The sequence below is a fragment of the Myodes glareolus genome, chromosome 7, assembly GCF_982192425.1.
Source record: "Myodes glareolus chromosome 7, mMyoGla1.1, whole genome shotgun sequence".
Taxonomy (NCBI): Eukaryota; Metazoa; Chordata; class Mammalia; order Rodentia; family Cricetidae; genus Myodes; species Myodes glareolus.
In genome coordinates this window covers 42,991,286-43,227,309 of record NC_142032.1, presented here as the reverse complement: position 1 = coordinate 43,227,309, position 236,024 = coordinate 42,991,286, and the positions used below count along the sequence as shown (strand labels likewise).

At 40.0% G+C, this 236,024-nt stretch overlaps 1 protein-coding gene across 3 annotated transcripts; it reads right to left on the bottom strand.

The window, feature by feature from the left end:
* Positions 1–7,606: 7,606 nt before the first annotated feature.
* On the bottom strand, positions 7,607–192,122 carry Rorb (RAR related orphan receptor B). Of its 3 annotated transcripts, XM_048429833.3 has the most exons (10): positions 191,487–192,122; positions 66,023–66,108; positions 62,053–62,194; positions 56,162–56,563; positions 41,053–41,174; positions 39,471–39,603; positions 36,183–36,290; positions 34,043–34,153; positions 31,226–31,338; positions 7,607–15,043 (listed from the first exon to the last, which is right to left on the bottom strand). In XM_048429833.3, exons 1-10 carry the CDS (start codon positions 191,491–191,493, stop codon positions 14,888–14,890), a joined length of 1,380 nt encoding a protein of 459 aa, XP_048285790.1. In that variant the 5' UTR covers positions 191,494–192,122; the 3' UTR covers positions 7,607–14,887. The 3 variants fall into 3 exon arrangements, with proteins under 3 accessions (XP_048285790.1, XP_048285791.1, XP_048285792.1); XM_048429834.3 differs by lacking the exons at positions 62,053–62,194; positions 66,023–66,108; positions 191,487–192,122 and adding an exon at positions 56,703–56,991; XM_048429835.3 differs by lacking the exons at positions 62,053–62,194; positions 66,023–66,108; positions 191,487–192,122 and adding an exon at positions 56,752–56,991.
* Positions 192,123–236,024: the final 43,902 nt, after the last annotated feature.

Below are 236,024 nucleotides of genomic sequence, written 5' to 3'. Positions count from 1 at the left end.
GCAGAGTCCTACATCTTGCAGGCAACTGGAAGTCGACTGTCACATTAAGTTTGAGCCAAAGAGACCTCAAAGCCCACCCCCACGGTGACACACTTTCTTCAACTAGGCCGGCCACACCTCCTAATAGTGCCACTCCCTTTGGGGGCCATTTTCTTTCAAACTATCACACCAATCAATATCTGGTTTAACTGAAGACCTACTCTACCAGATGGAGCCCAAACAGACATAGCTTCGGTGACCAAGAACCTGAGACTAAACAGCCCCGGGTAAAACCAAATACTACTTACCGTTCTAAAACAAACAGACAGCTCAGCAATGAAATGACTCCCGATGACATCCTGCTATACTCAGAATTCAGTGCCTTGTTCAGCCATTAGAGAAACGTCCTCCTGCAGCTAATGGGAACAACTACAGAGAGACACAGGAGAGGAGGCATAAAGAGTGTAAGAGGGGATGAAGCACACCAAGGAAACAAGGCCCTCTAAACCTACACGATCAAGCCCTGTGTGAACTCATAGAGACAGAGACTCGCATAGAGCCCGCGTGGGTCTGCACCATTTGGAAGGCCTTGCGCTGAAAAAAGGGACACACGCTTCCACCCAGAAACGATCTCCAATTGATAACCACTTGAAAATGAAAATTTAGTTTCCTCCAAGGGAGTCTACCTGGGGAAACAAAGTACTCTTAAGAGCAGGCTGCAGGCCTTGCAGTAGCCGGCCAACAGAAAATGAACCTAGCAGCGTCTTTGAGGGCTCCTAGTATCATAATATAGTCTAAAGACTCTTCCTTTCTTAAAATTACCTTATTTTTATCATAAGTAATAAAAATACTATAAAATTTTGTGTACATATAATACATATATACATAGACACATATTTTTGTTTTACTCTGTTGGTCCTTGGTGTATATATTATGGCTTTCAGTGTAGTGTTTTTATGGGATTCCCGAGTATGTAAATGAGAGAGAGGGTCTGTGTTTCTTGTGCTTTTTCTTGGACTCTTTTCTTCGGTTTCTTTTGTCCAATTCCAATGTGTTAATTTTTGCTTCATCTTGTTATATTTTATTACCATCCCACAGAAGCCTGTTTGTTTTCTAATGAGAGACAGAAAGGAGGTGGATCAAATGGGAAGAGAGGAAGGAGCAGCTTGGAGGAGTTGAGGGAGGGAAAACCTTAATCAGGATGTATTATCTGAGAAAAAAAATCTATTTTCAACAAAAGGAAAGAAATAAAATACTGAAAATAGTCTACTGAGCCATCTTTCTGGGCAACTGGAGAGATGTTTGTCTTTCCTGGGGTGTAAGGGAGCATGCAAGGGTGTGAAGATGTTTGTCTTTCCTGGGGTGTAAGGGAGCATGCAAGAAAGCTGGAAGGTGGGTGGAGCTATCAACACCACACTAAGGACTCCTTTCTGGAACATAAATTGGAAAAAGCAACAGAACTGCTTCTTTGAACCTGTCGGGATAAAGGATTTAAACTCTGCTTAGAAGTCACTAAGCATTTCCCAAGAATGACATCACTTAGTGGAGAGCCGAAGGCTCTGAAAGTTCAGATAAAATTGCTTCTAGAGATTGACATTCTAATTCAGAGAGGAATTATAGCTGGGAAGGTGGATACAGAGGAAAAAACTTAGAGCCTTCCACGTTCATCTAGAATAAGAAGTCTTGATGAAGAAATCCTTAAAGCAAAGAGGTTTTATATGAATGGTGTAAAATCAAGATGTGTGTGAAGGGATGCTTTTAAAATTAATTTCCTTTTTTTTCTTTTTCTCTCTTTTGGCTTTTTAGAGGCAGGGTTTCTCTGTGTAACAGCTCTGACTTTCCTGAAACTCACTTTGTAGACCAGGTTGGCTTCAAACTCACAGAGATATTCCTACCTATGCCTCCCAAACTGGGGTTAAAGGTGTGTGCCACCTCTAACTGACTAAAATTAATTTTCTTATATATTAGTTATCAGTTGCATATCATCCATATATTTGCATCTAGAATACATTTTGGTCACATTCATCCCCATATGTTTCTCTCACCCCACGCCCCCAGTATCCTTCTCACTGTTTTACTGTTCAGTTTGGTTTCTGTTTTTGGTTTTGTTTTGTAACTAAGTTTAATGGGTCCACAGAGTAGGCATGAGAGTAGAGCTACCCAAAGGAGCATGGGTAGTTTACCAGTGGCGACACCACTGAGAAACAATGATTCCCTCCCACCACCACCTGCCAACAGCTTCCCAAGGAAGGCCTACCCCTACGAGCCCGCCCGTATCCACAACTTGAAGGATAACAGACCCAGTCCTGCGTGGGAACCCATAGCTGCTGTGAGTCCATTAGTAAAAAGATCTTATCTTGCCCTGATGCTGTCTTCTCCCACCTCCTCTTTTGTGATGTTCCCTGAGCCTTGGAAGGAGTGCTATGGCTGTCCCACTGAGGCACAAGCACTCAATAGACATTTATTTTTAGCACCCTGACCAGTTATTCATCCTCTTTAACCACAGTTTATTGCAAAAAGAAGTTGTTTTTGACCAAGGTTGAGAGTCGCACTACTCTATGGGTATATAGGTAGATGTTAAGGAGCTGGTTTTATAATGTATTCGTTGAATGGAACAGAGGCAGCAGGTTCCCCCTTTGAGCCTATGATCTCCCCAGCCATGGGCCCTGACTAGGTCCACAGTGATTATTAGGCATGGACTCCCTCTGCTGCAGGAAGCCCCAGGTCCAGTGCAAATGTCATTGGCTGCTCTCGTAGGCAATGTGTCATTATTGCAGCAGTAGTTCATCCAAGGGATTACAGCATTACCCTATTTGTTTGTATGTTTGCTTCTTCATTTTGGTATTGTATGTGTGAATGTGTTCACATGCCAGGACACACATATGGAGGTCAGAAGACTTTTATTTTTTGAGTCAGTCCTCTCCTTCGACCCTTCAAGTGGCTTCCAGGGATTGAAGTCAAGTTGCCATGGCTTGTGTAGCAAATGCCTTTGAATGCCAAACCACTTCATCAGCCCCCAAAGGATTATTTAAATGGTAAATATTTTATTCACTGTCCAGGGTTAGAAATATCTTAGAGTATAATGGTTTTAAATACAAGATCAAAAAAAATTATGAAGTTCCTATGTGTGCCAGATTTCAGCCTCTGTAGTATGTGTCAGGGAATTTTAAGGTACCATCAACCTGAACTCCCTGGTCAATGATGTGGCTGTGGTTGGAGGAGAGAGGAAGTTCCTGTGGACTGAGAGATGGAAGGGAGGTTGTCTATTGTGGGACAGCCTTTCCAATTTTACCTTCTCTGCCCTTCAAGCCTATCACATAGTTCCCAGTCACCCCCATTTCACTAATCATTCCAAAACGAGGGACAAGCCATATGACACTCTATCTCCATGTGTTTAAGGACTGCAGGATTTTAGCCCTGCGATGTTTGGTGAGAATAGAACATGCGGAGCAGAGGACTTGTCAACAAGGTCTCAGTGACACCAAGTCGTGTCCCAGAATGGATCACAGTGCAGGGAACTCGGCCGTTCTTCTACCAGTCTTTGCTGCCTGTTGGTTCTCTAAGAGCTTCCAAATCCTCTCCTCTCTCCTCCTACTTAAGTATTTTCTTTCCCCGCTGAGGAAGGAGCTGTGAAAGATCGCCACTTATATTTGAATTCTTAGTGTGACATAGGATGTGTTCTTCTGGGTCACGTTCATGGAAGGGGGAGTGGGGTATTGGTGAGTGGCTAGCTGCACTTGAATCATAGAACTCCCACTTTACCTGTTTGCCCCTCCCACAGTCTTTCACTAATTTGTTCAGATAGCTTTGTCCCCTCTCTCTGCCTCTGTTGGGGCTACTTTGATATGTGTCATTTGCATCAAGAACAAGGTATGTGATTTGTAGATTGGCAGTCCAAAATGAAGTTGTTCAATTAATACCACCGTTTTCCTGAAATCAACTTGAAGTTTTCATCGTCTTGTTGATTGGGCGATAAATCACAAGATATACACACTGCTTATTAAAGCATATACTGGAGTATTAACTTCTAGGAACTCAATATGTGACTTCATTTGGATCCAGGTTCTCTATAGTCATAATCACATTAAAAGGAGGTCATCAGATAGGAATAGTATCCTTATAACAAAGGGAGAATGTAGACACAGACATCCATACAAGCAGCATGTCCTGTGAGAATGAAGGCACAGAGAAATTGGAACAAAGTTTCTGTAAATCTTATGCAAAAGATAGTGACTTTAAAAGAGCCAGATACTGGGCAAGGAACAGAACAGTTCTTTTTTAGAGGGACTTCCTCAGAGGGAAACAATCCTGATAATGTATTATTCTACAAAAGTGTGAGGACATACACTTCTGTCATTGAAAGCAGCCTGTTTGTGAGACTTTAGCCCTTGAAAACTGGTCCACGAGGATGGACACATTATTGACGGGAGCTTGATGGCTAGGAGAAAATGGTTTCTTAAAGTGTTGCCACTCACGTGAGAAGCCTTGGGGTACCTGGAAATTGCTGCTGAGTGCCTGTCTCCAGGCACTTACATATTCTTCCACAATTCAAACTTAAGATAGAAATTTCCTTCTTTGGTGTCTATTATGAGACACAGCTCTCTTTGCTGGGCAGAGAACTCCGGAGCTCTGGGGCCAATTTTCCACCTCATAGAATCCCCCAAGATTAGGAATTACAAGGAGCCTGAATACAGTCAGGAAATAGAGGGTGAAACACAAGTCAATGTTTCCGAACGTTTCCTCCCAATGAGAACTTGGATTGCTCTGTTCTTCCTGCATGAGGGTAGGGACCATAGTAAGTCCAAATGCATAAATCGTTTTGCATAAGCATGTCTTTTTATTCTGATGCTTTGATATTTGGGGTCTTGCTATCCCTAGAAAGATTGTGCCCCTCCCCCAGACTAACCAGTTCCTTGGATAGGAAATGTCTTGCTTGTAAGTCCACTCTAAGCAAAGCAGTAACTCTAGATAGCAAACCCTAACTTCCTCCTTTACTGAGCTTCCAGGAGTGCCATGCCCCTATCTGCCTGGCCTAGTCATGCAAGGGCCAGGTAACAGGCATCCTGTAAGAGTTCAGCATTCTAGAGACCACTGAAATCACACAAACTGGACAGTGCCCAACCTGCTTACCTGGCCACATCTATTTTTTCTCATAAAAATCTCAGAGTATTGTCCATGAACTCTAGACTCACATCTGTGGAGCCTCCATGGGTCTGAAGTAGGCCCTCCATGTGTGGGAGACAGTGGTGAAGTTGGACTATCTGAGGGGCCTCTGACAGTAGGTTCACGATCTATATCTGGTGCATGAGTTAGCTTGTTGGAATCCATTCCCTATGGTGGGATGCCATGCTCAACCTTAATTCAGGGGGCAGGGGCTTGGTGCCTCCCCAACTTAATGTGCCAGACTTTGTTGACTCCCCAGCTGAGTCCTTACCCATGGGCAGGTGGGCTGGGGGGAAGGTGTGAGGGGTGGGAGGGAGAACCATGGCTGGAATGTAAAATGAAATTAGAAAGAAAGAAAAGAAAAGAAAGAAAGAAAAATCCCAGTGTAGGATCCTGCTCACATCTCCCCTGGTTTGCTCTCTCTGCCTCCTGATTGGCCCTGTAGCTTCTTTGACTCATCTTTGATGGACCCACCTTTCTGGGAACTCTGAATCATAAGTTGCCTTTTCTTTCTTTTTACAATTAAAATATTTCTTTAAACAATTTTTATATTTATGAGTATTTTACTTGCATGTGTGTTGATGTACGACATGTATGCAGTGTCTCAGAAGTCAGAAGTCAGTGGCTCCCTTGGAGCTGTAGTTCCAGACTGTTGTGAGCAGCCAGATCAAACCTGGCTTCTCTGAGACATCTCTACAGCTCTGCAGATTTCCTTTTCAATGATATAACAACCACCCAATCTCTTGACCTTCCTGTTCCTGAATAATAGCAAAACCTATGTTTAAAAATGCAAATATCCAGAAAAACTGTGTTGTAAGGTAAAGTGTGAAAACACACACCTTTAATTCTAGTGGGAGGCAGATACAGATAGAACTCTGTGAGGGCAGCCTGGTCTACATAGTGAGTTCCAAGACAACCAGGGCTTCTCAACCCCATCTCAACATCCCTCTCTACCTTACTCTCTCCTCCTGCCACCAAAGCAGTAACAAGCAGCAGCAGCAGCAGCAGCAGCAGCAGCAGCAGCAGCAGCAGCAGCAGCAACAACAACAACAACAACAACAACAACAAGAAGAAGAAAAACCTGTGCTTTAAATGCACAGCTCATATTATTCACCGAGATGGCATTCATAGTGGATCCTGTGTTCCTGATCTTTGCCACTGGTTGTTCTGATAATCTTCAATAAATAAAACTTGTGCTTATGAGCAGACTAAACTGTGAGAGATGTTTGGGATTACAGACATTCTAATTTGGGGAAGTGCAGGCCAGGACTGAGGTCCTTCCAGTTCCCTACTGTAGACTGATGGGACAAATGTAAGCTTGCCTGCGCACTTAGTCTGAGTAGCAATAACTAGGAATAAAAATTAAACACAGACTAGATGTCCATCAACAGATGAATGGATAATGAAAATGTGGTGTATTTACACAATGCAGTGTTATTAGACTGTTAAAGAAACCCAAAATTTTGAAATTCACAGGGAAGTGGATGGAGTAAAAACAAAAATCATCCTGAATGAGGTATCCCAGATGCAGAAAGACCAATATGGTATGAATTTGCTCATATATGCATGCTAGCTTTTAAGCTTTAGATAGGCATGCTACAATCCCTAAACCATGAAGGTTAGGTATAGGGTAAGGGAATGGGGGTGATCTCTCAAGTAAGGGGAATTAGAGTACATAGTTAAGGTGAGCCAGGAAGAGACTGGGAGGATTAACGGAGGGAGGGAAGGGGTAGGAAAGCGAGGGAATATAGGAGGGACAGATAAGGGCCATTTGATGGGTCATATGGAAACCTGCTACAATAAAAGTTTCTTAAAGTATATACACTTATGAAAGAAATCTAAATGGCCCTTACCTACTCTCCAGGATGGCGTCGAGCAAGAGTCAAAGCGTTTCGTGTGTTCTGGAAATCTCTGGCTTCAGTGGAGCTGCACTACAAACCAAACAACAGCAGCACAGATCCTGAGACGTGATCAGGAAACGTCATCATATATGAGGGCTGTTTCACTGATTTCACACCTGCTGCAGCTTTCAACAGAATGTACGAAGGGATTGCGTATGGCTCTGCAGGGGGTGGGGGAGAGGGCAGGCTTCCTTTTTTGTAAATGTTGAGAACAGTGCACTTACTTTTGAGAGATATTGGTCCTTCTTTAACTGTATAACATAGCTGAGAGGAAGAACATCTCTTAGAAAAACATTTATCCCCTTACCAAGGTCAAGTCGATTGCATTCTAGTAAGTTATTCGGTCAGAATGCACTCCAAGTCTTTTCTTCAAAAATCACTTTTCACTTAGGGCAGATATGGGAGACACAGAGTTTCTAGTAGAACGATAACCCATCAGTCACTCGAAAAAAGACAACTTTGGAAGCCAGAATCTCCAGGACCTTATTCTTAAAGCCCCAGTTATCTGTCCTCTCCACCCACTCCTTGGTTCCCTGTGTGTGAAGAAAAGCACCAGGAGAGACTTTTATTTTCTTGTTCTTCTTTAATTTGTTCAGCATTGAAGGAGGGAAGGTCATAAACATTGATTGTCATTTACAGGAAACATTCAGAAATCATGTGTGCATTATCTGGGAATGCTAACAGTATTCAACTAATAATTTACAGGACATAAAATAAAAACGAACCCCATTACATTCTAAAGCAATATAAAACTCTCTTTAGCTGTTAGGGAGTGCTGCTTTAATCTATTATATTTATAGTTAAAAAAAAATTCAATGCTTACTTCCTAAATGACTCAGGCTGCAGATTTACTCACATACACAGAAATTAGGGGCTTATATATTAAACAAGGAGAGAGAGAGAGAGAGAGAGAGAGAGAGAGAGAGAGAGAGAGAGAGAGAGAGATCAGAAAATTGTAGATTTAAAAACTACATATACCACTGGGTTTATTGGTCGTTTGCCTTTCGCCTCTACAGGTTGGTAAGAGTATATGGTAATAGCGTAATTCAGCTCCTGAAAAAATCAGTGGTTGACTACAGGAGGCGTTGCTCTCTTTTAAAAAAGGTATACTTAGCTTTTCAGAATGAATGCTTTTATTTTACATACTTGCGGCAATGCAGCACCGGGGCACTGCCAACAGTGGTGTGCATGCTGAGGAGGAGCAAGCTGGCCTTCCTACCCTGCTCCTCCAGGTGCAGCCGCGGAGTAGGCACAGCCACGCCCCAGACAGTCCTTGGCTTCACCTCTGGACTCAGTGGCTCTGCACCGTGTACTGTAGGCTGGAGCTATGGCAGAAGCGTTAAATCTCAGAACACCAGAAGGATAGGAAAATCATTTATCTCAATCCTAAAAGCAAAGAAGCATTGTCAGGGATTTCAAAAATATTGGAAAGTCTCATTTAAATCTAAATATCTTTTTATTTTATAAATCGATCATCATAAAATACTAGCCTTTTAAAGTCATATTTGGGATGCAGGGAAAACATCAGTTCCACTGGCCCTGCTCATGCCTATGTCGTTCCCTTCACCACATTGCAGATCTTTCCTGCCTCTCAGTCTCTTCCCAACCCTCCCCCAGCTTCTTTACAACATTTATTTGGTGGAGGTCAGTTATGGCTTCAGCGAATGAGTGGTCTGACCTCAAGTCATTAATAAGAAATAAACACATACAAAAATATTTTGTTCGTCAGAAAGCAGGGTTTGTTTTTTTCTTAAGCTAGTCCATGCAGAGTGAATGTGGACAGAGCCATTTGCCGTAAGGAATGACGACGTCACTTAGACAAGGGTCTCTTTTTAAGCGTCCCTTTCTCATATATGCCAGTTTAGCTGGAGTTTGCAGGCCTTAGGCCAATCTTCAGTACGGAATTCTTTGGAGCGGTTAATTGATAGCCCTGTCCCTTTCTTAGTTGTATTACAAAAAGAAGCATATACTTAACACCGATGACCCGTCAAGATGCTTAGACCGTTACAACCGTTTTCCATTTAAAAAACTGAGAGGTACATAACACTCAGAAGGGAAGCAAGTACATATTTTATCTTTGTTGTTTACCCCCCTCTAAAAAATTGTTACAAAGTCTTATGCTTAAACAGAGACATAGAAAAATCAGTGTATTCACCGTCTCTAGATATTTACAGCAAAAATGCAGAGACAGCATACATTGTATTAGACCTCCCACAAGCATATATTAAAAGTAATTACATTTGAAAAAATATGTTTTTATTTTTCCTCTACATTTCTACAATACATACTCAGTTTTCTGTGGGTGTGGTTTTCACTCTTGGGCGTGTGCTAATGGGATGAAGCAAGTGGTGGTGTGCTCGGGTGTGGGGCTTGTGGCTTTCAGACATTCCTCGTGAGGGTCTATGTACGGCTGTGCTGGCGACGGGGGAGGGGTCCCCATTAGCCACAGCCAGAGCGTAAGTGAGGTGAGCCTCATGCTGTCAACAGGGGTACAAGGCAGCCTGCATTTCCCCTCGCTGGGCTTATTTAATTCCAGTAATCTTTGTGCTTTAGCTTGGGCTGTGAGAACCACCACTGGCCTGACCTCTCTGACCCCCTGGAGGTTGTGCTTTGGTCAGGCAGAAAGCAATGGTTGTTGTGACCAGTTCACCTGGGGGGGGGGGAGTTTCAGCCGCTTAGGGAAAAATGTGCGCAGTCAGACAGTCCCACCTGCTGTGTAGGGACCTGTGACCCGCACTTTAGCACAAGGGGGGCGAGGATATTCCCATGATAGAATAAATTGCTCAGAAATGTCTAACTAAGAGACAGTGAGAAAGTGTCACAGATTTGAAGCCATACATTTAAGGACACATGGACAGGCTCGGAAACATGAAAGTTATACATCTGTCTTTCAGGAAAAAAATGGACAAGAAATCTGGTTCTCTCGGCTCCTTCACGGCGGAACTTGTCAGGACACATGGAAGTGTCTTTTGTAAGCCATCATTCTGCCGATTTGCCTTCATCTTTCGATTGTTATTTTGTTCAAGCCACCTGTTATTATATCTTGAAATAATGATGAGTAAATATTGAAACTAAATTGAGAATGAGAAGGGCAAGATCTCTCCTCTCTCCCTCTGTACTAGCATACTTCCAATGTCACCCTCCGTCAAGTCTGGCCGGATTGGTTCTAGCAGGATAGCCTCTAGATCCGATATTTGATATCAACTGGAGGTTGCAAATTGACAGTCTATGAGTCTCTTCTGCTCAGAGATCTATTTGTTTGCTTTGCACTATTCTCAGAGTCAGTTGTCAGCATTTACAACCCGAGACAGCTTATATAATTCAGAAGCACAGTCAGCATGCACCCTCGGCTGAATTGTGGCTGTCCTATCGTAGGTAGGGCATTTCCTTGCCAGCTTAGTATGACTGCAACATTATTTGCATCCACTCCTTGCCACTTTGGGGGTTTTGAGTTTTCAACTGTTGATTTAAACAGGCAGGCACCTCTGGTTCTGAAACATACTTCTCTTGAAAAGAAAAAGTGTTAGCAACCTGTCTCCAAAAGACTCCGTGACTCCCCAGACCAGGCCTTTCTTCTGGCTACGCATGTGCCAGCAGTTGCAAAGAGAACATCAAATATCACTTCTTCATCTTCGTGGCGTTTCCCTCCTCTTAATAAAGGGACTCTGCAGAGGCTTCCCTCAGGCACGTACTTAAGAGCTACTGCTACCATTCAGTGCCTGTCAGAGCTGAGATATCCTTGCCTGAGCCTACTGCTTTTTGTCGTGATTTCATTAGAAACAATAGTTAAAACACACACACACAGAGAGAGAGAGAGAGAGAGAGAGAGAGAGAGAGAGAGAGAGAGAGAGAGAGAGAGAGCCAGGAAAAATGATTTGGACAGCAGCCAACTGCTTCCTGCTTCTGGAATAAAGAGAGACTAAGGATGGGAACGACAGTGACATTACTTGTCTCTGGTGGTTTTGAGAAAAAAGAAAACAAAAACAAACAAAAGAAAACAAAAACCAAACAACCAAACAACGGAAACATTTTAGGTTGTTCTTGGGACCTAAGAGTTGTTTTAGATTTGGAACCCCTTATGTGCAGCATTGTGGAGAGCCAGTGAGAACTGGCCATTGCATCTTCAAGGCTTTCTCCAAACAGTTAACTTGACTGCTGGGACGTAACCTGCTTGAGAAGGCAGTCATGATGGAAATACACTGATGTCCCCTGATGCCTCTTGTTAATATCCAGTTGGTACACTCTAGAGTCTTCCAGATACTGCCAGAGGAATCCAATCACCTTAAGCCCATAATATTCTCTGCTTTTTACTTAGAGGTCCTTTAGCCCAGAGCCCTGAAGGAAGTATTAAGACAAAGAAAATGTGGAAAGTGTGCCTGGAAAGAATCTCCTGACCTTCAATGTCTAACCTGGGAATAAGAGCACCCCAGAAAACCTGACACAAAGATAGACCAAGCCACAGACAGCGCAGCCATTCATAACTGTCAACCCAGATTCGAAATCTCTGATTCTCCCTCCAAATTTTGCCTTTCTTTTTACAGAGTCCGGACGCCCTGGAATTGTCACCCCCATAGTCTGTCAGCTCTGTCCGTTGACAGTTAGATCTCTGCATTTCTTTTGCTCAGGACTTACACAGGAAGCCTGGATTAATTGGGAGAGAAGCAGGGCAGCTTGGTTGTTTTGTTCTTTGCTCATTTTAGAGACTGAAACTAATGTCTTTACTTGTGTAAAACTTTCAGGCAGGTCCAAAGCAGGGGTGGGGGTGACCATTCATTTTCTGACATGAAGCCATTGTGACTGGTCTGAAGCCTGTTAGAGAGCATCTCTCCCTGGCATGTTCAACTTATGCCACGTAGATTTTATTGTCATTTTCCCGTTTATCCCTTCCACATTCTCAATGAATTTTTTTTTAGTGAAACATCCCTGAGCAGATTCAGTGCAACATCTGCATCAAGCAGTGATTGTCATCCTTGAGGCATGACGGAGACTACAGACCCCAGTTCCTTCTTCCAGTGTATACCTCATCCTAGCACACTGTGAGCCTCGGCCAGGTCTCAGGAGAAGAACAGCTTGCGGAGACTGTGTATGGTAAGGAGAGTTTTTCTTACTGAAATTTCATGCAGGCACTGAGATGTTCAAAGGGCAGTGTTTAAAGGCTTTCTTACCATTAGAAACATGACTTGATTCTCTTTTAAGGGAAAAGTTGGCAACCGCAGCCAAAACTGGAGCGCTCTCCTTTGGATGGAAAGTGGGTTGTGCCTGGACTGGTCACCACTGTCTGGTTCTGGTTCAGTTCCTAGCTGCTTCCTCTCCCTCTGCTTCAAAGGTTCGTGCTGTCCCAGTGAAATGCTAGCACTAGTGGAAATGACACAATTTCAAAACCAGTACCCCCTGAGGCAAATGTGGGGAACAATCTTTTTCCTACACCGCCCGTGGGGCAAAGGAGGAAAAAATTCTCAGCTACTTCATCAATTGAGCCGATGAAAATCCTCTAAGGTAAACTGGAGGCAACAAATGATTCCCTTTGCAGCCGAGTGGGATTTACAGGCTGACAATGGGAAACACTGAGCCAACAGAACAATGAAAACGAAGTTTGACATGAGTTCAAAGCTCAAAGGGGAACGCCAAGTAGACACAGTAAGCCTTGCCTATCACAAGCCAATCATAAAACATACATTGCATTTGGAAGTGGCTTGGTTCAATTGAGTGCCTTCCATTACCCTGTTTTCCTAGCAATCAGAAAAGTATCTTTCCATTAGAAGGAAATATGACTCTTGGAATTAATTCTTTATACAAAGAGCTAGCAAGAGTGACATTTACACCGAAAAGAACTGAGTCCCTGTAGCGGCATAATAAGCGGTCTACAGCTGTCTTCTCAGAACCAAAGGTAATTTGGTTCAATGTAGTTAAATTAATTGAATATAACAGTGGCTGAAAAAGAGATTCATTATTTTAAAGCCTTTTTGTTTTCCCCCAATGGCTTGGAATTCATCAATCATGAGGTGAGAAAAGACTCTGTTTTCTAAAAGGAAAGACTAACAGTACTGTTTAGATCATCCGCCAGAGTTCCGAGGCATCCTGGAGATGACTCTCAACCAAGGACTTTAGGAGAATGTGAGAGATCTAAAACAAAGAAATAAAACAAGCAAAATTCCAAATTTTCTATTAATGGAGATTTACAGAGTAGGTTCATGCGTGCGTGCGTGTGTGTGTGCGCGTGTGTGTGTCCAGGGAGAACAGAGCAGGTTTTTATAAGCTGGGGCCTGTGCCACACTTACAGTACATTATAGCTTTTGGTGTCTCATACACAAATGTGTCCCCTAGCTGCTTTTTTGAAAGTCTTAGTTTGGACTAGATCACACTGAAGGCCTAGGCCTTCCAGGAATTGGAAGAACAAATGGCTTCAAGCCCATGCTTTCTGGTACTTAATTTCATAGATGAAGAAACTGTAGAGGTCACCCTTTCATTCTGTTCTTTTAAGTGGCTAAAAACTAACCAGTGTGGACAGAGGAGGTCCTTTAAATCTGTGTAGGAAAGGATTTGGGCTTTGGGATACATCAGTCTCATAGACAAAGCATTTTTTTTCTAATCTTTTGAACTTTTGCTCTATTTTTATTATATAGCATTTTGAAGTTGAAAAAATTGGAGGCCCCAGGCTCTAGACTGCGTTCTCCTTTCTATTAGCATGTTTTCTAACAAATTATAATGAGTATGAATTTAATGAAAACTTCTTTACCTTGCGTGTTCTATTTCTTTCTGTTCTTTGGGAAAAGATAGCTAGACAGGATTTACATAAAATAACACTGGGACCCTGTTTTATACTTCTAGTCTAATATTTCCGAAAACATTGATGGTGGTCATAATCTATAGACTGATTTTTTTTTTTGTTAAAGAAATAATAAGCATCAAAGTTGAATTTCACAATCTGAAATCCAAATCCAAACGGGGGGTGGGGGAATCCCAATATTTTGTATTCCGAATAATAGGAAACATTATTGTCTGGTTTACAGACTGATTTGTGAAACAGGAAAATGATTTCAAATCCTATTGCACCCCCAACCCTATGTGCCATTATGACAGGGCTTTGAAGTCATTGTCAGAAACGGAGCTTTTAGAAAGCAGTTATATGCTACACCGATTCCTTTGTAGATTTGCTTCCGAATGGGTACTATCCTGTTGTTATGTGTGGATGAAAACTCTGGCTGGAAAAAAAAAAAAACCAAACTCTTGATTGTCTGACATAAAAGTAACACATAACAGAAAGTAAATCACGTGTGAGCCTGACCAGACCTCCATTGCTAGCGGGCATGGCATTTGAAACCACAGTGCATGAATACGTAATAGTCATATATAATACTCTTACATATTATATATTCATTACATACATGCACAGTACTTTCCAAGACAGTTACAGATTTCCACATGCATCAACTATCTAAAAACATAGAAGTAGGTAAATCCTAGTAAGTGGAATTTTCTTAAATTATATTTGAACAATCAGCAGGAAAAGTAGTCATGTGAAGGACGGCTCTGTTCTCGTATATATCTACAATAAAATTCTATAAACAGTTGTCTCCAAAACATACCCGAATAAAATTAAAAAAGATAACACCCAGTGTCCTATATTTGTATATTTATGATCATTTCAAAAACAAACAAACAGACAAAAGAGCCCCACTCAGGTGCATATTTACATTCTTCAAACTGTAGCGGTGAAAAATAATTCTATTAAGTGCAGGACATTCCTAATGTTGCAGTAGTGACCTTTCTCTTAAGTCTCCATGAACACATTGTTTTTGTCTTAACGGCGATGCATTCCATGACTCTGAGAGTTCTCAGCCCCTTCATTTGCAGACCGCAGCACAGTCAGGATTAAAGAGCTCCTTGTACAATGGAGGAAACAGTGTATTCACTATGTCTGGATGAGATTGCTTAAATACCTGCAGCTTCTCCCCATGCAAGTTGCAGACTGCTGTGATAGTTGGTATCTTGGCTATTAACTGCAGAATACAGAGACAAAGGGAGACAAAGAGGGAAGATCGTTAGTGGACTGTCTTGTGAATTAGTGGCTTTCGGGGGACCCGGATAAAGGTAAATGGCTCTGGAAAAAGATGTGCGGAAAGAAAGAAGGCTCACTTTCAGTTTCCCTTGAAAAGCAAACAAAAACATTCCTCATCCCATGGTCTGAAGGAAAAAAAAAAACCAAGAGAAAGCAAGCAAGCAAGGAAGGAGGGCTAAAGTCCCCTGGTTCATTGTTCTGAAATAAAATATGCACAGGAGGCCTTCTTGTTTAGTAAGTGTGAGTGGGTGCTGAGCAGACAAGCTGTCTGAATAGGAACCCTGCTTCCCAACAGTCAAGGACAGTGCACAGTGCGATCTGAGGCACTTCTGTCTCAGTCTTTTCATTTGTAAAATGGGCTTGTTAATCCTGTCTTTCTCTTTGAGTTGTGTGGACTGAGGAAGAAAATTGATATGAAAGTGTTCAGAAATCTGCAGGTGTGAGATGCAATTGTTAACTAATAGTATTATTATCTGTCCTTTCCTGCAGACGTCTAGGCCGTGCATATTAGATTTCTAAGCTTTGAAGGATGTTAGGACAGGAAAGGAAAGCAGTATGGGGGTATGACACAAAGGCAGGGGAGGCTGTTGGAGGGAGGGATGGGACCAGCAGGAAGGGAGCAGGGAAAATAGAGAGGGCAGTGGGCACACATACAGTGAAGTACATGGTGTGCAAGCATGAAGGTGTCATAATGAAGTTTATTATTTTGTACACTAATTAAAAAAATCTGTTTGAGGTCTTATGATTATTCACAATACTTGGAAATCAAACTCACTAGAGCTACCTGTAACTCCCTAATTGCTTTTCACTCTGACGCAGAAAATGAGAGTATGCTTACTCAAGAAAGTCTGAGAGGTACTGGCTTTGAACATCTTTAGAAAAGTATTTCACAAACAAGTGGAGGACTAGCCTATAATCACCAGGCTTTGATTAAGTCTGTCTTGCTCCTCTTCCTTCTTTTTTTGTGCTAAAGATGGAACCAGACCCTTGGGCATGCCAGGCAGGTACTCTACCATGGAGCAATATCTACAGTCAGCATATATATGTACATGTGTATATAAAAGCATTATATTATATACAATCATAATGATCCCCACTGTGCTACATGCTATAAAGGTCTTAGGAGATGAACATTTGTGATATTGCACATGCTTACACCTATCCTTTAACATCAAATTAGCTCAAGCATATGCTCCTATGACAGTGTTACCGTCAGGATGGAGATAAACTCTCCTACAGGGCACGCTCTTGTTAAAGGTGAGTGTGGTAGTTCACCCAGCTGTTTGAAGCTGGACTGCAAAGTGATAATGAGAAAATGCAGTTAAGTAAACCCATGTGATGACCTGGTCGGCTCCCCGGGTCCCTCTCCCACCAATAAGAATACTTTTCAGCCTTTGAAGTAGAGCAGCAAATAGATAATTACCTGGTGGTTCTTCAAAATCAGAAATTTCCCCTCTTGCACTAACTTTTGCTTTTAACCACTAATTATTCTGTAACGGTGCGCTAAGAAAGGAAAAGCCGGCTTTAGGAGCATAGCTGCTGACACACTAAAGGCATCTAGGCACATCTTTACGACGTGAGGCTTCAAACATTCAAAGATGTTTGAGGCTTCTCTGCAACCTAGCCATCTCTGCTGCTGTCTGAAGAAAGGCTAGGAACGAAAACAGGTAGAATCTTTGTTGTCGATGTCAGACTTCAGACTGAGAATCAAGGCTGTATCTTCAACAGTATGAAATACATTCTTTTCATTCAGGATGATTTACAACAATTAACCGCAAGTTTACTTAATATTGAGGCTTCACTAGACAGTGAATGCACAAAACTCTTTGCGATTTTTGCCCATAGTGTACTTGCTAAGACAACTGGAGATTAAGTTACCATAGTGATTAACAGGGGGAGAAAAGTTGTGGTCGGAGTGATGGGTGGTAGCCAGGGAGTGGTAGATATGTGGATGTCTTAATTTCTTGTAATAAACCCTCCCTAAGAACGTGACAGCAAATCTGAGCAGGGATGGAAAAGTGAGAACTGTGCAGGCTCTTAGGCAGAGAAACCGAATGTGCCCAGGGCTGGGGCAAAGATGCTGGGCATATAGTATGCCGAAAGTAAGCAACTTAGGCTTACTGAGGCAGCGGGTGAGCATGAATTTGGGGTTGATGATGATGGAGCGATGTGTACAGCCAGAATATGGCAGCTTTCATGGTCCATGTCACAGTCTTTGGCTTTAAACGTAAGTGAAGATGACCAGAAGACCATTCTGAAAGACTCACTTTGAGTCTGAGGTAGAAAAGTGTCTTTTGTATATTTTTATATATAAACAGTTTATAAGTGTCCACTTAACTGGGGCCCTTATTGAAGCTTTCTTAACCAGCTGCCGCGCACAGAAGGAAACGACAACAATTTAGAAGCACTCCTTGCACATTACCGTGCTCCCTGAAATAGCTATTGAATGCGGAGAAACTCTGAAAGCCTTCTATAATCATCTACTGTTGAATTGATGATCGGCAGTGCTGCCGAAACTTCCAGAAGCAACTGTGAAATGAGTGCCAATCTTTCGTGTGATAAGAATCACTGGAGTGCTTCTTCAAAGTGCAGAGCACCAGGATCCTCTCCCAGGGATTCAGTTCCAGTCTGTCAGATTCCATGCTTGAAGTAAACATCCCTTGTGAACACTCATGTCATGAGCTGGTGGAATAGGCGCTGAGAGACAGTGCCTTGGAGGCTCAGATTTTGTGGGGGAAGGAAAAAAAAACTTTAAAAATTGACAAGTAAATTCTGTATTCTCTGTGAATCGGTCCTTTTCCCTGAGTGTCAAGTAGGTACTTTCAGGTGACAAAGACATTTTCATGTTTGCAGGGGGAAGACTATATTTGCTCCTTCTATTATATAGGGAGGGACAAGTTGGGAGTCCTTGGTGACATACAGGCTTTACACGGAGAGAATAATGGATACAGGGCTTTGGAATCAGGTTGTCTGTGCTGAGACCCTAACACTTCCACTCACACTTGTGCAATCCTGGCCAAGCTGCTTAATTCAGCTTCCTCATTAGCCTGATGTTGTGTTAGGGTTTCTATCGCTGCGATAAAACACCATGACCCAAAGCATCATGGGGAGGAAAGGATTTATCTCAGCTTACAGCTTATTACGTCCACCACTGAGGGAACACAGGCCAGGGACTCAGGGCAGAAATCTGGAGGCAGGAACTGAAACTGAAGCCGTGGAGGAGTGCTGCTTGCTGGTTTGCTCGCTCCGCCTGCTTTCTTACACCATCCAGGACCACCCACTCCTTGCCAGACTGGCCCACCCACGTCAATCATCCATCAAGAAAATGTTCCACAGGCTTGACCATAGGCCAAGCGGGTGGGGACCTTTTCTCAATTGAGGGTCCCTCTTCCGAAATGACGCTAGTCTGTGTCAAGCTGACATAAAAACTTGCCGGCACAGATGGTGACTATAACATTTCCTGTTTCAGAGGGAGGCTGGGAGGAGTTAATGAGTCAATACACGTGGTTTTATAGTGCTGCCTGCCGCTTGCTGACGACACACATGATGCCTACTGTATTAGCTACCTCCTAGCCATTGCAACCAAAATTCCAGAGTACAACGTCATGTGCAGAATTCTCATCTTGGGTCACAGTTTCAGAAGCGTCAGTTCGTCATGGCACTGAGGGTGTGGGAGAGAGGGAATTTTGTCAAGTCAGTCAGCTAGCAGTGTGTGTGTGTGTGTCGGGGGGCAGGTATTACAATGCCACTGGCTTTACTTTATTTTGACCTCAGCTCCTGGGTTCTTTCTCTCTCTTTTTTTTTTTTGCAGGTCCCCTGTGACAGTTCAAATGAGAATGGCCCCCCAAACCTCAGCTATTCGAATGCTTAGTCACTTGTTGGTAGGACTGTTTTGGGAAGGATTAGGAGGTGTGGTCTTGTTGGAAGAGGTGTGTCACTGGGGGGTGGCCTTTCTAGTTTCAAAAGCCCATGCTGGGTAAGGTCTCATTCTTTGCCTCCAACTTTTGGATACAGTTGTAAACCCTCAGCTACTGCTCCAGAGCCATGCCTGCCTATCTGCTGCCAAACTGACTCCCTGCTGTGATGGCCATGGACTCACCCCCTGAAACTGTAAGCAAGCCCCCATTCAATGCTTTCTTTTATAAGTTGCCTTGGCTGTGGTGTCTCTTAATAGCAATAGAAAAGTGACTAAGACATTCCCAGCACATTCAGGATGAATATTTCTCCCTCAGTCCTCTCTGAAAGTGCCCTCCCAGACATACAGTGGTGATTCTTAATCCAGATAAGTAAACACTGAAACTTTAGCTGTGATGCTTCCATTTCCACATATCACTTCCTCCAAGGGGTGAAAGGGGTAAGGCCATGCTCCTCTGGTGCGGGAGAATTGTCTGTATTCTGTCAATCATATTTTAAATAAATGCTGATTGGCCAGGCAGGAAGTATAGGTGGGAAAACCAGACAGGAAGTAGAGGTGGAGCAAAGAGAACGGGAATATTTTGGGAAGCAGGAAGCTTCCTCCGCCATTCCTGCCCAGACCACAGAGAAGCAAGATGTAACCTGGCCCCACTGGAAAAGGTATTGAGCCACATGGCTAACACAGACAAGAATTATGGGTTACCGTAAAATGTAAGAATTAGTTAATAAGAAGACTGAGCTAATGGGCCAATCAGTTTATAATCTTATGGAGCCCTGTGTGTGATTTGCCTTGGGGCTTGCCAGCTGCGGGGTACTGGGTGGGACAGATACCCCAATAAGCAAGCCAGCCCTCATGTCAGTTTATAAGTAATGCAGGCTCTCTGTGTGATTTTTTTGGGGCTTGCCAGCTGTGGGGTACTAGACGGGACAGATACCCTAACAAGCAAGCCAGCCCTCATGCTACAGAATGGCACTCACATGGATAACTGAATCCACAGAAAGCCTGAGAAAGCTTGGGAAAGAATAGAGTAAATCATGGCTTCTTGGTAGCAGCAATTTCTCAGGTCTGCTCTGCTTGCTAGAGGCAAGCAAATGCCCTCATCTAAGAGAGGCTTCCTGACTCAGCTTTGGGTGCAAAACCCTACAGCTCTTTTAAGAGGTCCTGCCACAAAATACTTAAACAGTGTCGATGAAAAGCTGAATGCATGCTTTTCGGTTTTCAGCCATAGCAGGAAAAAAGCTGCACTGTTTTAAAATGCCTACTTTCTGGGTCAACCTGCCAGGGCAAACTCTGACTCTTTCAGGCAGGCAGTCCGACTGAATGTGGTCTGTGAGCAGAATGCTTCAGCTTTCTTGCTAGCAAAGACCTTGAAACGCTGTAGAGTTGTGGCAATAAAAATGGCTATAGCTGGTACCTCCGCCATGCATCTGGAAAGCTAAGGAATGGGCTGGATCTAGCTGTCAAATCCATGGCTTTATCCTCTCCATAAAGACTCATATGATCAGAAAAATAGAGAGATATACAGTAAAGAGAGATTCAAAGTCAAAGAAAACCTCTGAATGGTTTACTATGTGTTAAAAATATATGCAGGCTAAAGGTTAAAATTCTTAGGGTAAAAAAGGAAGAAAGAAAGTAGTTGGGTGTGATGGTACACACCTTTAATCCCAACACTTTGGAGGCAGAGGTAGATTGACCTCTGTGACTTCAAGGGACAGAGGTAGATTGACCTCTGTGACTTCAAGGTATGGTAGCACATGCCTTTAATCCCAGCACTGGGGAGGCAGAGACAGATGGATCTCAATGAGTTCAAGGACAGCCTGGTCTACAGAGTTATTTCAGGACAAAGATATACAGAGAACCTGTCTCAAAAAATAAAAATAAAAGAAATAGAGGTTAAAACAAAGCTGCATAAAGATGGAAAATACACAGAGAATCTTGATATTGTATGCTATCCCAAGATAGGTATTTTGAAAATACCTTGGCTTCAAAACTGAAGTCAAAAGGTATATTACTTTGGAGAAGAGATTTTGCTTTTGTTTCCACAGAAAATGAGAGGCTGTGGATTCATTCTGAGTTAAGAAAAATCCAGTTTGATCAAGGAAGATCACCTGAGAAATCTCCAGTAGGAACAGATGGCCCAGATGTCTGAGTTCTACATCCAGAACGGATTCAAGATGCTGCCTGAGATGATCAGGTCTCACAGGATACTCCAGTCAGGACTTGATTATAACTCTAAATTTTCTTTAGGTCACCATAAGATTATCAGTGCCCCCAATCAGCAGGAAATAGCCTGGAAAACTATGCCCACCTTCCCAAAAAATGGACTATGGATATTTTCCTCTGTTTAAAAAAAAAGAGGGGGAAATAGTGTGGGAGAATTATCTGTATTCTATCAATCATATTTTAAATAAATGCTGATTGGCCAGGCAGGAAGAATAGGTGGGAAAACCAGACAGAAAGTAGAGGTGGAGCAAAGAGAATGGGAGTATTTTGGGAAGCAGGAAGCTTCCTCCGCCATTCCTGCTCAGACCACAGAGAAGCAAGATGTAGCCTGGTCCCACTGAAAAGGTTCTGAGCCACATGGCTAACACAGACAAGAATTATGGGTTACTGTAAAATGTAAGAATTAGTTAATAAGAAGACTGAGCTAATGGGCCAATCAGTTTATAATCTTATGGAGTCCTGTGTGTGATTTTCTTTGGGGCTTGCTGGCTGTGGGGTACTGGGCAGGACAGATACCCCAAGCAAGCTGGCCCTCATGCTACACTTCTCAGTCTTAGCATGTGAGCAGCAGAGACCCAGTTTAGTCATAGCTAAGCACCAAAGTCTAAGTCTGAGCACACTGTATGTTATTTCCTGGAAAAATTTAGTCATTTGCTTTTATTGGAACGAGTATGCAAAATCATGACCATTTTTCATTTTCTTATGGCAATAAAACTGCTCATTAACTGATTATAGGCTAGATCCCAGTGCTATGATTCTTCCGGTCTTTGCTACTTCTGTTATGAAGGGATCATACGGGAAATTAAAAGCACAGAGTAGGACTCAACCCTTGATGGTTTCTCATTCAACTAGAGATAGGGAACTGTATATCTTTTTTTAGAAAGTGAGTATCAACTTGTTGCCTCTTTCTGCAAAAAACTGACAGAGTCTGGCTCATATTCAGTTCTGTCTCCTATATGGGGTTTAAATCCATTTTCTGTTGTTCGTCTGCAGAATGGGCTGACTAGCTAACAAGCACTGTCAGCAAAGAACCCAGAGAGAGCTAGAGAGCTTTATCAGACGCTATGGTTTCAGCAGCGGCTGGCAGAGACATCCCATCAACTGTGGGCATGGAAGTGCTGGCGTGGCATCACAACTCTGCAGGCACGATAGGCCAGGAGGCCATGCAGAGACAGTGACAAGCAGTTGGCAGCGCCCAGAAGGGCCCAGTGGAGGAAGCAGCAGGCAGGCACTTATTGCTCATTAATATTATGTACTGCAGCTGGGGACCCCCGTTTCAAAGGGCGCTCAGAGCAGCCTCAGCAGCAGTTAATGGTTCAACAACTTTGGAAACAGCTGGGGAGGTGATCCAGAAGCACTCGGAGATGGGGGGGGGGTAGTCAGTTTGAAGCCATCATGAAATTCCTTCACATCCAAATAATCCTCTTCGCAGAACTAGATAGAAGATCTATAAAAGGGCCTCCCACATCCCGTTCTTATAAGAAGAAAGCTCTGGCTTCTGTCTATGGTGGTCTACAGGAAGAGAAAGCAGCTCTCCGAGAAGAGGTAACAATCCTACGCTTCTCTCCAGAGAGTGGTTTTGTGAGAAAATTCACATTTTTAAAAGTGGTACATTTGATGTTGGGAAAAATGGGACAAGCAGAGGGTAAAACTCGCTGTCAGGATGTTGTCTCTCCTGACACAGGAAAGCAGCAGTGGTTTGATCAAAGTAGAAGAGGGGGAGGCTGAACACATCCACCTCACCTGTCCAGGTCCACATGTCTTCTTTGATTTTTGTGGAATCAGACCTAGGCATTTGGACTGAAATAATATTGAGCATGAAATTCCTTTCCATGTCATAAAACTCTTCCCTTCCTCTCCTCTGCCCATTCTTGACATCCATGTTGTGGTACATCTTCTTTCCACCTGGCCTTTGGGGGGGGGCGGTGACATTAGAAGTGGGCATTTGTTTCAGCTGGGACTGGGATTTAGAATCAGACTTTAGCCCAAGGCACTTTCTAGACGTAGCCAAGACTACAAGTCACTAAAGGAGCTCAGTGTATCTCCCCACGAGGACCAGGAACCAAAGAGCATTGGTACTCACACACACACACAAAGAGAGAGAGAGAGAGAGAGAGAGAGAGAGAGAGAGAGAGAGAGAGAGATAAAGAAACACAGAGACAGGCACACATAGAGAGAAATAAAATAGATGCCTCAAGATGCATAAGCATGGGGTGGAAATCTTAAGGCCTTCCAATTCCATTATCTTCATGAGTGTGAACTTTTTTTATTTTTAACTTTAGATTCTATCATACCTTTCTACTGCTTCATCTCAACTCATTTTATTTTTTAGTACAGTTAAACTCGACTCATGTTACTTGTAACTAAAGAACCCCAGTGAATACACCACCCTGCAACTTGAGGAGTAAAGAGTAATCTACCGAACTCTTCTGTTTTACAGATACTTAATCTGATGGTCAGGGCCTGGAATTCTGTGGTGCCAGCCTTACAGAGTTTACCAGTTCATTGTAAGCAGCTCCAATAGACTGCCACAGTCTGGTCTCTTCCAGACGATCCTGGAAGAAACTGCTAAGGCACTGTTCGCTATGTTCTTCTGGCTCCTGAACGCATGACAAACGCAGGCTGAAGGGGCACACTATCCCAGGAGAGAGCTGTGCTCCGTGAATAAAGATTGGAAATTTAAAACTTGTGGACTCTGTTAAGGTGTTTTATATAATTCTGCCTGTTCTTGCGTTATTCTCCTATGTATTTACAGCTGTGCAGAAGCCTGAGGGGAGCTTCAGGGATGCCCCAGATGTGGTTACACAGGTGTGTTACATTGTGATATTATTCACTGAGTGATATAGTCATTTGAAAAAAAATACAGACATTTAAAACTGCAGAACAAATTCTTAGCCAAGTAGAAAAGAGAATAGTGAGACTGAGGACCCAAGCCACAACATCTGGACAGGGCTGTCTTATTTTCTTGTAGTACTGACTGTTGATTTCAGGTGAGCTTGACCCCTATTACCTAGTTACTCAACTAGGAAATCTCAGACCTACACTAAAATTACATGTGTGGAAAGGACACACACAACATCCTGTTACTAGCCTGTTATTCCGACCCCATGGAATATGCAAGAAAAGTCAGCAAGAATGGCTTTCTGGGGCTGGAGAGATGGCTCAGAGGTTAAGAGCACTGACTGTTCTTCCAGAGGTCCTGAGTTCAATTCCCAGCAACCACATGGTGGCTCACAGCCATCTATAATGAGATCTGGCGCCCTCTTCTTGCATGCAGGCATACATGGAAGAAATGTTGTATACATAATAAATAAATAAATCTTTAAAAAAAAAAAAGAATGGCTTTCTGGTTTCCCTGGCTCCTTCAGTATTTTCTGCATGGACTCTATGGGCCAAATGCTTGTTTCTTCTGTATTCATTTCATGATGGCCTTGTTGATACCTGGTCCTCATGGGAGGATACATCAGCACTTAGCTGAGAGTGATCAGGAATGATAGAAGCAAGACTTCAAACATAAAATAGGGTTAAGATTTCTATCTTTTAAGCTTTTCTTTAGTAACTTATATTCTTATAATAGAAAGATGAGGTCCTTATGTTCAAGAAATGGTTTTCTTATCTTATACTAGAAATAGAGAAAGGAATTAAGAAGTTACTGAGTCTGTTAGCAGTATCTTTCCCAAGCTCAATCTAGTGCAGGACTCCTGGGGAGGTAGAAGCCTTTGAAGCGGGGTGTCTCTTTCTGAGTTTATCAAACATTTAGAAGTGGGAACCCACAAATTAATTGCTTAGCTGCTGGTAGTGGCTTAGGTTTAAATTCTGACTCTCTTGTTCACACACTGGTCTACTCTGGGTAAGGTACAGGATTGCTTGAATTTTCAGTTTCCTCTTTCATAAAGTAAGATAATAAGAGTATAACTTTGAAAACTGAAAGTTAGCCTGTCTGGATCTCTCAGTGCAGCATTGCACACAACAAAAATCTCAGTCACTCTGAACTATTCTTTGCTTTGGCCACTCATGTGATTTTGATTATTCGTTGTTTTTTTTATTGTAATCGTAGCGGTGCTTTGTTTCATGCTCCGCGTCATATGACATGATTTCTCATACACACAGATATTGTATATGCTATCTGTAATAAGCATTTGTGAAGTAAGCAATACCACTATGCCTTAGGAACCCTCTTTACACGTGAAAATTTCTTCTGCAGTGGAAAGCATTGGTTGTACAATGTAAGACTATGAGACACTGCCTCCTGAAAGTTAGGGCTCTGTACTGTAGTGTTTCCCTGGACGGGGGAAGCAATGCTCAGCTCCCTCACCCGGGAAAGAGATTATGTTCAGACGCAGAGAAGGGAAGAAGAAGCTGGGTCTTAGGTGGACAGAAGACACTGATCTCCCTTATGTCTGAACTTCAGAGTCTAAATCAGCAACATTCAATAGAAACAGAAGAGAGAATTTGATGCTTTTGTATTTCTTACTACAACTTAGGATAAGGACACAACTCCAGGCATTTCTATTTGCAGAATTTCCAGAAAAAAATAAATACATAACTAAGGATATGTCATGACTTTAATAACCCAGGAGGCAGAAAGAAGGGACCGAATTGGGAAGGCCTACGTCAGATGTGCCTCTAGTTGTTGGCCTGACTCAGAAACCTCTTTAGGGGAAGATTGAGAAACAGACTTGAGGGCATGATTGCAGGAGACACTCAGTTCTGGGCTTTGTCCTTGACTGTATCTATACACGCTCTACATTGGATTGGTCCCTCCTTCTTCTCTGCCTCTGCCCCTATGGTCGGAGCAACAGGAAGGGAAGATTTAGTGATTTATGATGAAGGAGGAGAACGGGCCAGAGGTGTGAAGTGACAGCAGTCGTCACAGTTCCGAATTTGTTACTGATCTCCTTGCATCTGCTCAGCAGGTTCTGCCATCCTCAACTGGACCCTGGACCTCACAGATCCTCACCTAGGAAACAAACCTCCCCTAATGAGTCAGGGCAATGCCTGCCTTATCAGGAGCTGAAACTGCCCTGGAGAGCCGACAGAGAGGCTGACCTCTAGACACATGTACCATCGACACTGAATGCTGCAAGCTTTGGTCTCCAAGATCACTCCAAGCAACATAGTACCAGTTTGAATCAGCAAGATGGGGCAAAATCATCCTCTTCTGTTCCCCATTACAATGGAAAACATCCAAGGAGTCCTTAAAATAACCACACAGGACTGAGCAGTGGAGGGCAAAGAGAATGTCTGGAAGAACCTTTGTTTTTTCCCTTTTGGACATCAAAGGATGCTATACTGAAGAGGACTTAAAGACCAGGCAGTCCAACCTACTCGTTTCCCAGACAAGAAAAGTGAAGCCCAGAAACAGATGGGCTGCCTCCTCTAGTCATATGGGGCTTAAAAATATATATGTCTATTTATTTTTTCATGAGCTTTCATGAAAGTGACCAGTGTTATCTCATTTCCTGGCTTCTCAAATTCAGGATCCTGCCCAATCTAACTATTATTTATAGTGTGGATAAACCTTCTATTTCCCTACCTCCGTACTGTCCCACCACATGGAACCCCTTCTCCACTTTCCCTACCATCCACTTTGACCTTGTGGAAAGTTTCCACCCTTTAGGGATGATTCCAAACATTATTTTGTATATAGGCGTTTCCCTACTGAAGTAAAATTCCTCCTGTCAACACCAGTCCTTTATAAAACAATAGCTTACATAAAGGTAAATACTTTGAAGGACTGCATGGGATGCTTAAAAATGATGAAACTTAGTCCTTGAAATACCCCCAAGACACTGGTGACATTTTCAACCTGTTATACAGTGAGTTTGAAACCTGTGTTTGGGGGGTCCTTATCTAACACAGCTCTAAAGCTGGGCTAATTTATTAAAAATATGGTACATATTAATATGCTTCTGAGGAGAGGAAAATCTAATCTCTAGCTTTTTCCCCTTAAATATCCTTCCACATGGGGGAAAAAAAACCAATGAAACTTCCTAGTTAATGGATACTGACCCCTTAAATTTTCAGATCCTCACTAAAGTGAAGTTAGGCTCAAAGTATTAAGCATTGCTGCCTAAACTTTAGTTTCAAGGTTGGTTGAAGTACGTTGCAGTCTGTTCTTTCAGGGTGTAGTCCAACAACTGTATGGACACTGTGTCTTTATCCTGTTATCATCTATGCTTAGTCAGACTCAAACAGGCAAAGTGGTAGAAGCATTTTCCTTTTTTCAAATTTTAGCAGAGGCTGACTGGTGTCCCATCCCATCCTATGAAAATTTAAAGCCGCTGCCCTTGAATACATCATTTATGCTTTGCATGACTTTTCTTAGAAAAAGCTTTAAATGTTTCCATGGGTTATATGAACAATAAATGTTGGGAACACCATTTTTATTTAAGAAGTGACCGTGAAGGAATAGGAAAATTACTGGAAAGATGGAAAAAGTTTACAGTGTTGTAGAGTAGTTTTCACTTGGGCTTAACAAAATTTTTTTTTTCCTTTGGGAGAGTTTTGTTGGAGGTGTTGGTTTTCCTTGGTTATTAAATGTTTCCCAAAGGTGCTTATATTAAATGTCTGTTCAAAAAGCCTGTGGTGGTGTTGGGAGGTGGTGAGACATTTAATAAATATGGCATAGAGAAAGGAAGTTAGCTAACTGGGGACATGGCCTTCTGGGGGATTTTGGGAGTCTTCTCCTTTCTTGACTTGTTCTTTGCATCTGGCCACCTTGAGGTGAGCAACTTCGCTTCATCATGTGTGCCTGCAATGGTGTTCTTTCTCTCCAGAGGCCGCAAAATTACAGGGAATTTCATGGATTGACACCTCTTAAACCATGGGCCAAAATGAAATATCCTTCTTATAAGTTGCTACTGTCAGGCCTTTTGTCATACCACAGCAAGCTGACTTACAAACTGTCCTAAACACCGACAGCACCTGTGTCCTCTAAATGTTAAGGCAAGAAGAAACCATATGGGTTCACTCTTGCTCCCTGGCACTTGACAATGAATCAGAAACTCAGACAAATGAATTTATGTATCTGAACCCAAGGGAGACAAATGAGAATCTATCCTTCATTGTGTTTTGATCTTTCCACATTAGCAAGCAGCATCTCATTAATGTGACAGCTATTATAAAGAGTGGTCCAAACAAGAACCCAGCATTTACACATGAGCTTTGGGAGTTAATGCTTCATCATCCGGCTCCAGAGAGTGGTACACAAGAAATAATCCTCTCCTAGAGTTTTCTGAGGATTCAATCTTCTAAAAGTATCTCTTTATTAAAAAGAATAGAATTGCGTATTTTTCTTTTGCTAAAGCTGAAGAAAGCAGATTTAAGCTGATCTATAGAATCGATGTTGTAATTGTTTTTCTTACCATCAAGTATATTACATTTGTCAATTTCTGTCTGTTTTCTAAAGTCTCAAATAGTTCAAATCATGACCAGAAAGTCAGGATGTGGAATCTTGAGTAAGCATATAAGCACAAACATTTCACCTTCCTAGAGAAGCAATACGCTTAATTTTATGACAGATCTGTAGAGAAGCATTAAAATTTAATCCTTTTTGCATTGATGTTGGGAGCAGGATTTCTAAGCCGATAGACAACATTCCCAAGAAGAACAACAAGAACTTTTGTTTAACTCTGTTTTCTCTAAGACCTTAACTTTAGAAGATAAATGGAGAGATCAAAACTTTTAAGAGATCCAAAGCACAAGCAGGAAAGTTTCTGAAGAGATGAGAGAGAATAACAGGTAGAGGAGATAATAGTCAATGTTATATATTTGTATGAAAATGTCCTTGTGCAAACCTAGCACCACGTGCCATGAACAATGCACCAAGACAAAAGGAAACATCCTCTCCATTAATTCGCTGGATGGACTTATACCCATGAGCTGGTAAATCATTACAGACCAATATTCAGATATTCATTTCGCTACCTTTTTCACCTAGAGAGGCTAACAGTAGATGCAAGCTTTACTCTTGACTGGATAAAACCTGAGGTACAGAGAGCAAGTAACTGGCCCTTAGCAAAAGTTGTGTTGAAGGGAACTATCACTGTAGAGTGCTGTGGAAATGTTCTTCCTGGTGATGTGTTAATTTTAACAAACTTTATCATAATGAAGAAGCATATTTAACTCATGGAAGGTTTTTTTTTTTATAGCAGTTCTCAGTAAGTTGCAAAATAAAATCTGATGAAGTCTCCAAATAGTCTTTTCCCTCCCCCTTTGTAAAATAAAGAACTCCAAGGGCAGAGTGGGAAGGCTTAATGATAAAAATATAAAGAGTAGGATTCCTATTATCTTTAACCAAGAATAAGTTAAATTTACCAGTTTCTTTCCTTCTGAAGAGTTTAGTTAAGGAAACAGAGATGTTAAAATTTAAAATAATATTGTTTCTCTAAGACAATCTAGTACTTAGGAAATTAGGTTAAGATTTAAAATGATGTTGAATGTCAATCACTGACAATTACTTCTTCCTTCTGTGACCACTTTACTTTGGAAAACAACTTCAATGCTTCTCTGTTGTGTAAGTTTCCTTGGAGTCTGAAACATTCCATCTTGTAGGGAAGCACCTTAAGCCAGTGGAAGGTATACAACTCGATAATTCTAAGAAGTCCCTGAAACTGTCCAGATTCACTAGGCCCCTTCCTGCCAGTGTAAGCAATAAAAGCTGAGAGTCCCTCTGGGACTGGCCAAGTTAAGGTGCAGACTTTCAGAGAGCCAGGCTGTGAAGACTCAGAGACCAGACTACCTGCCTGGCAGAAGCAGAAACTAGCCACGCTGCCTGGAAAACATTTAGGCTAGAGTCACTTGGGAAGGACATTGTCCACCCTGTTGAGCCTGACTGCAGGCTGTGCAGTGTGCTCCAGCTTCCCTGGGTTTTGGGAGCTGCTAAGGTCAGCCTGGACGTTGCAGTTGTTTTTTGAGTCCTTTTTCCTTCTGTAAGTAACCCCTCACTCATATTCCGGCAAGTAACCCCTTAAAACTCATTGGTTCACCACTTTGAACCTTGGCAGTCTGCGATCTGTTGTGGGTTTTCTATCTGAGGTGTGTAGACACGTGTGTTTGTGTCTCCACAGGAAAAGTTGTTACACACATCGCCTTAAAGATGACCACGCTTGATTAAGCCACATCAAGAAATGGGAGTCATGTGGCTGTGTGCATTCACCCCGGCATGCCAGCATGTTGAAATAACCCCCAGTTATTTCAGACATATATGAAGAGATTAGAGTGTAAGGAAAATTAAGCGATCATGAGGCCACCTCTTAATTTCCACCCTGGACAGGACAGTTGTTGTGACATATCTGAGAAGCCGCCACACAGTGTCTAGCAGAACCTGAAAGCAGCACGCTACTTCGCATGGCAGCCCACTCCTGTGTTCAGAAAGCCACATACAGCATTCGATGCTTCTCTTTAATTTTGAATAAACATCTCAGTGATCTTAACTTGACCCAGACCTGACTCATGATGGTGCAGCCTACTCTTTTCTCACCGATGAACTGTAAGGCTTGTCTCCCTGCTTCAAGTGTCTGATCCTTGGATGACACTCACACACCTGTGGGTTTTTTGTTTTATCTCTCATCTGTCCGTATTGTTCTTCTCCAGGAAAGCTGTTCTCTGCAACCAGGCATGGTGCTATGCAACTGTAACCTTAGCATTTGGGAAGCCAAGGCAGGGAGCGTGTGTGTGTGTGTGTGTGTGTGTGTGTAGGGGAGGGTTATGAGTTCAAGGTCAACCTGGGGGACAAAGCCAAGCCCTGCCTAGCAACCCACCAAACAAAACTCAAAACAACCCCTCAAGCAAAGCAACTCTTTTTTCAGTGTCTCAGAATTTACCTCAAGCAAAGCAACTCTTTTTTCAGTGTCTCAGAATTTACTAATCTCCCCTTGGAAAAGCATGTATTTGTATTCATGCAGCCCTACACTGGAGAGGAATTCCCCTTGCTCACATAGGGCTCCTTTGGGACAGCAGGCCTGTGACCTGAGGACTTACCTTTGCCAGGGTCTCGTCATCCAGGTGATTCTTCTGAATCACATGTTGAAGTGCAAAATAGATTTTTTCCTGAAGCTTCTGGACCTTTCTTGGTTCTATCAGCCAGGCTCGGTCTGACAAGGGGAAAAGCCAAAGAATAAAAAGAGAGAACACACGCTTTTCTTTGTTTCCCTACATGTATGAACACTGAAATTTGGACCCATCTTAACTTAGCCGTAAGTTGCTTTTGAAGATATGTAATTATTTATATAAAACATAAATATCTTATAAACACCACCACGAAGCCAGCTACACAGGAAAGCCATTTGGTTCAGAGAAAGGCCCATTTTGCCTAGTATTAGTAACTCTTTCAACGTTTCGTCCTTTCCAGACAGATGCTTAGATTTTCTTTCAAATATAACAGCAGAAATAGCTGTTTTGAAACTGTATAGAAATACTGTTAGTAATCACAATCCTCTTCCTTAGCTTGAGCTATTCCTTCATCAGGTATAAAGCTGATACCATGCTATGATTTATAGAGCACACTCATCAATTTCAAAAGCTAACTGTCCTGAATTAAGCGATAGGTAGGTTAATCCCACCTTTCTCCTTCGCTTGCTCCTATACACTTCATTTTCCTAGCTGTCTCTCTTCTCATCTCCAGTACTTCCTTCCTTTCTGCTTAGAAGCTTTATACACCATGATGGCAAAGTGTAGCTAGTCTCTTATCATTGCCTCAGTTTGCTCAAGAGACTCTGGGAGTCACCAAATGATGAACAAACATTCACGGAAAAGCACTTGGCCGTGATCCTTCTGAACGTAGTTCAGGGAAGGTGAGAAACCTGATTCTGTAATCCTAGCCAGGGCAAGGACAAGTCAAGCCAAGAGTTAAGCAAACCCTTACATAAGTGAGCACAAAGGACTTCAGTGACAATTGTCAATCAGAATCAATGAAGTTCCCCTTTCCCTTCCTTAAGCTATTTGGGAGTAAATAGACAGTAGCTAGTAAGTCAAAAGGCAGGGGAAGAGTGGGGTCTGACCCGAGAGGACACGGAACTCTCTTCCGTCTCCTCTAAGCCTGGTGCTATGCCACTATGATGAACAGGGTATTTGATATTGCAAAGCCTTGGAGTGTGGGTCTGCTACCAAGGCTGAAAGACTCTCCACTGGACAGAGAGTCTAAGACAAAGAGAATGCTTCCAAACTCTTCAGAGTGTAAGGACAGCATCTGTAGTTTGCAAAATGGCTAAACAGTTCAGTTGGTTTCTAACTCATGGAGACCAACCTAGCTGTCTGGGAGGGTTTTTTCTACTGCTCGCTCAAGCTGGAGCTGGCATGTCTTCAGGCTCTGCTGCTAGGAGTTCACTGAGTTCCACAAGCATACCCAAAGAGGAGGGGACTTTTGAAAGGCTCTCCCTTTGAGTGAGCAGGAAACAGAGAGTGGCTGGCTTCTGCATCCGCAGAAGCCGTTCTATGGAGCAGAGCTCAGAGCAGACAATCGAATGCAGCGAGAATGAGAGGACACTCTCTGACATGCAGTTGCTAGTAAAAGGGGCTTCTGTCACTTTCCAGACCTGTGTTTGTGTTCCTGGGCCTTTCGGTTTTAGATGAAAAGGGTCAAATGAAAACCAGAAGCAATTTTTTAAAGACACGATTGGACGGGCTATCAGTGATCATGTTGTGAGCAAGACAGTCTCTGGACAGGAAAGGGCAGAGAGAGGCGCCTCTTTGTAACTACAGCTAGGATGATATGTCAAAGATAGGATAGCATCATAACCACGTAAAAACTGTGTCTTCCAGTATTACTGAAAGAAACATGAGGATGTAAATAAAGAGTAAGTAAAGAGGTTGATCTCGGAGAAATGAATCGCAGAAATCATTAATCTTAAAAATGGGGAGGGGTGCATTCTTCATTCAGTAACAAGCTGACAAGAAGCTGTTATGCCACATATTTAACAGACAGTTGCCTGGGTGACTCTGGTCAACGAGGGAGCATGTATTTATTGCATATTATTTTTTCTACTATATGATTATACATTATTGAGCTCTTTATTGTGACACTTTAAGCAGGTCATATACTTTAAAGTACATCCGTTGCGACAGTTTTAGCTGATCCATAAACGTCACAGCTTTGGAAAAGCAGTTTAGTATTTTATTTCATTTGAGATCTAGAGAAGGCATGCTGTGCGTCCCCCCACCCCCGTTGTAGAGTCTAAGATTCTATTGCCGTATTTTGTCAATGAGGCCACCACAGCTTTGGAGTCACACATATAAGTGATGGCATGCAGCCGTGTCTGAGATTCCTCCTCTTCCACCAGGCGAGACCCGCTCCACAACTATTCTTCCCCTTAGGAATGCTTAATATTCCTAAGGATATTTGTCTTGAAAGACGATTGCAATGCGTTATGGCTAGAAAAGTCTAAAAATGCTAATTAAGGTTCCTATACTTGGTCTTTCATTTAGACATTTTCTGTAAGTTTCACTCTGTTGGACTCTTCATTAAAAAAAATTTCCTTTATTCTTAAACTCAAAATAGAACCCGGCCACTCAGTCAAGCCACAATTCATTTTTTATTGTTTTTTGAGGAACAATTTTGCTTACCTGGACCTGGGATGATCCCTGCCACATGTGACATTCTTGTTTTAGGGGAAAATTGGCCATTTTAATAAATGTGAGACTACTTGCCTTTGCATTGTCCAAAAAATATCAAACAATCGCTAGAGAAAATACGGTCCCTTTAAAGTTATTTCTTTAACGCTTTGGCTTGGGAAGGTGTAATTGATGTTAAAGATAGTGAAGCAGGTTTGAAAAGAAGGCAAGGGACCCGTGCCTTCCTACCTGGGGATATCAGAACAGCAGAAGAGAACAAAGCGATCTCCTCCTCAGTCAGCTGCAAGGAACACAGATTCTTCGCAAAGTCAAACGCTTCGTTCACCAGGTCATCAGAACCTAAAAGGAAGGAGAAATTTTGAGGGGAAATACTGACTTGAGATGGGGCACTGGAAGAAGCCCCTCATTATCAAGTAGGCCATCAAAGGCTTGCATATTAGACACTCAAACTGGACAATTTAAGTTCCCAGTCACAAGAAGTGAATGAGGAAAGTGGGCAACACCTTTGCCAGGTAACTGAAGACAGCCTTAGCGATGAGGGGGTAAAATACTGACTAGTGAGCACCGTGTCACGCCAGCTGGGCACACAGCCTCAACTCTACAAGTCTGAAAGTATTCCTAGCTAAGAAGTTGTAACTAAGCTGGATTTGAAGGCACATGCATAGGACGTCTGCACTCAGGAGGATGAGGTAGGAGGATGGCAAGTTTGAGATCAGTCTGGGAACATGGTGAGACTCTCACATCCATAAAGCGTCACTAACATGACTGCCTAGACATGAGCTGACTGAGGACCACAAAAGGTATGCCAGAGTGGATGAGAGGAAGACCATGAGGCCTCAGCCCTCCACGAAGAACGAGCTACAGACAACTACGGAAGGCTGAGAGCAGAAGGAACAGTTTTCCCCAGCAATTAGTCAAATACCAAATGGTCAGCCCTGAATACAAGTAGCATTACACAGAGTATGGTATATTCAGCAATATATATATATATATATATAAGTATATATATATATACTTGTAATAAGAATTAGTGAAAAAGGGCATGAATTTGAATGGGAGCAAGGAGGGTTCTATGGAAGGGTTTGGATAGAGGAAAAGGAAGAGAAAAAAATTACATAATTATACTATAAGATCAAAAATAAAAGAAAAAATGAAAAGATTTTATGAATAAGGGATTTGAGAATCCTTTAGACTAAATCCTTTCAGAGAAAACCTAGAAAATTCTATGCTGGGGTTCTGGGAGTGTCATTTATAATGGTACTCGAACCTGGCAGCATGAGACATCCAGGGGCTTCAAACTGAGCCTTCTTACACAATGATAACGAGCTTCTTTTGTTTTGTGCACCCCACCCCCCAAAGTTAGACTGATTTTCATTGTCTAATTAAAGGGCTCACATGTCAGTTTCTTAGTCATTGTGAATTTTGACAAAATAGCATTGTATCTCTGCGCCGATCTCTGTAAATGTTTATTTGATGAAGCTGGAAATATCCCGAAGCTGTCTGCCAAGTCTTTTCCTCCTTTCTTGAAAATCTAGCCTTGAGAAGGACATGGAGGCATATCAACTGTAGAAGGGGAAAGGTGCCAGCCCATTGGACTTGCTGGCGCTGCCATATCAGCTAACAGCACAAGAGGTGAAAGGCCAGTGGCTTCTTTGGTGTCCATGGATGGATATGGAACAAGTGGCCCTATCACTTGTCCAGACCTTTCCTGGCCTCAGCCCATCTTTGCTAATGTTCTCATGTGTGCCTCTTCCTGGCGATTGGATAGGAGGCAACTCAGCACCTCCAAAGACTCATCCTGCTGGTGTAGCCCACAGAGTGATCTAGGGGTCACTCTGATCAGGACAGTGTCAACTGTCTGTGCTCCCAGAAACTCAGAGTCCACAGGCAGATACACACTCTTCTAGATGGAAAACAAATACAGCAACAGGCTGTTGTGTATGTTACATGTGGTTATTTCTCTTGATTATCTTCACCAATGATTCTGAATTAACTTAAGAAACTCAAAGGTCGCTCCTAGAGACTTCCAGTTGTCTGCATAATATGCTCTGTAGAGCAGTAAACCAGAAGTTAGGAAAAAATGGAGGTTGTACAAAGAGTGATCTGGAGTGGACTCAACTCATTTAGCATTAGACTTTGTTTATTTCCACTAGGCCTCAATTGTGCCAGTTTTAATAGAGCTCATTGTTGTCCCCTTCCTGATTAGGGACTGAAATGATAGGAACTGGAGAGTTAGATGAAATACTGATCACTCACCTGGTCCAATACCAATCAGACGAGATACTAGGCATATCACTAGCTATTTCAATATAAGTTGGGGAGCTGATGACACTTAGTAAAGCAGTGTTGTCATCCAAGAGGGACTTACCTAAGGCTTTGAACATCTGCATTCCTCCATATTTTCCTTCAAACAGAACAGTGTTGTTTAATGGATTGAAGGCACGGCACATTCTCACTAAAACCACTTCCAAGCAACCTATAAGATGAAAGAATTCAAGATTCATATGTGTTTATCATATATCCAACAATAAAGTGGTCCTAGTACATAAGAGATGGGAAGCTTTTCAAGGACTTTACTTTTTTTGATACAAGATCTCCCTATGTAGGCTTTAAACTCACGGTCCTCCTGCCTCAGCCTTCAAGGTCTGGGCTATTCTACCAAATCTAAGAACGTTCTTTCTTTAAAAGTAGTAATCTTAGGGGGCTAACGAGATGTCTGAACTGTTAAGAGCACTCTCTGCACTTCTAGAGAACCAAAGTAGGTATCAGCATCCATGTTAGAAAGGTCACAACTACAGGTAACTCTAGTTCCAGGGGATTCTATATTCTCTTCTGGTCTCTGTAGGTACCTCTACACATGTGGTGCACGTAGCACGCACGTGCGCACACACACACACACACACACACACACACACAGAATAATAATTTTAGGAAGACCTTTTGATACTTAGTGTAATGTCTTTCCTAACACTTAGTTGAAGAGTTAAAGAAAAAATATTTGTTAAAGGTAGGTAATATAAAAGGCAGCAAAAACATTTTGTGGGGAGTGGAGCATTTCTTTGGAGTTTTTGACTAATAGTAAATTTCACTCCAGCTTTTGAATTTGTAATTGATAAATGGTTCAGGAAGGACTTGTGTCAGCCTCACATCCAATCTGTGAGCTTTGGAAAGGGGCTACTACTGGGAAAATTTACCTTTGAGTTTCTCTGCCACATGAAATAGCAATAAGCTCTTGGGGGATTTCATTCAGTCTTGCTTCATGTAGGACCAAGGAAAGTTCTCAGCACAAGTTAGGCGCTTAATAAATTCATCGACTGCCTTTTTTGTCATCTAAACATCCATTTCTATCCAGAAGCACTACTGTTGCACAGTTTCTCCATATTTTGGAGATGTGAACTTTGCCCTATTTGAAGGTTAGCGACTCCAAAGTCCCAAATTCTCTGTGAAGACTGTGCAGTTGGTTGCGTCTATGGTCCCTTTCTTACATTCTCACTTTATTCTTATGTTTGATTTTATTTCTTTGCTTTACTCAATTTCTTTACTGTTAACCTCTGGGTTTAAAGACAGGAGAAGATGCACAAATATTAACTCAACACGGTCATTCATCTTGATACCAGTGGGAACAGATATCGTTTATTGCTTATCTGTAGTATGGAAGAAAGTTTTCGGGGCTGGAGAGATGGCTCAGTGGTTAAGAGCATTGCCTGCTCTTCCAAAGGTCCCGAGTTCAATTCCCAGCAACCACATGGTGGCTCACAACCATCTGTAATGAGGTCTGGTGCCTTCTTCTGGCCTGCAGACATACACACAGACAGAATATTGTATACATAATAAATAAATATTTAAAAAAAAGAAAGTTTTCTGGGCCCCTTGCAGTCATTATAATGGTTACAACTTGCACTGACCGTTTCAAATAAATTTTAGATAGCTCCATTGCAGGATTATGGGAGGTTTTAAGGTGGTAAATACCTCTTATACTGGAGACAACATTTATTCAGGAGGCAGAGATGTTAATGACCATATAATTCAGTGCCCCCCAAATACCAGTCATGAATTTGTGATCTCTGAATCTCAGAAATGAGCTGACCTGGGTTCCCCTCTAACAGGTTTGAATTCCATAGTCTGTGATGGTGGCTGCCTCTCTGAACTGTGAAAAACTCCTTTGCTGCATGGAATACAATTCTTAGTTTGGAGTTCTGGGTTTCGAGTTCCATCCTTTATTTTAAAGGTCAGGACACTGCTATCTTAAAGTGTCAGTCCAAGTTCATACATCAAATTGATCAGATTTTATTTATTATTTGTATTTTTATTCCACACTTTCTAAACTCATCAAGAGATGGAAGTCATAAAGTACCTTTGACCCTGGGTAGGCTTTCATGATGGCGTTAGCTGATAGAGGATGGTATTCACAGCCCATCCTGGCTTCTTAAGTTAAGTTAGAAGAGTCTAAGAACGCCTGCTGTGTTGTTTTGGAATTCCAGCTCCCAGAGCCCACTGGCTATACTGCCTGGAAGTCCAGGCCTTCTGTGGAGATGACATTCTTACAGAACCAGCAACCGAAGCCCAACATCAGAGCCTTTGCCGATGCCAGTCTGTCATCCAGCACGGACAATCCTCCACGTGAGGAAGAAAGTGGATTCTCCTGTCCTGATGGGAATTGCCTCAGTGTGCAAGAAAATAAACACAGTAGGGACAAGCCATTCCCTATAAACTATAGCTTTGAGAGCAAGATAAAAAAAGAATTCTTTAGCTAAATGTTAGGATAGCTAGGTAACTGATAACGCTAGAATTAGTGCCTGAGTCAAAGTTCTTGCCGGTTTATATTATTGGTTAAGGAATCAACATTATATTATCATAACAACTATGTGTGGCCTATATTCAAACACCAGTTTTATCATGATTATTGAACACAATCTTTGACCCTTCTTCATGTTTATAATCTTTGCTTCAAGTGTGAAATGATGCCAATCTCGTAAGTATAAATGAGACATGCAAATGTGAAGACATGTTCATGGGAAAGGGATGTTATTTCCATTGTGGAAAAGTCCAGAAAGATGAACCCAAATGCTACTCTGTTCCAATTTTCTTTTCAAAGGGTTCCGAGAAAGACATGAGTTTTTGTTTCTGCTTTTTTTTTTTTTTTAAATTTTATGTTGAGTTCCTAAGGGTCTTCCTGTATGTTAAAGAGAACACTAGAGAAGAGGAAGGAAGAATCCCCACACAGAGGAGTTTCTTCCAGTAGATCCCTGCTGGAGGCTATTATGAAAATGATTAGAAGTGACCACGGAGGCTGAACCCAGCCAGCCTGGATGTTTTTGTTCTCTTGCAGAATGCAAGGAGCTGGTTTTAGCGCCAGCTCAGCAATTCAGCCACCTTGACACGCTAATTACTTTCGCTGCCTGTCAAGCTGGGCACCTCAGCCTCCGCAATTAATAGCTAGCTCTACTTTCAATAAGCAAAATTGTATTTGACTTCAAAGGGGGAAATGAATGAGTATCAGGGCATTTTTATTACTGGGTTTCCTTAGGGAGTTAGCTGACAATGTAGGTGGTAAAACGGCCTACCTGTGGAAGCAGGATTTTTTTAGGACCATCAGAGGGTGGAGGGTCAAACAGTCCCTGTCTGCAACAGGCCTCCACAGGTCGGCCAGGCTCACCTGACTTCAGCAGTAAAATCTGGTCGTTCTGACACAGCTCCATGAAGCCTGTTATCCGCTTTGCGAACTCCACCACGTACTGGATGGCATGGGTGATCTGGATGGCGCACTGCTGCCACAGAGCCTCCCTGGACTGAAGCAGAGGACACAGACCTTGAGCTGAGCTCCTCCGCGGAGCTGATGAAATGCACATGCCCCGTCACACTGGTCGCTGCCACCCAAGGTGGGAAATCAAGAGTTGGCTTTTCTTTCTCTTTCGAATTATGCAAATTATGTGAATTCCATTGAGCTCAACTGTCAAAAGTATCTAATTTACCAAAGCTAAACAGGAGAAGCAAGGTTTATAGAATGCAAAATAATTATTTTTTCTATTTTCCCCATTTCTTACAGCAACAAACTTTCTCTTAGTCTGCTAGTTAAAAAGAAACCCCATGTTGAGGAATATTGATTTTATCCTAGCATCTACCATAATACTGTTTTTATGGGAATTTGGTTGACACTGAACATAATATCTTTATGTTGTGTTCTTTCCCCAGAATATAAGAAAAAACATCCTGATTTTCTGGTTGTCATTTATTTTATGGGAGAGGTAGAGAGTCTCACCCTGTAGCTCGGGCTGGCTTAGAACGAATGTGGAACTCAAAGATTCCTCAGATTCAAAGAATCTTTCTGCTCTGGCCACCTGAGTGCCAGAATTGTAGGCAGAAGCCACCAAATGAATCAGATTTTTTTTTTCCTTTGTATAAGAGAAATTCCATAGGAAAGATGGGAGTTCAAATCAAGTCACTCTAATAAGTAATATAGGACCTCAAATGTATTTTACTACTTTAGCTATTTCTCTTTGAACTAAGAAACCTAAATCTATGTGACTTTGAAGTCTACTTTCTATGGATCTTCTTTCGTATGTTTCTATAATTATGCAAAAGAAGCAAGAATTAGGTCACCATGTTGTTTAACTCATATGTTTAGATAAACACATTTGCTTCACCTGGTAGAACTGGTGGTTGACAGTCTCAGTTCCAAAGTCAAATAATAAGAATCCTTAGGCCCTAGGAGCAGGTCTTTCCCTTAAATGTGTCTAGTGTACTTAGAGAAACACGGCTATTACTGATAGTACGAGGTGAACTGCCCTTTTGTAGGGCCATTTTCAGGAATGTTGAGCAAAAATAAAATGTAGAATGTTTTGCTCCCTGTGTTTGTTTAGCAACCCTGGGCATCATTTTTTGGCGGTGATCATCTAAATTCTTCTCCTTGGCTGAACCCTTGCTACTAGGAGAAGTCCCTTATCTGACAAAGACTCCATCTCTCTTGTCAAATGGGGCCACGACTTTCAATCAAGGTAGTTATGTCTTCTAGGGAACTTGTGGCAACAAGTGGACATTTTTGGTTGCCGCAACTGTGTGAAGTTGGTACGTTGTAGATACTCTCAGTCAGTAGAAACCAGAGAGGCCGCAAACCGTCCCTACAATGCACAAGGTAGTCCAACAGCCAAGAATGCTGCGGCCAAAAATGTCAATAATGGTGAGATAAAGAAACAAGAAATGGACAGTTACAGACACAATCCCCATGGTTCCCAGAGTACCTTGCTTTGATACGCTTTTATTTCCTCGTAGGTGTGGGTCTGCCAGGCCAGCTGATGTAGCTCCTCCATTGTGTACTGGCATGTTTCCAGATGGGACTTAATGATGTTCTGTGCAATTCGATCTATCAGAATAAAACAGTAATTTGAGGTTTTGTGAGTAAAATCTTTCTACTCCAAGAAATGATTTCTAGAAGATGCTCTGTAAAGGATGCAGTCAGTGATGGGCCAGCTGCACAGTCATATGAAAACATCTAAACTCCACCTCCAAGCTTATTAAAAACTTCCAAACTCTTTATTGTCTTCCAGTCAAAAGTTTCTCATCTCCTTCCTTGGTGATAGCTTTGGTGAACAAGCTGTAAAGCATTCAAATCACCGTTTGACTTTAAAACACATATTAAATTTCCCTATTATTCACTTTTTGACTGATAATTTCTAAAAAGTTTAACATACCCATTCCAAATACTCAAACATGTTTTGAAAAAGCACTGAAATAGTTTTATGCCAGAAAGAAGGAATTGAATACACATATATGCTCTCATATTTAAATCAAATAAAATAATACAATGAAAGAGAAAGGTGTTTATGTATAGAAGGGAAAACTAAGTAGAAAAACAAAGCTTCATCCAGCAACATGTGTTTTTAATCTCTATTTATGGCTATGTGCATCTCTCACAGTTACCACCAAAGACAGGGTAGATATGAAATAACTTTGGCCTGCGAGTAGGTAACTAATAATGTTCACGGTGACATTAAATTTAACCTTATAAAATTTTCATATGAAACTTGTCAGAAAGTTATAAACATGGAAACCATCATATCAACCAAAGGGGAGTTGTCAGATTATCTTTTGGGCTGTTTGTCTCAGCTAAGTTGTATTTTATATTCTGTCTTAAATTGCTGTTATTTTGGCTTTGGTTGAACAATAGAATTGGACAGGAAAGCGCTCCTGAAAACTAGCTAGGAGTTGCCTGTGTCAGATGGAGCTGGCTGGCTGTCCTTTATATTCCCACACGTTGTTTGAACACGTGGAAAAGAGGGAAGCCTGAAAAGTCCAAGGACTCAGGGTTCTTGTATGTAGGGTGTGCTGCATGGAATGAAGATGACCAAGCCCATCTGGTCACTGCTGTTCTTGCAGAAGCTTTCTTGTGTTTCAGGTGCTTTTGGCAATGTAAGCTTGCTGTTATTCTAAATGGTTTTACTTTGTTTCTCTGGATAGACCTCAAAATGATGCCAGTGCCCTCTCTGCCCTCACTGTATTTCGGGTGTATATGGTGTGAAGTTGGTTGAGCTTCAGTGACACAGAGGATAAAAACTTTAAGCTATGCTTCTAGGGAACTTTCTAAATGAAGTTCTCTTTAGTTGACTGGAAACTTCGAGTCAGTGGTAGCTGCTGTTATTGCTGGAAGGACATTCTATGTGCTTTCTCGCCAGGGAAGCAGTGTGCAGAGTTGAATGGATATAAAAGAGGGTTATTTGCTATTTCAGTCAGTCTCCTAATGGGAGACATTTCAATATATGTTAGCATTTTTCAAACCAGAACTATAAAGTGACAGAGATAAAGGTACTGCAAAATGCTAGCTTATGATGACGGTCATATTCTATTGGCTTCAACATCAACATTTCTAGCTTTTTAGCATATTGCATTTCAAAATCCTTTCCTTATAAAATCTATACTCAAAGTGTATTGAATATCCTCCCATGTTATAAAGAAGGGTGGGAATTACTCTCTACATTATATTAAAATAGATTGGTAAGTCATGGTTGATTATTTTTCAATTTCATTTGGGGAGTCTAATTATTTATATTCTAAAAATTAGATATCTGTTCCCCAGTAGTTATGCAATGAAAACCTGACACTGAAGCTTTACAGTCTTCAGACCCAGCGTGGCTTGTTTTCATCTTCAAAGGCATGCTGATTTGTTGGTGACTCACAGGCTGCAGGTTTATAAGCAGAACTAGAATTACTACTTAAAATTGCACTGTGGATGATGATCTGCTCTTTTGGGTTATCTTCTGGGAGGTATGGAGAAAAGTTTAAGAATCCTCTGGTCTTCTGCCACTTGACACGTGCAGTTTTACGGAACATCGAAGAGGAGCTTGGGGACCATCAATGTGTGGAAGGGCTGAGGAGATTGGACATCAAGTCTACACCCTCACTGCAGGACTTGGCTGCTGGAACACTTGTAGCCAAGGCTTCCCTACCTCTCTGTGGCTTCCTGCAGCGGGGCTGGCTGGTCATACTGGGATTCTCCCTCCTGGTGTTGAGTCCCGATTCTATCTAGGATGATAGTGTGCTTATTTTTATGAAATTGTCTCTATCAGACTCTTGAAGACTCTGAGATTTCCAAGAACTAGAAAACAATATTATGTGTTCACTTAACAAATACTCATTTTTTAAAAATAAAACTGTTATAAATTTAAAGGAAACAAATATCGATTTTATCTTTTAGTATCTACTCAGAGTATTATAGTATGATGAAATAAATTCCCTTAATTATTGGAGGGTCCTCAAAGAGAAAGTGCTCAGTTCTTTCTGGGGGAGAAAGAAGATAGCCAACAACCTGAAGGACAGTCGTGGTTTGTCACATGGATGTACTGCAGGCAGAGGAAAGAGTATCAGGAAGGCAGAGCTAAAGGTGTGCACTAATTTAGGTCATTTCAGATGTTATCCATGATACTCGTACAACCTTTAATTCTTTATCATCAGCTCCTTTTTTATTTTTCATTTTATGACTGCAGAGACAAGATTTCGAAAACGTGGGCAACTCAGGACTAGTTTCCAGAGAGTTTGCAAAAGCCGTTGTGGAGTCGGGTCCATCTTTTCTACCCAAAGGCCCAGTGTCTGCGAGTGTGTGGAGGAGATAGGGAGAAATGAGGCTATGTGAGGACAGACAAGGGACTCTGAGGAAATAGGCCCAGGCACTGCTTCTTTTAGGATCTTAGACTTGACCTTCTAACACTGGGGAGCCAGAGGATACTGTGAAGGAGAGGAGTCACATAATTCGAGTTTTGTTCCAGAAAGGTGATCTCAGCCGTGGCAAGGAGAAGGAAGTGTTGAAGTGTCTGAGGAGTGTGTGAGTGGAGTCAGGTTGTTGTGAAAATGTAGGTCGGATATAAGGTGCTCTGGACTAACTAATGGCAGAGAAGGGCTAGTAGGTTTGGATGCAAGACAATTCTGAAAGGAAGTAAGCAAGACTAGAAGACATGGCAGCAAAACAGGAGCATCCACAATAGTAGGAGCTTAACTGTGGCTGACTTAGTATAAAGGTTTGACGATGTCCATATATCCATACTTCAATACATCTACCATTTTTTGTCAAATATCCACCCGAACACCCTGCCATACCTTCTCTTGATTCACTAAGGTTTTGAGAAAGCTAGGGTTGACCTTTCATTTGATAATCTTAAAGCCTAAGCATTTAGAGTGGAGAGAAGGGAGCATCATGGATGCACTATAATTTACGACATCCTTGTGGCAGAAAATAAGTCAAATGTCTTTTGAACATACGGCTCATACGTGACAATGAAGGCAGTGTGCAGGACAGCTATGTGCAGAAACTCACTCGGTCCTTTCAGGGCTCAGGTCAATAAAGCCCAGGGCAAAGCTATTCCTGGTGTTAAAGGAGTATGGGCAGAGGGCTCATTCTGTCCTTTACAAAGATGCTTGAACATCAGAGCAAGATAGTTTTCTTGGACTGAGAGTCTGCAGTTGTGAAAAGGACTTAAAAAGAGAGGACAAAGGAGAGACAGTGAGTGCAGTATGCTAAGTTCCTGCTGGGAGCCAAAGGAGCTTCAAGAGTCCCTGCCTGGAAAAAGAGAAAAGGTAATAGCCAATGCGTTCCCTCCAGGGACCAGCCACATGAGAAAGTCCAGACAAAGGAGGCTGAGGAGAAAGAACAGAGGAGATGGGATCTTACTGGGCAATCACACACCCTTCATCTCCTATCCTGACTTGAATTGCAGCTACTTCTCAGCAGTTGGCTTTTATTGGTTTCTTTAACTAGCTTGGCCTGATGATGGTACATGTTGAAAGAGGAGTTGGCATCAGCTGTGCTGGGATAATGAGTTCGACAGGAATATGACAATCTCTGCCTTGTCTAGAGGTGGTGCTCTCAGACCCTACACTTCCTGAGATCAGGAAGAGGGAGGAAGGTGATTTAGGACAGCACAGCAGCAGCCATTCTGTGAAGACCCTGTGGGCATGCTCAGTCAAGCAGCGGTTGCTCAGCTCACCGGAAGTCTGAAGGCTGCTTTAATTGCTAATAAAATGATGTTAAAGAGTGAGAGGCACAAAGTATACTCAGTCCTATCTGCTACTCTCAATTACAAGGAGGGACGGTGCTGATTCTGGGGCAGGTTAGGGAAACTGGGTGTGTGATTACAGGTTAGTATTAAGTTTATGGTCCTCATTTTGTATTAGCTTTATGGAAGATATCTCTCTGACTTCCTTGTATATTCCCATATGGATAAACATACATTTTTTTTCCCCTTTTGGTGAAATTACACTTAGACTTATATTGTAGTTCTGATTCTTTCTTAGGGGGAAAGCTTATTGGAATCCATGTTTTAAAATTAGTTAGGAGAACTTGTAAATTCATAAATGAATTAACTAAATGAGACAAAAATTACAATGGGTAATTCACATGAGATAATAATCCATGAAAACTTTCTACCATTTTTGGTGAAAAGATATAAAACAATATTACTAAATTGTCACTCTTACCCAAAAGTCTTAAGGGTAATCTGAACTCTACTTATGATGTGGGCAATGAGAGGAGAGAAATTAAATTTTTGAAGGGGAAAATGGAATAAAAATGATGGTAATTCTCTGTAGTGTATGCAATAATTATGGAAGCCTGAGGCTGGAGTTAACCTCCTTCCTATATCTCCAGATGGTCTGGGCCTAAATAATCCTGTAAGTCTCTCTTTCTGTCTCCGTCTATGTCTTTGTCTCTCCTTCTCCCTTCTTGTGTCTCTGTCTCTCTCCCTTGCTCTCTGACTTCCACCTTCTCGTCCATCTTGAGTACTTCTCATTGTAATGTATTCAGTGAGTCAAACTGAAAAGGAACCCCTGTTTCAGGCCCACGCAGCACGGTGTGGTTGAGATGGGGGAGAGTTCACACAGCCAGATGACGTTTGAAAGGTCAGTCATCGTGGATGGCACAAAAAAAAGATGTCTGGAAAATATTTTGAAGCAAAATTTCAGGAATGGATGGAAAACAACTTTTCTTGCATACCAATTCAACAGCAAAGCAAAGTTTAGAAGCGAATCACCATTGCCAGGTTCAATGGGTAGCAGGCCATCTCTGCTTCAGCAGGGGAGAAAACTGACAGCCAAGGTGAAAATTTCATGTTTGTAGCTGTGATGTTATAAAACGGGGACCAGCTTGCAGCTCCTAAAATAGCCAATGACCTTCTGCAGCTCTGATTCCAACCACTCAGCGGGTTTTTTTTTTTCTTCTTCTTCACCAAAGTGGCTTATTTTAGCTCTCACTAGACATTTCAGCAAATGGGGGCTCTCCAAAGGCTACACTGTCTCCGTTGTGGGTCCCGCATCCCACAGGCGCTTTCATTATGATCTCAGGTTCTGGGAGTGTGGGGAGTTGAGCATGTCTTTACAGACTGCTGCTATTAGTATTATTACCAGGAGCGCCCTGGTCTAACTGCACTGAGTAGAGGAGACGCGGGTGCTCTCCATGGCTCTGGAGGGCTGGCATCTGAACTTCCCAGCCCTCTCCTTCCCTTCCAAGAGAATGGATGGTTTCTCCTCAGCAAGCTAGACTCCCCCTCCCCAATTTGGTTTCTTTTACAAGAGATTTTTTTTTGGGGGGGGATATTTTTCTTAAAATACTCTATTTTATTTCAATCAAAGAGATTAATGGATCTTTAATTTGCAATTTGCCTTAAGGATCTAGAGAAGGGCCGAGCAGTCTGTGTAGTTTATGCATGTGACTAGTGTGGTTGTGGAATGCTTAGGGGATTTGCTTTGAATTAATGCCACACTATCTCTATGGACTCTCTGAAGGCAGGCTGAAGCCCCTGTGTGAGGTTTCATTGTATCAAGGTTTCCCAGACTCCATGCTTTGAGAGGGCAGCTAGGATACATTATTAAACCAGCTGGCAGGAAGGTGAAGCAGGGAATGAAATGCACCTTTTGCCTTTTGCCGGTGAATCACACTTTATACCTTTCTGTTGTTCAATAGAACAAGGGCAGTGGTTTCTCACCAACGATGATGTCAGAAGACACCATGCCGGTTAAGACCTTTCTGATACTTTGAATTTCTACTCGGAACACAAGACCTTTAAGCATGAATAGAATCAAAACACTAGTATCACTGAAGCTTAAATGATTGGTCTATTAGTGATCTGATTGCCTTTAACAAAACAGGAGCTTTAGCATTTCTGGTTTGTATTCTTTTCAGGGGGAGTTGGTTGCAACAATAACCTATGTGTTGTTTGTTGGCTCAGTCCATTGTTGGGCCTTCATTACTCTTCCCAGTGAGTCATAGTAGCTTCACGTTTGCTTTTCATGTGAGTTCTATTGTTAACTCATATCAGAGTAGCAGAATTGATTTTTTACTTTATGTAGACCAGCACCAAAAAATGCTTAGACTTTTCAGAAAATAGTATTCTAACAAAGTATGAGGCTATACTTTTATAGTTTTTATAATTTATATAGTTAAAGAGTGCTGAGAGTATGACAAAACACAATATATGTAATAATGAAGCAGAGAATAGATCAGATTAATGTAAGTAATGATAATATATGCCAAAGCCTGACTGAACAGATGACTAGAATTGCTAATATTTTCTTAATATTCAGAAAGACCATCCCATGTACAAGAGCATTTTGACAGAAGGGGAGAAAATGAGAAGAATGAAAAGAGCACGTGCAAGCTTATATATTTTAGCTAAGATGACCCAAAATGCAAAAAAAAAAAAAAAGGAGCAAAAGCATATTAACTGCCCAAGAGGATGCTTTCTCATTGCTGGCTAGTTGAAAGCTGTTTTGGATCATGTACCCTTTGTTTTATTTCAACAGTGCATGTCTAATTTTTGGGAAATTTCTTTCTTGAAGCAGTTGACAAAATTGAGAAAGAATCTATTATGAAAACATTCCATTTCAAAATTAACTTTCAAAGCAAGAGACCTCCTCTACAGAACAATGGGGAAAGATGAGCGTGTTTAAGTGTCTACAGTTATCCAGTTTTGAGGCAGCTGTGTTCGAAGATGGGGAAGTCAAGAACAATCCCTTCCCAACTTCTAGTTTACGTTTTTGAGAAAGTCAATTAATCTCTCCCAGTCATGGTTCTGTTGACAGGAGAGTTTAGCCACAGTGACTCTCTCTGGCTCTGGGAGACAGAGTGACTGGAATCTGAGAGACTGACTGGCACATTTTGTTCCATTTGACTCATGCAAGACACATCCTACCGAGCTAAAGGGAGAGAAGGGACCCCAGCTTTAAAGGCGCATGGAATTCTGGCATGAAAGACACAGACAGTGGACTGCAAAGTTCACCAGAATCCTTGCTCACTCCCCTTTAAGAACTGCACCTCCCCATCCTGCCCAGAGGATGGTTAGAGGACCACAGATGATGAAATCTAATTATAAAAATTGCTCAGGGCCATCATTAGGATTGATGTTTATTATCTGAATTTTGTTGACACATGTATTGATTGTTAATTTAGATGGAAGCAGTCCTTCCTTCTCACTGCATATTTGGAAGTTTAGTCAATATATTTCTGACCTTTAGGAAAAAAAAACAATTTAGAGGTAACCTTTGGAGCCCACTTTTATATGTTAAACACTTATCTTAAATCTTAAAAAGGTATCTTGATTGTTTAATTAATTAGTTTAATTGGGTGATCTAAATGCTTCTTAAATAGTCTGGGACGAAACTGTCCAAAGTGTTCTAGAACAACAACAAAGGAGTTGTTTATTTACAGTTCCTTATTTACAGAACAAGTCTCTCTAGGCTTCATAGCCAGGGCTCGAGTTTAAATGATTAATTTGTTCACCTTAGTATTGGGGGCTTGTCAAAAGGAAGCTTATATCCCAAATTAAAGAAACAAAATAAAACTTTCCAATTCAACAAATTTCTCTGCACCTTGACCACCACAAAAATAAAGGCTCTTCTAGTTGGTAGATAGCCCTGTGCTAGGCTAGTGGTCCCAAAGTCACTGACCTCCATTCACCTGATGACCAACAGGCATTTCTTGCTTCCATGGCCATGGTGGTATTTTTAAGTCTAACTACCTCTTGCAAAAATGGGTACTTGAAAACAGAGCAAAGTCTGCATCATCCCAAGCAGCAATAGAGCCAACGTCAAGGCTTGCAATATGGTGAAAGCATGGTTTGCTGCAGCATAATACTCAGAAATGCAATTCCGTGAGGTGTTGTCAGCAAAAGTCATTTCGAAGGTTACCTTGTGGGTCCCAGCATCCCTTCCTATAAGCCAAGTTAGACCATCCTGAAATCGTTCCCTTTCCTTTCTGCAGAACATTTCATATCTATGATGACTTTTGAAATTGAGTGTATAAAATGGAATTGCCTTTCCAATAGCTTCTCAATGCTTTTTTTTTCCTTGCTGGTGGATTTAAGAATCTTATGAAGTTTTGAATCCTGAGTCAAAAAATTAATCCTAAAATAGTATCTCTAGGGGAATTTCACTGAAGATCAACTTTTCACCATTTTAACTCAGAATTGAAAAAGTGCATTAGAAGATTTCCTTACACTGGTAAATGTTAGCACATTAGGAACGCTGTATTGAGTGGTATGAACATTTATGTGCTGTAAATAGATGTGCATGCTCATAAGCGTTTGAACTGACCGTGTATGTTTGTGTTGACTGTAGTAGAGACAAACCTTTGCCTTTGCTTAGATCCTCCCTACTCTCAGAATGCTTTGCGTAGTTTCTGAATTATGGGAAATCGGTGCCCCAAGTGTGACAGCAGGTTACCTTGGCCATCATCACTAGGTGATATTAGCAGTCTTTGGGTGAGGGTTTATTAAAGGATACTTAGAAAGGTGGATTTGGTTGACCAGTAAAAGCAGCTACAGAATCTATTGTCGTAAGTACCATTTAAAATAATGCATGGTCATGTACCAGTTGGAATAAGTTCTAATCACGGTCAGCCCAAAAGTATGTGACAGTCATGGAATTTACTTACTTATTTATTTATTTTTGAATAGAAGATAGAAGGCCTGAGCTAAGCAGACAGTGGGAGGTGTCTGTGAGTGCTGAAAGAACACGATGACGTTCATGTATCACAGGGGCCAAGTCTGTCTCTTCCCAGTGACCGACCCAGGTGGCACTCCTCAGGAGTCAAGAACAGACATTCACTCTGTTTTGTGATGTGATTGAGCTCAGATTTGTTTTCCCCTCACTTCTACGGATTGCACCGTGGCTCACAAGTCCTTCCTTACCATTATTCTGTGCTCTCCTCCTTGTAGTGGCTGAAACAAAGGTTGCCTGTGTGCGCTGCCAAAACTTGCTGGAAGGTGAGAGAACTGTGGTCCTTTGAGGTCATTTTGTCCAGTTGTCTTTACTTTTCAGAATGGGAGACTGAGCCTCACAAAGCCGAACATTTGGCACGAGCGCACACGGATAGTAGGTGGGCCTGTGATTTCAAGTCTCAGTGTATTTTTTTTTTCTCTAATTGCCTGCCGATTCTGTGGCCGGAGTGAGTGGGAGAGGGGGTTGAAGGACATTTACAAGATAAACTTCAAGGCAAGAAAGGATAAACAAGGCCGACTGGATTTTCCTTTCCACAGAACATTTGAATGCCTTCCTCGTAGGTCTAGTGTCCTATCGGTGTTAAGGACCCACTAGGCTGTGGCTCTAAATTGAATGTCACTTGTACTTGTGCAGGTGTGACCAGAGGACACCGCTATTGCAGAAGCTGCAACTTGTGTTCTCTGCATTGCGTTCCCACAGGGAGTTAAATGACGGCTGTTACAAAACACTTGCTTAGAAAAATCCACACGGTAAAAGGCGCTGCTCTAAGTCCGTAGCCTCTACTCGGAGTTCTTAAAGTCAACATTTGAAATGGATAGAAAAGTTTGCATAATGAAGCACCCTGAGCACTATCTCTTGGTTGTCTCTGTAGCTTTAACAGTCTGAAGCCGTACATTACAGAGACTAGATGACTTTAGGCTCTTCTCATGCAGTCTCCTCTATTCAGGCTCGGTTATATAATAGACATATCCAAAATGAGGCTTATTTCTATGTTTGCTACTTAAAACTCCAGAGTCCATGAATAGAACACAAAGGGACCATAAGAAGAAATCCATTTTAACCCTGTGTGAGACAATGAGACCAGTGAGTCCACATTGCCTTGTCTCTGTCTGGAGGGACACTCAGCAAAATACCGGACCCAGGGGATAGGTGTGGAAGGCACACTGTGCCTCAGCAATATAGCTAATCTAAGTACATATATGCATATCATGTGTGATATGATTCACATGCATATCATGTATGTATATTCATTCTTCTTTCTTTTGCCTTTTAAAAATCTTTGGCTCCTTAAATTGTCTTGTCTGGAAACTTCTAGATACCTTGTCAATCATTTTTCATCTTAAATGAGCTTTTTTCAGAGTATAATCCCTGTAGCATCCCCCGAGCATTGGAGAACTGTGGTGGTAAGCGAAAACCAATGGTTCCGTTTTGATTTTTTCTGCTCACTTGCTGAGAATCCTTTGCCTAGCTTCCCTTCTCTATCACCAGCCATACAAAATTTTATTCCCGGAGACATAAGACATCCATCACGCCGGTTTGAAGTAAATTCCCAGCCAAGCCCTGTCAATACTGAGGCCTAAATATTAATTTGTGGTTGACTTCCAGCCTCTTCTTATTTCATGGCTTCTTTTCCTCCTGGGAGTTTGAAAAGCCCAGAGATAGATTTTTGAAATATTCTTTGTTGTTTCTGTGTTCTTAACTGTATTTTGCTTTTCAGCCTCAAAATTCTGAGACTAAAATGTTTCCTGATAAGAAAATAAGAAGAGGTCTGAGTAACTGATATTCACCATCTCCCAGACCTTCATGTCCTGGATCACTTAGGACGTAGGTTCCATGACAGCTTAAACAAATAATTTACTTGGTTTAGCATGCTGGGATTGAACAAAGGGTCTTATGCCTGCTAGACTGGCGCCGTGCCGCTAATGGCCAGTCTATTCTATTCCAAACTGTAATTATTTCTTTGACATCTATCACTTAGATGGTGAGAATAGAATCCAAGTTTTTCTTATTTCCAGTGGCTGCAATATCACAAAAAGAAATTCCTCAATGCATGCCCAGAAGTTGATGGTGGCAAAAATCAGCTGCTTAAGTTAGAATTAAGCTTTGCTGGTTAACCAACTCCGTGCCTAGGAAAGCAAACTCCTGTTTCTGACCCTTAACCTCAACTAGAGGTTTCCTCACAGGTGACCTGAAGCAGGGGTGAGGCTCCTACCGACTGAAACGTGTGGAAAGATTTCACATTTCCTTCTACACAGAAGCTGTTATCATCAGGATCCTTAGCCCAGGGAGTGTGAGTTCTTCGGGCACCTCTGGAGAAGGGTGTGCTTGATTTGGGCTCATTCCTGACTTTGATAACACGTCCAATTGACTTGATGATTCATATACAGTTGTTTGAAATGTTAAGCTGTAGTTCATAAATGGGTATTTTCCCAAAATTTCAAAGCTGCGAGGCCTTGTTGAACACAGGCTCAACGAAAGCCTGGTTTAAAAGAAAGATCTATTCATTAGGACTGATTTCAGCATAATGGTGGGACCACATGTTCCTTACCCTCTCAGAAACCAGAGGGAACAGTCAGAACGAGCAGCCATGAGTGATGCTCAGGAATGTCTTAGTAGCCCAGAGTCCTGGATTCACTGTTTAAACTGTGACTAAGCTCAGATTTTCTCTTTTGTCTGTACAGGACTTTTTCAGTGACAGCATGCCACCAACCAAGTGGTTCATATGTCTAATGAACAAATCAAGTTAAAAGGTCAGTAGAAAACCCTGTGAACTTTATATAGTGTTACCTAGAATGATGTCAGCAGGCATCAAGTGCTTTTCTGTGCATGCTTTTCTGTAGCAGTGCCAATGAGCTTCTGAGTGGTTAGTTGCTTGACAGGAGAAAATATAGTATAATGTCTAAAAGAATGGTTTTTGATTACTTAGACCTGGACTCGAATTTGTTCTCTGGTTTTACTAAGTATCTGACATCTAGCCTCAATGTTTTCTCCTATAAAATGGGTATACAGTCAGTCATCAGTCAAACCAAGACTTCTTTAAAAATTAAAAATAGAGTATCATTTAGCACAATGGGTACTTAACTAAAGGAGATTGTACAGCCTATAACAGCTAGGGATATTTTGTAATAATCACAATATTGATCTTACCATGATAATGATAATGCTTAGAAATGGAAATTAATAGCTTCAGAGTTATAAATATCTACTCATATCTCCCCCCGACATAAGCACAATGACTATTATTGGTTCAGATTTGGAGCTAAGACTCAGAGAATTAAAATAAAAAGATTGCAGCTGGAGTGAACCAGAGTACATCCCCGTTCTCTGCTGCCTTCTTGCACAGTGATGCTGGCTATGGACTTAGTGTTGTAGCGACATGGATGGCAAGTTTTAGATAGCTCCTTAAGACAAGGCATCTGTCACCATGCTGTGGCCTTGCAACCCCACACACCTAGATTCATGCACAGGGAATGGGCTTGTGTCCACTAGGTGGCATTGCTGTTTTAACAAAATCTGAGCGGAGCCAGTATTTAGGTTTAAGAGTCTGTAACATTTGAGAGTACTCACAGGACACTTCTAATTTCACCCTTAAAGTCTGATGAGAATTTAGAGCACATGTGGAGATCCGTACAGACTAGTGATGTCTTGAAATAATTATGAAAAGTTCTCTTTGGGTGTCAGAGTCTCTACAGGACGCCCTGATGAGATGTGATGTGCAGCTATCTGGTTCTCTTTTATCAGCTCACAGGAGAATAGGCTGAGGGCCAGAAAGGGAACGTGCTTGCCCACAGGAGCCCAGAGCCAATGGTTTTGTCTGTAGCATTCTTACCATAATTTCTATTGATGATAAGTCATAAATAAACCGTGAAAGCGTCCCTTTTGCATATGAGGCCAAAGACTGCTAAGGATTTTCCAGTTTTAATTTCATTGGGATTTAAATGTATGTTCCATCCCAGTCCTACACTCAAGAATTTGCATATTAAGTGGTATTTTATTTTGTTCTGACACACCCCTTTGGAAAGAGTGGGGGCCTCTGCAGACAAAGGCCATCCCGTTGGGTTGTGGATGCAGTAAGCAGCAGGTAAATAGGTGAGCACAAGTCCCTGGAATCAGATTTCCTGAAGCGGACGCTGGGCTCTTCCATGGAGTTACCATGGGCCCCTTCTGAAGCAGTGACTTCCCCCTAGGTTTCTATAAGTCCCTATTTCTGCAGTAAAATAGCATTTTTTTTGTTTTTGCTTTTTAGATTTTGATGAAATAGAAATATTTACAAAGTATCTCTTATACAATCAGGACATGGGTAAAGAGAGCAATATAGTGGACCTATCAGAGTCCAGCTATTGGTGCCTCTTAGTTGGGATATCAACAACTTAATTTTCTGCCACATGATGAGCCACTGAAAAAGACAAATAATATCTCAGGTTTATGATTGTGTGGCATTGTTTCTTCCTCAAACACACGTCATATGCAACCTAGAACACAGTCATAGATTTCATTGTATGTTCACAGCAAATCCAAATGAAAATAGTTGTGGGCTCCAGACACTTATTTGATGGCAACTAAGCATAGGGCTTACAAAGGTAACTATAGCGGAGACTTGGTGGGCCCTTGTCTAGTGGTATCCTTCTTATGATATTCCTGTGACCTAAAACTGTGCTTTGTCCTGTGCAATGATTGGAGACCTGGGATCACAGAGTTCGCTGTACTCTACATTATAATCCAAAGAGCCAGGATTTGAACTCAGTTACATGCTTCTTAGCCTGGAGGAGGCAGTCACTTCTGCTTTTGCTCTGACTTTTCTATGGTGAGGTGCACATGCAGCTCTGCTATTTGGGAGAGAATTGTATTAAGAGAATTTGCTACTGTTCTCCTGGCAGTTCCTTAATGAGATTAACCCATTCAACATTCCTTAGACTGTGGAGTTTTTAACAGGGTGAACAAAATTACGGTAGACCTGAAGGGGGCTTGCTGAGATGGGGACACTTCTGAGATCATGTCCTAAGTGGTCAAAAGTCATCATAGCTGAAAGCTGCTCAGGAGTAACTTGTTACTCTGTATTGCATAGCCTTCAAGACCATAGTCATTATTACTATGATTCAGAATCCCATGTAGAATTCATGTGTGTGCATGCACATGTGTGTATGTTCACATTTGTATGTACATGCATGTGGGGCAACCTTGGCTGTTGCTTCTTAGGAGTTGTCCACTTTGTTATTTAGAGACAGGCTTTCTTTCTGGCCTAGAGCTCAAGTAATCTAGGCTAGCTGGCCAACAAGCCCAGGAGTCTGCCTTGCCTACCTCCTCAGTGCTGAGATTTTAAGTGGGGTACCACTTTTTAAAAACATGGAATCTGGGATGTAAACTCGAATTCTTGTGTGTGAGCACTCTCCCTAGAATACCATGTCAAATTCCTGAATTAGCTGTCTTCGGGACTGCCTGCTGCACCATATAAAGTGGGAAGCCAGGGTTCTTTGTGCTTAGGGTGCACCTCCAGCAGTCTTTGAGCACCATTCATTTTATTACTGCATACTCTGTCCACTTCTCTTGAATAACATTGCTTTGGAAAGCTAGGAAATATCCTTGCTCCCACCAACAATATTTTTCCTTTTATAAGAATCCAAATTCACCCCAGAGCATCCGTTCTTTCCTTATAGATTGCATCTTTCTTATTTCTTCCTCCTTTCGTCACTCAACTTTTATGGGGCAAGAGGATTGGAACAGTTGTTAGAGAATAACCCAATTTCATTTTCTCAGTAGAAACCAGGTATGCATCAGTTAATTTAGGGCTGTGAAGATGCCTTTCTTAAGGGACTAAGGCAGCTTTAAGGGGGAACCTTCCAGAAATAAAACTCAGAGAAGACTCAGACTTACCGATCTCAGTCATTGTTATCCCGGGAGCTAACTGCCCATTGTTGAAAGAGCTATAGGTAAACAAGTTGGGTACGGATGTGAGGTCATAGATAGGTTCTTGCTTTATCTGTTTGATTCCAGTCATGTCTAGTCCTGATTGATCGGGAGACGGCTGACCAGAATCTATGCTGTAATATCCTTCGGATTTCGGCAAGTCAATGACGTGCCCGTTGGCGTAGGTGCCGCCGGTCTCGGTGTTCAGGTTGCCGAGACCGTTACTGATGCTGCTGCTGTACACCCTGGCAAGGGCCTCTGCCTCCCCGCTCTGCTGTTGCCGCTGCTCCTGCAGCCGTTGCTGGTGCTTCTGCACCTCAGCATACAGGCTGTCACGCTGCTTCTTGGACATTCTCCCGAACTTTACAGCTGGGATGGAGAGAAGAGAAAAAGATAACAATGTGGTTATCATTATCTTAGCCATTTAGCACTAAGGGACCTGGGTGTTTGTTTCTTCATTATCATATAGGCAAATCCTTATGGCTGCAAACCGGGGCTTCACTCTTACATTTTGCATTTAGGGAAACATTGTATTCGGAGGGTGTGCTGGTTTGTACCGTTGTTTTCAGCGTGTCCAGCTTTCTGCCACTGTAACTGATAACTGAGACGATCAACTTAAAAGTAGAGAAGGTTGCTTGGTGGCTCACAGTTTTGATGGCTTTTGTGCCAGTGGCACAGCGGGATACTATGCTAGAGAAAGTGTGGTAGAACAACTCAACCCAAGCAAGCAAAAGAGAGGAAAAGGAAGGGGCTGAGGTCTCAGTGTTTCCTTCAGAGGGACACTCCCTGATGACCTAAGGCCTCTCTCTAGGCCCCACCCTCTAAAGGTTCTACAGTCTCTTAGCAATGCCAACTTGGGTTCCATATTCCTTAATGGGGCCCTTAGGGGAACATTCAATATCCATGACATTAAAGATGTATTCACCCCTCTCTCTTTCCCTTACTCTCTCTCTCCACTTGTGGATAGCATATACAAAACCAAAATAATGACTTTTATGAGACTAGCAAAGGTTTCCTGCTATTAAAATGACCCCTGTAAATCAATATTGACTTTCTTCCCCATCATTAGGACTACCAGGCCCTTGGAAAGAAACCCATTGTTTCAGTTTGGGACGTCTTTTCTTGGTAAGAACAAGGTTGCAGGCAGTGTTAAAACCTCATCAGTTGTTGCCATTTTGGATTTTGGAGCAAATGATAAGAAGCTTTGAACGGCGGCATTTGTATGCACTCAGGGCAAGTGATCCAGCAAGAGTGACTTTCCTCGTTATCCCAGCTCCAAGGTTTGTTCTGCCCATTTCGTGCAAGTAAATCCTCAGGCAGTTTAATGGGAACCGAGGGAGAGGCTCCGCAACTGTCTGGAAGTAATATAAAAAGGCTTTTACCCCCATGCACAGCTTTCTGATTTGTGGAACACAACCTCCCTAACTGATATGGATAGTGACCTCTTCCTCACAAGCCCTCAACCTTTCTTTTGGCATGCTAAGCTGCTTGGTTCAAGTCATTTTGCATTTTGCTCATCTGAGTTTCTGATTTTTTTCCTTTGGTGGTGGTGCCAATTTCCTCAGGTTTTGTTGATGTCAGGACCTCAGAGGGTGTAGAAAGGAGGGAGACAAGTGTAGAAACTGATCAGGATTCACTCATTAGCGTTGGAGTTCTTTCTAAAAACCTCGACACACAAGAAGTGCTTGCAGGCTCTCAGCTCAGAGGGTCCACAGGGGAGGCCTGCATTGCGAGGATGCTTCCATTCACTCCCTATAACATCTATCCAAATTCCTCTTCCTCTTGCATTGGGAATGATGCTATCAAATATTATCTGAGTATGGATTGTTCAAAATGGAGACCACACTTCCCAGCCCTAATTACTGACAGTGTGACTGTGTGATTAAGTCCTGGATAATAGGGTGTGCAGGGTGGCAGAGTGTTTAGATATTCTTAGGTAGAGTGGCATGCTCTCTCTTTGCCTGCCAGATTGAAGCTGTGACAGGCTGAACTTGAACTCCCCCAGTCTCATCCTCTTTCTTCTTACTCCCTAATCTTTCTAAAATAAAATTCCTGAACTCTGGCTTTTCAATGCTGCCTAAATAGGAAGATGAAGCGGCAGTTATCCTGTAGTTTTTCTCAGTGAAGAGAAACAATCTAATTAACTACCAGCAAATGCCTTTGCCCTCTCGGTTGTCGTTTTTATTGGGTCTGGAATTGGTTTGGACCCTTGTGTTGCATTTAACTCGCTGTGTAGACACTGTTGTCCTTAGACTCTGCTTCTTCTCAGATATTTTTTTTTTCTTTTTGAGTGTAGTGGCAGTTCAGCTAGATCACGGACAGCAGAAGTCTACCGAAGGGTTAGGGAAACTTTTCCTTGTGCTTTTATATTATGTCATTACAAATAATTTGCATATTGCTCTCTAGAGGAAGATGCCATTCTATAAGGAAAATTAAATGATATTGAACATTGACTCAGGAGGACTGCGTTCCAAGAAAGTGATATTCACCTTCTCTGTTGCTGACTTTTGTGCCTTTGTCTTTGCATTTGCGTCAGCTCAGATGGCTCTAGTCTCTATACAACGGGCTCTATCGCTTAAGATTAAAATAATGCAGTAATTTTATAGAATAGTGTGCATTCACAGGTTTAAATCTTAGGAATTAAAAAAAAATCAAGAGTGAGCCAATTTTCTTCATGGTATCAGAACTGCCTTTAAAATACTTGCCATTTAACCCTCAAGTCTATGAACTTTGAGGTAGAGTGATTATATAAATGACCCTGATTCACTTTCCATGCACCCTTTCACGTTCTCCATGACTATTCCCAATTCCCCTTTATTCTGTGCTGGCGTGATGCCCAACCCTGAACTCCCAGCCACATGAACTGCTAGGCCAATGGGTTATTGACAAATGTGTCATAAGCAGAGACTCGAAAAGGGCCTGTTTGACTGGGCATCTCACCACGCAAGGGCATACCTGAACTAGATTGCTGAACAATAGGATATGCGAAGCTGATTCAGGCCTCTTCTATCACCCAAGCAAGGCCATCTACCATCAGCAGGGTCACAGACTGACCTGCCGCCAAAGCACGCCTCCATGTGCTGCTGACCATAGTCCTTGTAATTAGAGCTAATGATGTTGGAAAAGTCTGTTGCCAAGGGCTCCGCTGTAATCGTCTGAAGACTCAACAGAGAAATGTACCTCTGTTGCACAAGGCTGGCTTGTCAGGTGACAGAGCAATTGGAATATCTAGAAAGAGGCAACTGAAAGAGGCCACAGCTTGGAATTCTCTGGCTTTGTCTTAAATCAAAGACTTTCTCAGACAATGACCACAGAACGACTCCCGCACAAGGTTTTCATTTATTTCAGAGAAGTGTTTTAGTTTTATCTCCTCTCCTGCAATAAAGCTGGTGGTCTACTCCAGGGGAAAATGTACAGTACACCACGAAAATACACCAACTGAACTTCTCTGACATAGAAACATTTCCTGGCTATTGTCTGCAGACTCCTTGATGTATTCAAAGCTCCACTTTAACAAAGGCCTTCTACTGTTATAGTTTCAAGTATTTGCATGCTTTTTATCACTCCTCATGGGTGAGCACAGCACATATTTTAGCCATTCGTCTCTTGCAAACCTGATTTCTTCTGCTAATGACATTTGTTTTAGTATAGAGCCCGTTTCTTGCTAAACTACCATGGCTTAAGAGAACCAGCATGAGTCTGTACACCTTGCAACTGATTCACAAATAACTCAGGATGACAACATCAATACCCAGTACATACAAAGGACACTTCGGTGTCGGAGGGTCAGAAACCACGTCACTTTTGTTTACGGTGTGGGAGTCAAAGTACAGCAGAAGATTTCAGGGTGACTAGAAATGAAAAGTCATTGCTCCATCAAAGATTTCTAGTTCCTGCTGCAGGAGGATTGAGCAGGTGTTTTTGAGACTCCAGCTATGTGACCATCACCTATGACTCTGGGGACAATTGGAAACGGTAGTGTCTTACTGTCTCTACGTTTCCATGTCTCTACCTGCTTTGCGCTAGTTAAGTTGGTCCTGGTTTAACTCTTTTAGCGCTGGAGATGAGCCAGCACCTTTAGGGATCCAAACTTTGTATGAGAAGTCTGACTCATGCGACTCGTTTTAAATTCTCTCTCATGTCAGTCCTTAGACAAACTCTAGATGTAGAACGCAGCTTCTTCCGTGGTAGTATGTCAGTGACTATTGAGCACTTTCAATGAAGAAGTGTGGCTGCAGTCCCGAATGTTGGCTTTTAGTTGAAAGTTAAATCATTTAGTGCTATGTGTCACCTGACCCAGTTCTGGATAGAGAACATTTTCCTGCGAAGCTTGTCTGTGCACAGGGCATCACCAGTGTTTTCATCTATGAGAACAGACTTTATATACTTAAAAATTATAAATTAAATGAATTTTTTGCCTTCTAAATTATTGCATTGTAAATTTTAGTCTGTTTACTTTTGGGGGTGTGTAGTCTAATATCTTCATATTGATATTAAGCATTTCTCTACAAATACTTATGCTGAAGATTGATTTTTTACAGTCCAGTTAACAGAAAGACAGAGCCAGGCATGGGGCATATATTTATAATCCTAGCACGAGGCAGGAAGACCATCCTTGTCTACACAGTGAGTCCAAAGCCAGCCAGGACAATAGACTGGGGCTCTATTTCAAAAAGCAACCAACCAACCAAAATACCAAACAAACAAATAGAATATGCACCAGGAAGAGCAAGATTCAAGATACCTGCTCAAGAGATAGAAAGCCAATGATGTGAATGGTAAGGCATCTTTACCAGTAGCCATGATGTTCCAGTGACCAGATAAGGTGAGGCGAGAGCCAGCCGTAAGTGGCAGACAGCAAATGCGTTTACCAAAGTGAAGATACTACTGTATCATTGATGGAGATGTGAGCACATCTTACCCTGGCTCCTGAACTGCTTGATAAAGCACTGTGTCAGGGTTTTCTATGTCAGCAGATGGGAAGGATAGTTAAACAGCAAAGGCTGATGCTGCATCACTCACTCTCAAGTTCTAATTGGATGAAATGAAACACCATAGTTGCAGAACTTTAGGGTTATTCAGTGCCATATGCTGCCATAACTTTCTGGGACAGGTAAGACCCCATCAGGATACAAGGCCATTTATAACACACTATAGGGCTGCAAGAAAGCTGGGGCCAATGTTCATAGTATAAGGATGTGCATGAATGACCAAAAATGAAAAACAGGACGGCAAAATTATTTACCATACTTGGATTTTTCACCTTGTATCACAAATCTAAGAAATTGGTTGTGTGTGGAGGAGGAACACACGCTCTATCACCTGAGTGGAAACGCAGGACCCCGAATGCATCTGCACTCTTCATCATGGCTCAGAATAGTCCAGGTCTCTCACTGGTTATCTGTGAACAGCCAGTGAACTGCCTCCCTTCCCATGAAGTCATGTTCTGCTCCTAGTATCTCCATACACTTGTGTACGTCAGATTGTTCTGGCAGACGAATGGTTTCCTTCACCTATAGCTTTCTGATTTAGTCCTGAAAGTCTCACATCCCAGGAAAGCTTTATTTCCCAGGAAATATGGCCAGGCGGTCATTTACTATCTATCCTCAGTGAGACTTCGCTTAACCTAGATAGCGCAGGCTGCTCCGCAAATCCCCACCACCGTCCTTTCTCTGCTTCTTTCCCAGGCAATTCTGTATTTGACTATCCCCACTTTACTTCTTAATTCACAACCAGCACTCTGCTTTGCTTTTCTTCATATTCCCAATTCCCCGAGTTAAAACTCTTTCAGTGGCTTGAATAGCCGCTAGCCAAACATCCATCTGAAACCTCTAAGAAACAGGAAGGCAGAGGCTTACCATCTCTCGACATTCCTAGGGCAAGACACTTCTGCAGTCGGCAGTGTTGGCAGCGGTTCCTGTTGGTTCTGTCAATTAAACAGTTTCTCTGCCTTGGGCAGGAGTAAGAGGCATTGTTCTGCTGGCTCCTCCTGAAGAATCCCTAGAGAGGAAAAGAGAAAGCAAGGGCAGGAGACTCAGAAAGGGCAACATTAGCATATACACTGATAGACTCTGCACCAAGTACAGTTGGGCTTAATCCTTCAAAAGTTTTCGATTGCTTCTTGGTGCACTTATAGATGGTTCTGAGCAGAATATGTGTGCTTATTTATGGACATGTGGCAGTATCTTTCTTCAGTTCTTCATTCATTCATTCATTCATTCAATGTTTACTGAAAGAATTTCTTTGAAGAGAAAAAGGCTTTGCCCCAAAGGAACAACAGAGAAGGAACATCAAAGAGGCATGTCACTGCTAAACCAGGGAGGACAAAGTCTGAATGAGACATGAGCCTGGGTTTGAACTAAGGCTGTGGGTCTTGGTAGGCGCCACAGCATCAAGGAATGTGGGCTCAGTGTTAGCTCCATTTTCGTCCCACATTCTAAAATGTATTTTTCCAAATCTGAAAAAAAATCAAATTGTCCAGAAAGTATCAATTTTTTCTTGAGGCAGAGTGTCACCATGCAACTTTGGTATCCCTCCCTGGCTGCCCTAGAACTGGCTTTGTGTATCAGGTTGGTTTTGAACTCACAGAGATGTCTCTGCCTTGCCTCTTCCTCCACAGTGCTGGGATTATGCACTATCACATGGGCAGAAAGTTGTTTTTGAAACACATGGTGTATCTTATCATAAATCACATTTTGAGTCAAAGAAACACTAAATACAACTTCTTCCATATACAACAGGTAATAAATGAATGCCTGCCTTTAGGTTATAGGATGTGAGAGTTCTTACTTCAAGTAGGTTCAAATTCTTCTGGTGTAGAAGAACTATAACCGACTGGACACTCCTCTTTACAATCGTTACCTGGGTTTATTGCTATTTTTTTTAATTCTTTTGGTACCAACCTCCCTTAGTTTACTTACAAAGAAAATATAACGAAGAAAATAAGCATTTTCCCCGGAGACAGGAAAGTTATAGTTCCCTGTTTATTTCCCCAGATAATCAGTTTCCCCAATCACTGCTCTCAAAATGCCTACAGAGAGATGGTGCAAGTGAAAAGTGCCACCAGCAAAATGATGGTCTAAACAGAAGTATTATGAAGGAACACAGGGAAAAGATAGCTCTCAGGTTTACCCTTTGGAAGTAAAAAACTTTCAAGAGGCCCGAACTAGAGCCCCTAAGTTCCTTCAAACACCTGTGTTTCCTCAGGTGAATGGAGCAGGGCTGGATAAATAAAGCCTGCCAGAAGACCAACATGGATTTGAAATTTACAGGTCACTAAAAATCAGGGCAATTAGGAAAAGGGAATGTTTTAATAAAGTGTAAAATATCAGTATCAGCGTGCAAATTCTTAACAGTTTAAAGGAAGACAGGATCGATACTACTGATTTTGGTTTTGCCTTGGGTTTCAGTATGGCTTAGTATGTCATACTTGCGTTCAGTGTGGCGTGGTGAAGGGCATTGCTGATCAAAGGAACCGTAGAATAACTGTATGACCAAGGACCCCTTGGAGAGAGATTCCAAATTGGCTTTGTGGCTTGAGCACAGACCCAATCAAGGAGGACTATGTTCACCTCTGCACCTTCATGTGTGCTGCTTGTTCACTACACTAGTGATTGTGCAACAGGACTCCATGAATTCAGTTTGGTTGGATTCTGGAACACACCTAAGTCCCCAGGGGCTGTAACGCCTGTTTTATGTACCAAGAAAGCTGTGAGGAAGCATCATCGAAGTGTCCTGGTGCTGTCTAGCGATGCCTTGGAATGTACATCTTAAGGAAGAATGTAATAGATTTTATCTTTGGATACTGGAGTACCACTTAGTAAAAGAGTTGGCAGAGAAGACATTCTGAAGTCACAGCCACAAGCCCTAATTTACAGTCAATTTGACATTAATTATGAGTCATTTCTTGCTTATCTGTTGCTCATTATTGCAAATGAGATTTTTGGCATGAAAAATAGATTCTGTTCCACGTTTTACTGAATGAATAGGAACTGAAGAAGTTTGTGAGTTGAATTGATGTTTCAAACGGTCTCGCATGTTGACTCCCAAGCATTATTACAAAAACGCAAAGAGTTATAGCTGAATCTGCCAACACTGACAGCTGATTTTGAATGGGATTTCTACTGGGGAAACATGTAGCATATTTATACATGTGGGGGTTTTTCAATGAAATAAATAAAAGTCATGTGATATATAGCCAGTTTGACTAAAACCTCAGAATATGCCGACTAGTGACTGCATAATTTCTTTGATGGCAGATTGAAAAGTTGACAGCAGCCTAATCTCTTGTTCCTGCCGTTGACTTGCTGGGTTATGCTTATCCAATGTTTAAGAGCTTATGGTTCAAAACTGCTTTTTAAAATGAATGTATCTCTGTAGTTTGAATTCCCGACATTTTCCAAATGTGTTATGTAATGAAATAATGAGCAGGCAGCATTCATATACAAACAACTTAAATGGATATGTTGGTTGTCGTCTAGACTAGGGCTCTTGAGCCTGCAGAACAAACCTGTAGAAATGCTTTCGTCGGAGAGAGTTCTCATGACAAACTTACTAACGCTGACGACAAAAACTGTTTGTCCTCCTACCCAGAGAAATAGCTTACTTATGAAGGGTCAAAGCAACAATCAGTTTCTTATTTGCTTTATTGTTTCTTATTGATGGAATAAAAAATGGCGTGGTAGTGGGTGACACAATTCTTCACTCTGGATTTATAGAGAAATAGAATAAAAACCCATTTCCTAGCTCTGCCTAAGGATAGCACTGATCATCTCCATTCCACTATGCTGAGTTATATTTTCTCATATTATTTTCACCTTTTTTATTTTATTCTCCACTTTTCGAATCCTAAGTGCTTCATTTGTGAGGCTTGTGAAGGCACCATCAATTTCTGAAGAGCAGTGCTATCTTGGCCATTATAATCTGTTTTATCCTGTTTATATTAAAAAGTCATCCTAAGATTGTGCTTGAATTCTAGAGTCTACGACTATGCCACATCTTTGTCAGTTTACTGAACTCGAATAAATGATTCACCTTGCCTGCATATTGCCAATGACATTGCCAGCATCTAGCACACCCCTTGCATATGGCACTTGAGTTATGTTCTGGTTATGCCCATCCCTTTAAAACTCATTGTGGAACTGTTTAGAGTGGCCCTTGCTAGTCTCACTCTTTCCCTCTTTCAGATTACTTTAAAAACCCTGCCCTTCATTTTCAAATTTTGATTATCTCAGGTTAGGATTGTGGCAATGGCTATTCCCTTAGTCTTGTGTTTTCCAAACCCCTTACTCATAGGAATGAATTTGTGATTGGGTTGATGGATTCTCTCTAAGGGAACACTGGACAGAATGTAAAAAAGTCTTGTGTTCTTGGCAAGTTTCTTTTTTATACTTGTATCAGTGGCATATATCAAACAAGATTTTGTTTATACTTCAGGAACCCATTGAAAAAATTAAGATTTGGGTGAGGATGAACTTTGACTGATCTAGAGTTCATGTCTAGCATTCAATGCTTCCAACATTTCAAAATTTTTATTACTATTTCATACTTGAAGTGTATGAGTATTTTTTCTGCATGTATGTCTGAGTACCATGTATGTGTGGTGCCCAACAAGGTCAGAAGAGAGTTTCAGATACCCTCGGAATGGAGTTACAGATGGTTGTGACCACTCTGTGGGTTCTGGGAAGTAAACCTGGGTCCTCAGGAAGAGCAATGAGTGTTCTTAGCTTATGAGGCATCTCTTCAGCCAGTGTCAGCAGCTGGCACACACATCCCTCAGTGTGTCTTCTTGAAAACCTTGGCACACCACCACAACGTGGAAATCCCTACCTTGCAGCCTTCACACGTGATGACGCCGTAGTGGATCCCGGAGGATTTGTCGCCACAAATTTTGCATGGTATCACTTCAATTTGTGCTGAAAGAGCAAGAGAAGACATTCTGAACGTCCATAATCGCCTTCTTTGGTTTTTGTTATTTCTGTGTTCGCTCTTACCTGTTCTAGCCGAGATGTTTGTGTGAGGTGCTGACAGTTGCAGGTTGCTGGGTGAGAGTAATGGCCTGGGGTGTCAATTACCATTTGAATGGCCTTCCTAGCCTTCTTCTAAGGGAGTGGTTCGCAACTTTTCTGTTTCTGTGACCCTTTCATACAGTTCCTCATGATGTGGTGACCCCAACCATAAAAATATTTTTGTTGTTACTCCATAATTATAATTTTATCACTGTTATGAATTGTAATGGAAATATCTGGGTTTTCTGATGGTCTTAGAGGATTCGTATGAAAGGGTTGTTCAACTCACATGCTGAAAATTACTCTTAGGAAAAGACATCCATTTATCACTCTTTGTTTTTCAAACTGAATTAAACACACACACACACACACACACACACACACACACTCCTACAATGCATGATTAGAGACCAGATGTTTTCTCCTTCTTTTACTGTTTTTTTTCTTTTTAAAACTTGTCTTCCTTAAAATAATATGACAGAAAAATCCTGTGAACTCATACCTTTACATTAATTTTACATTTGAAATAGGAAGTTACTAGGAGTTTTTTTCATGACCTTATCTCAGTGTTTTAAATAACTAAACAAAACAAAACTGGAGTGTTGGCCTATGGTGACCTTACATGTTGTGTGGTTAGACGGATTGGCCATCTCTGTGAAAATACTGTTCACGAACCAACCAAACATTAATTGAGCATGCTTTAAGTGTCTGCAAGGATATGGAGACATAGTGACTCAGGAGAAGATATGGTAATGACTTTGATAGTCTCATTAATAAAAAGTTAATAATGAAGAAATCAGAAAATAGTTATATAGGAAGTTAACATGCATTTAATTTCACTGGGGATGAAGAGGTTCACTTTTAAGAAAAGAGTATAAGAGATAGCTTATTTTGGGCCACATCTGAGTGATTATGGCCCAGGTCATAGATTTAGGTTATCTCAAATTCTATGTTGAAGTGTGGAAAGAGTTTCATAAAGTTTTATAGTTTTACAGAACAAAGGAAGTAATAAATCAGGGCAAGTTTGAAATTCATGATGGGTGCATCAGAGAGGTGATCACAGCAAACAAGATAGGGGAAGCTTCTTTATAGGTCTCAGATGCTGTCTGATGACATTCTGAGCTTTTGGGCTGGAGGACACTAATGGTCTGCTAACTTAGTGGATTCTGAAAGAGTTTTATCTATTAGTTGTAGGATGTTAGTTCCGACACAGCGGTGGGAAAAGAATGGCTATCCAGGGGCCTAAGGTAAGGTAATTAGCACCGGACCCTCAACATTCCAAGCTCTCCACAACAGTGCAGTTCTAATTGGGAAGGCAGAGCATTTTACAGATCGTGTGGAATTGGTTAGACTGCAAAGAAAGCAAGGGACATGCAGTGAAAACTGGTCAGAAGTCTGGAATGAGTGTGGTTTGCTATCATACAGAGCGATGGGTTTTAAGGGAAATTTGGGTCATGTGGTTACACAGTAGTGCTACACCAGACTTTGGGGCTGCAGAAGTCAGGCAGGAAGGTTTTCCCCTGCTCCTGTTTTGACACAAGGAATGGATAAAATGAAGAGTGAAAAAGAGGAAAACAAGGTTGGATTTAGCTCCATGTCAGACAGCTTGTACAACGTGAGCAAAATCCTAAATCCAACCCCCCAAACCAACCTCTACATGAGATGTGAAGAGAGAACCCTAGAGCTTGTCAGGCTAACCAGAGAAAACCAGAAGACCAAAGGAAGATTATTCCAGACACAGGACTTAGGCAATGGCACAATATGAGGCATTAGATGTAGGACAAGGAGATGTGAACAAGCAAATATGAAAATGGTTCAGAGGCAGAGTGAGATTAGAGCTGAAAGATAAGGAAAATAGAAGCTGATGAAGAATTGGAAGCGAGACAAGGACAGGACTGAGACGATGACCTTGGGGCTGAGGATGTGGCTGGGTGGTAGAGCGCTTGTCTAGCGTGCGTGAGAGTTAGGTTTGGAGTTGGAACAGAAACGGGAGCCTTTGTGGCGTGTGATGTGGCGTGGAACTGGGACACATGTACTTGTATGTGGTGTCTCACAGGCACCCGAATGTATAAAACCTTGGAGGGATGCTTTTGTCGTCACATGGGTTATTTAGAATGCAGGAATTCCTGTGTCTGATAGTATGCTAAAGAGTTGTTAAAACGACTCATGCTGGAAAGATCTGCTATTTCCTTTTCTAATTTAAAATAATTATGCAAAATATCCTTCAAAATGCTTTGTACATAAAGCTGACACTTGTGTATGCTGCTATCATTTCCTACTTTCAGACACACAAAACAAATAAGGGTAAAACATTACCATCTTTTGTTATTACTTTACATAACAAATATAGTACTTAGCCTCAGGGTAACACATTAAGTTATTTTAAAGTAGGCTACAGAAATTTGAATTCTCTCTCTCTCTCTCTATGTAAGATCAAGAAACGAAGGAAGGGAACTGGGCATGCCGATATGACTGCAGTGGTTTCACGATTTTGGGATGGTGAAATAGGAGGTTTGGCCTTACTCGTATTTGACTGCCTAGGTTGCTCTCCTTCTATTAATTAGGCCATAGCTAAGAGAAAATCTCTGAACTTTTTGGTCCCTTATAAATATCGTATTCATCAGCAAACTTCATAGAATTGTGAGGATAAAATGGGTATTTCCTGGAGAATGTCATGATTGTATCATCATCATCATCATCATCATCATCATCATCATCACTATGCCAATTAAATGATTTTTTTCCCTAATGATTTTGAAAAATAAGCACAGTTTGACATGTTATTGTATCTTTATTAAAGATATTTTAAAAATAATTCAGTGAATCAGACTATGACTTAATTTGTACTATGGATTTCAGTTTGACAATAACATTTCAAACAGTGGGTTATTTATAATTACTCTAAATGACTAAAATAATCCCAGGTAGCCATTGAATAGTTTTTGCCTTATATGATATTAAGTCAGAGGCTCTCTTTGCATAAATTACTCCCCAGGGAGTAGCTTACACGTGGGAGAATCTGCTTCAATACATTCTTAATTATAAAATGATCTAACTCTAAAGGAAATGAAAATAGAGGTAATTTGCTCCCTGAGGTGTAGGAAGATGTTTTTGAAAGACACAAAGGTTATCGTATACATCTTCAGAAATACAAATGAGATAAGAAACATTCAATAGAGCATCTGCATTTATACATATTCATAACCTTGGCTCTACATATAATCCTGGAGAACTAAAAACATTTTGATAACATTTTTAAAGAGAAAGAAGTCACCTATATTGTATATATGTGCTATGTGGGAGAAAGGGTTCTCAGTTTAGAAATCTTATGGCTGCTTTTCTTTTGGTAAGAAAAATCATCTGAGGTTTATTGGAAGTGAAGATAAGTCCGAATCATTTAAAGTAGTTGCGACTTTCCCTTTCCCTCATTAAAGTCCCAGCTCTGAGTTGCAGCTTTACAGTTTATACTGTGTGTTTCATGCAGCATATCTTCAAGACAGGCTTTCAGACACCACTGAGGGGATACGAGACCACATTGCTCAGTGCCTGCTGTTTCTAAGTGTCTTGCTAGGGGCGACAACATGGTCTCCCCTGGTACTGCACTGTGCGAACCTTGTTCCGTGTTCTCTATCATTGATTCAGGCTGAGCATCGTGGGGGATGTGGCTGCTTGGCCCTCATCAGCTATGACAAGGAAGATAAGAGAAGGAAACTGAGGAGGGTGTGGTCTTTGGCACTTTTGCATGACTCACAGAGATATTATTACCTGTTTATTACCTACCTATCTATATCTGTCTATCATCTATCTATCTATCTATCTATCTATCTATCTATCTATCTATCTATCTATCTATCTTCTATCTATCTATCTACCTACCTATCTATCTATCTATCTTCTATCTATCTTCTATCTATCTATCTATCTATCTATCTATCTATCTATCTATCTATCTATCTTCTATCATCTATCTATCTATCTATCTATCTATCTATCATTTATATATCTAACTATCATCGATTTTTCAGTGTAACAGTAATCGAGAAACAAATTTAGTGGATCTAGAATGGCCTGAGAGATAGAGAAATTTTACTCAGTTTTTATTTTGCACATTTTATTAAGTCCCTCTTGACCTTTCCTTGCCCAGAGTCTCCTGCCCAACTTTTCACAAAATCTTTGTCTCGGTTTTTCCTGCTTATTGAAATATACGCCTCTTTAGTTCTGCCCCATTCCAGCCCCTGCTGGTTACAGCAGGTGTTAAGGTCAGAAAACCAATTCAGGCTAATGAGTTAACCAGAAAATGGCTCAGAAAAATACTTTGACTCTTAAAAAGCATCCCTCAGGAAGACAATGATGTTGAGCCTGCCAGGCATTTATGCTGGGGGTAGGGTGGTAGCGGTGGCGCCTTTTACTGTACATAGTCTTGAAGCTTTCTATCCCACTAATCCAAGTCTCCCAGCTCAACCTGGCCATTTTTATATTCTCGGCATTTTACGCTGAAGTAAGGATAAGGTACTGCTTCTTGTGTGTGTGTGTGTGTGTGTGTGTGTGTGTGTGTGTGAGATATGCATTTATAGTTGATGCATGCTTTGCACGCTTGTGTGAGTGTCCACGCTATCAACACAGTGTCTTCCTCTCTTGCTCTCCACATTTTTTTTCTTTTTCTGAAATGGGGTTTCTCACTGAACCTGCAGCTCACCTGTTGGCTAAACTAACTGGCCAGTGAGCCCTCACATCTGCCTATTTCTGTTGCCCTTAGCTGGCAATGTGTGCCACGTCTGAGCTTGGCTTTTCTGTGGGTGCTGAGGACCTGAACTCAGGAATACATGCTTGTACAAGAATAATCTTATCAATGGTGTCATCTACCCAACCCTTGCTATTTGTTTTCTATGTTGTCTATGGGGGCTCAAAACTGTGGTTCCAAACTTCCTTTTATATTCCCAGTGTAAATGAGAGATGCGACATGCTTATTTTTCTGAAAAAGGCTTTAAGAATTACTGATTTGTCATATTTGGTGTGAAAAGAAGAAACAGAATTTTCAGAATTGTCAAAGTAATATTTGAATGAGATTCCCTGGCAGTTTTGATATAATAAGTCTTTTAATAATTAAATGGCTCAATCTATTACATAGGCAGTCTCTTTACTATGCAATTCACCCCAAATGCCCAAAACCATGGGAAGGTCAGTTGAGTAGGGACAGCCACGAACTGTCATGCTTTTGCAATATCTTTCATTTTCTGATGCATGTACCAGGCTGAGTTCTGGGTTCCCAACACAGCACAGGCTGTACCCCTGGATGCTGGGTTTGCCTGTTAGTTTCTCTTTCCCATAACTTTGCAGTTAGGCTAAAAGTGGACAGAGCAATTAACTCTCTTAATGTCGGTGTGAAACACAATTTACACATGTAAAAATTTCCAATAGAGATGACTATTTTGGTTAAAAATCCTTTTGCAGATGGTCTCAGTAGCCCATGTCTTATGTCATCTGCCCAAATTGTATCTCATCTACCATCTGTGACAAATCCCAGTTAAAAATCTCTGTACTCACCCCCTCTCTCCCTGACAGACCTGTAAGTATCCACCTCTTTAGTATGAAATCTTCTGAGGTCACATGACAGTCACCCAGAGGACTATAATGACGGATGCATGTTTAAGAGCAGAATGCACAAGCTGAAATGTGTACCCTATGCCATGTTAGATGCTGATTCTAAGAGTCCTGACTTTGGTTCAGGCTGCATTCATGAGTACCGTTCCAGGAAAGTGTTCATCTTAGAACCAGACTCCAAGCTAAGGACCACGGTGCTCATGAGATCCAGAGTACTTGTAGTTTTGCTAGAACGTCCTTGCAACTGCCTCCCGGAACTCTTCTCTGTAATTCTCTGAGGTGGACTTTTCTTCCATTTGGTTGATAAATGGCTCTTAAATGACTTTTGAGGGATGGATACATTTTCTTTATATTATTAGAATTTCTTATTCTTCATGTTACTGGAAACCAGATTAAGAAAAAATATAAGTGCTTGACAATGGAAAAATGATTTTTTTTTCTCAAAGGGACATTTGTAAGGGGATCACTCTGGGATTGGTTTACCTTTATTTAGCAGCCTGTGATTACCCTATAGTGCTGCTTGTTTTTCTGACTCTGAACAGAAAGAATGGAATAGAAAACGAAACCAATAAATAACAATAGCAACTAGCACAAAAAATTAAAGCAATTACAGAAATTCTCTCTTAGAGCACTTTTCATTGCTTCAATTTCCCAAAGACAATAATACGTATTTGAATACTCGGGCTATTGGGAATGGCACTATGAGGAGGTGTGTTCTTGATGGAGAAAGCGTGTCACTAGGGGGTGGGCTTTGAGGTCTCAAAAACTAGCTCTCTGCCTGCTGCCTGGGGAACCAGATGTAGAACTCTGAACTCCTCCCTAGCATCTTGTCTGCCAGCATATCCTCATATTTCCCTCCATGACAGTAATGCACTGAACTTCTGAAACTGTAAGCCAGCGCCAAGTAAATATTTTCTTTTATAAGTGTCGCTGTGTCCATGGTGTCTCCCCACATCAGTAAAATTCTAAGACAACAACCATTTTATAAAAATATTAAGTGGAAAATTCTAGAATTGAACAATTCAAGGGTTTCAATTCCATGCCGCCTGAGTAGGAAAACAAAAAACATAAAGCGAAAAACCTTGGCACTGTTACAGATCAATCGTTAGAGTATCTATATATTATAAACATTCTGTTTTTACACTTAGGTGTGGTAAATACCTTATGGCACCCACGTTATGAATTAAGCTTTGTCGTAGATCTGTTACGTGAAATGTCCTCATGGGCTTGTGTGTTGGAACACTTGGTCCTCTGGTGGCACACACAGGCGGGGCCTCTCTGGAGGAAGGGAGTAGCAGGGCTTGGCTTTAAAGGTGACAGCCTGGCCCTGCTTCCAGCCCGAGCTCTCTGTTTCCTGGCGACACCACAGAGCAAGCAACTGCCTCTCCCCCTTGCTGAGGTGAAGTCATCTGCCACCACCCTGCCTTCCCTGCCCTGATGTTCTGTCACAATATGAACCTCAATAAATCTTTCCTTTCTTGGGAAATTTATGTTACGTATTTGGTCACAGTGATGAGTAAAATGATTATCACTGGGTGTGCATTTGTAGAAAAATACAGTGGACACAGTGTTTGGTAATAGCCGTTATTATGAGCATCCACTAGAAGACGGGGTATATTGGCAAAGGGGGAGGACTGTACTGAATATAAACTCAGTGTTGTTCTTGTCAATATTTTTAAACAGGGTTGTGTGTTCTAGTAGATATAAGAGCCCAAGTTATGAATTAATTCTTATTTAACAAATCTTGTACTGTTAATGCCTTAATATTAGTGAAATATGAGTGTAAGACTTGATGACGTCATGTCATTCGCATAGAGAGCACCTGATGTCATCTGTCATCACTCAGTGAGGTCCATGGACCAGGGGCTTTGCCATAACCTGGGAACAAGTGCAAATCTGAATACATACAATCTGCTTTTTAACCAGCTCCCAGGCTAGTATTAAAATTCAGAAAGCAGCCGTCCTGTGATGCCATGGGAACACAGTTGTAGCGACTCTGGGAGTGGCTGGATCTCTGCTACCCCTGTTGCCAAAGTGAAAGTGTTCACAAGATTCTAGGAAAATCACCCTCTGCTACCACTTTTTTATACACCTCCTTTTGTTCATAAAGGCAGTAGGATAGTTGGAAAGTTAGACCTCTGCCTCCTCCCCATGAAACAAAACAAAATAGAAACTACAACAAACCCTCACAGCTCTGGTTACTAACTGAGTCCCAGAAAATAAGAGAAAGCAGCATACCCCAGCAACCTCTTGCATTGCTGCATTTAACACAGGGCACAGCAGAATTCCTTTGCCAACAGATGTGCCCCACCTTTCCTTTGTGTCCCAACCCTGCTTGGGTGGCGGCTTCTCCCTCTTCTGCAATTCCTTCCTCGGACTGTAGTATAAAGGTTCTTTTCTGTACTAAGTACGAATCATTATTATTTTTAAGTCTACTCCTGTGTTTTTTAAAAATACAAGTTTTAATCTCTCCTGGGTTTTTAATTTTTAAACTTTTTTGTGTAAGTATTGGGTGTGTGTGTGTGTGTGTGTGTGTGTGTGTGTGTGTGTACATGTTTGTCGCAGTCAGAGGTCAATCTCAAGTACTGCTGTCAGGAACTGCTTGCTTTTGCTTTGATATAGGACCTTTCCTTTGCTTGGAGTTTTTAATTTTTGTCCATAATAGTTTTCTAGTGAGCCTCAGTGATTCCCTGCCCCTTCCCCCTGCCCCTCGGCACTGGATTACAAGCACACACCATTTTGCTTAGCTTTCTACACGGATTCCAGGGCTAGAGCAAAGGTCTTCATGCTTGTGCAAAGAGCGCTTTACGAATTCATCCATCTTCATCAAAACTCTTGTTTTACTGGATTCTTTTCGTCCCCCCTCTCTCCTTCCTTCCCTTCTCCTTCCTTTCCTCCTCCTCCTCCTTCCCTCCCTCCCTCCTTCGCTCCTTCCCTCCCTCCTTCCCTCTCTTCTTCTTCTTCTTCTTCTTCTTCTTCTTCTTCTTCTTCTTCTTCTTCTTCTTCTTCTTCTTCTTCTTCTTCTTTCTCTCTCTCTCTCTCTCTCTCTCTCTCTCTCTCTCTCTCTCTCTCCCTCTCTCTCTCTCTTCCCCTCCCTCTCTCCCTCTCTCTCATCATTAGGTTTTCCAGGCTGGCTTAAGATTCACTATATAGCTAAATGTATTCTCAAACTTGTAATTCTCCTGGTCAGCTTCTGAGTCTGGACACATAGACATGTACCACTATGCCTAGCTGAGTTTTTCTTTTCCAAAACCATTTTCCTATTTTTAAAATGGAATTGTACAAAGTTTATTTCTTTTGACGTAAATAGGAAAATCAAGCAGTGTGTTTTTCTTCTTGTTATTTTTCATCTACTGTGCTGGTCATTTTTTGGTCAACCTGACACAAGCTAGCGTTATCTGGAAAGAGAAATTGCAATGGAGAAAATGCCTCTACAAGAACACTTGTAGGCAAACCTGTGGAGTATTTTCTTGATTAATTATTGATGTGGGGGGCTGTCTGCTTTTGGGGTTGCCACCCTTGAGCTGGTGGTCCTAGACTATAAGAAAGGAGGCTTAGTCAACATGAAGAGCAAGTCAGTAAACAGCTGTGCTCTGTGCTTTGCTTTGGTTCTTGGCTTCAGGTTCCTTTCCTACCTTGAGTTCCTGCCCTGACTTCCTTCAAGCAAATAAACATTTTACTTCCAAAGTTGCATTTGGTCATGAACTTTAAAAACACCTTCTAGGAGCAGGAGAGATGGCCTGATGGGGAGAGTGACGGCTTGGTATGCACCAGGAACTGAGTTTACTCCTAGAACTTATGTCTAAGTGCTGGAGCCAGGACAGACACTCCCAATCTCAGTGCTGGTGAGAGAGAAAGAGACTGAGAGATTCCTGAGGCCTGTTAGCCAGACACATCAGTGAGCCCCAGGCCAAACCACAGAAAACGAAATGTGAGTGGTGCTTGTTGACTGCAATTTCTATTACCCCAGAAATTGTGCTTTCTGGGGCAGGGAAAACTCTTGTCTCTTAACTCTCCCTATTAAGGAACTTCTCTGCACTTAGTTGAACCCTTGAGGTAGAAGCACCTACATGGAAGGGGAAAGGGGGAATTGCAAATTGGGTCCATTGGTGACCAAAATGACCAGGCACAGTTTATCCTCTGTCAATTAATTAAGAAAGATGTAAAACATCTCTCCAGAAAATAGAAAATTTCCTGCTTTTCTGTGTTAAAACTAAAGTGCACAAAAAGCATGAAGATATAAAAGTAGCAGGGTTGGAGAAAATACTATAAAACACATGTCAAGTAATAAACATATGCTTGCAATATACAAATAACTCCTCAAATTAATAACTAATGGTTGAAAGATCTGAAGATCTGCTTCCTAAAACACAAGGCAAGAAAGTCCATTAAAAGATGCCATGTGTTTCCTGCATTACTGAACGGCAAGCCACCTATTAGGAAGGCTTTACTCTAAAAACTGAGAGATACACCAGTGCTGGAAAGGAGGCCAAGCAAATGAATGCTCCTTTGATGTTGTGGAGGTCAGATGGTGAAGCCGCAGTGTGGCAAACTTTGTAAGGTCAAAGTGAGCCTTAGCAGCAATTGTGGTCCGTGGCATTTAGCAGCTAAGTTACTGATACCCACACAGAACATGCACATGAAGGTTTATTCTTAATTTTCCCAAAAGGGAAGCAATCAAGATACACTTCAATAGTGAAATGGAGGAGTGGAGCATCATTTGGCACTGTGAAAGAGCTACCGAATCATGAGCAACATCAACATGGAAGATGCCAAAGCATCATGTTAAGTGAAAGAAGCCAATGTGCTTCAGGCTACACATTTGGGAAACTCAAAACTGTACAGTATAAATAATGAAAAATAAATAAATGAAATCACAAGCTTACACTGGAGTGGGCACATACATGCAAAAACGTGCACAGTATATATTCCACATACACAAACACACACATATATAATTTAGCAAGTAGAGGTTTGCTTGAGACCACAGAAACAAGCCAAACCAAGTTTTAATCCTCAAAAGATATATTCTGATTGCACAGTCACATTTTCTTAAAACCCTGAGCAATAAGCAGACAGGCGATTGAAGAATGAGGACTTTCACACGGCGACACTGAGAAGCCTGAGTGCTGAGCTGGCTTTGAGTCAGACCTTGGAAACGGAGAAGCTTAAGAAATAAATGTATAGGGAAAGGGGAAACAAGTTGGTGGTCAGAGACTGAAGGAGCCAAAACCAATTATAAGAAAAAATGTCCAAATTGAATAAACTAGCGGAGGGGGCCCTTTTAGTGGGGTTAAATGCAAAGCGATTAGTAGTAGTTGTTTCCAGAATTGTCAACATGCGTTCCTTTGTGTTAATTTGCATACATCAAGTAGACTCACATAACATTTCTACCTTCTGTGCAAAATAATCAATTGACCTTGGGAATTCCATGTGATTCAAACTGGTATTTTTTCACTTGCTGTGTTTTAGGGTGTAGTCCCTACCTTATGTGGTTGTGAGGAATACTTGAGAGCCACACACATGCTATCCACCTTTGCTAAAGTGCTATGTACCTCTAATATCAGCACTCAGGAGGTGGAAGTAGAAGGGCCGTGAGTTCAAGGCCTACCTGGTCTATGTAGCAAGACTTAAAAAAAAAAACACTAATGGGAAAACAAACACAAAAACCAAAGGAAGGCAGACTACTTCAAAAAATAATGTTATAGGGAATGCTTGATTAACATCAAAATGAAGCTATGGAATTTGTGCTTTTGATCATTAATTAAATGAGAGAGGAGGGAAATTAGAATGTGAGAAGGAAAAGGAGGGGGAAAGAAATTAATGCTAATGACCTTTACACAAAACCTCATATTTTAAGATTTTAAAGTTTGAATCATCTACAAGAACTTTGATCACTTCCAACATGAATAATGCTACATTGACAAAATAATCACACACTCTTCAATTAAGAATTATGTTGTCACTGATATCTATGCTGTAGCAAACTTGCTGACCAGACACTAACTTCTTAACACTAACTCAAAATGGAAGGAAATCAGAGAATTGAAGTGAACCCTGATTCTTGTCATCTCTAGTGACAAGAATAGTTTCGAGGCTAGAGGTCAGCATATTTGGATTTAGTCTACTGTCAGACTAGTGGCCTTTAACAACAGGAGAGAGAACCCCGTGGGAAGTTTTCCTATGTGCACACAGTACCAGAAGCAATTTCAGGGGTCAAATGTTCACATAAGACATGACTCAGAAGCTGTGTCTCACAGTTTTACTCTGTGGTAAATGTCACAAAGGTCTGTTGCCCAACGCAGTTGGAGTTGCTATCCCCTTCAAAGGCGGAAGGGGCTGTTCTGCTGATACTGCACACTTTCTCTAAGGCGATTACCAGCATAATCCTAAATATGATAGGACCGAGCTATCTTATTTTTGAGCTCATCAGATCCAGCATGCTCACATAATCCTCAACAGCTTTGCTCCATGTTTATGTAAGCTGGCTGGTGCCTGGACAAGATGAGACCATGTCTTCTTGTCCCCTGCAGGAACATCACTCTGCATTATTGTCAGAAAAAGTAGTAAGAATGGATGCGATTTTCAAATTCCACGGTAACAGATTTTTTTTTTTGTTTGAACTCTTACTCCTTTTACCAACAAGGGGAGTATTTCTACCCATGCCTGACAGTCTACAAATAATGTGTGAACTAAAAGAAGATGGTGCCCTCCCTGCTGCTTGTGTTCCTTACACTGTTCATTTGTACCAAGGCATTTGTATGTTAAAGTGTAGATTGCATTGATAGGAAGACTTTTGGCCTTTTATTTTTTTTCACTTGTTTAGAGATTTACATTGCCTCTAAAGCAGGGGGATATGTATGTCTTTGGGGCAAATATTAGACAGAAAGGGAGTTGGTGAAATCTAGAAATTGCTAAGCATGACACCAAGTAGTCTAGAGAAAGATTGGTCTTCCTAAAGTTTCACCTTCAATTTAGAATATTCCTTGCAGGTCTACAAAAATTTAAAAGAAAAAAGATACCTAGTTCTCTTTTCAAAATGTAAAAGCATTGCAGCTTATGCGCTTTATTAAATGAGGTGTGTGTGTGTGTGTGTGTGTGTGGTGTGCAGAAACAGATATCTCTAAAATCAAACCGTGTTTTATGTAACTTCACAACAAACAGTAATTATATGTTTTATTAAAATACATAATTGGAAAGAAACTTAGATGTTCCCTTGTAAGTTACTGTTAACTGTGATTCAGAACTAAAGAGGATTAAGTGCATAGACGTTAGTATGTCCACTGTTATTAATTTCTAAACAATAGCAACATTATCCTCAATAAATCTGTCAGTAGTAAGGATAAATAGTTGTTTAAAGACTCCACTGATGTCAGAACTGAAATCTGTTGGTCAGGACTTCCTCCACCAATCCAGCCTTTAAGAACACAGGATGTGAACGTGGTGAGGCACAGCCCAGAAGCAATGCTTGTTTTCTATTAAGAGGACCTTGTGCATTGTGAGACCATAAAAGTTCTGAGTTTGGACCTGGGGAGGTTTAGTTTGATTAATAGGTGTTTGGAAACAATGGGGAAGATTTTATTCTTTGAACAATTGTATCGTTCACATTATAACGTTTGCAACTGCTGTTTGTGGCTATTTAATGCTAGTAAAAATGCAAGAAGTCATTTTTACCTTGAAATATTTTCAAGACAGATACTCAGACCTATCCACTCATGAGATAACACATGCTTAGAGAAATATGTCCTAACTTAACTAGAAAGATTAGAAGTAAAAACCAAATGCCCCAAACCCCTAATTCACTACCTTGTTAGTAACCTTTTGACCAAACAATTTTTGAAAGGACTTTTTATAGATTTTTTTATACATGATACATTTCTACATTGTATACAAACTAAACCAGTATTTACAACATTTAGAAAGATCGAGTAACTACAGTAGTAACTGTAGCAACGTTAAAAGGCAAAACTCAAACTAAAACATATTTCTCCAACGGTGTTTATATTGTCAGTCTAAGGTCAGCATGGTATGGTACATGAAAAACAATTCAATTCCACGTCAAAACAAACATTTGTAGTTATTCACCTCAGGACACGACATTATTTATGTATAGAATATAGAAGATAGGTGTCTATCCTCTCTAGTGTAAAGGTAGGCTGGGGTGATTGGTTTATTAAATGCCCTCCCAAATCAGAAACAATTTATTGCCCCACACAGAGCTATTGCTTTGTTTTGCCTAGAGCCCTTCAAACACTTGTTTCCCCTTCCAAGCATGGCTTCATGGCTAAACGTCAGCAGACAGAAGAAAAAGTATAACTCACCAGTGGCGTCAGCTTTAGTTTTGAGCTGGTTCTCACACATTCTGACGGAGCAGGAAAAAGCCTGACTGAAAAACTATTGCCCGTTTCCCCGGAGGTCTGAGGACTGCCCCTATGTCATCCCACAAGCCGCATCCCGGCCCACTGCATTAATGGGATTAGATGGAAGAGTTAGAGGCATCGACTGCTCCGTTTCATTAAGTAAGGGCGCGAAAGAGGCTTTCTCACCCCGGGAAGGGACGGGAGAGAAAAATCTTTTCTTCTTGATATTTACCCAAGAGTACATTTGCGAAATTGTAAAAAGCAGTTTAAGACACCCTTGTGCCCTCCCTACGAATCATGTAGCTGTGTATTCTTTCTGTACTTTAAATCCCCTTTGTTTTCAGTCTGCTGGAGCCAAATCCAATATGAATCTGACAAGTAACTTGAGGCTAGCTGTGACTCGGAGAGTCTAGCGCAGGCTTCATTCAGAATTGGTTTGTAATTATTTTGTACCCTTTACCGAGGTCTAATGTATAAGGATTACCATTCTCCCGTCTTCCCCAGTATTGGCTTATGTCTGTCTGTGAGATAATTAATGGGACACATAGACGTTTTCCAGTTGAAGAAAATGTGTCTTACGGCCCAGCTTGCAGCACAGTCTGGTACCAGAGCACGGACTTCACCCTTACCCCGAAGCCTGTGACTGTATTCTATCAGAACAGTTCAATCCTTTTTCTTGTAAGATAAGAGTGATGAAAATACCCAGAAAGGTTTGCTACTCAACCCTTGTTACTGGGTAGTGGGTTAGGTAGCCGGTCTTCTGCTCCATCTTTTTGGGGCTTTTGGCTGGTTTGATTGGGTGCAGGCCTTGTGTGAGCAATTATAGCTGCCGTGAATTCATCAGTGTGACAGTCATGCCCTGCCTACAAGACGACGGTGTTTCTCAGCCCTCATCCCCATCCTGTAGCTGTTAAGGTGTTTTCTGTCTCCTCTTCTAAGATAGTCCCCTGGGTCTTGCTGGGGAATGGGGACTGATAAAGATTGGGGTTGGGAGCTGAGGGAGGCGGTGCAGGAGAGGGTAGAGGAGAGAGGATGTGCTAATGTAAACCAAAGATAGAGGAGAAAAATGTCATGGAAAACCCATCAGTTAGTAAGCTAATTTCAAAATATACCACCAACAACGAAAGTGAGCTCAGAGGGAGGTACCTTGCATGGGAGGCAGAGCCATTCCCGAAAGACATGAGCTATTAAAAAATCATTTCAGTGCAAGGCATGGGATACCTCCTTATGAATTCCTGGTCAGGGAGGCCACAGAGGTCTCCAAGACTATTGCCATTGCTTTTGGTTACCCACCATAATTACGGTAAGATCCTATGGTTAAAGACATCAGGACCTTTGGCTGCATAACAGTCATGCGGAGTAGGATGTTCTTCCTGGGGCTGCACCTTCCATGATACTGAGAGATGCTATGCAGGCTGCTGGGGTGAAAAGATGTAATGGCCTTAACAAGCTCAGGACCCTGCATGCTATAATACCTACAAACTTGCAAGACAAGGTATACCCACTAGTGAAATAGTGGCCTGATTGTTACAAGGTAACATTTCCCTTCTGGTTTAATTTGAGACTCACGTTGAGGAAGAAAACTTCCTGTCTGGTTCTGTAATCCCAGTCAAAATCCCATTGTAGAAGTCAAAGATCCCATGGTTGTACCTGCTATTGTTATTTTGCTCAGTGGTCATTTTGTCAAATAGCCTCCTAAATATTTATATTTATACCCATAGACCTGTGTTTCTCTCAACCTGAGGAAAGAAGTTTGTAGGCTGCAGTCAGTGCGGATGCCGCTAGCCACCAAAGTGTTCAGAAGCAGGGCCCGAGGCTACATATTTCTGAAGTGATCAGAGTATCTGCTTGCACGAGGAGTAAGTGTGAAAGTGCTTAGCATTGTCTTAAATGTAGCTGCAATTCAGTAACTATAGTTGGATATAATCTTCCCGGGCCTGCTTATGTCAGGGATAAAAGTTTAGGTGGTTGTTATAATTTATGAATGATTCAATGTTGTATTCAATGAATGTATTCAATATTGATTAATTAATTACTATGCAATTAATACTATTTGTGCCATTCACCTGGGAAATGCATATGATGAAGTTCACGGGTCAGTGTCCTCATAAAGATTATAGAGTTAATCCTGCTTAGCTTCTTCTACTGTCATTTTACGTACACAACTAAAAATTATACCCTTTGAAGACCTGTAGCCGATGTGGCTAAGTAAGTAAACAGATCTGATTCAATATTTCATGTATTCTGCATGTTGTATTTCAGCTGTGGAGACATAACTGGTTCTTTGAATTCTCTCTCTCTTTCTCCTATGTGTGGACCCGTGTTCACGCAGTTTATACAGATGCACAGGCTGAAACCAAGCATCTTCCATCTTCCCCAATCGCTCTCTACTTTACTTTTGGAAACAGAGTCTCTCACTGAAACTGGAGCTCATTGATTTAGCTCTACTAGGTGACCAGCAAGCTCCAGGTATCCACGTGTCTCTCCTCACCTCTTACTGCTGCTGTGCCTGGCTTCTTATGTGGATCCTGTGTATACCATGCATACCGACTCAGGTTCTCATGCTTACATGACAAACGTCAGTAAGTGAGCCATCTCCTCCCTCTCACCATGGCAAACTACTTATGAATTATCAAATCTTAGCTTATTTGGAATGACATTCATAGGCATCATTTGTAAGGATTGAATGTCAAATGCCAGGAGTAAAATCTTACACTTTTCCAAGCTTCTTGAATCTTAAAAAAAAAAAAAAAAAGGTTCCAGTTCCTTCCCTGGTCACCAAGCAGCAGATATGAGAAACTCAGAGCTGACTTGAATGTATTTCTTTACAGAGGAATTGTCCCCTGATGCAGAGTGCAGGGTGGGAGGCGACAGCTCACATGCAAGGAGGGAATTCAGCCTAGGCTGAGGAAAGAAGGGCAAATGGGAGTTCTCTAGAATCACAGTTTCACTGCATTGTTTTCCTTACAAATGCTTTTTTGATTCTCTGGACTCTGAAGATAAATTCATGCTTACCCTTGTTTGGGCTTTTCCTGGCACAGACAGACTTTTTTCGAGTCCTTGTCTGTGAACCTAAGGCAATGCCCTTCTTTCCCAGAACAGCCCCAATGCTTCATGCATCTGTCTCTTTCCTGTCTCTCTTCTCTCCTTTCTGTCCTCCTTTAAGGCCCTTCTCCACTGTTCTACCCAAATTTATGTCTCAACTTGACTCCCACTACCCCTTTTTAGCGTCTCCTGACCATCTGTCTACAGCGGGCTCCCGCGTCTCTGGCACCCACTCGGTCCTGGAGTGCTTCATTAATCTTGTTTACACGCTTACTTTTCACCCTGTGTGTAAGCTCCTTACTAATCAAACCCCTCTTCCGGTATCTCTTGTGTCTAGCATACACGGAGTCTGTGAATGAGTGGGTGTAGACGTGCTCATTCGCACACTGAAGAATTACACATATGTCTCACACCCTATCTCTTCAGCTTCCCCACCTCATGTTTACATGGATCGCTTATTTCTGTGGCATGTTTGCTTCCTTGCTACCGTAAAGTCGAAAAAAGGGGGAGGTTGAGAGTGAAAGCAAACTCTTAAGTTCTTGCCACTGTCTCTTCTTTATAAATTGGTTCTAGCATATAAACAAGAGGTTGAAACAAACTTCTTCCAATTCTTTCCTTGATACACCTATTTTCCTTTCCTTTGCCTTCTGTTTAACTGTCACTCTTACTTCAGGTTGTTATCATCTTGATGTAGGTCTTTCCTTTATCTGCTTCTAGATTTCTCCTATCAGCAGTGTTCTCAATAGAAGAGAGGAAAAGATGGCTTCCCCTACCCTACCCTCACCCCCAGCTCTTCCTCCCCCAAGCAACCTCGGACCACCTCTGGTCTAAAGGAAATCTAGAAAATTTCACAAAAACTTTCCAAGATTCAAGGATGGAACAAGAGAAGGACTCTCCCTAAAGTGAAAGAAAGCGGCTTCATTTTATAGGACAAACAGCTTCTGCTTAGGACATGGTTTGCAGCTCCAGCTTAGGACATGTCAGAGGCGTAGCAGTGATGGCTGTGGCGTCAGTGGGAATTTATTAGAAATGCGTCTTCCTAGGCCCTGCTCCAGGCCTATTGAATCAGACACTCTAAGGGCGGGACACAGCCGTCTGTGTTTTCGAGATTTCTCCAGATGGTTTGAGGCATGTTTTACAGCGCCGGGTTCCAGTCAGAACGAGCTACATTTAATTCGCAGCTCTGTCGTGCACTAGCGGTGCGGACTGGAGAAGTTCCTTAATCTTCACATGTTTTCCTGTCACCGTCGGTAAAGTGGGGATATCTGGATGTTCTTGTCTCCAAACTGCAGATGCCGAAACCCGGACTTCCCGGGTGGTGGCTTTGGTGGTGGGTTTTTTGTGAGGTCATTGGGTAATGAAGGCATAGTGGTCTGCCTTGCTATCTCTACTATATGAGGACATAGCAAGAGGCGCCGTCTGTGAACCGGAGAGTGGACTCCAGACATCGGAGCTGCTAGCACTGTGAATTAGCCAGCTTCTAGAATTATAAGAAATAAATTGCTGCTGTTTACAAACCTCCAAGTCCATGTTATAACAGCTCAAAATGACTGAGACAAATTGTGAGACCACACACCTTTCTGGTGGGGGTGTCGGGGAATTCAAACTATGCTAATTCTTTAATTTAGAGCAGTCCTGGCTATATTATAAGCCAGTCAGTAACTTTATGCCATTACTATACTGTTTCTTCACTGGAGAATAGAAAGTATTCCATACTTTAAAAATATCTGCTATTTTTTCTACACATTTCTTAAAACTTGGCTGCACATTAAAACGCGCTTGGGGAACTGGAAAAAAAAAATCTAATTCCCAAAAGCCTTATGCCAGACTAATTCAGTAAGAATTTGGGGAAGTGACAGCAGAACTTCTATTTTATAAGATATACAAAGTTGACTTTCAGGTCAGGATAGGACACTGCAGTGATTCAATGATTAGCACTGCAACGAGAAGTCGTAAGGTTTCACGTGAGTAACAATTACTCATTAGTGACATGAGAGGCTATCTCGGTGAGCACCAGGATTTTGCCTAAAGTCCGTAAAAAATCACTACAGAGAAATATTAAAAGTTAAGTTCTACAGGGGTATGACATCTCCCATCATCGACTCTGGCTTAGACAATTCTTTATCTTCTGAGGAGTGTTTCTGTGAACTTTAAATACTCTAGGCTACCATGTGTGTATCCTCACCCCTAGTTATGAGACTCATAAGATTTTTAAACATTGCCTTCAATTGATAATCTGTTCTAACATTTCAGTGTCTGGGTATAAATCAGAATCTAGTACTTAACAATATCATTTAGAGCAGTGGTTCTCAACCTTTGGGTCACGATCCCTTTGGGGGGGTGCCGTATCAGATATCCTGCATATAAGATATTTACATTATGATTCATAACAGCAGCAAGATTGCAGGCATGAAGTAGCAATGAAGTGCTTTTATTGCCGAAGGATCAGCGCAACATGAGGCACTGTATGGAAGCCTTAGGAAGATCGAGTGCGACTGGTTTAGAGTGAGTTAACTCACCCACTCCTCTGTGCCTTACTTTCTTCTTCCAGGAGATGTTTCTAGCTATAAAGTTATACCTTGCTGTTTAAGAAATAAAATGCATAAAATAAAATCCTGTATATTTTGGAAGTGTTTATCAGTACTATCTACTGTTAACGTGTGTACTGACAGTCTTTCACCTAAGGCACTGAAAAAAAAAAATCTGTTTTCCAGTTCTGTGTACAGAATCTGTGTCTCCATTCAATAATTTACTCTTTGAGTAGTGAATCAGAATGGTTAAATGCTCATAATCTCAGTGTCTACACAGAGGTATGGCATAATCTGTTTACAGTTTTACAGATGAAGCATTTGTGCTGATGGGCACTCATCTTGTGTAATCCACAAAGGAATGCTGATAGTATAATTTTGGTGTAGTGTAGAGTAGAGATTATTGTATTACTCTGAAATTATTATTTTGGTGGCTGAGTTTTCAAGCATTTTAACTTTGAATCAGACCTATAGTACAAAACTGAACCTTCTCGCATTTCCAAGTTCTTTCTCAACAGACCTCTTACTGATTTTTTAATCTAAGAGAAAACTATATGAGTAACAGAATAGGTAACAAGGGACTATAAAATGTCCAAATCAGGAGTATCTCCTAATCTTCTGCTTACTTATTATAGTTTCTAATTTTGTGTTTAGGGATTTTCTGTGTGTGCGAATGTGGGAGCCTCAGCCTCTCTCTGTGCTTTGTGTGTGTGTGTGTTTTCCTTGACTCTGTCTTTTTCTGTTTGCTTTCTCTAATTCGTGTTTGTCTGCTTGTATTTTTATCTTATTTTATTATTAATATTATTAATGCCTGTTTGTATCCTAAAGAGAGGGAGAGAGAAGAAAAGGGTATAGATTTGGGACAGTGGGGAAATGGGGGGAGGATTTTAGAGGAGCAGGGGGAGGGAAACTGTAATCAGAATATATTATATGAAAAAGATCCATGTTTTAGTGAAAAGGACCCAATTCTTTGGTGTAAATGTAACTTATAATTTTATCAGTTGTTAATGACAAAATAAGCTTGCAAACAAACAAAACAAAAAAAAAGGAAAAAGAGTAGCACCTAAATTTCAGTCAGAAAATTTAAACCCTGGCTGTTCATTGATGAACACATTGCTTGGCTTTCTTTAAACATTTCAGGCTTTCACTCATAAGAAGAACTTTATAGAATCATCCAAAATAATATTGCTTTACATAAAAGTTCAACTTTTTAAATAATAAGTAAAATCTTCCTAATTCAGTATCAATCCAAACTCTGTAGGAATGATACCCAGAAGTTTAGGAAATAAGGTTAAATTTTCTTACTTGTTCATTTTGCAAATATTTGTTGGTTGACTGCATATGTGACAACTGAGTCAAATATCTTGTTTTCACGGGATTTCCAGTTCATAAGCTCAGTGTGTTACAGACCCCCCCTCCCCCAGTGCTGTTCACCATCTATCTGGGGATAGTCCTTGACTAGCAGTTCAGCTCTTGGGAGACAGTCTGTTTCCCCATGGTACCCCCAAGCTGACCAATCACAGCAGCGCTCTTCCTGCACATGCTATAGCCTTTGTGTTAGTGACATGCTCACAGACCCTCTGGAACAGAAACAGGGCTTCTGTGCTGCTCTGGTGTTCTCAGCAGTGTAGCAAAGCAGGCAAGAAGTGCCATGCGGTTAGCGTATCATCGAGCTCTGTCAAGGATTGCTGCAAATGAAACCGCTTCACTTCACTTCCAGGGTCTTTTTTTTTCTTTTTTAAAGATTTATTTATTATGTATACAGTGTTCTGTCTGTATGCTTGCTGGCTAGAAGAGGGCACCAGATCTCGTTACAGATGGTTGTGAGCCACTATGTGGTTGCTGGGAATTGAGGAATTGAACTCAGGATCTCTGGAAGAGCAGTCAGTGCTCTTAACCTCTGAGCCATCTCTCCAGCCCCACTTCCAGAATCTTACAGCTCTAGTTAGATATTTGTCTTAGAGCCTTGCTGTTGAGTGTGTATAGTGCATACTTGCTTAAAGTCGTGGTAATATGAATAGACATTTATGTCTGTGTACATGAGCAATCTGTAGTATAAACACAGGCATGATTTTTTTCTTTATATGTTAGTGAATGTGAGATGTGTAACTCACTTCTAGTTCTCTGGAAGCTTTCAGTGTCCCAAGAGCCCCTGAATGCCATTAAGGGAGAAACACTTCCATCTGCAGTCACTGTCGCTTCGGTCTCTGTTTTGTGTGGTATACCAAGTATCACCATTATAGCTGTCAATTTAGAGGTAAATTTCAGTTCTTTTCTAATGATGCACATTCTACTGATTCCCAATCTGAAACTCAGTCGGCTGTGTGGAGGGGGCATCGTTTTCAGAAATATGCAAAGGTACTGGAAATGGATGACTCACTTCCAACAGTTCACAACTGGGGAAGCTGACTTACATGTCAAGGAGACCATCGTTGTCCAGTGTCACGGCAACAGCAGTAAGTCTGTGTCTTACCAAATATGCAACATCACAGGATGAACTTAGATTGTCTAATCTAAGTATCATAGTGACCAGCTGTCAAACCAAGCATCTATGATTACACTTTTGTATGAACTTTGTTAACTCAAAGTTTCCCAGCAAAAAGCATCCCTAACTCGAGTCTCATCTATTGTGCATTTATGGAAAGGACGAGAGTAGCTTCTTTTGTAAACATTAGTGGTTTTTTTTATACTAGTGATTTTTTTTGGTCACAGTTGCTTAAATACTATTTCTTCCCCCCCCTCTTCTGCACTACAATACCAACAACAAACCTTCATTCCCACGAAAACTAGGCAATCCTGTCTAAAGAATTCAGGTGGAGTCATTAGTGCTAAACTAATTCAACCGTGTTCTAAACAAGAGAAAGGGTTGAGTTTCTCATCTCATATCTTCTAAGAAACAGTTTAATGGCCAGATCCAGTGAATTTACTCAAAAATGTATATGCGCCCAAGAATAGCAGCGCCAGCTCTGCGGGCAGCCTACATTTACATTAAGAAAGAAATTTGTCCCTGAAGCATTTTGTAAAGTAGAACTGTGTGCAGCCCCTTTCCCTCGTCCATCCTGGGACAGCTTACAGGAACTTGTAGCCGACTAAAATTGGGAATATTGTACTCAGTAGGGTGAAAAACAAATCAAGAATATAAAACCACATATTGTCAAACTAAATGTAGAGTGATTTTTTTTTCCAAACTCAAAACAGCCCAGTCTGATCTATGTAAAGTAAAAACAGAAAATCCAAAGACCCAGTCAAAGACAAATATATTTGACCATTCTCTGCTTTCTTTTCCAGAACCCTCAGAGATTCATAGACTGAAGGAACAATCTTGTCTCTTTAAATGCATTACCCCACTTCATTCTTTCAGCCACTCAGTCAGCATTTGCAAAGGTGAGTGGTTTTTAGGGACTCTTCAAGAAAGGCATGCTTCAGTCAAGTGTTGAGTGCTTATTCCCCCTACTTGAAGAAGTCTTGAATAATGTTTCTAAGTCCTATAATTTCAGGGTGAGTTGGTCCTCACACATCTATGACAGGTGGCATATGGCACAAGGCCCTTCCTCTTTAAGACAAGAAACAAATACTGAGCTATTTTTTTTGTCTGAGGGACAACTTAGGGATTACCGTTGTAGGATGAAGCAGAGGTACTATGGAAAGCAACGTTTGGCATTTAAATTTCCCCAGACTGTCTGTCTTTAGATGTGGCAGAACTTCTCTCTGAGTTTTGGTCCTAAAATTTGTTTGGAATTCTTTTCACCTTCATGAAATTGGATTACTTTTCACAAATCTGTCTCCAAATGAGGATTTTTACTTGTTTTTTTTCCCCAATCACATACTTTAGATAGGACCAGGGTGAACCATTCCTTTTCGTTTTCTGCCTTCGCCACCTCTACTTGCTTGAGTTCTTTTTGCTTCATACTCTCTTCTCAGCAATGAGGAGTGACTCCAGAACCACTCAGCTACATTGTTACTAGTTTTTTATTTTCTTATTTTTAAAGGATGTGGTTTCCTATGTGGTCCAGGTTGGCCTAGAACTCTCTATGCAGTCTAAGCTGGTATTGAACTTGTAATCAACCTTCTTCAGCTTCTAGAGTTTGAGACTATTGCTATCTGCATACCCGGTAGCATTTTCATCATTGATGTTTTTACTTAGTTTCAGTAATACCTTTGTAATATTTCTAGCTGAATATTATTTCAATTCTGGCCTCTGGAAAAAAAAGAGCAAATAAATGCATGCTCATGATGCTTTTTCTCCTTAGCTCTGGAGTTATTGGGGTTTTGTTGACAACTTGGAAGCTCACCTCATTTTGCCACAACCAAGGGAAAAGGCCCGAATGTGGACAGCGTTGAGCAAGTGTGGCAGTGTCTGCGCTCGTGCTGTGCCCACTGTTTGTTTCTCTTCCTTGATGCTTATTAGGTGTTCAAGCTGCTGTCCTTAGCACTATTAAGTGGTAAAGTTATTTTCAAACTGCTAGGAAAGCATTATTAAAATATAGCTGCATCGGGGGTCAGCAGAGCCCGAGGTGTTTCCAGTGATGTATGTCATATCACCGCTCAGAAGATTTCTCTTCTCATCCTATTCCGACAATTCCTTTTTCTTGTTTGCTGAGATAAAAATCGTCCAGTAGAAACAATTGGTATTTAACATCCAACATTTACCAAGAGATAATGATTTTATTATCCGGAAGAATAATGAATTATTGTCTAATGGTTGAAGATTAAGAACTATACCCTAACAGTTAAAGACTGGGGCATGAGTGCTGCAGAGGCATTACAGTAGATAAAGGTCAGTATATATTCTTGAGTCTGTGATGGAAACTCTTATAGAATTGACAATCCAATTTGCCTGTGACCTTGCAACTAATGGGTGCAAGAATAGTTAGCACTCGCAATCTGAAAATTATCTTTGGTTTGCTGAAGGCAGTTGGTGGGCTGATGTGTCGACCAAGCAGTTGCTTTAGGTACATTTGGAAAAAGTGCTTATTCTGATTTTTGGAAGAGTCTAACTGGCTGTACTGAGCAGTTGATACTGCTTTGGATACGAAAAAGGCAGGATCATTAGGATGTTTTAAACAGGAAAAACAGTCAAACAATACACGAAATAAATCCACTTGAGGTTGGAGATTGATTATTATCTGCAGTACATGTGCCCTTTCTGTCTTATTTGAGATTTCAGGTCAGTAGTTCAAAAGATAGCTATCAAAGCTCCTTAAATAATACATACTATGTAAAATAACATATGATACAACAATACTAGGGCTATTGTTACTAAAAGAATATCACTCTGCTTGATTCTATTCACATAAAAGTAGGTAAATTCTCAGAGCAACGACTAGGAAAACATTCAACATTAAAAAAATTTATTACAATACATGTGAGCAAGCAAAATTTTATAATTGCTTTCTCCTACTCACTCCCATTTACTAGTGGACTTCCATCTCTCTGTATTCACTAGAAAATAGCAATTTTGCAGTATTGGAGATAGGATATTCTCAGTGGTAGACCAGTTGTCTAGTATGTGTGAAATCCAAGGTTACCTATGTCGGTGCTCACAGATGCAGTCCCCCACCATGATGTCAAAGGAAATCAGACACAACATCCCATTATCATCATCACAAATAACACATTTGCAGTGTGTGAGATATATTTTAATGCCTAGCAATCCACTGAGTGCCTCGTGGGTTGAGTCCTGTTCTTGGGTAAAAATGAAGCTCAGTGGAATTGTGACTTGCATCTTACAGTGGCCCAGTTAAGGCTTGTGATGGTAGAGAGGTTGGCCTGAATGAATGAGATGGAAGACCAGACCTTGGGAATCACTGGTTTACAGTGTGAGTCTTGGATATGCACTAGTCACTATTTGGACTAGTGCCCTTAAGAGACATATCTTTGGCCAAAAAGATCAACTTCTATGTGTCCATTTCTCTATTAGTCAACTGGCATGCTGATTCCTGTCTCAGAGATTGCTGAAAGAATAAAATGAAATCCCACTGAAAGCTGATTGACCTGTGTCTGTCACGAAAACATTGCCACTGTGCTGTGGTCATTACTAAACAGGAACAATTTCTGCCTTATTGCTGGGCTCCATTGCCCTGCCTCAGTAAAAAGCCACAGTTGGAGATATGCTTGGTGCCTATGTTTATCTGAGTGCACCTAGGTGGTTAATGTTAGGATCCACCTGTTTTGGGGACTAATACTTAAAAACTGACTTGTCAGATAGTGTATGATGGGAGAGTTCTTCCATAGATCATGTATTTCTTCCTTTAGAAAGATATCATGCTGTTCTTACTGCCTATAATGTCACACAGGGAAGATACCTAACACAGGCACTTCTTAAATACAACGCCAGCCTCTTCTCTTGTCACCAGAGCAAGTTAATGTTTTAGTTAACACATTACTCCTAATGTCTTAGGAGTAAAAGGTGTCTCATGAGCACCCTTAACATTTATTTTTTTTTGGTACAATAATACAGGATTCATTCATTCAGACATCATTTTTGAAAATTATTGAACACTTGTAGGTCAAGCCCAGAAATTCAAAATAAATTGTATAAAACATTTTTTTATCTTAATGGTTTTCTTATGAGGAAGAAACTCAGATTCTGAGCAAAAAAAAAGGCTTTTGTCAAAGATATCTTAAGCTGCTCAAGGAAGTTTCTATAATGGCAGTGAGTAGGTGTCCTTGACAGGGATCTGAATGCCCCACCACAAAATGCAGGACCTTCTTTTTACTACAATGAAGAAAATAAACTTTTGTTCACATATTTTACAACTTAGATATGTATAAAATATATTTGATATGCTAAAATATATTGACACATACAGATTATATCTAGGGAAATGACTAGGTTTATAAAAGGAATATTTACTTGATAAGCTTCAGTGTCATTAAAATACTGCCAACATATCAAACAGATATCCCACATCAGAAATTTTAACTTAAATTAGAAAAACAAGAATTAAATTTTAGACCAATAAAGCAGTATTAAATGACTGCTCTTAATGTCTATGCAATACTGCCCTTTCTGATGTGATTAGAGTCATCTTAGTTTTCTTACAAATTATTGTTATCTAGTTGTTTAATAACACAAGTCTATTTTCTTCTATTTTTCCTAGAAGAGTAGTTTCAGAAAGATTACAGTTGTGAATAAGGTTCTTTGAAATGCTGAGCATTCTGTGAACATGCCCATCACATTATCCCAGTCTAACACTGAGCACCATCATTTTCTGAAAACTTGATGTTGTAGTTGAGGAGTTGCTTCTGGACACCGTGACATTGTAAGAAAATGACACAGTTTATGAACAGAGACTGACTTCTACCTGCTAGTGAACAGTGAACTTTAGTTCTGTTATGTTTTGTAACTACATAATGCCAATTACCAAAGCATTAGTCCAACAAAATTGTAACATTATGCAAAGGAGCAGATTGTGGTTAGGAATGTATATATCTCAATAATCAATGAAAAAAGGGTCATGAATTTGAGAGAAAGCAAAAAGGAGTGTATGGGTGGGGGACTTGAGGGAGGAAAGGCAAGGGAGAAATAATGTAATTTAATATCAAAAATAGAAGAAGTAATAAAAAAGTAGGGGAATAGAAAGAGATGAAAAAAATAAATAAAGAGAAATCTGCACAATGCTGAGAAAAAAGTTCTTTTAGATTTCCCATGATCTGGTAAATTCTGTACCATTTTAGTTCTTATGTGGATCATGCTCATTGTTAGCAAAAAGTTGACAGGTTGGTAGACAGGCAGGAAGATAGACAGGAAAGCTAAACTGAGAATGGTAGGGAGAAGGAAGGTGAAGTCAGAGGAGCCACAAGCTGAACACAGAGGGAGTGAGATGGGCACACCATACTGAAGAAAGATACCAAGCCAGGTAGTAAAACATAGATAGAAATATGAGTTAATTGAAATATAAGAGTTAGCTAGTAACAAGTCTGAGCTATGGGCTGAGCATTTATAAGGAATATTAAGCCTCTGTGTTATTTGGGACTGGGAAAGAAACATTTGCCTACATTTTGTGGCTGGAGGATGGTTTGCCTGTTAATTTAAACTTCTACTAATACACCACATTTACACTCAGAGGAGTTCGGTGAGATCATGACTCTAGTTCTGACATTTACCTTCAAGTCTTTAGCTCTGAGTTAATCCTAGTAAGAAAGCTATTCTGAAGCCAGCATGGGGTCATGTTACGATCAGCTATGACTGATGATGATCTGAAGCAGGGGCTACCATAGTGGTCTATATGATCCTTTAGTGACCTCATGGACACTCACAGCTCACAGGGCTTCCTTATAGTTTCCATGTCTGCATTGATTTTCAGTGAGGTAACTGAAACACCTCAGTTGTGCTGGTTATTTTTTTTAAACGAATGTGACACATGTAAATTCATCTGGGAAGAGAGAACTTTAACTGAGAAAAATGATTCCATCATACGGGCTTCTAGGCAAGTTAGTGGGGGCATTTTCTTGATTAATAATCACTGTGGGAGAGTCCAACCAACTGGGGGAAGTGTCATCCCTGTACAGGTGATTCTGGGTTGTAAAAACAGCAGGGTGCGCTCACGATGGAGAGCAAGTCAGTAAGCAGCATTCCTTCATAGCTTCTGCTTCAGTTCCTGCCCTCAGGTCCTGCTTTGAGTTCCTGCCCTGACTTCCCTCAGTGATGGAGTGTGACCTGAGAGCTGTAAGATGAAATAGAACCTTCTCTATCAGCTTGAAATTTGGCTATGGTGTTTAATCATGGCAGAAAGAAAATAATCTAAGACACCAGTCATGAACTGGGATGCTTGTCTTAATTTGCTATGATGACAACCATTGTAGTGGGAGGATGCTTGTTCATTCCGGCTGCCTAGCCATTCCATAACTACTCAGAAAACCATATTATTTTCAATATTGTTTGGGTAATAGCTTAAGTGTATTTCTGGCTAAATTCATATTCTAAACTAACCCATCTCTATTATTCTGTATATTGCCATGTGACTGTGGCTTACCAGCTAAAGTTCCCAGCATCTGTCTCAGGCAGTGGATCCATGGTGTCTCTCTAACTATCCTTCCTCCTCCCACGCTATAGGCCAAGACAGTTTCTTTATTCATTAACCAATAAAAGCAACACATAGACAGAAGGCCCTCCCACACCAAACCATTATCTGTAGATAGAAAATTATTTTCCATTTGATTAAGGACAACAATGAGGCTGAAGACATCTCTCCCTGGTCTGTCTGGTATCTAAATGGTCCATTCTTTGACCATTTAGAAATATTTCTACATTTGAGATTATAATATAATTGCATCATTTCTCCCTTTTCTTTTTTTCCTCAAAATCCTCTTATATAACCCTCCTTTCTGCTCTGTCTTAAATTGTGACCTCTTTTTTCATTAATTGTTGTTATAGTTTATATATATGCATATATATGTATCAGCTTTTATATATACATATATACATACATATAAAGCCTACTCAGTCTGTATAATGTTACTTGTATTACTTGTACAGACATACTTTTAAGGCTGACCATTTGGTATTGAGTAACCAATTGGTAGATTTTTCCCTGAGGAAGACTATTTTTCCAACTCTTAACATTCCTTAGTTGCCTATAGTTCTTTGCCCAGGGTTGAGGCCCCATAAGATTCCCCCTTCCACCTTGTCACATCCACTGGTGTTGTCCCTTTCCACCTCCTGTTTAGGTAGTCATGTTAATATGACTTTATGGGTCTAATTTTTGACATTCCTAGGAGATAATATCATAGCAAACTACCCATTTCTCTGGGTCCCACATTCTTTCTATACCACTCCTTCTGTATTTGATCATTTTTTTTTAAAAAACCATTGTCATCTCTAAGAGGTTGAATCAAAAAATAACCAGGCATATTGACACACATGTGCAGTCACAGCCTTTGGCAGAACTGTGGAAAAAATTGTAAAATTTAGTATGGTTTAAAGTGTTGAGACTCAGTCTCACAGAACTACCCAGTCAAATCCAATATAAAGCCAAGCAGGACAGCCAGGCTTCTCCTGAGAGTGAATCAGCTGTTGGAGGCAAGAGACATACAAATGTCTGAGCGGGAGGACACAATGCGGGAGAAGGACACACCTGGAGCTCCGGTGAGTGCAGTGACTGGAACCCTGTTTTAGGAACCAAAAACTCACAATTTGAGGAAATGACCAAATTGCCCGAAGACAGTAGCATACGAAGTTAGACATTTGTTTAAGAAAAATTTCAGCTTCAGAATTTGCCTAGCTCTGGTCACTATTGAGGGTTTTAGTTGGTTAATAATATTACTAAGCCTCTAGATTTGGAGACTGTCTAGGACAATGGAAGAAAAGAGATGTCCGAGGGGTACATGAGATGTCAGGTAACCCTTGGGCTTCCTTTCATCTCTTTTGGTATGAGCGTGCTCTGGCTGCATGTAAGCCTGCTTGCCAGAAGAGGGCAACAGATCTCATTATAGATGGTTGTGAGACACCATGTGATTACTGGGAATTGAACTCTTAACCTCTGAGCCATCTCTCCAGCCCCTTGCTTTCACATCTTTAAATTGTCATTTGTTGACAGTTGAAGCAGAAGGCAGATTTTTGAGCAAAGACACAGGGGTGAGGCAGGTAAGCATAGAGACAGCTTAGCAACCTGGAACTCCATTGGAGTTGATCTGTACCTACAGCCCTCCCCACAAAATGCACCCAACAACCTAGGAGCCTCACCTGTATCAGGTTGCTTGTAGCCATCCCATCAATCAATAGAGTAAGTTGCTCGCGGCTCCATTTTTTTGCGGTTAGTTTCCATTTAGACTTGTCCTGGACTAACATACCTGAGGTCTAGAGACATAGGGCCCCCTCCAGCTGGAACCAGTTTTGGGTGTAAGTACAGTAAGACAAATTGTGTCCTCTGAGAAAATCCTCTATTTACCATTGGATGCCTGTGCAAGGTTGTGCTTTGCCTTGGAGAGAAAGGGTGCCAAGTGCATAAGAGCTGGAGTCACACAGTGCCTCACTGACCTTCCTGTGATAACAGACATGCTCTGCTTCTGTCCTATCCAGTATGACATCCACTGGTGACATGACTGGGGGCTACTTGGAATTCGGCTAGTGAAAATGAAGAATGAAGAATTACATTCAAATTTTGCTTTCAATGTGAATTTAGCTAAATTTATTATATGTGGCTAGTGACCATCTAATGAAGCTTTTTTTTCCAATCAGGGTTTCTCAGTGTAACCCTGGTTGTCCTGGAACTCGCTCTGTAGACCAGGCTGGCCCCCGAACTCACAGAGATTCACTGGTGTCTGCCTCTGCCTACCGAGTGCTGGGATTAAATATGTGTGCCACCACAATCCAGTACTAAAGAAGCTTTTTCAAACAGGCAGGGGAAGCAGGAGTACAGGATTAGTGATGGAGCATCTTTGGTTCATGCATGCCATGGTTTCAGGGTTAACTCCAAGGCAGAATTGTTAGTCAACAGCCTTATCCCTCAGGGGTGGACTCTCAAGAGGGAGCCATGTGTGTTCTAAACCTGGGATTAGGGTAATCAAAACAGCCCCTCGTCCTTTGCTTGATAAACACTCATAGCCTTACTTTTCCAGACCAGAAGCAGAATCAGGAAGTCCAGCAAGGCGGCCACCACAGACAACAATCATATTTTGTAATTAATGGTTGCATAAGCCATTCTCCAGGCCTCTGACTTATCAGAGCAGCCTGCCTGTTAGCGTATTAATGGTGCGAGTCATCTGCTGTGTTCATCATGACCTTTTCTTACTTGGTAATTCTCTTTCTGAAGAAAGTACTCTCTGGAGTTGACAAATGTCTGTACCTTTGTCCCGGACCCTTTCTCCCTCTGCTGTTCTTGGGCAATTACTCTGATTTCCTTCACTTCCAGAGCACAGGCGCTTTCCATAATGACACAGAGAAGGAGAAAATGACCGGGTTTCAAGGATGAGAGAGAAAGGCCTCAGTGCCACTGCTCTTATTACTTAAATAAGACTGAATAAGAAGAAAAATGACAAGCTTTTCTTTTTTCTTTTGGTTCAGGTCTTCACACCGTCCTTAAACAACTCGAACCCTTACTTCCCTCTGACACGGTTGTATTTCATCATGTAATGGAACCGGTGCCGTGGGGACTCGGGTGTGATTTATGATGAAATCTCATCTGGTAAAACACGGACTTCCCATGTATTCTTTAATTCAGGATTCCGTAAAAGGGTAAATATGCATTCCCATCAACCCTAGCTCCTGACGCTGTCCGTTGCTCCCTTAATCTTTGTTTAGAGAGAACCTAGTTCGTATTTAGCTGTAAAACTTATTCTACAGAGCAGCCATATTTTACTTTCAAATGGAATCACAATATGACATACGCTGAACAAAAGGTGTCATCTAAGTGGGTAAACTGGTCCATGATTGTGTCTTTGAAAAGGGGAAAGGTCTGCGAAGCCGTGGCTTTTAGTGTGCCCACCCGAAATCTTCCAGAACGGTGTGCTCTCGCTACCTCATCGATCTAATGCTTTAATTGGCAGACAGTAACGTCTGATGGGAAAATAATGGTCTCTTAAATACCTGAGAATGAAAAGCAAATTAAGTTAGCACAGTGTAAAAGGCAAGTAATTACATGATGTCAATCCCATTTTATGCTGGTTAGACTTAACCAGCATACAAAGAAAGGACATGTTTAGGAGAGAGAAAAGTAAGACTGCCTCCTCAGGTGTCTTGGACCTTGCTTACTCTTTGAGCAGAAAGGTCCAGGAACTGAACAGACCATCTTGGTCTGTATGCAGCCTTCATCTGTGGCCTGTCGTTGTTTATACGAACCTGTGGCAAAGTAGCCACCACCATGAGCCAAGGTTTTCTTTTTTTTTTTCTCCCTCTTTTATGTTCATGTTTCAGAGCAGGAAGATAACCTGACTGAGTAAATCATAGATCTAGAGGGGTGTTTGTTGTTGGGTAATTGGTGGAGGGTCTCTGTCTTTGGCCATGTACAAGGACAGGAGGTTTTCCTCCTTATGACGTAGGTCAGCCAAAGAGAGGGACATCCTTAGGGACGGGGCATGTAGAATCGTGACTGGGTAATGTCAAGGAAACTCCATAGAGTCAAGAGGATAGGACATTTTAATATGGAGAAAGATGAAGGGCACCTTACAGGACGAATAGCAGCTAAGAAATCAATAAATCAATAAATCAACCCATCTCACTCACTCAGTCCCTTCTGCTTTTCCCCATCTTTCTCTCCTTCCATCTTTCCATCTCCCCTTCCTCTTTTCTTTCCTGTTTCCTCATCTTTTTAACATTCTTTATTCTCCTTCCACTTCCCTCCTGCCTTCTCTTCCCTCTCCTCCCTTTTCTTCATTATGTTTTTCGCTTCCTTTTTCAGCACCCCCTCTCATCTCCTTCTCATATAGGATATCATACATAAATATAGATGTGTGGTGTCTTACCAAAAATATTGACAGAATGCAGAGCTCTAAAGAAGAAAGAAAACTGCAAGTAATTTCATTTCCTAAAGAAAATCAGTTAAGAGTGTAGTGGATATTTCCGATTCCATGCCTACCTGTCTGTTTTTCTGTTTCTTTCTATGTGGTAATTATATTTAATACACTATATCAATATACACGCTGTATGTAGATTGTGCATATGATTTTCGTATTCTGTACTCAGACAAACTCATTTAAAATTTTCCTTAAGGAACACATACATAAGCTTCTGTCTGGAGCTTCCTAAAGGTTTGACGGAATTAACCACCTGGAGGGTTGGAGCATGTGGAGTGTGTGGTGACAGCTCAGATGGGAAGGTCTACACAGGGTTCCGAAGTGCACAGCTGGTGCCGATGGTGCACAAGCCTCCCACATGCAAGAGACACGTAGATTAGTCAGGGCCCATGCACATGGGTTTCCTTATTCCAGTCAGTTTGTCATCTTGCTGAGTGCGTTTTTTTTTCCTTTTAAATGCATACCGAAGCTTCAGCTCTTCAGACGTTTGCGGTGTGAGCCATTGCAAACCTTCCAGATGCACGGTGTCTGCTTTTTCCAGCACCGTGATTTTTTTTATTCGATCCTCTTTTGTGATCTTTATAAAATATGTTACATAATCTTAATTTTTTTCTCAGATACAGTATTCGGAATACACGCTAGCTTTTGTAAGTGCTGAGCTCTCTTTTGAGGACCCCCAGCCTTGATGTGAAATGAAAAGCCCTAGGTATTATGAGGTGTAGACAAATGTTTGTATCCATGTAAAAGTGAATTCAGAGGGCTGTCGGCTTCCTGAGCTCTGGTCTTCTGTTTGTGTCTCTTTCCTTCCATTTTATGACAGAATCTGCCACATCCTGACTGGATCAGTGTTTTCCTGAAGGAACAGTATTGCTTCTGCTATCTTTTCCTTTCCACTTCCTCTAATCCATTCTTCTTGTAGAGGTCTTGGATAGAAGGCAATCAAGATTGTTGGAATGATGAGTAAAATGGACTATAACCCATAAAAGAAAGGTAGACAGAAGAGTTCGTCTGGTGTGATTTGGAATGAAAAGGGATGGCGTTTATTGCACTATTGGTCTCTAACCTTGACTCTGTAGCTTTACTCCTCATCTTCTTTGGTCATGATTATGACATCTGTCACATAATCAGTAAATATTGACTTATAGAATTAAACAAAATTCTGTGTGCATTTTTGGAACTACACCACCAGAGAGTTGAGCATGGATGGACAGAAGGCCATACCTGAAGTTACCATAAGTGGAGAAAGAAGCGGCTGTCACTCTCATTAGCCAAGCCGCAGATTATATAGGAACTAGGAAGACTTGGGCTTTGAAAGTTCCTTCTGGGCCTGTCCCTGACTGCTTTCCTTAACTTTTAATGCCTTCCTATTCCTCAGTTTTTGTTTTGGACTGCTTGGCAGGCTCACAGTGCCCCCTTCTCTCCATTGACACAGGTCATGACCATTGCTAACCAGCCTGATCTGGCTCTTCAGATTCTATCCAAGCATACATGTGTCCTTCTCTGGGCTGCTCTATGGTCAGTCAGTACTTTAGTAATCTATCTTCAGAAACTGACCTAGGCAATCAATGAGTGACAAAGGTGTCTCTATTCTAAGCTACTGGAGAATTCTTATTTCCAAGTCTTATAGTAGTAGCACAGGTTATTCCAAAGAGGCTGTTGGCCAGCAGGGGGAAGAGTCTCACAGGGGAGTGACTTTCAAAACCTCAATACATATGCAGACCACCCTTAAAAGAGGAAGATTCTGGCTCACCAGATGCGTGAGGGGGTTGGAAAGTCAACACTTTTCAGGTTTCTTTAAATTTCTGCTTCAAGTACCACATTAACTTGGCCACGAACTGAGGCCCAGCCTTATCATTACTGAATTTTTCTGGGATGTAGGAATGCTAAGAAAGAAACAAAGGACTCCCTGGAAAGCGAATATGGATGGCAATGTTCTGCTTCTAGGTAATCAAAATATGGGTCTTTGTAGATAGTGAATTACCTTCTATTTTGCAAAGACCAAAGTTAAGCAACAATATGTCACCAAAACAAATAATTAACATCCTATATCACCCCCTCTCCACACACACAAGCTCAAGTAACATTTTAAGCACTGGAAATGATAAAAAATGGGACCCCCCATTTTTATTTGGAAAACCAAATATTAATGTTCCACAAAAAGATCATAAAAATAAAATGACTCACAATGACATTTTTCTGTATCTATAGATCACTATCTTTCTCAACCTTCATTAGAGAAGCTTTCTCATGAAATAAATAGTAACTAACGGAGACTGGACAATGTTGAAGGGATTGAGAGATCTTGTTTGGAACACTGAGCTTTAAATGGACCGTCTCCATCAAATCTCTCCCCCAACGGCCCAAGGATTTATGTGGAAAAGTAGGTGAAATAATTCTAAGACCCAGAGGTGATGGATGGCTGGGTCCAAGGAAACAGTGTCTGCCAGACACACCACCAGGACTGATGCAAATATGAACTCACAGAAACTGTGGCAGCATGCACAGGTTCAAGCCAGAGGGGACCCAGTGCTGAGACAGGGGAGTAGACGTAGGCTCCCACCCTTATCCAAGAAACTCTTGAAAATGATGCCTATTGGCAAAAGAAAACTTATTTTTTTTCTAAAGGAGTATTCATGAGTATATTAACCACACTTCAGGGCAGGCTTAGTGTCCAGGAGTAGTTGCTCAACAAAAAATGAACTCAATAATATTTTTGTAGACTTTTTGCTTTCATTTTGTTTTCTTTGGGTGTTTTTTGGGTAATTGATATTTTGTTTGTATATTTTGGTTTCCATTCTCATGTGGTTTTTTTTGTGTATTTCTTATTCTTTTGCTCATTTTTTTAAAAGAGAGAGTAAGAGGGTGGAATTGGATTTGGGAAGAGGTGAGGATCTGGAGAAGTTGGAGGAAGGAAGGATGATCAGGATACACGTATGAAAAACTGTTTTTCATTTAAAAATTTAAAACTGAGAAAAATGAGAATCCAGGTCACTTACAGTTGTGCATTAATCAATGAAATGTACTTAATATGCCTACTAGAATCCTCTTTATGTGAGCAATTCAGCATGAATTCATTTGGCTTCTAGCCGTCGAAGAGTTTAAGTAAATCTCACTTTGGAAAAAAATATGTTTTATATAAAAATGATGTAAAATTTTACAAAGACCTGATTATTATCTCAATAATCATACAGTAAGGCAGTAGAATGAATACTTAGCTTGGTTACCAGGTTTATGTTTACTCATATCAGCTGTGTATATCAAAAGAAGAATGCTTAATGCTTCTTTTTATTCATGTTATTTGGCCTAAATCGGTAGTTTTTGTTTATTTGTAATGTGTACACCCTGAATCTAAAATATTTTTAAAGTTTAGGAATTTCATGTTAGGGAATAATAAGGGAGAACCATGATGCTCTGGCTCCTAGTTAAGACTGGGAACTTTTTAAAATTTTTTTTTTTTTAAAGACCAGTAGTATTTGGTTTTACCCTGAGTCTCTGGCCTTTCTAGTCTCTGGTTCTTGGTCCCCCTTGCAATGTCAAGTCTGGTCTCCATCTCATGGGGTGGGCCTTAAGCTAAATTAGGCATTTTTTGGTTACTACCACAACCTTTGTGCCACCATCGCCCTAGCATATTTTGCAAGCAAGACAGCATTGTAAAACAAGGGCTTGTGGTCGGGATGGTGTTTACAATTCTCTTTGGTAGCCTGTAGAGTACCTTTCAATACCATAGACTTTAGAATGTAGGTGCCATATCAACATCAGCTCCAACCCTCAAGGTTCAAAGAGTTGTATGAGTATTGTCTTCAGCAATGTGGCCTTGCTGATAGTTTGTGGATGGCAACCCATTGTCTCGGCAACAGCCTGGGTTGTCTGGGGATTCTGATGTGATCTGTTTGACTGGAAACTTTGTTTATTGACAAGAGATACCCAGTTGGGATCCATATCCCCCATTATTTGGAGACTTCATTATGATCACCTTTGTATATTTTAGGAAGTTTCCACTGCACTAGGTTTCTATACCACCCCTTAAATGCCCTTTAATTCTAGCCACTCTTTTCCTTTCTTTTCTTCTCTTTTTTTTCTTTTCTTTTCAGATTTAGTTTTCACAGATATAGAGATGAGGAAATAAAGTGTGAAAAGAAAAACTATAGTCATGTACAAGGTATTACATCCAATGTGTTTCCTTCAATAGATGAGTTGACTGTTATCAATTTTAGAATGAGAAAACCATTGAGGCTTACAGAGCCACTTGCTCAAAGCCTCTTTACAAGTTAGTCAAAGCCAGAATTAAAATTTCACCCTGGTTAGGCTCTTCTTTTTCTTTTAGATTTCTCTCTCTGTTTCCCCCTTTTCCCCAACCCCGTGTGTGTGCATGTGTGTGTGCACACACACGTATGTGGATGGGAATGCATGGGCCCTCAGAAGCCAGAGACATCAGATCCCCCAAAGGTGGAGTCACAGGCAGCTATGAGCAATCTGATGCAGGTTCTGGGATCTGAACTCTAATCTTCTAAGAGAGCAACAAACTTGTGTTCTTATCCTGGCCCATGAAGACTCTGTTTAAGAAGAAACTTCTGGGCAAGTGGTTCTCAACTTTCCTCATGCTGCGACCGTGTGGTGACTCCCCAACCATAAACATTTCACTGCTACTTTGTAACTGTAATTTTGCTACTATAAATATTTGATATGTTGGATGTCTGAAATGCAGCACTAAAGGGTCACGACCCACATGTTGAGAAGCGCTGCCCTAAGCCGTGTGTGTGTGTGTGTGTGTGTGTGTGTGTGTGTGTGTGTGTGTGTGTGTCACAGTGTAGGGTTGCTTGGAGAACCTTAGTAGTTAAATTTGAGTAATGAGAGACACAGGAAAGGCACAGCAGTCCTCTTGGAAGTTTCTTTCTGCTCACAGATTTTGTCTTACCAGTAAAATTCTTAGCTTCCTTAACTGTACTTTCTGTTTTTTTTCCCCATCTATTTGAAAAACTACAAGTCTTAAGTCTCAATATAAATGTGGACAAGTGGAAATGAGGAGCATCCTAACCCTGAACACCTATGTCTTACTGAGAATGATATCTCTCAGGTGCTCGGTGTCCAGAGGCCAACAGTTACCTGTGCACTGTGGATGTTAACTCTACTTCAGGGAGAACAATGGCTAGAGTTACCCCTTTGCCAGTCCTGCCAATAGCTCTTGATTCTTTCCGAGTCCCTTGATTAAAAGAATCTCATCTAACAGAGTTAAATCCAGAGGAAAACAAAAGGAAATAAAAAACGTCAACAGTGCAAGCAGGCCAGAAAAACATACAACTGCTTTGCTTAGAGGATTAAATGATATCTTGCTTTGAATCACTTTGTACCCATACAACAAGGTAGTACATGAGTTTTAGTGGACAACAAGATTCCATTGATAGCTTAAAAGCTCCTGTTCTTACGTAATGAATATACTATTTCATGTACTAATAGTCCCCAAAGAATAAGAACTGTTTCCTATCTCTCCCTCAGAAGGAAAGGTAACTGGATGATGAATTAAGAATATAATACCCTTGTTTTAAATCAAAAAATACCCAGGCATGATGGATGATGACCCATAACAATATTACACTCTATATAATGGCATTTATTAGGACAAGAGGCAGACTCATTTCCATCACTAGCTTGAATCTTATAAACATTACTTTGTGTGTAGATAAAAAATAGACATTAATTTCCTTTGACACAAGTATAAAATATTAACCTGAACTTGCCAAAGTCAATATTTTTTTTATCAAAGTATGATACATTCATATGTTTCCTGGATCATAGAATCAGTTGTAGTGCAATTCTGTACACTCCAAATGACTTACAGTAGCAGAACGCAAGAAATAGGTGAAGAATGAGCACCAAACCCTTGATTTCTGGGTGAGGAAACTGAGTCTCCCTGGGCAGGGTTTGTAGTTGTCCCGATGGCTCTGTATCATGGTTCAAAAGCCTGCCTGTGTAAGCTTCATCTGCTGTCCTTGCGGCGTATCTCACTGGCTTCATTATCGATTGTGAATGCTGCCTATTCAATTTAAAGTAACAGCTCTATTTTTCTTAGTTCTTTAGAGTGGCATAAAATCTTGTAACACAAGGGCCGTGCACAGAAACAAAAATGTAAACTCCCACTGAGTGTTTTCTCAGTGAAATGCAAAACAAAAAAAGGGGGGGGGGGAACCCACCTGTCTGAATGGAATTATCATTCTAACCGTCTGTCTTGTTGCATTAAAGGTCCTCAGGTTTGCGTATGCACCTTTGGATACAGGCTTTATGGCACGCCTCCCTACATTGAGTCTAGATTGGGCAAGTGACTTGCTTTGGCCACTGGCCAATAACAAATCAGAGAGTGAGAAGTTTGACATGTTTGTGCTCATTGGATCACTGAAGTTTGACATTGCTTATTGTGTTTTGTAATCCATAGACCACCATGTGAGGAAGCCTAGGCTAGCTCATTCAGGAAAGGTTGGCGAACTGAGGTCCCTGTACGCCAAACTTATAATCACTGGAAATGTGAGTAAGACCATCTTGGATTAGTTATCTCCAGTCAAGATTTTAAGTAACCTCAGAGGTCAGGTACATTGACCTGTCATGCTCACAGAATCATTGCTAATAACCCCTGAGATTGGAGGTGGTATGTCAGGCCATGAAACAGACTGGCACTTGTATCCTTGTTTTATAATGGAGATAACACACACGACTGAGCCCAGAGAACAATAGATAAGATGGGAAGGCACGTTTCAAGGTTCAACCATTTAGTCTGATCATTTTTTAAAGCTCTTTAAAGAAACAAAATCCACTAAAATTCTCTCATCTTTAGTGGTGCTAGAAGTTTCCATACAACAGCAACTTTTAATATAGAATTTTCTTTCCCTGGGGGATGACCAGAGAAGAGCCGATATGAGCAGCATCCCACGGATACACAGAGCCTCCGCTCAGGGCCAACCCAGATCCTAAAGTCACCAATTCACAGTACATCTACGCTCAAGGCAGACCTCCGTTCGCCATCTGACTTTCATTGATTCAAATGTTCTATTATTATTTAAAATTTACACCATCACCCTAGCATATTTTGCAAGCATTGTGCTTCTGGGAAAAACTGAAATACAAAAGTATATCTGCTCAAGTCAGTTAGCTGAGTGTCTATACCAAGACAATGGACAGATGGGTTAGGTCTCACTGGAGATCAAGCGATGCTTATAATGTGGACAGCAGACAGAGGTTGAATGTGCATCTGCAGGTTTACAGAGTAGGAAGGGCTGTGCGTTTAACTCTATGACTAAGCCAGTTACTTATCTTATTCGATTCCAACCCACCTGAGTGATTTATTAGCACATACTACTCAAGTTGTCTTCAAGGTCTTTCTCTACTCTGAGTTTAAATTCAATGACAGCACAAGTACCTTTTGCCAGATTCATAAAAAATACTCCAGTTTTGGAAAACTAGAAAGAGGCATGAAGATTTCAAAAATAAAATATTCTGGATCTATATACATGCACAGACACTCACACATATACTCTCATTCATACATAATTTTATTTTCCCTGATGCACCAATATGAATACAAGTAAAAGAGACTTCTCTAGGACCTCATGCTCCTTTGGTGTCTGTGGACAATTAGTGTGTTAGTGAAATTTTTGGTCACTTATACTTCATTATCCTCTGTGAAGAAGAGTATAAACTCGGTTATTTCAAAGTACCGAGTGCTTATGAACTTACAGGCTGTGAGAGTTCAGGATACTATGAGGAAGCCATGTACATGGACAGGGAGCAAAAAGGGTCTTGTCCACAATATAGAACCCATAAAGTTATTCTCCCTTATAGGAAAAAAAATTGCACAATGTTGACCAGCTGCGTTCTAACCCGAACGCAAGGGGAGTAGCTTCCAAAATGTAGGACAAAAAGACCTGCTTGACAGTAGACAAAAAGTCACACTCGTCCTTTTGGCTATACTTTTAGAGTCTGTTGACAGAGAGGATTTCCAGCTAGAGGCTGGTGCCAGTGTCCTCGGTAGAGTGCTTCCACTTGAGACATGGCTCAAGAATCTATTTGAGATAATATTTATTCAGCCTGCAGGCAATCCTTGGCAGCTACGGAGGCTGGACCCCTCTGCCGCTGATCTACTGCTTACCGGTTGGATATAACCCTAGGAATGAGATGGAAAAGGACATCGAGACCCAGCTCGCCTGAGCCTTGAATCTGCTCACTTTTCACAGGCTTCACAATATTAATTCATGTGTGGCGGCTCTACTTTCAACAGTCCACCTTTCCATCCCTGATGGGCACGTTCACTGCCAGGTAGTTTTGTTACCATAGCTGTTTATCCCCTTTGAAGACAGCCTCATTCAACTCTTTCTTCTTCCCTTTGGCTGCTACCTCCAACAGTGTGGGGATCGGTTATAGCAGCTTCTGAAGACAGAGAAAGTTATGGACTCTTGTTTCTCCATTACCAATGACCAGTGACAGGAAGTAGGCTAAACAAACATCTAGTCAAGCGTATTTCTATCTTTTCTGCTACTGAGCTGATAAGAAAGAGAGCGAACTCCTGCCTTAGAATCAGTAGATATCCATTCTGATTCAATAAAAAGCCTAATAAAAGTCCCCGATGGCTCTTCAGAGACAAGCATACCATACTTTTTGAAAGATACTAAGAAATTAATAGTTAGGAGAGCATATTAGATGTGCTAATCACTGTGCAATAACTTTCATATATTATTTCATTTACTCTTCGCCATGACCTGGCAAATTGCTTTGTTATTTTTAATACCAATTTTACATGAGGAAATTGAGACACAGATTATATAGCCCCAAATCAGACAGCCAGTACAACTTCAGACTGATTGGTTCCAAAAGCACCCAACCAGGTCATCATGTTTTCTACACCTGCTATAGAAGAGGCAAGTCAGTAGCATTTGTATATATTGCTAAGTCTTCACAGTGTATAGGAAAAATTACTTCTATATGATTTGTCACACTGAGCGCACCAGTAGTGAGGCATTTAAAGTTATGAATATTTGCTCAGCCAAACACTCAAGGTTGCAGAGACTATTTATGGATATCAAGCTTGGCACATAGAGGAACAGCATGTGAGGTCTTCCAAATGTTATCTCAGAAAATTTCATTTCAGTATGGGTGCTATACAAAGACAGCATTTGCATAATCTTGAACGCCACCATCAAAATTCTGAGGCTATTTTCTGGCCATCTTATCTTCTGGCTTGGCAAATATTAAATTCTGCTTTACAAAGAGTGTGATCTTAAGCTGGGAGAAGGCCCTCCACAACTAACACTGACCGGGTTTGTATCTGGCTGTTTAGGGCTCACAAGTGGACAGGCTCAAAGCTAATCAGCATTTGCTCCAAAATTTGCATTTTCTCCTTAAGTGCTGTCCTTCAGCATGCGTTCGTGCCAGCCCAAGTTTTAAAGAAGGTAAAATGCTATTTGTGGTCTCAATTGTTTACATTCTGTAACTGGCTGAGCTTCATCCTGAAACTTTTGGGACTCTACTTGATTGAAAGTGCTTACTTGGTGGAGCAATTATTCAGCCAATTAGAGATTACCAATAGAATTAGTTATCAACACAAAATAGATTACATGCATTTGGAAACAAGCAGTCCAAAGAGTGAGGCATAATAGTACCTTGTTGTATAATCTCCATGATTATGTGGAGGGTGCTTTGAGATAGTACCCATGTACACTGTAAAGATTTGTCACTCATATTGGTTTAATAAAATGCTGATTGGCCAGTTGCCAGGCAGGAAGTATAGGTGGTGCAAACAGACTAGGAGAATTCTGGGAAGAGGAAAGGCAGAGACCTATTCATCATCCAGAAGCAGAGGAAACAAGATAATGCCTTACTGAGAAAAGGTACCAAGTTACATGGCTAAACATAGATAAGAATTATAAGTTAGTTTATGTTGTAAGTGATAGTTAGTAATGAGTCTGAATAATAGGCCAAACAGTTTACAATTAATATAAGCCTCTGTGTGTTTCTCTGGGACTGAATGACCGTGGAACTGGGCAGGACAGAAACTTTCATCTACATCAGGGGGCAGATGCAATGTTTCTGTCATGACTGAATATGGTTAGAGAAGAAGCTTAGGTATGAATGACTGTGGGAGTTGCCTACATAAATGCATAACATATTCTCTTTAGCCCATGAACTTCTTTTGCAGCTTTGTACAGAGTTGAGGGGCTTTTGAGGGTTGGTATGTAAGCCTAGTACAGTGGGAACTTCCTAAAATATATGAAGGCAATCCTAATGAAGTCTCCAAATAAAGGGGGAGGCAGACACCCAACTGAAACTGGGTTATATCCAATTGAGTTGTTGTTGACCAAAGGGATTCCATGGAAATCTCCAAACAACCCAGGCTATTGCCAAGACTGTGGGTTGCTATCCACAAATTGATAGCAAGGCCCCATTGATGGAAACAAGACCCACACAGCTCATTGAACCTTGAAAGCTGGAGCTGATACCTATATAAAACCTTCAAACCTATGATCTGATGTCTTTGGCATGGGAAGGTACTCTAAAAGCTACCAAAAGAGTAATGTAAACAACAACCCAGTCACAAATACTTTAATCTACAATGCTGTCCTGCCTACAAGATATGCTGGGGCAAGGTGGTACAAAGCTTGTGGGAGTAACCAAATAATGTCCGATTTGACTTAGGACCTCTCCATGAGATGGAACCCATACTGGACACTGTAAGGTTTCCCAAGAACCAGAGACTAGATAGTCCAGAGTCCTAGGCTAAAACCAAATACTACTGGCCTTTAAAATGACAAAATGACTCCTAATGATTTTCTCATAGACTCATAGAACAGTACCTTATTCAGCCCTCATCAGAGAAACTTCTTGCTGCAGCAGATGGGAGCAAATACAGGACTCAGAGTCAATGGTAAATGTATTCAGAGAAACACAATATACCCTTGAGTAGAAAATGGAATTGGGTCAGTACTTGAAGTGACTGGTAAGCTTGGAATGATTTGGGGTAGGCAGAGTGGGTGGAATAAGTGATACATTCATACATCCTGCATCTTTCTACTTGTGTAAGGTAAGGTCTAGTTCATTCCTCCCATATTTACCTTGTACTTGAAAAGAATCCCTAGCATATGTTATATAGTCCAATGCTGAGACTTGAGCTCGTGGATTTAGTCTTGAATGTGTATCAGCTATTACTTTTTGCTTTTAATCATTCCTTGAAAGCAGTTTTTGACACCATCCAAATGAGTGGATGGACCAATTTTCTCTTTCAAAAGAGACTACTCAGGTCAACAGTTGATTGCTATTTGTAGACAGGAGCCTTAGGAGACTGCAAATGTAAGTGCCTTCTGAGGCTTCAGCTGGTAATGTATGTAATTGAATGGAGATGGGCAGAAGACACTACTTGTCACAGAGACAGAGGCAAGCCAGTGAGTAACTGCTATATCCAGAAAAGTCAAAGGGGATCAGAAACAGATGATTTTTAAAGAAAGGACACAAATTCAAGAGGCAACCCAAATTTATGTGTAAAATATTCTAATCTTCTCAAGAATTTGTTTACTATTATTATTATTATTATTATTATTATTATTATTATTATTATGTGTGTGTGTGTGTGTGTGTGTGTAGGTCAGAGGACAACTTCTGTGACTCAGTTAGCTCCTTCCACCATGGTTTCTGGTGATGGAGCTCAGGATGCTGTAACAAATGCTTTACAGGTTGAACAGCAGGCTCTCCCTCTAAAACCACTGCTGACATTTGGCTAACTGGGCTGGCCAGAGAGCTCTGAGGATCTACCTGCTTCTTCCTTTACCCACAGGTAGGGTTATAAAAGTATATGACCATGACTGAATCTTATGTGGGTGCTGGGAGTTGAACCCAGGTCTTCATGTTTGCATAGGATGCAAAGCAATAGTGTGGGAGCTACTTTAATAGGTATACCTTCAGTTTGCCACCTTTGTAGTATTTTCAATCCAATAATTTGCTCAGTTTTGAGTGACACTGGCATTCTTATCATTCCTGAGATGTAGACTAGAGCCTCTTTTCTAATGTGGGTGGAAAATCCCACTGTTCTAGTCACTTCTCTGGTTAGTTCCTTTTTTGACATATATACTGAAATTTATGTAAAGATTAGTGTTAGAAGTACATAGGAAATAAATTATCTTAAAATAGCTAATTGGCTCATAGTTTCAAATCCAAACCTTTGTTTTGTTAATGAAATGGCCTAACTAACTTAGCGTGGTTGTAAACCTGCTGAGCCTTACGCTTCTCTCACTCCTGTACATTGTATTGGGTGTTATTTCTTCTGATGGGATGGGATGTTTTGTTCAGTTCTCTAAAATCAATGAGAAATACAATAGATACTGAGTAGACCACACCAAAAATTATATTTTCACCACAAATCCCAAAGAATCAGCCAAAATGGTCTTTGAACTTATTGATACTGATGAGAATTTTTTATTTCAATTCAAGAGTATTGACTTCACAAGCTAAAGTAACCATATTATTTTTAAAAATATAAAATAATATGCACACTGTGTATCAGGCATCGTCGAGATTTTTAAGTTCTAGAGAAATAGTTTTATAAAATATATGATTTAATAATCCATAGAAAAATATTGCCATGTCCTGATGTTTACCAAATGGTCATGAATTTAATGTCAGATTATGTGGGCTCTTGGAAGGGGTCACTTTATGATGAGAGTGTTTCATCATATGGGTGTCTAGATTATGAAAGCAGATTCTTGACACACGGGAAGCCTGGGTTTGAAGACTATAATCGCCCTCGTTCTTTGTGGTTGATACCTGTGGTGTCTTCACAATAGGACTGAAGGTTAAGGCTTTGGTGAAGAAGCTATAAAAACAACTGAGTCATTTCTGACAAACCTCACTTGCTCCTGGAAGTTTTCTTTTGCTCTTAGGTTCATGGCAGAAGAGCTGAAAACCAAAATAAGCCTGGTTCCTTTTGTAAATGAGCTCTTCTCCACATCTTCTGAAACTTGCCTTAGTTTATGTGATGTGGGAGCGGAGCTCATACAGACTGCTGTTTATACCGGCAAAGAGTAGACTTGGCGGGTCCTATTTCAGGCCCCTCACTTTTTACAGCTATCTTTTTAATGTCACAGACATGTTCTCAGTGCCTGTGGCTACATGGAACTCTTTCCTTTGATGTTTCAGATCATTAATAAAGTATGAGAGAATAGCCAGATGGTGTCAAATGGCTTTAATCCCAGCACTTGGGAGGTAGAGACCAACCTGGTCTACAGAGCTAGTTTCAGGTCATCCAGGGCCACACAGAGAAACCCTATCTTGAAAAACAAACAAAAGCAAAAAAATGATTCTCGTGGCACGGATGGATTCTGTGAAGGGAGAGAGATGCTATCTAATGTATCATTTCAACTTAGGGGCATAGGGAAGTTACTTAAGGGCTCTGTGGTGTGAGCTGCCAGGGTGCGGCACAGCTCAGGAATGAGCCCTAAATAGAGAGACTGAGTCAGACTGCCTCCCCATCTGAGCTCTGGTTTCTCCTCACAGCATGACGGGACAAATCTCCCTTCCCCTCTGCAGATTCTGTGGGGCATCTGGGGTGATTCTACATGAGGCACGTCCTTCTTTTATTTGTAGACTTCTAGAGAAATATTCCTCCCTACTACTTTTGTCTTTATAGGTGTGTTTCCTTTACAGTCAAAACCATGGGGCCACTATTTAACTCGAGTGTCCCAGAAACTTTCCTAGGCGAGGCTGTGCCATTATGAACCACTGACAAACCTGGTGACTGACATTTTCTTGGCCTCGTTTTGGCAGTTTGTCTGGGTTGTGGATGGATGGGTATCTTTAGTTGCTGAATCTGTTGTCCTGGATGGATGGATCCACGCTGGTATTGTTTGTGCTCATCATACGTAGCAGGCTTCCTAACATACGATTATAGAATGAAGGAGGCAACGGGATGGGTGAGAAGTGACAGCTCTCTGGCATTTCTTCAGCCTGCAGTTTAGAGTATGTGCTGGGTTGATTCTCAGAATTGTGATTCCAGATCCCACTGACATGGCGAGCCCATCGGAAGAGCTTCACCTTTGAGAATATTTATGCTGAATCTTGGCATGATAACACTGGCACAGCAGATTGCCATAGAGCAAAATGTAGGTATTTTTTTATGTCTATATTGGAGGCCTTGTTGTCATAGAGAGTTTATCTTAGCTAGCTGATGTCATCCCCATCTCTCTAGTCATACTCTTGTTAAGACGTGCAACATCTGTGCCATTTCCAAATCTCCTTCTTTCTAAAAAAAAATTCTTTCTTCAATAATTGGATCTCAAATGTATCCCAAAGGCCCACAAGTTAGCAAATTGTCCTCTGTGTGATGCCATCAGCAGGTTGTGGAACCTCTGGGAGGTGGGGCCTGGTGGGAAGTCCTTAGCTAGTGTGTGATCCCAGAGATGAGAAGTAAAACTCTGCTTTTCCCTGCTTCCTCCTCCTCAGTTTTGTCGTTCTAGACACAAGGGGAGCAGTTTGTTCTGCAATGTGTTTCCCATCGTTGCCACTGGGATCCTGATCAATGCAATAAATCTGCCCTATCATGTGTCCCAATCTCTAAAACTATCTTTTCTCTTCATAAATTAACGATAGCAGGCATTTTGTTATAGCGATGGAAGGATGATCGACACACTTCTTATGACTATTTCTAACTCTTTCCTATATGAAATGATCTCTGCTCACTAAAACATCTCAAAAGAAAACTGTTCATTGAGTCAAGAGATCCAAAGATGACTGGAAGGTACTTTGCAGAACCACAGTGTGAAAGATGGACTGCCCGTGAGAAGCTTCAGTCTGGGTCTTAACAACTCTGAACAACCATTGCTGTCTTTCTCTGAGCCGTGATGATCAACCCTAACCCATGCATGTGAGCTTGAACTATCCCTTGTGTCCTTTTAGGACTTCGGAGGCTATCAGAAGCAAGATTGTTTGGACCAAGAACTACTCTTGGCGGATCCCTACTGGCCTAAGACTTTCAGCAAATTTAACAATAATTGTTCCTAAAGGAAGCCAAGTTCCTGTCTTATCACCATCACTTGGTAGATGTCTTTGGACATTGAGCTAACCACCTACCTTTGGTTCTCAGGTTTCTTATTCCTACAGTAGGTTTCTGTACTGGCTAGTTTTTTTTTTGTTGTTGTTGTTTTGTTTTGTCTTTGTTTTTGTGACAGGGTTTCTCTGTAGCCTGGCCAGTTTTATCGCACAAGTTAGAATCATTTGAGAAGAGGAAACATCACCTGAGGAAATGGTCCAACAAGATTGGCTTGAGGGCAAGTTTGTCCGACATTTTCTTGGCTGATGATTGATGTGGGAGGACTCAGCTCATTGTGGGAGGCGCCAGGCTTAGGCAGCAGGCGTCCCTAGTTGCTAAAAGAAAGCAGGCTGGAAAGGCTTGAGGAGCAAGCCACTAAGGAGTGTTCCTCTGCTGCAGTTCCTACCTCCAGGTTCCTGCCTTGAGTTTCTGCCCTGACATCCTTCAGTAAAGCATTGTGATCTGAGCATTGTAAGATGAAATAAACCTGCCCCTTCTCAAGTTGCTTTCGGTCATAGTGTTTTATCACAGCCATAGAAGCCCTAACCAAGACAGTTGTATACGTTATACTTTGGGGAAAAAATGAAAGAAATAATGGTTAATGAAACGAATAAGTAGTCAGCGAGCTTGTGTCCAGGATTTTAGAGGGGCTCTCATTATCCAGTTGTCACAACAAACCTACATTGTTGCTCCATTCATTTTATACCATTGCTCAATGAAAACCATTCAGGCTAACTGGAGAGAAAGCAGGAGAGATGGGAAAATCTGGTCTGTAAGGTTCCTATGTTTCTTTGCAGTTTGACTTTATACATTGAACATGCGTTCCTCTCTACCAGCGTTCGCTAAGCAGTGTTTTACTTCTGGCTTTAACGCTTATGTAGCAATCCTGTGCAGCTGAGTGGAGCATGCAATTCTCTCTTTCTTTTTAAGAGAAACACTCACTCACACACACACACACACACACACACACACACACACACACACACACACACACACTGTTTCCCATTGACTACATTTTCCATTTGAAGAGTCTTGTCCTTTAACACTGCTGATGTGAGCAAATTTAGGGTGAGGCACAGCCAACGGATACGTGGATTCCTGCAAGTAAATCGACAGCCCCTCTGCCCCTAAGCTTTCACTATAAATTAAAGCAGGGACAATTTGGAAAACTAAGGACTAAGTTTATTGTTTAAAGGCACCTGTCTACAGAACTGTTCTGATACTGGCAAGAAATTAAATCCTGGTTCTAGAACGAATTGTTCAGAAATAAAGTAGAGAACAGAGCAAAAAAGAAAAACAGTGAAGTTCACATGTAAGAAGTTACACAGTGCAGTGTTTTTGCAACCAGGCTTTAAACAGAGTATGTAAATACACATGGACATAGCCTTGCTCAGAACTCACGTATACACAAATCTCTGTGGCATAAACCTCAGAGGCAGTAGGTGTAGAGTCTACTTTTCCCATGGCAATTTCATGGTCACAGGAAAGTTAATTAGTACTCTATTGCCTCAGTTTCCCAACAATTTCATTATGGAAATGAATTGTGTTCACACATGAAGCACTTGCCAGTGACACATGGTGCCCACTTAAATGCTATTATTATTTCATAGGAGTAATTTTAATAAAAGACTTTGGAACCCCGAGAAGCATGAGACAAAAACGGTTTTCAAAATAACATTTCCTTAGTTCATTGTACTCATGGGCTCAAAAACCAGACACTGGTTTTAAAAAAATCAGTTTAAAATGAATCTATGCAATTAAGTGGATAGTTTTCTGAAATGAAACCCAAAGGTTTTCTTTCTGCTCTTAAAAAACAAAACAACAACAACAAAAACACCCAACAATGCTTGCATCATGACACTGACAAGGAAAATTCCATTTTTTTCCCCCTACAACCTTCCGTTGTCCACTAGAGATCTGGAATTTGCCTCAGGTCCCTTTATCCCTAAGCTTAGTTAATGCTATGGCCTGCCACCTTTGCCTTTCTCCCTACTTCTGTGATGTTTCCACACTCCAAGGTCGGCCACAGAATGATGGGCCCACAACTGACGTTTCCTGCAAGACTTGCCACGCTAATGGTGCTGAGCTACTACAGACAGGAGCCAGGGTCCATGAAGAAAGTCCAAACAATGGAGTCTAATGTATGCCCACAAAGGTCTTCATGTTGAGAATGTAACCTGTGAGATATATCTAGCAGCCTCGAGGTAATCGTATCATACTGGAACCAAACCCAACAGGTATTTTATAATTAAAGATCACTCTGGTTTCCTTTACTGTCACCGGCAACTTAATCACATACTCGAAATGTCCCCCAAATAGCGAGGCTGTTTAATATTTATCGGACATCCACGATTACCTTTACATTTCGTTTCTCTGGAAACGTACTCCATTGGGTTGACTTCAAGGAACCCTGAAGAAACTATTGTTTTATTCTGAAGTGTGGCAGAGGAATCCTATGTGATAATATTAGTTGCAAAGCTGCTTGTATTTCACAGGGCTCTCTCATTTAAAGAGGGTTTGCACACTTGTTATTCAATTTCATCTTCACACAGCTCTGGGTTGGATTTGTCCTTCCTACTAGGTGGACGATAATGTTCCCAGTGCCACCCAATGGGAAGAACATTCTTTATTCCCCACACCTAACTTTTCATCAGTGCAGGATGTGGAGATAAATGTCTAACTCTGTGAGGGAAGCTGCCGCCGGTGTCTGGCATCTGTCTTTCGAGCTGTGGCCGTCAGGTCTTCGGCAGCAGGGCCTTTGAGCTGAACGACTTCTGAATGAATCTCCTCGTATACACAATGTTTTTGGAGTAAATGGATGTCTCTGTAGGCTCAGAGTTCCTTCTTTGAAAATGCTTGGGATCAGAAGCATTTTGGATTTTTAGATTTTTTTTGTTTTTTCAATCTTGGGATGTTTTCCATAGGTATGTTGAGTTGTACCAAGGATAGGTCTCAAGTCTACACATAAAATTAATTTATACTTCGTATATACTTTATGCATATTTTTATCTGTGTTATCACAGTACTTTCATTATAGGAGCCCCGATATGAAAATATCTATTTCTGATAATCAGGATAGCTCTCAAAAATCTTTTGTATTTCAGAGCCTTTCAGATTTCAGGTTTTTGGATGAGGATGCCCAGGCTGTATGGATAGAAAATCTTGTAGGGTATCCACAACACCAGAGACTATGCAGTCCCCAGGACATGTCCAAAATGTCCAAGCTTTGCCATTTACTACAGGGCTTAGTTAAATTCCAGCAATGCTGCTCGGTTTCTCTGTGAAGGGGCTGGCTGAACTAAGAATGTGGCACCTAAGTAAACCCAGCTTCTCACTGGGCTGCCCACCGTCCTCCTGTCCTTGGAGCTCTTCTCCTAGTAGGCATTTCTTCAGAGTAATAATGGAGGTATCATTGAGGCTAAGCCCTAGATTTTTCATTTATAACATCAGAGGAAAGATTCCTCTCTACAGGGGCTCAACAGAGTAAACAAATTTCTCTAGAGTTGAGGCTCACAAAAAATATGTCTTGTCATTGTTGACATTAAAAGGCAGTTTCCTGTTTTTTTTCAGCAATAGTTTAGAATTTCAAGCTTATTTTTGTCATGAGTCAACCAATTGTTCAAGTGTTTGCAAGAGCCTGAGAGCAATCTTAATTCCTTATCTTTATTTGCCTCTGTATTCCTCTTGAGCAAATGCTTCTTCGCTGTTGAACAAAGCCAGGCTGAAGTTCCACGTAAATTTGATAGCATGGCTGCTTGCATGATGCTCAGCCTCCTTCACATTAGCAGTGCCTCCTCCTAGGGCATTGCTCCTGCTGCTTTTCTCTGGTTATAAGCACAGAAATCCATAGCATTTTTCAAATTTCTTCTTAGTCATTGTTGTCAAAACCCTATCATTATTGACTTGGAGTCTAGGTTGTATATAACCAGTTTGGGACATTTTCATGGTGTTTTTGGCTTCAGGGTTTATGATGTAAAGGATTTAGGAAGCTGAAGTTGTGCTGACCCTGACTTGGGGAGGTTTTGGTGCTTTACAGTAACTGAGCAGGACTATGAGGCCAATGATGGCAAAGGCCTAGACATAGGAATAGCCACATTTCCACCAGGTGGCTGAATTTTTTTTTTTTTGGAGCTCTTCAAGGCTACCACTTTACACAGCTGCCTTTAATAGCGTACTTGATAAAGAATGTGATACTAAGGAAAAACATCTATAAGTTACAAGAGAGAAGAAAGTTTGAGGGTAAGCTTGGAAGGAAGCCATGAAGTGTTAATATGAGAAGCCTACAGTCATTTTAAACATTGCACCCCATCATTTACTGCTGTGTTTACAGAGGATCCCAGATAGTGACTCAGTGCAGGGTCTATTTGCTGGTGGGACGGAGGAGGACAGGTGAATGAGAGCTGTCCTTGCTCTTTGTGGGAGACAGAGGGTGTTCTAAAGAGCCAGGCGGGTGACCAGGAAAGAAACAATAGAGAGGCAGAATCAATCAGAGCTGTGGAAATCTAGAACGGACATCGTCTTCATCTTCCTGGCATGGCGGGACATCATAAAGGCGCCTCTGTTTCTTTAAAGCGCTGCTCGGAGAGTGGACTGGCTCCTGCACATTCTGGGAGACTGCCTCTAGCTTTACTGAAACACTATCCTGACCACAGACCTTATTTCCCCTAGCTGCTTTGATACCCTGTCCAGCCAATGTATCCTCCAGAGAGGCAGTGTGTGCTCCACAGTGGCTTCAGAGACTGCTTGGAGAGCGCCTGAGGACAGAGCTCCCCCACCCCTTCCCTTTCATCACATGCAGGCGTGGTCAAGTGTTTCATTAGTGAAGTGCTTTAGCGTGCATCTATGGAGACAATCTGACAGTTGGCTACTGCTCTAACAAACAACCCAAAGGAGTTGGAAACTCTGGTAAATGGGAGCTTCTTTGGCCAAGTGTTTTGTCCTTGTGTGTTTTTGAAGCCATGCAGGTCATTAGCAAGTCTGTGCTAATTGAATTTGATTTCACATCAACACTGTTACAGTCACACAGAGCACACCAATAACATCCTGACACTGTGTGCTCTGATCAGTAGGCCCAGGTTTTGTCTAGCAGCAAAAATTCAGCCTTTGTGTGATGGTAGTCACGGGCCCTCTGGGAATGCAATGGCTCCCAGCATTCTATAGGAAGAATCCTGGCACATAAGTCATCTCTGAGGTGGAGACAAACAGAATGGGGAACTCCACTTGCATGAGATACATTCCCAGGTGGCTGATTGTCGGTTGCTGTCTGATAAGGAAGCCCTTCAGAACACTGGCAGACACACTCAGATTCTCCACAAGATGTATCAGTTGATTAACCACCCAAAGTGGGCCGGGCCATTCTTTCACTTTAACACAGGGAGACCAGTAGATTCGTCTCGGGAAGAGAGCTGTGGGTGATGCTTGGGTTACGTTCATATTCTTACATATTTTATAGATTGGGAAAATGGAGCACTTGACCGAATTACCAAAATAATTTAATAGAAGAGCTGAGATCTCTGTGATCTACAATTAGAAGACTCTGAAGGGTGAAAAATTAACCTCTTAAATTCAGCTCGTTAGCTAACTTTTGAACAGTCCTTCAAGAGGCAATTTCTTCACATTCGCTTTTGTGCTCCGCACAAGGGGGAAACAGGGAATATATTTCAAAGGATGCGCTGGGATGCGCTTTAACATACACTGTCGTGTTACACCTGGATGAGGAAACATGAAGTAATTAAATAAAACCTATTGAGGAAAAAGGGAATTTCAGCTGAATTTAGCTAATTGGTCCCGTGACTGGCCTGGAGTGTAGAAGGAAAAATATTCCAGGAGGTTTTTTTTTTTTTTCCTTTTCTCTTTTTTCCTGACTGGGTTTGGTTTAATTAAGCTTAAGGCAATGACAGTGTGGCTCTGCTGTGTTTGTATCTCATTACCCTCAGGAGTACCCTTTTTCCTCCTGTGACCTGCACTTTAAGGGTGATACCATCACCTCATCAATTGCCAATGCCCCCAGTTCAATAACCGGCTATCGCAGTGGTACATCTCTCTCCGTGAGAGGCAATTGCAGGTCTTGCCTCCTTCCAAAAATAGCCTGCTCTGCAGTGCCAGGCTCACTCCCAGACTCCCCCAGGCATCTGTGCTCACGAAAGGAGTTCACTCCTGGGCCTTTTTTGGGATATGCATAAATTCAATACAAATTGTCCTCTGACTTTGGTATTATGACATAACTGAGCATATTTTCTCTATGTCTCCCAGTACTTAGCATTTCTAGTTTCCTTTAAGACTAATGACAATTTCTTTTATAAACACATGTTCTGTATGGTTTCCCATCCCATTGAGTTCAGCAGCCTGGATTTTAAAGAAGAGAAATTGAAGGCTTTTCACTTAGTACCTCGGGGTATAATGGAAGAGCCTCTGGGGAACCTGCTTTGACTAAATCCAGCAAAAGTTGCAAACTGATATCTCATTTAGTGATATCTTAGAGTGAAGAAGTCCTTTTCTAGGTAAGGAAAAGGAAGCCCCCAGAGGGCTCTGTTCTATGTGGTACAATGTAAATTGGAGATCAGGTAGGATTTATGGCCAGGAGGGAGAAGGGCAGAGTTGGAAACCCACCAGACTGTCCAGCAAGGGATTCATTGCCTTGGTTCGGTGGAGAGGCTCAGTAACCTTCCCTTCATGGTGTCACACCTTCCCTCCTGCATCACTGGGCTATTAGATTCTCTCATTTTATCAAATGACAAGAACAGAACGCTGGCATTACAGAGGTGGAAGCTACCATATTTGGGCACTGGCACTCTGAAGAAAACAACTAAGGTCAAAGTTAAAATCAAATTGCCTCAGCTGGGCGGTGGTGGCACATGCATTTAATCCCAGCACTCAGGAGGCAGAAGCAGGTGGATCTCTGTGAATTCAAAGCCAACCTGTTCTACAGGAGCTAGTTCCAGAATAGCTAGGACTGTTACATAGAGAAACCCTATCTTTAAAAACAAAACACAAATTAAAAAACCTCACACAACAAAACAGAAAGCAAAAACAAATTGCCTCGTCCTTTCTTTTTCTAATATGAACTGGAAAAGAGGATAGCACAAAACACTTCTTAATTGTAGGAATTAGTATATATTCTCCAGGAAGGACAATATTTAACTGGATTATCACAAATAAATAAAATAAAAGCTATTAATTTAGCTTTTAACAATGGAAACATTTTTCAAGTAATTACATGAGGCAGTGAATAGAAAATTCTACACTCTATCGAGCAGAACAAATACTCTCCAACTGTAGCATTTAAGAGTATTGTTTTATCTGGAAAGTGACAAGCCCTCACTGCCTTTTGTGCTGTCTGCCTGTACTACTATAACTTATTTGTACACCACGATAACTTAAGAAATTCTAAAATTCAAGGGAGAAATGATTAGTTGTGGGACAGGGAAAATTGTTTGTTTTTAATTTAATCGAAACAATAAGCTTTAAAAAGCCTTGTATTTTGCTGAGAGTAAGTCAACCGGCTTTAGGAAATGGTTTAACTTTGCTGTCGATACCAACGTCGACCACATGATGTCACCAATAACTACAACAGCAAACCCGGGAGCTGTGCAGATGAGACTAACCTACACATTAGTCTTTCCTATAGGTTAAATTGTTTTGCACGTTCTTAATGACTTCTTACTGTATTTGTGAAACTAATGAGAAATTGGTACTGGCTTGCTGCTTTTGTAAAGAATGCATTGACATCTATAGTGTGATTCTCCAAACTTTCATAACTTGAAGTGTATGAAAAGTTAAGAACGAAAACAGAAATAAAAGTTAGCAGTGAAGTTAAAAAGTGGATCTTTCAAAAGATCCACTTGCTTGTTGGCCTTCATATATGTCACCTGGGATAATTGGGAGGAAAAATGAATATTTGTCAAAAATGGGTATTGAACACTATTTTCCAGGTTCTGGGTTGAGTTGGAGATACAAAAACCTTTATAATATACATACATGCACATACACATATGTGAACTGTAGAAACCTTGATAACATGAATATACATGCACATACATATATGTGAACTGTAGAAGTTCACATATATGTATGAGCATATGAATGAATGCCACAGTCTAGAATTCTTTTCTTTTGAAATCTTTTTAGATTTATTATTCTATGTGTATGAGTGTTTTGCCTACATGTATGCTTAGTATCACATTCCTGCCTGGTGCCTGAGAAGGTGACAAACCTCTATGTGGGTGCTGGGAATCAAACCTGAGTTCTTTGCAGTAACAAGTGAGCTTAACTGCTGATTAACTCTCTAGCCCCTAGAACTCGTTTCTTATGTGAGGTCTGAAGAAGTCTTGTACTCTAGAGTATGCCAGCCACGTGCAATATTTGGGTTCTAATTTGGCACAATGCACTATTAATTTAAGTAAACTTTTCAACCTTATTCATAAAGACAAAGCCAGTCTTTTCCACTTCCAGCTCTCGTCACAGATAAATTCTGAATGTACAAGGTTAAAAATATAACCACATTGTGATTGAAAGACCAACTTTTTCCTCTTGAAATGGTTTATCATAATATTATGCTTAATTATGCAAATATGCTGCAGGCTTTTTTATGGGTGCATCAGCCAAATTAAATACATCAAAGATGACAAATGCATATTCATTTATATATTCAGCACATATACCCCACATGCAATAGTCTATTATTTAACAAATAATAGCATGTAGTGACACGCATAGCGCAAAGAGAGAGGGCATGGGACCCAGCTGGCAAATACTGATGGAGAATCTCCGGGGAGGTCAAGGAAGGAGAAACTGGAGTTCAAGGTCATCTTTGGCTACAGAGTGAGTTTAAGGCCAGTCTTAATGAGTTCTCTCAAAACCAAAATCAAAAATGGAAACCCAAAATAACAAAACACAAATGCTACACTTGGCCTTGCTGTTGCACCCATTGTCTCTTACTCTGCACTAAATACAGTTTTCTTTCTGTTGAGAAATTATAGGCACATTAAAGGGTAAGGGAATTTTTATCTTTTAAAAAGATGTAATCTAGTAGTTAAATTTGATAAAAAAAAGCATGGAATAAAAATTCACATTTACAAATACACATTGGTAGCGAGGACATACAGCTGTATCTCCAACTGTGCATGCCTGAAGTCTGACTTACTGATGTAGCTAAAGAAAAGACATTTGCACCTAATCCGTAATTTACAGAGCTGACAGTGTATGGAAAGGGTGGCATCTAGCTTTCTATTTCTATTTTCTGAGTATTTTAAAGTGTTTATAAGCAGATATTAACATGTCTGAATTTTTCAGATTGTTTTGATATTACCATTTTTTGTGTGTGTGTGTGATGGATAGGGCTTTGTGACAGTAGCACATGGGGCCTCTAAGTCCAGAGCCTCTGGCTGCTCCTTCCACTTGCTGTTCCATTGCAAATCATCAGATCTGTGTATTGACATAGTCTCTAGTCATCAAAGAATAACCTGAAGACACCGAGTTTTATATGATCAACTGAATGGATCTCACTTTGCAAACTGTCATTATAGTCATTATAATGAGCCTTAGCAAATCCTAGCCCTGGGTTTGTTTTATCTATCTATCTATCTATCTATCTATCTATCTATCTATTTTTAACACATTTTGTTATGGAGGGTGTATCTATCTATCTATCTGTCTGTCTGTCTGTCTGTCTGTCTGTCTGTCTGTCTATCTATCTATCTATTTATTTATTTTTAACACATTTTGTTATGGAGGGTGAGCTGGTTATATAGCAGTGTCAACCTGCTGGGTTCAGAATCGCCCAGGAGACAACCCTCTGGGCATGCCTGTATGGCTCACCTGAGGTGCCCGTGATGATAAAAGATTCATCCTGAAGGGCACTTGAACCATTCCGTAGGCTCAGGTCCTGGATTGAACATGACAGAGACAAGGAAAGAGGCTGCTGAGCACAGTATCCACTCTCCTTTGCTTACTGACTCATCTAGAAGTGACCAAGCTCCCACTTCCACATTCATTGTTATCCACATGCAGTCCTTGAAGTCCATGAATCACATGAGGAAGTGATTCCTCCATGGAAATCACCCTTCGTCAGGTATTTGGTCACAACAATAAAAACTACGTTTGTAAAATATACCGTGTAATTTATACCTGCACGCACACATTCAGATCTTTAAATGATACCTTTTTTTAAAAAAAAATAAAAAGTGCTTTTGCATATTCATGAGAACTAAAACTTCGTGGGAAAAACTTGAAAAATAAAAATATGCCATTATATTAATAACTTTCTCAAAGTTGGCCTTACATAAAATAGTATCATTTTATTATTATCAATTAATTTATTTCATTTGTGCATTGTGACAGAGTAGATTGATTCATGATTTATGTGCATAACCCTGTCGTAAAGGTCCCTCAACAGCTTGTTCAGCCCAAACCAGCATTCACACTAGTCCATTCAGAGTGATATGCTCAGCCAGGAGTACATTCCCTGTGTTTGGAGAAGAAGATTTTTTTACAATGGGCTTTTAGAGAGCATATGATCATTAAATACTTAGTCAAGGATAAAAACATCCTTATAGCAATGGGAATGTGAGACTACATCCTAAAGAAGCTGTAAATGTTTTAGCATGTGCTTTTACTTATCACAATAATGCGACTTCAGGTTTTGATGCTCATTTCTCTCTAGGTGGTGATTCACATCACTAAACAGTTTAAAGACAACTTTCCAGTTTATGCTCTTGAGAAAGCAAGTGACGACTACACTAACAATCACAGTCATTTTGTTAACTTTGGTGGCTTCACTATCTATGAAAACTGACCTATTTTTTTTTATATTTTCTGGCAGGAGAGGGTTCTGTTTCAGATGCTGCAGGCCAGTGTAGAAACAGATTTTGTTTCTTTTAAGGAACGCTGCATTGGGGAGTGCTATCCAGTGCTGAATTGTATTTTGTTTTGCCCAACATAGCAGTTCACTTTCAACATGCGAAAGATGTCATTAAAATTTGGAGTTTGGGATATTGAGAAAAAGGAAGAAGCAGGCTTGATAGATTAGTAATCAGGAGGGCATACATGTTTGTATCATAAACTGATCATAAACATGTAGACAACCCTGAGCTATAATAAGAAAATAAAGCCAGGCCTTAAGGCACTGTGGCAAGTCACCAGACACTTGTTGTTGGCTCTGCAACGGTCAGAGTGTGTTTTCTTACACTGAGTTTCTGTCCCAAAGGAAGCACGGGTGTTTCAAAGGTCTTTAAGACAAGCACCACTCACTCCCTCATTCTGGGAAGGGAACGTGCTGTGTCGAACAGCTGAAAAATACAACCAATGAGGCTTTAGCCTTCATGAAGGGTATTGCTTTTCTGTGACTGGCAACAAATTTCAGAATGAATGGACATCTTACATGTATCCCTGCTCTGGAGGAGAAGGTGCTTTTCACCATCTTCTGATGGGAAGATGGCCGCCCCCACTTTGTGTTTTTCCTGTGTCTGTGAGTCCTGACACTGGGCAGGATCATTTTCTACCCTTGCCATTAGCTGGGTGTTCTGAAATCATCCCTTTTTCCTGCCTGGGTGATGAGAGCTCAAGGCAGGAAAGATAGTGAGAAAGTCTGGTTCAGTCTTGTCTCAAGTCCATCCCTACTTTTGTTTGCAGTCCATTTGGCTTTAGTTGGATTAAAGGGTCTGCCAAAAGAGAAGATGACCCTTGCCCAAAGGACATGGGAAAGTGGTAACTTTTGGAGATTACAGACAATCAACAATCAAGCTCTTTTAGCCTTTAAGCAGAAATTTCTGGGTTATCTCTTGTAGACTGTTAGTTTAAGATATGTTACATTTGTTTGTGCTGTGGAACATTTGTTTAATGACACAAAGATGTGTTGCATTCTTTTATTCGCGTTGGTTTAACTCTGTGAAGCTGTGTTACTCTACCTGCCTAAAACATCTGATTGGTCTAATAAAGAGTTGAAGAGCTAATAGCTAGGCAAAAGAGAGATAGGTGGGACTTCTATGTAGAGAGAATAAATAGGAGGAGCAATCTAGGCTCTACCAATGGGGAGGAGTGAGAAAAGGAGTAGAGGAGGATGGGAGGGGCCAGCCACCCAGCCACACAGCCAGCCACAGAGTAAGAAGAAAAAAGAGATAATATAGAATAAAGAAAGGTGAAAATCCCAGAGGCAAAATGTAGTTAAAGAGAAACGGAATAATTTAAGTTATAAAGGCTGGTCAGAAACAAGCCAAGCTAAGGCCAGGCATTCATATGTAGAATAAGCTTCTGTGTATTTATTTGGGAGTTGGGTGGTGAATTTTGCCTGGAGTACACTTGGAAACTAAAGAAACATCAGTATGGCTCAATGGTGAGACTGATTGTGACTTTATTGTTATAACTTAATTATTCTCATATCTATATCTTATCCACTCCCCAAATCAAATTAGGAAGAAGTGATTTAAGGGAAGGACTATAAATAACTTCTATACAAACATAAAACTATTGATAGCAGTAATCTCAACTACTAAATAATAGAATAGTATGAATAGAAAACCATGAAAATAATAGGTCATCAAAACAAGAGAGGAAATTTACATGCATTGTATTTTTTCAATAACTATATGAAACAGAATTATTCTGTGATTCTAACAGTAATAGGTTAGATTCCAGAAAGCTGCAAGAGTTGAGTGTTGAGAAAAATTTACTAAGGAGTGTTAACAAAAGGGCATTTTCTATGTAACTGATTTCCTGGTCTTGAATTTTATCATCTCCCCACTTATCCTTTCATCATTTGAGGGGATCATAGATGTCAAAGGGGGTCATGATGGAGGAGGAGAGGAGCAAGTTTGTCGTTTCCTCTACAGATGACAAGTGCATAAATGGCCATGATCTTTTCACTAACCCTTGGCCAGTCTGTGAGAGCAGACTTCCACATATGATGCCTTCTTACAATTTTCTTTTTAAGACAGAAAATTTTAGGATTAGAGATCATCAGAGCATCTTGTTCAAAGAGCACTTATCTTTAATCAGGACAGTTATATTAGAATTAGACAGTTCTGATGTTCATGTACCAGGCAAGAAGGAGACTGTGACTAAGGCTCCGACTCAAAAGGAACTAGGGAATCTCACTTGGACAAACATCCTCAAAACTACACAGAAACCAAAGAACTCGTGTGCTAACACAAAAACAGAAAGAACTCATGAACATGAAGATAATCTTAAAATAGTCATTTTGAAAAACAGACACATGCCTACAGTCCTACTTTTTGCAAAAAATGTAAAGTTAATATTCCTCTTAACCTTACATTCTTCATTTAACTGCACAGAGGCCATATATGTCATTGCCAAGCAGAGGGTCTTGGAAAATAGGCAAAATCATGTCAATCCGCAAGTAAGAACACTAATGAAGAAGTCTTATGTTGATATCAGTCAGCAAGATCTGGCAGTGAACACTGACCAGATCCATCATTTTATGTGATTTTATTTAACATACTGTTTGATGTGAATTTGTCTCAAACATTCATAGTTTACCAGAGGTAAAAGACTGTTAAACCAAAGAAGGAGCAATGGAAGCCAACCCATTAGTTTGAACAATTACCATACAGCAAACTTCCCCATCCACATTTGTAAACAAATGCATTGTGTATAGGGAGCTACCTCCAGAAATTGTATTGCATCTCTAATGATCGGTCTTTCCAGCTAAGAGTTAACTTAGTATTAGGTTCTGCATTGTAGGTCGAAACCAGTCCTGTGTACGAGGTAGACACAATAGATAGAAACCAGCACTGAAAGACATTTATTTTCCAATGAGACATTTAAATAAAGAGCTATGTGCTTTCCCGTCTCATATATACAGTGTTAAAGACATTTCTTGCAGTCATCAGTGCTCAAAGATGCTGTTGAACTCACAGGATGTCAATTCACATTGATAAAAGGAGAAATGTGTTGTGAATGTTTTTTGTGGGTCACAAAGTCCATTGTCACCTGGTCTCTAGGGTCTCACCACATAGCCCAAGCTAGCCTCTCACCCAAAGTCCTTCCTCAGCCTCCTGAGCCAGTGTTCAGCATTACAGGCATGAGTCGCTGGGCTCAGCTCAGAAGGTTTCTCATAGTTTCTTCTTCTCTTGGGGCTTGAATCATGGCCTTTCCCCTTCAAGCAAGAACTCTACCCCTGAACTGTCACCATAATAAAACAAACAAACAAACAAGCCCCAAACACACATTTTCTCAATGCCACCAGTGTAAAGCTAATCTCCTGTACTCTTTACATGATTTCTGAAGAGTTCTGGAACTGAGATCCTATTAAGGCTCAGAATGACATTGCTCTGTCTGATATAATTAAATTTAAAAAAGTAATGAAAACCTTCTCATTCTTTAATTCCTTGGGATCCTAGAAGAGGGTGTAATTTTTTTTTTAAAAAAATAAGACATATAAGAACCATGTTTACATGCATTCTATATACTTTCTACCAGTGTGTTTTTACTGATTGCTAAGAGAGTCATGATAGGTCAAAACTAAAGGATTAAGAAAAATATTAACAGAGAAACAACAGTGAAAAGTAATTATAATTCTTTTCAAAACTGTTCCCCAAATGCTAGAAAATGGTGGTCTTGTAAGTAACAATCAACTATGATTTCTGCTCCTCATCAGAAGCAGAACTGAAGGAGACACCCCTGCCACCAGCAACACCAGACAAGAAAATGGATTTCTTAAACAACAATTCTAATAAAAAGACATTTTGACATTATACATGAATAATAAGCACAAATCATTATGCTTCGTTTAGTTTTGCTTTCAGCTCATGAGTTGTTTGACTGCATGACTCTATACCCATTTAAAACATGATCGTAATCTTTGCAACTATACCATAAAGGAGACGGCTATGTGGGGATGCTGTCATTGCAGAGACTCAGGGAGCCTAAGTGTGTGTACCAAGGTGACGTGGCAAAGAAATGGAAACTAATACCCAAATCCAGGCTTTCTTATTCATTATGAGGAGTTTTTATCTTTTTGAGGCAAAGTTATATATTACAGCTGCATGGGATGCAGTGACAGAAGAGGAGGGATGCAAATAACAATATGAAGTTTTGTAAAAGCTGTTCTCCACTGACCCACCGAGTCCGTAGTTGTTTTTGTATTTGTCTTGTTTTGGTCCTCTGGAGACTGGCATTTGTGAGCTACCGTGCTGCATTCCATGACTTCTGACCCCTCATAGGCAGCCATTGGAAAGCATCTCCTCTGGATCTTGTGGTGCTCCACCCCAGCACTTATCCTGCCCATTCTCCTGTGATGTTTTACTCAGTTCCTCCTTATCTTCTTCCAAGGTTCTCGTTCACCACAAACAGGCCTGAGGTCACATCCCTTCCTCTGTTGCTGCTTCTGAGTGTCTCTGTGTTCCCTATTTTTGTGTTACACTGCCTTGCTCACTTTTGTGTACAAAACTATTCCCCAAGGCTCATTGCTATAGCAAAGTGTATGACTTTTTATCCAACCACAAGGGAAGATTAGAAAAATTCAGATGGATGAAATGTGTGTGAAATAGCTACCTCTTATACTACAAAATGTCAATGTTGTAAAACAAAGCAAAACAACTTAGAAAACATTTCAGATATAAGAAAACCGAAGAGGCTTGGCAATTCAGTGCAGAACATAACTCGGAACTGATTCTACACAAGGTTGTTGCTTTTTTTGTGAAGAGGATTTTGGATAAAATTTGGTAAAATTCAAGTAAAGGCTATGCATTAAGTAATGGACAGTTGTCAATTTCCTGTATTTTTCTGACTGTATTGTAATTATGAGATAATGTCCTTTTGTTAGGAAGTGCTCTTGGATGCATTTAAGGAAGCAAATTTACCAATTAATAACGTCCTCACTTGACTTTAAACAGAACAGAAAAATTTAAATACACAGACATACAGACACAGACACACACATAGAGGCACAAACACACACACACACTCAAACACACAGACACACACATGTGAGGACAGGAAAAGAGGGTCAGAGAACGAGAGAATCACAGCAGTGCTAAAACATTGAGAACTGAGAAATCCGGGGAGAGCAGACACTGGGGTACTGTTTACCTGTCCTTACAACTTTCCTCATTTTGGTTCCTGGTACTGGGCACCAAAAAGAAATAATCATACTACTGTTTAACCCTTTTATTGCTTCAGAGCTACCCGAGGTAGCAACAGGCCAGGATTCAAGGCATATCATTCTGAGAGGGAACAGGTCAGCATCAGATGTCGCATGGAATGTTCAGTGCCCCAGCCCTGCTCCCAGACAGGATTCCCAAGTCAGTGTAAATTTCTACATTACTTGATATTCTTGACATGAGATGAATCATAATAATCTTGAGTTCATTGCAGTAACTTATTAACACACACACACACACATGCACACCAAGAAGATTGCAGGGATCAAAGTACACTAGAGTATTTTATTTAAATTTCTGCCACATTGAATTCAATTTTGAGAAGTGAATAGCAATATTTTGGCATAGCTGTACAGGTAAGACATGAAACCACACCTCTCATATGATAGGGAATAAGATAGAATGGTAGACTCAAATATGCACCAATTTAGATATGAAAATTTTTACTAACTCACAGGCAACAGATGCAAAATTATTAGTAATATGGAAACTCCTACTGTGAGCAAATATGCCGGCAAGCCCCATCAACAGTGTGACATATCATTAACATACACCATCCCCGATATAATGCATTAGAAAAACAACATGGCTCTTCTGTTATTTTTACTAAAGACACATATTGTCAATTTCTTCTTGAGAAAACTTAAACCAAAAACAAGCTGAGTTGTGTGGCATCCTTTTACAATGTCTGATCAATACTCATCAACAGGGATGCAGCCGTGAGAGACGATGGGAGGATATATAATCTCATGGATTAAGGATATGTAATTTTATGACTTAAGGATATCTAATCTCATCAACCAAATGCAACGTGGGGTTCTATATCAGACTCCGCAAGACAAGCAATAAATTTAAAGTGCAAATAAGGCTGGTAGACTAGAAGCCAAGTTACTGGTTTTGATCAAAGTCCTTTATTATGTAAATCGTTGATGGAAATCAGATAACGTATATCTGTAGATCCCCTGCATTGTTTTTGCACCTTCTTCTCAGACTTTATTTTTTTTAAAATATAATGCTTAGGACTAATTCTCTAAAAAAGTTATGATAATTCTTACTTGAATGTTCTCAATTGTGAAGAGGGATATATCACATTAAATTGAAATGTTATTTTTTTTAGTAAAATAAAAGGGTTAAAAATTTAAACTCATATTCAGTTCATACTTAAGATAAACATGAAATGATAATCTCATAGGCTTATACCAGCTATAAAAAATAAGATTTATTTTGAATATCTTTTAAAGAAACACAGTACTTTATTGAATATTTATTCTGGTGTTTTAGTACTCATTTTGACTAACATATAGAAAAAGAGTTGGAGATTCATGTTGGTGAGTTCAGGTCACTCATTTCTCACTTCTGGAGAAGTCGCAGTGCTGACCCCAGCAAGCCAGAGGTCTGGGTTTCTACAATTTGCTTCTAATGCTTCTTCTTCCTTTTTTCTGCCCATTGAGGGATTTGTAAGAGAATGTGGCTCTTTTTCTCTGGTACAGGAAGGGAAGCTGATTCTTGGAGGTAGCACCATTTTTATTGTAACCCAGGAGCTCGGAGGAAACCAACTCCTTCCTTCAGCTGGGGTTGAAGGCCTGACACTGATACAAACATAATTACCAACAGCATCATGGTGAACCACACATTTCCACTGCTCTGAAAGCCACACAGAGGGGGGGCCATCTATATGCTTTACTTTTGATTTTTACTTGTGCCAGTAATTCTAAAACCGTAATCAGTTTTATATAGTGTCAACACTAAAAGCTATTTAGATTTGCCACTGTTAAAATTTATTTTATCTTACCAGATACATTCTGTAGACAGACTTATAGAAACTCTCTCTCTTTTTCTCTTTCATGTGTGTGTGCATATGTGTACCTGTGCATGTAGGTTTGTGTGCTTGTGTGTGTATGTGTGCCTGTGGATTTGTGTGGAGGCCAGACTTGTACAATGAGTATCTTTCTCAGTTACTCTCCACCTAAGTTTTAGAGACAGGGTCTCTGACTGAATCTGCAGGTATCAAGTCTGCTGGACTGGCTGGCCCATGAGCTCCAGAGATGCTGTTGTAGTCACACTCTCTGTGCTGTGGTTACAGACGCATGTCACAGAAGTCAGTTTTTGACATATGTGCAAGGGGAGCCAAACTACAGTTTTCATGCATGTGTAGTAAGCGCTTTACCTACTGATCCACATCCCCCACCTTCTGCTTTCAGATTTAACTTGGAAGTTTTCAATGGTCTTGGAATGACCACCATTGCTAAAATCTTGAGGGAACCCTTTATATTTTCTTAAGTCTATAAATAAGTAAACCTAACCTACACCACAACCTTTCCCCCCCTCTGGTGTTTTCTATGCGGTAACTTGGTACAGAGTGCGTAGTGATTAGCATGTTGCAGTTGTTGGCACACAGAGACACCATTATCTTCGGCATGCTCTAGGCAGGTGATATACTCAAATTGGAAGACAATTATTAGGGATTATGTCACAGCAAATTCTCCATCCTTCCTCAAATTTTGAGAGCATTCATTAAATCACTCCTCATGGGTACCCAAAAATATCTCACCCTTGAAGACATGATCTGTAATTTGAACTCATAGACAAGATTCTGAGGGAAATAGCCAAGGAAATGTTTCAAGAGACAGAGTTTCATTTATAAATAATATACTGTGAAGAGGGCCTTGAAGTCCCCACCTGCCACTGAAGAAGGGAGACTAGAAATGAAGAGTTGTAGGGTAAACATGCGCTCAAATTCTCTTTACTCCTGGAATAACTGAGTTGTTGGAGAGATGCGAATATGAAGCGGAATCTGTTTGCTTTGACTGTTCAGTATCAAAACTTTCAAATATGATCTTGAAGATGGTTTACAATGTGGTTGTATGACATTTGGATAAAGCTTTTAGATTGTGCCTTAATGTTCCTATATATTTACAGTATACTGACTGTCCCAACTAACGCATATTTTTCTATGACTTTTTACAATATTTTCCAAAGAAGCAGGCCCTGGTGTCTTCATAAACAAAGAAGGATAACAGTTTTATTTCTCATGGGTGGAAGTGTTATGAATATTTCAATGTTACTATCAAGGTGTATTCATCTCTTTGGTAGGAAGATGTCATAGAAAACCAGAATATTACTATTATTATCCCATCTAGCCTCCGTGAACTTTAGAATCCAAAGGTCTTGTCTTTGCGAGTTTTATAATCCAGTCTGAAATATCTGGATTTGCTTTTAAATTTCATCAAATGTCTAGCTCCATCAATAATGTGCAAAGCCAAAGGTGAAACTCTAGTTATATTAAAAAGAAAAGTAACTCACAGAGACATAAAATCCATCAAAGGAGTATAGTAGAGGAGGTTATTGGGAGTGACTTTCTTGGGTCAGGGTCAGGTTGTCACCCAGTAACCTCACATAATACAAGTCTTAGTTGTAATTTCTGGAAGGTGCAGCCAGCTCTGAGCTGTCCTCTACTATTAATGTCTTCATCCTGGAACTTGGGAGACTCTTTTGGGAGACTCAGTTTACCTCTTTGGTGGCATTAATATCCTGAAAGGCATTTTAGTATAGAAGATAAAAATGTTTCCCAAGAGGACACAAATAGGAACTGGAGTAAAGATGCGTCCTTAGCATGTATGTGTCTCTGACTTGTTTGCTTTTGTTTTCTTTTTTGAGACAGGATCTCATCATGTAGCTCTGGTTTGTCCTGGGACTCACTATGTAGAAAAGGCTGGCCTCGAACTCATAGATATCTTCTTGCCTCTGCCTCCTAAACACCACCATACTCAGCTAGTCTCTGGGTTTGATCCCCAGGGTCACAGAGAAAGGACACAGTTATATAAAGAAATACACTTTAAATTCCAGGAAAGTCTCCAAAGCTACAGAGAAACTCAATTTTGCAAAACAAAAATGAACGAATGAATGAATGAATGAATAGATAAATAAATAAATAAAAAAAGAAAAGAAATCTTTTGTCTCTGTTCTGCCCTGGAAATCCATAGTACCCATCAGATCCTATGCATTGAGCAAATTAGTGCTACCATTTAAGATATTTTAAAGTGGACAATAGTGCTTTAATAAAAGAATTTGAGTGTTAATTAAATGGGTCAGTTACACTCTATCTAGAAGTTTGATTTTATAATTGTTGTTAACAATGTCCATGTACGTGTCTGCTTTTAATGAACACTCTCGGAGGGGGATTTGTATTTTAGCAGACAAGAGCTAAGATCTTTCTGAAGTTATAATCCCAGGATAGCTGGCAAATAGCCAGTGCTGGGGCTTATGTAAGACAGTGTTATGTAAGCTGACAAGCTCCCAAAGAGAAGTGAGGCTCATTGTTCTCTCCTCTACCTCTCAGCATCCATTCTCATTCTTCTCACATTGGATACATCTCCTCCAATAGGGAGGAAGTCCTGAATCCCAGATCAACTGGTTGAGTCACTCCCTCCTAGACTCTCAGCACATGTACTTGAGTGACTGATGAATTGGGGAATAGACTCTTTGATAAAATGGTGTCTTTAGCTCATAGAGTTAGAAAGTCAGAATGCATGTCTATTTTTACTTTTTTAAATTTATTATTAAAGTTTGAAAATAAATAAAAACATCGCCCACCAAACTTAACCATACAGAATTGTTTATATGTAATGGAGTATGAGTTCCTCAAGTTGTATAGATGGTCTTTGGGGTTTTATTAAGTGTCTGCCAATTTAAGGTTAATCTTGAAGGAATCATGAGAGCCAGGACAACTAAAGAACTAGCAGAAGTGGTCAACGTAGTTCAGAGGCACCAACCTGACGATTGCATATTCTCAATAAACTGTAACACCATTGCCAAACTTCCATTCACCCTTCCTGCTTAGACTCCATAGCCACACAAGCTGGAGCAGTATCCTGAAGGGCAGCTATAGAAGGAAGGATTGCTCATGGGGACACTCACTGGTACACTATTACAGTCAAGATGCTCACATTATGCCAAAATCACAACTGTTTTAAAAATACTGTGGATGTAAATATTAATGAAAACATACCCTCATGAATGGAAAGGCACACGGAATAAATTCGGAATAAACACCAGCTGTTTATTCCGTAAGGTGGAATTGTGATAAGTCATAGTGATAAATCAACCTCGTTTCCTTCTTATTTTGATACATTCTAAATTTTATGTTGTAATCACTCATCACATTTTAAGTTCTAAACAACTTTTAAGTTTATAGAAAAATATAGCATGAAGTAATAAATGTGCCTTATATGGGCAACTGGAAACAAATCAAATATTATAGTTCTTCCTTATTAGTGAAGCCAAACTATCTGGGTGTGATGATACACACCTGTAATTCCAGCACTTAGCAGGTGGGGATAGGAGGAGCAAGAGGTTATATCTAGTCCAGACTATACAGAGAAACCCTCACTCAAAAAACAAGCCAGCCAGCCAGCCAGCAAGCAAGCAACCACTACAACACCAACCAACAAACCTCAAAAAGAATAAAACAGAATCTTAGCTCCTGTGATTTGGTTTGTTCCTTTTTATGCTAAGATCCTGAACAATTTAGTTTTGGTAACTTGCATTGTAAAGGATGTCACAAACAGTTCTCACCCATTGCCACAATTAAATCAAGATTGTAGAGAGTCATTTTCACAATGACAGTGAAAGTTTGTACCAGAATAAAATCATGTCCTAGTTCAAATCCTATATACGCCCATGCTGACTATCTAAATCTTTTAAGTCTATTAGGTGGGATATTTTTTAACTTAAACAAGATCCCTGACTCGATCTGGCTATGTTAACTCTCTAAATACACCCAGAGTCAGGGAAGAGTCCTAGGCACAGCACCAGTAAATCTCAAGCCGTTCTCTGGCATTCTCCAGTGTGTAGGAGCTAATTCCTTAAGTTTGTTTCTGTACTGCTTCATGGTATGGGCTGGAGCAGCACCTGAGGCCACTTGCTTGCTCATTCAGGCTGTGGAAGGACAAGAGAACGTCCCTCCCAAGTGTGACGTACAGTCCTTTGGGTCAGAATATGCTGTGTGATGATTAGAGTAAACCTGCTTCTCAGACCGACCCCAGGCAAAGAAGAGAGATTATTTTGAGTCTTACAGACTAAGATTCAGCTTGGTAACAGGGGTAGGAATAGATTAACTCTGATTTTTCTGAGTTACATGAGAAATGAGCTCGTTCTTGAAAAATAATTAAGGAGTGGGAGAGTTCTGGCAGAAAGAGGGAAATAATGGACATAAATACTGGCAAAGCAAAGGACAGCATCTACTTTGTGATGGTGTATTCATAACAGAAATGGAAAAAAATCAACAGAATAGGAGCTAAGATATCCAGACTCTAATTCTGGAGCTGTCATTAGCAATCTGTTTGTAAAGGGTCACCAAATTTCTAGGCTTCAGTTATTGTATCAGCGGCAAGAACACCACACAGTGAGAAACATCTCTATGGCCCTGTTCAGCTCCACTATCAGATTCTTATTTTCTATTCCTTTCCTACCTCGAAGCCCACTCCCCCGGCTACATAAATACCTTTAAAGGAATGATTTTCTTGGTAGAAAAAAAAATTTCTTTTTATGGTATGTCTATGCTATTTATCTCATGGCCGATCAGCCAATTGTTATGACCTAGTAGAGCAAGGCAGTGTGTGGCGCAATTATCTGTGAAATATAAGACAGCCTTTGCCATCAGATAACACAAGCCAAGGTGGGCTTTGTTTCTCGAATGATCTGTGGGGTCGTGGTGGATGGTGCCCAGTCCTCAGATAAAGGGACATGGCTCCACTTTTCTTTGGTTGCCTAACTCCAGCTCATTGTGAATGAGGATCAAACTCTTTGCTTTCAAGATAAGATCATTTATGCTACATTTTAAAAGCCAAAGTTTCTTTGGCAAGGCTCACTTTGCTCCTTTAGGATCATATGATACCCTTCACTTGCTCAGAGGGTCCTTAGACCTACAGCAGAGATTCTTGTACTTCTACAATAACATATCAATAAATACACGAAGTAAATGAACTAAAATCATGTAATGTTTCCATTTTCCTACAGTGGTCAGAAACATACGGACATTATCCCAACCACAGCTAGTGCACTGGTGGTTGTATACATTGAAATTAGTGACAGGAGTTCTTTTATATGCTCAAAAACTAGAGTGGCAGAAAGTAACAAGACCATGGATTTCTAATAAGAAACAAAACCACTTGGACTCATGGAAAATGAATCAAAACCCTTCGAATACAGACAAACATCATAACTTCATCACGGAACTAGTAAAAAATGCCACCAAGACACGTTATAAAAGTGGAAATACAGCCTGAATTGTGGAGTCAGCTTGTGGAGGGAAACCTCTGAGAAATTCCGGCTGGTCTTACAGATGCTAATACCTTCTTATTTTCCCACGCTGACATCATATGCAAACTGCCACCTCCAGAAAGCATTTGCAGAATACGCAAGTAGTGGAATGAGCATCACTCCTTGTTTGCAGCCACTGCAGACCCTAATTGGAGTAACAGAGAATTTAAAGCAGCGGCCACTGCAGGAGTGCGCTGCCATCTAAACCCTGCGCCTTTTTGAAATGCATACTTCTGAAAACTCAGTTACACAGACCTCTGTGCTTTAGGTCATGCCAAATGCTGAGTAGTTAAAAATATTTAAACAGTTGTGACTTCCAGTTTCTGCTGGATTATTCTGCAGATGTGTTTGAGCAATAGTTAATTTAATATAGGCACACACTATATATTCATATTCATTAACATTTCCTTTCTCTCCTACCGATAGTAATTTCTTAAAGCGCTCGTGGCTTTTGGACTCTTCTCATTGAAATGGGCAAGCTCGCACTTTAAATGTCTCCTGATCACCGGCTGCTTCTCAGGCTAATAAAAGCCGCTAAATCACAGCGAAGACAAAGGTCCCCACTGTGGTGCATGAGAAAGAAGATTTACAGTCATATGCTATGCTGAACAGCCTTGTTGAGGGCATTGCAGTGCCCTGTGTCTGTGACGGGCTAAAACAAACTGCATGCCAGATCTGATTTCAGACTTACTTACGTAAGAGGCCTGCTAGGCTGCTGCCTCAGCGCCTCGGAGGATACAATGATGTGAGTAGAGGGGCCACAAGGGAAGAAGAGAGAGGGCCAGACTAGGCAATTAGTGCCTGCCTCGTTTTAATGACTGATTTCCAAGTGTTGATTTCGCTCCCATGCCCACTTTCTTCCTACACGTCTTCCTTTTGCTTCCTCTCCTGCACACAGCTACACTTTCAATCAGACCACATGCCGCACGCACACATTCTGGTAACTGTATCGTATTTGGCCACATTCACAACCAGAGAAAGGAGACGCCAGGCAAAGTTCTAGGGTGACGAGATCTCTAGCTCGTGGAGACTGCTTTTGTAATACCATCTCCTAGCAAGGAAGGCAGGGAGCACGCTGCTGTGGCCTGGAGCTACCAAATATCCATCAGCAACCTGAATTCTTAACCTAGTCTTTCAACTGTCGATCCACTTGTTCGCACTCCCTTCGTCTTGACCGATTTCTTAACGAACAAAAACAAACAAACAAACAAACAAACAGAAAGCTGGTATTGAAAGTCTAATCACATAAATGTTTCTGAAAATAGATAGTGGAACTCCATCATTTCTTCTTCTTTTTTAAAAATGTTATTATTCAAGTTGCCTCTGTAAGAGGTCAGACTTTGCATAGCTCTAAAGCCTTCTAAAGCTTAGCTGTGACAACCACGATTGGCTGGGTGTGCTCATTATTTATGCAGCTTTCAAACAACTCACTCCAGCAACTGTCCAAAAAGAAAGGAAAAGTGCCCAGGTGCTTCAGCAATGTAGGCTAGGAAGGCACAGACAAAAAGTCATGGAGATAGAACTCAGCCTTGGCTTCTCTGGTTGCCTTTGCAGAGAGAGGAAGTCCAGTTCGGGATGCAAAGGCAGGAAGCCTGGATGCCTCACCCTGGGGCCTATTTAACACTGAGCTGGGTTATCCTCAGTACAACACATTATTGCATGGATTCTTAGCTGCCTCCCATGTGCACCAAATTGTCCTCAAACTTGAGTGTGGGCCAATTTTATCTACAGGGTTTTCTTTTTTTTTTTTAAGTAAATTTTATTAAATTATAAAAGTTTCCATTTCCGCCCCTCTTCCCAACACCCTCCCACTCCCCCCACTCCCTCTCCTCCTCCCTCTTCGTCCCTTAGGGCAGTCAGAGTTTCCTGCCCTGTGGGAAGTTCCAGTTCCCTCCCCCTCCCTCCAGGTCCAGGAAGGTGAGTGTCCAAACAGACTGGATCCCCAAAATCCAGTATATGCAGAGGAAACAGGTCCCAGTATCATAGTCAATGGCTTTTCAGAAAGACTTCGAGCCAGCCACAGTCAGAGAATCCGGCCAAATTCCGAGAATCTGGTTAGATCACCTCCTCGTTCAGTCCCAGTCCAACTGGCCTTGGTAAACTCTCATTAGATCCGTTCCCTTGTATCAGTGGGTGACAGCATCCCTCACAGTACTGATTTCTAATGTATCCTTTGCCGGGCCCCATCTCCAAATCTGATTTAGCAGGTCTGAGTGGGGTCCCGGAATCTCCTTTTCTGATCATTTCTCAGGTAATGATGATAGTGCAACTCGGGAAATTACTCACTAAGAACTACTGACTAATATGACTTTCAAGGGATCTTGGAATGCATGGGTGGCTGGGGGTGGTCCCTGTGTGCGTAATAGGGAAGCCCTGTACTCTAAGCTACGTCCCTAGCCCATGGAAGGCTCTTCACCTTCTCTGTGGTACACAACCTGTCATGTTGTTCTCAGATGTCACATATTGCTCAAGCTGGCTCAAGGGGGCAAAGGAATGGCCTTATTGCATAATTTCTTCCCTGAGTTGGAAATCACAGGGGTTTGTTGGTCCAGACATCATTCACTTATTGTACAGAGCAGAAGACAATAATAAATGTCTGCTCGAAAGCCCCAAAGCATCGTGTTTCAGCAGGTAAATACAGTGTCGTCGGGGTCTCACTAATGTTGTCTATTGGGGCATTTATTTGCCAACTTCTTGCCAGTGAAGCTCTAGGTTTTTTTTTGATTTTTCCCATTTCTTTCATTTAAAATCACACTCAGAAACACTTTTCCTCCTCCCTCCTTTGAGTAAATAAATGGAGGGGGATCAGTTTATTTGATGACGATTGTACGCTGCTGGTTCTGGCTATCATCCTGTTATTGTGACTTTAGAGAAGTAATTTGACTAGCTGTGTCTCAAAATTCTACTCTGCAAAAAGAACATTCTCCAGAATTAACAGTATTTATTTAGAATTCTGCTTTTCTAAATATGTAAGTAAATGAAATTTTTGGTTCCTGAATCAGCACCAAAATATAAACGAAAATGAGGCAAAGTATGTAAGTTTCATCTGGAGGCTCTAGACTCGGGGGGAAAAAATTGTTTCAGCCCATCTGCTCCTGCAGGACTGCCCAAAATTGCTCTTCCCGCTTCTACTTCCGCTCCTCGCACCTCTAACAGCTTCCTGTGGCCGCAAGCTCTGCTTCAAGGCTGGCCCACCCAGTATCACCTGCACAGGTAGTTTTTCGGTGACTTCCTATACCCTACATGAGTTCCCCTCCCCCCCCCCCCCCCCCCGATTTTTGAACCGTCTGCCTAGTGTACGTTTTTGGATTCAGACTTTCAGAGAGACCTTCCGAAGCACGTGATTCTTTTCTGCCTCTTCACGCTATGGGAAGGCCACAGCATTTGTTAAACTTTCTCACCCATGTGGTGTGTTCATGGTTCATTCCCAGCATCTCTGTGGAGCTCACAAGTCCCCTGGCGACAGCACTCGTCTGCCGGCTCTCCTGCCCTTCGAGCCCAGTAGTATATACGTAGTTGTGCTGTGTTCATTCTGTTTGCTAAATGAGTAACTGAATATTTAAAATATGATATGGAAGAAACCTTTTTGCTCCAAACAGACATGAGTCTGTCTTACACTAGCTGGACATATTGTGCACAGCATAAGCTACGTGTTTATATAAATATGTAATACTGGATTACATAAGGCCATTTCGTGAATTAGGTAATGTACTCTGAACATGCCCTCCCCTTAGCCCACTGCCCTCTTCTTTCTCTCCTCTCTTCCTCTCATGTATCCCTTTTACCATAGGCATCTTTGAAAGTGCCTTGTTTGTTAGCATTAGCAGTTAGGTCATGGCATAGTAAGACATAGGACTACATTTGCAGAGTTTACACTCTTAGACTCTATGCTGTAAATGATGAGATCCAGTTCTAACGTTTTCTTTCCAAGAACTTCCTGCTAAATGAATCCTCCATTTAGGCTTGATCACTTTCACATATAAAATTCTCAGTGTTCCCGAACCAGTCTATTTCTCATACTGAAAACTGTGATAAACCCCCCTTATTCTGGCTCCAAATTTCTCTCATTGTTGACTTTGTTTCTTAGTCTGAGCTCTGCTTTTGGAAGTCCACAGGCATAATCTCAGCAGTCAAGAGGCAGACACAAGCAGCTGGCTCTCCGCAACTATGAGGCCAGCCTGATTTACACAGTGCCTTCCAGGCCAGTCAAGCCTGTGTCGTGAGACCCTGACTTAAAGGAAAATGAAGCAGGCAGAGGTTGACAGTGTCTCTTCTGTGATGTCCTTTAGCAGTCAGAAGCTAGTTAGTCTGGCCTCTCGAAATCTTTGCCTTCCAGTGTGACCTTCCCTGTTCTTTCAAAGACTTACCCTAGAGTAAGCTTTACTCTTTACTCTTGCTTCTCTGGTATTTGTCCTATTACTTCTGCCCTGGTATTGAACACATTTCTGGTGTGATCTCATCATTTAAGAACAGAAAGCACTCCAGAAGGAAATTCTGAAAGGCAAACACATGGTGACAACTATGTCTACAAAGACATGTGTGTATGCTATAATGAAACTAAATTATATTAAGTCTCTAAGTATGTTATATAATTTTAGACCCTTTAATTAATTTTCTGATAATGTGAAAATAAAGAATTTTATTTGTCTCTCTGGAAATACTTTGTTTCTAGTTAGCAGTGTTCCAGAGAATCTAACACATTTTTCACATATAATTTAAAATTCTGTGGTAGTTGCACTTTTTGAAAGTAGAGAAACAGGTGGACTCTTAAAATGTGTTTGGTTAACTCATAGCTCTGAAATGCCATTTCATTTTAATGTGTGAGAATTAGAAAATTATTGATGAAATTATTTTACTTTTGTAGGTACTCTTTAATATTCACTCATATTTAAGGATATGTCAATTTGAGCTGGCCAGGTTCTAATTGCTTGATAGGCACATGTGGCTGGTGGGGCCATGCTGGGCGCTGAAGCTCTCAGTGCTCATAGAGCACACACTCCTTCACTGAGCTGCCTCTTAGATCTTGTTGTTTATGACTACCAGCAAATGGGGCTGACTCGACAATTGCTTTCTTCCAGAGTAGAAAGCACTTCTATAGAAGTAGAGAAATGCTTTGAAGTGACATCCTCTTCTGTCACATACACTGTCAAGTGGTAATTGAAAGGTGAAAGGATCCAAAGTTGTCATTGGCCAATTAAGAGGAAGTTACAGAGAGCTAAAAAGTCAAAACGACCCAACTTCTCTTCCATTGGAAGCTAATAGGAAATTGCTTTTCAACCCTGGTTAGACTGTAAGACCACTTGTGGAACTTTCAAAGCTTCTGACTGCCCAAGTCCTACTTCTGATCTGTTAATAGAGACTTTCTGGAGACAGACAGGTGGCCTAGGCCTGCAGTCCAGGTTCAGAACCACTGATCACAGTCTCCTAGGGCTGGAAAAGCATGTTTTCCTTCATGAGTGAGTCCTATTCTTTACTGGGTATTTGAAGAAGATCCTCCTTTAATCTCATTCAAGAAACATAGACTGGTGTTTTTCTCCTTTAACTTAAAAATTACCAGAGATATAAAATTATTTTTTAAAATAAATTCATTAAGACTATATCATATCAAACATTTCCCAATATTTGGGGGAAATGTTAATAAATGGTTTTATATTTGTATTTATAAGTTGAAACAATTGCTCAGTGTGGCCAGAAGAAAAACAAAACTAGAAATAATGCATGAACCTAATAAGAGTTGAGACAAAATGTCTCTAAGAATGGAGATGAGACTGTGAACAGCCCACCTTTCATGGGAGCCAGTTGGACAGCTTATTTCAGTCTTAAAATACGGGCACCATTTGCTTTATTACTCACATCTTCATACAGTCAAAATTGAAACGAAAGATTATAAAGTTCGGTAGAAGATTAGGATAATTATTTGTAGTGTATTTCAGTCAAAGGAATTATATATCCAATACTGATGCAAAATCATTAAACAAATGATATATTCATTATCTACATCCTGTATCACCATGCAAGTTTATGCAAAGAGATAAGATTATGGGAAAATACTCAGACTACATTAACTGAAAAAAATCCAGAATACTAAATTTGTTCATACTATGATCTCAAATCCAAAAAAACAAAGTATATCTTTAAATATATGAATGTCAAAGTAGGCAAGAAGAGGTTCATGAATATACTTGCAAGTGTTTATGATTTTTTTCTTAATATTTTTGTAATTCTTCATTTTCCACATTCACTGCAAAGGCGAATTGTCCTTTTGATTTTCACGTTGGTTTGGAGGTGACAGCATTATGCCTCCAGGGAGCAAGAGGCCAGGCCGTGGCTGGAGCTTCCCAGTGCACAGTCTGTGCATCTGGAAGCACAGCCCACACCCAGCAGCAAATCCACTGAAAAAAGTGAAATGCAAAATAAGAAGCAAGAAAAAAAAATAACCTAAACCTGGACAAAGTGGTGACGTCCATTGGGTAAACACCTCCTGATCAGGCAGTTAATGTCAAGAATAGGCTTTTTCTGTGAGACCTTGGAGCTACGCTTTCCCTATACTTTTCAGCCCAAAGAAACCACTGTTTGGAAAGGCTGGCGTTGTCAGAATACTTAGTTAAAACATAATCAGAAAACTACCTCGTTGGTTCAATAAAGGTAATGCCATTTCTCGCAACAAGGAAATGCCTAAGCGTAGATGAAATACGTGCCAGGAACAGCCCAGTACCCACAATCCACAATGCACCTCGCCAGCAGCCTCTTCCAGCCCTGTGTGCTAACACTGCGTTTTTGGCTGTACAGACAAAAAAAAAAAAAACAAAAACAAAAACAAAAAAAAACCAAAAACAAAAAAAGAGGCCGTTGTTCTTAACTAATTTTCTATTTCAGATTCAAACTAACATTGGATTTCTTACAATAGGCACCCGAGACCTACAACCATGGACCGTGAGACTTCCTCCCCTTCCCGAGTAACTCTCTGAGCTTACCCCTTTGCTTTCTACTCGTATTCTGACTCCTGGGGCTCTAGCGTCTCAGGACTTTTGCATCTGTTACCATTCTGCTCAGGAGACTGCTGTAGACATCCTCTCTCCTACTCATCCACCTGCTTCAAGCTGGGCAAAAGTAACATGGCGGTCCTCTCATTCTCCGTTATTACTGTAGCTTATCCGTTCCACTCAAAGAATTTCTCAAATCAGCTTTGACAAACCCCATCTTGATTCCTCTAAGCCTGTGTCCTTCAGTGTCAGTGGAAGATGTTTCATCCTGTGGACATTAAAACCCTATGAACAGATAGGGCTTTAATTACTGAAGCCGAGGTCACCTGGGCCTCTCTCTTTATTTCTGAAACATAGTGCACGTGCTCTACTCTTCTCCCCTCCAAGACTGACCCGAATTCTTCCTTCCATTTATTTATTTATTTATTTATTTTTTGGTTTTTCGAGACAGGGTTTCTATGTAGCTTTGGAGCCTGTCCTGGAACTAGCTCTTGTAGACCAGGCTGTTCTCGAACTCACAGAGATCTGCCTGCCTCTGCCTCCCGAGTGCCGGGATTAAAGGTGTGCGCCACCACCACCCGGCTTTCTTCCTTATTTAAAAGTAGACTTTCTACACTTCAGATCTCACATCCATCTCTTTCCCTTGGACCACGTTTCACAGTGAGAAGGGGTCGTCTGTTCTGAACGTTCTTCTGTAGCTCTTCCTCCATACAACCTGCACATGTACTTAAATACCACTACTTAAAGAATCTAAAATGACCCAACAACTTTTAATCCCGGTGTATCTTAACCCTCACTGTCAAAATTAGAAAGTGGTTCTTTTCGTTTTCATCCCCAGTACTCTCACTTCTGAGAGATTTAGAATCCACATTAAATTGACTGTGTCAGTCTCTAGGCTTAGGTTTGGGATGCACACAATCCCACCTCAACAACTCTACAAGTGGATCTAATGCCCAGCAGAAGCAATACCTGCACAGATTCAGCACCTCAGTGCCATACAGTCTTCTATTACCACCTTCATGGTTTTCCTTCGTAAGTTTCTCCTTCCTCTTAAATCCTTCAGCAGCTTAGGATGCTGCGGAGAGCATCCTCTCTTACTCCCTCCCTTCTATGGCCACAACAAAAAGTTCTCTTTTTGTTGCCTTCCTTGATGAACCCTTTCTCTGCCACTTGAATGTAAGCAGTCCTCCACAACTCTCTGCTAATCCTCATCTCTTATTGCATTGCACATTGGAAATATTAATAGCTGCAGTAATTCCCAAAGATGATTTCCCCAGATTCCCACATGTCTCCTGTTTCCAGATATAAATCCAAAATGTTCCACCTTCCTACAGGTGGTTTTTAACTCTGGGTATCTATTCCAATAATGAGTTGTTTTTCCTATCACCACACTTAGAACTTCAAAATCAGTTTATGTAGCTTGTCTAGATCATGAGGCCCAACATTTTCCTGTTAGTCACATCTTTAGAGCAGTCTGTTTCTCTGTAATGTGTGCGTTTCATTACTGTCATTCTTCTGGTTGCATTTATTAAAATAAAACCATTCTATTAGCATTCCATCTCCATTTATCTCACATCATATTTTCTCTATTTACCCCTCTGTTACTGGGCATCCAGGTCGGTTTCTTAACTTAGCAATTGTGAACAATGCTTCAGTAAACAGTGATGCGCAAGTGTCTCTGTGATGTGTTGACTTAGATTCTCAGTCCTTGAGTAAATGCCTAGGAGTGAGATAGCTGATTCATACAGTAGACCTATTTTGTAGTTCTATTTGAGAAACCTCCTTACTGACTTGCAGAGTGGCTTGACTGGCTATGTCCAAGGGTTCCCATCTTCTTCAGCAGTTGCTGTTACTTGCTCTCCCCTACAACTGGCATATTAGCTAGGGAAAATGGAATCTCAACGTAAGTTTAATCTGCATTTCTCTTATGAGATTGTTTTTCATATTAATTGGCTACTGTTACTTTATCTTTTGAGAAGTCTCTTCATTTCCTTAGTGTATTGTTGATTGGGTGTTTTACATCTTGTTACTTCATTTTTTAAGTTCTTTGTATCTTCTAGCTACTAATCTTCTATATGATGTGTGTGCAGCAGGGTTTTCTCCGATCACCTCACTGCGTCCTCTACAAGCTAATCTTTGTCCTTCCACTGCAGAAGCCGTTTAATTTCGGGGTTCTCTGTCAATCATTGCCTTTACTTCCAGAGTAATTAGAGTCTTTTTTGAAAAGTCTTTGCCTATGCCTGCATCTTAAAATGTTTCTCTTGCTTTGTCCTCTAACAAAATTTGGGGTCCCATATTGGTTTCTGATCCATTTGTAGTTGAATTTTGTACAGGCGGAGTGAGAGATAAGATCTAGCTTTCTTCTTTTGCAAATAGATATTCAATTTTCCTGTGTCATTTGTTGAAGAGACTGTCTTTCCTTTAACATATATTCTGACATCTTTTTTAAAAAAAAATCGCAGGACTGTAGCTATGTGGTTTATATCTGGGCCCCCTACTAAGTGACATTGATCCTTGTGCCTGCTGTGCAGGTGCCATGCTTTATTTCTGTAGTTTGTCCTATGACTTGAATTCCAGCACTCTCTTTTTTTCTTTATTATATTTTTGATTCAGGATTGCTTTAGCTATTAAAAGTCTTTGTGCTTCTATATGAATTTTAAGACTTGTTTTCTATTTTTGTGAAGAATAGTTGTGTATTGACTTTTATCATGTTAACTGTTCTGATCCATGAGTACAGGGGACTTATCATCATCTAGTGGTTTTCTTCAATTTCTTTCCTCAATGTTTAAAAAATTTCACTGAATACAGTTCACATTTCTGTGGCTAGGTTTTTTATTTTTTTTATTTAGTTTGGTAATTTTGAATGAAATTGTTTTTCTGACTTTATCCACATGTTTGCTACTGGAATATAGGGAATCTACTGATTATGTTTATTAATTTTGCATCCTGTCACTTTATTGAAAGTGTTCACCAGCTATAAAAGTATTCCAGGAAGTCTTTAGAGTCTCACATGACCTGCAAAGAAGGAAACTTTAGCTTCCTCCTTTGTTATTTTATCCCTTGTACTTTCCTATCGCATTGCTCTAGCTAAGGTTTCTAGCACTACAGTCAACAGGAATGGAGAAAGTGAAGACCTTATTACTAATATTAGCAGAAATCTTTGGAATTATTCTCAGTTGGTCCAATGTTTTCCCCCAGTTTGTTGTCTTTATTGTTTGGAGATATCTTCCTTTTACTCCTGGTCTCTTTGGGGGGTTGTATTAGGAATAGGTAAGAGGTTTTGTCAAAAGCCTTTTCTGTATCTATTGAGATGGTCATGTGATTTCTGTCCTTGCGTTCATTCATATTATATATTATATTTATTGATTTGAATATAGAAAACCACCCAAGAATCCTTGGAATAAAGTTAAGGTGATCATGTAGAATCATCTTTTTAATGTTTTGCTTATAAACACTTTATTGAAAAATTTGCATCTGTAGCTTTCAGGAAGATTGGCCTATAATTTTCCTTCTTTCTTTTTTCTTCTCTTTCCAATTTTGATATAAATGTAATAATGATTTTATAAAGAGAGCTTGGTAAGCATGCCTTCTCTTTGTAGCGTTTCTTTTTTTTTTTAAAAAAATAAGCTGTGAAGTACTGATGTTAATTCCTTAAATGTGTGGTAGAACTTACCAGCAAATTCATCCAGACCTGCACTTTAAGTTGGGAGATTTTTAATTAGTGCTTTAATCTTGTTGCTTGTTATAGCTCTGCTTAAGTTTATTTTTCCTTTCAGTTTCATTTTGGTAGGTTATATGCATATAAATGTTAATCCATTTCTTTTAGATTTTCCAAGATATTGAAATATAAGTTTTTTAAGGTGTGTCACAACAATTTTTCTAAATTTGTTCGGTATTTTTGTAATGGCTAATTCATTTGAGTCTTCTCCCTCTTCAAATTGACTCAGCATTTGTTTACCTTACTTATTGCTTCACGGAGTTAACCCCTTACTTCATACAGTCTTTGGTTTTATCAAAAGTTTGCTCTCATTTTATTATTTTATTTATTTTCTATCTTCTTCTATTTATTTGGTTTGACTTATTAATAGTTTTCAAAAGTTTTAAGTTTCATTATTATACTATTTTATTGAGTTGTGTATGATTTTTTGTATTAAGGCATTTTCATATTAAGCTTCCCTTTTAAAAGCTATTCCATAGGCTTGTGTATGTTTTGTTTTTATTTCCACTCTTTTCTTGAGGCAGTTTTCTTTTATTTCTTCTTGATTTTTTTCCCATTTTCAACAATAGTGTGCTATTAGGTCTCCACGAGTTTCTGTGTGTTCTGCAATTTTTCTTGCTATTGATTTCTAGTTTTGGTCCATTGTGGAAAATAGAATATAAAACACTATTTCAATATCACTGTCTTTGTTAAGACTTTCCCTGTGCCAAAACATCTCTTTTGGAGATGGTTCTATGATCTTCTGAAAGGAATGTGTCAGAAGACTTCTAGAACATCTTTTTGATACTTTTGTCCCTCAAACCTTGACCATTGTCCTTTCTTGTTTCCTTGATGGTTTCCAATTTTCAAATTCTATTTTCAAATATTGCCTGTTCCACAAATACCCTTTCCATCACATAAACAGGAAAATTAGATTTGAATACCATTAGGACACAGAATGATTTTCTCCATAATAATATTGAATATGTCTCACATAAAGATAAGCCTGAAGTACCTGAAGAAATTAACTTGGCTATAATTATTTGTGAAAAGTAACAGAAATATTTGTTAGATAATAGTTACTCCAACTTGAACTATCCAAATATTGGAAATCCTCCTGACTGAGCCAACATTTGGATTATAACACTGTATTTAGAAGATCTCTTTGAATCCAACAATTGGAAGAGAGGGACTTTAAGTAAGTTAAGTTTTGAGCTTCATCCATTGGGTCACCAGTTGTCACTCTGGGAAGAGAAGCATCACCTTTCCTGGTAAGTGCTGTAAATACTTTTGCTGCTGGTAGAAACAGAGCACAGAGCGAAGAGCGTTTTCACATTTGCCTACCTCGTAACAACCTACAGAAGCCTTCCTATCCATCCCTACACCAAAGTCCTATGGGGTCTACATTGCAAATCTCCAACTTAAGCTAGACAAGCTTCTGCAAGGCTAAATTTCTCCTCTGATTTCACCCAAATAGTTAGTGGTCAATTGGCTCTGAGTTCTAAGCAGTTGCTTCCGAAGTTCATCTTCATTCTTTTGGATAGAATGTGTAAAGCTTAGGGCAGAGTGCAGTTTGATGACGCTCCTTAGTCTTTGACTTCTCTGAGCAACAACATCACAGGACAGCCTTGTGGCAAGAGTTAGAAGGAAAAAAAGATGTGTAAAGTGCCCTGTGAGGAGATCTCTAGGCTCTGAAGCTTGACCAGTCAGTTGGTACAGAACTAAACCTCTAAGTTGTGACAGCTTCCACAGGAGTGCATTCCCTTGTTTATCTAAATGCATTGTCTGCAAATGAGAAAACGATCCAGTCATCACTGGAACACAGCCCTTTCCCCGACTTTTGGTTTGAACCATTTTCAGAACTGAATTGTACATAGAGGACGTTGGGGAGCTGGGGCCACTCTAAACTACAGTGCTGTCTCCATGAATGTGTGAGAATGAAGGAAAGAGGGCTGGCTGGACTAACATGGGCCATTTCAGCCTCCTCCATGTGACCACATAGCAATCACCATCAATAGCCGTATCTTCCAATCAGTAGGCTAAAGATAAAGAATGGAGCAAACAGAGGCAAAGGCAAACCTGAGAGTGTTTTGATCTGTGGCTCAGTAATGAAGACAAAATAAGAAGGAGAAAAGGCATTGTGTGTGCTGACAGCACCTTTCGCTTCCAAAAATGAGAGCCCCTGGTACAATCTGAAAGATTCCATTCAATTTCAGCCTCAGCCAGGGCACTGGAAAGAACACCCGTTAGCAGTAGGAGGCTAGCTTCAAGGTATTTCTTTTAACTACAAGCCCAATCACTTCTGACTTTTCACATAAGGATGAAACCAACTTTCATATTACATGCGTTTAGCTGAGACTGTGTTTCCAGTCATTTCCTCCCCACACCGATGAAATGATATTAATTTCCTTTGCATTACAGAGGAGAATATCTCCCATCTCTCTTTTCAAGATTACTGATAGGGGAGTATATTAGTTTTTGATAGATTTGATTAGCAACCTATTATTTACCTACTCAATTTGTTACCTTTTAAATGTATATGTTATTTCAAGATGATTCTAATCCCTTTCCTTATTTTCTTTGAAAGTAAGATTTTTTACTTTGAAGCTACAATTCCTTGAACTCTCAAGTTTACCTGATAAGTTCTTTTGGAAACAGCCTGTGACTTCTCAGACCTGATGTGATCCTGATGACATGGCCTGCCTGGTACAGGGAAAAGAATGGCTCAATAAACTTGCTGAACCGATAAAAGGGGTTCTCAGAAATAAGGAGAGCAAATAACCTGTTGTTCTTCCACAAGATGTGAATGGGGATGTGTCATGTGATGAACAGAGTGGGGGATCCTCTGACGGCCATGGTATATATCATTGAATGGAGATGCGTCATGTGATAATTGAAGGGGAGTCCCCGCTGATAGGTATGTTATAACATGTGGAGCTCCTATCTGAGTGTCCTCAGGTTAGGGACACTCCTTTGGAGGTGGCGATCACTTGTTAAGTGGGCTGGTATGACTGACTAACTGCGTAGACTAGAAGAAAATATTTTGACACCATCCGTCTCACACAAGGCGTATCAAAAAGGAGCGGATGAGTGGCAGTGTGTTATACCTGACAGAAGGGCGTCAGTAGACCCTGTACTGAAGGTTCCATGTTCAGTGTAAGTGAGCGGAAATAGAATGGATGTGAGGAGCACCCAATGAACAGGCAGTGTGGTCTGCACTTTATATGTGCTCCAGTATTTAATGTTCACGGGCCATCCTCTTAAGGAAGATTCCCTTACTCACATTTTAAGTGTAGGAACGCTGAAGCTCCAGGAAGCTGTAGGCTGCTGACACTCCAGTTAGGATAAGTGAATGCCAGACTCAGCCCAGGGCCTCAGACTCCCATAGACTAGTGCAGGAATGGGCATTGAGAAATGTGGGGGACTGTGTTCTAAGAGAAACTCAGAGACACCTGGACCATTAAACTTGAAATTATAAGCATTTTAGTGGAGTGAGCACAGAACCTTTTTGAAAATGTATTGGATTAATCAGGGAAGTGGCAACTTTGCTGAGTCTGAGCAATAACATTTTTTAACTAGTTGTAAGGAATTGCTGATGGTAGAATCTTGCACATTGCCTCCAATCCCCGGTCTCTTTTATCAAGACTCCAAAGGCTTATGTTTGACGATTTTATCTCCTGCTTCTCTCCTTTTTGTCTTACAGATTTCTACATCTTGGTTGTGTGAAACACTGGATAAGGTTTTCACAAATATCTTTACTTGTTCTTGAGTTGTGGTGTTTTAGTTTTATATACCTCTGACATTAAACTTTTTTCAATAAACGTATTTTAAAATTTTATTTATTTTATGTGTATGGGCATTTTCCTGTATGTATGCATGTATTCTTGTATGTATGTATGTATGCATATATGTACGTATGTATCTCCACATACATTCAAGATACTTATGTAGATCAGAAGACAGAGTCAGAGTCTCTGGAGTTAGAGTTAGGTGGAAATGAGTTGGACCCCCGGCATGAACAGCATACACTCTTCACTGCTGAGTGCCTCCCTAGAACTTTAATTAATACAGTTTTGATTTCTAAAAGGTTTTGCTTTCTTCAAAAAAATATTTTTTTCCTGTTTGAAATTCATATATGCTCCACCTTGTATTTCCTGAGATATAATACTAATAATACTAATTTTATAGTTTTGTTTTGTAGTCTTAATGCTTAAAGTCTTGATGTATCTGGTTATTCTGTCTAGTGTTTCAGTCAGTATATCTCATTTCTGTCAATATTTTGTTATTTTTCATAGTCAATTTATCTGTACGAATTGAGGTCAGGATTGAAATTCCATTTTTATTTTCTTAAGAGAATTACACTTGCACTCAGTAAGTCACTGAGGGTAATGCCTATTATCTCAAATCAATTTGTGGATTGAATTGGGGCTCCCCATATTCATAGTACAAACATTTGCTGCCAGGCAACAGGAGGACTTCTCTGTAGTCATTAGTTGGTAAGAAGGCCTTTTCTGCCTCTACAGTCGAGGCAGAGACATTGTTGTCCCTCTTGTTACATGTAGGCTTCTCAGCATAATTCCTGGATAGGGAAGGTCTAAGGTCTCTGTCCCGACTCCTCAGTCCACCTCCCTAGCCTTCAAAATGGAAGGACCTAATAATTGGCAGCTCAGGCACGAAAGCATTTGAAATTTCTTGTGCCCGCACCCTGTCTATATACTGATCACAGCTTATTGATTTTATAGATAAATGTTAAAAAAAAACTTTTCACAAACTTAACACAAACCAAGACTCTGAATAACTGACACCCCTGAACTCTGAAATGTTCCATAGTACAACCTGGAGTGTAGGAGAGGAGTCAGCCAGTAAACATCGATAGGGCCAGGTTGGAGGACGGTATAGTTGTTTGCACATTTAATATATATTTTTTAGTATGCATGTCACTGTTGAGTTTTATTAGGAGAATTATTTTAGCTTTTGAGGTCATCTTAGACTGCTCTTAAGTCTAGATTTTACATTCTTTCCCCTCTCCAAAATATTTGACTTTTACTAGCAAATGTATCTTTACAAAATATCTCCTCAGGTCTGTCCCCAGATTGTGGGTGAGCTCTGAGTTGGCCCAAACACAAGAGGTAGCAGTTGACAATCTGTCTACAATAGCAAATGCTGTTGCCCTTTGAAGTAGCAGTCTCACTGCTGGAAATCTGCAGATTTTCCTGCATGCCTTCAAAGTGTTATTTTTGTGAGTTTTCTTATTTAGGCATTTTTAATAAGATCAAAAGACTGGAAAATCTCAAATGATTCTCAATAGTCAATTATTGTAGATTTCATCAATGAAATAATACACAGCTATGAAAATAGAAAAAAAACTTAATTGAAGGAAGCCAAATTATATAATAATAGTTATATCCTACTTTTTGCACATAAAAATCCCCACTATGTGTTCTTTTTAAAACATATCCATCTTGATTGATCAAACATATTTGTTAGATACTCATATGACTTATTATTGATATTAAGTCATTTAATTCTCATTAAAGCCTTTGAGATGGATACAGTTACCATCGGTTTTGCATATGAACTGACTTAAGCACAGAAAGGGAATCTTGCTTAAGGATGCACAGCTAGGAAGTAGAAAGAAATAAACAAAAATCCTAAATTAGAGTTCTCAGCATGACCACAGGAAGAGTACATGGAGTATGGGAATGGGCCAGAAACCTCAAAACAGGGGACTTGAAGAAAGGCCAAGCAGTTGAGAACACCAACAACTCTCCTGGAGGACAGAGATTCAATTTCCAGCATTTACCTGTCAGCTGACATTCTTAGGCATATATGTAGGCAAAACACCCACGCATATAAAATGGAAAGAAAATTGTAGAAAGAAACCTCAATAACACATCCGGTTGTAATATGTTTTCAAGTTGTGAGAATTAACAACAAAAAGTTGCTTTTGTTTAATATAGAATTCTTTTTCTTTTTCTTTTTTTTTTTTAAGTAGAAGATACATGGTTTGCCATACTGTTGGAAGAGAGATATGGACCTCATTACAACTTGGGTTTATCTGGTATCTCTCTCTCTTCTGCCACCTGACTCAAGGAGCCTAGGACTAAAACATCACCAGACTAAGATGTTTTGAGTTCCTTGAAGACACTTTTTCTTATTTGTGATGCAAATGGGCTAAGACAAGAAGGAAACTATTGTGTCCCTGTTAACTTTATTTGGGGTAAGGGTAGGCTAAAGCAGGAGGATCAGCTACAAAACCTAAGGTTTCTTGGGATTGTACTTGAGACTGAGCCTGCCTCTTACCTTTTGAAGTAAGTCTCCCACATAGGGTGCTGAGTCTCTGGGACTCATCCCACTGCACCTGTGCCACCCTCGCTCTCTCTCTCAACTTCCCTCTTGGTACCTGCCATTTGTGTCTTGTTGCTTTGTTCATAGGCAGAACCAAGGAAGAAAATATGCTATGTGAACAATGACACCGTTTGCCTCCTTGGTGTGGCAGCCAGTATAGAAATAAGAGCACCAGTATGGGTCACTCTCAGGAAATTCTCATGGGAGTTACCCAAAGAAAGTCTTAGTTTAATTCAAAATGAGTACTTATTAAAAAAAAAAACACATGATTTTTTTCTTTCTTTGATTTGTTTTCATTCCAACACCAGCCCATCTTGGACTAATTTCTCCCTTTTCGTGGCATTATACAGCCTGTTTTTCTAAATGTATTACACTGTAAGAGTGTTACAAAGAGAAGCCTACAGCACCTAAAGGGTGTTTCAAAATCAATATAAAAGCCAAAACAAATACAAGCTATCACAAATGTTTGTTCCACTCTGCCCCTGTTCCTAATGGATTGCTTCCTCGTTAGCTAGAGCTCAGTGTGGGAGGTAGAGTCTTCATTCTTCAGGATTTGTTTATAATTTAGATTGTTTTTTCTAGCCCTATAGAACATGAGCTTTAGTTCAGCTTCTGTGTTTCTAGTTCCACATAATCGCCAGTGGGACGGGGAGTGCTTGCCAGGGGTCTGTTTTTGTGTCTAATTGTATAGCGTGCATCAACAGAGACAGTGCAGGCACCTCCATCTTCTTTGAGGTAGCTGTTATTCATTATACCTTTTTTCATTCATTGTGGAGGGATCAGGGAGCTTGAAAAAATTGTTCAAGGTCACCCAGCTAGTCAAACTTGGATTCAAACCCAGTTTCATCTGTCTCTGAGGACACTACTATTAATTATGGCTAAATTAATTCCCTTTTACTATTTAACTCTTTCCCATAATCCTATTTATTTGTGTTTTTTTAAATTGTTATCTTTTGCCATGAGCTACTCAGAATTAATTTCTGAAGCGGAGCAGACATAATGCTCGTATCCAGTCTCATGACTATATTTATACATTGATTTTGATGATTCAGTAATAATCACTTAGAACTTAATAATTATGATCAGTAGCTATATGCCTGACTGTTTTCATTAAACCAGAATACTGTTATCCACGACTTAGCCAAAGAGACAACGTCTTGAAAATTTCTTCCCTGATTTTTTAAGTTCTAGAGTTTTATTTTATTCACCTTTGATTTTTGAGTGGAGGTGGTAAACGGTGAGCAACACAGAGAGAATTCTACAGTAGCATTTCTTTCTGCTCTTTCAGGATTATTCAAGGAGCTTCTTGCAAACAAGGATGCTGTATATTCATTAGTTAACAACGATCTTTGTTATTTCTATATCTGCACTTCTCAACTTCATCAAGCGACATTTAGAACTTCAAATGGCTCACAGCTCGTCAGCAACGAAGCCCTTTGAAAACGTTTCATTTTGAACTAATGAATAAAATGCTTACTTTGGAAGCAGAACGACTAAAGTTAAATGTCATTCTTGTTTTAAAGAAAACAAACACCTGCTTGAAGATTATTTTATATTTAACCAGAACTGAGTGCTGCACGTGAAGGGAAAAAAAAATGAGATTTTTTTTTTCAAATTTCAGGAAATACAGGATGACGTTTTCTTTTTCGTCTGCGTGGGCAAGTGTGAATAGGAGAAACACAGAAGCAAGACAGTCCAGTGGAGAAAAATGTCTTTGCTCTCTTTTCAGATGCTTTCTGTATTGATGCTTCACGGACTCTGCTAGCTCACCCAGTGAGAGAATCTAGACTTTGTTCTTCTTTGTTTTTCTTTTTTTTTTCTTTCTTTGGTAGAAAACACGGGTGAGGGACAGTGACACAGAAGGCAGCCTGGTATACTGGAAACAGCATCACATTTGAAGAACAAAGGTGCTTATGTTCCGAACTCAGCTCTTAACTAGTTCTGGAACCTAAAGTAAGTTGCCGAAGTGCTTGGGAGCAATTTTCTTTATCTGTAAACTCAGCACCACTCTTGTCTGTTGTGTTTCTACCACGCGGTTGCTGAAACCCATTTAGCAATGAGCAGTGTGCAGAGCATCAACACTCAAGGTCGGTGGTGAGAACCGTTCCTAGTGGATTCTGGGAATGGCTAACACACTGCAGGAGATTCAAACATCCTTCCCTTTTAGCAAGTTCAAAGCCTTTGAATGGCACGTGTTAAACTGTTGTCCTTCTTGCTGTTTGCCCAGTGACCTTGGACTAATCAGCTGATGCCTCCGCTTTGTAGTTTCTCGTTTTGAGCCACAGGAACAACAGAACAAACGACTCCAGCTACACAGTCGTCCGAGGGGCCTCGGAGTTACTGACGCGATTGCATCATCACAGGACAGGCAGCACGAACAGCTGGTTGGGAATTCTATAGTCGGTTGAGTTTGCTCCAGAAAACCGAGAGGAAGGGACAGTTTGAATTGTTTATCTTCTCAATTATCCAAATATTTGAACAGCTGGTATTTAAATCTCAAAAAGTGGTGAAGAATTTCAGTTCATGTATTTCTGAGGTCTTGAACTCATACAGCTAGTCGGTTAAAATAAAGCATCTGTTCTTGTTGCCCTACAGGAAAAGTCAGTACCTTTCGTTCTAGTTTTCTCGTTCTCTTCTTCACTCTGCTCTTCCTCGTGGTCAAATTCCTCCTTGGTTTACATGTTAGAGTTTAGCCGTTTGTCCATAATGGTTCTCTTCATAAAATTGTAAGATTTATTTATTATCAACTCAGACCATGAAACCTAATATAAACTGGCTTCCCAGGCATGCTTCAGCATTACGGGTTGGGAACATGTTTCACTTGGCTTCAAGTGTATGAGTGCTTGGCCTGCATGTATGGATGTGTACCACATGCATGCCGGAGGAGGACAAAAGAGTCGATGGGGGTGGGATGGGGGAGGCGGGGGAGCTAAGAAAAGGGGAGGGAGGGGGAACTGGGTTGGTATGTAAAATGAAAAATATTTTTAAATAAAAAATAACACAAACAACAACAAAAAAAATCAGACAAACAGAAAAGAGGATCCTAGAACTCTAGCTTGTGGCTGAGAGCCAACATAGGGAGAGTAGGACTGAATTGGGGTCCTCTGCAGGGTTACCATGTGCTCTTAGCTGCTGAGCCCTATCTCTAATCCTGCTTTCCTGATTTAAACCTAAAAACCAAGATGTTATCTATACCAGGATAGACCATCAGTTGAGTAGGGTTTTTTGTTTGTTTTTGCATGCATATGTAACTGAAGAATTTAATAACTTATATAAGCAGAAAAGTTTATTGTACAAATTACTTAGACACATTTTATATTTACTTTTGCTATTTCCATGTGCGGTTATCTGTTGAGTCAGTGATCCACAGTTACCTTGAAATCATGAGCTACAGCCTTTTGTGATTTTTTAATAAGAAGAAAATGTACTTGTAAAGCCCTATATAATGTTGCTGTCAGGACATTTGTTCTTTCAACTTTATTTCTTATGAATGAGCAAGGATAAAATACATGTAATCTCCATATCACTAAGCTAGATGTCAAAGGCAAACATTATTGCTATATCTCTTTATTAAGTGTTCTCCCAGAGGTACAGATACAGACAGCACATGGAAAGATTCTCAGGTCAGCCTTGAAACACTCCTAAGTAGTCACACTTTTTATTATGTGCTTACCATGGAATGAAAAAGGAAATTTTACTAAATCCTTGTACGTGTCCAAACTATTTCTCAAAATTCTAGAACCAACAGATAGAAATAGGAACTTTTGATCCTGTTAGGCAATTAGAAGCATCATGAGAGTATATTTTCCTGGGAATGAGGAGAGAAGGCTGGAAAACCTAGAGACCCCCTTTTCCTTTTAGGCACTGTAGGTGGAGCTCTGTGATCCCAGTGGGGTGTCCAGATCATCTCATGTCTACTCTCTTGTCTTATCCTTTTGGAGTAACCTAGAGACCGAGGGAGACCTGCATAGGCTTTATCCAAAGAACAACTCAAATCCCTCCCCCATAGCGCAAAGGTTTGCTCTTTCATCTCTTCTCTCGTATGTTTTGATAAGGTGAATAGAACCACAATGTGGTCTGCATTTGCAAGATGATGTGGCCCCACCTTGTGCTGCTGCCCCCTCCCCCCACCCTGTGTTGCTCAGGGAAAGGTTGCAGCTTTCACGTGGAGTAACTGCATGCTTCCCCTTGTTCTCCAGGGCTCTGCATTGCCAGTGCTGGGTTGCACTGTCAACTTACGCGTGGCCGACTGGCTACGGAGCCTGCTGCTCTATATGGAGAGGTGAGAATTTGTCACTGTGCATAAGGAGAAAGATCAGTCAGAGTCGGTGATAGATCTGCTCTTTGCCTGGATTCATCTGCTGCTATATTAGGATAGCGCCGCAGCTGACAAACCCAATTGTGAGCCGGGGTTTGTGGTCGAGGAAACAGAAAAAGAAGGAATGATGTCCTAACATAGCCGCTTTGGGATACAGTATCTGCAGAGTGAAAATATTATTGTAACCAATATGTCAAAGTATTTTTTTTTTTGACTGTCGAGCTGCACCAGTAACTTCAGCATCCTTTCTCAAGCATCACAGAAGAGTCTATATATTGCCTCTGGGATGTAAGTGGTTGGGCAGACTCATACAGAACTCAGTTTGAGTTTTTCTAGGCCTGCTAAGTAGAATTAGCCTTTGTTGTTACAGAACCACTCTGCCATCAAGGGTAACATACGGTCAAAGGACCCTTGAACAAACAGCAATGGCATTACATGAAAATACCACAGATTTTTCAAAGTTCATTAACATGAAGGACATAAAAGACCAAGTACCTGTTAGGTCAGAGGGTATAAAACATGCGTGACAGCTTGTGTCTTTTTTTTCTTTTTTTGTCATTTTCATTACTGTTCATATAGACTAAAAATGGGGAAAGAAACAAGATCAATATACTAATATCAGGCAGTCATCAATCATATTTAACCAGTGACCTTTCGCAGGCAGATGCCATTCCGAATTCCGTATCTGAGAGGAAACTTGTTTCTCAACTCCCCCCTGGAAGCGTGAAAGGGCATTTTGTATGTTCTAGATCCCCATATGAACCTGGCAACTTGAATCACAGTAAGGGGAGGGGAAACATGGGAAGGATTGCTTGTGAAGTAGAAGCAGCATCAGGAGGGAAGCCATATCTGGAGTCGGTCTGGTTAGAATACGCAGTGAAGAGATGGGCAATTCGGTCAGCGGAAACTGCTTCCTGGCACCACAGTGGCCAGCCACTATTTAGGGAAATTATTTTTCCTTCCCTCTACCTGATTAAATATAGGAATCAAAGGTATAACTCCCTGTGTTATAAGACTCTTTGCTACCCACAACAGGTGGTTTTCTTTTTTTTTAAATGTCACCAAACTTCACTTCTTCTGCAAGAGTATGCAATCGGCTTCCTCGAAGACATCAGCAGTAATGTGTGCTTTAGACAATCCGAGCGTTTCTCTGTGTTCTGCCTGTTAGAGCACCACATGGGTTTAATAACAAAGGCACACAGTGATAACCAGTACCGTTGTCTTTCTGGACTGATGTTCAACCCTGCAATCATTTTAAATAAACTTGACAAGGCCGCCGATATTAAATTGATTTTTTTAAAAAGTAAAGGGAATAGATTTTTTTTTAAAAAAAACAACAAGGTAATAAGCATTAGAGTGCGTTAGCCATCGGAGACTTACCCTGTGATTAAAAATACACACGCCAAAGGGACTCCAGTCTGTAGCTTAACTGTCATTAGTACTATTCAGGTCAGGGATGGTGCTGTCACTACCACTGTTAGTAATTTTTCAGGACATTTTACAGAACATTTCAAAAATGCAGATCTCATCATGTTCCCAGAGTGGAAGCAACTGAATGAGGGCTCCTGAGGAACAAGATCGAAAAGCTGGCAAATTTTTGCATACACATGAGGAAAGCCACGGGAGAAATATTTTGACACTGAATGGATCCTATCAGAGGCAAGTGTCTATTATCTTCCCTCACGGTGAAGTGGCATTCGCGAGAGAGTTTCATAAAACGACTCAGAAAGGCTTTCAGAAATGTTTGTCTGGGGCAGAGGCAGCAAGCTCAAACACCTGGAGAGGCCAGGCTGGAAATACAGCGAGTGAAGCAGGGGTAGTGGGCAACAGGAAATACAGTGTAGCCATCTGAAGATGGTGGCCAGTTCCCTGCTTCAGTTTTGCAGACCCGAACCCAAATCTACTGGCTTTCCAGGTTTTCTTAACAAAAGAGCTAGAAATTTATTTTTTATTTTTCTGAAGTTTCAAAATGAAGGCAACTGACTCAAAATGAGTCCAACAAGACCAAATAGACACCTTGCCCACATGATTCTCTCTCTTTCTTCAAGATGTATAGTGAAACCTATAGGCATAAACTAGTTGCTCAAGAAATCTTTAAAAAATGACTAGGAGAAAAAAATAAAGCAATCTGCGCTATACCATCTCTGTATGCTCACCCATTTGCATGCACATACATATACACATGCATGTGTATACACACATGCATGCACACATATGGCCTATCACACCAGCTGTGGCTTTTTAACTTAGCATGTGATCGTATCATTGGTAATTACTAAGCATCTCCTGAACACTAAGCTCACTGCTGACCCTCAGAAGGTTAACGGCCTAAGAAGGCCACACTGATGAAGAGGGTATAACAAAGAATATGATGTACAGCTGACCCAAGGAGAGAGTGGCGGTCCATCAGTCCTGTAAAGATATAGTATAGATAGCACTACATTCTTTTGAAAGAAGTGAAGATTTTTTATAGCATTGAGACCTCATAAGAAATAAGCTCCATGGAGAGTCAATGCAACTGCAAAGATAAAAAAAAAAAAGACTGGACTTGGAGTTTTTCTTCGGGGCAGGATATCAGTCCTGATCGTTGAGAAGAGAGGTAGGATGAAGAATCTGCTAGATTTAAATCGTCTTCAAATAGATCTCTCCAGGTAAGGTGATTATTCTTGAAATAGGATTGCATTTATACCTTGATCATTTCTCTACCTGTAGAACACCCCAGGGAAGAGGAGTGAAAATGCTGGTAGTGGTTTAACTGTCCCCCATAGCCTTGGGAACCTGAATTTCTGGTCTCCAGTTGTTGGTGGTGTTTGGGCAGGTTATGGGGTGTGGCCTTGCTGGGAGAAGCATGTGATTTGGAATAGGATTTGAGGTTCCAAAGCCTTGTGCCATTCCCAGTTAGCTCTCTCTGTTTCTTGCTTACAGTTTAACATGTGAACTCTCAGCTAAATGCTTCAGCTACCATGGCTGACTGCTACCATGCTTCCCCGCCATAATGATGGGTGACGGACCCTTGTCTGCCTGGAAATGGAAGCCCAGATACAGCCTTCTTCCTGTTATTTGCCTTGGTGAGGGCATCTTATCACAGCAATAGGAAAGCAACATACAGAAATTGGTGCTAGACAGTGTGTTACTAATTTGAAGAACCTGAACATGCTGTTTTGTGGAGGAATATAGATGATTTCAGGGCTTCGAACTGGAAGAAGGGATGAAAGGCTATCTAAACAGGAGTCTGAAAGTTAGTACATTCAGCTGTTCGGACTGTGGAGGGCCAGCTGAAGAGGTTGTAGAAGGGAACGACATTCACAACTAAGCTAAACTGTTCTTGTGATATTCTGGTAAAAAAAAAAAAAAGTGATTCTTTTCTACCCTTGTCTTAAGAACTCGCTCAAGGCTAAATTTTTAAAGCAATGGCTTAATTTCTTCAGTACACTACTACTCAAGGCTTTGCACCTAGAAACTGACACTGATGTTAAAAGTCAGGAGTAGGTAAGCTTGGTGCAACCACTTGTACTGCAGACAGTTAGGCAAAATTATGTGTTTCTTTAATTTTATTCACAGTGACAGTGTGTCAACTTAGATGAGAAGAAACACTGAAGGTTTTCATAGGTTTCTGACACCTCATAGCATTAGTTCTGCTGAAAAAATTCACGATATGACTCCAAATGGTAATAATTTTGACACTGAATTTCAAGATTAGGAAATCTTCACTCTGCCATTCCTCATCACGTGACCCATCAGCAAGAAAAGTCAGCCATCTTTAGAGAAAGCTCTGACGTAAGGCTTACTTGAAATTTCCTGGGGTTTGTGGTGGGGTGGAGAGAGAAAAGCTACTGAGTTCATTTGTTCTTGTATTTTTTTTTAAAATGAAGATTTGATAGGTAGGACTTATTTTTTTTTTGCATTTTGAAGGGGACAACTATGTGATGAACATGTATGTGTCTACATGTATATGCATATGAAATCAGGAGCTTTAACTTATGGTGTCTGAGCCATTTAAACCAATCTCATAGCAGAAGAAACAAAATAGCATGCGATCACAAGTATGGCTTTTCTGAAAGGGGAATTTCACACACTTAAGGCATTTCGGCTTCCAGATCACCTTTTAATAAGCGTGTAACTCACAGAAAAACAGGGAGCTTGTGGGTCATTTTCTCAGGCTGAGTATGGTCTTACACCTTCTGACTAGGGCGTTTTGGGGTTGAGGACATCTTAGAAGCAGAAATGTAGTGTTTCCTCTTCATCTGTCTTTGTGGCCTAATCAGGGAGAGCTCACTGTTCTTGTCACCAGATTCGGTCTCATAGATGGTCTGAGTTCACTGATACTGAATGAGAGCCATTCTGAAGTCAGCTGCTGCTCCTGCATCAAAATGCTCAGGAAAGCTCAAGGGTGCTCCATGAAGTCAATATCACCGACTGTCTCGTCAAAGTCGATGCCTACCCATTTACTGAAAGCATGGGGAGTTTTTCTTAATTATGAAAAATTTGCTGCTTATAACAGTATTTCATTCCCTAACCATTCTCATGGATAGAAAATATAGAATCCCTTGATGAAATGGTGGTTCAAGCAGAGAGGTCCTCCAATGTTACACTGAAAGAAGGTTCATGAATTTGAACCCCGAAGGTCTGGAATCACAGTCTGCAATAAAACATGCAGTTGTGGAGATGTTATTTAAATTGCTTGAGCCTCATCCCCACATCTAAAATATGGTATTAATACAAGTGACTACCTCACAAGATTTCTTTTTCATTAGAGTAATCAAATGAATGGAATACATGAAATAAATCTAAAATTTAGGGACATGTAGGTACACAAATGTTAGTGACTTTTCCCACTTGTTAGCAAATCCTAAGGCAAAGGGCACAGAACTGTCCCCACGTAACCAATGAACAAGCAGAGGTGTGGTACTATAAACAAAAGGGGTCAATCACAGTAAAAATAAAAAGAATACAAAACAAAACATTCCATTTAAAAGAGACAATTTTCAGGATGTCCCCAGATGCTATTGAAAGCCCAGAGTAAGAGTGTGAAAACAATTGTGGGTATATCTCTAGTCTGTCTCCGTCTTGTCTAGTTTGCTCACAGCTTACAAAGAGAAAGGGTAGCAAGACTTTGGCCCGGCACACTAAATCCTGCATTCAAACACACAGAGCTGCCGGCTTTCTTGCCGCCAGACGGACGGCTGTTCGAGGAGAGATTAGGAGACACTTGAGACGCGGATGCCCGAGGCTTGCAGTCCTAACCATAATAAACATTTTTCTTTTTCAGTAAACCAAATGCGATGGGAGCAGCTGCACCAGCGAAGTACCATTTTCACAGTTACTTCTAGCAATAACTGCACTTTAATGTGTTTCCACACTTGGGCTCTGAGAACCTCCACTCCTGTTATGCAGATCACAGTTTGACTCAAGTTGGGGACTCTCTAGCTCCTCTCCCCTGAGGGCCCCTTGGTTTTTACTACAGCAGAAAAATGATCTCTGGTTTTCCATCACTTAAATCTAGGGGAAAGCAAGTGGCAGGTTCCAAGTTTATTTAAAAAAAAAAAAACCCATGAAAGTTTAAAATACATTTCAGTAAACGATGCAATTGTTGAGAGTCGGCATAGCTCTCTGTGGTCGGAAAGTCACTCTGGGACCACTGTTGGAGATCACGTTCGACTGTGTCATCTCTGACATCATGGTGTTAGCAGCCATCTGTCCGCACGCATGTGAAGTCAACGCGCTAGCCTGTAATCACACGGCTGGTGAGAAGCAGAGAAATGCTTTGGAAGAATGAGACCTTTCTAATTGGCCTGAACTTGCTTGCAGCAGCACAGTATATGGAGGGGACGTCTGTGCTCTTAAGAGGTGTGGATGAAACAAGAAAGACTGCTGGCCACCTGTGGGTGAGCTTGAACTCATGGTGTCAAATCTTAGTCAACATGTGAACTTCTGTAGCTCTGTTCTTTCTTCTGGAGACCTAGGAGGTTGAGACAAGGGACACCAAGCCTATACTTTTCAATACTATTCTTGGCAATGGGAGATGTAGTGTTACTTTTATTGTATAGACTTAAAAAAGAGTATTTCACCACAACTTACTATACTGACACTCTATTCTTCCTAGCTTTAGTTTTTCTCGTCAGAATTGATGAGCATCAATCCTACATTTTACTTTAAGAATAGTTTCTGCCTCCCATTTCTGCAATGCAGGTTTCACTGGGGTAAGCATTCTTGATCTTTTTGGTCACTGCTATACCCCTGGATTTTGAAAGTTCTACCACCCTCCTGTATAACTTTATTAAGTAGTTTTTACCACCATTTGACTTCCTACTGAGTTTTTTTAAAAGAGCCTTAGAAACACCACTTCTCCCTGACTTCAGTGTGCAAGCCTTTTGCTGGTAATGAAAAATCTATATAACCTTCAACCTTCATAAATTCTGTTTTACTTCCAAAAGAATTAATAAGTCACAGTAGGGATTATGACTCACAAGCACACTACTCTTTTTTTATATGTCGTTTAATTGACAAAATAAAATATTGCTTATACTCTGAAAATCAGGAGTTTAGCCTTGCTATTCTTGATCTAAAGATTATATGGGCCAGGTTAATCTTTTGTATTTACTTACTAACATTAGGGATGTAGATTGCTAAGTAGACTTGATATTATATAAAATTAATTATAATTTTATGAGTAATTTTGAGTATTATATATACTTATACATACACTCTCTTTTAGATTTATGCTCAGCAAATCCAAGTTGAAAGAAACCAATTTCTCTTTCTAAAGTTCTTTATTATTAGATTATGAGAATATTAGACTATGAGACACTTTGTTATTAGAATTAAAAATGTATTTTCTAAGAAATATTTCTAGAAGCTTAAAGAAAAAAATGTTCTCTTTCCAAATGTGATCTTTGCCCACAATATTCTACACTATCCCACATTATTTTTCTATAATTAAATTGAAAAGAAAGACAAATATATTTTGAATTTGCTTTTCATATTTGAGTTACAATGATTGATCTGAGGTTTGATTAGTAGACAAGGAAAAAAGCCAACATCGACTGAGAGAAGTATTTACATTATACAAATATAGAAGAGACTGACTACAGGGATAGCTTAAGCAAACAATGAAATAAATATTTAAATATTATCTCCTCCTATAAATTAGTTGATCCTTTTCACACATGTGCTTAAAGCAACAGCTCATCTTATAGGAAGGGAATGAAAAGGTCAGCAGAAACAAAGTTAATTAGCTTCATGGAAGAAGTCAAGACCTTCAGATTTTCTTCAAGATCTCTCAAGACTCAATATTGAGAGGATGAAAATGATGAGGCTGCACCATCAATCTTTTTTAGCAAACGTTTGATTGGTTCCATTATCCAGCACATCACATCATCTCTCTGAAGGAATACCACCTTCATATAGGCATTTGCTTACTCTCTCCCATCACCTGCTACCCAAGGCAGACTCAAGTCCCTTATCTAGGGTTTTACGCTCTACTGGCATTATTGTTTGGGTTTCTCTGTGACTTTTGTATCTGAAAGTATCTTTATTCCTCTTCTTCAGAATCAGTACAGGTCTTGGAACAAAGTAGTTTCTAAAAATTGGATGTCAAATATTATAAATGAAACACAGTCAAAGATGCATGATTTTTGGTCTACAAATTTAAACTTACATTACAGAGCAACACTGAATTATTCACAAGGATATTTGATAGTTTATGAATTAAAGACTAAGAATAAACCCAAATAGCTTCAGCTGTGTAATTGTTTCACCAAAATAGCCCACACTTAACATTGATTTTGAAGGAATATTCAACAGTCAACAAAGACTGATCATCTTGATAGATTGGCCATCTCCAGTGGATGACCCTACACTCATCTGTACATGAGTAGTACAAATTGACTTAGTGAGCTATCCAACAAAGAACTTGACGTTAGGAGGAAGTACGAATAAACCTAGGTTATGAGGAGAAGTGGGAACAAGTATGATAAAAATACATAGAACGTACAAAATTCTAAAAAGAACTGCTTAAATCTTACACACACACAAACACACACACACTCTATTTGCATTTACAACCTTTTAGATTAATAGTCTTTAGAATGAAACATCTAAGTGAAAGCTGATGTGGAAAACTACACAGGTTATTTTTTTCTGAACATTCATACTGTGAGGCCTTAGCAATCAGATCAACAACTTCAGTTTGAAAATTCTGGCTGGAGTCTTGGAGTTGTGAGATGTGTATATGTGCAGACAATGTATAAGTGTACCCATAAGTCAGATCCACAGCCCATGCTAAAGATTTATCTTGTGTGTGCGCAACCCAGTTCAACACTGTCTTCTCTTCCTTAACCCAGCACCAGTCTTGGTAAGCTTTTGCCTAACTAAGGTCAAGACATTTAAAAGCAAGAGTGAAAAGGGGCAAAATAAGAAAAAAATGATGGCATGACACATAAATTTTCAAAATAAATAGGGAAAATATTCAAAGATCAGTGAGATAAAAGAAGTGGGGAAAACCCCAAGAGATAGAAAAGAGAAGTTTAATGGAAGAAGAAAGAAAATCAGCCTTGAAGCTTTAGAGCCCTATAAAATAATGGAAAAACTAAATAACAACAGGAATAAGAAAGTATAAATTTAGAAAAGAAAATAAATCAACTATTTCCAAAAAAATCCACAGGTAATAATCAAAATCAGATCTTGGGAAATATGCTTGTTAAGCCCTAAACTCATATAGCATCACCCTGAAACTGGAAGCCAGTGATGTGTGCTATGTTGGAAATGACCAGAGCCAGAAGTCAGAAAGGAGATGCTCACACACATTTTACGCTCCACTTATGTTTTCAGTTTTGTAGTGAATTTCACTGATGCCTCTATTGGTCAAAATGCTTTTTTTCCATTCTTCAGTTGATTATCTTGGTATAGTGAAAGACTGAAGAATGACTTCAGTTTTCAGGTTACTATTGGGTAGAAAACCTACACACACTATAATATAAATTATAATATTATATACACTATATTATCTGCTGGTCCTCCTTTGGGAAGTAATGCTTGACCCGGAACACTAATATCACCAGCTAGGAAGGCAAGGGACAGACAGCACTGTAGATCATTTATTTTAGCAAAATCAAAGAATTAGACTTTAACAAATGTCCCTCACTTCTTGGCTTAGATATGCAAATACTTTTCATTGACCTTTATTTGATGTATATATATATATATATATATGTAAATTCAAAATTAATATAGTAACATCACAATACTGAATTTTTTTATTTAATAAGTTCTGACAAAAGTAAATTTTACCTTCTATTTTTCTAGTGTTTGTAAATTCTTGGTCCCAATTATTATGTTAAGACAATGTGGAAATTTTCACCATAAGTAAATAATTTTAGAATAATGCAATTCTCCAGATGTGGCCAAATTTTAGAAGACTATCATATAAGTGTAATTTTGAAACCTGCTACAATTCAATAAATTGTACTAAGTGTACTGTTTAGATTAAGTAATTGCATATATTTTCTGAAGAAAACTGCCTATTGTCTATCTATCTATCTATCTATCTATCTATCTATCTATCTATCTATCTATCTATCAATCTATCTATCCATCCATCCATCATCCATTTATTATCTATCATCTACCTATATATATATGTAAGTATGTATGTATCTATGTACCTATCTATTGATCAATTTATACCACTCATCTATCTATCAATTATACACCTGTGATTTTGTAGTGAGTCATTCTAAGGAAGTTAGCTATGCTTCCATGCTAGTACACACTGAGACACACTGAGGTAGGGCTCATTCCCTGGTGTGTTCACTGAACATTTGTAATTAGTTTCTTTTCTGTAGCTGCAATAAAACACAACGACCAAAAACAAATTAGAGAGGGGATTTATTGTTACTTATAGTTCCAGAGGTCTTTGCTTATTCACAATGGTGGGGTAGGCATGGCAACAAGTGTAGTAAGTTGAGAAGTCACCTCTCAACCACACCCAGGAATCAGGTAAAGAACAGGCAGTGCGTTTAGGCTCTACAGCCTCAAACTTGCAACCAGCAACACACTTCTCTCAGTGGAGCTTGAATTTCCGAAAGTTTTCATAACTTTCCCAAACAGCGCCACCTACTGGAGACCGAGTCTTCAAATATAGGAGCCTATGGAGGAAGTTTCTCTTTCAAACCATGACAGTCCTCCCGGCGTCGGGACTGGTTTCAGGAAATACTGATAAGCTGGTGGGTAAGTATCAAGTGAGAATCTGAGATTGGGATCAAACGGCACAAGTTTTGTTCTCTTGGCTTGTCTGTCTCATCAACTCAGATGATAGCGTGAGCAGGTTTTGGAAGAGTCCCGTGGAAAAGTTCTAAGAAACATTTTGAGAGTTGCAGTACTTCTATAGAGATTTGCCCATCATGTAACCTTTCATTTGTGGCAAAGATTGTCCTCTGTTCTACGGTCAGCAACGGGAACTCAGGTTCTTGCTTGGACATTGTTAGGTTGAGAAGAATCAGAGGTCGGAGATGGGAGGAAGGGAATCAAGTGCATTTTGTAGTTGCTTCATTTTCAGTTTTCTCAGTGAATTTCAGTGATGCTTCCATTTGTCAAAATGCTCCTCTCCTTTCTTTAGTTTATTACAATTTTAATGTGAGTTTGGATTTTTTTGGGGTTGCATTTTAAAATCTGAATTTAATTTTGGACCATGGAGTAAACCGTGGCTCTGTGATTTACCCAACAAAAGGCCATGGCTAATCCATCTGGATTTTGAGAAGGAAAAGGAGCACTCAGGTTAATTATAGAATGAGTTTGCATGATCTATCACCCCTAGATCTGTTGTGGAAAATTCTCAAGGGATTCCTTATTCATGTGGTTCTTTGGAGGGAGGATACCATTGTTGTTACAGCTGGACATCACAATATGAATCATTTGGGGCTTACAATTGGACCCTTAAGAGAAACATTATTCTGAATAAATCATCATCCCGAAATTAAAACCAGAGTTTCTGCCTAGTTTTGGTGAGTAGTATACAGGTACAGTTGGGGTGCCGTTCTGGCAGGACTTCAAGCTTGGAAAGTATTCTATGACTCTTTCTAGCAGGTAGGGAATGCCAGTTAGTACCCTGTTGTCTACTAAACTAAATATAGGTCTGCTGCATGGAGATTATTGGCTCAATTTAACACCTCAACCTGGTTAATTATTCCTATCACAAAATTTTACCACTCGTTTGTGTATCTTACAGACCTGTAGCTATAGATAGTAAGTAGGCCAGGGTTTGAAATGCTTTAAGGTGAGAAATAATGCTGCAGCTCGCTATCAGGCAAGATGTATGATCAACAGAACTACAGCAGATTCTCAATATGCAGGAGGCAGCTGGTCAGCAATAGGAATGGCAGATCAGATGCAAGGCCAGTTTTCAAAGTGCAAGTATCCATGATGTCTGCCTTTTACATGATGCTACAGCCGATGGAGGACCCGATAAATTTGACATGTCCTGCCTGATTTAACTCCTGTGTCTGTCTAGTGAAGCAGGTTGCATTCTCCCATCGGACAACCAAGAAAGTTGAGATTCAGTGGGATAGGGATCCCAGTCCAGGGTGTACAGAATGTATTCAGAGGCAGAAAATGCCTGACCTCAAGGTTCCATATTTTCAGTTTCTCTATCTTCTCCCTTTCTTTTCATAAGTGTCAGTCTTCCACTACAGTGTTAACAATCATTTACAAAGTAACTTAAGCTCCTTGCACTTTTGATTTGTGTGGCAAAATTGCCTGTAAACATCAGCTTATTAGACGTCATGCAATATATAAGAAAGAATAAGAATGTCTGGACTCTGGTCTTGCCTCTTCCACCCTCTGCTGGGTTATTCACTGGGTTTTCTTTAAATTTTACTTTAAATAAAGTATTGGGGAGAAATGTCTTCCTTCATTGTCTGTGAAATCCTTAAATGCAAGAATCATCTAACCCTCCCCAAGTCTCAGTCTCTTCCCAATAGCAGTTAGCAAAAAACAATACATAGTGAAGATTGTACCTGCGTTCAGAGATATTGTAATTGACCTGCACTGAATAAAGGCTTTGGTGACATTCCTGGAAATTACTGTGACGTGAAGAGAAAACAAAAATCAACAGAGAGGGCGGGCACTGGTGATTTTGATTTGCATTTATGCAACTTACCTATTTCTGGGCATCTCTGGGAGGACAGATTTAAGGAATTAAAAGTGAAAATGTATCCCCCCACCCCCGGGGAATTTTTCTGACCTTAAGAGCATAAAATAACAAGGAAGCCGAGCTTCAGAGAGGAGAAGCTGCTGCTGGCACTGAATTGGTCTGGTCCTGCGTGGCTCGGTGGGCAGAGCTCTGCTTTCTGCTACCAGAAAAGTCCAAGTCAGCATTTACTTAGAAAATTTCTTTCAATAGAGTTACAGAAGCGGTCCACAAGTATCAATATTCCCGGTACAAACTCATATCTTTGTTCTGTTCGCTTGCTCTTGTGTCATCTCTCTCCTTTTGATTTTCCTATAAAAGCTAAATTAGATCTCAAGGGTTCTGCACCACTGAGCAAGGATCTCTTCTAGTCCATTGTGATGGAAGTAAATGCTCTCAGGAGGCAGATGCACTTGAAGGAGAGGCTAAAGTGTCTCCCTTCATAAATTCCCCTGTCTCCTGCACAGGATACCCACCCTGACTTCTGTCTCTAAATACCTTCAGCAGGCGCACGCGCACACCACACTCCAGACGGCACTGTAAAATCTTCCAGGGGCTTAGCTATTTATCTTAAATCAGCACAACCTTCCAGTGCCTGTCCTATCTTAGCTCTGTCAAGAGGAAATGGAAGGGTCATTCAAGTTGTCTGACTGCCTAGCTTTCCTGAGAAAATGTGTCCTTGTGAAAGGATTCAGTAGGATTCCTTACGAGGCTGTAAACGATGCGAAACTGAATGTGGTGCCTTGCTTCAAGACTAGGCTGCAGCCTTGACCTTCTGTAATTTTAACAAATCGGGTGTATTGTAAGGTCTGGCACTAGAATTTGTTGTGATTCTAACAAGGTAGAGAGCGCAGGCAGGCTTTAAGGAACTCACCCATCAGATTCTGGAATAGGGAAGAATACTCTGGTCCAGGATTTAGGAACCCTGCAGTCTTAAGACTGTAGATGCCTTTTTGGATTTGAGTCTTCAAAAGCCTCTGTCCCTCAAATACTAAAACAACTGAAAACCAGTTCCTGTAACATGGTCGTGAAGAATATTTTCTTTAGGGCTGGAGAGATGGCTCCGTAGTTGAGAGCACCACTGGCAGGTGGATCTTCCAGAGGCGGAATCCTAATACCTACCTGACAGCTCACAATGGTAACCACGGGTCCAGGGGATCTGAAAGTCCTTTCTGGCCTCCATGCACCAGGAATGCAAGTGGTGAGCAGACGCGCATGCAGGCAAAACACTCATACAAAATACAAAATAATTTTATTATCTAATTTATTAATTAATTTTAAAATAAAAAATCTATGTTTTTAGAGATGATTCTATAGATGAAAGGGAGTCTGGGGATAACTTCACCCCACATGTTTCTGAAATGAGAAAATGCAGCCCAAGAGGTATTAGCTCCAGCCAGCAAAAGGAAAATTGATTTAAGTCTTAGAGTTCTTTCCACTGAGTCTCCAAAAGACTATCTTTGTGTGTTAACCTTTGCCTACACTTGAGTGTGAGCCACACCATCTCAAGATAATTTGTCAGGGCCAGGTTTAGTGGGTAGTTATTAGCTGATATATATTTGAATGTGCAATAAATAGAAAGATATGCTTTTCAGTGATGCTGAATACTCATTCTCTCACCCCAGGTGTCTGTCCCCTGATAGGTGCAGAGGAGGTAGTCATTAGTATCACACAGGGCACACAGAGGAAAGTGAGCCAGAGCATCGCTAAGCTTCGGCCTTGGTTGAATCGGACTTTGTTCTCTTGGAAGGGCCCCTAAAGCCAGAGACTCACAGGTGACGCAGGAAACAGCCTGAGACCACAGGTGAGTGACATGGAGAGCCCAGGTATTAAGAGATTCAATCTGAGCTTCCCGAATACTGATGGGTGTGATCTTGAGCAAGTTATTGTAAGGTTTCCTCACCTGTAAAATGGATTAAAATGCTACTAATTTTAGGAGTTTCCTCAGATAAGTGACTGAGAAAATACACCCATTCAAAACATCACAGCATGTTCCCTACAGTAAGTTATGGTTAGGTACGGTGAGGAAAAAACAAAACAACTTTGATGAAGTCCTAGAGGAGCTTGGACTTTATACTTTATTTATTGCTCATTTATAAGACTTTGTATAAACTCATTTAATTTGGAGAGACAGTTTGAACAAAATTACCTTGCCTTTCTTTTGAAAATGGTCTCCAGAAAAATAACACCAGCATGTCTTCCACAGCAGTAACACACACACACACACACACACACACACACACACACACACTCACACACACACACACACTCACACACAGGTCTAACATTCAGTGAGACAGAAAGTGGACAAGATTCAGTTTACCTGTTAATGTTGCATCTAGATTTTTCCAGACAGACTGTTACAAAATGTAAATAAGCATGAGAATAAACCTCAGGTGTGTGTTCAGAAATGTTATGAATGAGCAAAGATACTTGGTAGAAGACAGGGTTTTAGGGTTTAACGCCCATGTAACTTATTCTGCAGACACTATGCAGACCAAAATTCCAAGTCTTTTTTCTGTGTCATCATTCCTTTAATCCATGTAGTTTAAAGTCTTAAGAGGAAGTCTTCTACACATGGATATATGCATACATTTCCTTTTAGATAGAAGCTTGGACATTGAGCTAATCTCCAATAATCTAAATGTGTTCCAACATGCTCAAAAGTACCTTCCTGGTTTGTCATTTTGGTATCTTTGAGCTACTGTGTTTATGTGGTTCTTTACTTCCTCCCGAGAACTCTGGGAAGACTTGTACACCTTAGAAAATATTACGCAGTTGAGAAACAATAGTTTCTGACTCGAGGCGAAGCTTTCTCATGCACATTTTGAATGTTATAATGCAAACTGGAAAGATTTATAATAAACTCCCTAATAAGGTCTAATTGCTGTCTTAGCTCTCTACTTGAAAATATTTGTCTTTGATTTACCCCCAATAAGAAACCTAGGATACAGATATTATTTATCTTCATTGACACACACACACACACATATGCCTATATATGTAATTATACCACATATGTAAGTAATTATACATTGTATATTTGTTAATGAAGCACAGAAAATTGACATAAAAGTAGAGGAGTGGAACTCACATTACCTCACATCAACACCTGATATTCTTGCTGGTTCCTTAGGAAGTCCATATGATATTTTACTGGAAATGATTATTTTTTACTGAAAAGTGATTGAACATGATAGAATATCAAGGGCTTCCAGTGACCCTCTCCCAAGACACAGTGTCATCTGCCTACTACTTTCTGTACTTCTGTAAGCTTCCGAAGTTTACAGGTGTAACTTGGCAGTGCCATATTGTGTTGTACCCTCTGAGATTACAATTCATACCTGTCAATTTGAAACTTTGGAGATTCATTTCTTTCTTTCCTTCTTTCCTTCCTTCCTTCCTTCCTTCCTTCCTTCCTTCCTTCCTTCCTTCTTTCTTTCTTTCTTTCTTTCTTTCTTTCCTTCTTTCTGTTGAGACAGGATTTCTCTGTGTTGCTTTGGAGTCTGTCCTGGAACTAGCCTCAAACTCACAGAGAACCACCTGCTTCCGCCTCCTGAGTGCTGGGATTAAAGGTGTGAGCACCACCACCTGGCAGAGATTCATTTCTTTTTTGTTATTATTATTTTTATTGAGTTCTACATTTTTTTCTGTTCCCCTCCCTACGGTTCCCTTCCCCTTCAACCCTCTCCCAGAGTCCCCTTGCTGCCAATTAACTCAGGAGATTCTGTCTTTTTCTACTTCTCATGTAGATTAGATCTATGTATGTCTCTCTTAGGGTCCTCATTGTTGCCTAGGGATTCATTTCTTAAGAAAAGACTTTGGTGAAGGGTAAAACTAAAGTCACAAGAAGTAGGGAACCTGAACACCAGGCTTGAACTTACTTACTTGATATGGCTTGGGACAAGTGTTCTGACTTTTATTATCTCAGCTTCCTCATCTATCAGATAGACCAACAACAGACACTTTTTTTATTTGCTTCCAGAAAAATGTTCTTCAGTAGATCTCCTCCAATGACTTAAAGTATTACAGACCTATCAAATATTTGGTAATTGCTTTCCTATTCGCCTGATATTTGTTTAGCTTTCATAAATGATAATTAATGTGGTTTTGGTTGTCTATTATTGATAAGTATGGATTTTAGTCTGGGAACTAGTCCAAAATTATGTAAAATATATTCAAGGAAAACATATGAAATGCTATTTTGAATTATAGTTTACTATAGGGAGAATATATGAATAATGTGTATTAACTTTGTCCTACTGCCTGTGGCCAACAGCACTTTCTAATGTCTAAGCTATATTAGGTTTGCGATCCTTTTCTTATTCTCAACCACTCATTGCATTTTAGCATATTTTAATATCTTCTTAAAGTCTAAATTTTTGTACCCATTCAATAATTATTTATTCAGGGGATGAAAACATAAAATTTTGAGATATATCCTGTCTTTAGTACTTTAACAGTGAAATGTTGGGATCAGCAAATGATTGCCCACCTAAATCTAGACTGTTTTGTCTGTAAATAATTATTGAAACACAGCCATAATAAATAAGTCTTTATACTTGGTCTTTGGCCTCTTTGCATAGTTCTGACATTGTGTTGTGATGAGAGCCACAGAAATTTCATGAATTCCTGAATTTAAAACATTTACTCACAAGACTTATAGAAAACGCAGAGAGGTCTAGAGGAATACACTGGCACCTACTCTTTGAGTATGGTTGTTCTTCTATCCCATGGTTGGCAATTCTAAGATAGGTGATTATTCATAATTTTTACAGGGAACAGCTACTGTAAAATGTGAGTAAAAATGAGCAGTTTCTTATTGTCCAAAGATTGACACAATAGTTCCTAATCATTAAGGCCATTAGGAAAAGCTACCACCTTGAGAATTGGCTCTCCCTCTGAGGATGAAATAGTTGCCCAGGTATTGTGCTTATGAATTATAATACTAGGTTAATAAGAACAGGAGAAAACATAGCAGATGATCATGGAATAAGACTTCTGGGTCCTAAAACATTCTTTTTTATGCTGGTATGATCATAGTTGCAAGCTTTATGGCCTTTGTAACACTAGTTCAAATAATGTAGCTTCTAAAGAATTTTAAGTTTTATGTTTAAAAGTAAGATTGATGAATTGTTTCTTAAATACACCAATGAAATCTAGATCTCATAATATTTTGATATCTGTGTCATAGATTTGAAGAGAAAACCCATAGATTCTTTAACAGAAGTTGCATAGTATCTACTTTGCTTCTGGAAGTCATCCTTTCATACCACAGAATTACATATTTATGTCAAAACTTTTATGTTTAGCAACCTTTTATTTAATCACTAGGTTATACTTTATTGTAACAAACATGCATTAATTTATAATATTTTTCACTGTCAATACTGATTCTGTGATAAAAATCTCTTCTGAGTTGAAATTTTGTAATTATCATTAGCATTAGATACAACTGATAAAATGTCAAATTATATAATAAATTTTACATTACTAAACGCAAAAATAATTTTAAAGGAAATTAATCTTTTAGGAGAGACAGGACCTTTTCCCTCAGTTTTTTTTCCTGGTATTTATATTTGACTATTATTGCTAATGTATAGTGTGATTTATCATCAACTCTATCTATTTTCTTTTAAAAAGAAACATGCTAAAAACCTAATTTATATAAATATATAGAAGAAAGTGGAGCTAATTTAGTCATAGCAATTGAACTCGTATTCTCCTATCTGCCAGCTCCTTCTAAAGTAGAGGTTCCAACTCACACAGCAGTCTGCCACGAAGAATTATTTCAAATGATCTATAACTGACAATCCTGATAGCTTCTCTTCAATTTTGTGGAAAGCAAAGAAATGGAAACTCTCTGACTTGCAAAAGAAATGTCTTGTTCATTTGTTAAAAACATTTATTATCTCAGCCCCAGAATCAATATTTGAATGATCTGGCTTGTTAGTGCAGAAGGCTTCACATTTTGAAATTCTTAGGATGAGTCGAGTTTAGTCTTTCTTTGGGGTGGCAAACAGGTTTCTGTGCAGGGGAGGAAAAGCTGCAGTTTTATTTTCCCCAGAGACTATGATGTGGGAAGCCCCGCTGTTCAGAAGCTCTTTCCAGACTTCGGTGGTAGGTTGTCTGGTGTCAGGACTGGCCACTTGTTTGTCAGGATGATTCTTTGCTTTATGGGCTTTCCATTATGCTGGGATACTCATTGTTAATTTGGGTCACTATCTGTGAGATGTCTAGAATTCTACCTCAGCTGTGATAATTTCCTTGGGGTGGGACAAAGCTTACACTCATTTTCCAACATTTTTCCCTGGTCACGAAATTGCACCCCACTTGAAACCACCGTCCTAGTGCTGTTATTCATGTTTGATAACTACCTTGGAGGTTAAAATTATAGATTTTGACCCTAAATATTAAATACCAATGAGCTCACAACAAACTTAAGGATGTAATGGGATTCTCCATCTATGACAGAGCATGCGAATATTGTAAATATTTTAATAGTGCCTTGTGTAGAAATCATTTTATTTTCTGTCTTTTTTTACTGTGGCACACAAGTCTCTCAATGCTGGTTGGCATTTTAAAACCGCTAGCACTGCAAAGCCTCTCTGTTTATGGAACAGGAAGTTCAACAGACTTAACTGGATAGAAGCTGACTTTGTGAGTATCCTATTTTTGCCCCTACATTGAAAGTAATATGTTTTCAAAATTAATATGAATATTCAGAGACATAAAGAAGGGTGTTAATTCACCTGCAACAAGAGCTTACCAGGGCCCAACTCTGCTTTTTTCAATGATGGAGGAAGTTTAAGTGTGCCTTCTTCCTCTTCAACTAGCTCTTCCTAGTTTCATTATTTTTGATACTTATTTTTGAATCATGTTTTCAAGAAAAGACAGAGTTCTTTAAAACATGGTGATGATTCTATTCTGGATACCCGTCAGCATTTAGTGTGCAATTCTTCACTAAGTTAGGGGTAGTTGGAAAATGTTCGGAAATGCATGAGAGAGTTAACTTCTTCAAGGACCCATTATGCCTTCATTCTTAAGTCTACCAGCATATTAGGGGCTTTAGGCTCACAGTTAAACTAAAGTACAGGGACTCACAGAAAGAATATTGTCTTCCTACTATCCCAGAGTATTTGCTTTCTTGCTTAAAAATGATGCATACTGACCATGCATGCAAAATTTGAAAATACAGAAAATAAAATAAAGAAAAAAGACTAAAAATCAAATCTTAGTTTCCAGATGTGACTTTTACTATTTTGTTTTAAGCATTTTATATGTTATATATTGTAGCATCTAAACATTTACACTTCAATTCTTCCTACCGGTGTTTAGGCTTACTCTGCTCAAAGAGAATTTTGTTTTTATTGCCATTTTAACTTATTTTTCTAAAGCATATTATCAGCTTATACTTAATGCTAGTGAAGTGCATGGACTACAAGATCAATGCATACACGTGCACAGTGAATGCACATAAGTGAAGGCTGTGGCAGAAAGGGCACTGCACAGAAGCATTCTCTGAATCATCATCACAAAGCACACAGTAAGGCTGCAGCCGTGTCTAGTGAAATTGCTTCCTGCTATCCCTTTCATTTGTGTTCCCTTAGAAAGATTCCACGAAGCGAATTGCTGGAGCCAAGATGATAATTAAAAATATTAATAACTCTCACACATGTATTTCTATATACAAATGCTCAGTTATGTATAAATACATAGGTGGCTTATCAGAGTTTCATCTTATGGGCTTTGAAAAAAGATTCCAGAATATATCAACCTTTCCTAGTTATCAGTTCTTTTCAGAGCAGTGTCTACAAATGCTAAGCTCTTCAGTTTGTCCCTTTGTAAGAGGAGCACAGCAGAAGACACCGAGCCATTGAAACAGAAGATGCAGATCACTGGCAGAGAACGCAGGTGAAATAAAAATTGAACAAGATGAAGAAACAGAGTACCAGGATCGTGAGGGTTGATGGTAGAGGTTTTACTAATGTAATTAAACTGCCATCATAGCATACAAGGACACTGACTCTCAAACCGCTACCCTCGCTGTCACTTGACAAATGAAAATCCCACTTCTGCTGCTTTATTTCTTTAACGCTTGAACCCGAGTCCCCTCCCCAAGTTCTCATCAACCATTTTTTCTTTTCATTTTTTTCTTAAAAAATAAACCAGATGCTTACAGTTTTTAAAATACGGGACTCATCTGAAACGTAGGAGTTGGGAGCTTACACTGTCTTATCAAGCACTCTGTTTACATTTGAAAGTTTCCTTTGGCTCTTCTCTCCTACACCTATTATTCTGCATGCCTGTCTTGAATATCTCACAAGACTGCTGAGTGGACTGTCAAGATGGCTTCTACACAAGCTGCTTGGAGCTATAGAGCAAGGAACAAGTAAGATATTATTATACTGTTTTTCCTGCTGTTACGTTTGTACAGTGATGAGGCTGCATCTGTCAGTTCCTCTCAGTTTTACACAGTTAGTTCCTTTTAAAAATGTTTCCAGAACTTTCCTTAATAGCAGCCACAGTATAGAGTGACAGAATTAGTGATGCTGAGGAAGAGTGCCACTATCTCTCAAATAGTGCTAGTAGGGAGGGTATTTTACATAAAGTGAAACAAAGAGGCTCACCTGAGCTAAGTGTACAGTCTTTCCTAACCTGATACTATTACACAAAGTAGGAAGCAAATATGAGGTGAAGATGAACCAGCATGTTCAGCTTTCTTTTGTACAGGATCTGCGGGCAAATTAGGATGACTACAGGAGTCAGCATCATTATATAATGCGATCAATTATTGTCCCAGAGTATAAATCACAGGGTAGTGCTAGCATTTCACACCATTCTTTGTACAATACAGTTTACAGTGAGGAGACCTAAAAAAGTCAATAACAGCGGGCTAACAATCGTACCCTTAAAGAAACATAAATGGACTTAATTTGAAACGGTAAAAATTAATCATGTAAATGATAGCTTCATGTAAGATGCATTCTATTTCAGCCAAAATACAAAACAAATTAAATTGCAGTGTTGTAAAGGAGGAGTGAAACTCTGCATTTTCTTTAGAATTAATGTCAAGTGTAATTGGTTTCCCCCTGTATGTTGCTGGGTACAATTAGATATGGCACCTTCCTAATGGTGCCAAGGCTTTTTCCTTAAGAAATATCTTGAATAAAGCACAGAAGGACAGGAAGGGATCTCTGGTGCTGATATTAGCCAGTCAGACGAGGTGATTTTAGCTCAGGCGGGTAAGTGGTGGTACGCCAGGTTCTTCAGCCCATTGCTTTGTTTGAAATCTTTACGTCTAAAGAGAAACCACCATCTTCCTGACAGACATTAAAAACAAACTGAACAAGCCCAGAGACAAATAAGGATGTTTATCTCAGACTGAAAGAGACATTGGGAATTGATTGGAGGACAGCGTCATATCCAGGCCCCAATGGCTTCAGCGATATTTCCCGGCTTGGCTTCCCTGCAGTCAGTATAGATTCTTAATGGAGAAACAAAATGTGCAGTTTTATTAAAAACTTGAAATTGATATAAAGAGAGGCATGACTGAGTTTATGAAATTATATATTTAAAAATTCCAGTGGAATAATTATAGTGAGAAAAATACTATTTACATGTTGGATTCATTTTTGTTTGGGCCAGTCAGTGACCAGTCAGAACCTGAAGGTTGTTTTACTTAGTTTAATACTTAGTTAAATTCTTCCTCATATTGGTAATAACATCATGATTATTCAGGGAGTAAAAACTGTGGAGAACTATGTTTTCCAAGAGACACACTGTAATTGAATAGACAGTTTCATTGTGTGATTCTTCATCATGTGATCAAAGCATTGGCCAGAGTTTTAATGAAAGCTTCATCTTAAGGAATAGAGTGACCAAATGACAGCAAACTTTAAGTTCATAGTTAACAAGTGATTGTTGCCTTGCAAAATTTATTAGCAATGTCCACTGTGCATGCCAAGATGAGGAAAAGAGAATGGCCTATCAGAGCAGACTGCAGATTACTAAAGCAGAAGTCTTGGTTACAAGGTAATTTTAGGTAACTTTTTAGATCAAACAACCAGAGACAAATTATCCAAATTAATGTAATTATCAAATTACATTAAAAAAGTGGCATAAACAATAGTAGACACCTGAGACATTCTTGTGAATGATATCTGATTGGTTCTTTAGGCCTTTCATGAGGAACATCCTCTCCTCTCTTTCCTACTTCCTCCCCCTTCTTCTTTCTTTTTCTTATTCTTCTTCCCTTCCTCCCTCCCTCCCTCCGTCCCTCTCTCCCTCTCTTCCTTCCTCCTTCTTTCCTTCCTTTCACCTTCTTTCTTTTCTCTTTGAAACAGTTACTTGTAGGACTTAGTATCTTATGCATATTAAGTGATCTGTCATCTGATTTATACCGCTGGGTACCACATACAGTTTTCCTTCCATTTCTTTTTAGCCATTGTACCACGAGAAAAATCCTTTTCTGTGACTATAAACCAACACTCAAGTGAGCCATGTTAGCTTTAAAATTCATTAAGGAGAAAATGGATGCAACACAATATTGGTAGAAATAATTCAGAGTCAATTTGTTTATTTGAGAAATAACATGTTCTAAAGCTAAGAACATAATTGTTCATTTATTCTGATTTGAGCATCAGTCAGAATTAATCTTCAGTAATATCAGTAAATAAATTGAAGCAAAACTATGATGGGTATTTATGTAAACTTATTAATATTCTTAATATTTATATTTTTGAATTTTTCCTTGGAATATTTTATTCAAAAATCTCATTTCTTTGGTATCTAACATATTTTTAAACAGTGAAAAAATATATATGCAAGAATGAATGTGATAAGAGTTAATCTCATTTTAAAATGTAGTCAGATTTGAAAGGGAGAGAGTCTAGGCTATTACACTGTTCCTATTTAAATTTAAAATAAGCTAATTGATTAATATATCAAGATCCCAAAATCCTCCAAGTAATATATTTAAAATATTTTGTTTTGTAGAAAGGAAATTATTTCCAGGAAGCACCATACCTTAAAGATATGACATGTTTTTCTCAGCAAATGTTCTTCTGTTCTACCAGACTGTGCAGCATTTGCTCATATTTAACAACTGTGGGAATTTGGACCGAGGCTTCTTCTTTTCTTTAAAGTGTTTAACTCCTCTGTATATGCCAGGCACAATGTATGTACATGTTAACAGAAAACGCTCTGTGTAATAATCTTGTTATTTGACTCAACAATGCTAATAATAGCAAATTATTCATTAAGAAATCAACACGCCCGAGTGTTTTTCAACTTGTGCTGTTGTTTCGATCAGGAATCTAGAAGCCAACAGCTGGAGAGTGAAATACATATCTTGGGTGTTTATTCTGTCTGAAACTATAGAATTAAAGGGGGTAATTTCTAATACTGAATTTAATACCAATGAAGTACCATTAAACTTTCTGAAGTACCCTTGCAATTCATTCCTTAGACATGTTCCATTTAACATTTTCAGTGAAGCTTTTTCAGAAACTGTTTACACTACACTGTTTAGGCAAATAAAGATAAAACAGTGATCTGATGTTACAAGCAGTAATTACAGAAAACAACACACTCTGATCCTGTTTTGTAATATTGCCTTTTTAGCAGTCTTTCTAAAGAAAGGTCAGAATATTAGTTTAATGCTATTAATTAGTTTAAAGTATTAGGCCTTTTTTTTTTACAAGTTAAAGTAAATACACAAAGAAACAAACTAGATCTGTGTTACAAATAGCAACTCAAATTAATGCACTGTTTTCCTGAGATTCACTCTATATTTACCACCCAGAATAGGACATTGGCCAGAAATTATGTCAAGTAAAAGCATATGCCCATTGTCATTGAACATAAGTCTACCAGAGAGAAATTGCAAGAAGGATTCAGAATAGCAGTTGTCTTATTAAATAACTGTTTGGTCAAATGACTTTCTAACTTTTCACTCTTTTAGAGAAGCCCCAAGAAATACGATCGGGTTGTCGAACTACTTCTTGAATTCTTCTAGTATCAAGAAATAAAGAGATCAAATAGTCATCACGAAGCCAGATGGTGCTAAAACAGAAGACCCCATTTCCTTAGTCTGGTAAATTCTAGATAAAAAAAAAAAAGAAAGAAAAAACAGCATCAAACTAAACACTGTTTCTCGGGGCTGCAAAGTATGACCATAGTTTTGCTTTCCAAGCAGAAATTAGGAAAGAACAGTTTTGCTAATTCAGTGGGTTATGACCAACAGTGGGGACAATTTGCCTGCTTGGCAGCTTTAGAATGTTGACATTTACTGTGCTGAATTCTCCCCAGCCCGACCTGCTTTTCAGCTTCATAGGCTCAGAAACTCGATCCCACCGCTGTTTCAGAGTGGACTAAACACGGGGATGAGGACTCACAATCACTTAACTAAGCTCACAGAACCAATGCATAAGATAAGAATTGGCAAACTGTCATTTCAAAATGAGGAGTCTTGACTGTGAAGACCACCATGGGGGCCTTCAGCTGCTGTCTACAAAGCTCACCTGCAGAGGTGGATTTATTCTTCTTGATATCTGGTAATCTAAGACACTCCCCAGAGTGGTATCACTACTTTCAGATAATAGCTTAAACATTAAAGAAAATGAAATTCAATATATTCAGCTACTTCCTTATTTGGGAAAAAGAATTATTTATAATACAATATAAATACACGCGTATTGCATTTTTACTTATCTTTTCTCTGTGGTACTTAGAAAACAAGCAACATATGTATACACACAGGCATATATTTGTATGCAACAGTAAAAATCAAGGAAAAAGAGGCATTCAATTTGAGAGTTAGGGGCATGGGATGAGTTGTATGGACATGAGAGGGGCTAGAAAGAGGCAAGGGAAAGTTGGAAGGACTCTGATACTATTTTAATTTAGAAATGCATAACAATTTAAAACAAAGAACAACAAAAATATAGTCTTCCTCATACTGACATTTGTTGCCAGTATCTTTTATAACTAATAAATACTTTAGGTTTTCTTTGTAATTTATCGTGTGAGATATCAGAAAACAATGCTACTGTTTTTGCTTTCTTTTTACACGAGATTTCATTATTTTCTTGATAGTTCTTTCATAATAAGCCCTCAATTCAAATGGTACCAACTACAAATGGTAACTGAGAGGAGTATACCATACAGTATTTTTATAAGCCCCTTTCACATCAACAAATTAACCAAAAGCAGACCTTCTACTATCATTCCCGGCCATGGTAAGTACCACTTCACCCATGAGACCTGAGCCCCAGGTGGACTCCTCACTATTTTCTTGCTGACTTTGCTTCTGTTCTCCCTAGAACAAGACCTGGACCAAGCAAACGGACCATTGTGTCAACTTGAGCATTCTCAGGATCTATTCTTGGGTAGAAGGTCATTAAATAATTCTTATGTGTGCAAGCCACATTCATTTCTATGAGCAGAAATACATATATTAAAATGACAGATTTGATCTTTTCTCCCTAAAATTTAAGTAGCGATGGACATAGCTTGGAGAAAATGATTTTTTTCCCATACGTGAGGGTATAATCTTGACTTGAGCTACTAGAACTACAATGATCAGCAAGTTTGGCATTTTCAAAACAGGAGAGAATTGTGTTTATGAGGTGTAAAGCAGACAGATGAATTTCCATTTGAAAACATTTTAAAATATTTGTTAGAAAAAATAACAAAAGAGCCTATATTTTTTCTCTTAATTATGAAAACACTGCTTTTTATACTTTTATCTCAGTACTGAAGTGTGGTGCCTATGCCGTTATAATATGCTCACAGCATAGTCTGAGCAGTTTAGGTAATGGTGTAACAGCAATTTAAAGAAGTACGATTGATTGTACACTTTACTCAAAATTTAAAAACCATGTAATTTAAATTTTACTTTTTTGACATGTATAATGAAAAAAGCTTTCATAAGGTAAAATCAGTGTAGATATTCCTGAGGTACCTCAGATCATATGCATGCTCCATACAGCAAGATATTTGTCTTCTATGATTATTCAACAATAAACAGCCTCATTACCAAAAGTATCATTTCGTAAACAACCAGGCTAAATTGTTCTTTCTTTGCTAAAGACACTAATTTGTCTAAATTAGAGAAATCAACCCAAGATCACAAATATGATAACCAACCACCTAAAACAACACTGAAAAATACCTGTTCTAGCAAAGTAATTTACAAAGTCATGCGCTCCATGTTTATCAAATACTGTATCCTCTAAGTGATATTTTTAAATGTTTACTCTGTGGAATGAACAACCATGTGGGCAAATATATATAGAATAATCCTTTTACCTCCTCAGATAAGCATTAATGAAATTGCAAGGATCACAGAATCACTAAATGTGGTACTTGAAATATTGATGACCACGTAGAAACTGTATCTTTAAGGTTACCCTAGAAAGCCAAAATTTTATGTAATTGAAAGTACACTATAATTTTGTGATGATGTGAACACAGTATTTCCTTTCATAAGAGTCTACACACAATACCATTTGTTAGCCACATGTTATTTTATTTAGCTAGGTTCACCACAAATACCGTTATAACACCTGTGGTTTCCCTCATTAAGAACTGAATGGAAGAGGTCAGGGGTTGAAAGGGCAGCATAAGAGCCATGAAAGAGCTAGTTAACATAGTCTATTATATTGGTGCACTGGTAAATCTCATTTCTATTCATCAGCTGATTAGTTCAATCAATATTTATTCCTCTATGCTCCCTTTGTCTTAAGCTACAAAGGAGACATCCTTCAAATTCATGGCAGAAGCCTTGTTATCTATGAATTTGTTGCTTAATTTGAGAGGGAATATTTTATTTATTTGGCAATCCTCAGTTCTTTGATTCCCTTTCCCTCTAATTATCATTAGGCAGTATAATGGAGTTTTGTGTAGATTATTTATAAATAGATGCTATTAGCAGTTTCCTTTTATGCAGCGCCAGTGCCATATATATGCACATCTCTTTTCTGGATGCTTTGGGAAGTCATTCTGTTTCTGTAAATATGCTTGAGTTTGAAGTCTGGATCGTGAAAGCAAAGATAAGAATGATTTTCACTCTCAAATGTTCATTCTTTTTGTCTGAGTGGGTGGTTATAGGCACATGCATATACATATTGCGTATCAGTGTGGATCAACAGACGCCTCCGAAGACTGCTATTATCTGCTCGCAATTCTGTTAAGTCAGAGATGCTATTCAAAGTCAGATTAAATATTTGCAAGAAGCTGCAATTGGAAGATGATTGCAAAATTACAGGAATAATACTTTTTATGTAGAGTGCTCATTTTATCAAAGGCCATAATTCATTACATCATTAAGGACTTATTTCATTAGTTGGCTTAATTTTTACTCATTAGATAAGAAAGGATGGAGAGTAGAACTATATCTAGAGGAAGATATATATTTAATTTTAAGCATAATTTCTTCTCTCATTTCTACTTCTCTATATATTTTGACATAAAATAATATTTTAGTAACATTAACTAACTTAATGCCAATATAATTAAAAGCTATTACTTTTTGGATTTGTGGAGTAGTCATAGGGATGGCTCAACATTGAGACTCTCTGCTTGTACTACTAGAATGATAAATATTATTTCAGTTACTTTGTGCTCACAACGTGCAAACTCATGAACATTTATTTTCAACTGGACAGAACTTGAACTCTTCAGTTCGATGTTACTATTCTTACTTCCTGATATGCTTAACTGCAAGTCACAGATTTTGCCAATGCACAGTGGCACTGATGTCACCACGCATAATTTAAACTCATACTTTGTAAAATTTCAGTATCACAGCAGCCTCATGTACTACTTTACTAGATTCATTTAAAACTTTTTATTTATCAAAAGCTGCAATATTCACCTTAAATTCGAGATACTTTATGAATGTAAATAAACTAATTAGTATGCTGCAAGTCACATTTGCACTCCTAAGAACTGTTGCAATAAAATGTAGAACTTTACAGTTTGTCTTATCTTCCCAAAAGGCGAATACACCCTTAAAATATGAGAAGTCAAAGCTTAAAACATTTGTCACCTTATGTAGAGAAACAACCTGTATTCAATACTGTCGTGCTAGTTTTAGAAAAACAGTATTTTTCTTTCTTTTTTTTTCTTTTACAAGGCTTGGATACTCTAATTCTCTATAATTTCTTAGTGCCTTGATACCTTTTGTTGTTCTAAAATCATATTTTGTTATTTGGAAACACTTAAATTTAAAGAATAATCTGTGCAAATACACCTATGGGTAGTTGTTGAATTTTTTTAAGCATTTAATATTTGACACAGTACCAAGATGAATAAATATTAACATTAATATTTATATTTGGTTAAGAACATAGCATGGTAAGTTATTGATGCTATACTATCACGCAAACCCACTTTGACAGTGATAGACGAGAATACCGTGAAGGGTTTTCCACTGATCAGAGGTTATTGTCACTAATGGAAAATACAAGAATTACAAGTTGTAGATGAGTGCAAACAAAAGACTTATAATTTTACCATCCTAGTTTATGAAGCCTGATACTCAAAATTTCCACCTGTACATTTACCATTTTTTTTAAATCTAAAATCTACAGTGGACCCATACCTCATCTTCATCACCAATATTCCTAACACTTCTGTATCCCAATAGTTAACAATTCACTGTGACTGTCGAGGGAGGAGCAAGGTGGGTGGATGTACTTATTAGCCTTTAAGGGCAAATTTTAGGATTTTTTGGCTATATATTTTCCCACAGTACTTGAAACAGCACTTTAACATTTTTCTTTAAACTGTTGAGTGATTGATTTTCTTGTTAGAACGACAGCTCATTGGTGATTTCAGAGTGGGCAGAAATAAACGGAGGATTGGCAGGGCTATCCTTTCAGCTAGTTTTTTTTTTAATGTGGAAGGTGGAATATTGGTTAGAAATATTTAACTTAAGTCATTTAATTGGAACTTATGGAGACAATTTAGAGCAAAGATTTGATTAAGAAAAAAACCTAAGAATATTCAGATCCTTTATGCTTTCAAAGGTGGCTGCATCTCAGAAAGCAAGCTAAATTTTTTAAAACTTTAGCAAGCAATAGAAATTTATTACTTGTACTTGATAAAATCCAGAGTTAAAAAAAAGACAAGACCCCTCCTTGTTTACAAAAAGAATAAAATTAGAGTTAAATCCTCCAAGTTGCAGTCACCTATGAATCCCAATGGCAGCTGTGTTCTGCTTCTGCTTGGGAAAGGGGGAATTTTATGCAGGAGTAGGAGGGAAAAACCACCATTTAGGTATCGTTTGCAATAAACAACGGACAGACTGCTCAACAAGGAGCCTTGAAAAACCACACCGGGTTGCCTCACTCCTTTGCTGCCTAAGGATCTCCCTCTTTCTAGAAGTTTCCTTTCAAGAAGCAAGAAGAGCATCCGTAGAACTCATAGGATGCTCTCCCACAGACAAAGGGTGCAAAGTTTTGTGCACCATCAAGCTGCCGCCTCTTCCAATTTAGGAGGCAGGAGACTATGACTGGAATTGGATTCTGGTTAGATAGGCTGTGCTGCAGGGCAGGACAATGAATTCAAGAATCAGAGCCTCTCAACACACCACTCACGCTAGAACTTCCCCAGATATACTCTCAAATACCCCTAGCACACCTGGGCGGTGTAGTCTGATCTGGGGGCAGATTGCAGGACTGACCCACAGGGAGACTCCTCAGTCTTAGACACTGCCACCGTTTGTGTCTGGCAAATCGACCTGACTCAGGACAGTTGACATTGCCAGAAGCAAACCTTGGAGCCAAAGCTCTGACAGGACCACTTGGGAATGGAGACAGTGTGTGTGGTGGGGCAGGGCATGGTGTCTGGGGTAGATGGCATGCTCACAGGCAAAAGGCAAAGCCAAGTTTTCTGGCAGCTCCTCCCCCAGCAGAGCCTGTTCCAGTGGTTTCTACTTAGCAGCCCTGCACAAGGGAAAGAGGATTTGATTCTTCTGTCTCACCTCTAAATCGACACACAAGTTCAACTATTAAACGACTTCTGGGTAGCCTCATTCTACACTCCCCTCCCTATGGGAATACTTGGCATCGGACCTCCAAAGGGCTTCTTATTTTATCTTTAATGATCAGCAGTCGAGGATGGGATGGGACAAGGCATTGACTGAAGGGAATGCGAATGGGACAGTAAGAGATCAAAAGAAGAGAGGTAAAAGGGCTAGAGACATCCCTGACTTTTTCTTTACCAACTTCCCTTCAGGCTGCCTCGGGGGTCATCTTGGATTAGACCTGGTATATCGTCCTGGGCGGCTTGGTGAGCCTGATGTTCTCTGAGACAAAGATGTGGGTTCACACTGAATTTCTAAGGTGTACACCGGGACCAGCCCTTAAATTCTGTGAGGCAGGGGTCTCCTAAGGGAACCTGGCCGAGAAGCAGCAGGACCAAGGTGAAGGCAGTGAATCTGCGCTCTACCCTTTGATGTTTAGGAGGTCTGCAGCTCGGCTACCGGATTAGTACAGGGGACCACCTGCGGTGGCACGTGGTTTCTGACCCTCAGGTAGCTTGAACCTAGCCACGGGGGAGGGAGATTGTTGGGAGGGGAGAAAAAGCCAAGCCTCTGACCTGCAGCTTCAGTTAAGAGCGAAGGAAACCGAAAGGAAAGTGCGTGAGAAGGGGAGGTGGGGCAGAAAAAGGTAAACAAATATCCAGTTTCTCACGAAGTAAAGGCGCTCTCCCCGCCAATTCCTGTAGTACAGTTTCTTGAAAGAATTTGGATAGTGGAGCATGTGACCATTCCGTGACTGGGACAATCAGCTGTTGTCACTGCTCCCAAGCACACAGAGATCCTAACTTCCAGTGCGCGGGTCAGTCAAGCCGCTAACCAAGACATCTTTGTCCCCCTATCTGGAGTCCTATCCCCATGGGTAATAGGCAACTTCTCTTCATCCCCTTTCCTTCTGCCTTACACAGCCCAGGGTCCAAGGCGGTGGCCCCTGCATTTGTAAGCCTTTGAGGTCAAGGCAGGCCTAGGGTTCCTTCAGAATGAGGGTCATGGCTACTCCCCTCTTTAGGGAGTAGGGTCAGTGCATGGGAACAGACAGCCTGGTGGGTTTGGTATTTGTGGGCCCTATTCCAAATGTGTCCTGCTGAGAGCACTTCCATCTAGGATGTAGGAAGGTCCAGAGACTTGATTGTTGCCTATTTCAGGTTTGAGGATCTGGAGGGACTTGTGAATCAGAGAAAAAAAGTCCCCATAGGAATACAATGCATCAAGGAAGGGACACTTGGATGTTTGGGCTGGTTATTCAGACATATACAGATATCCAAGTCAGGAGGGGGCATCTGGTATTTTTTTTTTTAAGAGGGAAGTTGTGTCCTGCTGTAAAGTGAGAGGGGTCCGGAACACAGAGCACAAGAAACTTGTGCCACAGGAGAGGAGATCTACAAACCGACTCTTCAAGACCCCTGGCCAGCTATTCAGGTAGTCAGAGCAGGGGACTCGCCTCCATCATCCCCGCGGGCCACTTGGGGAGTATCTTTTTTGCCCTGAGGTCGCACCACCCCTGGTGGCAGTGGTCCTGGACAGAAGGCACGCTTAGCACTAGCTCCCACCATGGTCCTTTATCTCACAAATTAGTCCGACCCCCTGATTTCTCTGACCTGAATAGCGCGGCCTTTAGTCTCCTGAACTTTTCTCCTAGCAACTCTTTCTGAGGATGGGCCCAACCAGAGTGAAGCAGAAAGGGAACAGGGGACCTAGGGAAGGTCCAGCCATAGGCATCTGTGTCCAGTTTCCGGGAGCATCCCGTGTTTCCTATTGCTGAGAAGGGACGCGCCTGTAATCTGGGATGCTCCCGCGTCTGGCACCTTGGCCCAGTGCTATCCCCCTTGCGCCCACTTATTCACCTCTGGCCAGGGACCATGGAGTGACCCGATCTTCCAGCTGCCTCTACCCTGTCATTCAGTTTCCTGCTTTCCTGTGTCCTGTGGCGCACCCGAGAGAGACGCGCAGAAAAGATTCTGAGCAAATCCAGTACTGAGAGAAGCGACTAGCTCTGTCCCGGTCTCCAAAAAGCGCCCTCCCGCGTTCTGCCGAAGTCCCGAACCTTCCACACCTTCCCACAACTTTCCAAGCTCAGGCCATTTGTAGTCCCACCTGCGAACCGAACTCGGGGAGCTGCGCGTAGCCAGTCTCTCTTCCCTTGGGCCAAGCGCTCTCCCCTCCCCCCAGCTCCGGGTCTGGCTAGAGTTGGCTGGCCCCGGGGACCCTGGACGCCCGTGCACTCTCTTACCTCGCATGGTGTGGCCGCTGTCCTGCTCCTCGTAGTCATGAAGCTCCCAGCCCGAACCCCAGAGAACCCAAAAATCCTGCTCAGCACGAGGAAAGAAGGCGATCGGCGAAGAGCTGATCCGCCGAGAGAAGCATCCCTTTAGGCAGACGTCGTGGCCACAGCGTGACGGTGGCCGCCGCCGCTATGCTAACAGTTTTGATGTTGTTGCTGATGACTGTTTTTGAGGGCTGTTTGTTTGTTTTCAGGCAGGGTGGAAAAAAAATGTCCTGGCTGGCTGGTGCCTGGGTTTTGTTTTGCTTTTGTTTGTTTGTTTGTTTGTTTCTTTTTTCTTTCTCTCCAGTGTGCTTGCTATTAAAAAAATGCCACCGCCTCGGGCTCGGAGATTTCTTTTGTGATCACTTGGACTGAGGAGGAGAAGGGCAGCCGCAGGAGGAGGAGTTGGTGGTCGTTTTGTTAGTTACAAAGAAGAGTGAGAACGATCAAGGGGAAAAAAAGGAAACAGAAAAGAAAGAAAGGCGGTGTGGATGGCAGAGCATGTGCGCTTTCACATGACATCTGTGCCTGTTAGCGGATCCACAATGTGAATTTTCACTGTTCAGTTGCAGAGAGGAAGGGAGCGAGAGAGAAAGAGGAGAGAGGTGGAGAGAGCGAGCGCAGAAGAGGCTTATACGCGAGGGCGGGTTTGGCCGTACTTCCTGACCCCGCCTCCTGTCAGCACCATGGCCAATCAGCGTCCTGCAGTTCGTGGAAAGGATGGGAAGGCGGGGGAGGGGACGCGCTTGAGGACAGGAGGCGGGGCTAGGGATTCTGGTGTCCCAGGCTGTGGGGACCCAGACTAGGAATTAGAGATGGTTCTAACTGGGGTCCGAACTGGAGTCCGATCTGGACCGGGTGTAGCGTGCCTAGGAGTGAGGCAGATCTGCGAGTGACGTTCACTTCTGACTCCAGTAGTTAGAAAGGGACACTGACTGACCGGTTCTTTGGAGACAAGAACTGGCAGGACCCGCCTGGCTGCACCCACTGTCCCTCTCTCACACAGCCCTTGGAGAGTTTTGTATTTCCAAAAGCGCTTTGCAGAATCTCTTTTCCATAGCGTCCGCTCCTCCTCTGGCAGGGGTTTACTGTGTCAGGACGCTTTAAGCCTTTAGAGGTAGACTACAAAACCACACCCCTCTAGCTCCGTGCAGCTTCTTTTAGAGACTATTCAAATGCCCCCCTCTCCTCATTCAGTCTAACTCCAATTGACTAATCTCCAGTCCTCAATCTCTCCCTTCCTTTCCCTCCCTCCTCTCTGCCTCTCTGCTGCTTCAAGCTCCCTCCCCAGGAGTTTCAGGTTCTTTTGTCAAGGACACGGACTTCTTTAGCATTTGGAAATCCTCTGACCTCTGGTTGCAGGACTTAAGGACAGACTCATTTGGCTTTTTGGTCACTTTAGTGGTAGGTCACTTGGCAAAGAGCCCAGACTAGAAAGCAAGGCAGTGTGGCTCTTCTCAGTTGGTGAAGGCTTAAAGAGCAAGGCACGTGGCTAGTGACTCTTCAGAGACACATTTTTAGGGGAGCTTGACACTGTTCATGCTACTCGCATTCCTTAGATGAAATTTGCCACCTATGACAGTTTACTTGCAGTCTAAAAAATGACACACACACTTATCAAAACTGTACCTTTGAACAGCTCTCTTTTTTGTAGATGAAGAAAACCCATCATACAGATGCATTACATCGATGATTTCCTTCTGTGCAGCTAGGGGCTGCTTTAAGAATTTGGTTAATCTGTCATCACAAGGCTGGAAGTGCAAAAGTTCACTCAATTGTTCAGTTAGAAAGCATGGAGACAGGACTCAGTAGCACTCCCAATGGAAATAATAATGATTTTTTTTATCAGTTTAATCATTGTACTTCCTGTAAGACAAAGCATGTTGTAGCACAGGGGGTTGTTCAGTCCTCTGTACACTGTACACTGTCAACTAGTTGCTGCTCCAATAAGAAATGGATTGTTTCTTGACACTTCACCAGTGTTCAACTAATACAGCTTCTGGGTGCCTTTCCATTTGCAAGCCAATGTGCAATTTGGGAACATTTTGTGGAAAAAGTCAATGATGATTCATTAATTAAATGAGATGAATAAAAGGAAGTTACTATTCAGGACAGCTATTCCTCATAAATACCTTTCTCCTAGATTTTTAATTGACACAGTAGTTAATCTTTTAAGATAATATTTAAGGCTCCTTGGTTTTTATCATTTTTAATCAAGTAAAATATATTCATCATAACTACATTACAGCCGCAGTAAGTTATGCCTAATTTAGTTGCTTCATTAAAAATTACTGCATATAAAATAGTTAAGAAACAAATTGTGACTATATTATTTTAATTTTATGAGCTTCAAGAAGAGTCATAGGAATACTGAAAAATTAAAACTCTTTGTAAACATTGTAATAATTGCTATTGTTATTATTTCCTATTTCTATTTCTCATTAAAGAAGAATCTTAAAATCCAAAAAGCAACTATTTTAACAAATTATTGAATCCTAAAGTGTATTTTTGTTGCTGAAATATCTATAGCCTTCTAAAAAGACAGTAAACACATGTATGGAAGGAACTCACCTGTGCACATGTTCACGTGCTTTTTGCTTTATTAATCCAATATTACACACTTAGGCTTAAAACGTATTTCTTATTTTCTCCAGTCAATTTTTAGTTTTCAGATTTATTCTATGTGTCTTTTGTATCATGTATCTTGATCCTATTCATTTCCTCATCCCTTTTCATCTGTTCTACAACCCTGTACTCCCCCTCCTCCAAATAAAGCAAAATTTAAGAGCAAAAAGATAAAAAGAAGGGCAAAATCAAGCAAAAAAGGGGAAAAATTAAAAATTTCATCATGGAAGCTTCAGTGTAACGCAGTGAGTCACATAGTAAACCCTTTTGCCCACATGTTTTCACTTGCAAGTGTTTATTGCAGAGAGTCATTGGTCTGGTTCAAGGTCTCTGGCTTCCACTACACTGCTGACGCTGGGCCCTCACTAGGACTCCTCTTGGATACTTGGATATCCTGTTGTTTCCTGTGTTGTGGAGATCCTGCAGCTTTGGGTCAACATGGTGCTACTTATGAATAAAGACTTATCTCATTTTTCTAAGTTTTATACACATGATGATGCAAAAATATTCATTTTCTTTTTATAGTAACATAAGCACTGATGTTTGGCTATTATGAGGTGATCTGGGATGTTAGAGACTCTGCTAAAATTTTTAAGAAAGAGTTTTTCAGTATTTATATAATTTTTATATTTAATTCAACTGAATATGACTCATTTGGGAATGAAAAATAAGTATTCAAAATTCTTATTAAGGAAGTCAACATTTTCAAAGAACTTAGATAATACTTTTATACAGTGTGATGCTTTTATTACACATCTCATAACAAATGCTCAGATTTTAAATAACATAGCATATATACATATAAATAAATATATATGAATATAAATAACACATATATAAATGGTATAACACACACACACATATATATAATGAGCTTGTTCATATATAATACAGTGTCAGTATTTTTATTAGAATGATTATGGAGCTAAGTAATTATAGGCTTTAAACTCTGCTTTTGACTCTGGACCTGGAGGATGTTTTGTTGGTTGATCAGTTTTGATTAATTTTAATGACAATTAGTCACATAGCACTGTACTCAATCTCAAGCATAAATATGATTTCACTTAGAGCTGCGTGTGAATCTGCTGTCTATAATGTCAGCACTCCTCAGGTAAAGCTGAGTTGAGTATTAATAAAGAGATACATCCTAAAGGAAACAAAGCTTTACTATAAGTCAGCCTGGTCAGGTAACGATGACAGTTAGAATGATGGCAACCCTATAATGCTTTAAGAAAAGAGAAAGTCATGGTTCATTATATTTGGCATTTGGTTGGTCTATACACAGAGAGTGTTTACATAATTATAAATGCTGGAGGGATGTTAGCAACGCTGACATCTGTAATAGAAATGACTGGAAGATTGCCTATATTTTAGCACAGTTCAGGAAGGTGTGTCATTAGGTAAAGACACACACACACACACATACATATATATATATATGCCTTTAAAAATTATATAAGGGCAGTGAAAAGAAAAATTTAGATTTGAGTCTATTAAATATGGAAAAATAAAGTATTGAGGTTCACTTTCCTGAAGTCATTCAGGAAAGGAATGTAAGAAAGATCTGATGAAGATGGCATACATATCTGTTCTAGGTTGGATGCTGTCTGGGATACCTCTAAAGATCCTCTGGGGCCCCAGACCTGCACTGCCCTAGCAGCTGCATCTGAATGGCGCCTGGCTTCCTACCTGAGCAGGTAAGCCCTAAGGGTACAGGGTCTAGGATTCCCGGAGTTTAGGGGTGTTCCTGGGATACCACAGGTCGAGCTCAATTGTAGGCTCTTTATATTGCAGGAACTTTATAATCTGCTAGCATTTTCAGTTCTTCCTTTTAAAGTAAGAATACGTTTCTTTTGACAAGTATTGAAAGTAAAAAAGGTAAAGCAAATATAAAAAATGTGTATTATAATAAATGAGAGAAGGTAGCAGGGATTAAATAAAACACAAAGTAATGCCGATGCGCAGGGTGGAAATGAGGAAGACAAGGTTCAGGAAAAGAAAGACAATACATAAGTGAAATAAAGAAGAGGCGCAGAAGAGCTAATATTTGCTTTATTGGACAAACCACCTAATCTCTGTCCCTCTCTAGAGCTTGGCTGTTCTGTGTTATATCCTCCACACTAACTCCAATAAAGCAACAGAAGCTTGAAGCTAAGTGGACTGTCAAAGAGCATAAACTCGAAAATGCTGGATCCAGAGTTCAAGCTAAGATACAAAACCCAATATGTAAATTCCAAGAGTACGGGACCTGCTTTGATTTTGATTAATTTAAGTGCTAAACAGACAGAGTTTAGAAAAAAGAGTTTGGCAAAAAGTAGATGGCTAAAATATACCAGAGGATAAAGAAACAGACATTTTGAGCCCTGGCCCTGCCCGGTACAGCCTTTGAAGGGTCTAGTCACTAAATGACAATGAATGCAGGACACTGAACCTTGACTTGGAAAATAAAAGGATAGGGGGAAAATTTTATCAAACTATAATTGGACTCGTCACAAAAATTAGAGAATAAACTTGTAATAAATATTTCACATCAGAGATAGTATCACCAGGCATGAGGCTTGCACCAGTAAAAATGAGGAGGGTGGGAAGCCAAGTGTGATTCCAGGCTACATTTTACAGGTGGAAATCTTGGTGTCTCATGATGACTATAGGGAGCAAGGGAGTGTGGGTGGCTGGGGGTGGTTGGGGTTGGTGGGATGGTAGGGTGTTGGTGATGGGTGGGTGGTGGGTGGGCTGCGGGATAGGGAGTGGTGGGGTGATGGGGTGGTAGTGGGTGGTGGTGGATGGGTGGTGGGTGGGGTGAGGGATGGAGGTGGTAGGGATTGGGCTGGTGGTGATAAGTGGGTGGTCGTTGGGGTGGGGGATAGGGAGTGGTGGGGAGATGGAGTGGTGGGTGGGTGGTTCTAACCACAGCTTCCTGAGGCCGGAGAGTAAAGACCAAGAGAAGAATGAGCATTCCCGGGGAATAAGCTTGGTGGAGAGGTCCTTTAAGGAAACTCTTGAGATAAGCTTGAGTTTTGTATACATCATCTGTTATATCCTATAGGTTGCTGTGCACAGAGCTAGAGAGAAACGTTAGTTAAAGTGAGTGAGAGCCAGAAGATACTCAAACACAAAGGGAGACACAAGCACTATGTCATTGAGATAGAAAAAAGTACAAAAAACACTAGAATTCTATATGTGTGTGTCCAAATAATACTGTGGACAGAGACTTTTTTTTTCTAAATAAAGTTAGTTCTTTATGATGCATAGAGAAAATGTATTTTTCTGTATATCAATTAAAAAGTAAACATTTTGAACAGTGGAAGATTCCCAAACAAACCAATCGACTTGGAGGAAATATTTACAACATAATCAACAGAGAAAGGACTAGCTGCCTTCATAAACAAATCAATACACATGCACAAATTGACGAAAACTACCAAAACTGGTGTTGGTAGAGGAGAAAGCTAGTGATAACTGAGATAATTTTTTTCTTTATAACTTTATAATTTATTAATGGCCCCAACAATGCTATTCATAAGTGATTCTTCAGGTTGCTTGGCAAAACTTTAAGGAAACTGTTGCATGTTTGGCTAAAATATGAATTGAAACACAAATGTAAAATTTTGTATAACTTCATCGTGGCTGATATATTTCAAGATTTATCTTGAATCATTTGTTTTTCTTTTCCTTCAGTGCCTCATCAAGCCAAGCATGGGAGAATTTTCTGGCTTCCTCCATTCTTGCTTTTACTCCATCAATTTTCCAGCTGTTTGAAATAAATTTTTGAAAGTCTAAATCAAGTATAGTTTTCTTTTAACAATAAAAGAATAATCCACATCCTTTATCTTGGTTTAGAATATAAACTAGGGATTGCCTTGAATCCCTATATAATTATTTAAAGTACCCGTCTCCTTTTCAGATGTATTTCAGTCTAGATAGCACTTAAGAGGGTTACACTAATTCTGAATTTCAGCTGACATAAATATCACATTACTAGGGGAAGCCTTTTCCATTGTGTTTCTACTCAAAGTACACTTGTTTGTGAGTCTTTTTCAGAGCCTATATTTGCTTTCTCTATAACACAATCAGAGTTTTGGACTATATATATATATTCATTTATTATTATCAAGTCAAAGGTATAAATAAATTTTTAGCTAATTTTAATTCTACAACACAAGGAAAGCCTTAGTTTTCTTTTACTCTTGCTTATATAGTGCCTGATACTTGGTATATTCTTAGTAAAGTGTTGTTGAATGATTCCCTAATGTGGACTAGGATTAAGGGACACAAGAAATGCTATTTTAAAGATTGTTTCACACATTTGCAAAGATGCCTCTCTATCACATAGTTACATTAAAAGCCATGTGGAACGAAGTTGTACTTTTCAAATCAACTGACATGTGTAGTAACAGTTAAGTGCATTTGTTCTGGAGTGGAATGAAACAGAAAAAAAAGAGCAAACATTTTTTTTTTTAAATCTCACATCTAATTAGCATTACAGCTTTTAGTTCGTTACTTAACCTATTATGCGCCATATACGTGGATTCATGTTACATTGTTACATTGACTTTCTAACCCTCATTGGGTACCCAGAGATTAAAACTTCAGGTGGCTATTTGAATTGGATGAGCTCATAAGCATAAAGCTCCTATATCTCTTTCCTCTTTCTCAGGTGGAAACAGAGCAAGCAGGGAGCTGTCTGTAAGCTCAGGAGAGGGCCTTCATTAGGCTCCGACTCTGGCCAGTCTCCTTAACTTTAACTTCTCAGCTTTCTAAACTGTGAGAAAGAAGTTTGTAGTTTAAACCATTCTGCCTGCATTTTATTGCCACAGTGAGTTGAGCCAATGAAGACACTGCTTGGAGTTCTAATACGTACTCTAATATGTCTGGAACTCTAATAATGTACTCATGTGTATGTGGGCTGGGTGTGAGGGATGGGCAATGTGCAAGCTAAGGCTAATAAAGTCAAAAAATAAAGGGAGATATAATGATATAGTGTTCAAAACTTTATAATCAACTATTTGCTTTGGAAAAACTGTTTCATGAATTGGCAAGCATTCAACTTTTTAATGTGTCTCATTTAGAAAACTGCTTGTCTGTCATACTCCTCAACTTCTATGCAGTTAATGAGTGCAAAGCATGCAACCTAATTTAGTGTTTGCTGCATTACTCACTTTCAAGTTGCTTTCCCCTACTTCCTTTCGTTCCCTTCCCATGTCTTTCCTTTCTTATTTGAATTAATAATTTTGAAATATTTTATTTTCCTTTCTCTTCATGCACTGATTTGATCCCTTCTCACTGTTCTTTTATTAATGCCCTGTGACGGTTAATCTTGAGTATCAATTTAATGGTTTGAGATGCACCAGGGAGATTGGTAGAGCACATCTCCCAGTGTGCCCGTGAGAACATGTTAAGGTATGATAAACCCATTAGAAAAGAACTGTCTTAAGTGTGGACGGTATCCTTGCATCAGCTGGGGGCCTAGATGAGGAAATGAAGAGAGAGCCTTCTGTCTGCTCCTGAGCTGCCACAGCCCGAGTTACTTCAGCTTCTTATACCCACCTGCCATGCTATCCCGAAACCTCCGAAACTCTGAGCCAAGAGGAATCTCTTCTTCCTTAACTTGCTTTTCTCACAGGAAGAATGAAGGTCCATTATACATCTTTGGAGAATAAAAGTCACATGTCTATGGTTTATTAAGACGAATATGAACTAGCAAGTGTGCACATTCCAAGCAGGACCAGAAGCATTCAACTTGTTAAGCAGTCAGTCCTGATCTACTGAATTCCATTAGAGCCATCATCATTCATTTTAGCTTTATATGTGATTAAACCTCTTGAAAATAGTATTGGCATTATTTTATATCATCAGCATTCCTCTGGACGGTCCCCAGATTTAGATTTTCTAGTTTCCCTGCATTTTTGTGCTTCCTCTTGGAATATTTTCTTGCTACTGTTTCATGGTCCTTTTTAGAAGATTGCCGCTGTGAAATTTTTCCGGGCTCTGATGTTATAGGAATGTCTGTTACTTTACCTTAAAAGAATAGTTTTTCTTTATGGTGACTTTGTTTTTAATATTTTATTCATACTGTTCTATTGTCTTATGTTTTATGTCATTCTGACCGAGTAAGAGTCAGCTGTCACTGGAAGACCGTCCCCTTGAAAAAATGTATTCCTACGTCGTGGTCCGTTTGCAACTTCTTTTCTGTCGTTGTATCTTACTTAGCTGTTTTACTGTGATGGACTGAGGAATGATTTTTCTCTTCTTATCCTATTTTTTATGAGAGAATTAAAAAAATTTTAGTTTTATATTTTATGTGTGTGTGTGTGTGGTGCGTGCATGCACGCGCGCATACGCGTGCACAAAGTGCAGGTACTTACAGAGGCCAAAGAGGGTATAATTTTCTCTAGAGTTGGAATTACAGGTGATTGTGAGTGAACTTTCTGATATGGGTACTCTAACCCAACTCAAGTCCTCTGGCAGAGCAGCCATCTCTCCAGCCCTGGGTGCAATCTTCTCTTCATTAGCTGAAGTTTGGGGCGCTGCTTGCATATATGGCTTAAATCACTTGGAATGTTCTTGATATCCACTCTTGCATAGCCTTTGATCCACTCTCCTTCCTTTCAGGATGGACATGGTATTTCATGCATGCTAGAAATGTCATGTACCACATCCCTTTCACACCTCAGTGTAATTTATATTTGCTTGTCTTCCCAGGCTCCATCGGGACATTTGTTAGATAACTTCTATCTAATACTTCGTCCTTACATTTTGTTGATAGATGTATCTAATAAGTTGTTTTATTATAGTCATTCCCTTGTTTTTTATTGGGCTCAGAACTTTCAATCGACTCTCCTATAACATTCCAGTTGTCAAGTACAATCTTTCATCTCATTTTCTATTTTTTTTAACATATGAACATAGAATAACTTTAAAGTTCATGTCTGATGATTCATATCTGAGTCAATCTTTTACTTTGTGTATCATTTGTTTATTAGCAAAAATTTGTCTTTTTCACAATGATCCGTTTCTTCAGGAACAAACTTGGCTAGTCAAGAGATACCCAATCCAATCTGCACCTCTCAAAGTTCAAACACTTCTAAAAAAATTTTCAGAATATGAAACTTTGGACAAACTCCACAATAATGGGGATTGCTTCAGATATGGGGAAAATGGAATGAACAATGAAAGAAAAGATGAGGGCAATGTGGAAGATCTGAATTTGAAAAATATTGTTGAAAGACAGGTGAATATATACAGTTTGATTCGGCACTTTACCTGATTTTTGAGAGTGGCTTTATGTTTATACACCTCAAACATTAAAACTGATAATGGCACGGGGCAATATTTTGTAAAACTGTTATCCTTCTCTTGTTTTCAAACTGACTGCCCAAATCAAACCCCTTTGTAGCAAAAAATATTTTTTTATGTTATTTACTATTGTTCAGTGGGGCAATGGGAAGTCGTTTTCTTCTGAGATTTCATAATGAGGTGAAAGCCCATCCTTGTGACATTCAACCATGTTTCCTTCCTTGGGACAGAGAATGGAAGACTGCATGAAGCCATGTGAAGAAACAAATGATGATGACCAGGTCTTTTGTAGGGAAAAGGCACACTTGGTGAGACTTCCCTGTCTGAATGCTTGGGATATGTGAGGGTTGACAGCCTTTAGATAGATGAGGCAAAGATGTAATCTGAAAATTTAAAATTCACTGTCAGAGAAAGGAGATGTTTGTGTTAATGAAAGAATGGTTTTCTGGATTGAAGTAGCCAAGGGAGACCCAATTCCTCCAGATATGAAAGCCTGAAGAATCTGTCCAGAGAGTGCAAAGAGACAAATGCATGGTACCATGAAGTAAGGGCAAGGTACAGTATCAGTCCAAATCAGTTTTGGAGTTCATCTTCCTCTCTGGAAGGGTTCTGGGAGTAAAGGCTAAAGATCAGTGTGTTGTTTTACAGACTCAGAATTTGTATCAATGAACTCCTTAGTGGGGCCTTTAGAATTTCAGTCAGTTCACATAACAAATGTGGAGGAACATTTTTAATAGAATGTAAATTCTGTTAAATGAACAACCAGGACTCAGAAGGACACAGAAAAAAATTAACAAGACAAACCAAACAAAACTGAAAAGCAAAATAAGAAACACAGAAGAGATGAAAAGTAACAATAAAATAACAGAAGGGGAATGAGAACAAGGGGTTAAAAAGACTTTAGAGAGGCATGGAAGTGACTCACACGTCTTTAATAGACATTGTCAATGTGGACTGTGTATTTAATTGGACATTTTTCATCTTAGTCATTCTATGGAGAGTAAGGAGAAGCAGGATTGGGGTTGGTACATGAAGAGGAGCAATGGAAGAAGAGAAGTAGGGAATCAGAGAGAGACAGAGCAGGGAAAGCTTGCTGTGCTTTATTGGCTTTGCAAAGGACAACATATTACTTAGGACTAGAATCCATTGCCTGGTCTCCGGAGGAGTGGTTCCTACGTTTTCGTTTGTTTCTTTGTCTTTCTGGCAATCAAATCCCTACAGTGTTCTCACAATGACACTTTTAAACTACCAAGTCCTTGTCATTTAGCCACAGTAGTCTATCTGGTGAAGAGAGCAACGGGCTATTCTGCTTAGAATAATTTAGTACACACAATGCAGTAGGAAACCAGAAACACAGAATGATAGCCTCAGTCCTTCAACAAAAGATGCAGAACGGGTCTTGCTTTCAAAGTAGCACAACCAAAAATTGAATTGCTTTTGAAATTATTTTAAAATTTGTTTTAGTAAACTCAGATTGTTTATTTTCCAATTCTTTAGAAGTTAAACTTGGTAAATCTGGTGAAATGGACAGCTACATGCTAAAAAGGAAAAACAAAACAAACAAACAAAAAACAAAAGAAAGTCTCCCAATTCCCATATAAGGGAATTGATAGATAACGTGAGCAAATCTTTCTTCTTTTCTTTTCTAAGTGATGAAAGGTTTTCTACACTCAACATACTGGGCACAGGGATGAAACTGTATCTTTTGTTCCTTTTCTTTTTCTTATTTTGACTTTTTGAGACAGGGTTACTCTGTGTAGCCATGGCTGTCCTGGAACTTGCTATGTAGATCATGCTGGCCTCAAACTCACAGAGATCCGCCTGCCTTTGCCTCTTGAGTGCTGGGATTAAAGGCGTGGGCCACTATTGCCCGGTGTGAAATTGCTTCTTAAAGGACCTACTGTGCTGTGAGTTTCACAGGGTGGTGCAATCAATGTTGAAAGAGAAACATGCAGGTTGAAAAAGAATTGATCATACCCAGGCATGTCTGCACAGAAGGGTTATGTGGCTACTTTACGCTTTTAAGCTTTAGGGTAACTTGGAAAAGAACTGTGGAGATTTCCTTCAAGTGTTCCTCCCTGCCTCTTTTGCTTGTGAAGATGCTGGTAGGATATCAGGAAACGTGGGAGTGGTGATGACAACAAACCCGTCAAGTAGTCCATTTTATTAGCATTTTGATTTACCGATTTCCAGCAGAGGGCGCAGGGTTGGTGGCAGAAACGGTTAGCAACCACCAGCCAGCACCAGGAATCTGCCTTGGAACCAGAGGAACGGATGGGACAGACATGAGGACAGTCTTTTCCTGTGAGGAGCTAACTGTAGACCAACTCAACATTTCAACTTCAATCTCACTGAACTTGAAATGAAATATAACAAACTGTATCCATTAGTCTTTAGAATAATTAACCCAGTCTATTCGGTTTTATTCTTATTAAAGTAGATCATGAATGAATAGGAGCTATTAGGAAGTGCCATAATCTCTTATTTGAAGTTTTTCTTTAACTAAGAAACCAAGAATAGTTTATTACAAGATGTCCTCCTTTTCCTTCCACGGATAATCTGTCTATATAGCCATTCCTCCCCCAGCAAGTCCATGCTTCATTTAAATTTTGAAATCCATACAACTTCAGTACCTGACTACTTGTAACTTAGCCTTTTTTTACCTTGGAAGTTTGCCTCTCTAGTGGGTTTTTTTCCACTAGCTCTCAGAATGCTTAAAAAAGAAATACATTTCTCCCCCTAAAGGTGTAGAGAACTTGCAATAACAAAGGCAGAGTAAATGGAAACATTAGAAAGCCTGAGGAAAAGGCAAACAAGTTTTGATTCTGTGGATGGTGATGAACAGGATAATTCACTATCTGGTCAAAGATCCCGAAGAGAAAAATGTGGGGCTTGCGGTTACCAGTGACTGAGAAAAGGCTGCCTGCGAAAGGACAGGACTGCATGTGATAACAGAGCCTTAAAGGTAGAATTATTGCACATTTACAGAAGAGCTTTTCATTTCATTTACTATTTCTTCTATATAAATCTATATATACCCAATATAGATTTAGTAAAGCTGGCCACCCACTGCAATACTTAAAGGTATTTTAACAGAGGTCAAAGCTTGAGCAATTTTGAAAATGATAAAAATTGCAAAAACTCAGAAATAATCAGATATTTGTTTAAATAGACATACTTTAAGAAAATATTTCAAGATGTACACAATCCTGAAAAGTTATCTTTATATACAAATTTTCTGTCTAATATATGTAAAAAATTGTAAGAATTTGCAAAGAAAAGGGAAGATCCCCCTAAACATATATAGAAGCACATGAACCAAAATATAAAACTAGAATTTTCCTGGTAAGATGGCCTTAAAGGTTATGTTTGAACTAACATTTTAATAAATATATTTTAGAGCATATTAAGCTTACACGCACACACACCTGTGCAGAAAGCATCAAATTCCCATGTACCCTGCCCCACCCTCACTTACCTAAGTCTGTTATTGCTATGTCTTGCAGATTCTCCTATAAGATCCATAATTTCCTGAGCTCCGAGTAGTTGGGTAGATTACCAGTATCAGGCCTATTGGCCTTCTTGTTGGGTGGGTCTTTCCAATTAGAGAGCTTTTGGGTACCGCCAAGGTATGTGTGTCAGTACTGTAGATTTAGGGTTGTGTGTTCATGCTGGTCATTGTTGTGGGTCATAGGCATTACAGTTTGGTAAGACTGTTGGCTGCTTCCATCCTTTGGAAGCTTCTGCTGCTCCTTTTGGTACAATGAATGCTAGTCCTCAAGGAGAAAATATTTAGGTTAGTTGCGGCTTAGGGGTCTCCAGACTCTGTGTCTGAAATACATGGTGTCTTCAGCAAGAGGGAATTACCTTTCACTTCTGGAGAAAACTAAGAGCAAAAGCCTTATCATATAATACTTTGGGAATCCCTTGGATAAGCCTGACCAACAACTCAAAAGGGTTTCTCATACCTGGTATTGGGGGTTTTTGTTAGATGGTCTATAACTTTTGGAGAAAGCATTGCTAGTCCAGAGGAGAGAATTTATTTAAGCTATGTATATGTATTTTTCCAGTGACTTATGTGTACTCTGGATATTTTGATGTAGATAGTTAATAGTATAATTCCTCATGAGTTTTTCAGATACCCTAATTATTATTCTACCCTCCTTCCTTTTCCTTTGTCTTCTCCCTCCCCTTATTCTCCATTTCCTCACTTAGATCAATTGTTGTGTCATTGTCTCCTCTATGCACTACCTTTATGCAACGGTCCCCTTTCTCTTTCTTCACTTCTGCGGTCACTCTAGGCTGTGCACTCTCTTCTGAAGACTTGGAACTGGGACCTTCAGATGAGAAGGACCACTACTAATTACTTTCTAAACATTTATTCTTATGTACACAAATAAATGGAGTTCTTACTCCTCATCAAGAAAAATTTCTATTTGCAGCAAAGGCCAAAAAAGAAAACCCACAGCCAATGAAAGGGCAGAGTTGTGGAACTCAGTTCCAACTGATATATCTAAAACACAATGTCTGCACCCAAGATTCTGGCACGATTTTAGTAGAAGGTAATGGAAGGATGGAAAGGTCCAGAGAAGCGAAGAGCTTGCCATGAAATTTTTGTCTCTTAGCGACATTAGAAGTTAAATCCATAAAGTCTTACCAACATGCTTGCTTAATAAAGAACTGAATGAGGACAACAACAATAAACAGCCTTACATGAACAGAGGCACAAGAGGCCCCAATGCTACACAAAGAACCATAGGTAACTAAAGAAGGATAAGAGCAGGAAAATAGTCTTCCCCAGGGAAGAGCACATCCATTGGTTATCCAATACCAAATGGTCAGCCCTTGAAACATACATATATGCATCATTGTACAGACTGAACAGGTTATATTTATGTATTTAGGAATATACATATATTTGTACAAATATATATGCACGTGTATTTAATAACACTAATAAAAAAGGTCATGAATTTTAAAGAGAGTAAGGCAGGGTGTGTGAGAGAGTTTGTTGGGAGGAAGGGGATGGAAAATGATGTAATTATATTATAACCTCAAAAAAACCACTCTTTTTAAAACTCACTAAGTCTACTATTTGCTGATATTATGTGCTTGAGTGTTGGTCCATATAGTGCAACACGGGGAGCTTACTGGAAGCTTATCTTTGGAAAACCGACTTTCTCTTCCCAGAACCACCAATGTCCATTAGCTCCTCAGCTAGGGATGGGACTTTGTAAATCCTTCCCCATACATGTCAAGCTTTATCCTATAGTATTCTTCAGTGTGCACTCTCAATCTCTATGAATGCAGCACTGTCATGTCTGGAAAACACTGGCTTATACCAGTCCTCTACACCTGTGGCTCTTCCATTCTTTTTGACTCCTCCTCTGTGATGATTTCTGAGTCCTGCAGGTAAGGAGTGTGATGTATCTGTTTCATTTTAGAGCTGAAAATCTCATAGTCCCTTATTCTCTGCATTTGTTTAGCTATGAATCTCTGTGTTAATCACCATCTACTATGAAGAGAAGCTTCTCTGATGAGAGTTAAGAGGGTAACTAATCTGGGGTTATAAATGTAATTATTTATCAGACTGCTGAATGCTATGTCCCTTTAGCAGAATAGCGGTAAGTTCTCTCCTAGACTTTATGACCTACTTAGCTGCGGGGACATGGGCAAATTAACAGTATCAGATGCGAATTCTGTCTTGTGGAGTAGAACTTAAATTCAAGAGGAAAGTAAATGGTTACTGTTAAAATGTTTCTGCACAAATGGGGATATCGTGTCAGGCTGGTTGTTATTGCAGTGGGGAATGTTTCAAAGCTGGGTAAAATGTTGATTCCTTTATTCCCTACATAGCTGGAGAAGCACCTTCTGGTGCCACAAAACACTAACCAAACGGGGTAAAACCTTTAAGGGAGTATCAGACTGATTTCCCCATGACCTGTGAATCAAGTTTATGGTATCTTTAATACTTGAGTCTTCATATCAAGTTCTGGAGGAACAAGAGCAATGACAGTAGCCTGTATTAGTTTTGGCGGGAGGGGTGTTATAGGACATACTGCCTAACTAATCAAAGGAAGGTAATCCACACCTGGCACTGGTATTTTGTTTGACTTTCTAAAGCTTCTGTGAGAGGCATTTTTTCTCCTGTATGGAAGGGGTGTGGAGGAACTACATGTAAACTCTTTTTGTACATGTGTGTACTTCATACAATTTCTACAATAGTAAGTTTCCATATTTTTAAGAGTTTTTAGTGTTATTCTTTACTGTACCCATTTGGTACCCTGCTCTTTCTTACCCCATCCTACTTAATCTTTCCTTTCTAATTCTTCACCTTTCACACTTTATACCATATGTGCCCTCCTAACCACTGCTGATGAAATTCATGCCCAATTTAAACACACACACACACACACACACACACACACACACACACACACACACATCTGTAAAGATTCAAAGCTAGTATCCTCATACAAGAAAGAAGATGCAGCTTTTGTCTTTCTGTCTTTCTGGGTCTGAGATATATGATTTAGAATATCCAGCTCTATCCATTTGCCTGCAAATTTCAGTTTAATTTTTCTTTACAATAAATACAAATATATATACATATATACACAAATATATATATATATATACTATATATATATTCCATTTTCAGTTTACAGACATCTAGGTTGCTTTTATTTCCTATGGGGAAAACCACCAGTAAACATGTATGCACAAGTATGTCTGTAATAGGATAAAGAGTTCCCTGGGTATATGCACAGCAAGGGAATAGATTATATGGCAGATATACTTCCATGTTTTTAAGCACTTCTACACTGATTTCTGTAGTAGCTCCACCAGTTTGCAATCTTATTAGCTGTGAATAAGTGTTTATATTCATGGGCTATAATGTTATAAACTGAAAACACATATAATATGTGTGTGTGTGTATTTGTGTTTGAAAACTTCTAACCTCTCTCTCCCAGTCTTTTATAAATTGTACAGAAAGTTGCGAACTATACACATTCAAGCAGGCTACAGAACGTTAGAACTCTTTGCTCCTCTTCAACTGCATTTCAGTATCCATCCTTTACCTTTCTATTTTTCTTCCCCTCCCTTTTATCAGCGATAATTATGCAACTCTACATCTTTGATGTTAACTATTTTGCCTTCAGCGTGTGAGTGAAGATAGATTTTATTTGTCTATTTGTCTTTCTGTAGCTTTCTTATTACTTGTCATAATTTCTATTGTTCTCCCTATGTTGCTACAAAGTGCAGTAGTTATTGTTCTTAAGGGTGAATAATATCTCATTTTGCATCCATGCCGCACTTTTGTTATCCATTAATCCTTTGAAAGAAAACTTAGTTGCTTTTATGTCTGGACTAGTGCAAATCAATAGCTATCAAAATGCAAATATCTCTTTATATAGGATTTTATTTCATGCTGACTTAACAGCAATACGATTACTAGGTCACAAGGTGTCTTTATTTTTAATTTGTTGTGGAATAACTGTTTCCCACAATGGTGCTCCAAATTTTTATTCTTACCAATAACATAAAAGCATGCTTCTTTCTCCCTATTCTTGTCATCATTTATTGTTGTGTTTTTAATTACAGTCATTCTGAGTGGTTTTGACTTGGATTATCTTGATGAATAATGTTCAAAATTTTTGCATATGTTTATTAGCCCAAATTTCTGTTTTTTCAAAATATCTACTGTTGTCAGGGTTTTCTGTCCTGCCCAGTTCCTACAGTCATTAAGTCCAAAAGAAATCACACAGAGGTCTACATTAGTTATAAACTGATTGGCCCATTAGCTCAGGCTTCCTATTAACTCTTATAACTTATGTTAGCCCATTATTCTTCTCTGTGTTAGCCACGTGGCTTGGTACTTTATTCAGCGAGGCAGTCACATCTTGCTTCTTTGTGGTCAGGTCATGACTGTGTCCTTTTCCCAGAATTGCCCTGCCTCTACTTCTTGTCTGGTTTTCCCACCTATAATTCCTGCCTGGCTACTGGCTAATCAGTGTTTATTTAAAATATAATTGACAGAATACAGACCATGGTCCCACACCAATTTATCCAGACCAGTAGCTATTGGTAAATTGGGTTTTGGGTGTTTTTTTTTTCCCAGTGGGTACTTATGGATTTGAAATAAATGAAGGCTTTTGATATTTGGCTATTATTATCATCTGAGTCTCAGCCTGCTTCCTTGTACACCTTATCTGTCTATCTCTGTTCATGGTTTACCCACTAAGTTCAAAACATGAGCATTCAGTGAATTTACTGTCAGATTTCTGTGGCTTATAAGTGATGGCCCATGTTTACTATTTATATGCATAAAAGCATATCAAACCCATCATTTTGCACAATTAATATACATATATATTAAATTTAGGTATAGCACCCACATATTTTAGAAATAGCTTTGGTTTAAACAAAGCAAAAGGAACAAAGTGTGGAGAGCAGCATCATGTTTAGACTAAGAAGCACACAGGTGACGCCGACTGTTTGCAGTCTTTCAGATCTGGCCTCTCTGTTCTGACCGCCCTCTCTAGCAAGCTGAAGATGGGAAAGGTACTATCCAGATGTTCATGCTTTCACTGTACCACCTCAATGTGTCCATCCAGGGAGATTTGTCCTTCTGAAAGTTTCAGAAAAAGTTTGCTGTTAGATGGTTTAGCTTAGATCATATTTCTGTTCTTTAATACATTACTAATGGTCTGATTGACAGGTGTGGGAGGGGACTATGGAGAACTTGTGGAGGGAGCCAGTTTTACTGGAATTATATGGAAGAAGAATTTGCATAAACAACATTGACTTTGACAGACAAAAAAGTTTACATATACTTCTAGTCATTCTTGTAATATTTCCTTTGCAACATCTTTAAGGGTCATTGCAAGAGACAAGAAAGATTAAAAAAAAAAACTTTCTCTGTATTTCCATCTTTTCTTCCCTGAAGGAAATATGATGTTCGAACCAATAGATTGGCTTCAGAATTGCAATAGAGCCATGCTGTAGCTCAGGCAGAATGGTGGCACCCTTCCTTTCCACTTTTCTCCTTGCTTCTGTTCCACACCATCCCTCTTAATTCCCACCTATGATTTCAGAAGGTACTTAAGAATTGCAAAGAGACCACTTTACCTGTGGATGAATTAGATGGGGAGTTCTTTGCAATATAGAAAGATCAGTTCGAGCTGTTCAGTGGTATATCTTTACTGTTCTCTCAGAAACACAAGTGACTTATTAAGAAATCTCAAGATATTGTCATCATCTAGTAGAAGTGGGGGGGTAGAGGACTGAGGTGCATGCTGGCTAGCTATACTTTAAGAGAATAAAAGAGGAAAGAAGGAAGGGGGGAAGCAAAAGGAATGAAAGGAGAGAGAGAAGAAGAGAGAGAAATTGAGATTGGTCTGGTCTTGGCAGACAGGAACTGGTCTTGTGTTTTCACAGATCTTGTTGCTAGGAGCTAGTTTGGCACCAACAGCTGCATCTTGGCAACTTGAGGGGCCACGTTAGAGATCCTAAAATTGTAGAGAAAGTTGCAAAGAAAAAGTTGAAAAATGTTAGATTATTCACAAGTTGCACCAGGTTTGACTGTACTCCATATTGTCCTATTCAAATGACTCCTATAAATACAGAAAAAAAAATTAACTTATCTATCTGGATTGTTTAAATAATCTGAGATAAAGCAAGCTGAGGGAGGAAATTGTAACGCTGTGAAATCTTTTATATTTGCCTTGTTTTTAGGGCAAGACTTGGCTGTTGCCATTTGAAACTGTGGGCAGCTGTGATCACTGGAAGAAGATGAGGACTCATTGACTTTCCATAATGGGAGGAGAGATGGGTGTCCCAGAGTGCCTGTCCTTCCCAAAAGATTTATACACAGTTAATCATTTTTGGGGGGAGGGCTCCTAAGGCTTCATCCTACCACTAGGATACAGAGACAACTATTTCTGGGTACATATTTTATTTATTTATTTATTATTATTATTTGCTCAATGTTGCTACCCACAATTTGCAGGGGCAGGGCTTGGAGGGAGGAAAGAGAAAAGGGAATCTTGTATTTATGTTACATTATAATCTCAAGAATAAAAAATAAAAGAAAAGCATATACAGATAAAACATAAACACATAAGAAAATTCAAATTATTTAGGAAGGCATAAATTAAAAGTCATGATTCCATTTTTACCTCATTTACAGTAGTTTCTAATTGATAGTAACCACTGCAAAAATATTGTAGAATTTATTATCTATAGCCACAAACAGTATAAAGTATCTTGGAATAACTCTAATCAAGCAAGTGAAAAACCTTTTTGACAAGAAATTTGATTCTTTGAAGAAAGAAATTGGAGAAGATATCAGAGGAAGAGTGTAATGATTGTTCTGTCTCTTTAAGAGATAAGCCATGCCTATTCCCTCTCCCACCCACTGAAGTAGGCAGGTCTTCCTTCCTGCTTGTAGTCTTAGTCTCTCTCTCTCTCTCTCTCTCTCTCTCTCTCTCTCTCTCTCTCTCTCTCTCTCTCCCTCTCTCTTTTCCTGCTCTCTGGGAGAGGCAGCTTCCGTCTCTCGCTCCTTTCTTTTCTCTCTCTCTCTCTCTCTCTCTCTCTCTCTCTCTCTCTCTCTCTCCTCTTCTCCCCTTCTCCCCTTCTCCCTTCCTTTTCATAACTACTAAATAAATATCCAACCTCACTCTTCATGGCGTGCCTATCTGTCTGTCTCTTGCCTGCCGCTGCCACATGGCTCACTGCCTGGGACCAGTCACCTTGGGAGACCTGCCTTGTGGTCTCATGCACTGTCCCGGCCTGGGACTGACTGCTCTCAGGACCCGCAGTGATTTTTAATAATCCATTACAAAGAATTCTCCTGTGCTCGTGAATCAGTAGAGTTTAACATAGTAAAATTGACCATCTTGCCAAAAGCAATCTACAGATTCAGCACAATCCCCATCAAAATTCCAACACAATTCTTCATAAACTTTGAAAGAACATTATTTAGCTTCATAAGCAAAACCAAAATATTCCAGTATAACTAAAACAATCTTGTAAAATAAATGAACACCCCAAGGTATCACCATCCCTGATTTCAAGCTCTACTATAAGGCTATAGTAATAAAACTGCACGGTATTGGCATAAAAACAGACAGGTGGATCAATGGAATAGAATCAAAGACCCAGACATAAATATACACACCTATGGACACCTGATTTTTGACAAAGAAGTCAAAATTATACAATGAAAATAAGAGAGCATCTTCAACAAATGGTACTGGCATAACTGGATGTCAGCAAGCAGAAGAATGCAAATAGATCCATATGTGTCACTATGTACATAACTTAAGTTTGTGTCGATCAAAGACCTTGACATAAATCCAGTTACACTGAACCTGATAGAAGAGAAACTGGAAAATAGCCTTGAACACATTATCACAGGAGACTACTGCCTGAATATAACACCAGTAGTACAGACACTGAGATCTATAATGAATAAATAGGACCTCCTTAAATTGAAGTAAGGCAAACGACTCTGTCAATAGGGCAAAACAGCAGCTTATAGAAGGATAAAGATTTTCACCAACCCCACATTTGACAGAGGGCTGAACTCCAAAATATATAAAGATGCCAAGAAAGTAAACATCAAAAAACCAAATTATCCAATTTAAAAATGGGGTATAGGTCTAAACATAATTCTCAACAGAAGAATTTCAAACGGCCAAGATACACTTAAAGAAATGGACAACATCCTTAGCCACCAGGGAAATGCAAATCAAAATGACTCTGAGATTCCATCTTACACCTGTCAGAATGACTAAGATCAAAAATACGAATGGCAACTTATTCTAGAGAGGATATGGAACAAGGTGAATACTATTCCACTGATGGTGGGAGTCCAAACTTGTACAGCAAGTTTTGAAAATCGATATAGTAGTTTCTTAGAAAACCTGGAATCAATCTACGTCAGGACACAGCTATACTACTCTTGGCCATATACCCAAAGGATGCTCAATCATACCACATTACTTGCTCAACAATGTTCATAGCAACATTATTTGTAATAACTAGAACCTGGAATCAACTTCGATGCCCTTCAACGGAAGAATGGATAAAGCAAATTTGGTACATTTACACAATGGAGTACTACTCAGCTATTAAAAAAACAACATTAGGACCTAGGGAGTTAAGTCCTGTGTTCCAATGTGGGTCTTTGTCTCTATCTCCATCCATTGCCAGATGAAGGTTCTATGGTGATATGCAAAATATTCATCAGTATGGTTATGGACCAAGGCCAGTTCAGGCACCCTCTCCTCTGCTGTCCAGGAAAAAATCTGGGGACCTCTCCTTGGACCTGGGAACCCCTCTAGAATCAAGTCTCTTGCAAACCTTAAAATGGCTCCCTTAGTTGAGATATATACTTCCCTGTTCCCATATCCATCCTTCCTCCCCCCATCCCATTCCCCCAAGCTATTCCCCATCCCCCCTTCTCCCTTCTCTCTAACCATCTCCCCTTACTTCCACCCCCCACCCCCGTGCACCCAAGTTTGCCTGGCAATCTTGTCTACATCCAATATCCAGGAGGATAACTATATGATTTTCTTCAGGTTCACCTTCTTATTTAGCTTCTCTAGGATCACAAATTATAGGCTCAAAGACCTTTAATTATGGCTAGAATCCACTTATGAGTGAGTACATACCATATTCCTCTTTTTGGGTCTGGGTTACCTCACTCAGTAAGGCGTTTTCTATTTCCATTCATTTGCATGCAAAATTCAAGATGTCATTGTTTTTTACTGCCGAGTAAAACTCTAATGAGAAGCAGAAGGAGGGAGAATGTGAGCAAGGAAGTCAGGATCAGAGGAAACCTTAATCCGACGATAGATAGAGATTAAGACAGAGACCCACACTGGAGCACTGGACTGAGCCCCCAAGGTCCAAATGAGGAGCAGAAGGAGGGAGAACATGAACAGGGAAGTCAGGACCGCGTTCACCCACTGATACAAGGGGACTGATCTAATGAGAGCTCACCAGGGCCAGCTGGACTGGGACTGAACGAGCATGTGATCAAACTGGATTCTCTGAATGTGGCTGATATGGGGGCTGTCTGAGAAACCATTGATAATGGTACTGGGACTTGTTTCCTCTGTATGTACTGGCTTTTTGGGATCCTAGTCTGTTTGGATGCTCACCTTCCTCGACCTGGAGGGTCGGGGGAGAAACTTGAACTTCCCACAGGGCAGGAAACCCTGACTGCTCTTAGGACTGGAGAGGGAGGAGGAGAGGGAGTGGGGGGAGTGGGAGGGTATTGGGAGGAGGGGAGGAAGTGGAAATTTTTATAAATTAATAAAAAAATAAAAAAACAACATTAGGAAATTTAAGAGTAAATGGATGCTACTAGAAAAAGTCATCCTGAGTGAGGTACCACAGACCCAGAAAGACAAACATGAACTCAAAAAAGAATATAAGCTATAAAGTAAAGAATAACTATGCTATAATCCATAGACCCCGAGAGGTTAGGGAATAAGGAGGTTACAAAGGAGATGCATGGATTTCCCTAGGAAGGGGAAATAGAGACCCACAGCCAAACTTTGGGCTTTTCTAGAGGAATCCTGTTGAAGAGGGGGAGGAAGGATTAAGACAAGAGGGCAAACATCATCACAAGGGAATCCACAGAAACAACTAACCTGGAGTCATAGAAGCTCAGAGTCTGGACCGACAGCTTGGAAGTCTACATGGTACCAACCTAGGTCTTCTACATATGTGTGACAGTTGTATGGCTTGGTCTGTTTGTGGGACTCAAAGCAGTGGGAGTGGGACCTGTCCCTAACACTTTGTCTGGTTTTGGGATCCTATTCCTCATAATGGGTTGACTTGCCCAAACTTAAAACAAAGCAAGGAGCTTAGTCCTACCTCAACTTTATATGCCATGCTTTGTTGACAAGCATGGACGACCTGATGCTTTCTGAACATGAACAGGAGTGGATTAGTGGGGCAGAGGAGAGATGGGTGAAGGAATGGGGCGGTAAGAGGTAGGGGAAACTGCAGTCAGGGGATGTAAAATAAATGAATAAACTTAATAGAAACTTTCATTTTACATCCATATTCATTATTTCAGTCTCGTGTGTATGTGTGTGTGTTAAAATTTATTCTCTTTCAGATAATCAAATTGTTTTCCTACCACTACAAGTAAAATTGTGGTGTCTATTGTGATTTAAAATTATGGTGGGCATATCCAAAGTCCAAATTTTTTTTTGAGCCAATTTTGGTTGCCACAAAATCCCTATGCAAGCATAGCCTCCCTTTAGTATTTTCAGGGGGTGGCTTTAGCATCCTCTTCATGAATACAGAAAATTACAACCATCAATCCAATATGTAAAAAATATGTACAGCTGTTTTGTAAATTTATATTTATTTAATGAATTTATATTTTGAAATAAATTCTCACTTAATAGCTATGGCTTGCCTGGAACTCACTTTGTAGATCAGGTTGACCTTGACCTCAGAGAGATTTGCCTGTCTCGCATTTGCCATCATGCCTTATATTAAATTACTTCATTTTTGGCATGCATGTATTATCCCATATACACTGGGTCATAATAGAAGAAAACTATCATACACATGTATTTTTAATGACACTAAACAATACCTTTCTTACATGTACATATGTACATACATAGTACATAAGCAATTATATATGTACACACATATCTACACATATTTTAGTATATAATCAGTGTTCAGAAAGTGTTTTATTGAAAGTCATTTAAATCCAGGCTTTTTATTTCTTCATATCTAATATTTTTTGTGGGATACTTGTTACTAGCAATATTTATTCTGTTCCTGAGATGATTAGGCATATTTTATGACACAAATTACTTCTTAAACAAATTATTCCTGGAAGAGTAAATAAGAATTGTGCTTAACAGCATCAAGAAGCTTTTCAATGGCTTACCTGTTGTTTATTGTCCAGAAGGAAAATGTGCATTCAAACAGGTTTTTGTAAGGAATAAGTCTATTTATTTTGTCACACTTTTTCTATTAATGTAAAAACCAGTGAAAGCCTGAAAACACTGGGGAGTGTGAAAATAACCCCCAATTTTGAGTTTTCAAAATACTACAGTGAAAGACATTTTGTTGATAATTGCCAATGCTTTTGAGAGGCTTTAGAACTCTATGTGTGTCTGGATTAAGTATGTTTTCATTTTGGAGAACAGTAAATTTTTCTTACTCTCCCCCAGACCCTTTGCGTGATGAGTCTCATCCATCTGTACCTGTGCAAAGACTGACGTACTCAGTAGAACAATTCTATAACTATATATCTATATCTATCTTAAAATAATCAAAGTGGTTATATCATTAGAATCTGGAAGTCAGAAAATTAGCCCATAGAGCGACAGGTAAAATAAAACATAGCTTAAGAAAAGAGGAATTTGTGACAGTTGTACACTTATAAATAGGCAATGATATTGCCAATTGGTAAAGGACATTTCAACAACATCATGATAATGCATAGTTGTATAACATGGCACACCAAACATTTACTCTCTTCAGTAAAATTTATTTTTAACAATGCTTTGTTTTTGTTTAATTCTTAATTGCATATATTTGCATGCTTGCATGTAGGCATGTACATGTGAGCACAGGTGCTCATAGAGGTCAGAAAAATCCATCAGATCCCCTGGAACTCGAATTACGGTCAGATATGGGCCTCCTGATATGGTTGCAGCAAGCTGAACTCAGATCCTATGCAGGAGAGCAGTACGTGCTCTTAACTGCTGAGCTATCTCTTCAGCACCAAATATGTTACTTCTTAACAGATTCTCATTCCACCTTCCGTATCTCTGGCTCCATGAAAACTGTAAAGTTCTGTGTTCTTCATAGGACTTCCTGATACCAGTTCTCCTTAGCTATCACCGAGTCAATGTGGCTTTGTGTTCATGTGAGTACATCAATGTGTCTGCTTCCAGATATCAGTCATTATTCAGGAGTAATTGTTTATGACTAAAGTGTGACATACGTACTTTTTTAATCTATTAACTTTCAGTCTTCAGATTAATTCTGTTTGACAGATATTCTAATATGAATTTAGACACGAGGTTGACAGCAGAAAGAAAAGATGACTGAGTCATATCATGGAAAATGACACCATAATACTCTGATTTCAAAGTGCAAAGCCTCACTAATTCAGTTTTTTTTGTTAAATATTTTAAAAAAACTCATCAGAATTGTCTGTTAATTTTCATCACAAATCGTCTACCAGACTTGCATTGAAGATGAGCTGTGCTTTCTACTCTTGGTCTGAACATAAATTTAAAAAAATTGATAATTGCACAAACACCCACGTGTGAAAATTCTCTTTCCAAATGTATTTGTCGTTGAGAGCTGGTAGCACATGCCTTTAATCTCAGCATTTGGGAGGCAGAGATAGGTGGACCTCTGTGAGTTTGAAGTCAGCCTGGTCTATAGAGTAAGTTCCAGGACAGCAAGTATTGTTACACAGAGAAGCCCTGTCTCTAAAAATCAAAAACCAAACCAAAATAAATAAATAAATAAATAAATAAATAAATAACACCCCCCCCAAAAAACCCCACAAAAACAAAACCATCACCACCACCACCACCACCACCACCACCACCACCACCACCACCACCACCAAAACAAGTGTTTTTGTCTCCTTGAACTTGTGTATGACTCCTTTTTCAAGCCTATAGAATAGGAACATATGATATATGTGGGCAACATGTTTCTCTCTGTGTTCCCAGTTATGCTCTCTCTAGGGCTTTAGTTCTGTCATTCATGCCCAATATTCTTTGTCTTTTGTCCATTCAGTGGGACACGACATCTTATCAATAAGTCCACTATGAGGGTGTAGTATGAAGGGAGGCTGCTTGCTGGTTTCCTGCCGCTTAGCCTCAAAATAATCACACAGAAATGTATTATTTAAAACACTGATTGGGCAATTACTTAAACATATTGCTACCTAGCTCTTCCATCTAGAATTAACTCATCTCCATTATTTTATATTTTACCATGAGGCTCATGGTAATCACAGAATACAGAGGAAAATCCCACATCATTAGGGAATTGCTACCAGTGTCATGGCAGGCAGAGAAATGATCTGTGAAGAGGTAAGAATGAGTCTTCTAGAGAGTCTGATGCCAGGTGGCTTACTGTGAGCATATTTAAACACAACATAATTTGGAAGAAAGTTTCCTGCTATAAAAAAACCCCAGTGTACAGAAGGCAAAATTACATCAAAACTGAACTCGGAGTACATGCCATTTCTTCCAAGAAGGTGTGTTCTGGAGATACGCTAGGCTTCTTAAGAGCCTAGGGAAGCATCTGACCTGGTCTTGGTCATACAGATAGTGTAGGTCGTTTGGGCTATTTGCTACCTCTGATCCTGGTTGTGGGAGGTTGGGGTAGACCCTGGCTATTTGGATAATGCAAGGGTCATTTAGATTACTAGGCATGTCTGGTCCTGGTTGTGTTAGCTTGATATGGTCATGGCACAGCAGATATTACAGATCTGTTAATCACCCCAATTCCCAACTTTCTTGATAGAAGAAAATTTCCATTGAGAAGACAGTCCTTCATGCTTAACATATCTGAGTTCCATGGTGATGTGTGAACACAATGAGCTTCGTGCTCCCAGCACACTCTTCCCTTGAAAATTCTTCTGCCATTTGCATGGTCTTAGACTCTTAGGTGCCTCAGTATACCCTAACTCAGAGCTGCCTTGCCTTGCATCTCTTAGATATTTTATCTTTCCTTGATACCACATTCATTAAAACTTAGAAGAGCATCAATATTACAAACCTATGAACAAGAAGGATTATCAAAAAAAGCTCTCCTGAATGAAAGTAAAAGAAATGTATGTTAAAAAATCCCTATAAAAGAAACAACAACAACAACACAGCAAAAAGACTTATGCATCTTTCACGACTTTCTAAAATAATATATCCCTTATAGGATAAGCAGCATTTACTCTTCTCAGCAGCTCTGTTTGTCTATCACATTCACAAAATTTTGGTATTATTAGCATTAACTCAATGTTAACTGAGTGCCATACAGCACTCAATTAAGTGAACAATTTATAATTTGCATGACAGTTTTACTACTGAGTTTCATTAGGGTTGCTTCATGTTTAGGACTATTGCAGGTTATGTAACTACAGAATTCTAACATGTTTCAGGGGTTGTACATAGACTAAATAATATGACTATTAAAATAACACCTTAAAATTTATTTATATGTGTATCTTTCTGTCTCCCTGCCCCCACACATGTACTTGTGTCTTGGCATGGGTCAGTACCATGCATGGAGGTCAGTAAACAAGTTGCTGGAGATGATTTTCTTCTTCCATTTGTCGGTCTGAGGAATCAAACTTAGGCCATACACTTTGGTGGAAAATGCCTTTTCTTGCTGAGACACCTCACTGCCCTTACAATAAAAATGTTAGGAAAAACACTTTTACCTGCCATCATTTAGCCAAGGAATGATATAAAATTGGGCAAATCCAGGCTAGAAGAGGCTCAGAGACCTCTGCCTTGCTTCATAAACAGCACACTTTTGTAAGAATAGCAGAAACATAACAGAAAATTCACTGACTTTCTCTAGCTGGTGTCTGTTTCATTTAACTTGGAATATTGAGATACCCCATTTGACAGGCTCTTATCAAAGGACTGCTTGTGAGTAGCTGAAATAGCTATTTGTGACTGTTGGTTTTTTTTAAATCTTTATTTCTTTCCCTGTGGTACATGTGCATATGTGATCATGTGTGAGTATATGCCTACAGCTCTGCATGCATAGGTGCATACAGAGGACCAGAGGCTAATTTCAGGTGTCTTCTTGAATTGTTCTCCACTTTGAAAAAACAAAATACATTTTATTTATTCTTTGAGTATTTCATCTATGTATCAAATGCACTTTGCTTACCCAAATATTGTGAGGCACTCTTCCTGGGAAATGTAAACAAATGCCTGCTCATGCTTACACTGTCTGGGGAACTGTGATAGACCAACATAAGGACATCACTAGGGAACTTGACAAGCCAATGAGTTTTCCTGGGAATACTTACAGCAATATGGGTGAGGGGTTAATTCCAGGAGCAAAATTGTCTTAAGACAGTTGGTTGCTAAAAAGCCCACTCCAGAATGAGTGTAAGCCATGAAGACTGGATATCTGAAGCACACTGTACAACCTGCAGGCTATTGAAGAGGTTGGATACCTTCTCTTTTGGGGACCTCAATTGCTCTGGGCCTCTCCCAGGAGCTAAGCTGATATCTGCTTTTCTGGGGTGGATTGGAGTGTCTCCATTTTTTTTTCAGGTGATTCTACTGGTCTGATACCCTTCTAGGCAGCTCAGCTGGTCTGAGAGTGTCTCTCAACAGTTGGCAGCTCACACGATTTATGTACACACCAGGACTGAGTGATCTAGTAAGCCTGGTCAGTTTCAGGGACTTCCTAAAACCTTTGCACTCTTTGCTTCCTAAGGGTAGCAAGCTTCTCTGAGGGATAGAATGTTTTCACTTTCTAATAAACATCTTTCTTTTAAAGAGCTTCTCTTCAAGATGGAGATTGTATTTCAGGGAAAATCTATACAAAACCTCTCCTCTCCTTTGCTCTCTTCAGTTAACTTCTCCCAGACACTCCACAATGTCTCTCTCCCTGATAATTTCATGTCCTCTTTTTGTTTTTCTTAGTCAATGAGTTTGGTTGTGCACATGGTTGTAGAGCTATACATTGCAACATAGTGAACCTACCACAGGTTACATCTCTGAAGAAAAGAGACTTCCACTACTCCAGTTACTATCAACTACTCCTACTCCATCAATGCTGCATGGAGTAAGCCGCTTGTTTGTCCAGGCTGCCCAGAACCAAAATAATCACACAAAACTGTACTCATTAAATCACTACTTTGCCCATTAGCTCTAGCTTCTTATTGACTAACTCTTACACCTTAATTTAACTCATCTCCATTCATCTGTGCATCACCATGGGGTTGTGGCATACCAGCAAAGTTTCAGCATGTGTATCACTGGTCTATCATGGTGGCTCCATGATGTCCCCTGACTCTACCTTCTTCCTCCCAGCATTCAGTTTAGTTTTCTTCACCTACTTAAGTTCTGCCCTATCAACAGGCCAAGGCAGTTTCTTTATTCATTTATGGTAATCACAGCACACAGAGGAGACTCCCATATTACCTCCCCTTTTCTGGTTAAATAAAAAAGAAGGTTTTAACTTTAACATAGTAAAATTACACATAACAAAGCAGGTATCAAGCAAGAATTACAGTTACAATATTTCTATTTACTTTATCTTTTATCATCACTAAGAAAAGCTATAACTAAAACTATTTATCATTTCTTGAACTCCATCAAAGACTCCGGAAGAATATACTATTACCTAAGTAAACAAAAAGTACATTGTAAGCAACTTCCAAAACTCTAGAAATGACAGAGACATCTCACTGCCTGGACAGTTACCCAAAATTCTTCTGTACTGTTGGGGCATCCATCTTTAGCCTACAGACCCATAGTATCTGGCAGACTTTTCCATGAAGCAGAAAATTTCAGACAGTTAAATCACTTTCTTTTGTGTTCCACAGAATGTCTCACAGACTCTTTCATGAATCAGGAACCCTGAATCTCACCTTTAGGCAAGTTCAACAGTCATTTTTTGGCAGGTCCTGCATGTCTAGTGAAACAGTCCAGGCAAGAGCAGTTTCTTGCTCAAATGGCTAACCAACTCTATAAGAAGCCCCTTCAGTGCCCATCATTCTTTTGAAGTAGCTTGGTGCTGCCAGGAGCAGATGTGTCTCACCATCATGAAGAGTCTTAAGTTCTTAAACATTTTAAATGCCATATTCTGAAGGTCTCTGAAAGGTTTGAAGAATATCTATCTAACTCAAATATATCTCTATACATCTAGAAAATCTATCTAACATGACTACAAGCTTAACTATTATATAAGAATATCTATTAGCTTATATTTCTCAGAAATACACACACATATACATATCAATGCAAATCTCTAAAGCATATTCCCCTTTAAATGTAAATAAACATTTAGAGACAATATTTGGGAATATGGGCATAGTTATTTCTCTCCAAACTGCTTCCTGCTGTTTATTGGGTAAAGTGATAATTGAGGGTATTTTTGGGGTGTTCACAGTGACCTTTCAGGGGGTCTTGGGCCAGCATACTGTATTGGTCTGAAAGCAATGCACAGGTTCTCATCTTCTGTGGAAACAAGAGAATAACTTTTCCAAAGCAAAATATTCTTAGACTGAAATTCGAAAATCATGATATCTTTATAATATACATGCTTGTTTAGCTTAGCAGCCCATACAATGAAATGTTTCTCTGTATGTAGTTCCTTCACAGTCAAAAAATTCAAAGAAAACACAATAATATACATAATCCAGACTCTCTATGAATTTTCCATCTTTCGTGGCTTATTTTTGTTTACTCCTTTTAATCTATGACTGTCTGTACTCTGTCTCTTTGTGTCTTGTTAAAGACTTTACCCCCTTTCTAAAAAGCATTCACTTTATTTTATGACTCGCTATACTCTTTTTCTCTCTTCCAAGCCTATGCAAATTTATCCAACACTATGACTCAACTGGATTTGTCTTTATTGCTAATCTGTAATTATTTTCTTTCCAAAAGTGCTTTTTAAAATGCTAAGTGCTTCTTAAAACTTAAGTTGCACCATTATTATGGTATATATGGTACTTCCTGCTTGCTCTGCACATTTCAGCTTGGTGGAGCTGCTTGCTGTCTCTGAAAGACAGGCACAGTGGTTCATTTCTAGACACACAGCCCATCCATTCCACCATTAGGCAAGCTGCAGCAGTCTGCTCACAAACCCCATCCAAATTCTATGTAGCCAATCTTCCTGCCTGAAAGAGTCAGAGTTTGCACTGGAGAATGACCCAGAAAGCTGGCATTTGAAACTGGTACAGCTTTTTTCTTTTGCTACAGCTGAATCAGGAAAACCTCTCTTAAAGTAGCCATGCCTCTGCTTGCTTCTGGCAGACAGAGCCCATTCAAGAAAATGCTACCAAGAAGCTGAACAACTCAGTTCTTTTTGTCTAGAATTATTCCCCAAGCTCTCTCAAACTTTTAAGTGGCTTTGGTCAGCCCCACATTGGCACACCAATCTGTTGCACGGAATGAGCCACTTGTTTGTCCCAGCCACTCAGCTAGCTTACTTCCCCACCTACCAAAGTTCTGCTCTATCAACAGGCTACATCAATGCTGGAATTTCTACTGGCTTGATCTTATATGGGTCTTGTGAAGATAGCCACAGCTACTCTGAGTTCATGTGTGCAATGGCCTTCCTATGTTCAGAGAACATTTTTGTAGCAGTCCTTCACAAACTCTGGGTCTTATATTGTTTTGCTCTGTCTTCTCTGATAATCCCTGAGCCTTGAGAGTAAGGTGTGGCATAGATGTCCCTTTTAAGATGGAGTGCACTGCAGTTAATCATTCACTATACTTATCTAGTTTCTATTTTATGTTTTCATGTTGATCTCTTTTTGACCTTGAAGATCACTCATTTGGCTAGGCTCTCTGGCTGGGCAGTAAGCTCCTATCTCTTCATCTGCCTGTCTCTGTCTTCCTAGGTCTAGGATTACATGTGTATATTGCTGTACCTGACTTTTTGCATGGGTGTTGGGATCCAAATGCAAGTCATGATGTTTGTGTAGTAAGTATGTAGCTGAGTCATCTCTCCTGTCCTGATACCTTTTTAGGATGGAAAGCATAATAAAATTATTGTTTATCTTTATCATACTCAGGTAGGTTAAGATTTATTATGTATAATAATAATTATAAATATCATGATCACACAAACTGTGGAGATAGACTCAATTACTAGCCTCTTGATTGCTTTGTGTTAATGTTGGTATATTTTAGTTGGCAATCACCAGCTATTGGGAGTGCTACATCTTAGCATACATTGCTGAACAACTTTCCAAGAGGAAAACTTAACCACCAGCCATTCATGCTAGTTCAGAGTACTACTTGTTTCTAACAACACTAAGCATCATTAGTCCTCTTAACTCCAGTCTTCAAGCGAGTCTGTTCTGTCATGTCTTTGTAGCTCTCATTTGCATTTCTTTAACTTGTTAAGATAAGCATCCTTACAAATGTTCAAAGGCCATTTTTCATATTATCCTATTGAAGTGCCTCTCCAAGCATAACTCAAGGATTTATGACTCTTTACATGCTGTGGGTACAATCATTTTTGTGGTTACATATGTTGCAAATACTTTCTGCCATCTATTATTTGTTCTGTTTTGTTTTGAGTTCTTTGATAATTAAAAGTTTACAGTGTTAGTTGGGCCCAATTGCCCATGTTTACTTTTATCCTCAGACCTACTTGTCAACAATTTAAAAGAATTTTACCCATCTCAAGATCATGAAGAATTTGAAATGTGATTTTCTAGAAGCTTATTATTATTTTTTACTGTGTATTTTTCTTCCAGTCATTGACATTAGCTTTTGTGTATGGTGTGAAGCAGGAACCATGCTTCTCTTTTCTCCATAATTTCTCATTGATCTTGCACATGTAATCATAGACTGTTCTTCACTGCAGCTTCCCATGGGCACAGCCATCTTTCATCTTGTACTCATGAAGGAGTGTGTCTATTTTCAGCCTCTATTCTATCAGGTACCAGAGTTGTTTTCCTTGCACATGATTGTTATGGTTTCAATTAGCTTTAAGTTGTAATATTAGGCACAGTAATATTTCATTTTTTAAAATAATGTTGACTTCCATATTCTTGAATTTCTATATTATAAAATTATATGATATATTTGTTCACTTACAGATACACACACACACACACACACACACACACACACTTGAAAAATCAAAAACCCTGCTGATATTTTCGCCCTAATTGATTTGAATTTATACACCAGTTTTGTAAGAGCAAATCACAATATTGCTTTTAAACATGAATATACATATACATTTTTAATATTCTCCTAAAAATATTTGTGAGGGTTATTTGCATGCCTGCTAGTTATTTGTATATACACATTTATATGCATATAATATTTTAAGTACAAGTATTAATTATCTAAATGCAACAAATAATTTTCATAATTTTCGGGTTTTATTTTAAATAAATATGGTATTTGGTACTGTGTGTGCACTTTGAATTTGTGCCAAATGTATGCATTATTCTAAACGTTTTTCTGTAGATTCCCATGAATGTTCTATGTAAGCAATTATATCATTTGCAAACATTGCAAATCTTCATTCCAAATTCCTTCCCCATTCATTAATTTAGGCACGGTCCATTGGCTAGGCACTGCAGCATAATGGGAAGGAGAGGCAGTGACAGTGCCAAGCTTTGTGTTCTGCTCAGGCTCCAAGAGAAACTCTTGGACACAATTCCCTCCTAGGGTTTGTTATGCATAAGAAAAAGTACTCACAATGCAATCAAATTGAGGCTCTTTAGGAGCTAGGCAAGTGCTCTACTCTGAACCACACCCCAGCCCAGGGCCATATTGTTTAAAAACTCTAGTTTGGCTACGTCTTGGTTTTGAATCCTGACAATTTGTGCTTTATCTTGCTTGCTTGTTTTTGAAAAACATTTTTAGAAAATTTAAAATTTTATATTCTTTTTACTGAAGCAACTCTCATTTTTTGACATCAAAGTTTTATATTTGCTTTTTGTTTCTAAGCCTGACTATTACTTTTCTTTACTTCTAACTTTGACTATAGTTTACACATTTTAAAATACCTTTATGAGATGAATCCTTATGTTTTCTAGATTTTCTTCTTGGGCTAATCCATAAAAAATTATAAAACATTGATTCTATTTATCTCCCTTTTTGACTCTTTCATGTGACCAATGTGTATTTACAGTATTTCACAGCACAGTCAAAAACTAGCAAATATGGTGGATTTTGTTTCTGATTTTCTCTGTAATATAGACTATAATTGTTGCTTTGATTACAGATGGTGACATTATGGTGTTGTGCAGCATTCAGAATTGATTTATTTTTGGAGACACTACCACACTGAGTCAAAATGCATGGGAGTCTCGTTGTAGGAGGAGGACAGCACTTCAGTCATTGATCCTGGTCAGTACCTCAATCTACAAGTAGCGCAATAGGCTAGTGAATGCTCATCTTGGCAATCCTAGCCCAGTTAGCCATATGGTATCATTTTTCAACTGATACCTTTAGTAACCAAAAAGTTGCATGACTTAATTCAGAGGTAATTAAAGTATTGTTTTTCATTAAAGTAGTCAATGTTCATGTGACATTCTAGTATTTTACAGATTTATAAAAATGATACTAGTATTCAAGAACTGAGTGAATCAATGAATATATGCTTTAAAACAGTGATAATATATTATGGGAATTCAGTATACCTTTTTTTGGTAAGAAGAACAAAAAAGGTAAATGTAGGTTACTGAAAAAAGTAGTAGATGAGAACTATGGAAACGGCTGCAAAAGAAGACAAACAGAGATACTTCTCAATCTCTGCAGTGATTATATTACCTTTCTCTCATGGGGCTAATGTGTAAACATAGAGTTGCTACAAATGAATTTGGGTTATTTCTCTTAAACAAGTTCACTGTGGTCATGGGTTAGCTTAACTATTTGGTGCATATTATCAAAACTGAGGTGGGCCTGAGTGTACAAGTGTATTGTGAAGTTCAGTTCTATTTTCAAGTCCCTATTTTAAAATTATATTTTGCAAAAACAAAGCACTTCTTTACCTCTAAGAAACACAACAGTGTCTTGATACTTATCAATGATCTCAGGTTTTTAGATTTTCAAAGTAGTAGGAATTTATTTAGTTATAACCTATTTTTCCTTCTGCCTATAAATACAAATCAACTATAAGTATGGAAGTCCTTATAGGTTAAAGAAGTGTAAGAATTGAGACTTCTTGAATTTTTCAATTTTTTTGGTAGCTTGTTCTTTTTAAAATGAACTGAATAATTTTTTCTATTAATTCAAGTCTTTTCCATCTTGATTGCCTTCTCACAGAAATAGATAAGATTTCTTACAAAAAGCCATAAGATACTATTAAATATTACTTAAAGCTAGGAAGTGGCACATGAAACCACGGTTTCAATTTAAGTGGGCAATAAAAGAATTAAAACGTCTTAAAACATCAGGAATACAAATGCAGTAGGTCTTTATCATTGACTTTTACATGGTGTGTCCAACACTTCTTTAATCCCACTGCTGCTTATTCGATGAAGAATCAGCTTTTCTATGTTCAGCTTTCTGTTGTGAAAGTTATACACCTCTTAACAACAACAGATCATTCCCTCCTCACAATAACACTCTTATTAAAGAAACATAAAATTCATGGAACCATCAGATACCAAGACTTACTTGACACAAGAAAAGATTAAACATTTCAAGAGTGTATAACCATCAAACATCAAAGCATTTATTATATTTCATAGAAAGGCTTTTATTCTGCTTCCTCAGAATAAACCAGTATAAAGACACATGAAGTTTTTAGGATTCAAATATATTTTAGCAAGACATATTTTAGAATTTGTTGCATAACAAGAATGCATTTTCTTCCATTATCAATCTAATAAAGTATTATACTATGGAAACCTACTAATGGCAATTATGTCTGTCTGGTTAATATGGTATTTTTCTGACTCGTGCTGTTTATTTGATTCAGTCAGTATTTAGCTAAAAATATAACACACTTAATTGGTTGTATTGGTATATTATCCTTATTCTTGAGTAGTTTATTGTTTTTTTGTGTCTTTCATGGTTTTGACATTTTTGAAAACATCTGTCTAGCTAGGCTAGAAAATATTCCATATTTTGAATGAATTATATGAAATTCAGATTCAAGTTGTACAATAGCAGATAAGATTCAGAGTTGTGGTTATTTTTATTTTCTACATATTGCTATTTTTTTTCTTATTTTGGTTTGTCAAGATAGGGTTTCTCTGTAGCTTTGGAGCCTGTCCTAGAACTAGGTCTTGAAGTCTAGGCTGGCCTCGAACTCACAGAGATCTGCCTACCTTTATCTCTCAAGTACTGAAATTAAAGGCATGTGCTACTACCACCAGGCACCATATTGCTAAATTTTACCATTTTGTCTAAAGTGATCACTCGCCAAACATTTTTCCCATTATAATTAACATGTAATTTATAAAACAATAAGTACACACATCAAATAATTTATTCCTGAGTATTTTTGCACCATCTCTTTCTGTTTTTCTTGCCTGAGTCAAATTATTGGTATAGGAGGTCCTTCTGTCTTTGTGTAGCTTTCACTGGTTAATAATAAAAAAACTGCTTTGGGCCTGATAGGGCAGATATTAGGTAGGCAGGAAAGATAGAACTGAATGCTGGGAGAAATAAGGGTGGAATTGGAGAGATGCCATGGATCTGCCAGTGCCGGATGCTGAAAATTTTACCCGGTAAGCCATTGCCACATGGTGATACACAGATTAATAGAAATGGGTTAAACTAAGAGTTAGGCAACAAGAAGTTAGAGCTCAAGGACCAACCAGTGTTTTAGTGAATACAATTTCTATGTGGTTATTTTGGGGCTAAGATAGCCAGCAGCCGGGATGAACAAGCAGCCTTCCAACAACTTATTATATAAAATTAGTATAGGATAGTAATTTTCTTTTCCTATTGCTAGAAGAATTTTGACACACTTTTTGGTGGTTTAATATTGGAGCACTGGACTGAGCTCCCAAGTTCCAAATGAGGAGTAGAAGAAGGGAGAACATGAGAAAGGAAGTCAGGACCACGAGGGGTGCATCCACCCACTGAGATGGCGGGACTGATCTAATGGGAGCTCACCAAGGCCAGCTGGACTGGGAGTGATGGAGCATGTGATCAAACTGGATACTCTGAATGTGACTGGCAGTAAAAATTGACTGAGAAGCCAAGGACAATGGCACTGGGTTTTGATTCTACTGCATGGACTGACTTTGTGGGAGCCTGGTTTGTTTGGATGCTCACCTTCCTAGACCTAGATGGAGTGGGGATGACCTTGGACTTCCCACGGAGCAGGGAACCTTGACTGCTTTTTAAGACTAGAGAGGGAGGGGAAGGTGTAGAGGAGAAGGGAAAAAGTAGGTTATAACATGAAGGGTGGCGGCTTGTTTGTGTTTTTCTGTCCTGCCCAGTCCCCCCCAGCTATTTAGTACCAGAGAAAAACCACACAGAAATATCTATAAGTTATAATGCTGATTGGCCCATTAGGTCAGGCTACTTATTAGCTAACTCGTACATCTTGATTAATCCATTTTTCTGATCTATTTTAGCCATGTGGCTCAGTACCTTTTTCAGTGGGGCAGCTCACATCCTGCTGCTTCAGTGATCTGGGCAGGAGTGGGAGGAATCAACTTCCTCCTCCCCAGAATTCTCCTGCTCTCCTTGCATCATTTCCACTTCCTGTCTGTTTTTTCCACCTACACCTCCTGTCTGGTCAATCAGCGTTTATTTAAAACATGATTGACAGAATACAGACAATTCTCCCATACCACTTCCCCCTCTTTTTTAAAAAAACAAAGGAAAATATCCATAGTCTATTTTTTGGGAATGTGGGCGTAATATTTCAGGCTACTTCCAGTGGCTTGGGGGCGCTGATAATCTTATAGGGACCTAAAGAAAATTTAGAGTTATGATCAAGTCCTGACTGAAGTATCCTGTGAGTCTTGATCATCTCAGGCAGTAGTCTTGAACCTGTTCTGGATGAAGAACTCTGATATCGGGCCATCTGTTCCTACCGGAGATTTTTCAGGTGGTCTCCCTTGGTCAAAGATGATTTTTCTTAACTCTGAATAAATCCAGAGCATCTCATTTTCTGTAGAAACAAAAGCAAAATCTCTTCTCCAAAGTAACATACCCTTTGACTTCAATTTTGAAGCCAAGGTATTTTAAAAATACCTATCTTGGGTTAATTCTGCAGCATTTATAAGCAAATACCTTTTAGCAGCTGTTTCTCCTTCCTCAGCATTCAAACAATTCAAAGAGAGCATAATAGCAAACAATATCAAGATTCTCTGTGCATTTTCCATCTTTACATGGCTTTATTTTAACTTTTATTTCTTTTATTTTTACTTTTAACTTTTGGCTTTTTGAGACAGGTTCTCTGCATATCTTTGTCCTAGAATTCCCTCTGTAGACCAGGCTATCCTTGAACAACAGACAATTCTCCCATACCAGGAGGTAGGGAGGAGGTGGAATTTTTTAATAAATAAATAAAAAGGAATAAAAATTAATTTAATGTACATAGTTTGTTTAGGATTGTCTACTATCTTATTGCATCCTCAGGATGTTTCATATTTGCTTTGTGAATCGGCCTTTCTTCTTGTTTGTTGTTTGTGACTCTTAGTTCCTCCTCAAGTCTAAGGATGGGTAAAGATGAAGATATAATCCCATCTCCTCATTCAGTAAAGGACTTGTAACTCCTAAAGTACTGACAAGACAGTACAAGATTGCTGGGACTTCTACAAGGGGTAGTACCAGAAGTCACTATTATTCTTTCTTAGGAAGTTTCTACTATTTCAACTCTTCAGTACACTTGTCGGTTGACTTGTGTACTGGCTAACTTTATGTCAACTTGATACAATCTAGAGTCATCTAACAGGAAGGAAACCTTATTTAGAAAATGCCTTCAGAAGATGAATTTGGGGCAATTTTCTTAATTTGTGATCAACGTGGGAAGACCCAGACAATTGTGGGTTATATAATCCCTTGTCTGGTGGTCCTGAATTCTATAAGGAAACTGGCTGAACAAGTCATGATCAACAAGAAATCAACTCCTCCATGGACTGTGTCTTAGCTTCTGCATTCAGATTCTTGCCCTGTTCCTTTCTGACTTTTTTCAATCATGAACATTGGTATGAAAATATAAGCCCAAATTGTCTTTCCTTCACAAGTTGCATTTGTAGAAGGCCGCAACCACACTCTCCACCATAGATGGCGCTGCACCGCCAGGTGAGCTAGAAAGCTCACACGTGTTGGTATTTTTCCACTACTCCCGAGGCATTCACCTGGGATTATGGACAATTGACCAATCCAAGAGTGACACGTCCAAAGCAGGGTCTGTTTCCTATATAAGGGATGGGTTCCATCTTATCTGTGTCTCCGCCATGTGGCTTATGCTCTAGCTCCCAAGAGACATAAAGCTTTTCTGCAGAAGGATCCTATGTGTACCGCGTGGTTCTTGCTGGCGAGACGGTAGCGCGGGACATCTGGTGCCATACCCGGGAAGAGGAAGAAAAAGAACTTTGCACCGCCGGAGACCCCTTGGACACAAGGAGGATTCAGAACTGCAGGCATGCGTGCTCAGAGAGGTACGTTCTAAAGTCCAGAGAGCATATCAGAAACTGAGCTGCAGTGGGAGGTTGTGCGCGCACCCAGATAAGTTAAAAATGACCCTCCGGTAAAGAATGGGGGAGACAGAAAAGAAAATAAGTTAAAAAGGACCCCCCAGTGATTTTAAAAAAGTAAAAATGGGGGAGAAGGCTGATTTACAAGGTCAAAAGCTTTATGTTATGTTATGTGTGTTGTCTTTTATGTACTGGATAGGAGAAAGATATTTAAACTTAGAAACTGCTAAGGATATGATGTTTTGGGAAAGAGGTTCTGTTTTCGTCTCCACAGAAAAGGAGAGCCTAAGGGTGTACTTGGGATTTATGTGGTTTGAATCACCGAGACCTCCTGAAATGTTATAATGTTTACCCCTAAAATGCAACGGCCCAATAACAGCAGGAAGCAGCCAAAGAGACTAAACGACGCCCAAATTCCCTAAAAGATTAAATGAGGTCCTTTCAGTGATTACAGATCTGCAAGCCTGCTTCTCTGAGTTCAGCTTTGCTCCATGCACCGGTTTGGGCGCAGAGTGGGTGCAGCTGGGGCTGGAGGGCGGCTGGAGCGGAGCTTTGCTCTGTGGCTATGGTGGGGAGCACATTGCGCCGGCTCAATTGGTGCGGCTCGGTTGGTGCCTGGCCTGGAGGATGTCACGGCGGTGCCACAGGCAGCCGGGCCAGAAGGCTTACAATGTACCTAAAACTGTGAGGGTCTCTGAGGGTAAAATGGCTCTGGTTCCATTTGGCTATGCTAAACGATGCTGACTTCAGGCAGGGCTGGTCGTATTTATCATAATAAAAGCGCAATTAAGGTTTAGCCGCAGTAAACAGGCAGTACCGTATTACATCTACATAGTGCGACTTAAGTTTTTAAGAACTGCTTAACATTTTAAAGAACTCAAGTCCTCCTGAAAGATTGCTGTGTATACGCTTGGCTTGTCTGGTGTTTCAGGATTCGCAGGGAGATGGATGCGAAGGGCCCTTGGATTTTGGGGTGATTGGGTCGTTGGCTGGATCTGTGAGAGTTTATAGCCGCTTTTGCTGTGGCACAGGTGTTGAGAGTTTGCTAGTAGGGAAGCGGCCCTGTTCGCCGCCTCTCCCATCGGCCCCTTGAGCCGCAGGCTCTGGCGCGGACCTTGAGATGTTGCCGCCTGTGCCGCCTCGGTCTGAGTGTCGGCTCCCGCCACACTCCGCCACCAACACAGCCTCAGAGAACTGGGTTGGCCCCGCAGGGAAGGCAGGGGCACCTGGGGTGGAGCCACCACTTCCTGGCCCGGGACAGGCGGAGCCGCACAGCAAACAGGCCCAGGGCCTCGGAGAATGGAGGGGTGGGCTCTGGAACCCAAGGCCACCGCACCGGCAAGGAATACGGGAGCCAATAAATCTTAAATCTAATATCAACAAACAGAGACCTGTAGATCTCTAAGTTCAAGACCAGCCTACTTCCAGTACTGACTATGCTAAATTTTTACACTAAGTTTTTTAATACTCTTAAATGTTATTTTGGGAGAAGAGTTTGTTTATTTTTTTTTCTAGAAATGCTACTATTCATGCTATGGATTCATCTGTCCAGAGGCCTGAGGACAAAGCCTCTGCTATGGAGCTGTCTGGCCTGATTGCTGCGGAGCTGGCGGGTTCCTGAGGGATGGTCCAGCTCCTGCCCTTGGTCTGTCAGTTATTGCTGTGCTGTTGTTGCTGTGCCATTGCTATGCTGCTGGATTTCCCCTTGATTTGTCAGTTGTTACTTGCTATCAGTTTCCCTTATCCTGTCAATTATTTCTGCTAAACACTATGGGTATCTTCAAGACAGGTTACAAAATGCCATGGTTATTTAAATTAAGAATTGGATAAATATCTATTTAAACAAAAAGGGGGGAATAATAAAGGAACTGCCCCCGATACTCTGTTCATTATACATTTTTTTAAATGGCAGCATGGCCTATATCATAAAAAACAGAGACCCTCAATCAGTTATCTACCACAATGGCTACAGCCCTGGATCAACAGGCTACCATAGATACATCTATTAGAGGTAGAATAAAGAACAGGTGGATATCTTATGGCAGCTTGCCCAATTGGGCTATAAATGGAAAACTCCAGCCTTATGTGTGACCAATGTACCATATGAGAACTTTATAAAAGTGGCTAACTTGTCCCGAGAATTGTCTTTGTATCTTGCAGGAGAATTTTGATGATTTGCTGTCCTCCTTGAGATGGTCCATCGTGACAATCAACTCCACGCGAGTGGACATAAGCCTGGCCAAAGGATTCCAGTCCTGGATTGTGTCCTTCATCTCCTACTTCAAAGAATGGGTGGGGGTTGGAATGTTTGGAACAGTCCTATGCTATGGAATAGTGTTTCTCCTCTGGATGGTCTGCTGACTCAAATCCCAAAGCCATAGGGATAAAGTGGTTTTTGCTCAGCGCTGGCTGCCCTAGAACAGGGAGCCTCTTCTAAAATGTGGTTATCTATGTTAAAGCAGTAAGGTTTAAGCCAACCAGCTCCTGCACCCCTAGGACAATGGTCCATTGCACAGGGTGGAGTGCTTGGCTTAGCTAGCCCTAAAGGTTGTGGAGCTGAAAAGCATCACACAGAGAATGGCCCTCTCTGAGAGATAAGTCGCTCTGCATAAGGGTTTCCTGCCGTATATTCCCTTTCCCAGAAAATTGGCAGAGGGCAGGCCGGATAGGTTCCAGGTGTCATGAGCCTAGGGACAGATTCCGTGTAAGCCCATTTTAATGTTTCCATTTTGGGAAGTGCGACCTCTATCTTTACCTTTTGAGGGAGTTGCCTTTCTGCAAAGAAGTAAAATTAGGGGGAGATGTAGAAGGCCGCAACCACACTCTCCACCATAGATGGCGCTGCACCGCCAGGTGAGCTAGAAAGCTCACACGTGTTGGTATTTTTCCACTACTCCCGAGGCATTCACCTGGGATTATGGACAATTGACCAATCCAAGAGTGACACGTCCAAAGCAGGGTCTGTTTCCTATATAAGGGATGGGTTCCATCTTATCTGTGTCTCCGCCATGTGGCTTATGCTCTAGCTCCCAAGAGACATAAAGCTTTTCTGCAGAAGGATCCTATGTGTACTGCGTGGTTCTTGCTGGCGAGACGGTAGCGCGGGACAGCATTGACAATTGTTGTGCATCACAGCTTTAGTAATTCCAACTACAACAAAAATTGGTAGCAGGATCATGGGGTATTGCTTGATGGACCTGACCATATCATGTCTGGGAGGACTGTGGAAGTACTTAGAAACTCTGGACTAGAAAGACCATTGAGTGTTCAAAGGCTGGTGAATTTTTCTGTGAATTTTAGAGATAACAGTGTTGTCATCAACGTAGGTAGAAAATGATTGGGGCCTGAGGGTTCCTTAAAAATTCTATCTTTTGTTATTTTGAGTTGAGTGTTTGGGGTTCTTGTTAACTTGGGTTGAAGAATAAGACACTGTTAAGAATAGACCAGAACCACTGAAGCAAACCTTTGCTTTACTGGGACAACTTGTGGTGACGAGCCAGAGCTAAGAAATTACTGGTGATTAAGATGAGACCAACATCACCGAGGTGAAATCTTCAGGGAAGTGTTTCCTCAAGAGTCAGCACACAGAGGCTGTGTTCCAGAGGTAGCCAAGGTTGTTGGTCTCTTATCACAGCATTAGTTATAGCCTTGAAAAATTAATATGTTGGATGTCAAGGCATCAGTACCTCAGATCTGAACCGTATTTGGAGACAATTTCCTTAAAAAGTTAGCATTATAGAAGGGTATTAGGATAGAATTTAATACAGCATGACTTATATCTTTATTAAATAATGGTTTCGAAGCATAGAAACTTGGGAGGAAAGACTATGTGAAGATACAGGGATAAATCATATATCTTATAAGCTGAGGAGAGAAGCCTCAGGATGAAACTAATCTTTGATCTTGAACTTGACTTTTAGAATGTAAGGAAATGTGTACTTGTTCATTTTTTTCAGTGTGTGGTATTTTGTTATGGTAGCCTTCATGTCTCGATTTTATTTTTATCAACTTAACATCAGATAGTATTATTTAAGAAGAGAAAACATTAACTGAAAAAAAAGTTCCCACCAGACTGGCTTATGGGTAAACCTCTAGGGCATTTTCTTGGTTAATGTTTGGTGTAGGAAGGCCCAGCTCACTGCCAGTGGTTCCAGCCCTGGTCAGGTGATCCTGGGTCATATAGGAAAGAAGATTGAACAAGTCACAAGAAGAAAGCCTGTTAAAGAAAGTTT

Excerpts from the sequence above, each read along its gene's own strand:
- Rorb (XM_048429833.3), bottom strand. Across the intron at positions 62,195-66,022 it reads TCACGTGTGAAGGCTGCAAG|GGATTCTTCAGGAGGAGCCA; the intron begins GTAGGGATTTCC and ends TTTCCTCTCTAG. Across the intron at positions 31,339-34,042 it reads TGCTGTTCTGATATCCCCAG|ACCGAGCCTGGCTGATAGAA; the intron begins GTAGGAAGGCAC and ends TCCCCTTGTCAG.